Below are 246,630 nucleotides of genomic sequence, written 5' to 3'. Positions count from 1 at the left end.
CAACATTTCTAAGACAGGATGACTTCATTTCTGAGCCTGGCCTTTAGACAGACATCTGGACAGAAGATGAAGAGCATCAGAGCCTCTGAAAGTTGTTGACTTCCAATGTCAAGGGTTGGATTCAGTTACTCCAGGGACAATGGCCCAGGTTTCTGCTTTTCTAGGAACAAATGGGTCTGGAGTTTAGGACTCATAATCTTTCACCACAGTTCCAGGAAGGGCTGATGGTGCTGGATTTGGTCCTAGTGTTGAATAATGAGTCAGGACATAAAGACAAGGAATGCAGTGTGTTCTTAAAAGAAACTCTAGCCAGATATGGTGGTGGATGCCTGTAATCTCAGCACTCAGAGAGGCAGAGGCAGGAAGAGCTCTGTGAGTTCAAGGCCAGCCTGGTCAACAAAGTGAGTCCAGGACAGACAAGGCTACACAGAAAAACCCTGTCTCAAAAAATCAAAGGGAGAGAGAGAGAGAGTCTAATAATTAATTGCTTCTGACAAATGGTAGTCACCAAACCCTTTGACTTGGGTCTAAAACATGATACTCTGAATCTGTTCGCCTGTGAAGAGCTGCTTGTGTGTCAGGGCTACTTTGTTATTGAGTTTTCATTGAAAAACATGTTTTTACCCAGGACTTCACCTTAAGATAGAGATAAGCAGGATGTTTTGTCAAGCTCCTTCCTTTTGTTTGTGTGAGGATCACACAGAGGGGTGATCAAGGTAAACTAGTTTGACTTCTTGATGAACCCTTTCATTGTACTGAACTGTTTCGCTCTGACTGAAGAAAGGAATTGTGGAATAAACCAAGCAGCAGCAGGTTTTTCTGACAGCACTCTGGAACTGATCCTGTGTGTGTAGTATGTTATTTGTTTTTTTTAAATCCTCACTCCCCTCTCAGGAACTGTTCAGCTCTGCTGGCGGGCTCTGGCACACACCACCAATAGTGTAGGCACAGTGCTTCCTCCTACCACACAGGCACGAGGGCAGTGTGACCTCTCTGGAGAGACTCTCAGAGCATATGAAGATTTCACCAGGTAGTGTAAGATTTTCATGCATAATTCTGTCATGCATAATCTTTAAGCTAATTTTCTGTGTGTGGTATTGTAAGGGTCAGAGAATCACCGCAGAAAGACTCAAGTGGTATGCAAAAGCAGAGCACTTACATTCTGCAGAAAATTCCAGCATGTAGGGATCACCACCTTTTTCAAAATGGCACACAGGCTCAATTTAAAGGCAGTTAGGGGATTTTCCAGAAGTGGGTGAGGTAACCTTTAATTTGATTGGTCAGTAGTGACTCAGTTGGTATGGTGGGATTTAGGATTGGCCAAACACTTAGGGACTTTACAGGGTTGCTAAGGTCTTTCCCTCAAAGCTGCTGAGTCATTGTGTTTGGCTCAAGCTCATGTGATAAACTTTAAGCTGATTGTCTGCTCAAGAACTGTGGTTTTCTGAATTCTGAGAAACAGAAACTCAGGCCTAGTCAGGCCAAGTTGAAAATGAAGTGTGATAGAGTCAGGTTACTCAAAGAGATTGGGGCCTTCTGGGGCTGCCTCACGGGCTTTGGAAAATTAGACCTCTCAGTGTAAAGGTATAACTTCATGTCTTCTTATGCATACATTCCTGGGTGACCATAACATTTGTTTAAGAATCCATGATTTCCAAGTTGAGGGGCTTGACACTGGCAGAAGAAAGAAAATTAAAAAAAAAAAAAAAAACAATTATGGAACTATGAGAAGATTTATCTTAAAATCTGTGGTACTGTTTCACTGACTTCTTAGAGATGATTTTGAGATGTTTGGGGAAGTGTAGTTACACGTTCAGTCCTAGTTCCTGGTTACTATGGTAACATACCCTGACAAAATCCACTTGATAGAGAAAAGGTTTATTTTAGTTCACAATTCTAGGTCACAGTCAAACATTCCAGAGAGTTAGAGATAACAGAAACTTAAGATGGTTGGCGCACAACATTCACAGTCAACAGCCGCAGATGACTGTATCTGCACCAACGCTCAGCTAATAAATTCTCCATTCTTATACACCCAGGAGCGAAACACAGAGAATGGTGGCACCAGGAGGGGACTGGATCTTCCCACATCAATGGAATCAAGACAACCTCCCCCTGGACCCAGACATGCCTACACACCAAAATGACCTATACAAGTCCTTACTGAGGCTCTCTTTCCAGGGGATTCTCGACTGCGCCAGGCTGGTAACTGAAAGTCACCGTCACAACTCCATCCTTTTCACCCAGCAGCACAGATATCGCATTAAGGTATACCGTTGCATTCTTGGTCCCCTAAGTCCCATGCCTAGCTCATATTGTAAAATACAGTCCATTGTCAAAGTCTTTAAATTTCCCAGCATTTAAAAGTCCTAAGACTCTTAACTGTGAGGTAGAAAAAGAAGTGCCTCCTAACCCTCATACTAAGAGACTGCCACTTCTGGGGATCCTGTAGGAGAAACCAAGCAACAACTATAAGACTCTGGAACAGAGCGGACCAATACCTCAAGCCATATACAGGACCTCGCTATTTCCCAGGTTTCAGAAGTTAAGAGCTAACTCTGCTTGGCCGGAAGAGCGAAAGAGTGGGTTCCCTCAGCTTAAAGGTTCTGCAACAGCTCCACTCTTGTTGGGGGTCGGTCTGGTGATAGATATTCTAATGATAATAACTGGCCCTTAAGATCTGGTTGCTGCCCAGATGAACACATTCTCATACCTGTCCTTGTATAAACCTTGGTCTACCTAATTTAAAGTTGACTGGCTAATAAAAACTGCCGAAGCTTGGGATTTGACAGAAGAGAGGAATATGGAGTTTGAGGTTCCCAGGCCTGGAGCTGGGAGGAGGAGAGGGTGTCCCAAAGGACAGAAGATGGACTAAGAGGATGTGGCCTGATGGAGCAGATCAAGCCCAGAAAGGATGACTTATTGGCAAGTAACTTGGCTTGTATAGCTGAGAGATTGCTAAATAGCGTAGAGAGTTGAAATCTGCCCAACTCCAATGCTTTAAGCTTATAAAATAAATCACAGCCTCTCTGTGTCGATTATTTTGGAAGTTGTTGAGGTTAAAGGAAGCTGTTGCTTTTTTAATTAACCTCTAACTCACCCTGATAGGAAAAGTCTCCCATCTGCATATGTCAGAGAAGGAGCCAGGATTGAGTTATTTGGGAAATCAGATAACAACTCATTTTAGGCAGAAACCTACCACACAGCTCTGTCCCAGAACAGAGGTGATAAAGCATGCATAGCTTCTGGTCCTGAGCAGGACAGCAACCTCAGAGACTAATCTGCAGCTTTGCTTAGTGTCAGAGACTTGTAGGGGTTGTGTTATAAGACCATCATCAAACCCCCTAGGTAGGACCTAGCACACTGCACACAAATACATGCAGACACATGCAATCATACACAGTTTCCTTCTCAACACACAGGTATACCTCCACCCATAACTTCTGTTCCCCAGCAGCACATACATACATACGTACATACATACATACATACATGCATAGTGTTTGAGTTTTCCATTGAATGACAGAAAAAAACCTGAACTCATGGTCCAGATCCACCAGGGTGTGAGAATTTGAGTATGTCTTCACTGTAAAGCTTAGGGGTCGGCCCAGTTGCCAACTCACCTCTGGCATCACTGCCCTTACCTCTTGCTCTCTGTTGATGGGTTTCCCTACAACCATCTGCATGATGGGCATGACCAAGAGCCTGCCTGCCTGGGCAAAGCCAGAGGCCAACAGCAGACACACACACAGAGGAAGAGAGGCTAGAAAATCTCCATGAGACATTAGAGAAGGGCAGCCCAGGGCAACCCAGGGACTGCCATTCTGTGTTCTTATAACACAGTAGGGGAAAAACAGACAACAAAGCCCACCCATCAAAGACTGTTGTTTGTATATGCATAAAGGAAGTTAAATTCAATGGTAATGATTCACTCACAAGAATAATAATTAATGAATTTCCCTAGCTGAAATATCTACTTGTGTGTTTTCCAAACAAATAAAAAAACAAAAAAGTTATCTTTTCCTTGGCAATATTATGTCCTTATGCATATGGTATTATGCAATACCAGTTTTGAAAGAGTAATGAAACAATGTGTTTTAATTTTCAGAATTTAAAGATCACTGCTCATAAGGACTTTCTGTATTCCTCATGTGTTGTTTGTATATCATAAGAAGGAAAGTCAGTGAGAGATGTGTTAGTCAAGAGCAAGAGGTACCGAATGTTAGAGAAAGTCACAGAAACACCAGTCCCTCAATAAAGGACACATTGTATTAGGAAGGGCTGGGACAGGGCCAAAATAACTCTGCATTGCTCTTGTAGATGCCGCAGTTTCACAGACCTAAGAATGCAAGAGACTTGGCTGACAAGCACTGAGCCTGGGATTCTGTCCTGCTTCAGGACCCTCAAAAACTAATTAGCACCCTCCATGGTAAAAGCAATACTGGCTTTTTCTGAAATGCTGGGTGTTTGGTAGTCAGCAGAAAGGTTCCTTTCTTTCTTTCAAGGAAAGGGTGACTATTTCTGAGCCTGGCTTCTCAATGGACATCTAGACAGAAGATAGAAGAGTATTGAGCTTCTGATGTCTGAAAATCTCTGAACCCTTCAAAGGTTTATTTGGTACAGATAAAATGGCTAAGAGCTCTTCTTTGCTGAAGACTTTGAGGTCTCGTCTGACTTAGGACTTCTAGATTTCATCACAGATTAAACAGAAATGTTGCGGAGTTCCCAAACAGGTAACAGAAACAATACAGGATGACATTAGATTTAGTACTGGAGTTGAGTCATTAGTCGGGACATTTGGCAATGTACTAGCATGTTTGACTAAGAATTCTAATCCCTTTTATGTCTGACCGAACAGCAGTCATGCAAAAGCTTTTGCTTGAGTTCAGAACAGTGCTGTTCTGGGTCTGCTTCCAGTGCAGGGTTGGTGCTGACGCTCCCCTGGTGAGACTCTCAGAACAACAGCTGTTGCCTGGTCAAGAAAGTCCGTCACCAGCAGCCTTTGTTGTTTTCTATTTTATAGGATCTCTGGTGTCTGTGATGAAATAATAAATTTGAGTTGTTCTTGTTCTTCCCTAATCAGACAGCTTGTGAAGTGTTGGCGTAAAGCGTTGGGTATCGTGATCCCCTTCCTGAATTTGAGATATGCTAACAGATGAGATGCTGTGCCTGGCTGGAGTCCTTTTAAGGATCATTGATCCTGAATCCTCTTCTAAGTTTCCTGGTAGTAACATCCTCCTCTTCTCTGGCCACGGCATTACCAACTGATACCTCCAATGTGAAGCCAACTGACATCACAGGAGCTGGTGTTTGCACACAGCCCGTCACAGGCAGGGTCTAGTCTGTCATTTTACAACTGGGTCTCAGCACATTTCAAGTGGGACTCTGGCCCTCTCATTCCAAATAAAGGCGAAAATGGGATGAGGCAGGAACTCCTTCCTGGTGATCTCTACTGTGTGATCATCCAGGTGACCAAAATAGCTTTAGAAAAAAAGTTCCTCACCCATCCCCTCTTTTGATAAATATACTTCAACTCACTTATCTGTCATCCCTTCTTCTTCCCTCTTCAAACATTAATGAACCACCTGTCTCTACCAGCTTTGGTTTTTAAATCCTCTTACCAACAGGATTATGATTACATTTAAAATTTTTCCCACCTCATTTCTTCAACTGACTGGAAGAGGTGAACATAGGATTCTCCCTGCAGGCATCTCTCTGCTTCAGACATCACTGATTCTGCCTACCCCTAACCAGGACATAAGAATCAAAATGGAACTGTTACCTTTATGGGCTGGGAGGAAACGACACCTCTCGCCTTGACAAGCCTACTAACTGTGGAGACACCAATGTTCCTAGGCCTCACACTAGGATCTTTGGAGTACAGATATGAGGATGTAAAAGAGAGAATGGGGGCACTGAATACCGTCATCAATACAGTGGCAAAATGTTAAAGTAACTTTTATTCACTTGATGTAATTGTCATCTGGTTACTTACTGCCTCTGTATGCTAACCTAGGCCCAGTCCTGGAAGCTTCTAGCCTCCATGCAATTTAGTCAAGGTTTAAAATGTTTTTACCCTCTGAAACTTATTGCTAACTGAGCTCAACCTTTCTAGTTCTTTCTGAAATCTTGCTGGCTGGTTCAACTCAGCTATTCCGGCTCAAACTCCTCTCCTAGCTGACTGATTCAATCTGGCTTCTCTTAGCCTCTGACTGAGTTGCTCTGCTTGGGCCAGATGTTCTGCTCCTTCTCATCCTCTGGCTTATTCTGTCTTCACCTGGCTGACACACACAGAGGAAGAGAGGCTGGATACTCTGCAGGAGCCATGGGAGAAGCACAGCCCAGTGCAATCCAGCTGCTGAGGAGTACAAGCACAAATGTCCCACAGGTGTGGGCCATTAATAATTATATTAATAAAAATGTAATACCCGTTGCCAATGATTCAATTCAGAACATTAATGATTAATGAACAGCAATATGCTGAGATACTTATGCTTTCCCGATAAGAATAGCATATGCTCTTAGCTGTAGAGAATTGTGTTCTTCGATATAAGTATTGAAACAGAATTTTAATCAACGATCTTGAACTTTGATAACTCAGAAAGATTAAAGTGAGAGAAAATTTGAAGAGACATTGCCTTTTTGGAGTTTTTCCAAAAGCAATTACTGGGCTGTGTGCTTAGAGTAATGAAAACTCTCTGCTCAGAGACGAGACGGCAACCAGCTTCCAAGGAAGCGCAGTGAGAATTGTTCTTCCTGACCTTCTGGCTGGCAGGAGAACTGTTTAACATTAGCAACTCTGTCATGGATAGATACTGCTGCTTGTCCTGGTCTGTTTGCAGCAGGAGTCTTCTTCCCTTTCCCGACACAATCCTCACTGTGTGGCTAAGTTAAAATTGAAAACTCGCCTATGTGGAGTAACAGGGATTTGATGGAATATGACTATTATCTATTTTAAATGACTTTCTGTGGATGTGTCTAGCACTGGGCTTGAAAGCTTATTGCTACTGACTAACACAACTGGTCAGTCATTCCAGCTCTTTTTAAATATTTAATTAGCCACAGAAGAGATTAGCAGTAGAGAAGGCTACTTGGGAATCACGGGATTCTTGCCTCCATCAAGAATAATCCACTCAGAACTCCTGCCAAGAGAAGCTGTTCCAGCAACTAAACCCAACCAGAATATAAACAGTATGGGAATGGGTAAATTGGATCAGTATAAATAGTGCACGTGAAAGAAATAGGTAAAGGGTTTCCTAAGCAGATGAGTTTAAATAAAATATAAAAAGTCCACCAAAATAAAAAAAAGGATCCCCAAAATTTTTTAAAAGAATTTTTTTAGAATATAAAAAAACACATGGATATTGATCCAAAAACCCCAGTAAGTATGAGAACGATTATCATGACTTTTGTAGGACAATGTGTCTCTATTATTCGCACGAAAATCTAAAATTTGAAAGGGCCCATAGGAATGAATGTATCTCAAAATTGGTAGATATTGCCTTTAAAGTTCATCATATAAGAGAAATCAAAAGGATGGGACAAGCTTCAGATCTTTTAGCCACAGAAGGACTGAAAATAAAGTGGGTCAGACAAATGTAGATGAAGGGACTCTCTGGGAAAGGGACCTAGTGTGTGAGGAAAGGGAGTAGTGGAAAGTTGGGTGCCCAGAACTGGACAAAGAGCACAGAAAGTGAGCCAATCCAAGAGGAAAGATGCCTTTTGGGTACAGCCACCTGCAGTAAGTTGACCCCAGAGAGAGAGAGAGAGAGAAAGAGAGAGAAGAAAGCCAGACAGGTGGTGGGATGGGACACTGATTCAGAAGATAATGAAGGGTTTATGGGCCTCTCTTTGTTTTTCAAAGCCAACTGCTTGCCTGGAGAGGTGGCTCAGTGTGTAAAATGGTTGCAGCTTTGAGGACCAGTGTTAGGCTTTCCAGACTCCACTGAGTGAGGTAAGATAGTGTACATCTGTCATTCCAATATGTCTATAACAACATGGGAGGCAGACACAGAAAAATCTCTGGAAGCTCACAGAGCAGCTAGCCTGGCAGCTAATGACCCCTGTAGCCTCATATATCTTCATGTTTGGCTTCTAGTTGGTGGACTATTTACAAGGATTGGTAGCGTGACCGTGTCAGAGGAGGTGCGTCACTGGAGGTAGACTTTGAGCTTTCAAAAGCCCGTGCCAGGTCCCACCGCTCTCTCTTTTAGCTGAGTGTTTGTGGATAAGATGTAAGTGCTCAGGTACTACTGCAGCACTGTCCTGCCTGCATGCCTGCATTCCTGCCTGCCTGCATGCCTGCATTCCTGCCTGCCTGCATGCCTGCATTCCTGCCTGCCTGCCTGCCTGCCTGCATGCCTGCCTGCCTGCACGCCTGCCACTGTGCTCCCCACCTTGTTGGTTATGGACTAACCTCTAAAACAGTAAACAAGTTCACAATTAAACGGTTTCTTTTATAAGTTGCCTTGGTCTTGGTTGTCACTTCACAGCAATAGAACAGTAACTAGGGCACCTGGCAAATGATGCAGGGAATAATGAAAGACGCTGACTCAAACAAGATGGAAGATAAAGATGGACCTTCAAGCTGCCAGGGAGAAAGTAATTTCTGGGGTTTCAATAGCTGACTTAAATTTGTCCTGTCATCACCAGCATCTTGTGGTCTCCATTTCAACTCAGGCTTTATTGCCCCAACTTCATGCAATAGACTCTCAGAGCCTCCAAATAGGAAGTCTAACCCTGCTGTAGTTTGCCTGGCTTGAGCCTTGGTGCAAACCATTCACTCTTGCACCCTTCATTCCAAAACAAACAAACAAACAAACAAACAAAAATACAGTACCATGTGGACAATGCTGTCAAGTTGTGCTCTCAGCTCAAGATGTGGCCAGACACCATGTTGCATCAGTCCCTGTGTGCTGACCCACAAAGAAGAAACTGCAACTCCTTTTCAAGCTCCTTCAAAAAAAAAAAAAAAAACAACTTTCAAACACCTTTCATCACACTAATACAAACTCAGAAAGAGCAGAAAATAAAAACTCATATTATTTCTTTTTTTTTCTTTCCTTCTTTCTTGTTTTGAAAAAGGTTTTTTGTCGACTGCCTACAGATTGGGAAAGAATCTTTACTAACCCTTTATCTGACAGAGGACTAATATCCAGTATATACAAAGAACTAAAGAAGCTGAAAAGCAGCAAACCAAGTAATCCAATTAAAAAATGGGGAACAGAGCTAAACAGAGAATTCTCGACAGAGGAATATCGAATGGCAGAAAAACACTTAAAGAAATGCTCATCCTCATTAGCCATCAGGGAAATGCAAATCAAAACGACCCTGAGATCACCTTACACCCATCAGAATGACCAAGATGAAAAACTCAAGCAACAACACATGCTGGAGAGGTTGTGGAGAAAGGGGAACCCTCCTCCACTGCTGGTGGGAATGTAAACTGGTACAACCACTCTGGAAAGCTATCTGGCGCTTTCTAAGACAATTAGGAATACTGCTTCCTCAAGACCCAGCTATACCACTGCTAGGTATATACCCAAAGTTCGTTCAAGTACACAAAAGGGATACTTGCTCAACCATGTTTATAGTAGCTTTATTTGTAATAGCCAGAACCTTGAAACAACCCAGATGTCTATCAACGGAGGAATGGGTACAGAAATTGTGATATTTTTACACAATGGAATACTACTCAGCAATCAAAAAGGAAGAAATCATGAAATTTGCAGACAAATGGTGGGATCTAGAAAAGATCATTCTGAGTGAAATATCCCAGAAGGAGAAAGACAAACATGGGATATACTCACTTATATAGACCTATAAGATATGATAAACATAATGAAATCTATACACCTAAAAAAAGATAATCAATTGAGCGGACATGGGGTAAGATGATCAATCCTCATTTAGAAAGACAGATGGAATGTTCATTGAACGTATGACAGGAGTCTACTGAGCGCATCTGAAAGACTCTAACTAGCAGTGTTTTCAAAGCAAAGACTCATGACCAAATCTTTGGCAGAGTACAGGGAATCATAAGAAAGAAGGGGAGTTAGTCTGATGGGGAAAGGATAGGAGCTCCACAAGGACCAAATATATCTGGGCACAGGGTCTTTTCTGAGACTGACATTCAACCAAGGACCATGTATGGATATAACCTAGAACCTCCACTCAGATGTAGCCTGTGGTAGCTCAATAACCAATTGGTTTCCCAAAGTGAGGGGAACAAGGACTATTTCTAACAGGAACTCAATGACCTCTTTGGCCTCCCCACCCCCGAAGGGAGGAGCAGTCCTGTTAGGCCACAGAGGAGGGCTTTGCAGCCAGTCCTGAAGATACCTGATAAAACAGGATCAGATGAATGGGGAGGAGGTTCCCCCCCATCAGTGGACTTGGAAAGGGGCACGGTGGAGATGAGGGAGGGAGGGAGGGAGGGACTGGGAGGGAATGAGGGATCGGGACACGGCTGGGATACAGAGTTAATAAAATGTAACTGATAAAAAAAATAATAATAAAATAAAAAAAAAGAAAAAGGTTTTTTGTTTTGTTTTCTTTTTTTTTTTTTTTTTTTTTTTTTGTGTGTGTGTGTGTGTGTAGCCTTGACTGTCCTGGACTCCATTGAACTCACCTTGTGCAATGTTCAGGCTGACCTTGAACTCACAATGATCACCTGCCTCTGCCTCCCTGAGTGTTGGGATTAAAGGTGTACATTACCATGCCCCGATAAGGCTCATCTTCTTGATGAACATAAATGCCATCCATCCCCAGTGAAATAAAAATTCAGTGATATATCAAAAGAACCATCCACTGTAATGGTTAATTTTGATTGTCCACTGGATTTTAAGTCACACAGATATGTGCCTTTGAATGTGTCTTCAAGGGTATTCCCAGAAAGGCTTAACTAGGAAGGAGGCCCCACTCTGAATTCATGTGGCGCCTTTAAGTGGGCTGGGTCTCGGCATGAATGAGAAGGAGAAAATGAGCTAAGTGCTAACATTCTGTGGGAGCTAGCTGTCTCACACTCCTGCCACCACAACTAGAGATGTAGTTACCACTAAGTCTTTTCCACCGTGATGAACTATTCTTCCAAATATGAGCAAAAAAGAAACTCCACACTTTCCTTAAATAACTCTGGTTAAGTATTTAATACAACAATGAGAAAAATGGCTAATCCAAAAATTGGTATCAAGAATGGGGCCATTGCTGTGACTAACTGACCATATAGTTAGAAAGCCTTTGGAAGCGGTTTGAGACAAGAATTTGGAAGTGGGGGTATTGGAGTGATGTTTTTGTGCACTGTGTAAAGATTATCCTTGTGTTAGTCAAATGCTGATTTCTGTGCCTTACAGATCTGATTACAGGCCAGACTTTGGCATTGTCATTTTTTTTTTTTTATGAAGCATCTCCTATCTCAGTGTTTTGTAAACATTGATCTCTATCACCTTCTTATTGGTTTTAAAAAACATCTGGTGGCCAATAAGCTGAGGCAGGATTAGGAGGCAGGACTTCTGAGTCCAGAGAGGGGGTCTCAAGTTGGGGACCAGAGAGAAGACTTGCTGTCAGGACATGGACAAAGAAGCAGGTGCCAGAACAAGACCAAAATGGAAGATAACAAACCATGTGGCAGAACATAGATTAAACATAGGTTACAAGAACTAGCTGGGAACAACAGTAAACTAAGGCCTAAAGTTTTTAATAAACAGAGAGTAGGCAAAGAAAACAGCCATACATTTACACAGGGCCCATCTTGATCTACATTGCTCTCGATGCCACTGTCTTCCACCCTCCTGCTAATATGGCCTGTTCTTTCATTCGATTAATATTAAAATCTTATAATAAGCCAGGTTCTGGGAAGCTGGCTGGCGGGGGGAGGCCTAGTTTGCTTTCCATTGCTCTGATAAACATCACAACTAAAAGCAACTCGGGAAGACAAGTGTAATGGAAGTTTTGGTTTCTTTGTACACTCAGTTATGTTATGTAAATATGTTTTTGTTTTAATCCCAAGTGTGGGATTTTAGTTGGGCTATAGTTTGTCCACACCTGTTAATTGTCTCCTGCGGAACATGGCTTTTGCCAGCTGGTAACAGTGTGGCATGGAGAGGAGCGTGGTCTAGGGCTTGGAGGGTATACACATGAGAGCCCAAAAAGAGAACAGTGGTGTTCAGTGGTGGTAGCAGTTTGGAATGACCAGACACCAGAGACAATAGAGCAGACGAATGGAGAGAAACGCATTGGGGTGCAGCAGTGTGGAGGAGTGTCAGCTGTGTCTGCAGTTGATGGAGATTGGTATAGAGCCTTAAAAGAACCCCTTGACCCTAAACAGCTGGAAGAAGTAAAGGGGTCTGGACCCTCTCTTCCCACTAACATTTTTTCTCCCATGTAAGGGTTGTGAGGTTGGAAGGAAGGTTGAAGCCTAAACATCCCAAATAAAGTAGAGTGTTAAAAACGAGCTCTACAGGTAAGGGTTTATTTCATTCCGTTTACAGCTCATCATGAAGGGGAATCAAGGCAGGAGATCAAGCAGGGACCTGGAGGCAGGTCCTAAAATGGAGGCCATGGAGTGTTGTTAGCGATTTGAGAGACCCCAAAAGACCACCAGAAGTCGAGTCCGTTGCGAAACACATGAGGCTATTTTTATTACAAGCTAGCTTGGGCTCACACCCCCGCCACCAGAGCAGTTGAGAGCAAAGAGCCTTGTGCTCGGGTTAGGTGGCTGATTTAAAGAGTGCAGTCCCTCTCAGCACACCCATAGCAGGGGGATTCCTGCCTGGCAAGAGTCTATTGGTCAAAACACAAAAGGGGATGCTTCATTTTGAATTGATTGGCTATAGGAGGACATGGACCATTAATGGTCAGGCTTCCCTAGTTTGGCTGTCCTAGGGGAAAGAGTGGATCTGGGCCAGTTTCCTAGCAACTGTATCTCTAATGGGCAGGAAAGAATGTAGTAAGGGTGGTTCCTCCCTCCAGGTGGTTGGACATGTCTCCACCTGTTTGGCCTTTGTTCAGGCTTGTGCTTTAAATTTTGAACCAATAGTCAAAAACTAATTTTTTAATTCTTTGGTCTCTCAGGAGAAACCCTGCTCACTGCCTTGCTCCCTCTAGCTCACTCTATTTGCTTGGTTGGTTGGTTGGTTAACTTTTGGGTTTTCCAGACAGGGTTTCTCTGTGTAGCCTTGGCTGTCCAGGCTGTCCTCAAACTCATAGAGATCTACCTGCCTCTGCTTCCCTGAGTGCTGGGATCACAACTGTTCAGATTGTTTTTTACAACCCAGGACCTCCTTCCCAAGGGTGGCACAGCCCACAGTGGCTGAGTCTTCCCCATTAATCCAGAAAATGCCCCCTCACTTGCCTCCAGGCCAATCTTACAGAGGCATTTTTCTCGGTATTGGTTCCCTCTTTCCACATGACCCTAGCTTGTGTCAAGTTTACAAACAAAACAAAATGAGACACAAAAATCACCAACAACAATAAAACTAAAACCTAACTAAGAAGTACATGGACACATGGGGGTACAGTTGCCTAGAAGGTAAGGCCTCCCCATGTCTGTGGGTCTCACCTTGTAATGGTGTTATGCCCGAATTGCCATACCCCAAAAGACCACCACCAGGAGTCAAGTCCTTTGCAAAACACATGAGGGTCTTTTTATTGCAAATTATTATAAGCTGCAGCTTGGGCTCACACCCCCATCACCGAAGCAGTGAGAGCTGAGAGCCTCATGCTCAGGTTAGTTGGGTAATTTAATTTAATTTCCCCCCAGCACGTCCAAAGCTGGGGGGATTCCTGCCTGACAAGCATCTACTGGTCAAACCGCAAAAGGGATGTTACACTTTGAATTGATTGGCTATAGGAAGGTCCCCAAACCATTAGTGGTCTGGTGTCCCTCCCTAGGGGGATGGGCCAGTTTCCTAGCAACTTTATCTCTAATGGGCAGAAAAAGAATGCAGTAAGACCAGTTCTTCCCCTCAGGGCATTATGGCTGGACATATCTTCACCCAGCTAACCTTCCTTTGGGCTTTAAACTTAAAACAACACCCACTGATTTTTAATCTTTTGGTCTCTCAATGGTCGGGTTTTGGTCAGGGAATAAAAGTTTGAGGTATATCTGCAATTCTAAATAGGGCTATTAAGTACCCTAAGGAGAGACAGAGCAGTCAACAGACATGAGAACCGAAAGTCATGTGGCCAGGAAAGCAAAGTAAAGAGGAGGCTGCTAAAAGCAAAGTGGCCCTTAGACTGGAGTGCTGAGAGCTGTGGATTCTCCCTGTCCGTTTACTGGCCCAGACCTCTTGTTCCTAGCCCATCTTTATCTCCAGTCCTTTCTCTCCCACACTGTGGGAGCCTTCTAGCCACACCAGTCTCCCTCAAATGTTCCAAATACAAATTCCTTCACTTTGACTCTCCCATACCCATCCCACAGCTCCCTCCATTCTTATTCTGGTTTCTTTCAGACTCTCAGCTGAAATAAAAATTTTTTTGCCTGTGTCCTTCATTCAGGTCCTGACAGAGGTTGGGTGAGACAAGGCAGATACAAGTGGGGCCTAACAGAGGGTGGAAAGTAACCAGCCCATCCAAAGCGCCCCAGAAGGATAGGTCGTTTGAAAGAAATATAAAAACATGCACGTGTGTGTGTGTGTGTGTGTGTGTGTGTGTGTGTGTATTACTTAAGGTTGATAGAGATTAAATATTGAGGACGAAGTAAGAGTCACAGAACATAAAACATTTTCACAAGTTTTGTATTGGAGATATACTTGAGGGAAAACCATTTTAAGGTTCCTTCGCATATTCTAGAGCAGAAAATATATAAATACATATTCCATTATATTGATGAAAGCTCTAGGAGCATGTGGCTCCAACGTTTTAGTCTTTAATTTTTTTCAGGCAGCAATAAATACAAACTTTAACATGAAAGCTGACCAGAAAATGAGCAGAGCCTCTCCGCCCCATTCACAAGGTCTTCAGCAATGGAACTACGTTGCCCATAAATCCCCGCGTGGCGCCACGCATCCTGGGAAGTGTAGTCCACATGTGGGGGTGGGAAATCACTTTCCAGAGACCCGCCCTCGCCGGCATGGCGGTGCGCGTTCGGAGCGAGTTCGTTTGCTCTGTGCTGTGGCCGGGGCGGGGGTCTGGGCTGTAGGCAGTAAGTGGGGCCTGGGAACGGGGTCGCAGGGAGGGACAGGGGCAGTGTAGGGACGTCACCGGCGGCCTGAGGAGACGCGGGCTCCGCTGGCGGCGCGTCAGGGGTCGGGCCGCGGGGACGCGCGCCTGGTCGCGCTCCTGGGCCCTGGGCGGCTTGGTGGGTGGGAAGGCCTCTGAGGAATGGCGTGACCGGAATCCAGCCAGCGAGCGCGAGGCCTGACTCGCAAGTTCTATTTCTTGAGTTTCTCTTAGAAGGACTGTTTTGAAAAGGAAAAGAACTGCGTTTTGGCCGTCCCTGTCACTTAGAAAGTGTTCTCAGCATTTTAACCTCAGATTCCCTTCTACCACAGGAGAAACAGCAGATTCCCGCAGGTCCCCAATGCTAGGGGTTGGATTTCTGGATGTGTTGGATTCCATAGCTCTAATGACCAGAGTTTTTCTTCCTCAAGGTACTTACTCCAGGCTCTCTAGTTTGGGGACAAGTGCTGAAACTACTATCAAAAAGATTAATATGATAGATTTAATTCACTGAAACGCTGTGATCTGGTACAGTGTATGAAGGGATGGGAGAAGCTGAGATTTCTCTCTTTTTCTCGTTTAGAGATGTGGAATCCAAGAACAGTTATTGGTTCTTGTACTCAGTATCTTTCTTTTGTCATGTGATTTGTTAAATTACCCTATAAAAACATAGGCAGCCACATTTTACATAGAAGTTAATGCTAGCTAAATAACTTGTAACAGGTTAATTAGGACCCCTGTGGGTATGAAGGAGAAGTCAGATCTTGCTTTCTTCAAAACACAAACGACTGTATTTTCTGAAGAACAATTTAACAGAACTACTACCTTCAAATATAAGGAAGATTTGGGGGTGGAGGTTCGTTTCAAGAATAAAAGCATGTATATAACATGTTATTTTCTTCAAAGGATAGTGTTTAGTTCCACAATGTTTGGGAACCTATTTGAAGAGGATTATTCCAGTGTGTCAAATAGTCAGTATGGAAAAGGGAAGAAATTAAAGACTAAAGGTTTGGAGCCACCTGCCCCTAGAGAACTCACCAATTTAAGTGGAATCAGAAATCAGGGCGGAACCTGTTACCTCAATTCCCTTCTTCAGACTCTTCATTTCACACCTGAATTCAGAGGTATGGTATGTGACATGCAGTTGAATAATAACATGTACCTTGGATTTTATATGTAATAAGCTTAGTTATGCAGAAATCATAAAAAGAACAAATTTAAAGGTAGATTCAACAATATGTGTTCATTGTCGCAAAGTAGGACAAGTATTGGCAGTTCTCTAAAGAAAATTGTGAAGGTTAAGTTTTAAAAAATCTGTGTCATGATAGAGTGTTTCATAACAATGGGGGAAAAAAGAGGCAAAGTCGGGTGCTGTGGTACACGCCTGTAATCCCAGCTTGAGAGACAGGCAGGCAGATTGCTGTGAGTTTGAGGCCAGCCTGGTCTAGAATAGCCAAGGCTACACAGAGAAACCCTGTCTAGAAAACAAACAAATGAAAGAAGAGACAAGATATTTCTAATTCCCATAATTTGTAATACAATATAAACACAATTCTCTCATCTTTCTCCCAAGTAACAAACACTTAAATCAGAATCACACAGGAATCCTTGACTTCTGCAGTAGGAAAAATTATCACATTATTTATTCACATCTATAGTTAGTTAACTGCATTTCTAAAATTCAGAGAACTGTGATTCTGAGCTGATGTGCCCTGAATTTGTTTGGCCTCAGAACCTGACCTGGATGAAGTTTCTTGGGAGTCTTAGTTCTCTCAGAAAGGTTAATATCCATATATTCACAACAGGAATGTTAATCTAACTAACTAGCATTGTCTGCCCCAGACCTGTGTAGGAATGAAAAATATCATATAGATATCTCCATCATCATTCTAAAGTCTAAAAATTATGAATTTCAAAGATCCAGAGGAGTTGAAGTAAGGAACTTTGTAAAGGAAACAAACCCGCTCCGATTACCTATATAAGATGTCTGTGAGGAGTTATTTGGGTGATAGACTATTTCTCCAGAAACGAAATGCTGGAAGCTAGCCAGTTTTCAGTACAGCCTTTATTTCTGGCCCCTGTTTCTCAACATATATGTCCCATTCCAGTGTCCTTCATTGGGGTCTCAGTGTCTGTTCTTTGATCCAGCATGAGCCTTGTTTGACCTGTACATGATCCTGATTGGGAGCCCAGTGTACATGAATATGTAGCTCATGTCTCCACAGGTTCTCTCCATTCTGAGGAAAATCTGGTTTGTCTTGTCCTTGAATGCCAAGTTCTCACTACCTCCCAGTTTATCAGATCTCTGGAATGTTCTTCTGTTGCTCTATGTTTAGAAAGACTTTCTCCAGAGATTTAGGAAATGTTTACTGTTCTCCACTTTTAGTGTGCTGTTCTAATGGAATGAACTGATAGATTTCAGAGTGATATCTTGTGTCCTTGACTTCAGCCTTTACATAAAGTTGCCTCCCAGTAGTCAGGATTTCTGTTCTTAGAAATTTTCAAACTAAGAGTGATAGCTCACACCTGTAGTCCCAGCACTCAGAGAGGCAGAGGCAGGCTGGAAGAGGCCAACCTGCTCTACAGATCAAGTCTAGAACAGCCAAGGCTACACAGAGAAACCCTGTCTCGGAAAAAAAGAAAAGAAAAAAAGAAAGAAAATTTCAGCATTGCTAAGCAGATAACTAAGAGGGATAAAGATCTTTCAGGTTTTAATATGGTTGAAGTTAAAAGGCAACTTGAAGTAGAAAATAACCTTAAGAACAGACTTGAGAACACTTGGGAGATGGAGACAAGAAGAGGATCAGAAGTCCAAGGCCACATGAGACCCTCTCTCAAAACAAAATGATGAAAAAGAAACTGAATACAAGGTATATGGCACACACCTGTAGTCCCATAACAGCAGGTTAAGGCTGGAAGATTAAAAGTTTAAGGCTGGCCTGGACTATACAGTGAGACCTTTTTCAAAAGCCCAAGAAAGAAAGAAAGAAGGTAAGGGACAAGGCAGTGTGTGGAGAATACCAGGAGCTTGAGAGCTGTAGGCCAGTTTCCTCTTGTCTGTTCGAGCATATAGTTTGACATTGTAGTGTGCTCTATGTATTCTGCATGGTTTAGCACAATCGTGTTGAGGTAAGATTTGCCAAGGGTAAGGACCAACAGATTTCTGATGTAGGAAAAGGGACTTTTTTCTATATGTCTTTTGGGGGAGTAGTATTTTAAAGTTAGGCTAAATTGAATTCCATTATATTGTCAGTACATTGCAGTGAAGGATAATGGGAGATTATTCTAAAAAGCCCTTTAGTGGTTTTGTCCTTTAACCTGTAGTTTTTAGTTTATTTTTGCCCAGCCCCAGCACTTAGTGAGAGAGAACATTCTTAAGAGTAATCACTCAGGCATCAGGGCTTTTCATTGAAGAGGTATATTACTCTATTTCTCACTTTACCTCAGTGGAATGTTTTTTATTAAAAAAGAAAAATCTGAAAGCTAGTGCAGGATCATTGCCATGTCTTACTGCTTGCATTGTAGAAAAGGCATTTACACACCAAAAAACAAGGGACAGGATCTCAAGGTAAAAGTCATCCTGTCTGGTTCTTGGCTTGAAAGGTTGGTTAGCAGCCTCATACATGAAAACACAGACCTGTGACATTTTCTATTTTCTGAGACTCCTTAAACTTTTGAGTCTGTTTGCCAAATGTAGTGAAAACCAATACTTTTTGTTTATAGCAGTTTTGTTTGGGGGGAGGAGGTGACAGTGCCAAGTCTTAGCACATGTTAGATAGGTACTCTACCGTTGAGCTATATCCTTAGTCTTTAGATTTTTGAGACAACGTCTTATTATATAGACCAAATTGTCCTTGAACTCGAGATTCTCCTGCCTCTGCTTCAGGAATGCAGGGGTTAAAGGATGTCCCATAATGCTCTGCCTGTTTATATTTTTATATTCCAGTGATCTGTCATACTGACGTGCCACTTGATGGTCACATACTGGTACATCACTTGATGTTAGTTCTTAGATCAAGTAGACAGAAATGTTAAAAGAATGCAAAATGTGTAAATGTAGGGGATAAATAGTGCCTTACTCATTTCTAAATCGTTTGCTGATACTGCTTAATGGGAGTCTTGGCTTCCTAATTTTCTAAGATGAAGTCATTGTTTACATTATCTGACTCTTCTTTTTTGTTTAGAAGCTTTATTTTCTCTTGGTCCGGAAGAGCTTGGTTCTTTAGAGGATAAGGATAAACCTGATGCAAAGGTACTAAATTTATAATTTGTTGGATCTTTTAGAGTATTCAGGAATTGTTTGGAGTTTTTTTGCATGTGTATGTGTGTTGGGTACATGCCTGTGCATATGCATGTTTGCCTCTGGGGGAGTGTACATATGTTGCATGTGAACATACGTGTGTGTACATATGTGGAGGCCAGAGGTTGATGTCCTCCATCACTCTTATTCATTGAGGCAGGGTGTCTTGTACTGTTTTAGCTAATTTACCTAACCTGATTGATTGTCCTGGTGACCCTGAGAGCTGAGATTAAGGCAGGCCATCACCCCTACCCCACATTTCACTGGGTACTGGGCACTTAGACTCCAATGCTCATTCCTGTGTGGCAAGCACATTACCCACTACAGTATCTCCCTAGCCCAGGAAATGTTGTGTAAGGAAAGAATTAAGTGCCTTGTTCATAGAAAGCACATTTATTTATTACAAGGTATCATCTTTATTGACAGTGATTTGCCTCATACTTAATTAGCAAAGACATTTTCCTCCAAAAAAGTATGGCTTTTCCAGAGGCTGCTGTTGCTGTTACAAATATGCCTCACTTTGCTGTGCTTATTCTAAAGGCAGAGGAGAGGCTTAGAAACTATCCATGCTGGCCAACTAGAACATCTATTTAGTGCGTTTATTTGCTAGGCCCTGAATACATGGTGGAACCCTGGAAACTACTATCTTCTCAATTTAGTCTTCTGGAAATACATTGAGGAGAAATTAATACCTTGTTTGTATATTGCTGAGGTGGAATTGTCTAAAGCACAGCTGTGATCACGCTCTTCCTGCTGGAATCTCACGCAGAAGCCTTTTTAACACACTTAGGCTCGGGTCTGTGGAACAGTGGTAGATCTATGATGCAGACCTGTGCTTCAAAAACAGCTTTGTGGCAAGAAATATTGTTAGTGATGTCAGTTTCTTTCCAGTCTGTTGCAGAGCAATGCTTTTGTAGTATGTATTTTTAATGTAGTAGTATATCTTTTCAATATAGAATTGTCATAGGTGTTGCTGACTGCTTGTTCTCCCTTTCAATCTTTAAAGTTGGCCCGCACACTGGACTCAGAGGCCCTGCTCTCTGGCCTGGTGCTAGCAGAAAGGGAGGCAGGATGTAGGCTAGCTTTGAAGTTTCAGAGCTCCAGGCTAAGATATGTGTGCCTGAAACATGGATACATTCACCTGCAATGTGTGTGTATGGAGATATTTTAGAGGAAAGAAAGGAACTATGGGAATTTTATGTCTGTGATAATTTTTGTGGTTTGTTGGGACCCATTTGAATTGATTTGTTGTTGTTGTTGTTGTTGTTTGTTTTGGTTTGGTTTTTCAAGACAGAGCTTCTGTGTGTAGCCTTGGCTGTCCTGGACTCGATTTACGAACTCACAGAGATCCACCTGCCTCTGCCTCCCTGAGTGCTGGGATTACAGGCATGTACCACCATGCCCACCTCATTTGAATTTTTAATATTGATCTGATCTATGTCAAGGGAGAAAATTCCAGACCACTAAAACCTTTTGGACTGAATTAGAATTTTAAAATAAGTAAATTTTTATTAGTTAGCCTCTATAATGAGGGATTTGTGCCCTTTCTACTGAGTGAACCCGAAGACAGAAGAAAACCAGTCTAGAGCTTTTGAAATCATCACTGGCGGGGTTGGGGATTTAGTTCAGTGGTAGAGCCCTTGCCTAGCAAGTGCAAAGCCCTGGGTTTGGTCCTCAGCTCTGGAAAAAAAAATCCTCACTGGCCTGGTCAGCATTCATCTGGAAATGCTCCTTTCTCTCCAGGTTCGGGTCATACCTTTGCAGTTGCAGCGCTTGTTTGCTCAGCTTCTGCTCCTGGACCAGGAGGCCGCATCCACCACAGACCTCACTGACAGCTTTGGGTGGACCAGCGATGAGGTAGGAAGTTGCCAGCAGGGAGCAAGGGGTTAACTGGCTTTACATTTTGTCTGATATCCCTTAATTTTGTCTTGGGGCACATGTGTATATTTAGATGCTTACTGAATATAGGCTGTTACCACTAGCTATGACTTGGAATTGGGAAGAATGTTGTTAACAGGGAGAAATATAGGAGCTGATTTTTTAAATTAGTGCTCAGTGTAGTTTAGCTGAGCTTTATCACATGTTACACTGTTGTGATTTACTGTTTAGGTTTCAAACTGTTTATCAACTCATCAGTTTTCAGCAATAATGGATAAACCAGTGGATTTTTAGAATGCTGCCACCTTTGTGATGTGCTTCTTGCTTGACTCTGGGTACTCTGATGAGAATATGCTGCAGTCAGATCAGTGCCTTGTCAGATCTCCTCATATCCCTATGCTGACCCCTAGCTTTTCATTTTCCCTTTCTGACTCCTGACTTTTCATTTTCTCCACCCTGACCCCTAACTTTTCCTTTCTTCCTGTATCTGCTGTAGGACCTGACTCACTTTTCCGTTTGTATGCCTAAAAGGCATTCCATCACATAGAAACAGACATCTGTGGCAACAACTAAGGGTCTTTTTGGTACTGATGAGTTGTCAGCATATCAGTTCAGACAACTCAAGGTCTTATTTGTAGTAATTCCTACAAAACCTCTCCTCTGAAGCCTTCTAACCAGGAGCACTTCTTAATCCAGTGATACTGCCCTGGGGCAATCAAGAGGTAGGGCTTGGGCTTTGAAGCAGGTGATAGCATGTTCCCTAAACAGGCATGTTACATTCCAGATATAGACTGGTTTTCTTCTGTCTTCTGATTGACTGAATTGAAAGGGCACTGATTTTTCCCTTTAAAACAACAACCACTTCTTTGAGGTTTGCATGCCATAACATCCACTCTTTCAGAAGGTACAGCTCAGTGGCTTTTAGTATTTTCATAGACTTAGACGTCCATCATCATAGTCAGTTTTAGGTTGTTTTTTTTTTTTTACTACTCTAAAAAGAACTTCCATGCATTTTCAGTCCCTTCCATCCACCTCTTCCTCTAGCTCTTGGTTAGTCCTTAACCTACTTCCCATTTGTAAATGTGCCTGTTCCTGCACATTTCATAGGAATAGAGTTATATTCTATGTGATATTTTCTAACTGGTATGTTTCACTTAAGATAATGTCAGAGTTCATTCCTTCTTACTGCCCAGTGAGCCTCTGCTGTGTGGATATGCCACATCTTAGTAAATTCTTTTTGAATTTAAGCTTCCAATAGTTGCTGGTTTCATAATTCTTAAAGGCCTGAAACACTTTTCTTAATTCTTTTATTTTTTGTAAGTAAAGGACCTGAGTGGTAGAAGGTCTTTGAGGTACCGTTGCTAGACCTTGAAGTTTTCCTTCCCTCTCAAACCAGTGCTATAGGACAGATTTACATCCCTTGGTATCTTATATTCTAAAAGGCAAGAAAAAGATCATCTGTCTCATACATTACTTCAGCTTTCATCTTATTTACCTGCCACATGTCACATAAACTTACTTTTATATTGTTCCCCCTGTATGCCTCTCTACACCCTGAATTGTTGTTCTGCCTCCTTTTGGTTTTCCTTGGTGAAGGCAACAGTGGCATCAATGTGCCAAGGCTGGAAGATACTTTACTGTGTCTGCTGTGTCTGTTATGTCAGTGGGGTGGGCTCAAGGCCCTAGTTCCTCCTGGTGCCCTGGACTTGGCCCCTGGTTCTCCCTTTCACTGTCCTTTTCTGCCTCCTAGTGATGGAGCACACTTGTAGGTACAGATTGTTCTGAAAGACTAGTTTATACACAGCCACACAGAATAGATTAAAGCAATAACCAGTTTGAATTTTTCTCAGCAACACTACATTATTCTTATTTTTGTTGGTTTATATTTCGCAGTAGTCCTGGTTTCTGTTGTCCCCCAGCTGTTGTGATCTAAGTGAGGTTTACACTGCGCACACACTGCTGGTGTATACGCTGGTCTGAACCTGTCCTGTCCTTTTCTTCTCTCCTTCTTATGACATGGCAACTTCACAGTCACTGAGTGAGTTGAATTGTGTGTACACACTAAACACTCCCTAGTTGTATTTTTATTTTATAGTATAAATAAAAAGAGGTGGTGATGTTTTAACCTGTTTAGTCATCCATACATCTAGTCAAAGATTTTCTTATGTTTCTATTACTTGATAGTATTCTTTAAAATCTATTCTTAAAATTTTTGAAACAAAAGTTATATTTAAAGTCAACTGTTTTCGCTGAGTATTGTGCCTGTAGTGCCAGCACTCAAGCATGAAGATCGTAAGTTCATGGCCAGCTTTGGCTACCCAAAGACTTTGTCCCCAAACAGAAACTATTATCTGTTTTACAGGAAATGAGACAACATGATGTGCAGGAACTGAACCGAATTCTCTTCAGTGCTTTGGAAACTTCTTTAGTTGGGACCTCTGGTCATGATCTCATTAATCGTCTATACCATGGCACCATTGTGAACCAGATTGTTTGCAAAGAGTGTAAGAATATCAGTGAGAGGCAGGTGAGCATATAGGATTTCCTCTTGTAACAAATCATTGTAAATTATAATTCAGACATTGACATCTATTGTGCTCTTCTTCCACCATATGGGTCCCGGGGATTGAACTCAGATTGTCAGGCTTGGCAGTAGAGCCTTTACATACTGAGTGAGTCCTTTCACCAGCCTGCAAGTTCTTGAAATAGCCTTTATTCAGTGCTCTGATATTTCTTTTTAAAAATGTTTGGGAAGATGTTTACACATGGACATTTCACGAAAGAAGCCAGTGTAAAAAAAGTTCCCTAAGCACTTGAGAGATGGCTTGCTGCTGCTCTTCCAAAGGACTGGTGTTCCATTCCCAGCACCCACGTAAGGCTGCTCACAGCTGCCTGCAGCTCCAGCTCTCAAGGATCTTTTGGCCTCTGCAGACACCAGCATACACATGACCTAAACACACGTCTCCAATTAAATATTATGTAGTTTGTTAATATCCTTCAGGAAGTATGTTTGTACTGTGTGCTTACATTTATATGGTATATAAACTATCATGTAAAGCTGGTATATTCCTGTTTGAAAAAGTGAAAATCATAATTTCTTTGTGATGATACAAATTGCCTATTTAGTTTGGTTGGGAATTTGACTGTGTCAGTGTCATCTCTGTTGCTTTTCAAGTTCTGTTTAGCAAGTGGTTTCATTACTGAACATTTAATGAAAGTCTTTTTTAAGGCAAGAGTTGTAGGGAGTTTCTGTAGCTGACTCTTTGAGTGGAAAATTTAATATCGTCTTCCACATGTATTTGCTGCTATTTCAGAAGTAGATGCAAACATATAATATTAATAAATATATGTGTTAAGTATATATGTGTCCTTTTTTAACTTGTTTATTTATTTATTTGGGTCCTTGAGTTTGAGCCTGGGGTCTTACATATTTACAGATGCTGGACAAAGATACTACTTGGAGCTACAACTTTTTTATTTCTTAAGGAAGAGTTGATAAAAAATGGTATATCTAGCTCTTCTTACCTGTGCTAATAGAAGCTGTCTTGGTCAGCCTAGTTTGAAAATAACTGAGATGTCCTGTGTGTTTTTGATTGACTGAACTCTAATGCAGTGATTAACAAAGCAGTGGTAAAACATGACATACAAAAACCACATAGAAATTATAAACAGTAACTTTCCATGTACATATTGTTAACATAAAGTATTAGTTCTGTTACTTAAGAATTTTGCCATGAATTAAACTAGTGCTCTGCTATTTTTCAGTCTCCATAACCCCGTGTATTAACAGAAGTATAAATATTTAAACTTGCCAAATTATAATAGCATTTATTGCTAGAAGAAATACAATTCAAATGTTGTTTCAGTAGATTTAAGAGATTTCCTCTTTACAAAATGCCAACTTTTTAATTTTCATAGAAATACCTGTTTAATCTGGATCAAATATTTTTTCTTGTCATTTTCTCAGCATATCTTCAACCAACTTTATCAAGAGAAAATGAGGAAGTTTATATTAGAAAATTTAACTATGTTGAGGGGTGGCTATTACCATTTTAAATAAGTGTTAATAAATTGTGTGCATGTGTGTTTGTGTGTGTGTGGTGTATGTGATACTCAAACTCAGGTATATCTCTTTTTGCAGTTTATTTCATGCCAAAACATGAGGTTTTATTGCATCGACATTTAAACTCATAAACTCTTCTCCTTTAAACTATTTATCTAATGAACTTTAAATTAAATTATAGTTTGACTTAGAAAGAAGAATAATTTAATGATAAGAATTTATAATATGTAATCATGGCATGTATATCTTCTTGTGTGCAATGTTTTAGAAAAATATATATATGATCATTTCCAGTATTTATTTCAGTTGTAAACCTCTTGAAATCATTTGTTCTTTCAGTATAATATTCTTTCATATTTCAGGAAGACTTCTTGGATCTGACAGTAGCAGTCAAAAACGTGTCTGGTTTAGAAGATGCACTTTGGAACATGTATGTAGAAGAGGAAGTTTTTGACTATGAAAACTTGTACCACTGTGGAACCTGTGACCGGCTGGTTAAAGCAGCAAAGGTAACTATGCCTTCTGTCTTAGGGTTTCTATTGCTGTGATGAAACACCATAACCAAAAAGCACATTGGGGAGGAAAAGTTTATTTGGCTTACACTTCCACAGTGCTGTTCATCACCGAAGGAAATCAGGACAGGAACTCAAGCAGAGCTGGAACCTGGAAGCAGGAGCTGATACAGATGGTGCAGGATTGCTCTGCCTGCCTTCTCACAGAACCCAAGATTGCCATCCCAGGGATGGCACTACGTACAATGGGCTAGGCCCCACTGATGACTAATAAGAAAATGCTGTAGAGCTAAATCTCATGGAGGAATTTTCTCAACTGCGGCTCCTATCTCTGTGAAGACTCCAGCTTACGTCAAGTTGACACACAAAGCCAACCAGTATACTTCCTTCCCTTAGTGTTCGGAGGCAGGAAGCTATTCTCACTGAACTCACCTGTATGAGGTCAGGAAGACACACTTTACTGCTTTGAACACTACAGGTTGAGAAGATGTGTGTCTTATTACTTGTCTTTTAATTTTTACAACAGAAAAAAAAAGTTAAGCTTCATTAACCTAACAACTGCTTCTGTGGAAAATGTGTTTGAGCCTCAGTGTTTCTTCAGTATGCCTGTTAGTAAGCATCAGGAATGCTTACCTTTCTAAATGTGGCCTCAGCAGTTCTCCCTCTCCTTGTCAACAGCAAAGCAAGAGAGACAGGGCTAGAGTGGCTAAATTTCTTCTCAGTTTTAGCTGAGGCACTCTTGTGGCCCTGTGTACAGTTATTCCTGTGGGCTTAATCACTTTATATTCTAGGGAGGCAGAAAAACTCCAATAAGAAAACAGAGAGAGGGTTACCACTTAAATGAGGGCACTGCTCTGTAATTTCCATACATTATGTATTTTGCTCATTGCTCCTTTATGATGCTACTCTGCTTTGAGACGGCAACCACTCCGCACTGCTGAAAATGGCATGCTCCTGCTTTTCCAGCTGGGGTAGTGTGCTCTTCCAGCTGGAGGAACAGTTCTGTGCTTTCCTACCTGAGTTTACCTACGCATTCTCCAGGAGTCTGACCTGTGGGTGGCTATCTTTGAAAAACAGATTTTGGAAAAACTTTTGAATTATTTTTTTTCTCCTGTAGTAACCAGCTATATTTCCTTTTCAACATCCTTTCACAGCTGTATGTGATTTCTGTGTAAAATTGGCTTTTAATATATTTTATATGGTTAATTGCCCAAAAAAGTCATGTTAGCAGAGTTCTTAAGTATTAGTAATTCTTTAATATTAATATAACATTATGATTAGAGATGGTGTATGTATGTGTGTATACTGTTAATACGTTTCCCATTCCTCTGGTTTGGATATGCTGTAAGACCTGGGGTCTCACAGCTCAGGAGTTCAATCGCGCCCTTCCCAGAAACTCCCCCAGACCAAGCAAGAGGTTTATTTACCATTGTACAATGGGGTCACCCCCGCTGGTCAGCAAAGAGTGGCACCGGGAGACAAAGGCCTTTAGGTTTTTAAAAGAAAAATTGCGGGAGATTTGAAGTTCTAGTTTTGGCAATTTAGGATTGGATGAGGAAGCTATAAAGTAAGATAATTGGTTAGTCTTAGGTGTTCAAGCTTGGCCAGTCCTGCCAAGTGTGGATGCAGCTGCAATTGAAGGTGGGGGTGGTTAGCTCATCCTTGAAAATTAGGGCTGCGGGCTCTTGGCTGGAGGTCAAAAGCTAATCAGAAGAAGTCTAGGTTCGTTGCTAAGAAACGCTATCTCAAGGACAAGGGTCTGGTCCTTTTTTTGCTGAGTGAAGGTCATTGCTTGCTTGCCCTTTTTTTATATCTGTCCTCACGGATAGGGTCACATTTCTTCACTCTCTGGAAAGGTACTAAGAGGCTTTAGCTTAACCTGGACCTAAAACTCAAAACTATAGGCTTTAGAAGACATATAGGTTACAAAGTTATCCTAACCCTTTCAATGCCATTTGCCATACCTCCCTGGCCATCCTCTCAGCTCCTTCTCTACCTCTGACCATTGTGCCACTTTTTTCTTAGCCTCCTTAGAATTGAGTTCCTCTGATTATTTTAGGAATCTTTGGAATGAGTTTGGAAATCTTCAATATTATAATGCATACTTTTTTCTTCTTCTGTTTTGAGACAGTCTTTCTATGTAGCCCAGGCTGACTATGAACTTGCTATATAGCCCAGGTTATCTTCAAACACTTATTCCTTCTCCTTATAAATCCTGGTATTATAAGTGTACATCATCATTCCTAGCCTTTTTTAAACTTTTTTTTATAGAATATATGAAACTTCAGTTGTTAAACATATATAATTATTGTCTTCTACAGAGGTGCATTTTTCTTCCTTAAGGCCACTAGTGCAAGAGCACTGGGGACAGCTGACAACTCTTAAAAAGCAACTTGATTAGTGTTTTGTTTTGAGTGGGGAATTAAAACAGCAGCAAGATATGTGCTTTTGAATTTAAACAACAAATAGGGGCTGAGAGGTGGCTTGGTGGTAAAGAGCACTGGCTGCTCTTCCAACAACTGGAATAAATTCCTAGCAACCACCTGGTGCCTCATCACTGTATGTAACTCTAGTCCCAGGGGATCTAACTATGTCTTCTGACTCGCTGTGTACTATGCATCTGTGTAGTACGCAGACACTTTATGTATATAAAACACCTATATACAAAATAAAAGTAAATATTAAACAAAGAAACAGATAAACAACAAATAAAACCCCATCAGTAGATCTTGAACTCTAGGGAGTCAAGAGTCCTTTTTCACAGTCTAATGACAACTATGAATCTTTTCTTCAGAAAAAAAATGCATATACACATACAATTTTGAATCATTCAGAGTTCTACTTCTTCACTGAATAATCTATGTGTGTGGTAAGTGAAACGGAGATCCAAGGAGCAAGGTGAAAGGCCAAGGGCTAAGCAGGAAATGAACATTGATAGAAAGAGTGCACCCAGTTAGGTCACACCCATCAAATGTTAATTTTGGATAACAACCCTGAAAACATAAAACTGGCTTATAAATGTGTTGTATGTGGTTATTAATTTTTACTATTGGTTTATCTTCTAGTAATGGCTTGCTGTTAATCTTAAACAGCTGTATAACCAAATCCACACAGAGACTAGGTTTTTAGTTAACCTAGAACACAATGCTGGGCAATATTTACTCCCTCCTAAACCTCCAAGCCCTCAGTTTCCTAATATTTAGATTTCCCACATTACACTGGCTTTTTGTGAAATCTTAGGTCTGGTTCATGTTCCACCCTTCCAAGATCTCTCCTCCAGCTCTGCTCTCCTAGCTGTCCTGTCGCCCCTTCTCCCACTCATCCCTGCCTCTGGCTCCTCCCTGCTCAACATTGTGTCTAGTTGCTTTATATTGTCCTGTTTACACAAGAGTTGAGACAGGATGCTTAGAATGAGTATCACAATGCAATATCTGGATTGAAACCAGAGAGTTGGGGGTGGGGTGGGGGAGAAATCAGTATTTGAATGAACAAGGGTAAGGTGCATACATTAAAAAAAAAAATTATACCAACAAATGTTTTGTTATAAGCATAACCACACCATACCATTCTTAGTTCCATAAAGTAAATGAGTTTATATAGAATTCAGAATGTGTGTGTGTGATTTAAGAATGTATTTATAACTGTGTCATATGTCATTTTTTACTACCTTGTGTAGCATTATGTATCCTTGTGTAACTTTGTCAATTTTTCTTTTTACAGTCTGCCAAATTGCGTAAGCTGCCTCCTTTTCTTACTGTTTCATTACTAAGATTTAATTTCGATTTTGTTAAATGTGAACGCTACAAGGAAACTAGCTGTTATACATTTCCCCTTCGGATCAATCTCAAGCCTTTTTGTGAACAGGTTTGAACCTTTTATTTTTAGATTCTTTCTCTTTCCCTTCAAAGATTAAAATACTCAGTTTATTGTATGATTTCTCAACCTTGGCCCTATTAATATTTTGAGTTAAAATTTTTTTATAGTATGTGTGCATCCCTATTGAACTGACAGGCCAGAACATCTTCAGACATGGCCAAAAGTCCCTGTCTCCTAAGAGGAGGGAATGGTCCAAATTGGTTTTTTATACTCCTTTTGAATTTCTTCTTTTGTTGTTTCTTTGAACAGCATCTCCTTCAGCCCAGGTTGGCCTTAAACTCAAGTTCTATCTCTATGTCATGGGTACTAAGATTACAAGCCTGTGGTACCATGTGTGACAGTCCTTTTGGTGGTGGATAGGTTCATAAAAGTATATTTCATAGTGAAAGTGTAAAATCCAGTATGAAGTTCTTCCTCACCCTCAAACTTATCATTTTTTTTTTTCATTTCCATATGTTATACTGTTTCCACATGTGCATATTATTGACCAGGCACATATCCACATATGAAGGGTATCATGTGCTTTTTCTTGCTAAGATTATATGATCTTGCTTAATATTATAATTTTAAGTCTATCCATTTTTTTTCTGCAAATTTTGTGATTACATTCTCTTTAGAGCTGGTGAATAATATGCCAGGTTTCCACATTATCTACTTATCCAGTTCTTTGTTGTAATGAGTAAAGCAGTGATAAACATGGGGATGAAAATATCTTCATAGTAAGTGTCCTGGCTAGTTTTTATGCCACCTTGACACCACTAATATCTCCATAAGATTTGATTACAGGCAAGCCTGTAGAGTATTTTCCTAATTTGTGATTGATGAGGGAGGGCCCACCCATTATGGGTGGTGCTTCTCAAAGGCTTATTGTCCTGGGTTCTGTAAGAAAGCAGGCTGAGCAAGCCATGAGGAACAAACCGGTAAGTAGCACTCCTCTGCCTCAGCCTCTCCCTCCAGGTTCCCACGAGGTTCACGTTCCTGTCTTCGCTTTCCTCAAGTGAACCATGACTCTGGATTTGTAAGCCAAAGAAGCCCTTTCTTCCTCAAGTTGCTTTTGGTTATGGTGTTTCATCACAGTAATAGTAAAACTAAGATAGGTGGAAATTGGAGCCAAGATTGTAGGGTATTGCTGAGACAGACCTGACCAAGTTGTTTTGAGGATTGTGTAAGGGGTTTGGAACTTTGGGCAGGAAAAGCTGTTGAGTGTCGAGATCTTTGTTGGAGCTTGGAAAGTAGATTGAGAACAGCGCAGATGGAGGCCTGGCCTGTGAAATTCAGAGGGAAGTTTAAAGACTTTCATGGCTGTTTGCTATTTTGAATTAAGATTCTGTGGTTCTGGTCAGCTGGAGCTGAAGAGTCAGCTTGAATAACCAGCACCACTAAAGTGAAACCTTTGTTTTACTGGGAGAATTGATGCTGGTCAGCTGGAGCTGAGTAATTAGCAGTGATTAAGAAGAAACCAGCATCACTGAGGTGAAATCTTTGGGAAAGTGTTTCCATAGTGTCAAAATACAGATGTGTTCCAGAGGCAGCCAAGGTTGTACCTTGAGCTGGCACTGAACTTAGCAATATGTAAAACTCTCATAGATGATACTTGTTTTGGAAGCATGAAGGTCTTGTGGAGAGCAGCTGAGGCTTGGTACTTTGAGAGGTCAAGAAAAGTCATTGGTGAGAATGCAGCCTCTGGAACTGCAGTAGCAGTTGAAGCCCCAGGATTGAAAGGGTCATGGAGGGAAGATGAGGCGTGGTACCCATGTGGAAAGCCCAGGAGAAGCTATTGGAGAAAGTACAGCTCTGTTGCAGCAGGAGATCCCAGCATTGTGGAGATGCCAGAACCATGGGAATATCATCAAGGACAGGAGCAGCCATGAAGTGGGGCTGGCCTTATCCTAGAATACAGTCTGTGTGGGCCAAAGAGGGTAGAGCTGGAGAAATGACCCCGGCCCTTTGGGGAACCCAGATCATGAGTGAATCCCAAACATTGGGCACTGAGTTATTTATACTGTTTGAGTTGGTTTTGCTTGGTTCAGACTGTGCCCTGGTTCTTCTCTCTTGAAGTACGAAAATATTTAACTTTTTTTTTTTTTTTTTTTTTTTTTTTTTTTACTGGAGCCTAGAGTTGAGAGACTTTGAACTTTTAAAGCTACCTTGGGTTTTTAGAGTTTGAATATTTTAAAGAGACTTTGGACTGTAAAGTGGTTTTTTTTGTTTTTTGTTTTTTTTTTTAAAGACAGTAGGACTTTTAAAAGTTGGAATGTTTTCTAGTGTGAAGTTTATTAATGTGTGACTTGGGGGATGAACAAGTAAGGAAAGATTATGGCTAAATAGTGTTGTACTAGTATATCAAGTTGGCAAGGGGTCAACTGTCCTGGCTAGTTTTTAAGTCATCTTGACAGACCTAATGTCATTGGAGAGGAAACAACCTCAATTGAGAAAATGCCTCCATAAGATTTGACTATAGGCAAGCCTGTAGGGCATTTTCCTAATTAGTGATTGACTTGGAAGGACCACATCAGTTGTGGGTGGTGCCACCCGTGGGCTGATGGTCCTGGGTTCTATAAAAAAGCAGTCTGAGCAAGCCATGAGGAGCAAACCAGTAAGCAGTATTCCTCCACGGCCTCTGCACCAGCCCCTGCCTTGGAGTCCTTCCCTGTTTGAGTTCCCTTAACGGATTGTGACTCAAGAGATGGAGGCCAAATAAACCCTTTCCTCCCCGAGTTGTTTTTTGTTAATGGTGTTTTACCACAGCAGGAGGAACCCTAACTAAGACAATAAGATTTAGAGTTTTCTGAGTATGTTATATACCCAGGAGTGAAATACTAGGTTGGATGTAGTTACATTTTCAATTTTTTTTTTTTTTGCTAAATCTCCAAACTTACTTCCATAAAGACTATATTAATTTATACCTCCAGCAATAGTGAATAATGTTACATTTTGCTTCACATCCTTTCCAACATTTATTTTTACATTTGTTTATGATAGCCATTCTGATTGTGGTCAAGTGGTACCTCAAAGTAGTTTTAATTTGCATTTTCTTGATGCTAGGGATAGTGAGAATTTTTTAAAAATGATATTGGTCATTTGTGTGTGTCTGTTTTAACTGACTATTAAGTTTGTTTGCCTTTGTGTTGACTGGCAGTTTTATTTTCTTGACATTTAATTTCTGCATTTCTATGTAAATTCTGGATATTAGTCCCCTGTCTGAAGTATAGCTATGAAAAGTTTTCTCCCATCCTGTGGGCTGTGTTTGCCAACAGTTCTGCTGATTGTTCCTTTGTTATACAGAAACTTTTTATTTTCATTTAGCTCTGTCTTTTGACATTGGGGTTAGTTTCTGTGTATTAGTGTTCTAGTCAAAAAGTTCTTGTCTTCCCTGGTATCTTGAAGGGTGTTTCATATGTTTTCCTCTAGAAAGTTCAGTGTTGCAGGTTTTAAATTAAGGTTTATGATCCATTTTGAATTAATTTTTGTACAAGGTGAAAGATAAAAATCTAACTTTATCTTCTCCAAGTAGAAACCCAGTTCTGCCAGCACCATTGCTGAATAAGCCACCTTTTATCCAATGTGTGTTTGTCAAAAATTAGGTGGTCATAACTTTGTCTCTATTTCCAGGTTCTCTATTCTGTTCTGTTATTCTACCTATTTCTTATTACATGTCATTGTTTTGTTTAAGAACAGTCAGCTACTGAATTCCTGTGTTTAATATGTATGTGTGTATGTGTATATATGTATGTGTGTGTGTGTATAAATTTTTTAAACTTCATGACTGAGCCTCCCTCTAATTTAGGCCCCACTGCTGAGTTCTGTACAATTTGTTTTGTTAGTGAATTTCTATCCTTAGGGTTTAGTAGTAACTATTGGCTCTGGCCCCTTGCTAACACACTCAGGAAAAAAAAAATTATTTTTCAAGAGTCACTAATATACTTGCTTCTCATTTTATAAAAGATAGTTTGTCACATGATTCTAACATACTTTGATATATCAAAAAACTGGGCACTTATCTAGGAAATCCACATTAATTTTACTTTTGAATTTCTGTATTGAGAAAAAGGTCATCTTTTATCTTTGTGTGTCTTGTCTTTAGACTGAATAAGACATCTTTAAATGCCACCCACTTAAAAACTATAGTTCAGGAAATAAATTCTTGAAGTATCTTGTATCTCCCAGGTATCACCCATGTGTTTATTTTACGTTGCAGATGACACTGAGTTCAAAGCCAGAAGAGACCTTATGTCTTATGTCATGTGGTTCATATTCCTAGAATGTAAAGACTAAGCCTTCTCTGCCTGCCTGTCTATCTTTATTCCTTCTTTCCTTCCTCTCTCCTTCCTCCCTCTCTTTTCTCTCCCTTTCCTTCTTTTTTATTGTTGTTTTAGACAGGGTCTTGTGTAGCCCAGGTTCACATCAAACCTGCTGTGTAGCTAGGGCTTTCCTCCTAAGTCCTGTAATTACAGAGGTGTGCCACCACAACTGGCTTTTCCTTTTTTTTTTTTTTCCCTCATCTAGAATTTAAAGCATCTCTTAAATCTAATGTAATTTTTTTCCATTGTTATCATAGGAATTTACCTGTTGGGTCACTTGTTATTAATTGCACAGAATATTAATTATAGAAGAAGTTGATTATAGAATTAGTAAAGCAAGAAAGAACTTGTTCATTTGTCTAACCTAACTACCTCTGAATAAGACCAGGTGATATTCACAATTGCTGAGTTCATATTCTGTGAAGACAACTAAAATGCCAGGAGGACCTTGACCTTGAGGCAATAAAGCAACCTTCTTGGGATATTAGACAGTTTTGATAGGAAAAGAGCATATGTCCCAAACAGCATAATGGGCATAATGCAAATATGGCTTTCTCTACTAACAGTCTAGCACAGACTCATTCTCTTAGTTGAAGCTGGTAAAAATAACATCTTCAGATACATGTGCTCAGTGTGGTTTGATTACCAAAAAAAAATCAATAAATTAAGACTTAAAATTCAGCTGTGCATAGTGGCTCATGCCTATAATCTTAACTCAAGAAGCTGAGACAGGAGGACCTCCAGGAATTGGAGGCCAGCCTCAAAGAAATGAAAAAAATGTTTTTAACTTAAGCCCAATTATTTACATTTATCTTTATTCTTAAATACAGTAATAAGCATTTTGAGTATCAAGAGACTAAGCAGCAAAGGGGCCTAACTGAAGTGTGAATATTACAGGGAAGTATCTTACTAGTTTCAGGGGTTGAGTTGTTCTTGGGTTATGTATAAACTGTATCAATGTTTATTTTTCTTTTAGAGTGAACTGGATGACATGGAATATATGTATGACCTCTTCTCTGTCATTATCCACAAAGGTGGCTGCTATGGAGGTCACTACCATGTGTACATTAAAGATGTTGATCATCTAGGAAACTGGCAATGTCAGGTAAGCTTGCAAATTTGTTTTAAAATAACTTTGTAATTTCTTTGCATTTATATTCCTGTTACAGTATCTTCTGTTGATCATTCTGCCATTAGTGTATACTGCCCCCCTTTGGAAAGATAGTCCTGAAGGTTCATTTTACATGTACTCTTAGGTGCCCTCTATCAAGAATCTCCAGTTGCTAACCTAGTGACATCACTGTAGTGAAAAATTTGAAATAAAGTTGAGAGCATCTAGCCCCTATGCTCATAAAATGCTTTGTGTTTGCCTACTAAGCACAAGGATATTCTTTTCCTGGCTATCCATCAAAATCACAGACCTTTAAAATTGTCTTCTACAGTCTTTTTCAGTAGCACGAGGCTTCGCTTAGATCATGAAAGATATACCTACAGCCAGGCGCAGTGGTGCATGCCTTTAATCCCAGCACTCGGAAAGACAGGGGCAGGTGGATTACTGTGAGTTTGAGGCCAGCTTGGTTTACAGATTGAGGACAGCCAAGGCTACACAGAGAACGCTTGTCTCGAAAAACAAAACAAAACAAAAAAAGGTACACCTGCCTCTGAGCTGGTCCAGCTTCAACCTGAGGGAGCCTGTTTCAGCTTTCCTTGCCACCTCCTGTAGTTTTGCTCAGTTGCTTTCAGAGTTGCAGCATTTCCCAGCCGGAAGCCTGTTAACTCATAAAATATTAATGTGAGATTTCATTTTCAGGTTTTAATGATTCTTCTGTCTTCCTCTCGGGCTGTGAGTTCTAGAACATCCCTGAAATTTTGTATTCATCTCTTGAGCAGTGACTTGCTCTTCTGTAAGACTGTTAGAATCCTCTGTTAATGTAACTTCAAGGAAAAGGCTTTGTGTTCTCTTCTTGCTTATCTAGTGGTTTTATTTTGTATTTTCTTTTTGTCTGCTTTCCTATCTGGTCTATCTGTTTGACACTGTCTTACTTTGAAGTCCATGATGGCTTGTAGCTGACACTCATCCTGCCTGTCTCTCAAATGCTGGGTCTCTAGGCATAGGTGTGGGCTGTCACAGCCAGTTGCTTATCTATTGAAGTCCTGTTTCCTCTCAAAAATCAAATAGTTGTCAGAAGAAAGTAGGCATGGTGGCATACACCTATAAGTCTAGCACTTAAAAAGCTGAGGCAGGAGAATCATGAGTTTGAGACCTGCCTGCTACAGACTAAGACCTTGTCTCAATACAAACAAAAGAGAATAGCAGAATAAGGATTTTTGTGTGTACTTGGTATATTTTCTGTGGATTTTTAAGTGAGCTTTGTATATTTTCTATGGATTTGCATGTGCTTGCATATTTTCTTGCCCATGGGGTATTCTTTGGGGTTTATTATGGAAGTGTGTTTTGCTATTTATAGTGAGCCCCTTTACCCCTTACATAGGTGATGCTAATGAGGTCATTCTTAGCTACTTCAACATGGGACATTGTTGCCAGAGAAAACAACTATGTACTTAGAGAGTTAAAACTGGCAACCCCACCTTCTGACCATGGGGAAGGAAAAAGGACAGGAGATTGAGTTCACTCACTTCTACCAGTGATTTCATTAATCATGCTTATATTAGTCAGAGACTAATTTGGGGGGCAGGTGGATCTCTGAACTTGAGGCCAGCCTGGTCTATACAGGGAGTTCCAGGACAGCCAGGACTACATAAAGAAATCCTGTCTCAAAAAACCAAATAAATAAATAGGTATCTATAGATAGATAGGTAGGCAGGTAGGCAGACAGATGGATGGATGGATGTTGTTCTTTATAAGAGTTGCTGTGGTCATGGTGTCTCTTCACAGCAATAAAACCCTGACTAAGAAATTGAGTGGTTTTTGCTGGTTTGTACCAGGGACTGGGGTATTGCTGTGATAGGCCTGACCATGCTTTTGTTTGAAGGAATGTGGATTTGGACACTTTGGATTAGGAAAGCAATAGAATGCTTTAGGCAGAGCTTAGTGGGCCATCTTAGTAGGAACATGGAAGATGGTGGTCCTTAAGGTGATTTGGACTGTGGGAGTCTGGCTCGAGAGGTTTCAGAGAAGAAGAATTTTAGTATGTTGTCTAGAGATTGCTCTTGTGATATTTTGCTGAAAAATGTGGCTCCCTTTTGCCCTTGTCTGAAGAGTCTACTTGAGGCTAAAGTGAAGAGATTTAGATTAATTGCATTGACCCCCCCGAAAAAAAAATCTCAAAACAGCCGAGCATAGACTGTCCTGTGGTTCACTCTTATGAATTGTGTTTTGATCAAACATAGCTGAGGAAGGAAAAATAAAAACTGTATGGTCCAAGGGTTAAAGGGGCACCAGGAAGTGGAATGGAACTAAGTCCTGTGTTCAAGGAAATAAACAGATTCAAGTTGTTAAATGGAATTAAGGGATGTTTCCCTAGGGATATTGTCACCTATTTTAAATTTACAATTTAATGTGTTAGCAGTTGTACAAGGGATAGTTATATCATGTTAGGCATTATTATGACCTGGTTATTGTTTATTCATTTATGGTTTTATGAGGGATAGTTATATCATGACTTGGTTATTGTTTTCATTTGGACATAAGGAGATGTATCATGTGTCAAGTTGACAAGGAGTAAATTGTTGCCCCCCTGGGACTGCTTTTTCCCTGTGGTATTGAGGCATGTTGCAAACCAAGCTTGACAGTTTTCAGTGAATCAGCTCTCCTTATTGGGTGGGGAACAAGAGCTATATAAACCTTGAGGAGTGAGTAGGGGCTTTGGGGTGATCATCCATCATTGGCTGGGGCCAAGGTGCTGGGAGTGCTTCATTTGCATGAAGAGGAATTCCAGATGCTTGCTGGACATGTCTCTATAAGGACAGAAGAAGTTTAATCTGAAACCTGGCCACCAAGCTAAGTAACCACCTCAGAGACAGCAGAGGTGGGGGTCGTAAGGCTACACAGGATACGCAGGGAGGAAACAGTCCTACCTCACTCTTGCTCCAGGCAGGCTCCCAGTAGGGGAGGAGGGCCACATGACTCACTGGTTTCACAGATCTTGAGGCAGGAAGACAACATGCCTTTGATCCAGATCTTGAGGCTGGAAAACACAGACTTTTGATCTGGGTCTTGAGGTGGGATGACACATGCCTTTAAATCAGATCTTGAGGCATAGTGGCCATGCTTATGGATATTCTCTCTGCGACTAAGGAAAGCTGCTGAGGCCAGAAATGTGTCGTGGATGTCCCTGCACAGAGGCCCAAAGAGACCATTAATTAAAAAAAAAAAGCTTAGGTCCCAGGTGTGATGGTACCTTTAATCCCAGCACTCAGGAGACAGTGGCTTGCAGATCTGAGTTGAAGGCCAGCCTGTCTACAGACCAAGTTCCAGAACAGCCAGACTTAGGCACTAAAGGAAACCATTGAAAACAGAAAATTGGCAAAGATATAATTGAACAAGGGGACCATGTTCCAGCCCCAGCAAGCAACAGAACTTGGCAGCTTCAGCCACATAGTTCTAGCTTCAGAAACTGTAAGTTGAAGCCTAGATTGCCTTGGAGACCCCAAGAGGTTAGAAATGCCAGAATTGTGGGATACCTGGAAAGGAAAGCTGCTTACAGGGAGTAGAAACAGCCCGTGAAAAAGAAATGTGTTGTAGTCAACAAAGGTGAATGGAGTTGGAGATCTGAGGTGATGCAGAATTTGGAGTTTGCCAGCTGGTTTTTGGTCTTGCTTTGGTCCAGTATTTCCTCACTGTGCTCCCTTTCCTACATGTTGGAATGGTAATGCATATCCTGTGCCATTACATGTTGGAAGTATATGATCTGCCTTTTGATTTTGATATTATAGGGGATTACAGTTGAGAAATTGTATGAATTTCAGAAGAAACTTTGAACTTGGCAACTTTTAAACATTGTTGAGACTATGATAAACTATGAGGACTTTTGAAGTTGCATTATGTTATGGCTACAAGCTTGTGGGGTGGAATGTGGTTTGAATAGGTATGGCCCCATAGACTCATGTGTTTGAATCCTTCTCCATAGGGAGAAGCACTGTTAGCAGTTGTGGCCTTGTTGGAGTAGGTCTGGCCTTGTTGGAGGAAGTGTGTCACTGTAAAGGTGGGCCTTGAAGTCACCTATGCTTAAGTTACACCCAGTGTGGCCTACAGTTAATGGTAGATGTTGGTCATAGATGCCTCAGTAGAGAGAGATGCTAAGCCTTCATTTTCCAAAGGAGCAGAGGTGGTCAGCCTTTTTGAAAAAAAAAAAAAAAAAAAAAGACTGACCCCAGTTAGGTCACTGGGGGTCACACAAAATTAATTGGGGCTGGGAAAGGTTCCAACTACCAAAGTTATCTTGCCTTTGCTGCCCATGAGAGCAGACAACCCACACAAATCTCAGTCCCTTTGACCATGGCTAGGCATAATCAAAAGTAAGAATTCCAAGTTTTCCAGGAGTATCTTAGGACCAAGGTTTGTGCAGCTGCAAGCTCTCATGTGATATACAAAGTGCAGACTTTCCAGGGAGACAACATTTCTTCAAGATTCAAACAGTCTCAGAACAATTTCTCAGCCTCTAATACAAACGTAACCAAAGACTGTTAAAACATTTCACTCAAAGCCAGACACAAAGGCTCCACTTTACCTATCACTACACATAGTCCCCTTCTGCTGCCTGCTGATCAAGATGTAGAACTCTCAGCTCATTCTCCAGCACCATGTCTGTCTGCATACTGCCATGCCTACTAGCATAATGATAATGGACCACACCTCTGAAACCGTTAGCCAACCTCAATTAAATGTTGTTAAAGAGTTGCAGTGGTTATGATGTCTCTTCACAGCAATTAAACCCTAACTAAGACAATAACCCACAGACATGCCCAGTGCCTATCTCCCAGGTAATCTTAGATTTTTTTCAAGTTGACAGTTAAATTTATTTTGTATACTAACTAAAAAATCAATTTAAAAGAAAAAGATTATTTTTTTGGTCTCCTATCATTTTTAATAATTTATAAAAAGATGATAGATCTGGTCTGCCATAATCTGTTATTTCTTAACAATTTTTTTTGTCTTAATATTATCAATTAGCAGTTATGGTTTTAGCCAGCTTAATTACTTTTTTGATGGACTAGAGAAACAGCTCAGCTTGCTTCTTTTCTTTTTTTTTTTTTTTTTTTTTTTTTTTTGCTGCTTTTCAAAAGGACCTAGTTTTAGTTCCCAGTACCTACCTGGCAGCACACAACCATCTGTGACTTCAGGTCCAAGGAATCTAATGCCTTCCTTAGGTCTCTAAAGGCACCATGCACACATGAAGTACACAGATAAGCACTCATACATAAGATAAAATAATTCTTTTTTAAATTAGAAAGCTAAGAAAGTTATAATTTACAAACACACACAAACTTGCAGAGCTGGTGGCTTTAATCCCAGTACTCTGAAGGCAGAGGCAGGCAGATCTTGGTGAGTTTGAGGCCCACTAAGGCTACATGGTAAGACTGTCTCAAAAGTAGTTATGTATGGTAACTACACACATACGCAAGGTAGCATATGTATGTTCTTTAAAGTCAACAAAAATTGCTTACCAAGGAGCATGTGCCACAGTGTCTAACCCAGGCTGTTAACTTTTTGAATGATAAGGAAGTAGAAATCAATGTTTAAACTGAGCTTACAAAAATGGGTAGGATTTCCTTAAGCCAAATCAAAGAGTATAAACATAACAGTAAAGACCAAAAAATATTTTGAATGAATGATAATGAATACAAATTATCACATTTCTTAGCTGAAAAATGTTGGAACCCTCTGTGTGTTATGCTATGTCTTAATTATTGTTCTGTTGCTATGAAGAGATGACATAACCAAGGCAACTCTCAAAGGAAAACATTTAATTGGGGGCTTGCTTACGGTAGCGAGGTTTAGTCCATTATGGCAGAGTTCATGGAGGCATGCAGGCAGGCATAGTGCTGGAGAAATAGTTGAGAGCTTTGTCCTGCTCCGCAAGCAGAGAGGGAAAGCCGTGCTGGGCCTGGTATGAGTTTTTTGAAACCCTCAACATCCACTCTAGTGATACACTTCCTCCAACAAGGCCATACCTACTCCAACAAAGCCACACCATCTTTAACAAGACCATACCACTAGTCCTTCCCTTAACCACTCCCTGGTGACTAAACATTTAAATTTATGAGCTTATGGGGGCCATTTATTCACACAGCTCCAGGCTAGACTCATTCTTTGTCTCAATCCTAATTTGCATATAAAGCCAGAGTGATAAAGTAAATTGTGTAGATTTACTTGATTAAACCTGACACTCAAAACTAGGTCTGCCTGATTCTCCAACTTGTATAGATTATAATGATATTTTTACCTTTCATCCTCCAGTGGCTTAAACATTCTTACTTGGTTAATTCCTTTAAATTGGCATCTGTGAAAGAAACACTGTTTTTCTTCTTAGGAGGAGATAAGTGATAAGGATATGAATTTGAAAGCTCTTCAGAATGAAGAAGAGGCTGATGATCCAGTGGTGATTCTAAAGACAATCTTATTGCAGGTAGAGTGTGTCTTTGTACATACTTGTGTGCATGTAACTTACAGAGACATGTGTATGATGTATGTGTATGTGTGTTTGTGTATGTGGTAGATTTATATGAGAATGCCAGATGAGATTACTTTAGCACTACCTCTAAAATGGAAAATGGTTTCAGTTTAATTTTTTTTGTTGTTGTTGTTGTTTTTTCTTTTTTTAGACATGGTCTCACTGTGTAGACCTGGCTAGCCTGGAACTTGCTTTGTAGACTAGACTGGCCTTAAACTCAAGAGATCTGCCTGCCCTTGCTTCCCCAGTGCTGGGATTAAAGGTGCGTGCCACCACACACTGACTCATTTTAACTTAATCACTAATGTTGGCTCTTTCCTGTAATCTCTCATCTTGAAAGGCTGAAACAGGAGAAACACCTTGAGTTTGGAGCCAGCCTGGGCTACGGGCTTGTTTCAAAGAAAACTCCATTTGTTCTGATGTTAGAACCACTTGTCAAAAAAAAAAAAAAAAAAAAAAAAGGATAAGAATAAGGAATGTGGCGCAGTTGGTAAAGTGCTTGTCTAGCATATACAATACCTTGGGTTCAATCCTCAGTACCACATACTGTGGTATATGAAAGGCCATATAATCCCAGCACTTGGGAGATGGAGGCAAGATGATAGGAAGTTCAAAGTCATTCTCAGCTAGCCTGAGCAACATGAGAACCTACTCAAAACCAGCAAAAGAGCATTTTAACGTGTGGTCTTTGAAGTCCTTATCTCTAAGCTCAGCCCTATTCTGAAGTACTGGGGGCTAAAGGTTCAACATATTAATTTTAAGAAAACATAAAGCCTGTGTTGGCCACATTTTCCTTCTATTTTGTTTATTTTTCAAAAATCAAAAATAATATCAGGAATGTGGTAAACTTCAATACTCCCTTTGGATGGTGCATTTTGAATTTCTGTCTGTGGCCCTTGGCAAATGTGTTTTCAAATCCAAGGTCTTCTGAACTGGCTCTTAAGGTTACTTTAAATAATCCCATTATAAGTGTACTCAGGGTAGGATGAGCGGGTGTACTCCTGTTGATCCCTCTGAATTTGTGGTATAATGATTTTGCATCAGATATTAACTGACTTACTTCTTTCATAAGGAGGAAGCCAATCAAATTCCTGTTGATCAGCTGGGCCAAAAACTCTTGAAAAAGACAGGAATTTCTTGGAACAAGAAGTACAGGAAACAGCATGGACCACTGCGAAAGGTAGTGCTGGCACTAACATGGCAGTCCTTATCCCAAGGAAACCGTATCATGATCCCAGCAACACAGGTTCCTATGTAAAAGGAGCTTTAAAACAGATGAAAATAATCAGTGTGTTTGTTTAGCGCTTAGAATTCTGCTGGTATGTTACAGATTGTAATATATTTACATTATTTATGAAGAAATAAGGAAGAAAAGATGCTGTTAATTACATCAGAAGTCACTGTAAAGCTCAAGGAATAGTCAAGCCAGTTACCAGCTCACTAGTTTTAAATGAAATTCAAAAACTGCTGTTACCAGAAATGAAGCAACTTCTTGGAGAACAAAGCATTTGCCTACTCTACTGAGTGTTGAATGAGTAACTAGACCACCAGAAAAGCTCACTCTTCTACTGCTTGCATTTGTTTGGTAATGATGTTTTTGGGAATTTTTCTATGGCCTCTAACTTCCTGGCATAAACATGTTCAAAATGCCCCCATTTTATCCTCTTAGTGTCTTTAGAACTTGAAGTTTTGGCTTCATTTCTCTTTAGTAAGATCCTTGCTTCTTTCTTCTCATCAGTATTCCTAGGACTTTGTTAAGGTTATTGTCAAAAGGCTTTTTTAAAAAACCAGCCTTTGCTTTTGATGCTATTGGTATTTACTACTGCTTATCTGTTTTCTGTTTTATTCCTGTTCTTATTTTTAATTGTTTCTTCTTCAAAATATTTAATTCAGCATCTTTTTTGTAGTTCTGAAATGTAATACATGCTTTTAAAGTTACTGATTTAGCTGTACTGTCTCATCACGGTTTAAAATTTTGTAATTTGCCACTTGTGAATTGTTTAATTTCCAAATATTGAGGATTTCTAATAACTTTTAATTTTACCTAAAAACTTATTTTTTTATTAATAACCATCTAGGTATAACTTCAGGTCTTCTGAACTTAGTAAGACTTGTTTCATGACTCAGAGTGTGGTCTGTTTTCACAGGAGACATTGTTTTCTGCGGTTGGTAGTATTGTGTTTTATAAATATCAATGAGGTCATTTGCTTAAGAGTGGTCTTTATTCTCTGCCCTTACTAATTTTTTTCCTTTTGTCCTGTGAATTACTAAAAGAAGGTTGTTTTTGTTTTTCCCATAACTCTTCCAGTTATAATTAGGGGCTTATCCTTCCTTAGTTGTGGCTATTTTCATTTTGTACATCTTGAAGCTGTGTTTTTAAGAATGTGTGCATTTAATACTATTGCAGCCTCCCGGCATCAAATGTCCTTAATCTCTGCTGACACCTTTCCTGTGAAGTAGACTTGGTGTGGTATCAATTCCTGAATCTCAGGATTCTTATGCATGTCTTGGTTTCTTTTTGTGGGGTGCAATAAGGTTTTTAATTAACTTGTCTTTAACTTTATATGGCTGTTATATTTGGTGTCATAATGCTATTTGAAAAATTAGCATGTTATTCTTTTAAGTTTTGAAGGCCTGAACTTACACGCTCCTTTCCATTTATGTTACTGATAATGCATACTGTTCAGCTTTTTGGTCTTGCTGGAAGTTTACCACGCTTTTAAACTTTTCAAGAAAACAAAGTTTTCTTGATTCTCACCACTTCTATTTTCTGTCAGATGTATTTGTCAATGTCTTCCTTTTTATTTGTTTTTATTCATTTACATTTAATGTAATGATTGATAGGATTGTCCTTAAATCTTTTTTTAAAGATTTTATTCATTTATTTATTTTATGCATATTAGTGCCCTAAGAGGGCAGTAGAGGGTGTAGATGGTTGTGAGCCACCATGTGGTTGCTGGGAATTGAACTCAGGACCTCTGGAAGAGCAGGCAGTGCCCTTAACCACTGAGCCATCTCTCCAGCCCCCATCCTTAAATCTTATAGACCGCTATTTTTCTATTTTGCTTCTATTTTGTTTTCCATTCAAACTTTATTTTCTAGTAAGCAAGTAATTTTAATGACTGACATGAATTTTATTACTAATTATAGATGAACTAGCTATATCTGTCCAGCATAAGATAATAATACAGTCCCATCCTTTTCTCTTGCTACCATCTATGTCTCAGTACTGCGTGTGATGTCCATCCTGCCGCTCAAATTAATTTTACTTTTAACATTTAGGAGACTTTTAAGGAAATTAGGGAAAGTGTTTTATATATTCATCTTCTGGTTCACTGCTTTTTTTCTATCTGTCTTTGTTTATTTTTAGTATCCTTCCATGCAACCATTCTTAGGGTCCAGACTGTAGTGGAAAACATACTCAGATTTTATCAGAAAAATCTCTATTCTGCCTTCAGTTTTTAGTGAAAACAGAAGTGAGAGAGAAAGGAACAGGAGTGAGTAGACAGTAGGGTTCCAGATTTTCATTTTTCTCTTATCCCTTTGCAAGAACTTCAGTAGTCTTTGAGGCTGAGATTAAACTTTTACATGCTCATAGACTGCCTGAGCTTCCAGATTATCTTCCACAGTGTAGAAGATTGGTATAAAATAGAATGAGATTTGGTCATGTGATTACTCCTTTTCCTAACACTCTGGGTCTATAGTAAACCACTATCAAAAATATTAAACTTTGTTACTGCCTTTGTTATTTTAAAAATTTTAGCGTACTAAGTAATAGGTTTTGTCTTGAATTTTAATGACCTGTTTGTTCTTACACTTTGTTCTCATTAATTTTCCTCCTACATTACCTTCCCCATTGTTCCCTTCCCTTCCAGTAAGGTTTCCTTTCTTTCTCTAGTTAATCCCAACTTCCATCTCTGTTTCTCACTGTCTTTAAGATCTCTTGCTCCTTGCTCACAATCATGTATAAGTATATATATAAATACATGCCTATATTAATACATCAGTATCTATAAATATATATGTTTAAATCTAGATCCCACATATGATAGGAAGCATATGTTAACTGTCTTCTAAGACCAGCTTATTTTGCTTCACGTAATGATTTCCAGTTATATTCATTTTCTTACAGATGTCATGATTTCCTTTTTTCTTATGACTAAATAAAATGTTACTGTATTCATGTGCCATGTCTTCTCTTCCTCTGTTGACAAATTAGCTCTCCTGGTTCCCCCTGGTTACTGTGGTGCAACAATAAACACGGATGTACAGGTCACTATAGTATGTTAGTTACCCCAGTATACACTCAAAGTTGGTACAGCTGAGTCATACAATAATTCTGTTTTTAGTTTTTGGGGGAAAATCAACACTGATTTTCTTAGTGGCAGCACATAGTTAGACCTCTTCCCCAGGATCCTCTCCAGCATTTGTCTTCATTTGTTTTCTTAATGACAGCCATTCTAACTGGGGTAAGATGGAATTGAAGTGGTTTCTATTTGCATGTTCCTGATGACTAAGGATGTTAATTATTTTTTAAAGCTTTTATTTGTCATTCGTGTTTTTTTAATAGATCTCTCTATTCATTTCATTAGATCCTTTATTGACTAAGTGATGTTGGTGTTTTGGTATTTAATTTTTGCTGTGCTTTCTACATGCTTAATATTAATCCCCTGACTCATGAGTAGTTGGCAAAGATTTTTTTTTTTTAAGGTGGTTGTTCCTTTGTTTTGTGGAAGCTTTTTAATTGAAAATACTTCAAGATACAGGTGTAGGCAAGAGTTTTCCAAGAACTCCAAGAATTGGCAAATGTGAATCAGTACAATAGACGGCTTTTAAACAGTCCGGAAATGTTTGTTCTTTCCAGTCTTCTTTATTTAAGCACTTCTTCAAACAGCAGTAGTGGGGTATTATTTAAATCTTTTCCACATTGTAGTTTGTCACCTTTCTCTCTTGATAGAACTGTTTGCATATTTAACAGAGTGCTCCAATTTTGTTATAACCAGATGAGTTTTTCACCCCCCTCAGAAGATTAGAAAAAAAAATGGTGAAGTTAAAACATCAAATCTCACACACACACACACAATTTTTATTACAAAATTTTGGACACAGATGTAGCCCATGACAGCTCGGTCTCCAAGTGGATACCCTAGTAAGAGGAACAGGGACTGTCCCTCAGTGGCTGGCTCTTTGATCACCTCCCCTGATTGGGGAGCAGCCTTACCAGGCCACAGAGGAAGACAATGCAGCCAGTCCTGATAGGCTAGGGTCAGAGTGAAGGGGAGGAGGACTTCCCCTATAAGTGGACTGGGGGATGGGGTATAAGAGGAAAAGAGGGAGGGTGGCTGGGATTGGGAGGGAATGAGGGAGGGGTTATAGCTGGAATACAAAGTGAATAAACTGTAATTAATAAAAGAATTAAAAATTAAAAAAATTTTTTGAGAAACCTAATCTTTGTTTTTGTTTGTTTTTAATAGTTCTTACAGCTCCATCCTCATGTGTTTCTGCTCAGCATAGATGAAAGTACAGTCAGTCTCCTGAGGAACCATTTAACCCAGGCCCCATCTGATCTCCTAAGGAACCCTGAACAGATTCTACATATACCTACTTCAGAGACCCCGGGCTTAAATGACAACACCAGTTGCCCCCACTGGTTTGATATCAATGATTCCAAAGTCCAGCCAATTAAAGAGAAAGATATCACACAGCAGTTCCAGGGTAAAGAAAGTGCCTACATGCTGTTTTATCGGAAAGCCAAGTTGCTGCGACCCCCTGAAGGTATGGAAAGAGAAATGTTCAGATCTGTGTTGTTAATAACCTCAGCAGATAAGCATCACATGCTGCCTGAAGTCCTGTGTTTTGAAGAGGTTTTTTTTTTTTTTGCCTGGGTGATAACTAATGGAAGTATACCGTGCCAAATAAAATGTATCAGCTTGTCATTTAAGTTTTTCTTACTTATATATTTCTTTATTTCATCAGAAGCTCATACTTTATTTTTCAGTTTGTCATTTTGTGAGAAAACGTCTGACATTTTTTCTTCCCTTGCTCGTATTTACATTTTCCAAAATTGAACTATCTTGGGTGATGTATGTTGTTACTGTGGTGCCAAACTTGATTAGGCTTGGCTCTGTCATTCAGCCATGTGTTGCCTTTGAGCTGTAAGTGGTCTTGGTCTTGTTTTCTTACCTTTGTTTTTATATTCCCATCTTTCCTTTTTCCTCAAAGTATTATGTTCTTGAGCAATTGAAATACATTTGAAGCACGCTGTTAAACCTTCTGAGAGAGCTCCTATCTTATAAGTTAACAGTCTCAACCTTATCATAATAAAGAATATTTATAGTGGAAATATGATGAATAAGTCAGTAGGTTTATTTGATCCCTTGCCAAATTTCTCTCAAAAATAAAAAGCTGCTAAGTGTGTTGGTTTATACCTTTAATCCCAAGACTTGAGAGGCAGAGGCAGGCAGATCTCTCTGTAAATTCAAGGCCAGCCTGATTTCTTAGCAAATTTCAGGCTAACCAGGGTTATTTAGTGAGACCCTGTTTCAAAAAAAAGGAAAAACCTTCTTAGATTAGTACAGCAGTAAGACAAAAATGTTCTGAGAAAATGGAACTAGTTTTTATAAAGAATATAACAGTACCAGGCACGGTGGTACACACCTGTAATCCCAGCACTCAGGAGGCAGAAGTGGACAGATCTCTGTGAGTTTGAGGTTATCCTAGGCTACAAAGCGAGTCCAGGACAGCCAAAGCTACAAAGAAAAACCCTGTTTCAACTCCCCCCTCCCCCGGCAAAAATAAAAGTTATTAATTTTCATGAGAATTAAAGAAAAAATAACTTTCTAGATCTTGAATACACTTAACAACTGTTAACCAGAAACAGTTTGTCTTTAGAAGGAGGAAAAGAGATCCCAGCCTAGTGGCATAGACCTACAATCCTAGCTACTCAGGAAGTAAGGCAGGAGGATTACAGTTCACAGTCTAACTGGGCAATAGAATGATTTCAAAGCCAGCCTGGGCAACCCTGCAGCCTAACAGGCTGTAAATCAAAGTGAGGCAAGAGGAAAGGAGGTCAGAGAAGTGGATGAATACTTAATTCTTAAAGGTTATTTGTTGCCAACATGATTTTTATAATCATGAGTAGTTAGAAATCACCTTCATATCTGTCTAAGTTAAGGTGTTATTGCTGTGCAGAGACACCACAACCACAGTAACTTTCATAAAGGAAAATATTTAATTGGGACCGGCTTACAGTTCAGAGGTTTAGTCCATTATTGTCATAGTGGGAATGGGAATGAGTCATGGTGGATGCAAGCAAACATGGTGCTGGAAAGTAGCTGAGAGTGCTACATCTAGATCACAGGCAACAGGAAGAGAGAGTGACACTGGGTCTGGCTTGAGCAATTGAAACCTCAAAGCCCACCCCCAGCGACATATTTACTCCAAGAAAGCCACACCTATGCCAACAAGGCAACACCTTCTAATATTGCCATTCCCTGTGACCAAGCCTTCAAATCCATGAGTCTTTTGCAGCCATTCTTATTCAAACCACCAAAATATATAACAGAAAAAAGTTAGTTAGGATCTGGAGAGATGGCAGAGTGGTTAAGAAAACTGGCTGCTCTTCAGAGGATCTGAAGAGGTTCCCAGCACCCACATAATGGCTTTCAAGTATCTGCAACTCTAGTTCCAGGGAGTCTAATACCCTCTTCTGGTCCGCAAGGGCACAAGAAACATCAGTTCTACAGAGACATCCATGCAGGCAGGCAAAAAGCTCATACACATTAAGTAATAATTTTTTCAAAGGAAAGAAAACATTAGACTTAATACTTTAATTACAGTACCGTGCAATCACATATTTAAGCCTGTGGGAATATGAAGTGAACAGTCAAGCTACCAGTTTGCTGACTGCATTTCAATTGTTTTTACTAAAAAAAAAAAAAAAAAGGTGGGAGGCTGGAGAGATGGCTCAGAGGTTAAGAGCACTGGCTGCTCTTCCAAAGGTCATGAGTTCAATTCCCAGCAACCACATGGTGGCTCAGAACCATCTAAAATGAAATCTGGTGCCTTCTTCTGGCGTGCATGTGTACATGCAAACACACATTGTATACATAGTAAATAAATAAATCATTTAAAAAAAAGAATGTTTAGCAAAACTGTACATTAAAAAAAAATTGTGTGGGTGATGTCTTGGGAGTGAGGTAAGTACCCTAATGTACTTTGAAAATAATTTTCAAATTAGTCATGATGACTCATACATATAACCCCAGTACTTGGGAGGCCGAGGCAAGAAGATTGTGAGTTCAAGACCAACCCAACTTACATAGTCAATTTTAGTCCAGGTTATAGTGAGACCCTGTCTCACAACATCTAAATGAGGTAGTATGGTTTCTGGAATTTAAAAGGATGTATGTATTTTAACTGTATGAGAGTTTTGTCTTGTATGTGTGATATGGTGATATGTCCCTAGTGCCCTGAGAGGTCAGAAAAGGGCATTGGATTCCCTAGAACTTGACTTACAGGGCGTTGTTGCCTACCATGTGGGTGTTAGGAACCAAACCTGTGTCATCTGGAAGAGCAGCCAGTTAAGAGTGGGTCCTAACTGTGGAGCCACCGTCAGCCCTGATTTCTGAATTTTTACAGTAAAATTTAAATTTACTGTTAAAGTTAAATTTATAATTGGGACAAAAATAGTGGGTGTTCTTAAAAAATGCTTAAGGAGAGTTGAAACAGTCATGTTCTTCTAGATCAGTTTTTTAAAAAACTTTCTCATCTTTTTGGTTTGTTGTTTTTTTTTTTTAATTGCTCATCTGGCAAAACTAAGATCAAGAGAAAAATCTGTTTTCACTTAGATAGTCAGTGATAGTGCTCCTGGCTTCCAGCATAGGGCTGTATGTTTGTGCATGTGCACGCCCTCTTACTTACATGTGCACAAACTGCATGCATTTATGTACACCAGGTGCATGCAGGTGTCTAAGGGCATCAGATACCCTAGAACTGGAATTACAGGCAGTTGTAAGCTGCCTGGTGTAATAACAACCAAACTCCAGTCCTATGGAAAAGCATCAAGCACACCTATCTTCTGAGCAGTCTCTTCAGCCCCTCATATTTGTCTGAGAGAATGGCTTCCAGTATGGCCCAGGCTGGCCTCCAGCTAAAGGTCCTTGTACCTTGGCCTTCCCAGTGCTGGGATTTCAGGTATGTATTACCACACCTGAGTTCAGGTTTTCATCCTGCCTCTTTAGCAGCACAATTTTGTTTAGTCAAAACAAATTAATGGACATTTTGTTCACAGCTCGAGCCAACCCAAGATACAGGGTTCCATATCATTTGCTGAAGGAAATGGATGCAGCCAACATTCAACTGCAAATGCAAAGGTATTTTGATTTACATTTGGTGTTTGGATAATGTTTCTGGAAAATACTGATCGGTTTGGGACTTAAGCATTCAATATGAAAGTTTACCAAAATATGTATACTTACCAGCTAGTTATAGTTAAATATATTATTTATCCATGCATAAGAGTGAGTAGTAACATACAGTAACCATTGCTAAGTATGGATCAGAGCCAGGAAATCTAGAAAAATTGACAATCATGCAGTTGTACTACAAGAATTGTACTCTAGCCTGGCCAAATTATGTCCTTGAGTTTACTGGGAACTTGTTGATAAAACTGCCCCTCAGTTTTAAGTAGTTGTAAGAACTGACATACAGTGACAGAAGACTAGAGATAGGTTGACTCCAAAAGTGCCTTGTGACAGTTGTGGGGGAGGGGTAGCAATGTCTGGGATGGAGAGGTGGCTCAGTGGTTAAGAGTACTAGCTGCTATTCCAGAGGACCCAAGTTTACTTCCCAGTACCCACATCACAGTTCACAACTATCTGTAACTCCAGTTCTGGGGAAATCCTGTGTCGTCTTCTGGCCTCCACAGGTACTGCATACACATGGTCATATAGATAGATAGATATGTGTGTATGTATGTATGTATGCGTATGCGCGTAGATATAGGTATATATGCATAGATATGTACTTGTGTACATCTAGGCAAAATACCTAAAATAAAAATAAAGGTTTACAATAACTGAAGGCATGACTTAAGAACATGGCTAACCTTGGGCTCTAGAGCTGCTGTATTTGCTCTCCAGTGGTGTCAGCAGAGTGTTGGGGGAAGGAACAGGGGCAGATAATGTAGCAGGCTGAGTTTAGAAATTATAACATGGACTTGAAACTGGGCATGGAAATAGCAGGTCCAGTGAATGACACACCAAAATCAATGGAACTCTCAATAAAAATTAAAATATTAAAACATGTTAAATACACAAAACAGCCTGCATCAGTGATCTGGGTTGGCAGTTGCAACTTAAAAATTTAAAACAAAACGGCAAAAGCTAAAACTAAAGTCCTTAGTGTGGCCATTGAAAAGCCTAGTGTTCCTGTTGACCAGCTTAGAATGCATCTGAAGTTCTGAGTCACAGTGACAGCCTCATTCTAGCCCAGCACTGGTCATCCTGCCTAGGGAAACCAGTTTGTAATCAGGCTTTAAGCTTTAAAACAATGAAGTGCACCAGAGAGGAGCAGGGACCAGCCTGTCACTTAAGGAAACACTGGGGAGGATCTCTTTAACAGCTGTCAGTATCTTCTGGGAAAGTAAGTCTTAGGAGCCTGGTGGATGTCAGGATGATGTAGAAATTGGGAATCCACCTCTGAATACATGAGCAGGTGTCCAGAATTTTTTCCATAGCTGTGACAGGATTGGAGATGATTAACGTATAATCTCCATGGAAACAATTTTCTCTTAGAATTCATGGTGCAGTTCCATTTGAATGTGCTGAAAGCAGAAGAAAAAGGTGTTGACAATGTAGAATGAAGACCTTCTGTGTATGGTAAGGCAGGTATTTCTGGTTGGAGATAAAGAGTGTTACTAAAACTGTGTGTGTTTGTTTGTTTTTATGTCTCTAAAGGGCAGAATGTGACTCTGCAAACAATAATTTTGAATTGCATCTCCACCTGGGTCCTCATTACCATTTCTTCAATGGGGCTCTTCACCCTACAGTCTCTCAAACAGATAGTGTATGGGATTTGACTTTTGACAAAAGAAAAACTTTAGGAGATCTCCGTCAGGCAATATTTCAGGTAATACTTATTTTTCTCATAGCAAAAACATTAAGGTCCATTTCAGGCTGATTTTTTTTTTTCCATTTCATCTTATTCAAGTTTTAATTTTTCCAACGCTTCATAGGGAAATCCTACATCTGCCAGTGCATGAGCCAAACTTTCTCTTACTTGGAAACCAGGTTGTTGTTGTGTTTTCTGTTTGATTGGTTGGATGGTTGATTTAATTTTGTTAGTATCTTACTGTATTGCCCAAGCTAGACTTGAAACCACAGTCCTCCCACATCAGCTCTGTACATGCAGGGATCACCAGTTTGTGCCACCATTGCTGATATTTGTAAGTCTTCAGAAATGCTTGTCTGTGTATTTTTTCCAGCAGCTTTTGAAGTGACTAATTGAGCCTGGTATATTTTAATTGGAAACAGGGGATGACAGAGTAAAGTTGTCTCTATTTTTGGAAAACAAATGAAAGAGAATTTCTTCTCAAAAGAAATAAGAGGAAATGTTGAACTATTACTTAAAACAAGAATCATTGAAGAAATTAACTAGTTTTATATTCTGGTGTAAGATCGCTTGACTACTTGTATTCATATTTGTTGTTCTGGTGTGACCATGCTAAGTAAGCTCTAAACAGATAATTTTGTTTAACATTTAGTTCTTGTTTCTAATGTTTTTGAGATGGTATCACTCTATAGCTCATGCTGGTCTCAGATTCATAGTACTCCTCCTGCCTCAGCCTCTTGAGTGTTGGATTTACAGATGTGATTTACCAGACAAGGATTTTCATCTAGTATTCATGTCCAGACCATTTTTCTGCCTGTGTCAATCACAGGACAGTGGAGATGCTCCTTATTTTTACTTACAGTGCTTTCATAAACATCATTTCATTTGGTCCTTCAGCCTCATCAGGCTGAGCCATCTTCATTCTGAAGACTAAATTATATCTTAAAACATCCAATGTTGCCAATGCACAGGCATCTAGTTGCTATGGTAGCACAGTTCTGATCTCCCTCTCTTCTACCTGGTGTTCTGTCCCTTGCTTCACTTCCTCACCCCATACTACTTCCTGATGAAAAGTTTAGCAATGTAAACTCTTGCCAAGGTTGGTGGCACAGTCTATAATCTCTGCATTCTGAAGATGCAGGCAGGAAGATCAGGCGTTCAAGGTCAGTCTCCACTATGCAGTAAGTTTGCTCAAAAAAAAAAAAGGAAGAAGAAAATGTAAAGTTGGGGTTAAGGCTGCCTCAGAAATAATTTAAGTGAATTCTCTAAAAATTTGTATCTGTCACCAAAAGTATCAGCTTTTTCTTTTATTTTCTAAATAAAAACAAACCACTATCATTTTGCTTTAGTTGGTTTACATGTAGTATGTGCAGCTGTAGTAGCAGGCTCTCTAGAAGCCTGTATATGTTCATTTCTGAGTCTGTTCTGGCAGAGTTAAGCTCAGCAACTCGGTGCTCTGAGCCTGTGGAGGGTGTTTCAAGTGGAAAAGGCCCAATATGTCTCTTAAGCCCAATAAGTCTCGATGCTGTCTATGCTATCTAGTATGTCAAGCAAACGTCTCTACCAACAGTTAACTTAGGCATAAGCCACTGTTGGGGAACCGGAAAATTGACTCAGTGAATGACTTACAAATATCTCATAAAGACAAATATCTTGTATTTTAAAGCAAAATATCTTAGAATGTTATAAGGAAAGACTAGAGGAGAAACATCACTCTGATATTATTTCTGTGAGGTTCCTGCAGACCTCAGGTTCAGATTTACAAACTTAGCAAACAGCTGTCCACCTAGTATATAGCAAATGCTATGCTTGTGTGTGTGTGTGGTGCTGGGATAAAACTGAGCCTCATGCAAACTAGGCAAATATGCTGTACCACAGAACTATGCCTCAGCCCAAAATGCTACTTTTTAAATTAGAGTGTGGGGCTTTCCTTTCTTGCATCCCTGGAACATTCATGTGGGCCAGAGCCAGTGTCATTTTTCTAAGCAACGCCATAGCTATTCAGGGCAGAAATTCCTAGGCCAGCTTGCTGAGCAGTCAACTTTCCAAGAAAAGCAGTCCTTACATAAGATTGTTTAGATGGCTTTTGGGGTCTTTCCTTACATATCCAAAGTCTTCAGTCAGTGATGGATGCAGTCAACATCTTTGGGTTTGGGTAATTCATCAAATGATGTTTATTTCTAAAATGTTGGTGTTGGTTAGGGATGGGAGTATTCATCTGCTATTTTTACTGAGTCGAGTGCTATTCATATGTCACAGCTAATTGTTTTCTCACTCTTAATGTTCTTTAGCTGTTGGAACTTTGGGAAGGAGATATGGTTCTCAGCGTTGCAAAGCGTGTGCCAGCAGGACTTCATGTGTACCATACTCTCGATGGTAAGATCAGTAAGGAACAAAACAACTCATTCTATGTGTATATCTTTGGGAATTTGTCCTGTCAGTCCTTCTCTGCCTTCTGCCTTCATCTTTTTAATATTACATTTATCTGTGTGGGAGGGTGTGGGATGGGAGGGAGAGGGTGTATATACATGAATGCATGTATGTGCTCATGGAAGCACAGGAGCCTTTAGAAATCAGAACACAACTTGCAGGAATAGATTCTTGGCTTGCACAGTATTGGTCCCAGAATGGAACTTAGATCATCAGACTGCAGCAAGTGTCTTCCCACTGAGCCATCTCACCAGCCCTTCTGTCTTTTGACCGCATAGATTAGGGTTACATTGTCAGGTGTTCTGTTTAGTTTTATTGTGTTTGTTTTTGGTTTTTGGTTTTCCCAGACAGGGTTTCTCTGTGTTGCCTTGGCTGTCCTGGAATTCCCTCTGTAGACCAGGCTGGCCTTGAACTTGTAGAGATCCACCAGCCTTGGCTTCCCAAGTGATGGAATTGAAGGTGTGTACCACCACCATCTGGCTTACATTGTCAGTTTTAAAGAAGCAATCTATCCAATAGATATGTAAAATCTACTCAATATGGAATGTTTTATATATATTTTTTAAACTAGGGCCACCTTCCTAGCGAAACTAAATTTAAAGTGCTTTAGGTTTAAAACATACATGTGTGTGTACATACAGTATATGTGTATGTGTGTGTGTGTGTGTGTGTGTGTGTGTGTGTGTGTGCGTGTGTACATTACCACAAATGATTGTGCAAAATGGTTTAAAACCATTAGAATCTTATTTACATGGCTTTACCCTCTCAGCTTCAGATTTTCTAGCAGATAAAGACAAGTTGAGTTTCAAGGCACTTATTTTTCTAAAATAACAAACCAATGTTAAGAATAGTAGTACAGTAACATACGTCTGGGACTCCACCCTGCTGTGACAGTTGACACCTACAGCAGTTCAGTGGTGATCTGGGTCGTTTGGAGTCTACGCCTAATCTCAGGTGACATGGACCTGACTGTTGACCTCTGTGTGCCTCCATGTCTCGCTGCTGTGCTCACAAAGCTGTATAATGGTTCATATTTTTTACAAAATATATAAAATAGTTACTGCTTTTATGATTTTCTTTAGTAAGTGCCTTTTCAAATATACATTGGGGAGTTGTGGCTCTCTTAGCTGCATTTGGTGGTCATGGGGAGTGAATGAATATCTTATGTTTCTAGGAGATGAACTGACACTGTGTGAAGCTGAAATTGCTGATGGGGAAGACATCTTTGTATGGAACGGGGTAGAGGTAAGAAATATGGCTGAAGAAATATTCATAATTGAAAGTGTTCTACAATTCTACTGCAAGGCTGGGAATGAGCCCAGTTGGTAGAGTGTTTGCCTAAAATACACAAAGCCCTGGGCCCAGACCAGTTACTAGTACTACATAAAACTAAGTATAATGGTGGCACACACTTGTAACTTCAGCACTCAGAAAGTAGAGGCAAGATCAAAGTTCACGGTCATCCTCAGCAACCTAGCAAGTTCAAGGACAACTGTTGTGGGTTATTAATATTTAATATTGATTTATCTTTTAGTTAAACCAGTGGTTATTCCTAAACCAGCTGTACACCCAAATCACCACATAAGATACTAGGATTTATTTAATTAACCTAGAGCATAATGCTGAGCAATAATTACTCCATCCTAAACCTCCAAGCCTGCATAGTTTCCTCCCATTCAGATTTCCCACATTAGACTTGCTTTTAGTTGTATCTCAGGTCTGGTTCATCTCCCTCGTGGTTCCAAGTCCTCTCCTGCTGGTCTTTCTTGCGGCTCTTCCCACTCACTTCTTTCTCCTCCCCTCTGGACCAGGATGTCCCACCCTATTCTCTCCATTGCTCAGCATTGGCTGATTGTTTTATTGACAATACAGACAACAAGTGGTAGCATGCAAATTTGAGACCGGTGATGCTTAGAATAAACATAACAATGCAATGTCCAGATTGAAACCAGATAGTAGGGTATCTGGCAGTGAACAAGGGTAAGTTGTATACATTCCACAAGAACATTATACCGACAGACAACCGAGGCAACATGAGACTATGTCTCAGTTTAAAAAATAACAAACATCACCACCACCAACAACAAAAAGTCATTGTAATGAAATTTTATTCAGCATGTAGTTAGACATTAAGAAAATACTAGAATGAACTGGATATAGTGATGCACATGTGATTCAGGGAGCCTGAGGTAGAAGAACCACTGAAGTTGGGCAACCTGGACTGCATAGTAAGTTCTAGACTAGTCTAAGATATGCAGTGAAGAAGAAACTGTCTCAGAAACTCAAAGGAGGTGCAAGCAGAGAAGGGGAAGGAAAAGAAAAGGGGGAGGAAAGAAGGGAAGATATGAAATCGCTGGAATGTTCAGTACTTTGAGGTCCAGTCAATGGTAGTTGTTAGATAGATTAAAGAAATATTTTGATGGCAGGGGAGTTTTACTTCATAGGTAAAGTGCTTGAGGACCTGAGTTAGATTCCTGAACCCATGTTTAAAAAAAAAAAAAAAAGTCAGGTATGGTGACATGCTTTTGTAATCTATTACTGGGGCTTCTGGCCAGCCAGATTATTTTAGCCTGTTTGGTGGGTTCTGCTTGAGGGTTCTGCCTCAAAAAAAAAAGAAAAGAAAAGAAAAAGAAAAAAAATGAAGTACACCCACGATCTTGGGTGCCATCTTAGCTGTACACACATACGCATGCGTGTGTGTGTTGATGCACACCTGTATGCACAAATGCACATGGTCAAAATTAACGTAATAAGCACCTCCATTTACCAGACTGTACGTCCCATGCTGGATGCAGAGGTAAGTTAGTCGTCAGTAGCTTCTTGTGTGCATAACTGCACCATGGGCTATAGGGGGTGTGACATCTGCTGGAATGGGGAGGACTGGTGAGGTGGGGTAACAGGAGTGAAGGCTGTCCCAGAAAGGAGGGATGAGCATCCAGCTGCCCTGTGGCCGGTCTTTGCTCCTTTGGGTTTCCAGAGGCTCATTGCCACCATTTAACACTCCCTGAATATCTATATTAAAGTCAGAAAAGGTGGATAAGAGACATTTTTCAACATAAAATCTAAAGTTGTTCTTTCACTGCTTAAAGGGCAATGTGAAGAACTTGGGGAAAATGTGGGTTGTACTACAAGAATAGGCTTTTGCTGTGGGTTGGTTTTTTTTTTTTATTTTGGTTTTTTTTTTGGTTGCTGCTGTTGTTGTTTTCAACTTGGCAAATATAAACTTCACTAGTGGTTATGTGGATGTTGTTATAGGTTGGTGGAGTCCAGATCCAGACTGGTTCTGATTGTGAGCCTGTGCTTTTACACATTCTTCATCTGGAAATGAGTGGTGACAGCTCAAAATGTGAGCAGTTGGTGGAGTCCGCACATGTCTTTCCAGCTAATGCGGAAGTGGGCAGTGTGCTCACAGCCTTGGCCATCCCAGTAGGCGTCATCCTCAGGAACAGGGAGGAGTCGGCAGATGAAGAGTGCTGGACTGCTATTCCCAAGGAAGACATGAAGACAACATTCAGAGAACAAGGTCTCAGAAATGGAAGCTTAATTTTGGTTCAGGATTCAGAAAGTGATAACAGGTAACTCATTAAAGAGAGAAACAAGGAGAGCTTTCAAAGTAATTTAATTACAGCACTCACTACCCATTAGAACTCAAGAGCTTTATTTTAATTAATTAATTAATTAAACATTCCTTTATTCTGGCCATTGAGTTTTAAAGACTGTATTTTATTGATGTTTATACTTTAAGAATTAATTTGTGGGAGTTGGAGAGATGGCTCTGAGGTTAAGAGCACTGGCTGCTCTTCCAGAGGTCCTGAGTTCAATTCCCAGCAATCACATGGTGGCTCACAACCATCTATAGTGAGATCTGGTGCCCTCTTCTGGCGTGCAGGCACACACGCAGGCAGAACACTTTATACATAATAAATAAATCTTTTAAAAAAATAATAAAACATGCAACATTTTAAAAAATTAATGTTTGTGTGTGTGTGTGCGTGTGTGTGTGCGCGCACTCCTGCTCATGTACGCGCACATGCATATGCTTGCACGCACATTTAAAAGTCAAAGGACAATGCTGTGGAGATGGTATCTCCTTCCACCTGGTTCCAGGGATCAAACTCAGGTTGTCAGGCTTGTGTCATAAATACCTTTACCCATACCTGCTGTACCATCTCCTGCTGTTTACTTTTGAGATAAAATCTTGTGTAATCCAGACTGAAGCTGACCTTGAACTCCTGATCCACCTGCCTCCACATCAAAAGTGCTATTGCATCAGGCCTAACTCCTAAATACTGTACAAAGGATTGCATAACTTAAAAAAAAAACTGTTATAAATATGTCTTTGACTAGTAGATATAAGACAAAGTCCTATCGGGTGAATTCTGATTGAGTGATAAAACTAAAAGCCCTTTTTCATAAGGAAAAACTGAGAGGACAATTCAGACTTTTCTTGTGGTCTTCACTATGACTTTGGGAGGCACCCAGCCTTCCCAAAGGGACAGTTGCCCCAAAAAAAATGCTCCTGAATCCTGTAGCCATATTTGAAATGCTAAACTCTGAAGCACTGTACCTTCTTGCTCCTCTGTCTGTGTCAGTGCATTTTTGTAGCCTGTGTGAGGTGCTGAGAAGCAGATCCCTTTGGGCTTTTGTGGTCCATTTATTTCTGTTACCTCTCAGGAGAGGTATTCTGCAGTGTATAAGAGAGTAAATCATGTGCTCTTGTTTGAACCCCATACCTGCACACGTAAGGTCCGGTGCTTTACCAGCTGAGCCATCTGAGGGTTCTTCATGTGCTCTTTTTTGTAGACAGTCTACATTTAGTAGGACTTGGGAAATGAAGAAAGAACAATGGTGATCTTGGCCCTCTGTTGGGATGCAGTTTTGGTCACTGTTAATGTCTGGTGGTTTTCCTTTTCTTTTAGATTGAAATCATTGTTTAGAAGATTTTTGTCTTTTTAAGCATACTAATGATTATCTTTTTGATAAAGAGGTATGTCTGCTTTTCCCACATATGTTTGTAGACTTCGTGAACCTCCTTTTGAAGATTTCCGTATTTAAAATATAAAATCCCAATTGTTTGATTTTTACCAATGAAGACTCGGGAGCCAGATGCTGGGGTGAAAACATTCTAGCTTAGAGAGGCAGAGAAAGCACCTAGCTGACCTTCCTACTAAGCTGACTTCTCAGAAGGAAATATTCTTTTTTATTCTCCACACTGTCATATATACCCTTCAACTCAATCTTTGTTATACCTTCTGAGGTGGAGTATCAGGATACAATTACTGAAGTAAAGAGTACAATTATGTTTGGGTGATAAGATAGCGTGCCCAAGGCAACTTATAAAAGAGTGTTTAATTTGAGGCTCCTGTTTCCAGAGAGTTAGGGTCCATGACCATCACAGCAGGGAGCATGGCAGCAGCTGAGAGTTTACAACCATAATTATCCATAAGTAGGAGGCAGAGACAGAGAGGGGAGTGGGAGTGTTGAGGGAGAGAGGGAGAAAGACTAGGCATGGTGTGGGCTCTTAGAATCTCAAACCTGTCCTCAGTGACACACCCCTTCTAACAAGAATATACTTCCTAATCCTTCCCAAACATTTCTGCCAGTTGGAGACCAGGTGTCAAATCTCTGCACTCCCTAAAAGGGTTTTGATAGCCCCCCCTTTTTTTTTTTCAGTCCATAGGAAGATTTTGTTAGGATAAGATACTTTATTGCCAGTTGCTGACAGAATAAACAAAACTCTTCAATGAAATACAAATATATGATGTGCATTTGTATAGTACTATTGTGCACTGTCAATCTGCACATGTGTATACAGCTGCCCTTCTGTTAACTAAAAATTAGATCACAATGGGCAGGCCTTGATAGTCTTCTAAAGCTACCCTAGGGATTCCTGTGCAGGCAGATAAGAGCTGTCCATTCCTTTAGAGAAGTGACCCTTGAATCTGGGTGTAGTGGTACATATCTGTCTTCCCAGCACTTGGAAGTTTAGGACAGCCTTGGCTACATGGTAAATGGTGAGTTGAAGACCAGCCTGGGCTTATATCCTTATCTCAAAATAAATAAATAAATAAATAGAAATAAAAATCCCCTTGAAAACAGGCACAAATCATTTACCTTGGGATCTCAAGCCATGAAAACCAGCTCCATGGACTGCTACCTCATATAACCCTAAAAAGGTAACATGTTGTGGCAGTTTCACGTCCTCTTCCTTAGTTACTTAGAGGAAAGTGATATGCAAGAAAAAGTGTCTTGTGAGGACTCATTCTCTCAATGTCTTTTCTATTTACTTACAGTCTGTTGCCCAAACAAGGGAGATGGACCAACAGTGTGAATGAGCTCAACTGGCTCCAGGTGAAAAATTTCTGCCAGTTGGAATCTGAAGAGAAGCAGGTTCAGATAGCCGTGACTGTGCACACAGTGAGTAGACGGCCGTTAGCCTGGCTGGCAGTGTCTAGTGACAGAATTTTTATTTCAGAACAACGGTGTCAATAGATGTCTAAGGTCTCATTACCGTTATAACTGCTTATTTACTTACGTCAGCCCATGGCCTGTTTGAAAGCAGCATATGCTCTTCTTTTAAGCTTTAAGCCTAGGAGCCTAGAACTAGAATGTGGGACTCACCTGGGTGGCTCTTGGAGTCCTCTGGATTCGATAAGCATGAAGAGCTGTTGCCAAGGATCTTCCCTGCATTTTTTTAAAGCACGTGTGTGTTTTTGTTATTTTGGTTTTTTGTGTTGCCAACTTTTTGGTTTTATCCTAAATCATTCTTTATATACTACACTGTGCCCATGTAAAACCAACTGCCCTTAAAAGGCATTCTTCCAGCTCCTTTTGAAGACTATGGTTCTGATTTTGTTAAAAATAATCTCAGGTAACTTTTTTGCTTGTTTGTTTGTTTGGGGGGGGTGACATTTGAGTCAAGGTCTCTCTATGTAGTCCTAACTGTCTGTAACTCCCTATATAGACCAGGCTGGCCTCAAACTCAGAGATCCCCTGCATCTGTCTCCTGAGTTCTGTGATTAAAGGCATATGCCACCACACCCAGCTAAGAAACATCTAATGTTTACTTGTTATTTATTATTATTATTATTTTGTATAGCAAAGTAAAAGAAGCTAAGATGTTTTCTTTTATATCCTTTCATAATTTCTTTAATTTTTTTCTTTACAGTTTTTATTTGTGGGACAGGCATGCATGTGAAGGTCAGAGAACAACCTGGGAGTTGCTTCTCTTCCTCCACTATGCAGGTTCCAAGGATCAAACTCAGGTCGTTAGGCTTGGCAGCAGACGCTATCCCTCGAGAGCCATCTTACTAATCCTTGGCATTATAATATCTTAAGGAGCATTATGTTCATTGGTATTCTTAGAAGGATAGTCTAAGATCAGTGCACACTAGTACCTGATCATGAGCAGAAAGCGTCCTTTGTCACTTGAGTCTGCTGCTGTTTGGCACCATGTGGTAGGGGATCAAGTACATGATTTCTGAACTCACTTACCTCCGAGTTTTACCAGTATTTAATGCCCTAAAGGATATTGACCTAAAGTAGGCTGAAAAGAGAAAGAATCTAAAAAGTCATTTAAGTGGAAGCCATAGTCATTTTGGATTGCTGTTACGCATTTTTGTACTCTGTTCTGGGCACCCAGATCCATTGTCCCCATTGTAAGGTATGGGCCTCTTCACTGTTTTTCATCCTTGACTCTTACCAGGTGAGTGGTTGTCAGTTTATTGGTTTCCAGCGAGAACTATTTAATCATTTTCTGTGATACCCTTTGTCCCAATTAACATCAGTTTGGTAAAAACTTAACTATTAAAATCTGTTCTGAGCTTTTGCTTTCAATCTTAATTGAATAATGTCAGGGATGTCTAAAGATCTCTGTAGGCAGAACAAATGTCAGGGAATACCTCAAATGAATTCCGTACACACTATAGTCACAATATAGTGACTATCCATTTACACGACAGTCTTCATTTTCATCTTCATCCATTCAACTGATACACAGTCATTAGTTTATTTCTCTATTTTAGGTGGTGTTTGATATTCGAATTAAAGCCATAAAGGAATTAAAATTAATGAAGGAACTAGGTAATCATTTCCATTTGCTTTTTGGTTTTTAGTTTAATTTTTTATTAAAAAATGTGGAAGAGTACAAAAAATAATTTAAGGAAATCTCTCATACCTACCACCCAAAATGGACAAATGTTAATATTTTTCATATGTGTATTTCTATTTGAAACCTATAGAGTTCTCTGTGTTCTCCTCAGACCTTGCCCTCCTTTCTCCCCAAGACAATGAGATATCTGACTCAAGAGTACTCACAATGTCCTATACATTGTGTCCTTAGGTCTATTGATATGTTTGTCATCAAATTCCCTCATCTTGAGTGTGGGATTTAGTGCCAGTTACGAATGCGTGCTGTAGAACATCATAGCCCAGTTTTAGAATACACCTATCGCTCCAGAAACATCCTTGGGCCTCTGTCAGCTCGCTTTCTGGACATTTCATTTAAACGTAGCCACAGTACTTTTTATGTTTTCATGTAGATTTTTATGTCGTCTTCTTGCTTAGCACACTAGTCTTTGAAGTCTCTCCATTATTGAGAACTTTCCAGTCGTTTATTCTCTTTTAGTGCTGACTGCCATTCAGTTGTAAAAATGTTCATATCTCATTAGCTGTTTGGAGTAATGCTGCTGTGCACACTTGGACACGAATCTTCATGTGGGCATATGCATTCAGGGCTTACAACATTATAATCCTGGGTCACCTGGCAAATTTCTCTTTAGTTCATTAAAAACTGCCATATGGTTTCCAAAGTGGCTGAAGCATTTACCATCTCATGAGTAGTGTGTCATGGCTGCATTTTCTCCACGTCCTTGTTAATGTTTGTGATTGTCCCTTTTCATTGTCATTTTAGTGAATATAATGGGTATCTAATTAAATGCAAGAACTCAACATTAATATGCAGGAATTCATTGAACTTGTGTCTGTCAGCAGAAACAAAATGGACATGAAAACTATTTATTTGTGTTTTTGTTGTTGTTGTTGTTGTTTTATTTTGGATGGGTCTCATTATATAGCTCAGGCCAGCCTGGAACTCAGAATCTTCCTGCCTCAGCCTCCTATGTGCTTGCCCTGATATGTTTACCAGATAATAATAATAATTCATTTTCAACGATGTATTTGTAAAAATGTATATGGGGTCTGTACATTGAAAACTAGAAAACATGCAGAAAGAAATTAAAGAACAACAACATATGATTTTTCAAGACAGGGCTTCTCTGTGTAATATCCCTTGCTGTCCTTGACTTACTTTGTAGACCAGGCTGGTCAAACAAAAAATAAATAAATAAATAAAAGAGTAAAGGGAACAGTATGCCATGTTCACAAATCGGAAAACACAGCATTGTTAAGAGCTTATCTCCCTAGATTCAGTGTATGCTCAGTCAAGGTCTTTAGTTTTATTTTTCAGAAGGTGATGCCATTCTAAAATGAGTGTGGAAAAACAAAGAATTCAAAGTAACCAGGTGTGGTTAGTCTCAGTACCCTGGAGGCACAGGCAAGTGGATCTCTCTGAAGTACATGATCAGCCTGGTCTACATAAAGCAAGTTCCAAGCCAGCCAAGGCTACATAGTGCAGCCTTGTCTCAGAAACAACAAAAGCCCTTAAAGTAGCCACAACAGCTTTGCAAGAATGCTCCAGTGTGTGGCTTCAAGACTCACTCTTCAGCAGTCTATTGGCATGTATATGTGTGCAACCCACTTTGTGCCATGTACAGTAGACAAAGAATAGTTTTTGCACCTTTAACCAGTGTTTCAAGAAGAAGAATAAGCGAGTATACTATAGACAGCTCTGAATCATTTGGCTTCCATATGTGCCAAAACTGAACTTCTCCTTTACCCTCCATCTTTTAAAATATTAACATAAAATACAATATAGAACTAAACGCTAAAATTAAAAAGAATAAAATTTCTTGAAGATAACATACAAGAAAATTTCTATGACTTTGCTATATGGGAAAGATTATTTTTGAGCAGGTTGCATTTATGTATTTAGGAATATATGGATGCATATAACAACATTCAATAAAAATAGAGACTGCTTTTGAAAGAGAGCAAGGAGGACTTTTATAAGCACACTCAAACCATAAAAAATATAGCCATGCATGGTGGCACATGCCTGTAATCCCAGCACTCTGGGAGGCAGAGACAGGTGTATCTCTGTGAGTTCAAGGCCAGCCTGTTCTACAAAGTTAGTCCAGGACAGCCAAGGCCACACAGAGAAACCCTCTCGAAAAACCAAAAAAGAAAAAGAGAGAGGAAAAGAAAGGTAGGTAGGTAGAGAGAGAGAGAGATCAGTTATTCAAAGTAGCCATGACAAGGTTTCTTCAAAGGACATTTGAAAAAGCAAGCTATGAACTAGGAGAAAAACTAAGAAAACACACATTTAGATTTGGATATAGAATTCTAGAATTCACAAAAAGTACTTGTAATCCAGTCAAAAGATATCTCGACCCAAATTGGGAAACATGCCTATGAGGGAAGGATAGTGTCAGTAGCCACTAGAGGTAAGTCATGGCACCTCTGTCACATAGGTAACAGCAATCCCAGTAAACCCAAGTGTGGAGCTCCTGTGTGCAGTGAGTGTGGAAAGTGCTGTATTCTCTCTGGAATACTTAGGATTGGTTTTGTTTGCTTGTTTTTAATTGTTTTTCATAAACAAGTTGGTATGGTTTTTTTGTTTTTGTTTTTGTTTTGTTTTTGTCTTGTTTTTTGTAGGTTTTGTTTTATTTTGTTTTTTGAGGCAGGATTTTTCTGTGTAGCTGTTCTGGACTTGCTTTGTAGAACAGGCTGGCCTCGAACTCACGGCAACCCACCTGCCTCTGCCTCCCTGAGTGCTAGGATTAAGTTTTCTTGTTTGTTTGTTTGTTTTGTATGTTTTATAAATTAAAACATTTACTTACCAGTTCTATTTCTAAATATTTACTGGAGAAAAGATAAAACATATACCCTTATAAAAATTAAGTGTTGAGAATTCAGAACTGGGAAAACTCTGCCAACAAGTGAGTGGCTAAGCACACTGCTGCAGCCAGTCCTAGTCTCTGTTGTCTATAGAGCAGCATGCACCACAGCAGGAGTGAGTCTCAGAAGCCATATGCCAAAGGAAAGAAAGTAGACACAAACGGTGTGAACCATACGTTTCTACACAGGAGGTATTTTAGAAAACTAGTTTATGCCACAGAAAGCAGGTGAGGGTCAGGGTGGAGCGGGTTGACTGCAGAGTAGAGTGGGGGAAATTCGAGTTTTAGAAAACTAGTTTATGCCACAGAAAGCAGGTGAAGGTCAGGGTGGAGGGGGTTTACTGCAGAGTAGAGTGGGGGAAATTTGAGGGTGATATAGTTAGTGTGTATGAGTGCTTATCAAGCTCTTCAAGTTGTACTCTTATGACTGGATGATACTGGGTGCCGGAGAGATGTCTCAGTGGTTAAGAGCACGGTCTGCTCTTCCAAAGGATCTGGGTTCAATTCCCAGCACCCACATGGCAGCTCACAACTGTCTGTAACTCCAGTTCTAAGGGATCTGACACCCTCACTCCAATGTACAGAAATAAAATTTAAAAATAACAACTGGATGATATTACTGTAAGTAAAAATACATCAGTACCAGCCAGGCTCGGTGGTGCGCACCTGCAACCCAAGCACCCAGAAGCAGGACGATCTCTGTGAGTTCAAGGCCAGCCTCATCTACAAAGTCAGCCCACGATAACCAAGGCTACACAGAGAAATCCTGACTTGAAAAAAAGAAAATACATCAGTAAAATTTATTGGCTCAATACTGTGCCCAATAACTGATTTCCTCATCCTGATGATTTTTCTTCTCCCCAACCATGTCTCATGCAGCAAGGGATCCTCTCTACTACATGAGCTAGATTCTGCCCTCTATCAAAGCTTTCTGCTTTTTCACTACTCCTACACTAACTCCTAACCCTAGACTGCGGGACCTTTTTCAGGATCTGCCTGTCCATGACTTCATTGCCACCATTCTGCTTACTGTGCAGGCTGCCTTTGGGAGTGCCTAACGCAGCTCTCATCTACCTGGAGACTCACCATACTCTGACCTCTGGACTTCCTTGCCTTTGCATTTCGATGTCCTCACTTGAGCTGTATATTTGTTCTTCAACTAAATATTCTCTTTTATCTCTGACCATGAGGTCTTAGTCTTTCAGCTTTGCTCATAGCACCCTGTATTTTTATTTGTGCCATTACCATTCACTTCTCTTAGTAGATGAGGCTATACGAGGGTGAAGTCCATGGCTGTCACGCATACCTCTGTAACCATAGCTTCTAGGCCAGTGCCTTGGCACAGAATGTGCAGAAAGTGCTGGTTGATTGAAAATGAAAGTTATTTTGCTTGGTTTGCTTGTCTGTGGCTGATGTGAGGGGTTGTCTTGCTATGTTGTATTGCCTCAACTTTGAACTTCTGGGCTTAAACAACCCTCTTGCACTAGGCCAGGTCACTTGGACTACATGCGTGAAGTACCATACCCAGCTGAGAGTGAAAAAAATAATTTTTAAAGCACTGTATGTAAAACCTACCTTTTAAATAGGGAGTACTTCTATCTACTTCTTTAACAAAAACTTTGTATTTAAAATGTATGACAGCTTCCTAACAACATAGTACACAAGACAGAACTCAGGAATCTCGGGAAGAAAGTCTACTCCACTCTAATAAAGTTAGACCATTTTAAGCCTGTGCCATTCTTGCCCATTCAGAAGTCTGGACACGCCTTCCTTCCAAGTTCACGCTTTGCGTTAGAAGACTTCTGTTTGGACTGAAAACTTAGTGAGCTTCTTCCCCAGGATCGAGGTATCCTCACAGGTACATACTGGCCCCACGCATTTGCTCAGTGTGCTTGAGATGCAGGTGGTCTGCTCTACACACTTGCACTTGCTTGAATTTCAGTTAAACAGTTCAGGCTTCAGTGAGGATTCAGCTAAAGCCTATCCATAATCACTAGCTCTGCAGTCACAGACAGACCATTCACTTCCCTTCTTCAAATCCAATAGGAACTGGCTAATACATGTCTCATGCATTTCTGAAAACAGACAGTCAAGTGTCCTTCTGCTACCTCTTCTCCCAGCCATAAGCCTACCTGACATTGTACATGAATGGATCATGAAAGAGAGTAGCCTAAGAAACAAGTCACTGTATAGAAGCAGCCACTGTCTATAGGAATGTTGACATAGCTGTCACTCAAGAGGCTCCAGATATGCAACTGAGGAACTTGCTGAAGGCAAACTTAGTGACCTAAGTGAGGATGGTAGTTGTGACAAAATACAAAATATCCTAGGGGAAATGATGCTAGAGAAAGACTTCATTCACATTGAAGGAGCTCTCAGGGATTTTTCCCAATATTAAATCTCTTAGGAGCTAGCTGAGCTCAACTCAGAAGTAGAGCACTTGCTGAGGGGCAGGAAAGTTCTTCATAGCACACTGCCTGCTGACCCGTGAGGGGAAGACAGCTCTGTCTGCACTCAGCTGTTCTCTGGTTCTTGTTTAGGAGACAAGATCTAGCTGTTTGGCCCTTGCTGGCCTGGAATTCACTATGTAGACTAGGCTGGCTTCAGATTTTCAGCAACCCTCTTGCCTCTTTCTCTTAAATGCTTGTGGTAGGGGTACATACCACCCCGCTTTTGATCAGTGTTTTACAAGACAGAAATGTTCATCGCTGTTTCTAGTGTTTAAATGCATGTGTAAGTATTCATTTCACTTTTCCTGGTGCATGTATAACCTTGAATTTTTTTTAATGTTTTGAGGAAAAACATGCAAAAGTCGTTGGCTAGTTGTAATTTTCCTACTGAACCATTCCAGCTTATTTGTATCTTACATGACTGCAAAGTGAAGGTTATCCACATTTGAGGGTTTGGTTTGGTTTTTGGTTGTTGACGTGTTCTGTTTTGGTTTGGTTTTGAAACAGCAGCTCATTGTGTAACTGAAGCTAGCCTTCAATGCATGACTTTTCTTACTTGGCCTCCAGAGTGAGCACTGAGATTGCAGACACAACACAGAAACACTGTGCTTGTCTGGAGTTTTGCTTTTGGAGGTATGGGAGTTAGACTGTTGTACTTCCTGTAATTGACATAGTAGAACATTGCTTTAGAGTTCTTTGCTTAGTAGTTAATCGCCTTCTTTTCATTCACAGCTGAGAACAGCTGTTTGAGACCCATTGATAGAAACGGGAAACTTCTTTGTCCAGGTAAATCTTGACAGTTTTCAAAGACCAGGAGGTTTTCATTAAGAATGCTTGTACAGTAAATAATGATTTCTATATCTCACATTCCTAAGTTACCTTTGGGAACTGACTTCTGGACCTATTTCCAGGTATCTGATTTATTAGAGAAAGCCTTACACCATTTCTGTTTTCTTAAGTAAAAACTTCCTGATACCCCAGTCCTTGTTTTAGTCATGTGTAGTGTAAGGGTCTTTGTAGCTTGACTTCTAAGTCTCTCTGCTCATTCATTCCATTGTGATACCAGTTATGAGTGGACTCTTTGTTTCTCGCTTTTCTGACCCTTCTTGTCACCAAACCCGATGCAGTCCTAGATGAGTCTACTGACAGAAGTTACTCACTGCCACAATGTTAAGTGTGGATGAAGCAAGGCTATCATGCAGATTTACCAGTGCATAATAACATTTAAGGTTGAACCATGCTTCTCAGCACAAGATAATGAGACAGTGTGCTGTAGTCAGTACAAGATAATGAGAGTGCTGTAGGAATGTGGAAGTTAAACACAACCACGGCACACGTGCCACTTTAACATGAAGCACAACTTAACCTTTTTCTTATAATATTCTTTGGAGTGTGTGTAAAAACTTAGTAATGATATGATGGTACTAGGCGGAACTCAGTCCCTTGCCCAGGAGAAGTACAGACTTTCCTTCTGAGCTACCTTGATCCTATTGGTTTTCAAAGAAAATGTCATTTTGCTAAGAGTAGTAGGAATTCACAATATTCACTTGGTTTTCAATCTCCTCCTAGTACCAGACACTAGCACTTTGGAGGAAGCAGAAGTGAAGATGGGGAGTTCATTGGGACTGTGTCTAGGCAAAGCACCCACTTCTTCTCAGGTACAGTAAGGCCCAGCAGAACAGAGTCGGCCCTTCCTAAAATGTGTATATTTTGTAATTGATAAATTTAATTCTCCAAGAATGCTGTGTTTTTTTTTATTTTTTTCTGTAAAAAGTTTCTTTAAATTTTCTTAAGTTTTGATATTCTTAGACTGTTAATGCATCCCAAAGCATATTTCTGATCTTCCTTTTGTGGTTCAGGAGACTGTAAGGTTGAGTGGCCACCCATTTGAACTAGTACATGTTATAAACTTGAAACATTGACTGGGCTTAAGTGAGTCTTTCAGGGATGTGGTAGCTGTTGCAGGAACCCCGAGATTGTGAACTGTAAAAGGCTCTTTCTAGTTGTTGGCTCAGCCTTAGCACACACTCTTAATCCAAGAGTTTTTCTGTAAACAGGATTAAATAAAGTTAACCCTAAATCAAGAGGCAGAGTAAGAAGCCAGCTGACAGATTAAACAGAAAGGAGGCACATTGAGAGAAGGGTATTTAAGAGAGTGTGGAGAAGAAGAAAGGGCTTTTGGCTTTTTTATTCTGGGATGTGAGCTGAATAGAAAGTTTTTTTGTTTTTTTGTTTTTTTTTCCTTCTGGGATGTTGGCTGAGTAAGATCAGCTGGGTGCTTTCTCTGCCTCTCTGAGTTTTCACCCCAACATCTGCCCCCTGAGTCTTTATTGTTAAAATTGAACGATTGGAATTTTCTACTTTATAACAGAGAGCTGTATGCCAGCTTCCCTCACCTCATTCTTCTCAGGATCCCGTTCTGTATAAAGTACCATGACGTGGACCCTTTGCCAGAATCTGCCTAGATAATGAGCTGTTAATGCCATAGTTCCATTACTACCTGAATCAAGGCACCCTGGACATTGATCCTGTTTCCTGTGGTTCCTGCAAACATCTTATTACTTCCCCAACCACTGTCCTTCAGTCTGCTTTCCTTGGAATCCTAGAAGTAGTAGGCCCGACAAACTATAATAAGAATTAGAAAGGTAGGGAGAGCTGCTCTAAGGAGCTCAACTGATGAGAGGAGATTTCTGTCTTCTTCCTAAGAGGCCTTGGGGATTGCAGTTACAGACTAAAGTGGCACGAGAAGAACTACAGGTAATGCTTATTTTGTATAGTGACTGCAGATTCCTGTAGAGTGACTGAGTCATAGGTGGGAGCACTGTTAAAATGGTGGGGACATTTGTTAGGAGTCCAGTGCTCATGACTAGCTTTCAGGAAAGTAAGATTGATGTTTAAATGGTAATGTGAAAGTAGTCAGTATTGTCTTGTTTTCACAAAAATTTGTTGCTTGTTTTATCTGCTTGACTGCATCTTTTTTCAGTTCTGGGTTAAACCCAGGGCCTTGAGAATGCTGCGCAAGCACTGTGCTCCCAGCCACTGAGCTTTTTATTAATGCTCTATGGACCTTTGATTCTACTTTTTTGGAAATAAATAATAGGCTGTTAGGGTATTTAAGTTCAGGGGAAATTATTTTCATGCTTCTGTCTTGCTCATAGCTGTTCCTGTTTTTTGCTCTGGGGACTGACATTTATCCTGGAGCAGAGATGGAAGTCATAGTAGAAGAAACACTCTCAGTGAGAGATGTAAGTAATTACTTTGGGTTTGGGGGCCATGGTATCCCGAGGGCTTATACAGTATACTTCCAGAAATTGTTTGTACTCATTAGAAGGCAATTCAAAACACTGGTGAGCCAACCAAGACTTTTAACTAAGATTGTTATTGTTACTTTTTACTTTTGTGATTATCACTAATAAGATAGAAATTTGAGCTATGCAGACAGAGGGTACACACTCATAATCTAGCGCTTTTTAGGTTCTCAAGGTCATCCTTATCTTTATCTGACTTCAAGGCCAGCCTGAATGACATAATAAAACCCTGTTTTGAAACAAGAAATGGATTTAAAAGAAAAATATTAAAATCCTTCATTATCTCTTATCCCATTACTATTAACATTTTGATATGTTTTCTGCTTAACACACATATGAAGTCACACAACAGGGTTGGGTGTCTTTGTATGTTTGTGTGTATTGAGAAAACAAATGAATAATTGTGTTGGTGTCAGTAAGAATTGGGGAAGTTAAACAGCAACAAATCATTTAATCCAATTAAAAAATGGGGCATGGGAGCTAAACAGAGAATTCTCAATAGAGGAATAGCGAATGGCAGAGAAGCACTTAAATGTTCAACGTCCTTACTCATCAGGAAAATGCAAATCAAAACAACCCTGAGATTTCACCTTACAGCCATCAGAATGGCTAAGATCAAAACCTCAGGTGATAACACATGCTGGAGAGAATGTGGAGAAAGGGGAACCCTCCTCCATTGCTGGTGGGAATGTAACCTTGTATGACCACTTTGGAAATCAATCTGGTGCTTTCTCAGAAAATTAGGAATAGTGCTACCTCAAGATCCAGCTATACCACTCCTAGGCATATATCCAAAATATGTTCAAGTATACAACAAGGATACTTGCTCAACCATGTTCATAGCAGCTTTATTCATAATAGCCAGAATCTGGAAACAACCCAGATGTTCCTCAACAGAGGAATGGATGCAGAAATTGTGGTACATTTACACAATGGAATACTACTCAGCAATTAAAAACAAGGAAATCATGAAATTTGCAGGCAAATGGTGGGAACTAGAAAAGATCATCCTGAGTGAGTTATCCCAGAAGCAGAAAGACACACATGGTATATACTCACTTATAAGTAGATATTAGAAATATAATGTAGGATAAACATACTAAAATCTGTACACCTAAAGAAACTAATCAAGAAGAAGGACCTTGGGTAAGATGCTCAGTCCTCATTCAGAAAGGCAAATGGGATGGACATCAAAGAGGGAGAAAACAGAGAACAGGATAGGAGCCTACCACAGAGGGCTTCTGAAAGACTCTATCCAGCAGGTTATCAGCAGATGCTGAGACTCATAGCCAAACTTTGGGCAGAGTGCAGGGCACCTTATAAAAGAAGAGGGAGATAGAAAGACCTGGAGGGAACAGGCGCTCCACAAGGAGAGCAACAGAACCAAAAAGTCTGGGCTCAGGGTTTTTTTCTGAGGCTGATACTCCAACCAAGGACCATTCATGGAACTAACCTAGAACCCCTGCACAGATGTAGCCCATGGCAGCTCAGTGTTCAAGTGGTTTCCCTAGTAAGGGGAACAGGAGCTGTCTCTTGACATGAACTCAGTGGCTGGCTCTTTGATCATCTCCCCTTGAGAGGGGAGCAGCCTTACCAGGCCACAGAGGAAGACAATGAAGCCAGTCCTGATGAGACCTGATAGGCTAGGGTCAGAGGGAAGGGGAGGAGGACCTCCCCTACCAGTGGACTGGGGGAGGGGCTTGGGAAGAAAAGAGGGAGGAAAAGTGGGATTGGGAGCGGGTGAGGAATGAGGCTACAGCTGGGATACAAAATGAATAAATTATAATTAATTTAAAAATTAAATAAATAAAATCTTAAAAAGGTAAAAAAGAGAGAAAGAATTGGGATTTTCAGTAAGCCTGCACTCCTGTATATGAATTAGAGGGGTCTCAATGAACTACATCTGTTTTCTCTTAAAACATTTGTTTGTTTGTTTGTTTTCCTTGCTTCTCCCCTGTTGTAGTTTATAATCCCTGAGCAACTTGTTAGCAGCAAGCAGCCCTAGCGCCCAGCGCTGCAGATAAAACCAGAGACATTTAATTCACTGACTTTTTAAAAGGGGATAGCTGCTAGACTTAGCTACTTGGCTCTAGAAGGAGGAGCCAGGGAATCCTGGAGTAAGTGCTGGTTCTCTGTCTAAGTCAGAAAAATGTGTGTAATAAGCTGCAGCATATTGTCACAAAAGACAGTGAAGCTGCCTGTAGAGACTGAGGTCCACTTGTCAACATGGAACCATTGAACTTTAGGGAGAATAACTGAAATCCTGTGTAAGGAAAAAAGTTCAAAAATCAGAAAGGGGTTTGAAGAAAGAAGGCTGACTCAAGAACATTACAAGTTTTAGGCAGCCTGAGCTACATAGTAAGGGCCACATAAATGGAGTCCACATATATTTCGTCATCCACATGCTCACATAATGCAAACCCTACCATAAAATTCTAGTTACCTGGCTTGTAGTAGATGCTGGGGACCAAACAACTCCAACATCTCTTCTGCTTTCCTTCTCAAACTAGCATTGGTAAACAGTGAGACGCTGATGTGCACTTCTCTCTACTTTTAGTTTGTATCCCTCCAACTTTGTTCTTTTGGATGAGTTTGATTTAGGAATATTTTCCCTCAGGAAAGTGGGTATTGTTAATTATGCTTTTGTTTTCTTTAATCTTTGGCAAGTGTTGTCTGATATTTTACATTGTACTGTGAGGTCAGGGTTTCCACAGTCTTTTCCTGTGAGTTTGTTTCCTGGGTGTTAATTCAGGCTGGCTTCTCTTTGTAGGATTCCTAAGTGGGTCATGTATCCAAAACTGGGTCATGTGTCCCCTATTTGTCCATTTAAGAAGTCAGTGAATTAAATGTTTCTGGTTTTATCTACAGTGCTGGGTATTTAACCCTTAAGTGGATGGAATTACAAGCATGTGCCACCCGCCAGGCCTAGTATTGTGAGCAGAACTTTAAATTAAGTCCTGATTGTAAGTGACAGAAACTGTTTTCCCATCTCCCACTTAGCTCTTAGAGGAGAGCTAGTTTGTGAATCATCGAAATTCTGTGTGTTTTTATCTGAGAACAGTAAAATAGAGTCAGACTTAAATTAGTTCTGGGTTCAAGATCCAGGTTTCTCCTCCTACTATATAGATCAGAAGCAGAAAACTAACATTGAGCATAATTTTTTTTTACAGTGTTTAAAGATAATGCTGGAGAAGTCAGGTCAGCAAGGTAAGTCTGTGATAATATAATCTTACATCTTTTAAAACCACTATCTGAAAGATTCATGAAGAATTCTCAAGGTTTATTCTTTCTGTGAGAGTTGTGGAAAAACATTTTGCAGAGTCTGGGGAAAAAAATTTAGCTTAAATTTTGTACGTACAAATTCTTCTGGTCCTTATTTACATACTAAAAGTAGTGGGGGATTAGTGCTAAATAAAGGTAACTAACATTGGGTCAGATCTAGCTAAGTTGTATTAGAAAGAAAGCCAAGGGTTTTAGCACCTGGGACTGTTAGATCTTTTACTGGTTTCCAAAAATCACAGTAATTGAAAATTTAATTATACCTATACATTTCTATATTTTGTAGATTAGAAAATATAATACAAATGAAGAAAATAATAAGTTGAAGGTAATTGAAAGTGCTTCCCACACTGAACTGCATCAGTAAGCTTGGCCAGGTGCCGTAGTGCCCTGCTTGAGTGCTCTGCTGTCAGGGTTTCTTTACAGGCAGAACCCTGGCTCTGTCACAGGAGGGAAGTTGATACACTCTCCATGCTAGCCCTGCAGTATATGTGCAGTGCTTTGTTTACCCTGTAGCAGCCCTGTAGCCCTACAGGCGTCTCCACCTAGTCCCAGTTGGTGATGAAGGACCTTCAGAATTCCAGAAGATATTCCCAGACATCCAGTGCAGAGCGTTTCTCTGCTTTTAGAGTATAGCTTCTTATCATTGTGCAGTGAAGAGACGTGTTAGCTTGCAACTCATTATTTATTAAGGGCACTTAGATTATAGGGCCCAATATGCCGCCCTGTACCTATAGTCCCAGCACTTGGAGGCAGAGACAGGAAAATCAAAAGTTGCAGGTCCCCGGGCCTAAAGACACTCTCCTTTAGCCTCAGCACGCTACCAACTTGTCTTAGAATTTCTGTTGCTGCAAAGAAAAACAATGACCAAAAAGCAGGTTGGTGACAAAATTGTTTATTTGGCTTACGCTTCCATGTAGCCATTTATCACCAAAGGAAGTCGGGACAGGAACCCAAACAGGGCAGGAACCTCGAGGCAGAAAGTGTTGCAGAAACCATTAAGGGATGCTGCTTTCTTTCTGGCTTGTTCAACCTAGTTTCTTACAGAACCTAGGACTTCCAGCCCAGGGATGGCACCATCAAAGCAGAGGCAGACAGATCTCTGTAAGTTCCAAGCCAGCCTGGTCTATATAATGAGTTCCAGGACAGGTAGAGCTGTGTAGAGAGACCGTGTCTCAAAAAACAAACAAAATTTCTAGGCCAGACTGGCAACATAGCAAAGCCCTATCTCAAAACAACAACAAGCTAAACAAGAGCTGAGAGTATATCTCAGTGGTAGAGTGCTTCCCTAGTGTGTGGAAAGCCCTTGATTTGATCTACTTCTTCCTACCCCACCCACCTCTTAAAAAAGGAAAAGAAGAAGAAAGTTAGTTGACAAATCTTAATGTGTTTAAACCAGAACTAACAGCCAACCAGGTTCTTAGAAAGAAGGGTACTGTGGAGAGTCAAAGTTGGGGCTTTCTTTACTTAAAGATAAATATAAGAAATCAGTATTCCTTTGTCTGTTAGGTATATTTATCAACATTGCTATTCTTTTAATAACCAAGTTTTTAAACATGCCCCATTAAACATTTTCCCCACAGGGAAGAAAAACAAAACAAAACATTTTTTTAATAAAAGAGCTTGTAACCAGTCTACTGAAAAACAGAACTCTAGTCAAAATTTATTTAACATTTCATTCACATCCATTTCATTAACTTGTTTTGTTTTGTTTTAGATTAACTGCTAAATAGACAGGGATAGTTTCTTTCTACACCCTAGAAAATTCAGCAAACTCACATTCAACTTCCTAAGGCTTTCAGAAGAAATTCTATACTTAGGAGTGTGTAATTCTATACTTAGGAGTGTGTGTGTGTGTGTGTGTGTGTGTGTGTGTGTGTGTGTGATCTAGTATACATGTTACTAAGGTACAAAGTAAACACTGTAACCCAGCAGCAAGTACATTTGTTCTCAGCTATGCTGTGTGGGTGGACCCAGGAGTCTGTACATAGCAGATAAGTGTTGCTCCTGGGCCACATCCTCAGTAAGTATGTGGTTTTGAGTCACAAGTTCTTGTTGGGAGAAAAGCAAGCTAAACAAGTTGAAGGACCAACTTAATATTTTTCATATTGTGGAAGACATAATTTTCACTCAAAAAAATGATTATCTGCTACTGGATGGAGCCTCATATGATAGTTGTTGTCTATAGAAGGTTGTTCCTGGCAAACTCTTAAAGTGTCTTCTCTAATGTTCTTCATCTTGGTGCTAATTCCCTCCTAGGAGAGATGTGGCATTTACGGAAAATGGATTGGTGCTATGAAGCTGGCGAACCTTTATGTGAAGAAGTAAGATCCTTTCTCTATATTTTTTTTTAATAATTTATTTTATGTGCATCAGTGTGAAGCTGTCAGATCCCTGGGAACTGAAGTTACAGACAGTTGTAAGACACCATATGGGTGCTAGGAATTGAACCCTGGTCCTTTGGAGGAGCAGACAGTGCTCTTAACCACTGAGCCATCTCTCTAGCTCCCTCTACATTTCTTAAATACTTTATAATTATATTGTGTGAGTGATGGGGAGGGGGCAGAGTCCAAAGGACAACTTCATGCAGTCAGTTCTCTCATTCCACCTTTATGTGGGTTCCAAGTTCACCTGGCATGGGTGGCAAGTTCCCTTACCCACTGAGCCATCTTGCTATCCCATATTTTTCTACATTTTGCTTTTAAAAATGGTTTTAAGCTTACTTCATATTTTCATACACACTTAAAAATGGTTAAGCTTATTTCATATTTTCATACACAATTCTGTCTTCCTGTTATAGAAAGCAATTCTGAAGAAAGCTTTTATTCTTTCTTGGAGTGCAAAATAAACTCTGTTAATGTGCCCACTTACATTCACTTTTTCCAGCTGTTTTTGTCCTAAATGGCAAGTGTGGCCTAGGTAGGAGCATTTCTGACATCAGCGGTAAGGCCCTCTGAAAAGCAGGCATGCTTGAGTACCTCATCAGCAAACAGAGAATTTTAGAGAGCAGATGGCATGAGGATGCTGGAATCCCTTGAAAGACACTCAAACTCCAAGCCCCAAATACTTTAATCTCAGAATTTTTCTGTAAGTAAATGTCCCTACCAACCAGTCACAGTAGTCCAGCAGCAGGAAAGGTTTTGTCAACGTAATTGGAATCCAGTAAGTCTGTTAGTTGGTCATAAATTGCATCAGACCTCCTCATCCACACTCATTCTTAGCAGGTGCCCAAATGAAGCTCTGACATCGTAGATAGCTGTGGCCAGAACTCTCCCCCTGCCTGCCTTCCTGTTGTCTTGTGGTCAGCATAGTCCCACTGTGCGCCTTCCTGCTGTCTGTCTAGGAATCAGCAGTGGTGTGTAGTAGAATATTTTTAAACAGCCACAATAGGACTTTCACTTGGATACTCTTTATCAGTCAGTCAAGCCCACTGAACCCCTTCTTGAGTCTTGGTGGAGTTGGACAACAGAGTAGGAAGCAGGCCTCAGAGAACCCTGAGATCTTTAAATTAGGTAGCCTCTTCCTTTCTATTGTTGTTTTTCCAGAGACAGCATATTACTACATGTCCACACTGGCCTCAAACATCCTTCCTCTGTCTCTGCCTCCCAAGTGCTAGTATTACAGGCATCCACCACCATGCCTCTGTATTTTCTTCATTATCAGTCCCCAAATCAGTATCAAACAGTTCATCTCAAAGCAGATTCATTGCCTTCAGAGCTGTAGTCCCTTTCAAGCTTTGCAGTCTCTTTTTCATGCTAGTCTTTTATGTTTTTCTCTCTTTCTAAGATTAGTTCTGGCTTTTCTACTCTCTCCTCGCCCCTTTCCACACTGCCAGACTGCCACTTGAAGCTTTGGTTTCAAAGGAACTTTTATTCACCTGTTTCAGTTGTCTTGGAGGTTTACTGCCTCTGTCTGCTAACCTAGGCCTAGTCCTGGAAGCTTCTAGCCTCTGTACAATCTAACCTAGGCCTAGAATGTTTTCAGCCTCTGAGAATTAATGCTTAATGAGCTTCTTACTTTCTTCTTACTGAGCTCTGGGATGGCTGATTCAAATTAGCTGTTCTGGCTCAGACTCCTCTCCCAGCTAACTTATTCAATCTGGCTTTTCTTTCAGCCTCTGAATTGCTTTGCTTGGCCTCAGACTAACTCTAGAAATCTTTTATAATCTTCTGACTCGTCATTCTCTGGCTCATTCTGTCTTCACCTGTGTCTATCTTGCTTTCTCATTAAACCTCTCTGTAAAATTCTCCTGGAAAAACAGTCTCTCTCTCTCTCTCTCTTTCCCTTATCCCCCTCTCCCCCTCTCTCCATCTCCCCCTGCCTCTGTGCCTCTGCCTCATTACCCCTTAAGTACCTTTCCTTTCCTCTCTCTTCTCCTGAGAGTTGGGAAAATCCTATTCTGTCAAGTCTTTCTCTGATTCCTCACTGTTTCTGCCACTCAATTAGACATCACTTTCAAACATGGGTGCTTCCTTATACAAACTGACTTTACCTACATTGGTTGGGATTAAAGGCTTGTACCACCACACCTAGACCTAAGCTTTTCTTTACCAGAAACTTGCTCTATACCAGGCCGGCCTTGACTCAGATATGCTTGCCTCTGTCTCCTGGATTAAAGTTGTGTTTATATTCCAGCAGGATCACACAGACGTAGTAGGTCTTTGGTGTGATCTCTTGCCAGAGCAGCCATGTTCTGAATCAAAATTCCTCTACAGTTTTTTCTTAACTAAATTATTTCAATAGCTTCCCTGGCCCAGCAGACATTTCCTACCGCAGCATATCATACATAGTAGCCAAACCATCTTCAGTGGCTTTGTTTCTGTCCCACACCTCAAGCTAATATCCGCTCCTCTACTCTACCTCATTTCCAGCTGCTTGCCACCTGCTGCTGTCCACTCTGACCCTTCCTGTCTCTCAGCTCTTAATTCAGACAGTTTTGATTGTCAACCCTGACTTTGCCCTTTGTTCTTTTTTATTTTTTATCAAAAATTCCTTATCGTACTTTCTCTAGTTTTCCAATCCAATCTTTTTTCCCCAGCATCACTTAAATTTCACATTCCACAAATCATTGTCACGCTTTCCTCGTTGTATCTTTGTGGTACTTCTAGTTTGTACTCCCAGCTTGGTACGTGATGCTGTTCTGAGTCATAGTGTTAGTTCTGTCTCCTTTGCCTTCAGCATCTGCTTCATTATTCATCTCTTCAGAAGATAATAAAAGCGTAAGACAGATCCAATGTTCTCTTTGTTCCTTTCAGAAGTCATAAGTGACAAAAAGAATTTCTATGTTCCCAGGATGCAACATTGAAAGAGCTCATGATATGTTCTGGGGATACTTTGCTTTTAACTGAAGGAAGACTTCCTCCTCCGGTAAGATACTGTTTCTAAATGGCCATTCTTTTAAGTAATTTACTGTTTTATGATGACTGTGATAATGGGGAATGAGAAAATGTGGGCAGTCATAAAAAAAAATATTTTTGCCAAAATTTTACCATCCAGGCAGATTTCCTTCCTAACTTCTCAATAAAATTAAAATAGCTATATGTAAAATAAAATTAAAACCATTATATATTAAAATATATTTGGTTAAGTTAAAATTATGTGTAAAATCAATTACATAGAAAATGCTATTTCTTTCATTTCATATTTAACTTTGTTTTGAGATGGTGTCTCACAGTAGACCAGGCAGGCCTTGAACTCAGAGACTCACCAGCTTCTGGCTCCTGAGTACTGGGATTTAAAAGGCATGTCTACCACACCAGGCTTTATATTTAATATTTTATCAAAAATCCATACATTACCATTACATCCAAACTAATGATTTGCTGCTGTTTATTTCCAGTGTAATAAATTTTTATTTTTTTGCCTTTTTGCCTGTCTTTTTTAAATTTTTTATTTTTTTTCTTCACAATTTATTCATTATATATCCCGAATGAGGCCTCCTTCCTCAACTCTCTCAGTCCCTATGTGTATAGGTATTTGCCTATATGTATGTCTGTGTACCATGTGTGTGCCTGGTGCCCGCAGAGGCCAGAAGAGAGTGCCAGATACCCTGAAACTGGAGTTAGAATTGTGAGCTGCTATGTGGGGGCTAGTACTGGTCCCTAAAAGAGCACTGAGCCATACAATTAGTACTTAAATTCTCTAAGATAGGATTATTACATCAAAAGGTATGCATGGTTTTTTAAAAGACTTTTTTTGCTCTGTATTGCCAGTTTGTTTTCTTGACACATTCCTAATGACAGTCCTATTGTATCTGTGTGTGTCTGTGTGATGCACATATGGGGAATGAGGGAATGTTTGTGTGTGTGTGTGTGTGTGTGTGTGCGTGCGTGCGTGCGTGCGTGTGTGTGTGTGTGTGTGTGTGTGCGTGTGCGCGTGCGTACACATATTGAAGCCAGCAATTAACATTAGTTATTATCATTTTCACCTTATATAGTCTCTCACTGAACTTGAAGCTGGCTGATTCAGCTAGTTTAGCCAGGCAACTTGTCAAGAGCAGGTCAACTGCTTGTCTTTTTGCATGGCTGCTGGGATCCAAACTCTAGTCTCACTTGCCTCAAACACTTTAACTGGAGCCTTCTGCTCAGCCTGTTGTGATGTTTGTTTAACACATCACTGCTTTTTTTAAAGTATATATTTCTACAGGGGGATACAAAGTGAATAGAGTGTAATTCATAAAATTTTTTTAAAAGTATATATTATGTATAGTATTCTGCTTGCATGTACACCTGAACATCAGAAGAGGGCACCAGATCTCATTATAAATGGTTGTGAGCCACCATGTGGTTGCTAGGAATTGAACTCAGGACCTCTGGAAGAGCAGCCAGTGCTCTTAACCTCTGAGCCAGCTCTCCAGCCCCACACATCACTGCTTTTAAGGCCAGCATCTTTTTTTTTTTAATGCAAAATGAGAAAAATATAAGACAAAATTTTTTTGAAATCCCAATATTCAGATAAATGACATTCACATATTAGAAAATTAAGACAGCATAGAAAGCTGTTTGTCAAATGATAAAGCTCTAAAATGAAGAGGAGTAATATTCATGTCTTTCCGTTCAGTTTTCTTGTGTATCCTTCTAAGAAAAATGTTCTGTAACTAAGCATAATAGTTCAGTGAGGTTGAGACAGGAGCATAGTGAGACCCTGTCTCAAAAGACAAAGAAAAAGAAAGAAGGGGGATCAAAATGTGCACATTTATAAGCTGCAAGTTAGTGAGGACACGCGTCCTTATGCTCTCCACTGAAGGGTCACAGCTCTTGTTTTAAAGTCATGTTCTGTATTTGGATTCGCTTACCATGTCTTGAGGAACACGTATCAGATCTGCTCTTTTGTTTTTCATAATTTCATAGAGTCCTATTGGACTTTGCACAGTGATCTTTAAAGTTAATGTCCGAATAGGTAATATATATAATATAAAACTTCCAGGAAAAGGAATTCCTCTCCCCAGCCCTCACCACCCCTGTCATTTCTAGGAGGCTTTTTCTGTAGCCTCCTGAGCTTTACATTTTGGTATGCATACACTCAAATATGTCTCATATGTATATAGTATACATGTACATGCAAGTGCATTCTTTTCATTTGCACAAATGACTGTATACTATATACCATATTTTGTGCAGAGCCCAGGCAAACTTTGAGTTCATAGCAGTTCTTCTGCCTCAGCTCTTCCCAAGTGCTGGGACTACAGGCATGAACCACCGTGCCTAACCATTACCTAGTTTTTTATTTATATTTTATGTCTAAGTATGTGTTGTATCAGTCTCTATGAAGGTATCTCATTCTGTTAGTAACTACATAGTAGTCCACTGTGTGGAGGTACTTGTGTTGTGTGCTGGGGATAGAAGTAAGAACCTTGCATGTGGTAGTCTCCCACTCTACCACTGAACTATGTCCCCAAACCTGTAATTTATTTAGCCAGTCTCTTCTCAAAGAATGCTGTAGAAAGTGTACGTATGAGGGCTGAAGCAATGGCATGTACTGCTTTACAAAGGACCCAAGTTTGGTTCCCAGCACCACAGCAGGCAGCTCATAGCTGCCTGTATGTAACTCTAGAAGTGAAAAGTAAAGACTTAATCTTAAAATGCTTAAAATGTTCTTCAGGGTTTCTTGAAGGTGCCCATCTGGTGGTACCAGCCTACAAGGCTGTCAGGACACTGTGAGAGTCGGGACTATTCCAACTGTGCCTCTTCTCAAAGTAGCAGCTGGGGAGCTGCTCCCACACAAGGTAAGGACAGTGCTCTGGGAGTCAGCTGCAATACTCATGCCAAAAATGCCTGATTTGAGGAACTAGAGCAATGCCTGAGCACTTAAGAGAATTTGTTAGTCCTTCAAAGGACCTGAATTCAGTTCCCAGCACACACATGGTAGCTCACAACTACCTGTAACTTCTGTTCCAGAATATCTGACACCCTCTTCTTGCCTTCTTGAGGACTGCATTTATATGGTACACAAACTACTTGCAGGTGTGTGTGTGTGTGTATGTATATATATATATATACACATACACATATATATATTTGTATGTATCTATGTATGTATATGCATATATACATATGCTAAGTTGAAAATCAAAACCTAGTTACTGTTTTAAAGAAAGAAAAATCACGATCTTTTGATTTTACCAATAAAGACTCAGCAGCCAGGTATTGGGGCGAAAACCTAGCAGCTCAGAGAGGCAGATAAAGCACCCATTTTATCTTTCTACTCAGCAGATGTCCCAGAAGGAAAAAGCCTTTTTACTAAGTTCACAGCCTAGAAGGAAAAGCCAAAAGCTCTTTTCTTCCTCTCCATGCTGTCTTAAATGTGCTCAACTCAATGTCCCTCCTTTCTGCTTAATCCATGTCAACTGGTTACTTGCTCTGCCTCTTGACCTAGGGTTAACGTTAACTCTATCAAATCCTGTTTACAGAAAGCATTTGGATTAAAGGTGTGTGCTGGGGCTGAGCCATACCACAGCCACCTGTTAACAATAAACAGAAAGCTCTGGATTAAAGGTGTGCTAGTGCTAACCTGCACCACAACTAGAACCAGGTTTTTACAGTACACAGTGTTGTCTCACAATGGGATCAAGTGTCCTCGAACACCTAGTCATTCCTTTTTAACAGGTCATTCCATACTAATATTCATTATTAAGCAGTGCTTTGTAAGCTCTGTGAAGCGCTGTGATCTTAGCAATTGTACTAGTTTGCTTTCTGTTGTGCCAAAACACCCTGACAAAAGGAATTTAGGGAGGAAGGGCAAATAAGACACATATTTAGATGATTATCCATCATTGAGGAAAGTCAGGATAGGAACTGTAGCAGGAAGTTGGAGATAGAAACTGAAGCAGAGACCATGGAGGAAATCTGCTTACTAGCTTGCTTCTCAGGCTTACATTCAGCTTCTTAGAGAACCATCTGCCTAGGGGTAGCACTGCCCACAGTGGGCTAGGCCATTCCACTTCAATCAAGAAAATGTCCCACCGGCTTACCTACAGGCAGTCTAATGGAGACATTTTTCTCAGGTGAGTTTCCCTCTTCCCAGATGACCCTCGTTTATGTCAGAGTGACCAGAAAATGAACTAGCATGGAGATCTGGAGTATTACTAATACCTAGAACTTTTTCAAAGACCTTTTATGTAGCAGCTCTCAAGGACATCAGGGCAACAGTTACTGTCAGGAGCCCACATAATTGTGACTTCACCATTCCCATGACCACAGGGGAGGAGCCAGAGCTGGAGACTAGACACATACTGCATAGTTCTGGCTTTCTGAGTCTCTCAAGCCCCCAAGAGCTGCTTTCCAGGTGACATCCAGCTGTCTTGTTTGAAATACAGGAGCATAAACTTGCTCTCACATGCAGAATGCAGCTTTTGCAGCACAGTGGGCACAGGGCCCCAGCAGGGAGGGAACTGCTTTTGCAAAGTTCCACTTAACCATAGCAAGCGTGCTTCTTCTCTGGAAATGTGTATAAAGGGGCAGCGTTATGTTCTAGCAGCTCCACCTCATTAGGTGTATATGAGTGCTCTGTTTTCATGCACACGAGAAGAGGTAGTCAGACTCTGTTACAGATGGTTGGGAGCCACCATATGGTTGCTGGGAATTGAACTCAGGACCTCTGGAAGATTAGCCAGTGCTCTTAACCTCTATGGTGTGGTTGCTACATGTTTTACTTAACCTTTAGCTTTTTGGTGCCTTGAAGTATTACATTCTAAGTATCAGCTGCAGCATTTGCAGAGAATCATTCTGATTCAATTTTTATTATTATTAATTCATTGTCAGTAGTTCTAAAGATATCTAGATGATAGAAATCATGATTGTACATAGAGAGGGGACAGATTTAAAATCATGTTTAACCTGTTGAAAGTAAACAGAGGGTTCACCTTGGATAGTGCTCCTGTGTCACAGTGGGAAGATTTTCTGAAAGTGTCTTTTGGGGTCATAAGAGCCACTGGTAAACTGGAAGTGGTGGACTGCATTTGTACTCCCCATTCTCAGGAGACTGAAGCAGGAAGATTAAGCTCCAGGCCAGCCAAGGGCTACATAGTAAGACCCTCTCTCTAAAAGCAACAACAACAAAAAGCCACTCAGGGAAAACCTTCTTCATTTAATTATGTAGAATCAACCTATAATTTCTTACTATACTTTAGCAGGGTATTCCGTAGTAATCAAAGTAATATAATTAAAACAAAATGAGTATGCATTTCCTGAGCTTAAATTCCAGTTAGTAGTGTTTATATTGTTTTCTATGAGAAAGATTTTTGTAAAGATTTGCTTTATTCCATGAATATGTACTGAGTCTTTACCATATAGAATCCACCATAGTAGACACTGGTAGGCAAACACCATGGCCACCTGCCTTCTCTTAAAAAGCTACTCTAAAATAAGCACAAACACAGGAAATACACAGAAAAATTAAACATTCATGTTAAGTGTTCTGAGAGAGAAGAAGAACACAGTACCCTGCCAACAGTCTTCTGTGAGGCAGGAGAAGTGGGGAATGCAGCTGCAGAGGGCTGGCATCAGTGTGAGCCATCACACTCCCTGGCTGCTGAGTGAGCAATGGTGACGTCATGAACAAAATAAAGGACTCAGAGCTTCAGAGAGCAATTTAGTGAGCCTGTTTGCAGTCTGGAAGAGTACTTCAGAAACATAAGAAACGTAAGGTTAGTCTTCCCAAACATGCATCTCTGTCCTTTTGAAGGTGTTCCTGGCCCCGAGCCTACAGAAGTTTCTCTCCTCTACTTGGGAGATGTGGAGATCTCAGAAGAGGCCACATTGGTGGAACTGAAGTCACAGGTCAGGCCCCTTCCTACAGCATAATTTGGTGTTGATATAGCATCTTCCAGGGAGATATTAATTAATATATTCTTCTATTTCCTCTTCCCCCAATTACAGTCTGTCCTGATATGGCATGTGTTATATGCCATGGTCAGGGGTAAGTACCAGCAGGCAGCCCACATTCAACATAGACATTTCTGGTATCTGTTGGTGCTGTTGCCCTGGTGGTTTCCACTCACCCAGTTCCCACAGGCATGCTGTGCTTGTGTTTGGATCTGTCCTCAGAGGCTTGTGGCTTATTTTCATTTTGACTTTTTAGGAAAACATAGCTTCTTGAACCATCTGTAAAGCATTCCCTTTATCGCTTCATTTATATTGTTTGTACATTGTGATCCACTTGTTAAATGTCATTAGTTCCAAGCTGTGTTGTATGGGTTTCCCTTGGTCAGCTGAGAGTTATCTGTATTTGGATGCTAACCTGGACATTCTCTTGTCTTGTATGTCACATTCTCACCATGCAAGTGGGAAGGCTGGATGATATGCAGCACACAGTGATGAAATGGTATCTTCTTGTACCGTTAGACTGTGGTGAACACTGCCCTGCTTCTAAAGGGACAGACACAGCCTAGTACGACCTGTGGTGGCCTCCCTCCCCCCCCACAGTGAATGAAATAACCCTACTTGAGAAAGACACTGGCTCCTTTTCCATGAAAACGGAAACGGAGAAGACCTTTTTATTCCTTATACTCAGTTGAAAGATAAAAGATGACCATTTTTAGGTGAAAAAATGATGCACAGTGGCTGCTTTTCATGCTTCATCCTCAGTATTAAATGTGCTTGAAGTTATCTGCCCCTATAGAATTAGAGCAAGCAGTTTGGGCCTCCTTATTGGTGCCAAAGTCTTTTAAATATGTCAAAACCAAAAGTCCTATCACTGGAGAGCAGATTTGCTTGGAGATGTGTTCATGTAGATGAAAGCTGAAGATGACCCCTTGCTTTAGTCAAGCAGGCTCTGCATGTATGAGTTGTACCAATGTAGAATTCATTCTTAAGTGGCTTTGTAAAAACATGATTAAGAAATTTTTTCAGTTCAAGTGTAGTGGCACATGCCTTTAATCCCAGCATTTGGGAAGCAGAAGCAGGTAGCTCTATGTGAATTCAAGACCAGCCTGGTCTACATAGTAAGTTCCAGGACAGCAGGACTATACAGAGAAACCCTGTCTCAAAACAACAAACAACAAAAAAAATTTTTCAGTCAGGAGTGCTGGTATACACCTATAAATACAGTACCTAAGAGGTTGGGCAGGGGGATTACCCAAACTGGGCTGCAGAGCAGGAACCTCAAATTTTAGAAACAATAAAATAAGGAGGCCTTGTTTTTTTGTTTTTTTAAACTTGTATTTAGAAATATAAGCTTGTTTTTTTTTTTCTTCCTGCTCTTTTTCAGCGGAAAAGAATATGAAAATTACCAGAGCATGCTTTATTTAAGACAGATATTTCTGTAATGTTTTGGCTTTTTGAGAAAGGATCTGATGTATCCCAGGCCAGCCTGGGATACAAACATGTAGCTAATCCTCCTGCCTCCACCTCCCAAGTGTTGTGGTTGTGGGCATGACCTACCACAACCAGCTCTTCTGTGGTTTCTAATAGATTTATTGACACTGAGGTGCTCGTTCCTCAGTCATGTAGTGCTTCATTCAGGTGCTTTTGAGTGCTTTTAAAATCAGTGGCAAAATGTCTGTTTCTTTTTCTAGGCCATGGCTTTGCCTTTTGTTTCAAAGCTCGCTATCCGGTCCACAGCCCTGCTTAGAGTCTGGACAGTGGAGAGCAAGCGCCCCAGCAGGCTCTTGCGCCCCGACTGGCAGCAGCTTAAGTAAGTGTTTCAGTGGATTCCTAGCCTGCTGCCATGGTAGGGGCTAAAGAACAAGAAAGCCCTGTGAGAAGCTATCCCGTGAGTCAGATTACCCCAGAAAACCCAACCCTTGTCAATTGGATAAGCTCCTTGTCCCAAGTTAACTCTGTGACAGTGTCAGCCTCCATACTAAGATCAGACCTAGCATTGTACAGAGACCACGTGATCATAACTTAAAAGACTTCAGAGTGATGTGGGAGTTAGAGGGCTCTCTGATATACAGGACACATGTGTGATCAGCTACTCCACCTCCAAAACTCATGACTTATTTGGGACATTTGATTTACTTTCAATTTCCTGTAGCAAAAACAGTCCTAACATGTTCTTTCGTGTCTGTCTGATTATCAACCAAAAAGCAACCCAACCAACCGTGGCCAGAGAGCTATTTTATTGGCATCTAGCCATCTTCACAGAGCTGGGCCTCCAAGTATAGTGAGGAATGACCCAATATCCATGTATCTGTAGTAACTACAGCAGTGCTATAGATGCTTTCCTATTCTGAAAGCCTGAGTGTTTGACTGTAGCATTCAGAAAACACCCCTTTTCTTAAGGAAAATGATTAGAATTGGGGCTGGGCTTGGAAAAAACCTAGTGACTTATTCAGTCACTCTGCTTCAATTCCCAGGGAGTACAGGCTGGGCCAGAGAGCAGAGCTCTGCCTGGAGCTCCTTCAGAAGGAAGAGGACTTGGGGTAAGGAGTCCTGCTGCACACTTCCCACAGGATGGCAGTTTTCCTGGAAATGTAGGCACTGATCAGTGGTGTTTCCACTGCTTCTGAATAGTCCCTACAACTCTGGGTGTGACTGAAGCAGGAGTTGCACCATCAGTTCACGACCAGACTGGGCTATCTACAAGAACCTGCCTCAAACACTCAGTTCTATTGTAGAGATCTGTGTGGCTTTCCTATAAATCACTCTGGTGCAACGGCAGTGAATGTTAGTTTTTTCATCATACTCAAGTTAACTGAGCCCATGACAATCTGAAAGATTAGTGATCCATACACAATGCCCTCCCCAGGGCACGTGATTTATAGTGGCACCTGTCACTCTGCCCCTCTACTACCTTCTTCCCAATGTCTGCTGATGCACTGTGTGCAGAGTGATGTGTTGCAGGTGTCTGTCACCTCGTCTAGGAGATAAGTGCTCTGAGAGCAAACATGAGTATCAGCAATGCTTGCCTTCCTTCTCCCCACTGCAGTGGGATTGCTCTGTCAGCCTGTTCTGAGAAAGTGTTCTAGCCAGGCCTGACTCTCACTCAACCCCAGTATCTTTCTAAGAGCACATTTGTAGACAGGGGTATCAGGGACCAACTTGTGTGGACACTTTGGAGCTCTAAAATGTTTCTATCTCCTTGAAAGTTAGGTCATCATGGTTTCTGGTCCCATATACAGAGCTCTTGAGTATCGATTTTGCCCTCAAAGCAACGTTAAAAATTTATCATTTCGATGCTTCCTGAATTGGCAAATGAAAATGGGTCATCTTGTTCATGACTTTTCTAGTGCTTTGACTGCTAGTAAGACTGTTCCTTTTTCCAACATATTAATCTGTATTGGTGAGCATTGGTGAGTGTTATGTATATTTTGTATGTTTCTCTAGGAGTTTAACAATCTGATTGGCTTAAACCCCTTTTAGAGTGACTGAACTCTGCATAATATTTGTTGTAAATAGTATCTTTCACAGTAGCAGTAGCCTTGAGCCACACAACTATGTCTTCCATGTGCCCCTTCCACGCTGCTGCAGAACCTGCCGCAGGGTCCCCACCTCCATCTTAGCAGCATTTGGGAACTAGAGAAGGGTCAAGGGAACCTTGCCCATCACACTCTGCAGTGTTCATCTTTTCTGTGCTTTTGCCTGGTGCCCACTTTGCTCTTCTGTAGCCCCCAGGATGTGCTGCTGAGGACACGGCTACGCATCCCTGGCGAGAGGGCCTACACCCTGGCAATGGACCTGGTATGGGACACCACCAGAGGATGGACTGCTAGCTCCTTGAGGCAGAGAGTGGCTGACTTCTATTGTCTTCCTGTGGAGAAAATTGAAATTGCCAAATATTTTCCTGAAAAGTTTGAGTGGCTTCCGATATCTAGCTGGGTGAGTTGGGCTTTTTCAAGAGAAAGCAGAGCTGATTGACTTGACTTTAGAATGACAGTTTTCCACAGTGGCAGAGCGTCCAGTGAAAATTTCAAGTTGAGTTTCATTGATAATTTTCCAATAGAATCAGCAAGTTGCCAAAAGGAAAAAGAAGAAAAATCAAGATACTTTGCAAGGGGGACCATATTACTTGAAAGATGGAGACACTATTGGCATTAAGGTAGGTTAAAAGTGAATTTATCATTTTGAAACACAAGGATCAAATATTTCATAGAGAAGCTTACCAGATAATCTCATTTTACGCAGATTCTTTTAGAGAATGAATGGGAAAGAGGGAAAGACAAATAATTCATTGTGTGAGGACAGTGGATCCTTGAGACCAGCCTTGTCAAGGATGATTTAAAAATGGACTTAGGCCAACTTGCTTATGAACATTGTCCTAATTTCATCTCTCATCACTCTGAGAAAACACGCTGAACAAAGCAGCTTAAGGGAGAAGGGTTTATTGTAGCTCACCATTCTAAGTTACAGCCCATCATAAGTCACAGGGACAGGAGTTGAGAAACCTTGTCACATCACAGCCACAGTCCGAAAGCAGGGATGATTCCTGCTTGTGCAGGATCCCATGTCCAGAGTTAAGTACCACTCAGAGTAAGCAGGTCTTCCACCTCTGTCAAGGCAATCAAGACCATCCCCTACAGGCATTCCTCTCTCCCAAGTGATTCTAGTCTCTGTCAAGTTGACAGGTAATACAAACCATCACACCCAATAAACAAAAATTAACTCTAAATAAAATACTAGCAAACAGTCAGGCATGATGACGTATGTCTGTAATCTCAGCACTTAGGAGCTGGAGGCAGGAACATTGTAAATTTCAGGTCAGCCTAGTGTTTAACAGCAGTATTATTTTTACTCGTGTGTGTGTGTGTGTGTGTGTGTGTGTGTATGAACAACTGCATGCACAGAGGCCAGGGGAGGACGTTGGGTATCCTGCTCTATCATGTTGCACTTCATTCTCTCACTGACCCTGGAACTAGGCTGGTGGTCAGCACACCCTGGTGGTCCTCCTGTCTTCACCCCATAGTACAGAGGTTGCAAGCATGAGCACATGCCTGAATTTGTCCAATTTCTGGAGATTTGAATTGAAATTCTAATACTTGAGCATCAAGTACTCTTACCTGCTGAGTCATCCTCCCAGCCAAAGGATAAAACAGACTGTGCAGAATTGTCTCTCTGATCTATGCATATTATGTATATGCCCTCCTCAAACACACACATATGCATGCAAATAAATAGAAATACTGACTGAAAAACAAATCTAGAATTTTTTCAAGAATCAGTTAAGTCTGAGTATCTTCTTTTTCCAGTTGGGATAGTTTATTCATGCCTGTTCTAAATGTAGGCCAGACTGAAAACCTTGGTCTTTATTGTTTTGAAATGTAGAATCTCCTGTTTGATGATGATGATGATTTCAGCACAATCAGAGATGACATCGGGAAAGAAAACCAGAAGCAGCTCGCTCTGGGAAAAAAGAAAAGGTAAGTCTGAGGCTTGGCCATGTCCCACTCAAGGCCACCAGGGATGAAGACCTGGCACTCTTACTATCCTTTTAGACATCTCAGCTGATCTTCTGCAGAGCCCTAGTTGTCACCCAACATTTCAGGTCAGACTCTGTCATCTTCATCTGCAGGCAGAGCTGGAACATTGTGAAGTGGTATTGCTGCCACCACGTCCTATGTTCTGCCAAGCACCTCACCGTTTGTATGCTATTGGAACGGTTGTGTCCTCACCAGACTACACTGCTTCTCACTTTCTTCCATCTTAGTTGTTGATACTTAAAATGTTATAGGCTTGCAGATCCAAAAGCTACCAAAGGGGCTCACTGTGAACTCACCTTCATAAGGGACCAATATCACTGTCACCTGCACACCATCTCAGAGAGCATGCTTACCCTTCTTCACTGACAGACCATCACTAACGGCAGGAGCATGGCACTCTGCTGCCATATGTGGCTGGTAGCACAGATAGTGGTTTATCTGTATAGCATGTCTCTGAGTACAACAGCCGAGTCAAAAAATACGGCTACTGGTGTACATGTACCTGCCAGTAGAAAAGCCAACAAGCTAATAAAAATACATAGGTAAAAACTGTGAGCACACAGTTCACAGAAAAGAAGCGTGTCAGAATACAGAAAATGCTCAGCTAAATTCATTCATCAACAAAATGTCAGTTCATACTACTACTGAAATGCCACCCTGGTGAGAAGACAGTGCCTGGGTCAGTGGCATACTGGCAAGTATAGAGCTGGAATGCCACTTTGGAGGTGCTTCCCACTACTCTGTCACAGAGTTGCACCCTCAGGAACTCATTTTTAGCAGACTCAGGAAGTGCACAGTGGCCTGAGCTCAGTCTTACGGAAGTCATCTGCAGAGGGCATTGTGTAGTGTAAATGCCAGACCCAGCAGCCACAGTACCGTGATTGTGTTTGGAAGTCACAGTGATCAGACTAGTCTGCTAAGTCATGAGAGTGATGACTGGTTCCCAAGGAACAGGCACTGAGGGAGCAAAAAGGAGCCACCTGAACTGTCATATAGGCGTGTGGGTATGATTTGGGTACATTGTGAATATTAACTTTCAGTTTAAAATGTGGAGAAAACGTTACTCTGCTGTGAAATGATTGTGCACAGCAGTCTGTAACAATATATAGCCAGGATGTGTGGAACCCCTTCTCACAGGGATTGCAGGAGAGTTAACTGGGGCCCTCAGATGGGCACTTTTAAAATACGTGTTCAACTCAAACCCTATTCTACCTTTAGCCCTAGTATCTGGAAATCATCTGGGAGACAGTCTAAGCACAGAGGATGACTCTTGCTGTTTTTGCAGAGGACCTAGCTTCAGTTCCCAGCCAGCACCCACACAGTGGTTCACAACCATTTATACATATATTGTTCCGGGGAATCCATTGCCCTCTTCTGACCTCCACGGGTACCAGGGATGCAGGCAAAGCGCTCACATACATAAAAATAAATCTTAAACCAAAAAACTAAATAAGCCCCTCACCCATGACTGTCAGTGACACCCTCTTGTCTCCCACAGCCGGGAAGCCCTACGTGTACAGAGCAACAGTGATGTGTTCTCCAATGCAGGGATGTCCACTCAGCCCCGGGGACCAGAAGCTTCTCTGTCCATCCGTGTCGCGAGCTTCAGATAGCCCCTGTAGCAGTATGTACTGTGTTCCACAAAGAACTGTTCTGCCAGTTCTGTGACAGCCACCTTGTGGGTTTATGGTGAACAAGCTGGTTGCCTCCCTAGCCAGTGATTTCAAGTCCTCAGCTTTGTGACAAGCAAAGAAATTACACTTCTAAGGCCAACCAAATACACCTGACCACCAGCTCTGTGACATAGCAGTCTCAGAGCAGGCCCATACTGTGCCAAGCAGAATAGATTTTCCATGCCTGGCCCAGTGGCTTCTTTCCAGTATACTCCTGGACAGTGACAAATTGCTCAAAGAGGACAAACCTGACAGGTAAGACACACACTCAGTCATCTAGTTCTGGCACCTCACTGAAGCCTCAAAGAAAGGGTATGTGTGTCCTGACTTCATTCCCAGTCCAGCCCTCACTATTGCATGTGCCTCCTCTTGGGCCAAGTTCAAAGTAGGACTTACGACAGCTATGCAGAAAGGCCCGTTGAATAGCAACCATGGCTCAGGCTCACTTGCCCTTGGTGTGTTGTCTACCTGCAGCCTGGCAAGACGCAGGGCCATCACAGAAGCCTGACACAACTAATCCAGGCTCCCAGTTGTTCTAGACAAACTGGGAACTTTTCCTTCTCAGTCAGCACAGGTAACTAGCTGATTTAAGAGAGTCTGTATTTATGCACTATAACTAATACACTATCAAAACAGCACCCACTACTGAACTGGTAGGTTTGGGACCCTAGGAGTTGTCAGGGCCTCAGTTTCTCATCAGCTCTTACATGTCTTCATGTAACCAAACTAAAGTGACAGGAGACAGGGAAAAAGTAACTCTGGCTTGGGCTTCAGCTGGCCCCTGCAGGCTAAATGGTTTTCATTGTGGCTACACCACAATGGCTCTTCCTTTGTCTTCCCCAAGACCATTTGCCTGTGTCAGTGTCCTGTTAGGTGCCCTCTCTGTTGAAGCACTTGTATGGTAAGATGTTGGACTAGTGACCTTTAGGCCATGTCCTTGTAGCTACAAACCAAGGGGTTCTGGAAGACCCAAACAGTAAACATTACTTGACTACCACTGAGTCCTCTGGGTCCTGGCTACTGTTTCTTGTACTGTCACTGACACAGTTCCTTAGTTTGTCCTTTCACCCCAGCTTCCAGCAGTACAGTACTGAGGTACTAGTTCAGACATTCTTCTTTGAGGAAGCCACTGGCTCCGCCACCCCCTTAAGTACCTGGAGAAGCCAAAAGACATGCCTCAGGTGGTGGCTGCAGCCCAAGCCTGTTGACAGGCCTCTGTATTTGGTTAGCTTTTGTTTTTAATTGGGGGATAAATAGGCTAAATGGGGGAGGAGGGAGCTAAGATTTTATTTAAAAAAATAAACCATTTCTAAAGTTGCAGTTCTACTCAGTTCTGCAACTGGCTGCTTTGTGTTCTGCTTGAAGGGAACTTGTAGACACTCAACAAACATGGCTTGTATTAGAAACAGTGCTCTGGAAATAAGTATATTTTGACTTAAAATAAACAGAGACTCCTGGGAAAGTATATTGGAAGAAAATGGCTGTTGCCTAGCTGTTTACTATTATGGGGAATAAGATCTGGCCAGGGCCAGAGCAGTAGGTACAAAGAATTTCCTGACCATCTAAAACTGGTTTCATAGCTCCCAGCTTCCCTCTACATCAGATTTAACTCGGCAGTGGCAGACTCCTCACACTGCCTACAGGAGCATGAGCTCCCTCTTTAAGTTCAGCAAGCCACACATCAATATGCGAATGTGACTCTCTGCACTTTGTCAACAAGTAGGAATGGCAGCTGCAGTGCACCAGTTGAGACTTGTCCACAGCCTGACCTGTTGTTGCTAAATGACTAACTCAGAGCTATGCTGGCTGAACTGCCCATCCATTGCCCCCCTCCCCCCTAGAATACCATGGCTCTTTTTTGCTTCACAGCCCCCAAAAAAGCCCCCTTTTTTGCTTCACAGTTGTTATCTTCAGAGCAGCTCTCAACTGTCAGCACAGGAATGAGGAACGTTGACTGTGGAAGATCAAAAACCGGCTTGTTTTATTGTACACGAAGAACTTATTTACAACTCTGATGCAGACTATGTACATAACAAGAGGCATCTGCTCCAGGTGGTCACTATAAATTAAAATTATAAATATGAGGGGTTATATTCGCCCCACCTGCAGGCACAAAACCTTAACTCTTGATTCCCCAGGGATCCTTCCTTCTCTCCCTCTCTAGACAGGACTATGGGCTCCAGGACTCTGAAGAATTGCTGTGGGGTTGCAGGTATGGTGCTTGGGACAGGGTGGTGTGATGGGCAGAAGACAGCTGGAATGCAGGCCTATCTATGGCCACCTGGCAGGTCCCTCCAGCACTCAGACCGGACCTCTTTTTGGTTGAGAACACTGATCTTAAACACCTCTCATCCAAATGGAAAGCTTTCTTTTAAGAGGTCACGGAGGACCTGAGTGTCACCTTCAGTTGCTTTTCCTCCTCTAGTACTTACCAAGTTTCAGCTGGGCTGGTGCAGGCTCTGTGACCTGTCTGAGACTAGATGATCCCTGCCTCCACATTCTAGTCTAAATTGACTTCTCAGTGGGAAATAGAACCCCAGATGACGAGTGACAACTGTTTTCATTCAGGGTTGCTTTCATGGAAGCTGCAAGTCCACAGATGGGGCAGATTCTCCCAGCCCACATCTGATATGCAGTGGATGGAACTCTAGGCCTGGGGCACAAAACACAGCAGGACTACAGGGCTGCTCCAGACCCAACCAGAGTCTAAGCTCAGCACTTCCTTCCCATATCAGAAAGGGAGGCATTGGCAGAGTTCAAGCACTGTCCTCTCTGGTAAGGACCACAATCCAGCAGCCGTCCTCCTGCCAGGGCTGAGCTATATCTCTTTCCAGCTATTACACAAGTCCCTGTGGAGGACTGGCATCTCTGAAAGTGGGTGAAAGGGTAAGTCAGTGGCTGTGAATGCCTAGGGCATCCCCCCCACCCCCAGAAAGTGCCCATAGGATGTAGTCTGGGACTTGGTGGCAGATGCTCCAACAGTGCCACTTCCTTCCTCAGAGCCAGTTCTGCTCATGAGATAGTAGCAGGGCAGCAGCAATGTGAATTATTGTCAAGAGTCTCCACAGACATTTCCTAGGACACAGGCCTCACTGCAGATGAGAACTCTGGGCCACCTGAGATGGACCCACGCTGCCCCTGCCAATTATTCATTCTCCCGTACCATATGTTGTTTCCAGCACCCAGGAAGTTTGGTCTCCACAGGAGTGCTGAGCTAGTGTAAACTCACATCTTGTCTGCCCCAGATTGGACTGCAGCATCCTGAGAAGACACATGGGCTGTCCACATGCTCACAGTCCAGAGGACAAGAGAGGGGAGAACCAAGTATCCTGAGACCTGGCCAAACCTTCTTCAAGCCTGGAAACACAGCCATGCCACTTTCAAACCGGGAAAGTGAGCAAGTTGTTTAAAAAAAAAAAAAAAAAACAAACTCATGAACAAAAGGGGAAGTAGCAGTGAGCGGCCTTTGCGGGGCTGCTGTGAAGAACCACAGAGCGGCTATCAGGCACAGAGAACATTCTGGTGAGGACCACTGAGGCTGGATCCAAATCTGCTTCTGAGAGCCCACAGAGGCAGATATGGTACTGCTCAGTGCATCCAATAAAGGACACAGAAAAGGAATACACAGGACAATCTGAGCGTGTGGCCCAGGTAAGAAGGGTCTGCAGGGTGCCAGGTGCTGGGAGGTCAGGCTTCATTTACCACATTCCATGTGGCCCACAGGCAGGTCAGCAAGAGCCACAAGTGGGCCTGACACAGTCTGCTCCACGTGACTGCAACCAGGAAAGGTATTCTCAAAGGTAGCCTTGTTGGTATGTTCAAGACTCCAAAGCATTACCAATGGGCATCAGGCTTCCTGTCACTAACAAAAGGAATAGCACCATGAGAAAGGCCAGGGGCTGAGTGGTAGCAATGTCCTCCCTGGGCCTCAGTCTCTGGAGGAGCGGAGGATGCAGGCTGAGAATGCAGAGGCTAAGCCTCGGCGGCAGGGGAGTTCCTGCTCAGCTCCTTGATCCCACAAAGGATCCTCTTCATATGGCCCACTTTCGTCACGCCAAGGTCCTGCAACAGAGAAAACAGACAACATGGATACCAGGAAAAGAGGGCTCTGGCGAGAGGCTCTACAAATGGCTGCCACCGAGCTTTCTCGATCTCATTTGTGGGGTTTTTTTGAGTTGGTTTTTTTTTTTTTTTTTTTTCCAAATTCAAATGAGGAAGATGACCAACAGATGAAATTAGGAATCAGCACAAATGTCAGTCAATACAGACACCCAACACATGGTTCCTCCATCCTACAAAGACAGTCAGCAGACAAAGAGGAGAGGCCTGACAGCAAGTGGGTGGCCTTGGGAGAGCTACCAGTGGCCCTTTGCCTTCCTGGAACACAAACAGAAACAATGCCCAGAAGACATGGCCAAGCAGACCAGGGCTTGGCTCTGTGAGTCAAGCGCAATGGGTGCAGACCTGACCGCACATGCACAGGGAGGGGAGGATGAGCCACCTGACCCTTTTCCCTGTGAGGTGAAGTGGCAGCAGCTGCCCAGAAGCTGCGTGGTTGCCTGTGAGCGCAGGCCTGAGAAAGCAGACTCTTCCATCTTCACTCACTGTGGAGTAAGTACCGTGGGACCTGCCAGCCACAAAGCTTGTGAGCTGAGCCTGTGACCACAGGGCTGCACCCCCTAGTTTCTAATGTTAGGACAGCCCCTTCTTAAATGTGGCTAAGAAAAGCAACCCTTCCCCAACACGTCCACATCTGGCCTTGCTCTTCTGTGTCGGGGAGTCATCCTTGGTAAAAGCAAGGCCCATAGTCATGCTGAGGTACACAGAAATGTCCAAGAAAAACTGTATGATAACCAGTGATGCTAGCACACAAGTCAGGGAAGAGAACATAGCTGAAAGGAGTGTGTAAAGGCCCAGGTGTGGGTTCTGGGAAGACACCTGTGAAATACCTTGAGGTCCCTCCGCTCCAGGTGCAGGAGCTCAGAGCCCCGGATGTCGTGCCGCGTGAAGATGTCCTTATACTCACAGAGACTGAGGTGCTCCAGCCAGGCAGCAACCTCCTCTGTCCCCCAGAGGTGAACTGTCAGAGATGGAAAAGCACGAGTGCAGTGAATGCCCAGAGCCCAGCACCAGATAGGCTGCAGCCACCACCAAGACACCCAGCAGTGACACCCAAGATGCCTCCAGCAACCAAAACATCCCAGCAGTGGCACCTAAGATGTCCCCAACAGCCAGAAGGCATCACCCAGCCACAGGCACAAGCACTGTGCTCCAGCATGCCAGGCGGTCACCAGCCTTTTGGATACCTCTGTGTCCCAGAGGAATTACACACCACCAAATCCAGAGGGAACACCTTTGTGACTAAAGCCAGCATTTCCTCCAGCTTCAGAGGAGCTCACTGCTGGAGTACTACAAAGAGACATGCAGGGACTCAGGCCATGCAGAGCCAGATCCACCATCATTCACATAAACTCAATTCTAGACAAACATGCAAAGATGAAAAATCAAAAACAGGAGCTGCCCTGTGTATAGCAGATGCCACACCAAATTCAGCCCTGGTCCCCAAAGGTGCCAGACACAGACAGTGCTCAGGGCCAACCACTGAGATACATTTTAAGCCCTGATTTACTGATCCAAAGGAGGAAAAACTTTTAGCACCATTTTCTATTGATTTCTTCACCCACAATCACTGGTGGCCTGAAGTGTCAGGCTTAAGAACCTTGATCAGTGAGTCGAAGCGTAATCAATGGCCTGCCAGAGGAAGCAGGCACAGAGGACCCCAGCACGGTCTTGAATTCAGAGTTTTGTGTCTCCCAAGTTTGTCTCGTCAATCCTATTGTCGTCCTCCCCACCTCAAGCTTCCAAATTTAGGGTAGGCAGGTCAGCTCAGTTGCCCATCACCCCACAGACGGTGCAGAGTATGACATCAGTCAGTACCCAGACAGAGAGGAAGCAAGCAAAGTATGGTCTTTCAACTGTAAGACAGACTAGTACAGCCATAGGAATCCTAGCACAAGGACCAAAAGGAAGAGCCTCAATGCTGAGGGAAAAGCAGAGAACAGGAGAACCAGGCCAGGATAGCTGGCATTGACAGCCAGAGAAAGACAGGAGAGGGTGTGATACCAGGGCCTCCTAGGCTACTGTGAACTTCTTTGTTCTTATTGTTTTTCTCCTTTTTAAACTTGGTCACAAGGCGGAATTTACCACTGCGGCTGCGTTTACTAAGATCCAGCATCACATTCTGTTGGAGAGAATAAGAAACACTGAGAATCAGAAACTCATTTGCCAAGATCTAATCTATACTTGGGGTTGGAGTAGATAGAAAGAGATACTTTGTTCATTAAATGTTTTATTCTCTCATTTGTTCTTTTACATCTGTTTGGGTATCTCTTAAACATGGTTACGTTATTTATATATGTGTGTAGGTCATGTATGTATAGGTGCCCAGGAAGGACAGAAATGGGGGCACTGGATCCCATGGAAGTGGAGTTGTGAACAGCCTGATGTAGGTATTGGGAACCAAACTCAGATCCTCTGGAAAGGCATCTAAGCCATGTCTCCAGCCCCAACATCCCCATTCTTAGTTTGATATACTGCTGGCAACGGTTCCAACAGACTAAGCTAGGCAGGGGTGCTGTATCATTTATCTCCTTAACTATGTTAAAGAGGACATGGTCTCCTGTGTTATAGGAAGCCAAGAAGACCTTTTCTTTTGGCCCCTTCTGTTTCATCTCTAAGACACCAGAAACCATAGACAGCCTAGGGCTTTTCCTTGCCATATGTTTCCCTGTTATGTCTCCTTCAGCTTCCTCTCCTGCTGTAGGTAGATTTTATTCAGGCACAGTATGCCCCAGATCCCTGTCTACCAAACTACTAGATACACACTAAGTAGGAATCTCTTAAGAACCTGTAGATAAAAACTGTGAAAGGGGAATAGAAACACCAGCTCGGTGTCTGTCAATAACCTCCAAGAAGCTGCAATTTATCTAACCACAGCTTCACCTCTTACCAGCTGCTCACCCTGTTCCCTACTCCCACCCCTAGACATGTCTACTTCAGAGGCAGTGAGGACCCATTTTTCAAGGGTCACTTTTCATTCCCAATCCTCAACTCCATCCTCCATGCCTAAATTTCTCCCTGCCTAGAGGACCATTTTAATAGAGAAGTCTCTAGAAGGCACACCAAGGACTCCAGTCCAAAGCTGCCTCAATTCCCAAGCCTCAAGGACTACATTGCACACAGGGACTAATGTCATAACCCACGTACCTCTTCCTCACCAGGCTCCGTGGGCTGGCAAAGCCAGGGAGTGTCTGTCAGCTTCCTAAGCTGCTGGTCCATCTCAACTAGGGCAGCCCCAAGCCGTTCCTTCTGAGGGGGATCCAACTGCTGCTCCAAAGGAAGGAAGAGAGAAATGAAGATATTAACCACAGCAAGCCTGGACCAGCCAAGCCAGGTGGGTAAGGTTTAGATCAAGATCCTTATGAGTCACTGCAAAAACTTAAGCAGAGCTGAAGTTACAGGTAAGGCCTGAGCCCAGAACATCCCTTCCTTAGGGAACAGGTAAAGATGGATGGGCCTCTGCCCTGGCTTAGGGAAGCCACATGCAGCAGCCCTGGCACCTGGCCAGCTGCAGTCCCCTTGGGTTCTGCCACTAGGCAGGCAGGCCATGCTCCTCCTGCACAAGTATGGGTGCCAACTAGCTCAGCAGCTAGAGCATTCAGGACAGCACCGCTTTGGAGTGGTGAGTGGGACACTAGTCTGGGGGTCTCCATGTCATACTCAGGCTAGTAGGCAGCCATCAGAGCAAGCTCCTAGAGCTTGGCAACAGCCCCACCTCCCACCCAGTGGACCCAAGGTTAACTCAGCAGCCAAGTTCACATGCTGAGAGGAGACACACCTCATGGTGTGACTGGCCCCTAGCCACAGGAAGACAACAGAAACATGTTTTGTCCACCACATGGAGAACACACTGGCTGGCTGAGATGCTGCCAAGGAATGTGGCTACAACCCAATGGCCACACAGATGGTTTTTGAGGCCCCTTCTTCAGGCTCAGGATTCTGGACTGAAAACTGCTACCCTACAGTGTCTAGCACCCTGGTGACAAGGATCATGTCACATATAGCCAGCGCCCTCCTGGCACTTATCTGCTCACCAGGGCCATCTTGCCAGCCAGCAACAGCTCTGTCTCACTGCGCAGCACTCTGATGTTATTCACCATCTCCAGAACAAAGCTGTAGTTCAATCCCTGAGAAGAATAGATGCATCCATATGAAAGAACAAGAGCTGCAAAGGAGGGAAGGAGCCAGACCCAAAAAGACCAAATACCTCTGTAGTTCTGGACTTGCCGTATACTCGCTCCATGGCTTTGGAGCTGGCATTGACAGCGTGTGCAAGTTCCTGTTCCATGTCTCTGTGGGACTGCGCTATTTCCCGAATGCTGATGGAAAGAGGTACATGTTAGGCCTTACACCCTGCTTATGAACACACCTAAAGGACACATCCACAGGGGATAGTCTGACACGCCAGGGGAGACATTGGCTTAGCCATGATGACTTCTCAGTCACAGCCTCTGGCATATCACATCCCGACATCAACAAATGGTAGACTTATGTGGAAAATCTGACACCAAATCCTGCTTTTCCAGAGAGGAAAATGTATATAATGAAGCCTCTCATAAAATGAAAAGTAAGCAAGCAGCTTTGCATGCAGGCTGGACATCAAGATGCTGCACCAGTCCACACCATTCTGCAACCTAAAGTTAGACCCACCTCTGACAGGGAAACCTAGTGTGATGGTCAGCTCTGAGCCAGACCAGCCTGGGCAAGACCAAGAGCCAACCAGAGGTTATCTCAGAGAAGCTGGGTGAGGTGATGTGGGATGGCAGGGCATGCCAGGAGAAAAGCTTGGGAGCAACTTGTTAATACTGGGGGATGCAGGGAACTACTGATGGCTCTCAGAAGGAAGATCTAGTAAGCACACCTTCCTGGCAGGCTTCCTTAGGCGGTATACCAGGGACTACAAAGTGATAGGGCCATGTCCTTATAAAGCAAGGAGCTAGATAAACACAACTGACATGGAGCAGTGCAGAATGGGGTTGTACCAGTATCAGCTGCTTGTCAAGGAGAGACAACGGTATGGAGACAGAACTGCCTAGAGTTGTCCTCAAAGACCAAAGAGAAAGTGGCCTGCTAAGCAGCCTGAAACCACAGCAAAGCAAACATGTCCGGAAAGGATACACACAGCATCCGTAGCCAGAGCCAAAGAAAAAGCCCAAGAGAAACAAGAAATGGACAACCAAGGGCACTGACTGCTTTGCAGCTTGACAAGGGAGCTGAGAGAGGCCACGCTGTTGAAAGGACAAAAACTTCTGAAGAGCCCAGGTGAGCAGGGAGAAGCAATGCCAAAACGCAACAGTAGCTCTACAAACCACTTGTAAAGGACAACTAAAACAAGAAAAAGCCTGTTGGGTTTTCCTGTATAAATACCAGAACAGGGTACACACTACTCTCCAGGGAAGCCTGTGGCCTTTCTCAGGCGCCCCACATGGGATTTAAAGCTTTAGTGGCTCAAAAATCCCTATGGATCTTAAGTTTTCACTGTGCATACCTGAATAATAAACTAAGCCAGGGGAAGTCAGACTCAGGCCCCACAGGCCTTCAAGGCCTCAAGAAACACTACAAAGCCTACCTGTGAATGAGGCCACCTGCTGCCTGTCCAAACTGGTCCATCTGGGTAGCTTCCTCCTCAGACAGGATCTCAGGGTGCAGAGAAAAGGATGGTGGGCGGGGCAGCTCACACTTCTGTTTGTCTTCCCAAGACTTCAGTGTGTTCTCAAAGGCCTAAGACATGAGAACCCAGAGTCAGACTTCGTCCTGTGCCCTCCAGAGGGTAGGCAGACATCTGCCCACAACACGCACGCCAGGGGTTCAGCAAGGTAACAGCTATGTATAGGAAGCTTAATCTTTCTGTCTTTTGGAACATGTCTCCCTATATAACCTTAGCTGGCCCCCTGACTCTGGATTACTGACACTATAGGGTAACCACCATGTACTCTAATCTCTATACCATGAAGAAAACTCCAAGAGCAAACCATGAAACACTTTTGCCTCTCTTATGAATGTACAAGTGAGGCCATGAGTAAGCACTGGCATCCCAGACCCCACCAGCCCCATGGGCAATTGCTCTTACCCTGTCTCTGGTCAGCGTCTGTGCCCTGTTCTTATGCACAATCCGAATGTACCCGGGTGGCTGGATCCAGGCTTCTCCATCCACCTGCACAGGCACACCCTCGTCCCCCAGGATGGAGATCTTCACTGTGCGACACTGAGCAGATGTCATACTGTTATTTTGGCGCCAGGGGATTTAAAGCACCTCCAGGCCTTGCTGCTCTGAGTGTCGGCCCTCCCACCCCTGCCCACAACCATTTACTCGGCCCTTTCCTACCCTCTGCACTGTTGTCCCACCTGCCCCACTGTTCCCTCCCCAGACATCTGGCAAAGGGAGACATGTAAGATCTCGGCGTGCAGATAGTCTAAAGGAGTCAAGAGTCATAATCCCTGTCAGATGTAAACATCTCCAGGGCAGAGCAGAGTCCAACAGCAGATGATAAAGCTCTGCAACTCCTTTATATAAAAATGTGCCCAAGAACAAAAAGGTAAGCTTTAAATAGCTGACTGTTGGGTGCCAATAGATTTTATCAGCACTGCACTGTGTGTATAGTCACTCCCTCCCTGACCCCCACCAGGGGGTGGGTGGACCTGTACCAGCTCATCAGTGCTGTCAAAATTAAAACCAGGAGCCCTTCCCTACCTGCCCTCTCTGGCTAGCCTCAGAGTTGTCTGCCAGGCCTTGGTGGTCTCACTCACTGCCACAGACGACTCCATGCCCACAGTGCACTGTTTCCACAGCAGACTAACCTCAGCTGGATCTTTTCTACCTCAACAAAGCTTGGAGCTCTTAGCGGGAGAGGGAGGCAGAATGCGGCTGCCTTGAGGTCTTAGGTAGGCACCTCATTTCCTTGGGTATGTACTGTGAGCAAATCCAGGAGCCCCAGGCCAGTCCCTGCCTCTCCCAACAGGAATGAGCCCTAGAAGGGGGTGGGGTAGACGCCTGGAGCAGCATGGCCAGTACCTGGGCAATCCGATGATGCTGTAGTTTAATTACACGAGACACAGCCATCTGCATGCTGCCGAACACAGCGACCACCTCCAGAATCTTATCATCGAATGATGGAGCTGCAAAAGTCTGAAAGGGCCAGCATGAAAGCTGTCTGCCCTGCTTCCCGAAACATGTCTCCCACTTGCTCTGCTTCCCGCTCTGGAGGTTCTGATGAGGCAGACAGGCCCACACCCACTCATGGTACAATGATAATGGTAAATGTAGTAGGGGGTAGGGTATCTTACCCAGCAGCCCAATGCCTAGGACTAGCTGTCTTGCTACTTATTAGACATGAGACTTCAGACAAATTATTTGTGCCCTTCTTCCTTCAGAGGGAGACAATGCTGCTTGCTCCTTAGGGTGAGGTACTAAAGTGAACGCGCTAACAGATGCCAGGTGCTTACAACAGTGGCCCACGTATAAGTCTGCGGTAAGCACTAGCTGTTATGTTGGTTTTGTTTTTAGTTACATGCAAACCCTGCCTGTCAATATCTTCCTATGTTGTTGGCATGAATTCTAGACTCCTGCCCTTGTCTTCTATAGGCCCATGCAATGCAGGCCCTACAGTCACCTCCCTCCTCCATGCACTATTTCACACTGCAGTTAGGGAACCTTTCTCTGTGCACTCTGCCCTGGCTTGCTTCTGAGCTTCCACATCTTGTTTCTTCTGCCAACAGAGGGTACTCCCCATCTGGTGCCTGCCAACTTGGCCAGCCTCTGTTCTTCAAGTCTCAGTGGCTCCTCATTTGATCATGTGCTAGACTTGACTTCTAGACAGCACGCCAATTGGTGAGGGTGCCTGTCTAGCTGGTCATCCTCCATGCCCACTGCCAGGATCAGGGAGATATTCCATATACACCTTACTGACCTTGCTAAGCCCAGCCCACCCACCACAAACCCCATACGTACATCATCTTCCTTGGTGCCCCCCCAGAAGTTGGTCCCTCCGGCATAGCTGGGAATGTTGAGGACAGCAATTCCCTGAAGACTCGGGAGGGGAATTGGACGCCCATCACACTGAGCCACAAAAAGGAAAATGGAGAGAAAAGAGCAATGCTCAGCATGTACCAGTCCCTCCCAGCACCAACTAGATTTATGCTGGAGGCCTGGGACAAGATGGCCTCCCAGGTTCTCTAGGCAGGAATGATCTATAGCCAAGGATGGGAGATCACCTACCAGACCAGGAGGCTACCACTCACCTCCAGCAGAACCTTTTGCTCCAGGTTCCTGTAGGTTCTGTGCAGCAGCTCTTTGGTGCCAAGGACACCATACCACATCATGTTCTTAGTCCGGCTCCTGGAAAAAAGAAGTGCCATCTTGGGCAGGGCTTCTCTTATAGTAACCAAAGTTGCTGCTATGAAGCTTGAGGACTCAGTAACTGTGTACAACACAACACTGGAACAAGACAGTCTGGGCTTCTCAGACATGCAAGAAGAGTTAATTTACCAATGAGAAAGTATGCTTTAACTGACACTCTGCCAAGAAAGTAATTACACCCTTAGAGGCAAGTAAGTAACTCCCAAAAATATTATATATCGTGACTTGTGGCTATAAAATTATGCTGGGGAGACGGATAAAGGGCTTGCTATGCAAGCATGAGGACTGGGGTTTGAATCACCAGACCCCACATACAACTGGATGGCAATGGGGTGTGTCTGTAATCCCAGGGTACCATGGCTTGATGGGAAGCAGAGCAGGAGAATCCCCAGAACCCCATGGACCAGCCAGCTGGGTACACAGTGGCTCATACAAAAGACTGTTTCAAAACAAGATGGAAAGCAAGGACCACTTGACACCTAAGATGGTCTGCTGACCTCTACATGTGCACTATGGCATGTGCCTCATCTGTACCCACTCAAACAAGTAAATAAATCTGTGCTTCCAGAGAGCATTTGGAAAACACAGAAAAACACAAGAGAAAATAATCCCCAAGCCCCTATATGCTCCATGCCTGGATGACAACTGGGAGGGGGCTAGGCCGTTTGTGGATTAACAGAGTTCTCCCTACAAACAGTGCTGGGATGGTGGCCTTGCAGCACACTCCTATCACCTTCCTTCAACATACTGTAGACTTTGATGCTGGTAAGTGACAGCCCATTCTACTCATTCACATCACTGGCTTCCTTATGTCCAGTCTGCCCAAGCTGGCCAACCCCACGGGTGGAGCCCTTCCCCTTCTGGCTTCTTGGCTGTCTGCTTTCCACACCTCTACTGACAACCTACCTGCATTTCTCTGGGTGTTCATCACGCTTGTTGTTAAAGTCCAGAGATATCTTTGCGTCCAAGCCGATACCAAAATAGTTGTTCATGACACACTTCTCTGTGTAGTATTCTCTGCAAAGGTGAGTTTAAAGTCTCACAACAGTTCTACCTGACAGGTTCCTCCATGATTGACCCCCTACCATTTCTCCCACAGAACAAAAATCATGACTTTTTCCATGTTTTTGTTGTTGTTTTCACGTGGGTTTTTTGTTTTGTTTTATTTTCCTGTGTTTTAGATTTTTAATCCAGGGCACTGATTCGGCATTTGTTTTGGTAAGAACACTACTGAGATGTAATTCACAAACTATTTCACTACCACTTTGAAGTACATGATTCAACAGTTTTTAGTACATTCGGAGTCCTTTCATCTCTACAATCAATTTCATTACTTGCACTGGCTACTACTTCCTCACTGATGGTTCTGGCCCTGAAATCCACTGATCCTCTGGCTGTACCTATCCAGGACCTGTCAAATAAATGGAATGAGACAGTGTGACCTGTGTATCTGGCTCCTTTCCCTTACCCACTGTTTATCTTTGTTGCAAAGCAATCTTCCATTATGTGGCCACATAACATTCTTATCATTAACTGATGAACATTCAGATTGATTTGTGTTTTAGTGATGACTTGCACACACTAGTGCCCGTATTGCTGTAGACATGTGTTTTAAAATCGTTAGTTTATACCATGGGCAGAACCACTGGGACACCAGAGCCTCTGACTTGTCTTTCTGAGGCACCACCAGCCTGTTTCCCAGAGGTCTTTATGGCATACTTCTCTAACATCCCTGTAACATCCAACCAGTCTCTTAAGTAAAAAGGGCAGTAACTGAAAACTCCTATACCAATGCCAAAAGCCTCCTTTCCCCAGAGCACTGCTAGTGACTCGTCTTTGCACTTACCCACTCCTCCAGAGCTATAGCTGTGTCCTACCCCATACCCTCCCCAGTCCCATGGGAGGGAGACACTGTGAGAAGGTGGTCAAAGTGGACAAAGACAGGGACTCCACAAACCTTGCACTAGAATTCTAACACATTTTAGCTTAAGTTTCTTGCAGTGTAGTAAGAACCAAGCTCTAGAGCAAGAGTCCTTTCTGATCATACATCTAATTCAAATGCCTTCCTCAGAAAAGTTCTAGGGCTAAACTATAGCTAAAGAACACGATAAAGAGTATGTATAGGTCCTAGGAAAGAAAAAAAAAATAATAATGCAGAAAAGAGGGTGCAAGGATCCAAGAAGGAAGTAGCTATCCCTGACAGAGGGAAAAAAAAAAAAAACAGGCTTAGCCACAGATGGGGCCTTCCGTGACATCAAAGTAAACAAAGGAAGTTTCCTGATTCAGGGCCCCACAAGTGTTGTTCCCAGAAGGACTATAGCTCTTGCCCTACTGAGAAAAACCATCAGGGTCTGAGCACAAGACCAATCCAGAAGCAGAGACCCATGTACCACCAGGTTGGAGACTGAAGAGCCACCTTCCCAAAACAGGGCCTCTGTAAACCACACAAGTACCTCATTACCACACCAGAGAGTAAGAATAGGCAACTTATAGCAAGCTGCTACCAAACTCTAGCTGCCCACAGGCTACCATCAGCAGCAGAAAAAGAAAATGACTAGAATACTGTCTTCTTTGGTGTAAGAAATACCATCTAAAGTGAGCTCTAATATACACAAAGAATTCATTAAACCACTATGCAGATGTCCTTGAGGCCTTAGATCATAGCACAAGAGGTCACAACCCCACTGGAACACAGCAACAACCAGACTTTCTAAAATCCTCAAAGTAAGACACTGTCTACGGGAACCCTAAGACCCAGGGAACAACCAACTGGAGAATCTTTCAGTCCAGGAATGCTAGAACCTACATCACTGAAGGGATGGCAGACACCATGTGAAAACAAGGAAAAACAATGTAATGAGTAAGAGTCAGCATAGTCAACAATGATCTGGCCTGTCACCGGGACTATGACAGGACAATAACAGGTCTGTCCTCTGCTTTCCTATAGTAGCCTACAGGGAAGGCTCTCAGGCATACTTCCAAGACTCCAAGTTTTCTTCATCCAAGAATAGCTGAAAAAGAGCCTGCCACTCAGCTGTCCACTGATGGCTCTGACTGATTCTGAATCAGACCTCTGCACTCTGCATCCTAACAAAATATCCCATTGGTATTGCCTCATACTCACAGGTTTTCAGGTTCAGCATTAAAGGGATCAGCATTAATTAGCAAGCGACTGATGACTGAGCCCCCTGGCAAGGAGCCAGACATCCCTGCCCGAACACCTGCAAAGGAAGATGAAGAAGGTACTAGCCAGGGACTTTAGACAGAACAAGACAGATCTCTAAGGTTGTTGCCACACATCTTACAGGACAACATTATGAACAAGTGTTCCAATTTGACTAACAATTCAAAATCACCAATACCATCCCATATTTAAGGAACAAAAGTAGGTTATATTGGACAGTAGAATTTAACACCCAGAAGACACCTAAAAACTGTCTTCTTGGGCTACCTGGACATTTGAGCACTAATACCTTTTATTCAAACAAGTACCTCTCCAGGCTTAGGATATTACCATATAAGTTATTGGTCAAGGGAGAGCCTAATAGCTCCCAAACAAACATGGGCTATTGCTCTTGGTTTACCCACCAAAACTACATAATACAACTCTCTTGCAAAAGACATGGCACAACTTAGGTTTCAGGACAGAGAGAAATCAATCTGGAACTAACTAGGAAACTCTCGCCCACCTGGCTAGCTTTCATAGAGCTACAATGTGCTCTGTGGGCTGCTGGGGGAAAAATATCAATGGGCTTACCCAGCAATGGACCTTTCATGCTCTAAGAAGTGGCCACTGGTGTAATACTGACATGACTGTTACGGGGTAACTAACCACTTTCTACCTGGACTTGTGGTCTTTACTATAAGATAGGGGATTCATGCCTAATACTGTAAAACTGTCCAATAGTCCATGACTGGGAAGAACATAGGTCATAAGAGAAAAACTGCTGCTGCTGTTGTTGTTGTTGTGATTATTATTTTGCTAAAAAAAATCATGATATCAAACTGCACTCTAAATATTTGTTTCTACATAAAGACTAGTGCTAAACTCCACATTGGTCACAGAAGCTTATTTCTCCAATGAGCAGTGGTTAATGTATAGATCCTCTCATTGGTCAAAGTGCTGAAAATGAATGAGTATCGAGTGCTCGGCCCTAAGGGGGACAACTGTATCAGTCCCTTCAAAGGCTCCTTAAACATTGAGGAAAACAAGACAGGACCAGAAAAAAAAAAAAAAGAGTGAAACAGCCAGAAAGCTGTGAAATACTATCTCCAACATAACATAGCTACTGCACTCATAAACTCAGAGCAGCACTGATTACTGCACAACATCAAGCCAGTCAAAATTCACGAATAAATAGGGGGAGGGTTCTGAAGCCTTGGGCCTAGCTGATAGCTTTTAGGGAAGAGAAAGTGGCTAGTGATGGGTTGCCCATGTTGCAGTGGGTGGCCATACTTACACACACTAATTAGACTCAGAGGGTTATAACTTTTTTTAAAAAAATTAAGAAAAGGACATAAAGTACAGAGAATACATTAGAATAGAGGCCCATAGCAGTGATCTGGAAGGGAGTGTTGGGGGTAGATATGATCAAAATATATTATAAACATGTATGAAGTTGCTAAAGAATAAAAAAAAAAAAACTAATTAAACAAAAAGGTACTTTTCATACAGTCACATAAATTAAACTACAGAGTTCTGTCCATGTTTCCATGGGCCGACAAGCTTTCCAAGGATGTCAACAGTATTATTCATTCTAAGACCCAGGATGCCACGAGCCTGGTCAGCCAAGGCCAGCAAGCATCTCTAGCCTCATTAGTACCCCATCCCAACCTGAGACCTCCAGGGAGGAGTGGCTTACTCACTTGGATATAGGATCTTCGTGTTCAGAGCAGGCAGACCATCCCGGCTTCCTGTCTGGGGAGGGAGCGAGGCAGAACTACCAAGGGACAGACCTTTGCTCATCAGCTTTTCACAAGGGGCTCTGGATGCTGTAAAACAGGACAATATACTTGACACTGTCCAAAGTAGAACAGAGCTGAAAGGACTCACAACAAAATGGACAGGAGGGCTGTGGGAATGAAGGAGAGTTACACTCATCAGCCAGTAGTAAGTATGTGAAATGAAGAGTCCCTGAGTAGAGGTAAAGGAAGAGATACTCGCACATATACTGTGGGCCTGGATTCATCTTGAAGAGACACAGACCTAGGCAGCAGTGTGAGGACAGAGAGGGCTGATCCCTAATCACAGTTAGGGTACAGAAGGCAAAGAGTTCTGATCTAATTAATACTATGTCTACTCTAGAAGAGCCCCCGTCCCTCTGCTAAGGTGCCAGGACAGGCTGAAGGAAAGAACCCCTTCCTTTTGAAGACCTTTGCTGGGGTCAATTCGGAGAGGAATCAAGGTCTCAGTTTTGCTAGACACTTATGAGCAGTCATAAGGCAGGGAGAACAGGGATGCTCCTCAGCAGGAAAGGCCCTGTTTCCTACAGGTGATACAGTGCACATGCCTCTACTAAACAAATCTCAGTGGCATGAAGGTGATACAGATATAGGAGTTTAATCAAATAGCCAGAGCAAAGAGAAAAAGCACCCTAAGGTGTCCCTGACAAGCTCACTAAGTACCCCCCAATCCAAAGCCTGGCCATACCTTTGCGGGCACTCCTCCCCTTGGCAACCACACAGCTCTCACTATGGGCAGATGTTGGGCACACCCTATTGTCAATTTTCAGGTCCTTCTTCTCTTCGGATTCAGAGAGGCCCAGGACAAAACCCTGCTGGGTCTGGGTCTGGGCATTCTGCTCATCCACCGCTGGTTAAAAAAAAAAAAGAAAGAAAGAAAAAGAACATTCTTGTTAAGACTGCACCAGTAGAGAGCTAAGGAAGCTTTAGACTCTTCTCAGACCCCAAATCCTCACCACACCACACTTTAGTCCAGGGTCCTAGCTCAGTTAGTGTACTAGTACTTGCACACTCCAGCTAACAGGCTAGGGAGAAGGACTCTGAAACAGGAAGACGTAGAGAGGAAGAAAGTAACATGGGGGCCTAGCAGGAGAGTGGGTGGCGTGCCCATGCCAGTGTCCAGGCAGAGTGTGACCGCAGGGTCTGAAGTGAGAAGAGGTAGATCTGCACAGAGTAACAGCAGGAGAGGAGCATGGTGTGAAGTGTTTTCTGAGGGCAGGGAGAGAAGATAGGAGGGTTGGATGTCGGTAGGGTTACATACATCCTATGTAACAATGGAGGTGAGAAAGTCCTTGCTTGAGCCAAGTATGACTTTCACAGTGCTGCTCTTGGTCTATTACTACATCCATGGAACATGGGAATTCTGGTGCCACCTGGTGACCAAGAAACCCCTTACCTTTTTCTGTGTGCTCTATAATCTGACGAATTGCTTTCTTCAGGCTGTTAGCTCTCAGCATTAGCTGCTCCCGAGGCCGGAAGATCTGTGGCCGGGAGGGACATGCTGAGCCCACCAGACGATCCCCAGAAGAGGTACAGATGTTTCCTGATCCGTCTCCATCCTCAGCCTCCTCAGCAATGGTGGGAGGTGGGTTGGACAGAGAGGATGAAGCCTGAGACTCATCATCCAAGGTCTTGAGAAGAGAGTCCAGCTTCTCTTTCAAGACAGAGCACTAGATGAAAGAAAAAGTGGCATGGAGAGCAAGCTCTCTGTACCTGCTGCCCCACCTACCCTGAGCCCAGGAACCCACCTTCTTGGCCATGACCTCCGACTCCTGTGAGCTCTCTGTTGTCTTCTCATAGGCCTTGCCCACCCGAGCCACAAAGTCCTTCACTGTCTCACAGAGCACTCTGTAGGAAACAGAAGGCAGCTGGGCTAGGAACCAGGGTAGCACACTTGCTGCCTCTTAGAAACCCTGAAGTCCTGTCACTCACTTGGCTGATGAGATCACCACTGAATGTTGGTCTGAAGTCAAGATTTTAGAAAGATGAGCCGCAACCGAGTCTTCATAGAAGAGAATTTGCTGCACCTATATCATACCAAAACAGGGGCCATTAGCCTCACAATCAACTATCAGTGCCATTAGTATCCAACTTGGGGGTTTTCTCAGACCCCCAACAGAACATCATTGGTTCATCCTCTAACAGAACAGTCCATCTCCAAACACTATCAGGGCTGTCCACTGCTATGGGAACAAGGTCAAAAGCTTCAACAACCTATGGATAGACTAAAACAATGAGTGAACAAAACAAAACCTGTCAGAGCCAACAGACAGTCCACGCCTCTTCAATCAGGGCTGCAAGACAAGCCTGGAAGTGTGTAACCCATCTTCAGTGATATACTAGTGGTCAGCTAGCTCTCTCATCAGCCAGGCAGAATGAGCTCCCTTCTACCTCACCAGGAACTCTGCCAAGGAGGTGTAAAGGAGCCTCCCTCAGCTCTACCCACCAACAGGACAGCTCCACTGTCTGCCCTCCCCATGGCCAACCCACAGGCCAAAAAGAGACCAACTGTGTCAGAGTCTCAGAGGTTGTCCTAAACACATCTTAGGCTCTGCACAAATATTCTTCTCAAAACAAAAGCACAGACCATTTTCCACCTGTGAAGCCATGCAAAGCAGGACTGGCTTTGCTGATAACTGCTGCTGCCTTTGACCCCTTGCCTGACAGGCAGACCAGTCACCTAGGAGGACCAACATAGCATGTACCCAGCACTGCAGTCAGGGCATAAAGACAAAAGCCCTTCAGAAGCTCAGGGCTGCATCCGTGGAGTGGCCACTGCTCAGCACAAAGAACTGGCACTGAAGCACTGTGTGTGACTTAACTGCAAGAGCAGCAGACAGTTGCTGAGAAGGAGAGGCGGACAAAAGACAAGCATGGGGACTTCTGGGAGCAGACAGGAGGGGGCTGTGCAGGAAGACAGCAGAGTACAACAGGTGTTGAGCTACAGTCAGGAGGATAAGACATGGGATTAGGCATTAGGCAGCCCCTCAAATCCTAGGGACAACTTAAGAAGAAACCCCCAAATGGTCATGAAGCCATAGGCTTGAGCCTGCTTGGCCTAAGCTCAGCCCAAATTTCTTGTTGCACTCCTTCAGGACCACACAAGGGGCAGGGATGTAGTCAGAAGGCTGAGTACATGAAGATCACATGCGGCGCTTAAATAGCAGGTAGTGGGCTGGGGCACAGGTCAGTGTTAAGTGTAAGATCCTAAGTGCCATGCCCAGCACTACGACAGAGAGAGCAAGATGAAGCAGGTGGTAGTACCTCTGAGTCCTCGCTGAAGTCCTCAGTGACCGTGGAGGAGGAGACCTGCCGAGGGAGCTTGGTCTCATACGCCATGACACTCCACCTGCACAGGTCCAAAGTCAGCTCAGCTGCAGGCTATCCACCAGCACTCAGGGATCTGAGGACCCCCGTCTACAGAGCCAACCCCTCATTGCTCCAAAGTTGTGGTCTGTGCCTTGATCTTATTACTACTCTGACTTTTCTGGCCTTTTTTTTTTTTTTTTGAGATCAGGGCTAGTGTGACCCAGATTAACCTTGAACTCAACTGAACTCACTATAGTTGGGACAGAATGACCTGGCCCCCTGCCTCCACCTGCCAAATGCCAGGAGTGCAGGTGGACTATGCCACTTGTAGTCTGGCTTTATTTTTAAGCTCTGTCTTAACTATGGAGCTGTTATTTAGCTCTTCACTTGTCTGAGAGTAATGTCTCATCCTTACAAAGCAGAGGTCACCACAGCTGTGTCGGAAGAGACTGGCAACATTTCCCACTGTGCCATCGGACAGTTTCAAGAGCTTCACACTGCTTGGTGTGCCTAAAGGAGACAAGCATCTCACAACAGCTGACAGACAGATCTCCTCACTAAGAGGGGCCCAAATGGGAGGCATATCAAAGTCATGCTGGCAATCAGCTCCTAAATCCTGAGCACCAAGGAGCACTTTCACCAGGGGGAAAAAAATTGCTCTAAAGGATAACTACCCATATTCATTCTGGGAACAGAAAAATTGGAAAATGGGACTGCTCAAATATGTAATGAAGAACATTTTTCAGATCATTACTAGACCCTGAAACAAATTCAGACTGTAGTCACCTTCTCTGCAAACCTGATGGATGCAGGAGTGACCTCAAGAGACGGCCGAGAAGGTTAAGGCATGTTTTCTGCTTTGTTTGCTTTTGTCCTTTTCAGAATCTATTATTTAAAAAGACCATCAGCAGGCCCAACTTCTATAAGTCATGTGAGAAGGCCATGGTCCTACTCCTCACTGTTCTCAGACTAAGAAACCTGGTCACAGCAACCAGTGTTTCTTGGCCCAGCTGCCATTCCCACATGCTGGATGTCCCACTCACCTGTCCAGCATCTTAGTACTGGCCCTCTCCAGCTTTGCCAGGATCTGAGGGAGCTGGGTATCATCATCACAGGCAGAACCCCAGCCGAGAACACGGGCCAGATCATTCCCTGTTCCGAGGGGCAGCACGCCTAGCTGACACTGGTGGAAACAGGGGGAAGGCATGCCCTTAGACACCATTCCCTTGCAGGCCCCACCCTGCTAAGGCCATTAGTAGCCACAGGAAGTGCAGGAGGTCTGATCTAAATGAAATATACGGCCTGTACATTCTCAGCAGAGCCCACCAGAGGGTACAGATGGGCTTTGGGGTCAACAGCAAATACCAAGATCCCCAGACCTTCCTCACTTCCTATGTCGTAACAATCAACCCTTGAGGACCCCTGGTTTCTACAATGACTCCCTTCCCAAAGACACTGCAGCATTCCTTCACACCTTAAGAGGCAGTCGGAAACTCCCCAAATGTCTCCACCCACTATGCATCTCACTCACTGATGCCAAATTTACTTTCCAAAAGATGGCACTATTATCATTCCACACCACTATAGTCACCCCCACTGACTTCTAGGTCCTATCAAAAGCCATGCTAAGACAGTCTGAACATATAAGACCTCGTCTGCACACAATTACCTAGGAGTTGGTAGCTTCTCCAAACTGACCCAGCCCTGCTGTATCCTTCTAGAATGAGCAGAGGACAGAAATAAAAGGATAAAAATAGAACAGAGAAGGAAAAAGGGGCAAATAAGGACTCTGACGAAGTCTACTGCCAGCAGGGAGGGACCAAGGGCCTCAACTGCCCTAGGAAGAGTCAGTCACTTTCAGCATCCTATGGATGGCCCAGACTAGGGAGGATACGGTAGGGCTGAGGTCAGTTTGGGCAAGCCAGCAACTAGCCTGGAGTGGGAAGAGAGGAAGTCCAGGGAATCAGGAATAGCTGTGGGGCATCTGCTTGGCCCTGGGATGCATGATGACATATGGTCAAGGTAAGAGTTGACTGATAGGCAGCACTGTAATACCCAAAGACCCCATAGTGTCCCCAAAAGAGACATGGCACCAAACTCCAGTGAGTTACAAAGCTTTCCCTTAAAGAAAAAGGGGGGGAAAAAAGGTGTGAAGGATGAGGATGGAACCCATGAGGTCTGACCACACAGCATGTAGTAGAAGCCAGGAGAAAAAAAAAAAAAAAAAAAAAAAAACAGTACCACATACAGAACCAGAAAACCTAGGGGTGCAAGAGAGAGTAGACAGAGCTCTGAGAAGCATAAAGAAGCCATAGGAGACAAGTGTTCACAGAACTTGACTGAGTACAAGAACCATGTTCACACCCTTCCTAGCAAGTCAAGAGTAAGCTCAAAAGCCACAGTCCACAAAACTAACTGTACCCTATAATCCTACCACTGGAGGGTGCTGCTCCTTTTTCCTAGAGTTACGGGTGGCTGTCAGTAAACCCCAGCACCTGTGCTCCAGATAATCCACGGAAAGTACCACTTGCTGAGTGGGACTAGGGAAAGAACACAAAATCACCAAAAACTGAAGAACAACAAAAATTATAAAGAAGAGAAAAATTAAAAGCCAGAAAACCAGGGAATTTTTTGTTTGTTTATTTGGTTGGTTGTTTTTGGTTTTTCAAGACGGGATTCCTCTGTGTAGCCCTGGCTGTCCTGTCACTCTGTAGACCAGGCTAGCCTCAGACTCACAGAGATCCCTCTGCTTCTGTCTTCCAAGTGGTGGGCTTAAAAGGCATGCCCCACCACCGTCTGGCTGGAAAAATGATCTTTAATGACAGGTGAGGTGCTGATATAACAATGATGGTGAGACATCAACTTTTTAATTACCTCAATTAAAAAAAAAAAAAGAAGGCAAAAACCACGAACAGGGGATTCATTTAAAACATCTGTCTAGTAAGGCAGTGTTTGACTTTATCATTATTTAAAAATAAGACTTTCTGTTTACATAGTTGGGCAAAACAAAAAGAATGAGCCGCATAGAGAATGAAGGTTCTGTGTCACCTGAAATGTGACCTGGATCAGCCCTGACAAGTAGAGTTTGGCACTAAAATATTTAAATAAGGGACTCCTCAAAAGAGAAGATTCTGGACCATGAGCAGGATTCCGCCAGGGCTGTCTCAGCCCTCCAGCCCCTGCACTAGGGAAAAAGCACTAGCTTAGGCACCTGCTACAGTGCACGGAGAACTACCACTCTGAGCTGTCCGTGGAGCAGAGTATGGAAATGCACTTTTCAACAGTACAGTAACGGCCTCGCAGGGGATGAATACTGCATGATCTATGCACATTTTGATACAAATAAGCTAAGCGATGCTCCTTGGGATGTAAAGTAAATAAACTATGAATAAAATTTAAAAAATTTTTGAAAACAATCTAGGCAATGGTTATGACAGTGTGCACAATGGCTAATTAACCAGGAAAGGGGAGTGGGAGTGAAAATTCAATGAACACAGTAAGCAATCAGGATAAACCATTTTTACTTTAGTGTAAAAACTAGGCAATTGGGTTCAATGAACCATAACTCTGACTTTAGAGGCTGAAGATTCTTTCCTCCTTTCCTCTCAAGCCAGAGGCACTCAGCAATAAGGTATGCCATCTCCCAGCATAGAGCTGGAGCTGAGGGGACTATCCTCCACACTCATTCCCCACATAAAGACTGATGCCATATTGTTTTCACAGCTGTCCTGACCTAAATGATTTTCCCATTCAACCATCACAGCGGGGTGTCCCTTAACTGAGGTACCTGTTTGTGAAGGTTGAGACTGTCGATTTCAGAGAGGACCCAGCCAACACTGCCATCCCCGCCACAAACCAGAATCCGGAAGGTGTCAAACTTCTGAAATAACCGTAAGCTGTAGAAAATGGGAAGCCAGGGAAATGAGTGTACTCTAAAAGAAACAAACGACAGGTTTATGTGTCCTGAGCTGAGGGAAGCACCCTGGTCCACATGGCTGCAACTATGCCAAAGCCAGGTATACACTGGGTCCACAAGACAACACCCGGTCTGTCTAGCCCTTCTGCTCAGGGCCCATTTGTGTCTGTGGATGATGGTGGTACCAGATCCCAGAAGCTCCTCCAACCGGAACCAGTGAAGCGACACTAACATTTTTCACAAAGTATCAAGATAGTCTCACTCAGTATCAATCCCCAAGGGGACTTATGGACACAGTCTTCCACATCCCAGCCTTGAATCCCCACCCTTGATTTTCCTCATTCACATGCTAACCACCAGCCCACCTGGAGGGTTGGCCCTGAGCCTTGACACCATTCACCCAGGCTACAGATGCCCACACTATGCCTCTCTTCAGCACATAGCCCCACAGCCCTCCAAGCCATGTAATTCGGGTCTTCTCTCCCTTAACTTCACTCTCCCTTTTGGGCTCCTGCTGGTCATATGGCCCCTCCCAGCCATAAGCCAGAACTGCCTCTGTTCATTCCTCACATTCTTCCTGCAAACTTCATCCCTTCACCCATGCATTCAACTTAAGAACTGTACAAGGAACTAATGACTGACTCTATACACCACGCACCCCTGAAGCTCCAAGCTCACACCTCTACCAGGACATACAACCCTGGTGCCCTACAGGGCCTTTAGTAGTACATGTCCCTCCTCGGACACGGTCCCAGCCCAGCCCTCCCCTCCCCTAATAAGCTCAGCTAGACTCGGCCTCTACTGCTGCTCTGAGTCCTTAGAGAACCTCCAAGAGAACCTTTTCAAACAAGAGTTCTGTCATATGCTTTGTTGAAAGGCTTGCTAATTAAGAGGCTGCTGTCTCTCCTTTTCAGCAAATAACTGGTGCCCTCTCTGACAGGTATCTGTTTCCCTCAGCTCCCCCAAGGTCTGACGCAGTCTCCACCATGTGTATAGATGTTGAAGAGTATAGAGTGGGCACACTGGCTTTCGTCAGAGGCTAGCACATTGGAGACACAAAAGCACTGGTTTAACATAGACACCCTTACCACAGATCCCAAAGAAATCAATGCCTCCCTCCATTCAAGTGACAGAGGGCCCTAACCATGTATGTGACCCTAACTATCCAAATAGTCCTCACTAGTTCTGGCCTTCTCACTAGGGGCCTTGCAGACCCTGTCTCTAGTGGAGCTAGCCACAGAGGAAGTACTCAGAACACAAGCTAGGATGGCAATAAGACATTGCCTCAAATCTGAGCCTCAGTTCTAAGCAGCAAGGCTGCATTTGACTTATTTGGTCAGAGAAATATTTATATGTATCCTTTAAATGTTCGCCAGTGAGAACCTTTGCTCTCTGCAGAAGCAGGGGTCGGTCAAAGCCAGAACTCAAATAGGTAATGAACTGTATGTTGTCAGGTGCTTCCCAGAAACAAGAAGTATGTAAACAAACTCCCAATACTAACTCTACTAGGCCTCTTGTGTTACCTCACCCTGTACTCAGCTCCAGCTGTAAATCATGGAGTCCTCGCATACCTGCCACAGTACAGTGGAGTTTTCAAGCACTATCCCTGGCAGCACATGCGCAGGCACCTGAGCCTGTTCAGTAGAGTGCAACCAGAAGATATGATACTTTCAAACTCCCTGCTGCTGAACCGAAACTCCATCCTCACCAACCTCAGAAAGAATAGATCTCCTCGCCATTCAGAAAATAAGTATCTGCAGGATTCCAGAAACGTTGCCTTTGAGCAAATCGTCCGAGCACTTGTGACAGCCCCACGGCATATCAGCTAAGGCACCCCAAGAAGCTCAGGTTCATGCTATAGCGGCATATGGCTCTAAAAAAAAAAAAACTCCTCCTGAGCTCCTCCCAGGACTCACACTGAAGTAAGGGCTATGAGCACCTTACACTTCAATTCTGAGTCCTTCCCTTACAAAAGCAAACATTTCCTACAAACCTGTAGAGTAGAAAAGCAAAAGGAAAAGACATCTGCCTGGCTGGCAGATGAGGAGCTTCAGACCCCAATGTGCCCTTATATCTCCTTGCACCTGCATGGGGACTGTGCGATGCTCTAGCGATGGAAAAGTCCCCTTGGTTTCACTGAAGATTCCTAGGAACTAAGCAGGCAGTACAGAGCGCCAGGCAGGTCTGTAAGCAGCAGCATGGAAATACCAAGCACATGAGCTGATGCATGTGAACATGCTTCACATAGCAGCTAGGGTAGGTGTGCATGTATGTTCACATGCATGTGGTGCTTTTGCAGTGGAAACTAAATGGATGCAAACATCTACCATATTAGGAGCAGGTCCTTTATAAGTGGAATTTTGTGAAGGGCAGTTGAACTTCCTTGCTATTTAAATTTTTCTTTAAAAAATTTTTATTTTATGTATACTGGTGTTTTGCTTGTATGTATGCCCATGTACCACATGTACGCAGTGTCTACAGAGGCAAGAAAAGGGTATCAGCTCCCCTGAAGTTGGAGTTATAAACAGTTGTGAGCTGCCATGTGGGTGCTGGGAATCGAACTTGTGTCCTCTACAATAGCCGGTGCTCAGATGCACCATGCCATCTCTCAAGAGCTAAAAATTTCTGATCTTTGGTCCTTTTAAAACAAGCATGTCTTATCTACAAAACATTGTAAGTTCACACAATCCCTACCCAAGGTGTGGTCCTCCATTCATGAGGTCAAAAACTTGGGCAGGGTTCAGCAGCTGCTTGAATCTTCTGAGAAACTTCACACCTTGGTTGTCTCCGCTTTTAGAATTGACGAAGACCAGCAGAGGGCTTGTGCAAGACGGGGGACAAGTGGCCTTCCAGAACCCTAGAAGTGAGGGTGGAACAGGAAAGAACCCTTACACGCTGTTGAGGTGCTGTGGACTAAGTAAGCAGCAGCAACCAGCACAGAAAGCACAGAATCCACGGAGTGAGCCAGTGAGTCAGTGAAGGACAACCAAGTGTGAGGAGGTGAGTTCACCCCATCTCTCCTCACATCTTTAAGGATTCTAGATTTTACCTCAGTGCACTGTCCCCTCCTCTTGCTGCTAGCCTGGCAGAGCTCTTTCCTCTGAACCATGTACCCCAGAGATCCCCTACACCAATCCTTGCCAGCATGCTGTTCCATTATCCAGATGGACATGGAGAGAGCCTCTGGGCCGGCTGGCATGCTAGGCTCTACCACAGATGGTGACAGGCACAGCCCTCCACTCACGGCAGACCAGAACACCATTCAACAGCCAAGTCCATCTATCAACACTTCCAGAAAAGTGCTGGCTCAAGCTTTAAGTCCCATGGCAATTCCCAAGATGCCAACTATATGACCTCTGTTTAGCTTCTTGTTGACCATGTTTCAGAACTGTCAAGACACCCATCTCCACAGCCAGTAAGAAAGGCAGCATGGAGAAAGGGCATGTGAACACAGCAAGCATGAAGCACCCACCATCGGAGTCAATACTGTTGAGTGCTGTGGGAGGGATGACAGACACCTTGCACAGGCCAAGTGGACACTTCGTCACCAAGGACTCTTTGCATGATGTGTGAACCTGAAATAAAAATCCATATATCACCAGGAGTCACAGTCCCCTCAAACACACCAGAAACTCCCTAGCCCAGCAGCTGGAAAGTCCTCCCAAGAAGAAGCAGACCAACCATCAGAGCAGGGCAGCCTGTGTCCCTAAGCACTGTTTCCTGGCCTTGTACAATAGGAAGTGGGAATCAGACGGGATTCTACCCAGTAGGAGCCAGACATGAAACTGAACTGCAGGCCCCAGCTTCCATCACTGCTACACTTAACTTTCAGAGCTCCTGAACAACCAGTCTTCATGTGACTAGGCTCCTTCCTAGTCACGCACTGAAACCAGGTGCCAGCCACAGGAACCACAGCAGTCTAATCACTGACCCAACATTAAATACCTTGAGATGTGTTCAAGGGGCCATAGCCATATTGTGGCTTCTCCTCTCTGCATGAGCATGTTGATTACTATAACTTCTCTCAGAAGACCCTCAAGAGTGTTCCTATGCTCCCTCACAGAGTGAATGAGATCGCAAAAGATCCTTTCAAACCTACTGCATGCTGCATGGAGAAGATATGATACTTTTCGTGTAAAAGACAGGATCAAAGTCAAAGGAAAGAAATTAACAAAACTGTCAAAGATGAGGATGGCCAGGCACAAGTGGGACAACAGTCAAGGCTCTGAGCTTTTAGAAAGCCTCTGGGATAAGATTACAAGGACTTAGGAGGGAGAGGAACAAAGCCCCGAGTCCTGGCTGTGTATACCCACAGGCAGCACAGACAGTGCCCACTCACCATGGCCTTGCACCAGAGGCAGCGCCAGTCCTGCAGGCGCAACACGCTGCCACAAGTCTTGTCACACACAATGCACTTTGCACTCACAGGCAGGTTTCCTTCTAGCCACTGGTGAGGCATGGCAATCTGTAGACCAAGCAGGGATATGCTACAGACATCCCAGAGTTCCAACCCAGGGTCAGCTTGGGCACCCTGGGGCAGAAGTACTCTTTCGAGACACTCCTCCCCACACCAGCTTTTCCCTGATGGCCAGTGTGAGCAGGGACAAGCAGCGTCTATGAGGTGCTGCCCACACCACAGCCTCTACTGGGAAGGAGACACCCAGGCTTAAAGGGATTAGGGCAGAGTTGGGAATACAATGACCACAAAGGTCCCAGATTCCAGGGTGACATCTCAAACAGGAAGTGTAGGGAGAGGGTAGGAGAGAGGGGGTACTGTGCAGATCACAGGCAGAATACCCCTGGACATACCCCATCCTCATCCTCAATGATATCCTTCCCAATCGAGGCCAGCGTGGTCCATTTGCAGTTACTGGTTGCACGCACAGCACACCGTTTGTGAGCCTTAAATTTACACACTGTAGGAAAAGGAACACACAATCCTACAAGTTTAATCCTCAACAGGTCCTCCCTGTAGGGCAAATGGCTTCATGGTAAAGTTGGGATAGAACGGGGAGCTCTTCAGGGCAGTCACTGGTGCTGTAGCCCGTAACAGCAGGGCGTGGGTAGAGCCAGCAGAGAGTGTGGTGAGCAGCTGATGCTGGGCAGGCCATGCTGGCCACTGTCACAGCACTTCACCTCTATTTCGCAGGCAAGCAGACTCAGAAAATACTATGAGCTGAAATCTGAAGTTCACCTAACTCTGTATTACAAAATACTCTTAAATGGATTGTTTTCATCCACTTAAAATAAATGTAAAGCAAGCTGTACAAAATAAGCAACAGATACCCCTGGCAGTAAGTCAGAGGTTGCAGGCCCTATGTGGCCCGGATCTGCCATCAGAACCCTCACCTGACCCTGAGCACTGTGGGGCATTTTCTCTCCTGCATCCATAACATACAACCTTGAGAGAGAGGGCCCACACCTTCTGTCTCCTCACTTCAACATTCTTTGTGTTCACTCTGCAGAAGCTCTGTAATAGAGAACTCTGAAGGACTGAGTCCTCTGTGGAAAGATCACGAAGAAAGGAGTGGTAGGGACCACTTCCCCCTTGAACACCCTCAGTCTGCTATGCATATTTATTATGACTACATTTGTATTTCAAAGTTTATCAAGTAAAACCTTATATCTCCTTTCACCAGAGTAACAAATGCAGCTTTCTTACCTTCACAGGATAGTCCATGGGATGTGACCCCAGACAAAACTTCACGACACACGTTGCAATAGGTTGGCCGTGCATGGGAACAGGCATACCAGTTGTGCATTCCTGAGAAATGGTCCATGCTGTATTGGGTAGGCTGGAAGAATGATATAAAGAGGGCACAGATAAGAGTTCCCTTTAGAATTCTTTAATGCAGCAACTTAAAGAGAATTACATAACCCAGAGAAAGTCAGGTTCACAAAGGACAGAACCACAGCCTTGACAGGCCCACCAAAAGAGCGAGCCATGTGCCTCAAGTTTACAAGACATATGCTGGGGTCACTTGGAAGATAATCAGGGCGGGTCAGAGGGGGCATTAGAGCAAAGGCAAGAGAGTCAACAGCAGACACCCATAAACAAATGCTTCCATTTTAACCTCAAAATGTTCCTTGTTCTGGACAGTCTTCAGTGCTGCGATCCAGTCTTCCATTTCTTTCCTGTTGTCAGCACACAAGATGAGCTTCCTACAGGGAGTGATAACCTAGAAGAAGAATACTTTCCATGTACCTATAAACAAGGGCAAGGCTGGCAGCTATAACTATGTTTTATATATATATATATATATATATATATATATATATATATATTCACAGGGAAAATATTTCATTCAGGTATTCACACTGAACAGATCATAAAAGTAGTTATCATGTATCACTGTCAAGAAACAATCCCAAGCCAAAAGGTCAGTAGGGTTTCATTAGCTATCCACCATCTACCACTTAGAAGTCACTGCTCAAACATAACAAATAAGCCCTGGAAAACTGAAAATGAGAAGCAAACAGAAATGTAGCGCTGCTGCTCTGAAGAGCCTTCACTTCACGGCCAGCACTTAAAATGACATAGGAGGTCTATCCAGTTACTCTGAACTAACAGAAGCATGTGCTGCACATAAGACAACGGAACAACAACCCGCTTCTACAGTTAGGGACTAAGCACTTTAGCTGGAATGATAGACAACTGGTGCTAGCCAACAAATGGAAACGAATGTAGGGAGAGTTTATAGACTAGTGAGAAGCCTTCTGAGGAGGAAAGACTATGAACTCAGGTTCACATAACAGAAAAGACTAATAAAGGAATGTGGGATGCTGAGTCAGTGGAACCACAGAGGGGAGAAACAGCTCTTTTCTTTATCATATTGGTAAAGTTCTAGAAGATGAGATCTAGGCTTGCTGAAGGTGTGGGAGAAAACAGTTCTGAAGTACTGATGGGACACAAAGAGGTCATTTTAGAAACAAACATTTTAGAAAAAAGTGACAGTTTTTCAAAATTGTCATAACCTCTTAATTTTACAGTAGAAGAAGTACTCCGCAGGGACAGGCTCTTACTACCAAGCCTAACGACCTGAGTTCATTCCCCAGAACCTGCACAGTGGACAAAGAGAACCAATTTGTGCAAGTTGTCCTCCGACCTCCACACATGTACATATGTATTCATGAACATAAACACACAAATAAAAAATCAAACCTACTCAAAAACGAGGTTTGGGTAGAAGTTCCCCCCCATTTTGATTACCTTACATAGAAAGGGGGGGAGGGCTTCCATTTATAAGCTATATGCAAACAAAAAAAAGTATTTATAATCCGTTTACAAGCAGAAGCACACTGCAGGCGTCACTTCCTACCTTTGTTTCCTCTCATAACTGTATACCCTAGCCCCCATGCCTGACAGCACACAGCCCCTGGTTCTTCCTCAGAGGGGCAAAGCAGTCCATGATGCAGACACGGGCTGCTCAGCATTGGAAACTCTGCACTGTTTAAAATCCTCGCTATTTCATGGAGTTCATGTCTTTTTACTATATTTACAGTGTATCTCTGAGCCAAATTCTTAGAGACAGAATTTCCCTGAGAAAGGGTAAATGTGTGTGTAACTTTGCTAAATGTTGCCAAGTCACCCTCTGCAAGTGCTGGACTTTTTTTTTTTTTTTTAATTCCCACCAACAGGTTTAGGAAAACGATACTTTCACTGGGGCTTCACAATCAAACGTTTTCAACTTCTGGATTTGTACCCCCATCTTATCTATTTAAATTTATATTAAGAAGACCTAATTCAAGAACATGACATTCCCGTGCTTGAATATGACATTCAAGGAGGATTCAGAACACACAGAAGCAGTGCTCTTTCCATCAACTAAGGTTCATCCAGAGAGGATGAACAGAACTGGGTCTCCAGGGTTCCTAGAATGAAGGATGGGAAGACACACTGGGCGCAGGCATGGGAAAAAGCCAAGAGCATGCTAAAATGAAGACACAGAAATCAGGTGAGGAGTACTACCTACCTTCCTGAATCTAGGGACCCTACGAGACTTCCTCCCACCACCCAACACCCAGGGGCATCCTCGATGTCTGCTCCAGAGATGAATTTCCAAGAACATGAAAATGAAGCTGCTACCCAGAGAAAACTCACATTGGAGAAAGACAAGCCTACAAACATCTCAGATGCTCACCAGGCCACAAGGACTGCAGTATAAGGCCCCAAAGTGGGGTTAGCCAGTGTTTGAGACGCGGTCAGAGATGGTGGGAGGAACTGAAACCCTGCTCATTATTCTTGGTCTTCGGCAAAGTCTGCAAACTCTCCTTAATGACTCACTCTAGCAGAGCCTCAGCAGATGAACATTTCAACAGTGTAAGAAACACAGTCAAGCTGGCACTGTGGCACATGCCTATAATCTCAGCACTAAGGGAGACAGAGGCAAGCAGATCCATGTGAGACCAGCCTGGTATACAAAGCCAGTCCAGAACAGTCAAGGCTACACAGAGAAACTCTGTGGAAGGGAGGAAGGAAGGAAGGGAAGGAGGGAAAGGAGAAAGGGGAGAAGGAGGGAGGGAGGGAGGAAGAAAGGGAAAGAAGGAGGGGGAGGGAGGAAAGAAGGGAGGAAGGAATAGAGGGAGAGAAGGAAGGGAGAGATGGAGGGAGGGGAGGAAAAGGAGGGAGGGAGGGAGGGAGGGAGGGAGGGAGGGAGGGAGGGAGGGGGAAGGGAAGGAGGGAGGGAGGGAGGGGAGGAAAAGGAGGGAGGGAGGGAGGGGAGGAAAAGGAGGGAGGGAGGGAGGGAGGGAGGGAGGGAGGGAGGGAAGGAGGGAGGGGGAAGGGAAGGAAGGAAGGAAGGAAGGAAGGAAGGAAGGAAGGAAGGAAGGAAGGAAGGAAGTCAAAGAATGAGTATGTACCTGACATTGCACAGCTCATGGACAGCAGGGCACCAGAACACTTTCAGAGTTAAACTATAGGGTGTTTACATCCTCTTCTATGTTGACGTTATGTCTACCACTTTCACAACTATGAGAGGAACTGCTGCATTATTCCAGCATATTCTGGAAGACAGATCTTTGCCCCTTCCCCTAATCTAGCCCTGCACATGCTGAAAGAAAAGCTTTGCAAAACTGTTATGCTTACAGCCAGTGAATTATTGTACCAAATGGTCAATGATGTCATTTCTTTAGCCTGAACAGCAGAGCAAAGGCTAAGCTAGCAGACAGGTGTTGAGGAACCTGAGTTTGAAGTTCTTTCTTTTAAACCTATGCTTGTTATGTAGTGAAGAAGCCCAAAACAGACAGTGACGAGATCCCCACCTAGTCTCACTGGTTGAATGTGGAAGTCCCTTTTTCTCTTCTAGAAAGGGAGTGATCGACCCCTAGGATGTAGTGCAGGGACACATCCTGCCTTGGACCAATACCACATCTTGAGCCCTGGATCTAAAGCTGCATAATTTGCAGCAGGTGCTTTTCTGAACCATGTTTCCACTTCCCCACCTAAAAACATGGCACCACCACATCTTAGCTCTGTCAGGGTGATGAATATCAGCAGCACTTAAAAGCACCTGAACCTTCCTACAGTCACTGTCAGCACAACATAGACCTGAAGTCCTTCACCTTCATATCCCCAAGTGATATGACCAAGAGACAGTCTATGTGGACACTGCATTCTTGAAATGGTTCTAGCATAAACAGCCTAGCCAATAGAATGAGATAATCACAGCAAAGTTCTGCCACATAAAATTGGCCTCATGCTCCTCTCCAATCAAGCCCTACCACCTTCTATATTTCTCAACTGCCCACAGACAACCCTGAGTTTGCCTATCTGCACCTATTTGTACCTATCCTCATGCACTCTCATGACTGTACTTGGCTCGGCCCATGGTCCTCTTCTCCTGCCTCAGGGCAGCCATACCCCCTGCCAACAGGTACCACATAGAAAAGATGTGCCTTTTTTTTTCTGTGTGTGTATACTGAGCTTCAGGAGAAAGTATACAGAGGTTGAAATTCTCAAAAACAAAAAAAAAATAGCCATCTAACCAAGTGTGGATTGACACACCTTTAAGTCCAACACCTTGAGGCAGAGACGGAGGCCAGCCTGGTCTACACATCAAGTTCCAGATCAGCCAGAGCCGCATAGTAAGGACTTGAGGAAAGAAAAGGAAAAGGAAGGGGAAGAAGAGAAAAGGAAGGGGAGGGGAAGGAAAGGGGAGGGAAGGAAAGGGGAGGAAAGGGGAGGAAAGGGGAGAGAAGGAAAGGGAAAGGGGAAAAGAAAAGGGAGGAGAAGAAAAGGGAGGGGAGGGGAAAAGAATGCATGTAAAGGGGGGTGGGGAGGAAAATATACATCTGCCCAGTCTCTCAGAAATCCTGCTCAGAAAACTACACCTTCAAGGACTAGCAAGGCAGTTGTACAGGCAAAGCATGACAACCTGAGTTTGATCCCAGGAACCCACATCCTAAGGGAGAGAACCGACTACCTACAAATTCTCTTCTGACCACCATACATGTGCTATGGCACACACAAGGCAAATACAGAAATGTAAAAAAAAAAAAAAAAATAGTAATAGTAATAATAAAGAAAACCACATGCACAAGATACAGCAGGAGACAGATGCCCAGAAATGATCTTAACTTGACTGGTATTCCTCCCAAGAGAAATGCAAGTTGATGTTATAGACTCAAAAGTTTATTTTACTTGCATTTGTTTACTACATGTGGAGGGGTTTGTGTAACAACATACATGTGGAGGTCAGAGTTCAACCTACACAAGTCAGTTCCTTATCTACTGAGTCATCTCAACTGCCCTCAGATGTTTTTTAACTTACCAGATTCTCAGAGCTCATAGTCGGATAACAGGGTACACTGACACTCAATGGCAGAGTATAAGTTAACACAACGTTTATAGAAAGCACATGATAAAATCTAGTGAGCTTTAAATTGTAAATTTTTATCTCAGCAGAAGCACTTCTATGAATTTACCCTACCCTTCACTGGATACAAAACCACACACTGCATGTAAAGTTATTAGGAGCAGCACTCACAAAGACATAAGACAAGGAATCACTCATGTGCTGACAGATACAAAGATGGTAGGAGACTGGTTACAGTGATTATACTGTGTTCATACGGCAGACACTAAGGCAGCCACTGAAAAGACAGGACCTCTACAGCACAGTTCCAAAGCAAGTACAGCAACTGTGTGGCACAGAGGAAAAGTAGTGTCAGTTAAGGCTTCGAAATGCTTCACATCTGCTTCTGGACCGTTTATTACCAACACCTGTGGCACCCATGGAAGAAACAGCCTTAAGTTTACAATACACACTCTGGCTCCAGGAAAGGAGCTATGGAAGAGAATTCTATTTGGCGCAAGCCTTTAATTCCAGCATTCTTTAATACCTGCAAAGCAAGGAGGTCCAGGCAAGCCTAGTTTGTATAATAAGACCCTGTCTCAAAAAAAAAGTTCTGTTGTTTTTTTTATTGTTTATTATTATTAGTTACATTTTATTAACTCTGTATCCCAGCTGTATCCTACTCCCTTATTCCCTCTCTCAGCTTCCCCCTGCCCCTTTCCAAGTCCACAGATTGGGAAGGACCTCCTCCCCTTTCGTCTGGCCCTGTTTTATCAGGTATCTTCAGGGCTGGCTAAAAAGTTCTGTTTGATTAAATAAGAACTTTTTCTTCTATCTCGTCAGGCAAGTGCATGCTTTCCCATGAGATAAGGAGAAACTTCCAGCGGCAGCAGCCTTGCCAACAGGAACAAAAGCACAATCTTCCTCACCAGGGCACAAAGGGCATTCTGAATATCACTCCTCTCAGCAGGACTGCTCCACATGGCTTCAAGACATTCAAGGTGGTCAGAAGGCCTGCCATGGTGGGAAGAATTAGCTAAGGAGATGACTGAACCACAACTTCTCTGGGAAGTTGTGGTAAAAAGAGCATGAGCTACAAGGGCTGGGGATGTGGCCCAGAAGTGGAATGCTAGTCTAGCAGGCACAAGGCCCTATAAGCAAAACAAAGGAGATACGCTAGAGACACAGATTAAGTTTCTTAAAGACAGAACTAAAAGTAGGCTCTCATTCACACCCTCTGTGGCTGATGGACAGTAGAGGTGTCAGATGATAACACTGACTAACTAAGATGGACACTTGTAATCTCAGGCAAGTCACAGGGTATTTTACTTACAGTATCTGCCCAATGAGCCTTCTTTATGCCCTAAAGAATTCCTTGTTCTCAGAAGAGAAGACTCAGTGTTGCCAGATGGAGCTGTTCCAAGTCCTACAGCAAATGAGGCACCTGGAGGGCAGGCACCAGGCAGGCCAGATCCACGATGGCTCTCCACCCACACCTGCTTCTTGTCTGGCAGAAGGGGAGACTGCAAAGCCCCTAGTTCCACAGCAGCAGGCAATAGGCAAGAAGAGAACAAGAATGCATCTCAAGCTCTTCTGAGTCCAGTCAGAACAGTGAGATAACTCATCTCTTCCCGTGCAGGTGAATGGCCTGAGGATCAATGTGTACCTCATTAAGTCATCAACTGGCTGTCCCTCCCATCCATACCACAGTTTTCAAGAGTTCAAAACAGAACATAGAGAAGTAAGATCTAGAGAGTAATGCACCGTTGGGCTGAGCCACCCACCAAAATCATTTCAGGAAACAGCCCTCCCATCATTAAGGTGAAGCCCTGCACCCAGAATGTCCAAAGGCCAAGACATGTGAAGCAGGGCAAAGCACAGAGTGGGCAGGGCAGATACAGATGCTTGAGCCACCTGCTCTTCAGGGTTCATAAAGGCAAATGCAGCTGACTCTGACAGAGCTCTCCTTACTCCCCTAATGGGGAAAAAAAGTGAAAATCCTGGGCAATAAAAACATGAGCGATAGATGGCAAAGACTGGTGGGCCCTGGGAACATAGGATGACCACAGTGGGCTGTCCTCAGTTTCTGGGTATACTGGAGTGAGAACTAAAGACAGGATTTAACACACGTTGGAGACATAACTGGTGTAGGATAAGGCCTCACCACCTCGAAAGTCCCTCTTCAGCCAAAGCCCAGAGAAGAGCTAGCCTTTGACAGAAAAAAAACGTACCACACTCCCACCATATCCCGGGCACTCCAGCGAAGGCCTGCTGCCAGCTACCAGATGGTATCCAGAGAAGCCAAGGAGGGTGAAAGCTGCCTTCTTTACATCCGGAAATAACAGCAGAGGAAGTGCCAGCAGCAAATTAGTGCACAGACAGCCATTCAATTCATCAGTCAGGGAAGGTGCACATAGATGAGAGAGAGTACCACACACATTAAGGCTAAAATAATAACCAACAAGGGGGTTAGTGTTGGGGCAATCTTCACTGAGTGAAGGTTACCTCTATATTTAATTGTTGATTGATAAACCAAGCAGAGAGCTAAGTACTGTCTGGACTTTGGTATTGTTATTCTTATGGCTCAGCATCTACCCCACATCTTGTAAACACTCTTCCTCCCTCAACTTTTGATTGGCTTAATAAAGAGCTGTCAGCCAAAATCTAGGCAGGGAAGGAAAGGTAGTCCTTCCAGGCTGAGGGGGCTCTGGGAGAGGAATCAGACACAGGAAGATCTGCCAGCATAACAAGGTACGGAACATGCGCTGAGACTGAGCGACCAGCCACACAGCAGGACCTTAAGATGTAGGCCAGGATTTGTTTGGTTAGAATAGCTGGGAACCTGCCCAGCTATAATACCTAAGCTTTTATCAATAGTCTCCATGTCTTTATTCATCTGCTAGCACGTCCAAAAAAGTCCTACTATATTTGGTGTCCAACATGGGGTACATAATCCAAGCTTAGGCACTAAATGCAGGCATTAGGACCAAGGCACAGAAGCGGCAGTTGACTGCATGCTGCTCACCCCCATTAAGGAGGAATTAAGGTCAGAGGCAACAGGAGAGCAGCCAGCTCAGCTTGAGTCTGACAGATGGAGGCAGCCCAAAAAGAGCATGCACTGCAGCCTGCAGAAACACACACAACCACAGAGCCCAGAACCACAGAGCAGCTTAAGTCCAGCTGACCACACCAGCCAATGGTGCATGCCTGCAAACAGTGAGCACCAGTGCAGAGGGCAGGCACTGAGGCAGAGGGTGGGGCTGCAGACACCAGCTGCTGAAGAGCCATGGCAGCAGGAAGCCAAGACCCAGAAGTCCCCAGCACAGACAAGCCTAACAATCCCAAGTTCAATCCAAGGACCCACACAATAGACAACTGAGTCCTCCAAGTTGTCCTCGAACCTCCATACCTAGTGTGGGGCATGTAGGCTGGGTGACTGGGGTGAGGAGTGAGAGGTGGGCATGTAGCTAGAGTGAGGTCAGAGCCATGTCCAAACTCCAAAAATCTCATCCTGAGACTGGTAGGGGAAGGACCACTCCCTCCCTGCTTTTGTGTTTACATGTTCCTAGGAAAATAGCCTGATGAACTCCAACCCCTCAATTCTCAAGGTAGTCATGTAGCCTGGCACCGGGATGCAAACAGAGCATCACCAGCATCTAAGCCCCAACCAATGATATGCAGCCACCCTGGGATCCTTTCCCATTCCCCAAGGTCCTTGTCTACCTCAAACAAGGAGGCATAAGTTGTTTCACTAAATACCATCTAAGAGCTGCTGTTTCATTGGGATAGCTCTGAGCTAAGAGAGCTGTAACACTCGAATCCTCAGAGAAAGCACCCCCTCCCCGGCACTCCCACCTCCACCTGGATCCTGCAGACACCACCCATTCAGGACTCTGCTTCATCCTTTCTGTATTGGTGTCTGGCAGTGTCTGGACACCCTGAGGAACTAAATGAAGTGCAGAATGATACCTACGCCATGGCACATGCCAACCCTCCCCAAATAAATGAATTATATAATACATTTTTTCCAAATGTAACAAAATCATTTTAAAAAACTAAACATACAACCTCCATAAGACCCAGCAATCATTCTTCAGCATTCATTACGGATAAAAACAGACAATGCATTATTACTCTGCAATGAAAAATAAGGAAATCATGAAATTTGCAGGTAAATGGTGGGACCTGGAAAGGATCATTGTGAGTGAGCTGTCCCAGAAGCAGAAAGACACATACGATATATACTCACTCATATAGACATATAACATAGGATAAACCTACTAAAATCTGTACACCTAAAGAAACTAATCCAGAGAGAAGACCCTGATTAAAATCCTCAATCCCCATCCTGACAGGCAAAGAGGATAGACATCAGAAAAAGAAGAAAACAGGAAACAACCTAGGAACCTGCAACAGAGGGCCTCTGAAAGGCTCTGCCCTGCAGACTATCAAAGCAGATGCTGAGACTTATGGCCAACTGTTGGGCAGTGTGTATGGAATCTTATGTAAGAAGTGGGAAATAGTAAGATCTGGAGAGGACAGGAACCCCACAAGGAGAGCAACAGAACCAGAAAATTTGAACACAGGGGTCTTCCCAGAGACTCATACTCCAACCAAGTACCATGCATGGAGATAACCTAGAACCCCTGCACAGATGTAGCCCATGGCAGTTTAGTGTCCAAGTGGGTTCCACAGTAATGGGAAGAGGGACTGCCTCTGACATAATCTGATTGGTCTGCTATTTGATCACCTCCCCTTGAGGGGGGAGCAGCCTTACCAGGCCACAGAAGATGACAATGCAGCCACTCCTGATGTGATCTGATAGACTAAGATCAGAAGGAAGAAGAGGAGGACCTCCCCTATCAGTGGACTTGGGGAAGGGCATCAATTAAGAAAGGAGAGGAAGGGTGGAACCAGGAGGGGAGGAGGGAAGGGCTTATGGGGGAATACAAAGGAATAAAGTATAATTAATATAATTAAATTAAATTAAAAAAAAAGATATCCATGATAGTCACAGTAGCCTTACTCATAATCACTGAGCACAACTCTGAACCTCTCCTTCCATAAACTACAAGCATTGTGGGCACCCATTCCATGGAATATACTCGGCAGTAAAAAGAACAATGACGGATGCATACAACTTGGGTCAGCATCCAGAAAACTATGCTGGGTGGAAAAAGCCAAGCCCAGGGTTATGTGCTATATGATTCTATTTGCACAACGTTCCCCAGATGGTGAGATTATCGGCAGAGCAAACAGACTAGTGGCTACAGGGGTTGCAGAAGTCTTGAGCAGAAACAAAGGGGAAGAGCAAAGAACCCAAGAGAGAATGCAATCCTCTGGGTATAGATGTATTCAATGTTGACATCCCTGAAGGATGCCTTCTACAGCTATACAAGAGCTCTTCACTGAGGCACTGGTAAAGGGTATGAAGGTTCTCAAAATGAGAAGGTTATTTACAAGAAGCCATGACCAATGGAAATTAGGTCTGACATGGCAACACGAAGAAGTGACCTTAAACATTTCTTTTTTTTGATTTTTGTTTTTAGTTTTTTTTCTCTGTGTAATCCTGGCTGTCTTGGAACTAGTTCTGTAGTTCTGTAGATCAGGCTGGCCTTGAACTCACAGAGATCTGCTTTCCTCTGCCTCCGAGTGCTGGGATTAAAGGTGTGCGCCACTATGCCCAGTAGGCCACATTTCTTAAGAAGTCTGTCTCAGCAAAAGTTAAAAGTACTCCCTTATTGTGCTAAGCCTCCCAGGTTGCCAAGGAAACAGTCCAAGACTCACCTTCAGCACATATCCTCAAGGAAAAGTGGCCCCAGTGCTCTCTGTACCAAGGCTGGGCACCTAGGTGTGCACTCATTAAGCCTCTTAGTCAGCACAGCAACACTCTGAACCATGCCCTCTGGCTCGGATGCTCACTCTACTGTTGACTGTAACACACAGCCAGGCACTTGGCCTGTCCCAGCAGAGTGCTCCCAAGAAAGGCCCACGAATAAGTCGGAATTCATGAAGACCGCAGGGGGCAGAGCCCTCCCTGGAGAGTTGTCAGCCCCACACCTACTTTAACGGGAATGCACGGGGAGCAACATGACACAGCAAAGCAATGGCCAGGTGCTAGGAGTTCCATGTATACACCAAAGGAGCTTTGAGGTCTTCTTGCCAACTGCCCTCAGAGGCCAGTGACCACCCCAAACTACCCAGCATCCGAGTCAGAAACCACCTCTAGATTCTACCTCCTCTCTCACATTAATCCCTCATTTGGGGCTTTACATCCTTTTTTCCCCAGAGATAAATCCAGGCAATTTTTATTTGAGCAAACAGGTAAGACCCCTGTAGCAGACAAACGCTAGAATACAAAAACAAGTCTCACAGAACACAATGTAGCAGCCAGTGAAGATGTGATGAGAAAGGAGATGGGGGAAGGGACGACAGGAAGGGTTATTCAGGTGACTCAAGAGCAAAGACAGAGAAGGGGGTGATGAGATCCAACTGGTAAAGTAAACAAGGCAGGACACAGAGGACGACAGGCCACGTGTCTGTCTTCTACTTTAGGTGAAATGGAAAGTTCAACAGCTTTTTCGCAGAGGCTGGCATCTGACTCATTTCTCCAACACTCGTTTCTCTGCTCTGGTTACACCACTGAAAACTGTCAGGGCAGCAGACAAGAAGCCTTTGAGAAGCAGCTCAGCAATCTAGCACCAAATGCAGAGAAAAGAGGGCTGGACCCTAGTGTGCTCTGAAGGCAACAAGGAGCTGCTGCTAAGCCAGATGGTAGAAGGAGTCAGCAGGCTTCCTTGGGCAGTGGGTAAGGCCAGTTACCATGCTGAGATTGGGGTACCATCAGTGAAGGAAGCTTGAAGTTCAGAGGTAGGGACCAGTAGTTCCACTTCAGACATGATGATTCAAAGTGTCTACTAAAGTTGTGACCAATATCTTGTCACATCCATAAAGTCATCATCAGCTACCAGTGTGGCCTACTCATTAGCACCACTGATGGTGCTGAAGTACAGAAAAGTACCACAAGATGCTTCAATCAGCTGCAGAGACCGGGTGCAACTGGAACTGTTAAAGAGCTCCTGATACCTGTTCTTACCGTTCCTTTCCTGGCCAGATAAACAAATATTTACCACCATGTGACAAGGGCCAACAGTATTCATGGTGCAACATGTTCTCCAGGTTGGCAGCCCCCAAACAACAGGCCAGTCATCTACACCTATGTAAGTGCACACCACGGTATTTGTGCACATCTTGGAGCAGATCCTATAGCTAGCGGGGGTAGCAAGTGTATCAGAGTTTTGGGGAGCAATGTGACAGTATCTTGCTGAAGATATGCAGACCTGGTAATTCTATCTCTAGAAACATATGCTAAAGACTTTTGTATGTGTGCCAGGAGCACAGAGAACACACAGGTGTTCTTAGCACCATAGCTCATAGCAATAAAATCTAGGGAAACCTATTCTGTCACTCAGTTGGAGCATTCCATATGTCCTGGAGCATTATGAAAGCTATAAAAACCAGCTTTGTGGTTTTTACCCAAGCTATTTAATGGAAAGCTAATGTATCCACATTAATAAAAATCACGAGCTATACAGGCATATCACTGATTTAATCTTTGAACCAGGTAGGCAGCTCTACCTAATGATCCACCTATATATGCACATAGAGACAGCAGAACAGCAAGCAAAGCATGATAAACACCTAACTCAGACCACCGGCAGAACATAAGTGAGACTGGAATGGGAAAGACTATCCCAAGAGCTTCCTTCAACCACATGTCTTAGGCTGGAAAGCATAGTGACTTTTTCAAGGCCTTAAATGTTTTAGCATTAAAAACAGAGGTGCACAACAGAGATAACAATACAATCATGGTTTATATCCAAAGCTCAGAAATACAAAATATAAGAGGCTAGTCAGTAACCACACCAGTGGACTGCTTTGGCTGATGAAATGGAAAAAGTCTCCTGAGGCCACAGTTGAAAGCCCTTCTTAGGCCACCTTCTTGGGCCAGGAGCTATATCCAGGGGTCTCCTGTGGCCACAGCAGACAACTATTCTTAGAAAGCCTAGCCTCTCAAATGTCATTCTAGCATGTAGCTTCCTGAATCTTCACAGTGGCTGAGGTTTCAAAAGTACAGTTGATGCTTTTTTTTTTTCTTTTAGGGGGCTAGGGGGATGTGGTGGGCACTACCCAAACCTCTCATAAAAAGCTTTCAGAAGAGACCAATAAAACAGCTCTCCCAAAACATGCAGTTAGTGAATTCTAAGGATGGCCACCACCTTAGCCGAGGGTCTGAACAGATGCCTTAGGGTACAAAACCTTGCTCCAAGTAGATGAGAAAAAGACAGGACAGGTGCTGTCCACACTCTGCAAAGTCTTCTCTGGGACCACAGGGAAATCATAGCCTTTACAACAGCTTGGGACATTTGGGATGAACCAGCGAGAAACCTACAGTGTTTCTCCTGGGCAGGTAAGGGCAGAAGGATGTTCCCAGCATGTGGCTCAAGTTAGAAGCTTTAAAGACACAAACCTACTTTTCAGAAGCAGTCCCTCTCAGTACTACATGCGAGCCTTACCTCTTACCCAAGACCCTAATGGTCTCCCGTGAACTCTGTCTCTGACCTGCTGCTCTCCACTTTCCAGTTTCTTCAAGTGTTTCAGCATCCAAGAGAAGCAGCACAAGCGGAAAGAAGTTATACAATGGTGAACAGCTACCTTAGGTCACACAGGTAGACCAGGGACACAGAGTAACACATAAGTACTGTCCCACCCAGCCACTGACTGGGAAGGTGGCAGGCGGTGTCTGCATAGGACAAGATTGGGAAATGCTCTGCTAAATATAGTTCCTGGCTCAGGAAGGTAGCCCAGAGAAGGTCCGGCGCCCTAGGCGATTCCTGTCACTTCCTGTTACTCACATCCTGCTGTTTTGGTGCAGCTCTGGCCCCTGGGTACCCATACACTGTTCCTTAACTGGAAGCACCCCAGGCAGATTATCGCAGCAGCTAGGATGTATACAGACCCTCAAACACAGGAACAGACACCAACACCAACACCACAGCTTTGTAGAAGGAGCTCAAGACAAGTCACAGGGCTCCGCAACCCTATCACTGTCAAGTCTGTGGCCATGATTGGAAACCTTGGCAGGACAGCTGCCACATGCTTATTTCAGTCCCCCAATGAAACTGGGAGCAAGAAGCGCTGAAAGGGGGAAGTGGACACAGGCTCCCACTCCTAATCAAGAAGCTATCTGCAATTGACACCTGATTATAAAAGAAAAGTTTGTTTTCTTCAATGGAATGTCATTGGGTATATTAACCACATATGGGAAGGTCCATGCCCAGAAGTAGTTGGCCAACAAAAATGGATCCATTGGTATTTTGTGGACATTTTGTCTCATATTGCTTTGTTTTGGGTATTTTTTTTCTTGTTGGTCTTTTGCTTGTATATTATGTTTTCTGATTTTTATTTTTATTGGTTGTGAATATTTCTAGTGTTTTTTTCTTTTCTTTTTCTTAATTCTGATTTGTTTGGGTTTTGGTTCTGTTTGCCTGTTTGCTTACTAATAGAGGGGACACAGAGTTGGGTGAGTGGGAAGGTAAGAAGAACCTAGGAAAAGTCAGGGAAGAAACCTCAAAATATATTGTATTAAAAAAATCCAATTTAAAAAAAAATAAAAAAGAGCGGGGCATAGTGGTGCAAGCCTGTAATCCCAGTGCTCAGGGAGGCAGATGCAGGCAGATCTTATGAGTTCAAAGCCAGCCTGGTCTACAGAGCAAGTCCAGGAGAGCCAGGGAAACCCTGCAGGGAGGGGGAAGAACAACAACAGCTGGAAGCAAGCAAGGGCTGCATCACAGCTGACAGGTGCCACCAAAGCAAAGTCATCTGAACAGTCCACCCTTTCAGTCCAGGAAGCAAACCCCAGGCATGGAGCAAACAGCCCAGCATGTAATCTATCACAAAGTCTTTTGTTTAAAAAAAAAAAAAAAGCAAAAGAGAAGGGGAAGGGTGCTGGAGAGATGGATGAGAGGTTAAGAGAGCTTGCTGCTCTTCCAGAGGTCCTGAGTTCAATTCCCAGCAACCACATGGTGGGGTCATAACCATCTATAATGAGATCTGGTGCCCTCTGCTGGTGTGGAGGCAGAGTACTGTACAGAACACTGTATACATAATAAATTAATAAATCTTAAAAAAAATAATAAAGCAGGTGCTGAAGAGATGGCTCAGAGGTTAAGAGCACTGGCCATTCTTCCAAGGGTCCTGAGTTCAATTCCCAGCAACCACATGGTGGGTCATAACCATCTACAATGAGACCTGGTGCCCATCTCTCTAGCCCCTAAAAATAAATCTTTAAAAAGTAAAATAAATCAAAAGGAGAAAGTTCTACTTACTAATGAAAAATGATAAACAGTTTTTCATATCAGTTGCATCATTAGGTTCAATTGTGTTTAGCTGTGGAAAAACTTCAGCAGTGTTAACCTTGGTGAGTGTGTGGGATGTGCCTCAGGGAGGAAGAGAAGCTCCTACAAAAGGTACCTCTGGGAAGCCCAGGGAAACACCTTCAGGGAAACAGCAATCTTGTGACAGTTAACCAGCACGCAGAAGTCAAAACAAACAGGTTCTATCCAAGAGGCACGAGAAATAATCGAGAAATCTAAACCAGAGAGGTTATGACATGTTCCCTGATGGACATTCCTGCTGTCTATCAGAGGTTACAGCATGCACATCCATGATACAGAAAGACACTCTTGGTCCAACAAGCATCAAAAGCAAATCAACAAGTGTATAACTGAGAGGCTTCATAAACCTAAATTCTCATGTATCCTTCCTTACAGGACATGAGCTGAGACTACTGGTTTGTATCAGGACTTTCCAACCCTAGCATTATTATATTTTGAATCAAATAATTCTTTGCTATAGGGCTGTCCATACAAAGCTGTAGTAGCTGGGTGAGGTGACAAATCTCTGTGTAAACCCAGCACTTGAAAGGCAGAAAGCAGATCTCTGTAAGTTCAAGGCCAGCCAAGGCTATAGAGTATTTCCAAAAAGCAAAACAAAACAACAAAAATAAATCTGTAGGAGTTGAGGAGCTATATAACAAGCATCCTGTACTCTACCCTCTAGAGGCCAGCAGCACACAACAGCCAATGTGTCTCCAAATAGGCCTTTCAGGACACTGCACCCCCCAACTCCTTATCCCCCTGACGCTTTAGAATCCATGTTTGAGGTTCACATAATGCTCCTCATTTCTAGACTCTCAACTATAAAACTTATATTTTAAAAAGGATTTTAAAAAAATGAAATAGCACGGTGGAAACACTCCATGTTTTTTTGATAGGATACAATGGGTTCCTAAAATCCCTCTCACTGTTCATAAACATAAATGAAAACCATCAGAACTATGGAGCAGCCACTTAGACCCTACACAATTATAATCAAAGAAATAACTGCAATCCCTATGGTTTTTTAATATATAAATTTTAAGCCTTAAGGACACAGATCTCAGTAAATTTAGATATTTACCTCTTATAAAAGCTTAATAGGTAGAAGTCACTGTGGGCAGTTCCAGAAACAAGAAAAAGGCAAGCTCAGCCTTTTTCAAGCTCAGTTTCAAGCACAGTGTGCTGTGGGGAGGGTGTTGTCAATCCTGAGAGCCTTGCTGGAAAAAGCCCTGCAGCAGAAAGGCAAGTACTCCTGCTGCAGGTTACAAGGGATGGTAAGGGGAATGGGATGGAAAAGCTTTGGCCTTAATTCTGACAGCTACTAAGCCATATTTATCCACTTTTCTCTGCCAGTATTTATTTGATGGAATTCTGTATATGTCCAAGGACACCACCAACATCAGTACAATTAAAGGGGGAACTAACTGGGCAACCACCATAGCCCAAATCCTGTATTCAGTCCTGTGACCACTGGAAGTAGACCTGACTGAGCAGTGATACTCCCAGCGCAGAGAAGTAAGGGCGGTAGCTCACTGGCCATACCTTTACTTATAAATCTGTCTTGAGCTCTTTCTAAGCTCAACACTCAACAGGAGTTAAATAAACTATTCCCATAGCATGAGATGTAAACAGAAAACAAAAAGCTGTACAGGAGCCACAGGAAATTTGTGAAGGGCCATGTTCATACCATACACATCTAAACTAATAATGCCTGAGACAGCAACCTTTATGTTAGGTATACTTTATCACAATAAAAAAGCTTGCAGGAACATAGAGAAGTATATATTTATATTATACAACACACACATCTTAAAAAAAAACAAACAATTAAAAGCAGAGCACACAGAGATGACATGAAAGTTCATATTTCAATGGGACTACCAGATCTTTTTCTCTTCCTTCTGATCTATTTTTTTTTGTTGTTGTTGTTGTTTTGTTTTTTTCAGTCTACAGCAAAGATGTTTGTATTAGCTACTTTTCTACTTATCATGGTGAAGAAGCATGGCAGCAGGTAGTAAGGTAGCAGGAACAGTTGAGAGCTCACATTTTAAATAAGCAGCAAGCAAAAAGGCAAGACTTGAAATGGGCACCACCAGCCTGCCTTTCAGGGGCCTAGCAACCTCTGATGTCATCACTTGCCAAGTACATGCCAGGTGTGTGTGGGATAAAAAGGATAAAAAGGACCCCAACAGTTTCTTATTCTTACTCTTGGTCTCTCTCTGTCTCTTTCTGTCTGATTCTCCTGCTCTGTCTCTTGGTCTCTGTCTCTTTCTCTGCCCTCATAGCTAGCTCACTCAGGTTCTAACTCCTCTCCGCTTCCCTTCCCCCTACATAAGCCTCCTTGTACCAAGCCTGTTGAATGGCATGTATTTCCTCACATATAACACACCTCTCCCAGCAAGGCTGAGAGATCTTCTTAGAAAACGGGGCAAAAAGATTTTAAGAACCAGAGGTGGTAGATGACTACAAGTAAACAGCACTTTTCAAATACAACACGTATGAACTCATAGTGGTTGCAACAGCATGTACAAGGCCAATGCGGCCTCAAACCAGACAAAAGCCCAGCATCGGGGGGTTGGGGGAGTTGTCATGAAGTTCCGTTCTTAGTAGAAGAGCTATTACCATTAAATGGCTGCTAGGAGAGAAAGAATCAGGTTTTCATTTTGTTTTGAGGGTGTGACTCCTGATAGGACAATCACACTCCAAAAGGGAGGACCCACACCCAAGAATACTCAGAACACAAACTGGACTCCACGTGTTTAAAAAAAAGAGAACAGAAAGCTGGGCAGGTTAGGGAGGTAAGGGTGGAACTAGGAGGAACTGAAGGATGGTGAATATGATACAAATATTTTTGTATAAAATTCTCAAAAAATTAATTAAAATTTTTTGTTTTTTTATTTTGTTTTTTGAGATGTGTGTCGCTGTATACCTTGCTCTGTAAAGCAGGCTGGCCTCCAACTCACAGAGATCCCAGCCTGCCTCTGCCTCTCCTAGTGCTAGGATTGCAGGCACATGGCGACAGTGCCTCACATAAAATATTTTTAAAATGGGTTGGAGAGATGGTTCAGCCTTTAAAGGCTAAGGCTCACAACCAATAACAACAACAACACTAAATGCATTCTGAGAGCATCAATCAAGCATGGGCAAACTACAACCTGATAACTGTTCACTTACATACTGTCTACGACCACATACAGCAGAGTTGAAAAGTTCTCACAGAGCTTCCATAGACCACAAGGATGAAACTACTGGCTCTTTCTAGGAAAACCTGGCTGTTGACCCCATATATAATTTGCTGGTAGTAGACAGCTTAGGAGTAAAAAGGTGAATTAGAAATTAGCATTAATTAGAAATTGGCACAACTTAAATAAAGGCATTTGCCCCTTCTCCTGACAAAACCAGGGTTGATACCCCCAAAGGTCACCAGGAACTAGGCCTAAAAAGGTCACCCAAAAGTCACCAGGAACTAGTGATCCCACCCCGAGGTCACCAGAAAGTAGGTCACAGGTCACCAATTCCAAAAACAAGGTCATAAGATTCCATATTCAAGGAACAGCCTGAGGATAACCACAAGAAAGAGAAGGTATCTTATCTCAGGGCAGGCATTTGTGCTGAGCAGCCCACACGGTAGACATCGACACTGTAGACATTTCACTGCAAAGAAAGCACCTAGCATTCCTGAAGTCTATGGATAGCGCACTCGTGTTACATTAGGTAGCCAATCACTCTGTAACAGGCTTGCCCTTAACCAACTGGTCCTTCCTCAAATTCTAATAAAAACCCTAACGTGCAGCTGCTCAGAGCTTTCCTCTCTGATCTACTGTACTCCTGACGATGGAGAGACAGAGGCTTGAGCACAAATAAAGCTCTTTGCTCTTGCGTATGTGGTCTGGCTCCAGATGGTGTTTGGGGACCTTAAGATCTGAGTATAACACTCCCTTCTCTGTCTCTGCCTCTGTCTCCACAAAGGTGGATCCCTGAGTGTTCTTTGTAGAGTACATACAAGGTAAACTCAGATCTAAACCATTCCTGCTACCAGGAAGGTCCTATCTAACTGTGCACTTACTAAGTAATCTGGAATGAAAGCCTTACAGATATTTTAAAATGCCATCTATACTTAAGCATAACTTCCAAACATACCTTAACATTCTTGGAGCTAAGTATACAAATATTTTAATTATACAAATATTAATTTGTATGTTCTCCTTCCTACTTTCCTGTGTTTGTCTGAGAAACTGACGGTGTTCTTCCACTGAGGTCAGTCCATTTGTGTAAGGTACTCTCTGATTCTGCTGCTGGGAAATACCTAGGACAACAGAGGCAGAACTCAGAGGCTGTATCTGGCCTGTTACCTCCCTCAGGTAGCCAGGCCAGAGAGACAATCAGCCCCAGGACAATCTAGAAAATATGGTCGGTCAGTCACTCACTGCACAACAAAACTGCCCCATTCCTTCTGGCCAAGCCATCATGGCCAGATGGAAGAGTGGTCACTGTTTCTCCCCCAAAAATGCTCCTATGGAACGTTATGACTACATTCCTTTGAGCACACATACCACAAAAAGTCTAATTTTGTCACTGTAGAGCCAAGCTATAGGACTAAAGAGACAAGGCAAGGACCTCCACATTGAGACATTCCTCTTCAGTCTCACAGTTGTCACGCTGTCCTCTCACAACCAGTCTGAACTAAGCTCACAGAATCACAGCAAGTGCCCTTGCTGGAAGTCCATCTGTGATTATCTCCTTTCACACAAAGAAAATGGACACTCAAGGCAGAGTGAGAGCAAAAAAACAGTTGGCACTTATCCAGGACATGCTGTGGTTTGTGGGGTTTCTCCTGGAGGGACTGAGTGCCTGCCAATAAACCCTGTCATGGATGCAATTGGCGCATGAACTTGGGACTCTAACACAGCTATCCTTTAAATCCAGATCAGAAAAAGAAGAGACGCTGAGAAGTACAGCTGTTCTTCCATGTTGCCAGCCCTGACCAAGGAAACCTTAATCCTAGGCCCAAGATCTTGGCTGCAAATACATGAATACCTCAGGATCCCTTAAGAGGTACATGAGTAAGCCTCCTACAGAAGCCAAGAAACTGCACGCAAAATGGGGCTGTGCAGCATCCTAATAGGGAAAAAGTCCTATCTTTCAAGCTACCCTGTCCTCTGAAAATCCTTGATTCACATCCTTGGTCCAGGGGCTGTCACTTGTCAAATATACAGAAAAGGCTAGTTTAGACCACATCCCAAGGCAGGAAAGCCACCATATACAAGAACAAGCACCAAGGGAAGATGCTTCCTTTTTTACAGCTATCCCTTCCTCATGTCATTCACAAGCCGGATTGGATTACCTTTCTCTTCTTACCAAACTTAGAATTGCTTCTTTACTCCTCTTGGTGCGTCAAAAAGACTGTTAAAAAAGAGAGAGAGAAAAAGAGAAGAAGAAGAAGGTATTCTAACTACAGGATTTAAGATTTTAAAAGACCTGAAAAGAAACAATTTAAAACTTTCCCCATGGACAAATCCTCACTCAGGGGCCTTGAGTACCAGGTCATGAGCATATCACAGGATATGAGCAACCAAAGTGAGAGAGCCTGACTTGCAGGTGGCTAGGGCAGCCAGAGTGACTGAGGAGCCATCTCCCCTTGTTATACACAGCCAGGACACTGTCCCACATCAATGAAACCACGGCAGCTTCTCAGAAATGCCAAGGGATAGAACTAGAAAAATAATAAACCAGTTAACCCAACTTTGCTCCAGGCATGACCTGGAAGGAGAGAATACATCCAAGAACACCTCCCACAGGTGGAGTGAAGAGGGGGAAGACATAAACAATCCAGTGTAGACAAAACCGAAGTCTCAACAGATGGTGCTCATTTCCAAAACATGAATTCATTATCAGAAACCAAAACGTAAGGTTAAAATCTGAATGGTTGAACACTTACCTAACACAGACAAGACTCTGGGTTCAACCAATATTTAGAAAAAGAAAAAAATATTAAGATGTATTATCAAAAACTTTGCCCACATTTAATGTTTTACTAGTAAATTCTAGTAAACATTAAGAAGATAGTATACATATACACACAGTTTATCAGAAAACAACAGGTATACCCACTGACTCTTCATTTTTAAAGATATTATATAAAGTCAGCTAACCCTAAACACCAAACCTTGACAAAGAAAAAGACAATGACAATGGAAGAAAATAAGTAGGGGAGGATACAACTCAATGTACTTCATGTATATAGATGGAAAATTCTTAACAAAATATAAGTGTCATGTCCAAGGACTGGAGCATTCCATTATAAACATCAAGCTTGCTGAGCATGGTAGCACATGCTCTTAATTCCAGCACTCGGGAGGCAGACCTCTGTGAGTTCCTGGATAGCCTGATCTACACAAGCAGTCCTCAGGCCAGCCAAGGCTACATAATGAGACCTTGTTTCAAAAACGAAGAAAGAAGAAAGAGGGAGGGAGGAGGGAGGGAGGGAGGAGGGAGGGAGGGAGGGAGGGAGGGAGGGAGGGAGGGGGGAGGGAGGGAGGGAGGGAGGAGGGAGGGAGGGAAGGAAGAAGAGAAGGAGGGAGGGAGGGAAGGAGGGAGGGAAGGAGGGAGGGAGGGAGGGAAGGAAGGAAGGAAGGAAGGAAGGAAGGAAGGAAGGAAGGAAGGAAGGAAGGAAGAAGGGAAGGAAGGAGGGAGGGAAGGAGGGAGGGAGGGAAGGAGGGAGGGAAGGAGGGAGGGAGGGAAGGAGGGAAGGAGGGAGGGAGGGAGGCTGGTTTAAGAAAGAAAGAAAAAGAGAGAAAGAGAAAAAAAGGAAAGAAAGAGAAGGAAGGAAAGAGAAAGAAAGAAAAGAAGGAAGAGAGGGAGAGAGGGAGGGAGGGAGGGAGGGAGGGAGGGAGGGAGGGAGGGAGGGAGGGAGGAGAAAAGGGAAAGAAAGATAGATCAATCTTCCAGAGCTGAAGAGATGCTCTTCAGACCATGTGAAGAGAGGACCCAGGTTCGATTCCCAGCACAGACATGGTAGCTTACAACCACCTGTTAACTCCAGCTCCAGAGAACCTGAAGGCCTCTTCTGGCCTCCAAGACAACACGCATGCATGCAGTACCCTGACATATTCACCAACAAAACACTCGCAATACATAAAATAAAAAGTAAATAAATGACAAAGCATGAGATTAGGGTATGGACAGACATGAAGACCAGAAAAGCAGAATAAGAATCTAGAGGGTTGGGTAGGAGCTCATTCCTCTAATCCCAACTTGGAAAGCTAAGCAGAAAGATCACTATGGGTTCAAGGCTAGTCTGAACTCACTGTATACAGTGAGTGTGAGACACGCCTGTGCTACATAGTGAAATCCTATGTCAAAGTGCACACTTGCATGCATGCACTGAAAACACTCATAAATACAAGGTCACTGGACTTCTGACCACGGAAACACTAAATGCAATAAAATGTTTCTCCAATAAATGCTGCAGGAAAAAGCTGACATCCATGTAGAAACATCAACTCTGCACCTTACACCAGACACAAAATCAGTTGGGTACAGATCTAAGTGTATAATATCATGCTACAAAACCGAAGGGAAGGAGGGAGAGATGGAGGGAAGGTGGGAGGGAGGGGGGAGAGAGAGAGAGAGAGAAAGAAAGAAAGAAAGAAAGAAAGAAAGAAAGAAAGAAAGAAAGAGAAAGAAAGAAAAAGACTTCTTAGGTAGAAATTAGGAGGTTGTCAAATCCAATTGCACAAAAGACTTATTCTAAAGATGCCATTAAGAAAAGTTAGCAGACTGTGGAGAATAGCCACAAGACAGCTACCAGACATCTAGAATATATTAATAGTCCCACACAAAAACAAAATAATTCAAGCGTAAACGTCACAAAATAAGATACACAAAAGCACATGAAGAGCTGCACATGCTGCAAGAATATAGCTCCATGTTAGGAAAGGGGCTGCCTCGCACGAGTGAGGTCCTCCTCCCATACCAACTGCTGATGGCACAGGCAACTGAAGGACCTTGGGTCCATTGCTGGAAAGAACGTAAAAAACACAACCTCACTCTGGGCATGGCTGTTTATGCCCTTAATTCCAGCATTCAGAAGGTAGAGGCAGGTGGATCTCTGTGAGTTGGAGGCCAGCCTGGTCTACAAATCAAGTCCAGTATAGCCAAGGCTATACAGAGAAATCCTGTCTCGAAAATCAAAATAAAAACCTCTCCAGAAGACAGCAGAATTATGTTTTAATATTAATTTATATTTCTAGTCATATGTATCTATGTATAAATGTATGTCTGTGTAGGCATTTGTGCAGGTGAGTATAATGCCCTCTGAGTCAGAAGGCATCGGACCCCCTCAAGCGGGACTTGCAGGCAGTTGTTAGCTTTGTTATAGGTAGTTGGACCCAAACTTGAGCCCGCTGTAACAGTAGCCAGTGCTTTTAATGGCTGAGCCAGCTCGCCAGACCCTAAATAAATTATTTTTATTTTACTTATTTATTTATCTGTTAATTACTTTTGGTTTTCTGAGACAGGGTTTCTCTAGATAGCCCTGGCTGTCCTGAAACTCAATTCATATACCAAGCTGGCCTCAAACACAAAAGATTCACCTGTCCCTACCTCCCAAATGCTGGGACTAAAGGCAAGTGCCACCATGCCTGGCTTAATAAAAAAAAAAAAAAACAAAACAAAAAACTTACTTTGGAAGTGATAGAAATATTTATTATAACTTGACTATGACAAGTTTCAGAATGTGTGACTCTGAGCAGGTATACATGAAAATTCATACACCTTAAGTATTACAGTGGATGATGTATTTCTGCATCTATTAAGCTATAAGAACGTTTTGTTCTCAGCTTGTGCTAGCACACTGGAGCACTCATTAAAGATCATTATGAACCTTTCTAATGACTGGTGTGACCATACAGCTGATCATCCAATCCAGGAAGTGTATGCAAATGAAAGTGGAATCTGAAAATAAGTAATAGTGTTAGGCCTCTACATCCACCTGTGTGAACTGGCATGCCCTGGACAAATCAGCATGCAGGCTATAGGAACAACAAACAGCCAATCTAGTCTTGGTGCGATTAGATTTTTCCTGAATAGAGCAGGCCCTGAAGTTCACTCTGAGAAAGATAGTGCAAGGCTGGCAGCAAGCTGTTCCCATGCCCTCACTGAACACCTAAGAAACAGGCCGGTAGGACTGAGCGAACAGGAGAAACAAACGCCCTACCTCCAAGGTCATGTCACTTCAGTTTGTTTGTTTGTTTGTTTAGATGAAAAAGTCAAAGAACCTGCAGAGCAACCCCCACTCCTAATTAATTATCTTCCAAATGTCTGAGTGTCCTGATCCTCCCTTAATAACCTTTGCAGCCTTGAACAATGAGCCCATAGAAAAGGCTGTGCCAACTTCTCTAAAGCAAAGTCCAGCAGGGCGGGGGTGGGCTGGGCCTAGCCCTGGGTGCAGCCCTACACGGGGCACTTTTTACAGCAGGCTGTATGGAGGGCACCCTGATATCTCTCTGAGGTAGCAACCACAGCTCCTGAGTCCTATCTGAACATGGGACTCACACTTTTGAGTTTTCTTCAAATGGGAGGCAAGACACACTGAGTCAGTAAACAGCAAGCACAGAGTATTGTCCTAACTTGGTTTAAGCTGTTTCAAGAAAATAAAGAGCTCACACCACTGTACTCTGAAAAACTAGGCAGACAGTTAGGAATTTTTTCCAAGTGATTTTCTAAAGAATGACACCGTATTTCTAAGGTCAAAAACAAGACAGATAGGACTTGGCTCTGTCACACCACAGGCAATTTATCAAAAAGCACTTGGTCTAACAAGTAGTTATTAATTTCACAGGTACTCTTAAGAAAGATTCAATCAGATCTAAGGCCTTTCCACTTGTCATTTATTGAAGAAAAAAAAACTTCAGAAAACTATTAGTTTTGACTAGAATCAAATGGCACTCATTCAACTGTCTGCTTATGTTTTCTTTGCCATTTGTAAAGAAAGACAAGTGAATATTAACAATAAACACACACATTTTCATATATATATATATATATATATATATATATATATATATACACATACATACTCAACAGTCTGTAAACAGCTTAGATTTTACCCATAGCAACCCTCCTGATATTCAACCACATAGCTTGGGCAAGCAGCAAGACCTCACACCCAGACTCCATTCCAACCCACATCCACAGTGCACTCTCTGCTCACCAGCTGCTGGCTTCCAGGGAGACCAGTGTCTTCTCTCTGCCTAGAGTGACTATGAGAACTGGCCTAAGCCTGGCTTTTGGACCAGTTGTGTCCCAGGCGTGGGCACTGCCTCCAACAAAGCCACACACTTGGTAAACACACATGGCCACCAACCTGGCACAAGGCCTGGCCTTCTTCCTGCTATTGGACTTGGAGAGCACAGAATGGATTCTAAAGCATGGAGTGTTTTCTGGGTAAAAGTCCCTCTGCAAGGTTCCAACAAGCCCCTGCCACTAACCAAGGCAGGCTTTAACCATGCCCCCCCACTGTGCCAGCAGGCTACCTCAGGCTCATCACTGTGCTGGGGAGGAATGTACCAGCGTAAACTGCAGGTACCTGAGAAGGCGGCTGAGAAGTGCCTGACATCTCAGCTGAGATATGGCATGTGGGGGCAAAGTCAGGCTCCCTGGAACCCTAGCAAAACACAAGAAGGGCCCACTCCCAGTGGACAGGAAGGGGCTCCGACTATAGGGCAACAACACTTGGCCTACAAAATGACTCCAAGTACTCTCAAATGCAACTCTGCACACCTTCAGGCCCAGGCCAGCAGTCACAGGAACCAGGGAGTCTTTCCTAAGGGGAAATCTACCAAGTATGGACAGTTTTTTTCTTTCTCCAAGTCAAGGTGATTGGCTAGGGGTTTTGCCCAGGAAATATGAGAGATCTAAGCAAACTGAGAAGGAAAACCTATGTTGAAATCCAGATAAAGGTCACAGTTCCTCACAAAGCAAGCAGCGCTGACCACCAGTAGGCTGACATCTGCTGAGAACAGATGAGACTCTCAGGCCACCAGGAAGCCACCACTCACCCATAACCCTAAATAACAAACACACACCAGAACTACTGAGCAATTCTTCCAATCCATTACAATGCTCCTTTATTACTCAGCTAGCAATTAAACAAAGGCATCTCCTAGGTTATACTCATATAGCTCAGATTGGTCTCAAGTTCATCATTCTGCTTCAGCCTCCAAGTCCTAGCCTGCTCATCTCTAAGTAAGCATAATTTTTGTTCCTGCCATCCCTGTACAGATCAGATGACAGAATCTTTCAGCGTTGAGGTGTTTGCTTGTGAATTATGCACGTGTTTATGAGGTGCATGTGCCATGTGCATGGGTACATACTAGACAAGGGTCTATAGTATACTCTTGACTACCACTCTGTTACTTTTGAAGCCAGTTATCTCTCTAAACCTTTGGCTCATGTTTTCTCAGCAAGCCTCAGCAAGCCTCCTGTCTCCTCCTCCTCTGAGCTGGGGTCACAGGTGTAGATGGAATGTCCAGCCTGTTAAAAGTGTTCCAAGATCCAGACTTCAATCTTCTCATCTATACAGCAGCTAACCGCTGAGCCATCCCATAGCACTTCTTCAACATCTGAACACAAACTTCTACAGTGACTGTCCAGCAGGCTTCTAGCCTTCAGCCTCAGAATGAGGCTGCATCCACCGCTGGTCCCTCTTATTGGGATTTCTAGCTTTATGGACTACACACAGGTACTGGCTTCCCTGGCTCTCCAATCCTCTGATCCCTCTACAGTGGCCCATCATGCTCCATCAGCTGTTCCTTTGGAGAACCCTGACATTCATAAAACTCCTGAGGAAAACTGCTTACCCAACATCTATTCTCTGGCCACAGGCACTATCTATCAGCTCCATCTATAAAATCAGCCTCATCTGAAATCTTTTGGAATTCTAATAAATCAAACTAAGTGCTTACGTGTCAGCACATAAAACTCTTTAACGTTCCTGCTTAGCAGGGGTGAAGTAGAACTGGAAATGAGAGATGGCAAACATGTAGAGAAGGTTTTGTGCCAAGCCAACACCATGAAAAGACCCTAGTATTACTCCCACCTCACAGATGAGAAAACCTAAAAGAAGAAAAGACTCTTGTCACAGAGCTGGGGGAATACCTTAAGTGCAACATTGTGACACACCCCTGTAATGAAGAGGCTGAGGTGGAGAGATCATAAGTTCCAAGCTAGCCTGGGCTGTGTAGTGAGGCCAGGCTTCAAAACTTAGTCAGAAACATTTTATTTTTAATGTTGACAAAAAGCATTTCAAAAGCACTACTTCTGTATGTACGATTTTCAAATCTTATTAAATGGCTGATTTACAGTTATACTAAATTGACTTTTAAAAAAGGAAGATCTTATAAAACTTAGGGATACTGTTCACTTCTTCCATAGTCTTTTCCGGCAAAAAGAAAGTCTTAAGCCAAACTATAAGAACTCACACCTCTGTGTGAACAGCAGGGTTACTCTGATCTGGTTACTTCAGAGAAATCACTACAATAACATTAATACTGTGCCCACCAGGTCTCAACCACAACAGCTGTACAGCGTGGCCTTATGACCAAGTGCTGGCTCATGGTGGAGTGCAGGTAGCAACCAGAAGTACCAAGCCATATTCTGAGGACATCATGAAGAGTTTTACCATAAGGTTCTTTTAGAAGTCTGGAAAAGCCTACAGACCCCTTCTAAGAATGTCTCTAAGATTTGGAAAAAAAAAATTTTTTCTTTAAATCCCAGTACTCTGGAGGCTGAGGCAAGAAGATGGTGATTTTAAGCCTAGCCTGGGCTACAAAGATATTGTCTCAAAAATAATAAATACTGGGTATCATTATATTAAATGAAAAGGCCAGACTCTGAAAAACAAATATTGTGTTTTCTCTTATATACTGAGCCTAGTTTCTATATGCACGCATACACACACACACACACACACACACACACACACACACACACAATATGAAAGCAGGACTATTTGAGGGGAAAAAAAACCTACTGAGGGAGGAGGCAGAAAGAAGTGGGTAGCATATATGGTCAAAGAACAAGATATTTTTTTAACTCAAATGTCACTATGAAACCCATCACCAAAAGAAAAAAAAAGAAAAAAGAAAAAAGAAAGAAACCCATCACCTTGTATAAAGAATATATGCTGATTAAATTTTTAAAGCAAAACTTTTTAAGAAATTAATGTCATTTAATTAAATATTTATGTGGTGGTTTGAATGAAAAATGTTCCCAGTGGCCTCTGGTATTTGAACACCAAATTTGGTGATGCTGTTTAGGGGGGTTCTAGGAGGTACAATCTTGCCACAGAATGCCAGCCTCTCCCTCTCCTTCTTCTTGAATTTGAAGATCTAAGCTCTCAGCTTTCTGCCCCAGCCACCATGCCTGACACACCTCCTTGCCATGATTAATCCTTACCCCTCTGGAAACATCAGCAAAATAAACTGTTCTATCAGCTGCCTTGGTCATGGTATTTTATCAAAGTAAGAAAATGTATGATTATACGATTGTAATGGAAGCTCATTTTAATAAATGTGGTCATATTAACAGAACTCCTTCTAAGAAACATACTTTTTTCGCGCCCCCCTCTGGGTAGCCATTCTGAACCAGGACAATCATGTTCTACAAGGACCTGGAAGTCCCACACAAGCTCCACACCAAAAAAGGCAAGTTTTCACAATCACAGTAGCTGAAGAACATTAAATTGTGCCCTCCAGATGTGTCCACGGTTTGCTCCAACAATCTATAAATAAATCTTACTGGGAAAACAGCATCTGCAGATGCAATTAAGTTGAGGACTACCTGAATGGTCTTAAATCCAGCAGCAAGCATACTTACAACACAAAAACATGGAACAGAAGATCGTGCAAAGGCAGAGGGTGATTCTGAAATGCAACAGCCGCATACTCAAGAGCTGCTGGGAACTCCCTACGGTGGGGAGGGCGGTGGAAATGCCAACTGCCAACTCCAGACTTCTAGCCTTGTCAACACATTTCTGCTGTTTTAAGTTGTGGGAAATTTGTTAAAGAATCTACAGGACAGCAGCTGAACCTACTTCTAATATGTTCTACCCCTATAATTTCCTAACACTACTTCTAAATTAGATTCTCTTTTTTACTGACAGACGGGGAGATGTTAGGACACATCAAAGGTCTAAGCATAATCCATCTACTTGATGTCAAGTAGTTTCTGAGCAGCAGCACTGCAGCAGAAGGAAGCTGTCTTCCTCAGCCTGCAGGAAGGTGGTAGAAAGAGGACCAGGGTCATCACCTCTTGAAAACAAAAAAGGCTGAAAGCAGGAGCCACTCTGCACCACAAGCCACATTAACTGCTGCACATGGCCCTTCCTTGATGTGAGACACTGCTCTAACAATAATTTAACTGACTAGCCAGACACCTTCAGGTCCTAGTACTAGGAGTAGTAACTGGCCAACTGTGACACCTGACATGGTCAAAGACTTGCCACTAGAGATTTCCTCCTCACAGAAGCCCATGACAGGGAGACATTTATCATAAACTGGTAAATAAAGCAGAATATAAAATTATACCTGTTTGATGTAACATCATACAGCAAACATCATAAAGCAAAACAATGGTTTCCTTTGAAACGGTAAGGAAGAAAAGAAAGCTGCTGAGCTACTGCAGTGACCTGTCTCCCTTTATTTTAAATTTGTTTTAAATTCATTACCCTGACCTTAATGCTTTCGGAAAAGTGAATGACCTGCTCAGCCACGGAGAGGCACAGCTGTGGTTCCCGGAATGAACAAACGCTCCAAAGCTCCTTTTCCCTCACTGACTCCTCCCACATCCCCCTTCCTACAGAAGGGACCTACCCCCACATCCGGCGTGCATGTGCATGCACACATGTATCCGCACATACACACATAAACGCATGCGCGCACACACACAGTGCCTGGTTCTGTTTGGGCTTTCTATCCTGCTTACTACTAACGCTACAGGTAGTTCTCTCACACCTCAGAGGTGGTGAGACTTCTCCCAGAACAGAGGAAACATTTATCCACCCTATATTCCCTTCATGTTTCCAACACTGAATACAATATTAAACTGTTGAAAAAGAACAAAGTCAAATTTTTCTAAAATTTATATGGCTTCCAATTTGTTTGTTTCACTTTAGAAATCTGGTAACCACTATGAGCCTTCCTTGCTCTCAAGTGAGTTTCTACATTTTCCACAAACAGACAACCTTTTGAATTTGCTTCTGTGCAGACATTCAGAGAACCACGGCTGGCCTTGACTGCCTCAGAGCTACCTACCCAAACCTAAGGAGCCTAAATCCACAAAAGGATTCAAAAAAGAGGCAGCCCCACATCCCCAAGCACATGCTGGAAGAAGGAACAGCAGGACCTATGTATAGCTGCACTCAGAGGCAGTCAGCCCAGAAGTGAGGTGTTAACGCCCTAAACCTCTACTGGCCTCTAGACAATGTCACCAAAAACACAAATTACTAAGTGATGATTCAACCTCACATGAGTGGAATAAAGTACCCTCAATTGAAGCCCTAAACCTCAATTGACCCCCCAAATCCTAGGCAACCTAGAAATATCATCCCCTAGAGATGGTGTGGGAACTTTTCAAGTTCTAAAGAACACTCCAGCACAACCAGGCTAGGGACTACTACTCTGAAGGAGCAAAGGGCAGCTTCCTAAGCACAGCATGAGCAGAAAGAGTCCACATGGATATCCTCATGTGACCCCCAAGAAAAGGACAGGGTCATACGGCACTTTTTTAAAATAGCTAACTTTATAAGATTTATTTGTTATGTATACAATGTTCTGTCTACATCACCTGCATGCCAGAAGAGGGCACCAGATCTCATTACAGATGGTTGTGAGCTACCATGTGGTTGCTGGGAATTGAAGTGAAAGAGCGGCCAGTGCTCTTAACCGCTGAGCCATCTCTCCAGCCTACATATGGCATGTTCTAAAAGCAGTGGCTGGAGCTAGGCAATGCTAGGGCACATCAGGGCGAGCAAAGATGAGGGACAGGAGGACAGACCCTCCAGCTGCATCAAGGAGGAAGTGAAGAGCCACTCAAAGACTTATTAGCACTTCTTAAAATGGGCAGAGAACAACTCTTTTTAATGATTTTCTATTTCAGGAACATTCCAATAAAACTTGTCTTTTCTCTTTAAGGTTCAACCTAACTGACTCTGATTGCTGCCATGACTTTAAGGGTCAAATGATATGGCTATATGGCCCTGGATCTGATAAAATTGAGAACAATCTACAGCAACTATGTTCAGTTACATGTTACTCAGCAAACATAAAACTATGACATTTCAGAAATGTAATGATACCAAGGTAGATGAAGCTCCAGTTAGGAGCCAAACAGTATAATAAATTAATTTACTGCTCTCACTTCACCGCTGACTATTCAGTGGGTACCTATCATTCTGATATTAACAGCAACCACTTTACCAAGCACCACTGTACTCATTAATTTAGAGCTCCTGGCAACCCAAAAGGGCTCAATTCTTAGATAAAGAACCTGCAGCTCAGAGTCACATGACTCACTCAAGGTCACCAGCTAGTAAGGCTGAAACACGACTCCCTCCAGTTTTCAGACTAAACTTTAAACACTATGTTTTATTGTTTCAAACTGACAAAAATCTGTTATCTTACAAGGAGGCTCTGTATTTTCAGACATTAAGAAAACAGACAAGAAGTGGATGTGGAGGCACAAGCCTGTAATGCCAGCAATTGGAAGGTAGAGGGGCAAGAAGATTAGGACTTCAAGGTCATCCTCACCTATGTAGCAAGTTTGAGGCCAACCTGAGCTACATGAGACTGCCTCAGAAAGGAAAAGAGACTGGAAAGATGGTTCAACAGTTAAGAGCATCTGCTGCTCTTGCAGAGGACCCAAGTTCTGTCCCCAACACCCACAATCATCTATAATTCCAGGTACAGAAGAGGCAAAGCCCTGTCTGGCCACCCTGAGTATCAGGCCCTTGCAGGGCACACATATAAAATTCATATACATAAATAAATGATAAAACTCATATGCATAAATCAATGATAAAACTCATGCATAAATCAATGATCTTTTGTTTAAAAAAAAAGAGGAGGGAGTGTTGAATGGTGGTGACCCACGCCTTTGATCCCAGTAGAGGCAGGTGGATCTCTGTGAGTCCAAGACTAGCCTGGTCTACAGAGTGATTTCCAGGACAGCGAGGGGTACACACAGGGAAACCCTGCCTGACAAAATAAAAATAAAAATTAAAAATAAACAAACAAAAATAAATAAATAAATAAATACATGAATGAATAGATAGATAGATAGATAGATAGATAGGGAGAATGGAGGAGAAGAAGAAAAAGGAGAGAAATGTGGCCTGCTATTCAGGCCCTTTATCTGGTGAAAGAAACTAAAATACTGAACAGGCAAAGGTAGATCTTGGGTTCCTCTGGGGACTTACTCTGGTTTTATTTCCCCAATTCTCCACAAAAACACAAGTTTTTAATAAAAAGAACTCCTCTCCTTGTCTGCTGACTTTGGACCTTAAATATACATTCTAGGAAGCCCTCAAAAATCACCTACTGAATCAATGACCAAGCAAAGTCCCCCCCCAAACAAGACAAAGCCCGAGACAGGGTCAAACAGAAAAAAGTTGCAAGAGGGCTTGAGCTACAATATTCCCACATTAAAAAGTAACAATAATAACAACACTGCCATTCAAATATCTCATGTTTACGATGAGTAATCTTAAATGACATGCTTATAAATAGTATAGAATGACAAGACATGGGAAAAATTAACACAATGACAAACACTGACTCCTAAATAGGAGCCAGAGAGGCCAAAAAGTCAACCAGAGTTGATATAAATTCTCAAGCTGGGTTATACATGGGAACCCATGAAGTGACTCACTCATGAAGACACTACTAAATCAAAAGTGAAAACCAGCAAAAAAAAAAAAAAAAAAAGTAAAGCCATCCTTGTGGGGGTTTGAAGGAGAATGGTCCCCACAGATTCATATATTTGAATGCTTGGTCACCAGGAAACAGAATTGTTTGAAAGGATTACAAGAATTAGGAGACATAGATTGTTGGAGCAGGTAGGTGTGCCTTGGTGGAGGAAGGGTGGCACTGGGGTTGGGCTTTGAGGTTTCAAAAGTACAAATCCAAGAAGAGTTTACCTATATCATCAAATTCTTAAACTGTGGATCATGACCCTTCTGGAGATCATATATCAGGTACCCTGTATATCAAGCATTTATATCACATTTTACAATTCATAACAGTAGCAAACTTACTGTTATGAAGTATTTTTAATGGTTGGGGGTCACCACAACATGAGGAACTATATTAAAGGGTTGCAGCTTTAAGAAAGTTGAGAAATACTAATCTACATGGTTTAAATATCTTTTACCAGTCAGTGAATAAACAACAAAATTACTGGAGAAAACATACAAATACTCTAAGGACAACAGAAATAAAGAGGGGCATCAGGAAAATCCAGCTGGTTATATAACCATAGGTAAAGCCTGCAGTAATTATATCAACACAAAATACAAAAAGTCAAACACCAATACCAACCATTTATCCACGGGCCTAAAATGATTTCTAACCAACACCTACCCAAAGTCTTCACTGCCTTTACATGAAGATGGTACCGCCCTTCACTGGGTTATAAAAGTTATTTGAGAAATTAGAGGGCAAATATTTCCTGTGTATATGAGGTATTTTAAGGTTCCAGTGCCACCACTCAAGCAATTCCTGATACTGCTAAAGTCAGTCTGTGAGGCCAAAGTTAGAAAGTCTTACAAGAAAATGCTATATAAATAATATGCATATTTAGATCAACTGTGAGGAAAGAGTCACCAAAAGTTTTCAAAAGGAAAAAAAATCATCAGTGTGATTTCAAGGACACAGGAAAAGACTGAACAAAGATGACACCAGAGTGAGTGCTTGGCTGCCTCTGAGGTCTTAGAACTTTTGTCAAAAAAGTGTGTGTGTTACAACTTTGGAAAAGGGTTCAAATGAATTTTAAAAATAAGTAAAACAAAGCATACCAAAATACTAATATTCTGTTGTGAGACAGGTGAATTATGGTTGCTTTTCAATTGTCTTAACATAAGTTTTTCTAGCTTTTCCAAATTAGCACAAAAATAAGCTAGGTGTGATGGCATAACCCTTTATATACTTTTAATCAAAAACACTTGGGAAGCAGAGACAGGCAGATCTCTGTGGGTTTGAGGCCAGCCTGGTCTACACAGCTAGTTCCAGAGGAAGCCAGGACTATACAGAGACCCTGCTTCAAAACTGAATGAATGAATGAATGTAGTGAATGAGTGAATGAATAATAGATAGATAGATAGATAGACAGATAGATAGATAGACAATAGATAGGTAAATAAATAAATAAGTGAGCAAGCCAGCCTCTATACAAAAATGTTAATGTATAAATAGCAACACTTTAAAAGCATTTAATTTGGACCTTCTTGCTTTGTGCTTACATTACCAAATTCTGTTTATTTTCCAGCCACAGTACTGCCTTCAGCATGAAATTCAACATTTACCAGGAATCACTCCAATCAGGAAGGGGATGAGACAGTTTGACGTACTTCATGCCATGTTCCAATGAGAAAGAAAAGCAACCTTGGAGGAGAAGGGTGTGGCTTAGAATCTTACCGTGAAACTGTTGTTGACATTTTTGGTGCTGGATTCTGCCACGCTGGCATCAGTCAGGTCTACCTCATCAAATATGATTGACTGGAGAGAGATGTAAACAGAGGGTCTCAGGCAAGCCAGGGCAAGCACATTCCAAGCACTGGTGGTACTACCCACCATTCTCCCTACTCACCCCTCCAAGACCGGGTTCCTTGAAACCTCAACATCTAATCAATACACCATTTGGAATTCAGGCAAGCCCCTGTCTGCCTGCCTCTCCCAAGGAGTATGGCAGTTTGTGGCTTTCAATCCACAGAGTTCATTAGTAGGTACGTTACAACAACAATGACACTTCTTTCTATATGTGTTCTTTGTAGCAAACAAGACCAATAATGCCATAGGGTCCAGAGTTAAAGGATGTGGTTTGGGTTTCTCCAGCAAGCACACTTGGAGAAAAGTTCCAACTGAAACAAATGCTGTAGGGGAAAGAGACAGGCCCTAATGGGATAAACCCAGCCATAAGGAAAGCCAAGGAATAGAACACAGAAATTTAGTCCTGGAGAGTCCCAGCCAGATCTAGGAACGTCTATGTTCCTCTCTTCTCCCCACAGCCCCTGCCTCCTGTTTGCCTTACTGTTGCTTCTGTTCTAAGATGTCTCTATCTAGAACCCCTGGAGGAAAGACTAACAACTAAGAAAACCCTCCCTACCCCCACCAACAGGACTAAAATAACCACAGCTGTGGTCAGGGCCCTTTCTAAACATGTTGCCTTGCTCCAGTTCTAATTTCAGCACACTAACTCTCTAGGGATGCTTATGATCCCAGATTTTTCTTAATGCCCAAGTATCAAACCAACATTGAGACAAAAGCACAGGTTAGAACTGGCAGCCTGCACAATGGGGTTTGCAGTCTGGCGGCATGTTCACTGGACCAGAGCAGCAGCATCCCAGCTTTTCCTGGAACAACCTGCCTGAGGGAGTGCATCTTCAAGTCTTAACACAGCTGGAAACTCACCACTCAGAGCCAGCTGCTGGGAAGCTTAAAGATAAAGACCTGCATATTTCTGTTCATACTCTAAGATGCCCAATGACCAGAGCAGCTCTTAACCCATAATAAAAAGATCCATGAGCCTGTGGTTCCCATCTTTCTGTAAGGAAACTCACTGTAATAATATAGCTAGTTCTGTGGCCATTTTTCCATTTTTAGAGAAGGTGAAAATAAACAAAAAAAAATTTTTACAAGAAATAAAGCATGTGCTGGGAATGGTGGCGCATGCCTGTAAGCCTCAGGGAAGGAGAGGCAGGTGGATCTCCGTGAGTTCAAGGCCAGCCTGGTCTACAAAGCAAGTCTAGGACAGCCAAGGATACACAGAGAAACCCTGTCTTAAAAAAAAAAAAAATCAAACAAAAAATAAAGCACGCTTAGTGAAAAATAAAACCTGACACCTAGTATATTATAAGCTAGACGAGACGGGGCTGGAATTCAGTTGTAGACTAGCACATCCAATGTCCTGGGTTCAATTCTAATATGACCAAAACAAACAAAGATGCTAGCTAGAAATAACTGGTCTACAAATATTCATCCTGTGCATGAGTACTTCCTTCCTAAATGGTGGCTCCTGAGGTAGTCTTCTCACAGCACCTCACCTTTGCAGTTTTAGCATAGTACAGTGTTCGCCCTCGAAGTTTAAAGTACCTCCTCTTGGATCTCTGGAACGAGTTGTTCTGTTTGGTCAGCATGCCCTCTTTGAGGATGGTCTGAAAGCACAGAAGCATACTGTGAGTTTGCATTTCTGAGGTGCTCAATGCCCTGAAACACCCTGTCAAGATTGATGAGCAAAGTGTGCCTCTAAGGGGCCAGGCAGCCTCCCAGAAGAACGGTTCTCACTCTCTCACAGACCTTGACCTCTACACAAGCTAAGCACTGTGTTAGGAGGGGAGGCAAAGAGCATACCACTTCTCTACGGGGCCACATCATACCTGTGTTAGAGACCCAAGGTGTTTCCTAGTGATGCCCAGCAGATTAGCAAAGGGGAAACTGAGGAACTCCAGGAGGCAGCAGCTGGGGACAACTGGGACACAGGACCAGTGCTTTCTGTAGCTTCAGCATTTGGTATTTTTCAGCTATTCTTGGCCCTGCCTTCGTGTTCTCTGGCCTCCTGCCATTTCTCAGGATCCTGTTGCCAAAACTGTCCACATCCATAGCTCTGGGTTCCAGTGTGGCTCCAGGCCTGTGCTCTACTCAGCTCTCTGCATGGTTCTGAGGTCAGTATAGGCATCTGACACGTATCTCCTGACCTGTCATACTGACAAGTCCATTCCCACTACAGGAAATATTCCCTTCTCCCTAGAGAACTTCCTCTGCTCAGTTAACAGCAAGTTAGAGTTGGCCTCCTTCATGTCCCTCATGTACTTGGCTTCTAGGGGACACCGATCCCTATAGACCACTTGGAAGTCAAACACTCAAGGAATGGCCAGATGCCCTGAACCACTCAGAGGCACTAATGCAGTCAACACTAGTAAACAGGTGGGTATCACTTAGTACAGAATGTTTGTCTAGCACACTCAAAGCCCTGGGTTCCATCTCCAGCACTGCAAAGAAAAAAATAATAACAATAAACAATAACAAAAACTCAACTCCACATTCAGCACTTTCCTTACATTATAACCAACAGCTCAGCAACCTCATGCAGCTTTGCCTTTTAAGCAACTTTTAAAATAGTTCATGTATGAAGCACCTGGACATTTGAAAATACTTTTTTGTATTGTTTTGTTTTGTTTTTCGAGACAGGGTTTTTCTGTGTAGCCCTGGCTGTCCTGGAACTTAACTCTGCAGAGCACACAGGCCTTGAAACACAGAGATCCACCTGCCTCTGCCTCCCAGGTGCTAGGATTAAAAGCATATATATACGACCACCACCCGCCATTTTAGGATACTTTTAAAATTCCTAACATAAAACCAGAGTGAACAAAACACAGAAACCTTAGGTCATCCAAATGTGCCAAAATACAAAGATAGCAAACTTGTGTACTAAGTTTCCACCAGCCTAGAATCCACCCCTTTATCACAGGGGAGAGAGGCAAAAGAGAATATTAAACCAAACCCCAGTTTCCTCATCTCCTAAATACACAGGGCTAGGTTCAAGGCCAGCAGCACACAGCCCCACTATATGGTGCCTAAGATTTCCTCTCCTATTCCTGACACAAGTCATCTTCCTGGAGCATCTTCTGGGCTGGGTGGGATGCATGTGCCCAGATTTACCCACAGGCTCACTAGAATTTACTCTGCCCTGGTAACCGCCTGGTACATCAGCGGCCCCCTTGAGCCAAACCAGGGGAAAACTTTTGATGAGCGCAGTTATTCATACTCTACCTTCACTTCCTACTTCTGACAAGATCACTTACTCTATCTTCCAGTCAGTTAAAAAAGTAGCAAAGGGGGCTGGAGAGATGGCTCAGAGGTTAAGAACACTCACTGTTCTTCCAAAGGTCCTGAGTTCAATTCCCAGCAACCACATGGTGGCTCATAACCATCTACAGATCTGGTATGCAGGCAGAATGCTGTATAAATAATAAATAAATCTTTATTAAAAAAAAGTACCAAGGGAAACATCACGCAATGACACAATCCAAGGAGGAAACACATCCAGTTACAGTCACTAGCATGCATGCTCTGTACTACAAGAGAACAAGGACCTAAGACCAGGACACAAGACAATCTCATTATGGAAGAGCTGCCACCAAGTGAGCCCCTTTTCCAGGTCCAAGTTCACATGGATGGCACTCTGTTAGATACATCTGTATATGACATCACCCGTCCATGGACATCTGCAGCACAAAGAGAAACTCCTGTGCATCTTAAAGGGCTCACTTGTAGACATACTCCTCAACCCAGTTCAGTTTCCTTACCTTTGAGGAAGAAATTGCTTCCATTTCTTTCCTAAGTGCAAATTTTAAAATATAAAACAAGGCAGCAAAACCAATAGCCAAGCCCAGAAAAGTTAAAAATTATCTTTAAAGGGGAGATACAAGGGCATTTTTTTTCATCTTCTGCTAGTATCTCATACAAAAAGGAAAACTGAAACACAATCCACACCACCATCCATATACACAGACAGACACACAAATATTGTTCAGAAAGTAGACCAGAGCTTGCAAGCTTGGGCTGCCCAAAGAGACCTGCTGTTCTATTTATAGGACAAGCATGCTCAGAAGGAGACCCTGGCGGGTTACAGCGGAAAAGGAGAGAGAAAGATAAAAACCAGTATTTCTTAGAAGCTTTTCAGAAACTACATTTTGTCTTCTGATTCGTGCTCCTGAGTACTAGAGATAGGCTACAGATATTTTTAAACACTCAGTCCAAAACAGTTAACTTTTAAAAGTGGTCAAGAAAACTGCACTCTGAAACTACATGCTGGGTTTTGCAGTGCCAGCCTACAAGAAGCACCAAAGAAAATGCTGCTGGTCTAGCAGACCGTCCCCACCACAGAGTCAGTACGAGCCGGGGACAGACACAGTGAGGGTCCTGGCACAGAGGAGGATATATTCTCTCTCCCTTCTTCAAACACAGCCACAAAGCAGGCAATAACTCAAACAGCAGCTCAGGCCACTGCAAAAAGGTATAGGTGTGTGAGGGCACAGGGCACAAGAGTATGAGCAATGTTCCTCTGCAGGTAAGAGTACATAGGTCTGAGATATCCATAGTTGTTCCTTAGTGTGCAGAAATGGGAGTGGGAAAATAGACAGATGACTGCTTGACGGTTGCCACGTGGGTTACATCGTTCCACATCAGGGAGTGGAGACTTAGAAGCCCACTTTAAAAATATGAGACAGGGGTCTAGAGAAATGGCTTAGATGGCTGAAGGTACTGTTCTTGCAGAGGACTAGAGTTCAATTCCCAATACCTGTATTAGGCAGCTCACAACTGCCTGGGAGACCTGATGGTCTCTGACCTCCATTGGCAGCTCAGTCACGTGTGTGCGTGTGTGCATGCACACACACAATTAAAATTTTTTAATTAAAAAAAATAAATATGAGTCAGACAGGGAAAGAAAGGAAGAGGGTATCTGGAGAAAATGACCAGTCAGTAAAATGATTGCAGCACAATACAAGGACCCAAGTTCACATCACAGAGCCCATGTGGAGTGGTGGTTCGTATTTACAGTTGAAACACTGTGGGTAGGTAGAGATTGGTGGATTCCCCAGGGCTCACTGGCCAGCCAAATTAGCCTAATCTGTGAACCTCAGGTCCTACTGAGAGACACTCTATCAAAAATAGGTGGGAAGCCTGAGGTACAACATTCAAGGTTGCCCTCTGGCTTTCACATCCACAAACATACACTCATCCCTATACAAACACAGACATCCACAGCATAACAACTCCAACTCAGACCAGGTGGATACAGGTAAACTTCCTCTGCTCCAACACAAGTGCTTATGCTTAAAGCTACGTGCAGCTATCACCATGGTCTATCTGGGACACTAAGGAAATGCTGCAGTAGGGACATATACAGTGTTATACATGAAGTGTCTGATGGCAGGAATGTAGACTGATGCACATCGGGGCAGCCACCACCCTGAAATTCTCAGCTCCACAGAGCCAGGGCCCATACCTGACAAAAGAAACACTACACAGATTTTTTTTTCTAAAGACTTCTAAAATACCAACCTGATAAAGTGTAAACAGTTTTATTTTCTTACCTACGACAACCCAGTTTCATCTTTGCCAATGTCCTGGTTTCTCCTCAACAGCACCAATATTAAAAGTGACCATATTCTCAAACCCCTATTCCATAGAAGTTTGCATTACAAGGAGGGGAGCTCCTAATGTGAGGAAGAACTGAACTAGAAAAGAGCCAAAAGAGGTAATAATACCCTAATCTCCAAGAGCTGCACAGGCTTGTCCTTCACCTGGACTTCAGAGCAAATACCCACCGGCACAGCCAAGCAGATTCGCTAGCAACATCTCAGTAGCACAATGGTGTTGCAAGTGCCTTTACCACAATGTTCAACACCACTTCCTCAGTCCTGGTCAAAGACACAGAGCTGGTGTAGAGAGATGGCTTGACTATCTCTGGCATAAGGGAACACAAGGTAGCTTCAAAACTCCTCTTCCTCCTTGTTTCTGACTTGAATACAGACAAAATACCTAGTACTGTAGCAGCCATGCTGAGGCCCTAACCTAAATGAGCAGCCTGGTACATTTCTGTCTAACAAAGGTTACTGCCCATTGAATGCTGGTGTCAACAGGGTCCACACCACAACACATGAAACATACTTCATCTCAAGCCACTCTTTTCACTGACCTATTTCATAGCACTCTAACCCCTGTGTCTAGACTCAATAGCATCAAAGCTCAAAAAAGTATCAGAGACAGTAAGATAGCTCAGCAGATGAAGGCCCTTGCTCCCAAGCCTGACAACCTCAGTACAATCTCAAGAACTAACATAACAGAAATGACTCCCACAAACCTGTCTTCTGACCACCACATGTGTGCCACTGTGGCATATACCCCACCCTCACCACACATACACATATACAAATAAGCGTAATAACTTTTATTTTGTAAATAAAGGAAGTACCTGCATTACTATGTGGCTACCAAGAACCACTGGTTCTGTCCCTCCTACAGAGTAATACTCACACTTAGGGCTTAAATTCTGATCAATCTCAATCAATCAATCAACCAATCTCCACCCCCCCTTCACTCTCCTGTCTTGTTTTTTTGAGATATCAGTTCATATAACTCAGTCTAGTCTCAAATCACTATGCAACTGAAGCTGTAGCCTTGAACTTCCAATCCTGCTGCCTCTACCTCCCAAATACTAAGATTCCAGGCATACTCAGCTTAAATTATTGTCTCTCAATTTCTCTCAAAGTGTGACCCACGGGCTGGGCACATAGTTCAGTAATACAACAATTGTTTAGCAGAGGAAAGGCCCCAGGGTTCCATCTTCAATACTATGCACAAGAATAACAAGATCAAAGTGTACTCCAGACCACCTGCATTGGCCTCCCAGGTACCAGGTTAGAACGTAGTTCACTGCTTTCTCCCAACCTGCCTGGAACAAGCAGCTCTGATGAGGGCCCACTTACAAGAGTTTAAGAATAAGACTTCTGCTGGGCATGGTGGCTCACGCCTTTGATCCCAGCACTTGGGAGGCAGAAGTAGTCGAATCTCTTTGAGTTCAAGCCAGCCTTGTCTACAGAAAGAGTTCTGAGACAGCCAGGGATACACAGAAAAATCCTGTATTTAAAAAAAAAAAAAAAAATCAGACTTTTTCCTGGCTCTACCCATCTCTCCTGCTACCATATTCTCTCACCCAGGGCCTCTCAACTCCAGACACCAATAGAACTAGCAGGTTATACAACTGCTCCAGAGCAAAGAAGCTCTCTAACAACCTGAATTAAGGTCCTCAGGGCAGTGAGGAGAAAGAAAGGTATGCAGCTCCTTGTGCAACAGGAAGACATAAGGGGCACTGGGAGTGAACAGAAATGTAGTTTTAAATTCTCGAGAAGAAATAAACAGAAATATAAAACAGTAGAGTTGAGAGCTGGGCATGGTGGTGCTCTTCTTTAATCCCAGTTCTCTGGGAGGCAGAAGCAGGCAGATCTCTGTGGGTTTAGGGCTAGCCTGGTCTACGCAGACCAGAGTCCAGGACAGCCAAAGCTACACAGAGAAACCCTGTCTTGAAAAATCAGGGAAAAAATAATAATAATACAGTTAACTGGTAACATGGAGAGAAAAGGAAAGGGTAGAAACTGGAACAAATGCCAGGTTTTTGGGTACAAAGGATCCTTCAGCATCAACACTGGAGGAAACTGGCCTTGATTTTCACTTAACTTGCTAAGCCCACATGTGTTCACAGACAATCTATTTAGTACACACAGAGGCCCTCCCAAGGCAGCCACAGCAAGCATTTCTACTTGGCAGGAGAAAGGGTAAATACCACAGTACCTGTGAAACGCCCACAAGAAGCCAGAGAGGCCTCATGTCAGCACTGCCACCCTGTGAAGCTGCTAAGGAAGAAACTGAGGCCCAAGGGAACACCTGCATCTATAGAGAAGGAACAGCTGTGAGGGTAGGATAGCAGCATGTTTTGGGTAGAGTTGCTTTCATTATTTTGGCCTTCACAGGTTCAGAGAAAAAAAAGCTACCTTCCTACTACTGTTCCTGGAGGAAAATGAATAAACACAGAGACACAGCCCAGCTGTACCATACATCAAGTGACAAACATGGACGACAAGCAGTTGGAGAGACATCCTAAGACACACAGTACTACAGATCAGCCACTGTGAAAGGATTCACTTGGAGTCCACAGAGTATGAAATCTGTCCTCTATGAAGCTGTGGAATGAAGCTGCTGAGTTTGAGCAAATATTTATTGAGCACTCAACATGCCAAATGCTACTGGGTACACCATGATAGAAAAGACGAGTGTTCTGACCTTTAAAAAAGCTACACTGGCTGGGCAGTGGTGGCACATACCTTGGGCTTGGGAGGCGGTGGGAGAGGCAGGCAGATCTCTGTGAGTTTAAGGCTGGCCTGGTCTACATAGCAAGCTCCAGAACAGCCAAGACTACACAGAGAAGCCTTGTCTTAAAAAGCCAAAAAAAGAAAGAAAAAGAGAGAGAGAGAGAGAGAGAGAGAGAGAGAGAGAGAGAGAGAGAAAGGAAAGGAAGGAGGAAGGGAGGGAAGGAGGGAGGGAGGGAGGGAGGGAGGGAGGGAGGGAGGGAGGGAGGGAGGAAGGAAGGAAGGAAGGAAGGAAGGAAGGAAGGAAGGAAGGAAGGATGGATGGAGGCTAGCTACACTGGGGCAAAAGGATATTTCACAAAGCATGAAGTAACACAGAACCAGCTCTGAAACATTCAGAAAAAGTGTAGATTGAAGATAAACCAAAACACTCTGTGGGTGTGGTGAACTCAGCTCTTTCAACTTCTGTATCTGTTTGGAAATTTTCATAAAGTATGTTCAAGACCAGAGAAATAGGGAGCTTTGGAAAGTCAGAGGTTAAGAGGCCTGAAATATGAACACTAAGTTAGTGATCCTCCACCATTCCTCTAAAAGCACAGCACACACCTCTTAAGAAACTGCTTTTCACTGGGCAGTGGTGATGCGTACCTTTGATCCCAGCACTCAGGAGGCAAAGGTAGGTGGATCTCTTGTGAGTCCAGTCTGGTCTACAGAGAAACCTTGTCTCAAACCCAACCCTCCCCCGAAAAAGAAACTGCTTTTCAGGGTCCCATTGAGTGCCACTGTAGTGTTCAAACAGTGAAAACTGGGGACCCTCAGGAAATAAAACACCAAGCAACCTACCTCTCCAACACCTTTCTGCATTGGGAGGTTGCTTCTAATTTAGTTGTCATACCCAGGGTCCAGCTACTGCTCCATAACATCCTTTCAGCCTTCTTTCAAGTGTGTACACAGCATAGGGAAGTTGGATTATGCAATACAACAATTACTTAAGAACCTGTTTCCCAAACAACAATACTTGACTAAGTCCCCTTCCTGTTTTATGTCTCCATACCCTACCTGAGTTCATTCAGATACTGATGGACACTGACATAATTAGGACTGTATCTTGGAGAAACTGACAGTATTCATACTTCAAATGGTTTGACTGTCCAGCTAAAACAGATCCTGTTTATACCAAGATCTTCAACTCTCTGCTTAGATAAGTTGAGATTAATTTCTAACACAAAATTTAAAAATTTAAACAAAGGGCAACACAGCAAAGCTGTTCTATACAGTGTGCACATTATTACAATTCTGGGAATTTAAACCCTATGTTTCTACAAGTCATGCCTTTTTGCAGAATTGGTTCTTTGCACGACAGGGAATGACAGTACAGAGGTTCCTCCATCTTGTATTCTTGCTGAGGTCATTTTAGGTTTAACTAGAATCTGATCTCTTTGATAGACAGCCCCAAGGAAAAGTATCCAATTCTACTCTAGGAACACAAGGTCAAGATTCCCTAGCTAACTTAACTTAGCTTCTGTTAAACTGTTGGTTGTGCAAACCTCCCCTCCTGCTAACCACCTAGCTTAGCTGCCAGTGAACTGCTTGCTTGCACAAAATTTCCCCCTGCAGCTAAGTGAGGTATCAGGGTTTTGCCTTTAAAAACCACTTATTCTAAAAACTGAGCACTTAATCTAAAATCTAGGATCTTGAATACCCAAGTGTAGTCCCAGTCAGCTGGAATAAAGACTTTCAATTGAATAGTCAGCTCTCCTGGGATCCTCTTAATATTTTGGAGGCCCCAGCGAGATCCCCAGTGACTGGACTCCAACACTGGGTAACCTCAGTACCCCCAGGAGCAGGGGAAAGTGCACTGCTATAAAGGGTTCCTAGGAGGCAACCTGAAAAATTCCAGGGCCCCAGAAAAATACTGACTGATCACCACCATGTGATCCACAGGCAACAAGTCACCACCCAAAAAGGGGAGGTAGGGGGACGGTAAGTCAACAGTCATCTGGTCTGAACACCTCCAGAGGTAAATCTGGTTAGGACACAAGAAGGGAAGGTAGAAGTGACCTTAGACCCTATGTCTGGGATCTGTGTGAGACATCACCAGAACCCCCTGAACTGATCAGGTGAGTGAATGTGTGGGGACCACCTCTGGTGGTTTTTTACTATGTATCTCTCTGTATGATTATGTCTCTCTATGTTTCTTTGTCAGTTCTACTGGCTGGAGAAACAGATGTAAATAGAAGGGAGAGTGAGCCTTCCCAAGACTGGCACCTACTGCCCATGCTGCAGCACTCCACCTACCCCCTTCCTGCTTACATCCAGTTGCCACTCTTGCTAAGGATACAGTGGTGGCTTCAGAGCTAGCAGTGACGGTGACAGTCACCAGTTGCCCATAATAACAAATGGCTTTCTCTGGTGTGAGACATACCCCTAACCCCCTACCCACCACTCTACTTAAGACCTTTGGCCTCTTGTTGGGGAACTGAATCCTTTGGGCATGGCCAGATCACCCAGAGAAACTCAAAACCTCCCCCTGACAGAGGAAACTTAATTTCTCCCCTCACCTACTCTGACATGCTAACTTTTGGCCTGTTTTGTCCCTTGATTGCCTCTCAAGGTCCTGGGATCCTGGTCATGTTCCCACCGTGGAGATGGGAAAGGACCCAGCCTCTCATAGGGGTGGGGAGGGCTGTCTTCTAAGCAGAGTACACACGGAAAGGAGGAAATAGCTTACTAAGCTTAGTTCTCTCGGTTGCCCCCACCCTCTGGCCCCCCACCTGCTCGAAGCAACAGGGTGCACCTGGGGAAGGGGGAAGTAGTTCCTCCAGACAAGCAGGGGAGGAGGAGTTCAACTACTTCCCATCATGGTTTATGAGGTCTCCTTCTCTACCAGACCCAAAACCCTCCCTTTCTTCAGAGAAGCCACAAGACCTTTATCAGCCTGTTTTAGGATAAAGGGGCACTGGATATTTTTTGCCGAACATTACTGGGAAGATTAAAAGCAGCAAACAGAAACCTATCCAAGGTAAGTCAGGTTACTCAAGGACCTGATGACTCATCCGTTGGGTTTTCATCTATGAGACTAATCAGGTATTTATTCCCATAGACCCAAATGCCCCTGAAAACCAGCAAGACACTAAAATGGCCTTGTCATGCAGTAGTCCCCAGACATGGGAGAAAAAGCTCCAGAAATTAGAAAGGCTTGAAGGATGAATAGATCTCAATTTTTGAAAACTGCTCAGAAAGCCAAGTTTCAGCTAAAAACAGATGGGAAAAAAACTCTATGTTTCCCCTTAGGGAAAGAGACAAGAGGAAATAAGAGAAACAGACCTGGAGAATGGGTTCAAAAACTTAACAAACACTATTTGATGAAGCACTGAGTGCAGATCTGCTCGGAGTCAGACAAAAATATCTACAAAGCACCCTCCAATATGTAGAAGACCTAAAGCTTCAACCACTGAGGAAGAATGTAGACATATGACAGAAGGCCTTTTAGAAGCCCTTCAAGCCCTGGGGTACAGAGTGTGAGCCAAGAAGGTTCAGCTGTGTGTCCCTAAGATCACATACCTAGCCTACAACCTAGAGGAAGGTTAAGTAGAGATTTCCCAGGACCAGATTTCAGTCATCCTGCAAATCCCTGATTCCACATAATGTGGGGGAGAAAATATGAAACTTTCTGGGACAGTCAGATACTGCCGGCAATGGATAATGGGATTTGCTAAAATAGCCAAGACCCTCTGGCAGCACCAGAGATACACAAGCCTTTGGAATGGACTGACACTAAGCAGAGGGCCTTTGAAGCCTTGAAAATCAGCCTGGTATCTGTCCCAGCCCTGGCCCCCAAACATTACTAAGCCATTTTACTTATACATGGATGAAGCAAGAGGCACTGCGTAGGGGGTCCTCACACAAATCCTGGAACCCAGGAAAAAAAACCATGACATATCTGTCTAAGAGACTGACACAGGCAAAGCTAGATGGCTGAGTATGCTGATAAAAAAGCTAACAAATTAGCTTTAGGTCACTAACTGTTCCTAACAGCCCCACACTCTGTTGAGGTCCTCTTGAGAACCCAAGAGATGGATGTTTAACACCCATGTGACCTAATACCAAGTCCTACTTCTCAATCAACCCCACATTTGGTTCACAAGATATCAGCCCTCAATCCTGCCAGTCTCCTGCTGGATGATGACCCTGCAGACCCCCTAAATGACTATCTTGAAGTGAGTGACCTGATCCAGTCCATCAGGCTTCATCTGACCGATGACCTGTTGGTGACACTAGATGAGGTATTGTTACAGACAGAAGCAGTTTCATCCAAAACAGAATCAAGTATTAAATCTTTAATCAAGGAACCCTCAGCTCAATGAGCTGAGCTTTTCACTTTGACTCAAGTACACCTCTGGAGGAAAGAACAGGCTATTTGTTGGCTATTCCCTGCCAGGCACAGTCTCTATATAAGACCCATGACTGGAGGTCCACCTGGAGACCTCCAGCTGCCAGGCTCCACCCCTAAACTACTCCGACAGTTAGGCCTAAACCCTTGAAGCTCAAAAGTGACCAGCCAGTGTTGACCCCCCCCAAACCCAAGACTTCCATAAATGGCTGTAACAGCCATTCCCAGCCACTCAAGATGAGAGAGTAGCAAGGCCCCACCCTACAGAAAACAAAATCCTACCAATTCCTGAGCTTGCCTCAAGATCAGGCCACATAATCCCTCCAATTCCAACAGCCCGACAAAAAGTATGTACACACACACACACACACACACACACACACACACACCAGAAACCCTATATAAACCCTGTCTTTTGCTCAGTTCTCTGTTGCTTCTTGCCTGAGCAGAGGCAGTGACCCTTCTGAGTTTTTCCCCTCCCAATAAATCTCTTGTGTGAGGTTTGACTCTGTGATATTCTTTGGCTCCTGATTGCCAGGATATCTTTCCCTTCAGAGCTGTAGCACCTGCACCAGGAAAACCTTCTCCTGCATGGGCAGAGCTATAACACTTACATTGGGAAGCCTTTCCTCTCAGAGCTGTAACACTTACACTATCACCATATACAGTGATAGACAATATGTTTTCACCACGGCCTATGTCCAAGAGGCTCTATATAAGGAAAGAGGATTTGTTAACTTCAACAGGAAAAGAAATCAAAAATAGAGAAGAATTCTTAGCCCTATTAGAAGCTATCTACTTAACCAAGAGGGTGGCCGCTGTTCAATGCAGAAGACACTAATAAGGGGATTCCCCCAAGAGGCCAGAGGCAAAAGAATGGTTGACTTGGCCACACAAGAAGTGGCTTCAGAACCAGTGGGGACTCTCCAAGTCTTGGTAACCCTGCCAAAGGCCAGCTTACGGAGCACCTAGACTATACCCAAGGTGAGACTGACTGAGCATGACAAGAACTGATTACACAGGATAAACAAGTATGCTAAATGCTGCCGGACAGCAGACCCATCTTTCTCATGAGTCTGGGAAGGCAACCGGTTATGGATCTCCACCAAGCCACCTACCTGGGTGCCGTGAAAACTGCTGAACTCCTCAGACTCGTATTCTGTTCCAAATTTGGAAAGCCTAATTAAAACACCACTTTAAGATGTGCAGCTTATGACACCTAAATGAACATCAGTACAAAGTCCCAATTTATTTCTAATATCAGAGATCAGACCTCTACTCTTGCCTGATGCGTCTAAAACAAAAAGGGGGAACTGTAGAGAGCTGCGGAATGCTATGCCTTAAAGATGGAGCTGGTTTCCGCCTTCCACCTTCCCGATGGTGAGTGCTCTCTGTCACAAACAATTCCACATTTGGCTAAGGCTGAGGATCTGGCTTGCTTCCATGTATGTGGACCTATCTGCATTGCCCACGGGGCACGCCTGGGTTGGCTACCCAGAGGCTATTTAAGCTGTGGGCTGGCTTTCCCCAGGGTCCGAGGATTGTTCAAGGTTCCTGAATAAACTGCATTGAAAAAAAAAAAAAAAAAAAAAAAAGATGTGCAGCTTAGCTGGGGAGATGGCTCAGAGGTTAAGAGCATTGGCTGTATATCCAAAGGTCGTGAGTTCAACTCCCAGCTACCACCTATAACTGTCTGTAATGATCTGGTGCCCTCTTCTGCCTTGCAGGCATACATGCAGGCAGAATACTGTATAAATAAAAAAATACTTAATTAAAAAAAAAAGGGGGGAGGGCTTGGGAGATGGCTCAGAGGTTAGGAACACTCCCTGTTCTTCCGAAGGTCCTGAGTTCAATTCCCAGTCAACCACATGGTGGCTCAGAACCATCTATAGTAAGATCTGGTGTGCAAGCAGAATGTTGTATAAACAATAAATAAGTCTTTAAAAAAAATAGTTAAAAAAAAAAAAAAAAGATGTGCAGCTTATGCTCAGATAAACCCCAAAATGGAAGATCCCACAAGGGATATGAGCTCAAAGAAAAGGGCCTGGGAAAACTGAGCACTGGACTTTACTAGAATCAGGTCTGGTTTTGGCTATAAATATTTGCTGGTATTTGTAGGCAGCTTCTCAGGATGGGTGAAGGCCTATCCCACCAGAACATCAATAGTTACTAAGAAACTTCTTCAGGAAATTCCAAAGTTTGGACTGCCTCTACATTCCAGGTCCAAAATGGCCAAGCCTTCATGGTCAAAGTGTCTCAAAATCTGAAAAGGGTATTTTAAATATTAATTAGAAATTACGTTGTATGTGAGCTCAGGTCAGATAGAAAGGAGACTCTGACCAAATTGATACTGGAAACTGGTAAAAAAATAATAATAATAATAATAATAATAATAATAATAATAATAACTGGGCCAACCTCCCCCCTTTTGCCCTGCTCAGAGCCTGATGTACTCCTTATAGGGAGTGGCTTATTCCTTCTGAAATTATGTTTGGGCATTATGTTTTCACCTCTCAGAGCTCTCAAATTCCAAGGTATTCCGCAAAGAGAAATGTCTATTCAAGTCCTTGCAGGCTTTACAGAAAGCTCATCAGGCCATCCACTGAACTGTTAAGGGAATCCTGCCATCTCCTACTTCCTATAGCCACCACCAACTCCAGCAAGGAGAGTTGGTTTGGATAAAGAGGATCCGTCCCCACCCCTTAGAACCTGTCTGGAAGGGACTCTATCCAGTTATCCTTACTACTCCAAAGTAGTAGTAGTACTACTGTCGAAGTAGCTGGTGTCATCCCATGAGTAAAACTTGAGAGAGAGAGAGAGAGAGAGAGAGAGAGAGAGAGAGCTACTAAGGACAGATGGGCTGTCACTTGGACCTTGGACCCCTTTAAGATAAAATGGACCAGAGTTTACTAACTCAGGATATATAATCCCCATGAACCCCAAACTTGAACATCAGAACCCAGAAAAACCAGGGATGGAAACCCTGTCTTTCAGGTAGAATTCTACCCTCTAATATCCCTCCCAGGGGTGGAACAATATGGGTCTAGGGAGAAAACAAGGATCAGTAAATCAGTTTGTAGAGAAGACTGTCTAGAAGAAGGCCTTTGGGGACTACAATTTTATGTATGCCATGTCAATGGTGAATCGTGCTGCCAAGAACAAGGTACCTGCATCATGTCTTCAAAGTCTCTCTCTGGCTTGCTTGTACTAACAGTTCAATTAAATGTGCTTCCTCCAAATCATTGGAAAGTCACACATCCACTCTACATATACTGGTCTATTTTATCCCCAGGTGTATGCCTATAATGGAGAAGATGAGAGAGCACATTCTGGCTTTGACTCAATGTTAACAATGGTCAAACATTCCCCAATTCTTATCCTAGCCTAGTAAGGGCAAGAATACTGGTGCAACTGCCATAGGCACCTCAGCCTTGATTGTTGGGAACCAAAACTTTAGGGAACTCACCTCCCAGACAGACTTAAACCTAGGCCATCTGAAGAATTATATTTCCAGGCTGAAGAGCTAAGTTGACTCCCTCACCGAGGTAGTCCTACAGAACTTAAGAAGGCTAAACCTCCTTTTTATGAAACAGGGAGGACTTTGCATGGCCTTAGGAGAAACTTGCTGTTTCTATGCCAACCAATCATGGGTTATCATGGAGAACCTTGCCATGGTCAGAGAAAACCTCAAGAAAAGGAAAAAAGGAGACATACATCAGATAATTGATCTCAGTCTCTTGTTTACCTAGGCCCCATGGCTGACCACCTTACTGTCAGCATTAGCTAGACAACTGATTCTTAGTCTGACCAGGCTCATGACGGGACCCTGCATCCTCAGCTGCATGGCCAACTATGAGAACAAGCTCAGTTAAGCTACTGGTCCTTAGGACCAACTATGACCTCCCCATACACACACAAAAGAACAAGTCAACCATCTGCTTCATGCCTTAGAACTAGTGGGGAATGTGACAGGGCAAAACACTGTAGAGGTTCCTTCATCTTGCATTCTTGCTGAGGCCATTTTAGGTTTAACTAGAATCGAATGTACTTGATGAAGAGCTCTGAGGAAAATTATCCAACTCTATTCTAGGAACATAAGGTCAAGATGCCCCAGCTATCAACTTATTTTAGCTTCTGTTGTCATAGCCTTGACAACCTTGGGTTCTACTTGTCCACTTGAAGCATGAAAGCATCTAGCCATACACAAAAAGGAGACCAGTAGCACTCCTAAATTCCCTTTACTCAAAAGATTTTTATAAAGCCCTCAAACCCATACATGACTAAAAGGGGAAAGAGGGAGGGGCACATCCCTAGGTCTAATGGCATCAATGTTATTTCAAATCTTAGACAGCAGAGAGCTGAGCCAAGCATCTATTCTCAGAGCTCGGAGGGGAAGGGCAGATATTTACCTTTGAATGTTGCACTTGTCAAGCCATTAATCCCAGAACTTGGGGGAACAAAGCAGGAGGATCGCCAATTAGAAGCCAGCCCGAGCTATATAATGAATTCTAGGCCAGCCAGTGCTATAGATCAAGACCCTGTCTCACCCCCCCCCCAAAAAAAAACCTTCTACTGGCAGCCTGATGCATGTCACTCAGGAGGTGGACATGGGGAAATCATCAAGAGCTAAGCCACATAGTGAAACCCTGTACCAAAACAAAACAAGCAAACAAAAACTCCAAAAGTATCAAGACAACAAATTCTTCCTAGAAAGCACTTTCACTGGACACTGTACTTGAGACCGAAGCTAGAGAGCTGTGACAGCTGAATACCTCATGGACTTTACTTCTTCACATCAAATAAGAAAAATAACTCCAAACAGCCAGAGCTACAACAATAAAGCTTCAGAAGTCCAGAGGACTATATTCGTCTTGACCTTGGGTTTAGCAATAGCTTCTTAAAATATAACACCAAAAGAACAAGCCACAAAATTAAAAAAAAAAAAAGACTTCTCTAAAATTAAAAACTTTTGTAGCTGGAAATGATAGTAAAGGCTTAGAACCCTAGCACTTGGGAGGCTGAAGGTGAAAGAGAGAAGCTTGAGACCAGACTGTTAGTATTTAGGCAGCCTGATTCTGGGTTGCCTAGCAACCTATGATGTCATCATGTGTCGCCAGCCAGGTAGTCACACCTGGCAGGCATGGTTCAATTGCTCCATAAAAGGCCCAACCTGCCACTTTGTCTCTCTTTTGCCTTCTTGCTCTTGCACTCTCTTCCTCTCTCCTGCTCTTTCTCTCTTCTCTCTGTCGGGGCACCCCTCCCCTCACCATGTCTGTCTGTCTCTCTCTCTCTCTCTCTCTCTCTCTCTCTCTCTCCCCCCCATCTCCATCCAATAAACCTCACTGGATTTAGGATTGGTTGTGTGCACAGCATTTTTATACAAATACTAACAAAGACTGGTCTTAGTAAGATCTAAAAAGGAGAGAAAGAAGAAGGGAGAGCCAGAGGAACCCTCTTCAATTTTTCCATAACTACAAAGCACCATTCATCAGGCAATCAGAGCAGAGTTCAAACTGGAGGCAGGCGATTCCTCCCAACAATGACCACAGCCCCCTCTTCACCTGAGATGTAATGGGGCCAGCCAGTCAGTGGTAGGTGGCAGGAGATTGCTAAATACCCACAACTCAAGGACACACCTACAATGGACACTGAAAATGGAACTGCACAGGGGAGGCCACATAGCTAAGGCCACTTGGAGGGCATTCAGCATTTCTTCCAGCAGCCACACACATGATGATACCAACCAGTTAGCAGAAACAAAATGGAGAATGTAAGTAAACTAAAAGTATATGCCATAAAGTATGTGCACGACTATGAAATGAATTATTTTAGAAAACAGAAAGCTGTTTTAGAAAATGTGTGCTATTGGATTGGAGGAGTGACTCAAGAATAGACAGCTTGCCAAACATGGGAGAGACCTTTGGACCACTTGAGAATTGACAGAGAAAGAGGGGAGGAGGGGAAAGAGAAAAAGGTAGGGAAGTGGGAAGGAGGGAGAAAGAGAGGGAGGAAAGAAGGAAGAGGTGAGAAAAAGGCAAAGGGAGAGAGGGGGAAACTTGTAATGTGCTTCTCTTCATTAGTAAGATCCAGGAAGACACTGCCTTTATTAGAAAATTTAAATTAATCATTTTTCAAAAGACAGGGAATACCAAAATGAGAACAGGACGAAATTTAAAAGACAACAAGTTAGATAAAGGCCAAGATTAGAAAAAGAAGCAAAATTCATCGCACGACAGCTGAATTAAAATCCAACTTGAAGGGCTAATGGGAAAAATGTACAATACACAAAGGTATCAGCAGAAGTATAAAAGAAAACTGAGGTCCCCTGAACACTACAGGTTAAATCAAGAGAGGAGGCATAACCATGAAAGGTCTATGGACACAATGACAAGAGGTCAGACTATCCATCCAGCCCACAAACAGTAACTGTACAAAATAATACAAAGAGGTACAACAGGAGACCAAAGAGGACTTACATGGGCGAAAGCTGCCAGATTCTTTCAGGAGGCAAACTCAATCCAGTGCATACAGGGTAAGCAAAAGCCCAAAAGCCTGAAGTGCCAAGGCCACTACGGCCTTCCTGTGTTGGGCACGGGAGGGAGATGTCCAGGGTCACACACCCACACTGCCTCCGCTACAGGATGCACCTGTGCCCCATTTATCACAAATGAGAACTGTGAGGCTCTAGCCTCAAGAGGAAGACAGATGGTGATACAGGTGGCAGCCTGTAAAGATCACAGTTGGGATGAAGGGCCTGGCTCAGAAAAAAATAGATAATGAGATAATTAAAATTAACAACTGCCAACCTGGTCTACATAGCAAGTTCCAGAGGTCAGAGCTACATAATAGAGAGAACCTGTGTTTATTAAAAAAAAAAAAAAAAAAAAGAGCTATCAGGTCAGAAACACGGCTCAGTGGGTAAATGTGTTCATCCCTGGAGCTTATGGTAGAAGGGGAGCAGCAGCTACCAAAAGTCATAAAAGTCATCTTCCACACACACAAAAACATATATACACATATGCATAAGATAATAAGTAAATATTTTTAATTAAAAATAGCTAAGTATGAGCCGGGTGTGGTGGTGCACACCTGTAATCCTGGCACTCAGGAAAATAGGCCGGTGGGTCAATGTGAGTTCAGGGCCAGCCTGGTCTTCAAAGCGAATCCAGGACAATGAAGGCTATACAGAGAAATCTTGTCTCGAAAAAGGGGGAAAAATAGCTAGATATGTTGATGTACACCTTGATCTCAGTGCTCACAAGATAGAGGCAGGCAGATCTCTATGAGTTGAAGGTCACCCTAGCTAGAGCGATACAGCAAGACCCTGTGTCAAAATCAAATAATAAAAAATTAAAACAAAAACCATGACTGGCCAAATGTTACCATACTCCTAGCATTTAGGAGGCTAAAGCAGGAGGATATCAAGTGTGAAGCCAGCCTGGACTACATGCATAGTGAAGCTCAGCCAAAAGACAGAGGCTAGGGGAAGGAAACAACAGAACTGGAGTAAGTGACACAACAGAGGACTCTCCACTGTACACACTCAGACTATTATAGGTATTAAAGGCTAAAAACAAGTCTGTAAAGGCTGGAAGAAGACATTTCCACAATGCCCAGGAAGCCCCACTTAGAGAACCTGCCTGTTGCAAAGGACTCCACATCTCCATGAAAACGCCTAGTGATAGATGACATTTCAAAGGGACAAGATGACAGGACACAGCTTCTGACGGGATGCATGACAGAATTCCGAACTTCCCATACTCGAAGCTTCCCTAAACGCTAGCCTGGATCTTAAAGAGTCTCTGAGACCTCTCACTTCCAGGTTACAGGAAACAGAGGATAAAGAACAATGTGAAAAGACCCGTAAGGAAGCAATCAGATCTTGCAACAACTGCTCTTACCTCTTCGGCATCTACTGTCATGGTGGAGAGAAGGTGAGGGAGCTGTTCTCACTTAAGAAGCCAGAGCTAAGATAACCAGGTCAATGCAGGAATTGACTAGTACCTGCCCCAAGAAGGAAGCCATAAAAAACACCTGGGTTCAGTCAGGGAAATGTAAAAATTATCTGGATGTGTGATGTTAGTATGTTACCATTACATTTAGGTGCAAAGACCTGATGTGGTACAGGAAAAGCTATAGTGTTCCGGGGACATCTGCTGAGGTGTTTAGGGCCCGCAGCCAATTCTGTGCTGAAACCAAGTCACTCACCTTCCCTTCACTGCAGCTCCTCTACTTCCTGCCCCACCTTTCTTTTTTGCCCTTCCTCCTATCTCTGAGCAGCATAATCCACTGTCACCCTGACCTGTCTCTAGGCTGGGATAAACTGTCCCCATAGCTGCCATATGGTGATTTGCAGCTGTGTGGAGAGAGGGAAAGGCTTAATCCAGGAGAGCACACAGGGGTGGAGGAGATAAGAGCAAAATGCCCAAACTGGTCCTTAGTCATAGCACTGCCTCAGAAAAGGGCCCCACTGCCTCATGAGTTATCAACCTCCTCTTCCCTGGCACTCATACCAAGCCAGCAGAGTCCTCTCTTAACTCTCTCTCAAACCCAGCTAAGTCCACCCACCCTGGCACAGGCTGCTGTAGGGACTGACAGCATCTTCTCAAGCAACTGTGACACAGCCAGAGCCATCTTTTTCATGTGGATCCTATCACCAGACTTCTTCCCTCTTAACGTGGCTTCCAACACAGCTTGCCAGCCTCTTTACCCCTGCACCTTTAACTATCCTCAGCTCATTTCCTCAGGTCCCTCCTGCCACAGCACTTGTGCATACTCCCCCTTTACACATTTTCTCTGGATTTGGTGTGTTGCTCCTCAAATTTCATGGATTTCTTTTCTAATGCCCATATTGACTGAGAGATTTTCCTCTGCTTATGACTCTAGCTACATCAATGCTGTGCTCACTTGTTTGGCTGGTTGGATGGCAGAGTTGGTTTGGTTTTAGTTTTGGTTTGGTTTTGTGTGGTTGGTTTTTTGTTGTTTTGTTTGTTTTGTTTGTGGTTGGTTGGTTGGTCGGATGATTATTAGTTAGTTGGAGCCCTGTGTTTCAATCTGTAGCCCCACCTGTCCTCACACTCACTCCTGCCTCAGCCCTCTAAGTGTTGGGATTACAGTTACACACATAGTTTTGGAGGGATATTTCGGGGGGGGGTTGTTGTTTGTTTTTGCTATCATTCAACTCAAAAAGTATTTCTAGCTTTCTTTGACCAATAAATTACTTAGAAATTGACACCTAAATCTCCAGATACACCAGACACACTAAACCGCTTAGAAGAAAAAGTGAGGAAGAGCCTTGAACTCATTGGCACAGGAGACAACTTCCTGAACAGAACACCAACAGCACAGACTCTAAGAGCAACAATCAATAAATAGGACCTCATGAAACTGAAAAGCTTCTGTAAAGCAAAGGACACTGTCCTCAGAACAAAACGACAGCCTACAGATTGGGAAAGGATCTTCACAAACCCTATATCTGACAGAGGACTAATATCCAGTATATATAAAGAACTAAAGAAGTTAAACAGCAAAAAATCAAGTAATCCAATTAAAAAATGGAGTACAGAGCTAAACAGAGAATTCTCAATAGAGGAATATCGAATGGCAGAGAAACACTTAAAGAAATGCTCAACCTCATTAGCCATCAAGGAAATGCAAATCAAAACGACCTTAAGATTTCACCTTACACACATCAGAATGGCTAAGATCAAAAACTCAAGAGACAACACATGCTGGAGAGGTTGTGGAGAAAGGGGAACCCTCCTCCACTGCTGGTGGGAATGTAAACTTGTACAACCAATCTGGCAAGCAATCTGGCGCTTCCTCAGACAACTAGGAATAGCGCTAGGAATCCTCAAGATCCAGCTATACCACTCCTAGGCACATATCCAAAAGATGCTCAAGTACACAACAAGGACATTTGCTCAACCATGTTTGTAGCAGCCTTATTTGTAATAAATAGCCAGAAGCTGGAAACAGCCCAGATGCCCCTCAGTGGAGGAATGGATGCACAAATTGTGGTATATCTACACAATGGAATATTACTCAGCAATAAAAAACAAGGAAATCATGAAATTTGCAGGTAAATGGTGGGATCTGGAAAAGATTATCCTGAGTGAGTTATCCCAGAAGCAGAAAGATGCACATGGTATAGACCTATAATATAGGATAAACCTACTAAAATCTGTACACCTAAAGAAACTAATTATGAGGGAGGACTCTTGCTAAAATGCTCAATTCCTATCCAGAAAGGCAAAGAGGATGGACATCAGAAGGAGAAAAGAGAGAACAAGTCAGGAGCCTGACACAGAGGACCTCAGATACCCTCTCAAGATTTCTTTGTATTAATTCTACAGTTATCAGAAAACATACTCTGTATAGTTGCATTCTTGTGAACATTCCTGAAACTTGCCTTGTAGCCGGCACAGGAGGAATTTTGACAAGAGTGTCTATACATTTGAGACCTAAGTTCTGTGACTGTTGGGTTTAGTTGTCTATCCATGTGTCATGTTGTTCAATTCTGCTATATTTATAAGCTCTTTCCCTGATCTGCTTTGTCCTAACACCACCTGCAACATTTACATTAAATTATGAAGCTGTGTTCGGTGATGCATGCCTGAAAACTCAGCACTGGGGAGGCCAACAAGAGTTACCTAACAAGACACTGCCTCAAAAAAGCAAATCCTGCTATGATTTGGGGAAGATGAGAGGGCTGTTGATATTGTTATTGTTTTCAAATAAAGTCTCAAGTATCCCAGGCTAGCCTTAAACTCATCACACAGCTGAGAGTGACCATGAACTTCTAACTCTCCCTCCTCTACCTCTCCTAGGAATGCTATGTGTGATCTGCTGCCAGACTGTGCATATTTGAGCTTCCTGTTATATTTGTGTTAATTTTGCTTTTATATAGCTTGATGTTGTATTATTAGGTACTTAAAAGCTTCTAACAAGTTTTTAATTACTGAATCTGAAATCTTTTATAAACTCAATTTATTTATTTATTTATTTATTTATTTATTTATTTATTTGCCTTTATATATGATGACTTTGACCTTGGCCTATTGCATTGGCTAGTAATACATCAATTTTCTCTTGATTAGTCTTTGTATTACTTTCTCCTCTTCTTTATTTTCTATCACTTTACATCTATGTTTTAAATAGCATATGTTAGTTTACTCTCTCTTAGCTGGAACTTAAATCCACTTGCATCTATGTGCTGCTGGGCTCAGACTGAGGGCTTCACATACACTAGGCAAGTGAGCACTCCTCTGCTTGTGTGCTACACTCCTTACACCAGCAGAAGCTTATGGCTACACTAGAACTCTAGACTCCTGTCTCAGTGTTCTCTTTCTTTTTGCCCACTTATTCAGTAGCCCTTTTTTTCTCTTTTTCTGCCTTCTTTCCTAGAGTTTATTACATCATTTCCCAGTCCTTGACTTACAGCATCACACAGTCCATGGTTATTTTAGAGCTACTATACAGATTAGGACTCATCCTTAACTAGTTTAACATTGAGTGACTTTTCCTTTTAAGAACAGTTTTACAGGTTACCTTTCTGACTTTCATGACATGATTTATTTAATTCTATATATATTTTAAACGGAGCATGGTGGTGGATGCCTGTAATCCCAGCACTCAGGGAGGCAAAAGACAGGCAGATCTCTGTGAGTTCAAGGCCAGCCTGTTCTACAAAGTGAGTTCAGGACAGTTAAGGCTACACAGAGAAACCCTGTCTCAAAAAACAAACAAAGAAACAAACATAAAGACAGAGTTAATATTCACAGCCAATAATCACCTCGTCTTTTCCAGACAAACACCCTGCACATTGCTCTTTTTTTTCTATCATCCTGTTTTCTATTCATTTTATCCTTTACAAATATTACAATAATAAACACATTCATATGTAAGTTTTCAATGGTTTGTAGACAGCATTCCCAGAATAGAATTATGCTCTCTTTTTTTTCTTTTTTTTTTAATTTTATTTAATTTTTTTTTTATTAACTCTGTATCCCAGCTGTATCTGGCTCCTTCATTCCCTCCTAAACCCTCCCTCCCTCCCTCATCTCCTCCCTGCCCCTTTCCAAGTCCACTGATTGGGGAGGATTTCCTCCCCTTTCATCTGACCCTCTTTTGTCAGGTATCTTCAGGACTGGCTGAAAAGTCCTCCTCTGTGGCCTAGCAGGACTGCTCCTCCCTTGGGGGGTGGTGAGGTCGAAGAGCCTGCCATTGAGTTCCTGTCAGAAATAGTCCCTGTTCCCCTTACTATGGGAAACCAATTGGTTACTGAGCTACCTCGGGCTTCATCCGAGCAGAGGGTCTAGGTTATATCCATACATGGTTGCACCTTGCTCTTTATCCCTTCTAACAATTCTAACCTTTCACTTGAGATCATTTTCCTTTCGATAAAACAAACAATCCCTAAATGTTTCCTTTACAAAACCAGTGTTTACTTGGTGCATAGTACTTGAAGTCAGCTCATTGCTTCATAAAGAATCCTTAGGTTCAGCTCCTTCTAGTACTTAGATTCAAATGACTCCTGAGTCCTGTGGTTTCTGTTAAGAACACTGCTATCAACTGACACCCACTCTCTGGAGGGGTTTCTCTCTGACTGCTCTTTCTGAACACTACAGCTTTCACCATTGTATATGAAGGGCCTTGGTACATGTGTGCCTGCAGGATACTTTTAAAAGTTACTGTTTCTGCTCAAGTCTCTGTCTCCTCTCATGACAGTCAAACACAAGTCAGACCTTCCCATCTGCCCTCTTCAGATGTTTCCTTTTAAAAAAAAAAATAATACATTTACATATTTATTTGGAGTGAAGGGAAGCTTGTGCTGTGGTATGCATGTGGAGGTCAGAAGAAAACTGTCTTAAATTGATTCTCTCCTTTCACAATGTGGGTCTTGGGGATTGAACTCATATCCCTGGGATTGGTGAGAAACTGCTTTACCCTCTTAGCCATCTCACCAGCCCCAGATGTTTCCATTCTTCATGTCCTCCTCAGGAGTCCTTGTGGCTATTTCCTTAATAGCTACCTTCTGGGCCACTGCAGTTTCTTAGGTATGCCTGTTCTTCCATTGATTGCTTAGTTTTGTTTATGACAATCTTCAGTCTCAGAATCTTCATTTGATTCTTGTGTATAGTTTCAGGTTGTTTGCCAATATTCTCATGGTCTTTTCTGCTTTAACAAGTATAACTGTTTTTAAAGGCAACGTCTATCTACCTTGATAGTTGGATGTCTGTTGGTTTGGGTTTAAGATTTATTTTTATTATTTTTAAGTGTGTGTGTGCACGTGCACACTTGCACGTGTGTAAGCTTGTGCACATGAGTGTAGGTGTCCACAATCCCTGGAGTTGGACTTACGGACAGCTGGAGCTGCCCAACGTGAGTGCTAGGAACTGAACTGGGTCTTCTCCAAGAACAGAATTTCGTAAGTGCTGAGATGTCTGTCTAGCCCATGCCTGTTGGTTTTATCTCAGAGCCTTGACTCCCTGTGTGTAACCTTTTTATTGTGAGTTTAAAAACTGCATATCCTGGAAGCACTTCTCTGAGGAACCTCAGACCCTGGCACTCTAGCCTGACTTTGACTTCATGGGACTGTGATCATTTCAAACAGTCCTTTCACAGTGTTATTTCTCCTTCACCGCATTCCTTAGAAGTGGCTTTTAAAGGTCCTGACCTAAATGACAGAGTCTAGCCAAGACTCCTGCCTTTTCGTCAAACCTGACCCTTCAGCCCTCCAGAGGCACTCCACCATAGAGCTCATCCTCCCAGCCCTTCAACGTCAGCCCCACGATACCCTGTGCTAGTATCCTGGCCTTCTGGAACCAAGCCCCACAGCCTGAAAGGCTGAAAATAGAGGAAATTTATTGTCACAGTGCAGGAGACCCTGAAATGCGGCTGTCAGCAGACCTACCCTTCCTCTGCTGGTTCCAGGGGAGATCCAAGCATGACTTCTCTAGCTCCCTAAGCACTGTGGAGTTTGTGGCTGTGACAGTATCCAGCTGTTTTGTATTGTTTCTTCCCAATTACTTATTTATGTGTGTAACAGGTTGAAACATATGCCATAGTGCATTGTGGAAGTCAGAGGACAATCCTGTGGAGTTGGTTCTTTGCTTCAACCTTTAGGTTGGTTCGAGGGAATCAAACAGGTTGCGAGGCATACACTGCAAGCAGCATATTTGCTGAGCCATCTTGCTAGCTCCAGTACCCAGCTGTTTATACATGACTTTTTCCTCTGAGACTTTGGGTCCAAAGTTCTTCTTATAAAGACATCAGCGTTTACCCTGAATTCAAGAGATTCTTAGCTAACTGCAAAGACTCATATCTAAGGTTTGAGCTAGATCAGATTTGGAGAAGACACTATGCCCACTACATACTCTAGTCCTAATTTCAAAGGCAAACGCAATTTCAAAGGAATATGCATATTCATCAAGGGCCATGATCCTCCCCAGAGCCTAGCCAGCATCTCATGTCAGACACTGCCACTTAGCCCTGCACTCACCAATGTAGCGCATCAGTCTCTCAGCTCCCCTCTCATCTCTCTTCTCACAGTTCATCAAGGTCACTTCCTCAAGCAGTCCTTGGCAGTTCTCCCTGTGCTCAGGTAAGTCTCACCTTGATGTCTTCTTAGAGCACCCTGGCCTCATTAACATCTTTTGGTTAACCTCATGGTGTCCTACTGGCTTCTGTCTGGACTCCTGCCTTACCTGTCCCAAATTGCTGCTGTTCAAAAGGGACCAAGTGCCTAGCTCAACAGATGACATGTCAGGACCTGGAGTCCTCGCTGAGACCAACCAGAACAGCTTGGGATAACAGCTATTGTTTTCTGGGTTTGAACTGTCATGAGGACTCCACTGATGGGAGGCAGTTTCTCCATGGAGGGGTGGCTGGTCTAGTAAAGAGAGGACCCCTGTACATGCAACATTATAACACAGTAAATGCTGTGGAAGATTTGAACATTTATAGGGGCTGGAAGTGTAGCTCAGTGGTACAGCACTTGCCTAGCCCCATGTGAGGCTCTGGCTTCATCTCTAGTACAGGAAAAAGAAAAGGGGGGGGGATCTTATGCCATTTTATACCGACTAGATCAGACATAATTTTAAAAGACGGTAAGTATGAGAAAGGATGCAGAGACCTGGGGCCTCCTCCTCATACACTGCTAGTGGGAAGGTAAAATGGTGTGACCACTCATGAGACAGCCCAGCAGTTCCTCAAAATGTTAAACAGTGTTTCTATACAGCCCAAAAATTCTACTCCTAGGTATATACCCAAGAGCAATGAAAACATGTCTACACAAACAAGTACACAAATATTCATAGGAGTATTATCAGAAAGGCCAAAAAGCAGAAGTAACCCCAATATCCATTAACTGATAAATATATAAAATGAAGCCTATCTCTACTGTGGAATATTAATAAAAAAGGATATGGCCAGGTGGTAGTAGCGCATGCCTTTAATCCCAGCACTCGGGAGGCAGAGGTAGGTGGATCTCTGAGTTCCAGGCCAGCCTGGTCTACAGAGTGAGTTCAGGACAGCCAAAATTACACACAGAGAAACCCTGGCTCAAAAAACAAAAAAAAAAAAAAGGGATGTGGTATTGACACATGCTAAAACTTGGAGGAATCCTGAAAATATACTAAATGTAAGCACAATGATACAATATATACATATGTGTGAGTACCCTGATGAAACTCATCACTTTACATGCTAATAACTTTTTAAAATATGCTTAAATATTTAAAATTTTTATTAAATATGCTTAATGAAAGAAACAAGACATGAAAGACAGCATACTAAATGACTCCAGTTTTAGAAAATAATCAGCATGGGCAAGCATAGAGACGGAAATTACATGAGTAGTTGCTTCGGGTTGAGGGAGCTGAGAGGAAACTGGTGATGAAAATGTTCTAAAATTGGATGTGGTGACGGTTGCACAACTGTGAATATACTAAAACCACCCAACTGTACAGTCTTTGCTTTGTTTTCTTAAGACCAGATCCTGTTAACACAGCCCAGGATATTCCAGACCCTCCTGCCTCAGCCTCCAGTGCACCTGGAATTACAAATGTGTGGAACTATGCTCAGCTGAACCACACTGCTTACGCGAGTAAACCGAATGACATGTGAGTTACTGTCCCTGTCTTCCTTTTTTATTTTATTTTTTGAGACAGGGCCTTATGCCCTGAGCTAGTTTCCAAGGATAACCCTAAACTCCTGATTCTTCTGCTTCTACCTCCAACAACTGGGATTACAGGCATGGCCATCATACCTGGTTTATGTGGTACAGGGCTTCACGAATTCTAGGCAAGCACTCTGACCGATGAGTGCCAGAGCTATGTTTCAAAACCTCACTTTTTCAAGTCTTTTAAAACTTGAGGGGGGCTGGAGTGATGGCTCAGAGGTTAAGAACACTCGCTGTTCTTCCAAAGGTCCTGAGTTCAATTCCCAGCAACCACATGGTGGCTCACAACCATCTATAGTAAGATCTGGTGTGCAGGCAGAATGTTGTATAAATAATAAAATAAATCTTTAAAAAAAAAAAAAACTTGAGGGCTGGGGATATAGCTCATCTTATAGAAAATTTATCTAGCATTGAGGCCCTAAATTTAATTTCCAGGACTGCAAAAACTAGGAGTGGTAGGGCATGTAGCACATACTCAGTATCAGAAGTTCAAGGTCATCCTCAGCTACATAGCAAGTTCAAGACTAGTTTGGACGACATGAAGCCTTGTCCTTTCAAACAGTGAAATAAAAAAATAAAACTTGAACCCTTTTCTTAATTTCTATTAGTTTTCGCTTCACAAAGGAAAAAAGAGCTTAACATTTGAAATCAGAAATACAAACAGTTCTTCAGGGTGTGGTGGCTCATGACTTTAATCTCTGCACTGGTGGGGAGGAGAAAGGGGTATAAGCAGACAGATCTCTGAGTTTGAGGCAACCTCATCTACAAAGTGAGTTCTGGTACAGTCAGAGCTTCACGGAGAAACTCTGGCTCAAAAAAGAAAACAGAAAAAGAAAAAAGAAATATAAACATTTCTATACCCAAACTAAAAAAAAAAAAAAAAAAAAAAAAGTTAACTTTTTAAAAACACATAACAAAATTCTATCTTAAATAATAGCTTCAAGGAAATTACACTAGCCAGGAGAGGTGGCACACCCAGCACTCAGGGAGGCTGAGATAGGCAGATCTCTGTGAGTCTAGGACAGCCAAGGCTACACAGAGAAACCCTGTCTTAAAAAAAAAAAAAAAAGGACTTACACTGCGCTTTACTCAAATTTCAAACTACACTCCTAAGTGCCGATGGGCTTACTACTCAGTGCTTTAGCTGTTTCCTCTTTCCACCCTAGCTATGTGGTCCTGGAGTCATTTTTGTGTATTGCGGTCAGAAAACACAACCAAAGCCATGTATTTGCTGGGGGGCAGTTTCAACTGCAAAGAATTCAAACAAGGAAGAAAAAAAAAAGAAGACACCAATCAAACATGTCATAAATGGCCATCCCAAATCTACTACATTCATAGAATTTTCAATCAAACGTCATGAATGGCCATCCCAAATCTACTACACACATGGAATTTTCAAGGGAGGCTTAGAAGAAAACTTTCAGAACTCTTTACTAGCAGAAGATGTACATGGACTTAGTAAAGCTTCTTTCCCTAGAGGACTGCCCTAGAGTCTTGCTTCTCAAACCATGCTCCCTGAACAGCAGCATCAACAATTCTGGGAGCCTGTTAAAAATAAACATTCTAAGGCCCCACCCTGTCCTCCCCAACCAGCATCAGAGAGTTAATAGGATCCTGAAGAGATGTGTCTGCACACTAAAATCTGAGGACCACTAACAATTTTCTCCTCCGTTAACATGGCTAAAGTTTGCAGTAGACTAATGTTTTTGAAAACCTGCCATACATACAGCTCTGATCCAGGGCCAGCTGGTCCTCTGATCCATCCCTGTTTCTTCTGCTGTATTTCAAACTGCAGAGGAGGTTGACCCTTAGGGGCAGGATGACCAGGCAGAAAGGGGTTAGTATTATGTGTAGCTCTGCCCTCCAGGGCTCTGCCAGATGGGACTCCAAGGTTCCAGTTTCTGCAGGAGCCCACTGCCCCTGGAGTCTGAAGCAGTCTCCTCCCTTTGACCTTTGTCCCTCCACTCCGTGGTTGCAGTGGCTTCCTGCACATTGCTTCATCTCTGAATTGCCTCACTGCCTGCAGCTTCCTCTCTGTTCTTCAGCACCTGTGCCACAGCTTCCCTACACTAAACGAATCTGATCAAACAGTGAGAGTGGGTTCTGATCATACCATTTGGCAATCTGTATTATGTGCTACACACATATACCAGAAAAATTTTGTGAATGGCTCCTCTGCTACAAATGGGAGCTATTGCACACAGTGATCGTCACAATCCCCACATCCTAACAAGCTCCTAGCATACCCAGAAGAAAAATCAGCCTTGAGCTATCTGTACAGCAGATGTTAATGTATTCCCAACACAAGTCCACAGGGTGTGTTCTTAACACCACAACCATCACTCTCCCACCAGCCAAAACAGCTGGTATAACAGCTTGTCTTTGTCCGGAGGAGAGGCAGACAGAGACCTCCTGACAAATATATCTGGACTCACTGGAATCTCAGAGGAGTCCACCCTCGTCATGAGGATCTTGGCCTTCATTCATCATTCCCTTCAGTCACAGGATCTGATCTGCCTCACAGTACCTGCGCTAAGGACCGGGCACTAGTTATCAGGACTCCCTAAACATGTTCCTGGGGGCACACCTGCTCATCATTTCCATGCTTAGAACGACCTTCAGTAGTGCTCTCTTGCATGTTGGTCCTTCATACCTGGCCCTGACTGGCCTTTCCTGCCTCTTCCACTCAACCTAATCCACTATTTCTAGGTGTGCCTAAGCTTTCAGACACAATGTTCAAATCTTCCACAGCATTTACTATGTCACAGCATTTACTATGTCACAGCATCACATGTACAGAGGTCCTCTCCCTAATTGACTGGTAACCCCCAGTTGGAGAAAATGCCTTCTATCAGTGAGAATCTCACCAAGATTCAAACCCAGACCCACCTTTTACTATTTCTGCCACTGGGCAAGTCTCTTCAACTGCTCCACTTCAGTGTCCAATCCCTAATAGCACAAAAAGGGATTCTGGGGACTCACTGGGTTATCAACAACTCTAAATAAATTAACTCAAGTGACGTGCTCAAAGCTAGCCCAAGAGAAACTGAAGAATCATCGCATACAATTGCTCTATCATCACTGCCACAGCTATAATAGCACAGGTGTTCGATCCCTTATGCTGAATGACTGGGGTACCTCACAACAACGTAACACCTACATGACAGCCATGACAAGTAACAGAGGCTGACAGATAATATAGCAAGAAATGGCTCGTCCAGTAAACGGTCACTAACTGGCCTGGGAGGAAAAGCGCACTGCAGCAGTATGATCAAACCCGTGCCAGCCGGAACTGCCAGGGCTGCCCCACGGTGGCAACCTGCTCCTTGCCACCTGTCCAGCCACCTGCCTGAGGAAGCCTTTCCAACAAGGAGGGCTCACCTCAGCGAGAAACCAGACACAGTTTTCAAGAGGAACCAGAAAGGGAAAGCAAACGGTGCAACTTTATTCTTAGGGAAAGAAAACAAAAAAGGCATGCGTCTCTCCGCACTGCATCCCGGGCGGCTGGAGTTCTCCAGAGAGAGTTCCGTGCCCAGCGGGTGAGGAGTCCCGGCTTTCTCAAGGAGGGAAGGGGGCAGAAGCGGCCACCATAAGGGCATCCCTTCCCTTTCGGGACCTGGGGGTGAGGATCCCGCAGCCGGGTGGGCACTGGAGGGGGAGGCCAACACAGGTGAGTGCACCCGGTGCTCAGACGTGCAGACCCCGGGCCCTCGGGGAGTGCGCGCCCGCGGCCCCCACAGCTCGCCGGGCCTCAGTCTCCTCAGCGGCGGCGCCCACCTGCGCCCAGTCCCCCCGCAGCCCCGTCCCCGCGGCCCGGTCCCCGCGGCCCGTTACGCGGCGGCGCGCCCGGCCCAGATGCGGCGACCGCAGCCCCTCGGGCCGGGTAGGGCCTGGGCGGCCGCTCGCACACGGTCACGGGCCTCGGCAGGGACCGCGGCGTGAGGGGCGCGCGCCCGGCCGACGCCGCGGGCTCACCTTCTGCCGGATCTGGCCCGACGTGGACACCTTACGGATAAGCTTCTGTGGGGAGCCCGGCTCAGCCTCGGGCTCGCTGTCGGACGACTCCTCAGGCGGCGGCGGCGGAGGAGGCTGCGGCGGACCCGGCGGAGGGGCGCCCGCCGCCGCCGCCATGCTGCCCGGCCAGCGCGCGCGCCACGGGGGGGCGGGGCGGGGCGGGGATGGGATGGGCTGAGCGCCTGGGGCGGGGCCTGGAGTGGGCGGGGCCTGGAGTCCGGCCGCCCCACCCTACCGCGCCCCCGTAGGCAGCGGGCGCCGACGCAGGCTTCTCCGGCAGTTGTTGGGCTGTTTCTGCAGCCCCAGCCTCTCTCCTTCTGCTGTCGTCTGTCGTTTTCTTCTTGGGACACAATTTCTGTTTCTTGTTTCTGAATACAGTTTTTGTTTTTACACCCGAGCGTAAGTGACCTCTAGGAGGCCGCTGGACTATGTTGGTGAGACAGTTTGCAGAGTGGACGCGTACATGCATGTCCACCGGGAGGAAGGGAGGAGAAGACAGAACCTCTGCTAAGGCCACTGTTAAAGCCTTAGAGATGGAGAAAGTAAGCCGACTTTCCCAAAGGGGGAAGGAAGGAAGGAACGAAGGAAAGCTGGAGTTTAGAGGGAGGAAAATGGCAATAATACAGGAACGGGAGAGCTGTGGGGTCAAATGAGGCTTTGGGGACCATATTAGGGAGACTGGCCTTTTCGGCTGAGACCTGAGCAGCAAGAAGCTCAGGGTATGCGGAGGGGGGGAGGGGAACGCGATAAGCTGGGCCTGGCTGGGTCACAAAGCTTGGACCTATGATCCAGGTTTTGAAGTATTGAGGCAAGTAGCCACCCAGAAGTACTGGGTGGGGCTGAGAGAGAGGGGAACTGAGATTCAGAAGGAAGTGATGAGATGCTAAAGGGAGACAGAAGTGAGCAGAATGAACTCTACACTGGGGCAAAAGTGGAGGATATGCAGTTGGAGAAGGAGTCACTTGAGTTTGGGGTGGATTTTTTTGGCACACTGAGATGGAAAAGGACTTGGTGCCAACCAGGAGAATGTGCTACCTTCTACTGTGTCCGGCTGTAAGGGGCAGGTCATTCTGCAGAGGACTGCCTAGCTATCCCTCGCCCTTTCAAATGGCTGCTGCTAGAGACCAGGTAGGTGCCTCTACCCTATCCACCCGTCAGCAAGCTCTGCGCCTCAGTGTGCTGGGCAACTCTTTCCAGAGGCAATACACGTCAAACGCCGCCAGGAGCCACAGGATGCCATCTGGCACAAAGCTGAGGCCGGGACACTGCCCTCCCAGCCAGCACTCAGGACTACCAGTCCCAATACAGGAATGTTGTGGAAAAGACCTGAAACCCCTGGGTAAACCAGGACAACCCTGTGCTGTTGCCACTAGCTACTTTCAACTACTTATATTTAAATTCCAATTAACTAGCACTGGAGAACCCAAGGCCAGCCTAAGCTCAAGAAGGACATTGAAAAATAAAACAAACAAAAAACCAACAACAAGCCAAGCGGTGGTGGTGCATGCCTTTAATCCCAGCACTCCAGAGGCAGAGCTAAGTGGATCTCTGAGTTCAAGGCTATCCCTATCTACTGAGGGAGTTCCAGGACAATCAGTGCTACAGGGATACACAGAAGACATCTTGTCTCAAAAAATAAATAAACAAATATACAAAACTCCAATTAACTTTAAAAAATAAAATTTCAGTTTCTCAGTGGCAAGTAGCACTAGTCATATTTGCAGCACCTAGTAGCCACATGTGGCTTGACAGCAACCACACCTGTGCACTTCCACCACAGGAAAACTACCTCACAGAAGTGATGACCTCGAAGATAGAGCACCTGCACATGCTAGATGAGACACTGCCCTCAGCCACACCCTCCCAAACCAGTAGGAAGCCTGGCATGGAAGTCTGAGGTTTCTCGCTCTAAGTATGCCAGGCTGAATGTGAACAAAGGGATTCCTGAGTCTGGGGCCTGTAGGGTTGGTCTCCCTGGAAGTCAAGGCCCAGGGGAAGTTCATAGGTAGCATGTGGGCCAAAAGGCAGAGTATGGGGCTAAAAGAAGTTCACCATAAAACATTACTGAAGTCTTGACCTCGAGGCCCTCAGAGTGTGACTGTATTTGTAGAGCAGGTCTTTAAAAGGTAATTATGGTGTCAGTAAAATGGCTTAGCAAGGAAAGGTGCTTGTTGTCAATAATGATGACAATCCTTAGAACGCATACAGTGGAAATAAAAAAGCCTACCACAAGTTTTCCTCGGACCTCACGCACCGCACACACACCCATTCACACACACTAAATAAAATTTTTAATATAAAAAGTACTTTTTAAGGAAACTGTATGAAAGGAAAAATAAACAAAGAGAGTGGAGCCAGCCCCAAGGGTGTGAGCACCAGAGAGCTGGCCCAGCCCCTCACAGGCTGCAGCACTTGGGAGAGGGGTCCCCAAACCTTGACTGGGCAGCACAGTGGAGCTGGCTCTGGAGGTGTCCTGTGAGTGAGCCAGCCCCAAGGGCAGGAGAGCAGGAGAGCCGACCCTGCCTTCTGCCCGTATCAAGATTGGGTGATCTAGCCTGAGCAGTGCTGGAGAGCTTACCTGGTGGCGCAGATAATGGAGAGCCTGCAGCTGACAAAGTTAGCCACCACCCAGGCCCAGATCCCACCCCAAAATCTGTATCATCTATGAATGATTGGGATTTGTGTAAAGGCTGCTGTTCCAAAGCGGCTGTATAGCTCTGAGGAGGAGTCCTGATGAGGCTCCAATATTGATGGGAACACAGAAGCCAAAGATCCCAAACTAGACCAATGACTCATTGCAATGAACGTTTGTAAATGAAAATGTGTGGACACAGAGCGATATGCTGTGGGATACACTGTGACACACTACAGCTTCCACCATAAGATGTTTTCTGGGTTTTTTTTTTTTTTTTTTTTTTTTGGTGAGGGGAGGGCGGTAGGAGGCAAGGGTGAAGGTCAGATATGAGAGGACAGGGAAATGAGCAGGAATGGGGTACATGATGTGAAATTCACAAAGAATTGATTAAAAGTTAAATAAAAGGAAACTAAAAGAAAAAAGGAATAAATAAAGGAAGTAAGTAAAGGGAACTATTAAAATGAGGTCATTAATGCCAAGCAGAAGCTGGCTGGGTTAGGCAGATCACAAGTTTGAGGACTATTAGCTAGACCCTATTCCAAATAAAAGGAGGAAGACAAAAAGGAGGAGGAGAAGGAAAACAAAGCACTGCTACACCTGGGCAGGGAATTACATTGTGGACTAGAATGGATTAGAGACAGGAAAGGCATTAGAAAGCGCTCATAGCCACTCTAGGCAGTGCTGACTGGGCCAGCTCTAAGGTGTTAGTCTTAGAGATAATGATGGACTGGAAGCAAAGCAGAAAAGAGAAGATAACCAACTGCTCATAGTGCAAAAGGGGAGCAGGAATTTGGATGTCATTCCATGAGGGCCTTTCTGAGGATGGCAGCATCATCAGCAAGAGCACCAACACATAAGGAAGAAATGGGTTTGGCTTGAGGTGTTGGGTGTGTTCACTGTGCTTTCTAGTAGCTCAGGGTACATCTGGGCTCCAGAATTCATGGTTTTTAGAAACCAAAGCCATGGGTAAGAACATGACAGCAAACATAGCGGGGCACCCCTTTTAATACTAGCGCTCAGGGGGCAGAACCAGGCAGAGCTTATGAGTTGGAGGCCAGCCTGGTCTTCAGAGTAAGTCCAGGACAGCCAAGGGCTCTGTTACACAGAGAAACCCTGTCTGGCGGGGAAAGAGGTCATGACAGCAACGGCAGTTGGCAGGAAGAAATCATGGCTGGATAGGAAGATGGACAGATAGCTGCAATTAGAAAAAAGCCCTGGAGATTGTCACAGCCAAAGAACCTAAGGAGAAAAGATGACTGTGTGTCACATGGATCCCAGACATGCTCTGGGAACAGGAAAGGGGCACTGGGTGAGAAAATCTGAGCAAAGTATGTGTTTAGTTTAATAATAATGTGTCAATGCCAATTCACTTGGTGCAGGCGCTGTATACACTGATGTAAGATATTAATAATAGGGAAACTGTGGGTCCTTCTGTGCTCACTTTTCTGCAAATCTAAAAACTATTTGAAATAAAACGTGCTTAGGAGAAAGGTATTCAGCTTGAAAAGAATTACATTATGCTCTGAAGACAGGAAAACCTAACTTGGACATGAATTTTTTTTTTTTTTTGACATGTGAAGAAGCCCCTTTGTTCCCTGGTAAATGCTCAGTGTGGTTCCCTTGGAGATCTCAGAAGGGCTGAGCCATCAACTCCCCCAAGGCAGCTGGCTAGGAAGAGCACATTCCCTTGGGTGCCTCTTTCCTTGAATGAGTCATACCATGAATCATGTCTAATGATGTGCTGCGCCCTGAGTTTACCCCACCTGGAGGGCACACCAAGGTGGCACTAATAACACACCTCACATCCAACCTCATCCGTCTCAGTGACACGCAAGGAAGAGGACCGATCTTGTCACAAAGAACCAAACGCTGGCTAGAATGACTCCCCCTGACAGCCTGGGATGACCCTCATTCTCCGTGATGCAGGGCAGCATCTGAGTGTGACAGAGAGTTCCCTGGGTGTCAGAACATTTGTGACAACCGCAAGAAGTCCAACACACACACACTTCCAGATGGGTATGACTTCCACCCCTACCTGCCCCACCCTACCCTGGGACCTGTAAACTATCTTGCCTATGAAATGGATAGGGAAGCAGGCAATAAGACATGTCAAAAGAGCAGGAAAACCAACAACCCTGAAAGGAGTTTGCATGTGAAAAAAAAAAAAAAAAAAAGACGGAGACATAGATTCATAGGAAAGAGGGAAGATTGAGGAGCTCCAAGCCAGGTTGGGGACTACACCAAGGTAAGCACTTGCATGCAGCATTGTATGAGTACAGCTTTGCAAAATGAGACGGCTAGGTAAAGCAGCCGTCCCTTGAGGGCTCTGTCATATCTCACAACTACTGTGTCAGTGAAATTTTCAAAGAACTTAAAGGGCAGCCATTGTTTAATCCTTAAGCACTCTGCTATCCTGCCTGACCCTACAAACTCTGCTATCTTATCTCTCGACCTGCAGTTTCTCACCCAAAAAATGGTGGTGATGGTGGTGGTACCAACTGCCAGAGCAACTGGATGTCACGTGTGAAATGCCTGACATTAATGGCAGGAATCCATGCTTCTCCAGGCCCTTTGTCCCAGGTTCACCTAGTGGCTGGTGAGATAGCTCGGTTAGTGCTTGCTGTCAGGCCTGAGAACCTCAGTTTGATCCCCAAGGACCCTTTTGATGGAGACAGAGAAGGGATTCCTGAAAGCTGTCCTGACTTCCACACACATATGACAAGTGTGCGCCCATACACACATACACTTACATAAATATATAAATGTGAGTCTTAAAAAATAAAAGAGTAAGCCAGGCAGTGGTGGACACACTGCAGAAACAGATCTCTGTGAGTTCAAGGCCAGCCTGGTCTACAGAGTGAGTTCCAGAACAGCCAGGGCTACACAGAAAAGCCCTGTATCAAGCAAAACAAACACAAAACAACCCCCCCCCCAAAAAAAAGCCCTCAAAACCACTATATTCTAGGGCTGTTCAGATGATGGAATGAGTAAAGGTTCTTGCTACTAAGTTCTTCCACCAACTTTGTCCCAAAGACTCCTTTGTCTGTGCAACACGCTCAATTCCTTGTACTTTTTTATTTTTATTTTTTGGATTGCATTTCACCTATCCCCCCAAGCTCTGAGTCACATATGCAACCTACCCTCAGCCTTTTTGTCCCTGAGGGTTCTAGGGTTCTGCATGCCAGCAAAGAACACGTATGTGTAGGCTGAGCTAAGCCAGTAACACACACACACACACACACACACACACACACACACAGCACAGGCTTGCTGGGGCAGCTGATTTCCTGTCCCCACTCCTTCCACAGCTGCAGTAAACAAACCAGCACCTGGAGATCTGTTTTGGATGTTTTAGCACAGAAATAACTTGGAGGGCAAGGGCTGTTCTGACCTCTGGTCTCCAGGGCACTGGGTCTGGCCCTCCCCTCCCAGCTATCTCACCCACGCTGCTCCAAAGGTCGGGCCTATTAATGTCTACTGATTTAGGATGTCCTGGGGTCAAGCAATGCAGGAACCAGCAGGATGGTTCTCTCACCAGGAGCTGCTAGGCAGTATCCTAGCCTTCTGGCTGGCAGGGATCTCCACTCACACCACCATAGACTATGCCTGGTCAAAAAGCAGGGGAAGAAATCATGAGGAAGCACAGTGTGGGCTCCCTCGAAAGAATCCATCCCTTTGCCCAGGCACCATGACAGGGGCATGCAATAGTATGTAGCTGTGTCCCCAGCTTGGGAGGAAAAAAAGATAGACTGTGTCTGCCCCTCTAACCCACAGTTTTCCATGTATATTACTGTTTTCATAGCTTCAGAAATGAGTTTTCATCTCTGCCAATACCAGGGAACCCCACAGTCAGCACACAGGTCCAAGCCTTGCTTTGTCTGTCTGGGATGCTGTGCAAGGATCCCAGCTATATGCCTCTGCGTCCAAATCCAAAGCACCATGGCGCACACACCAGCCTGAAAGCCAGAAGTTGGCAGCTTCATTCACACACAACCTCAGCTCTCTACTGCTGCTCTTGGCACCAGAAATCCAGTCCTAGCAATGCACACTGTGGAGGTTATTCTGCCAATTTCAGTGGCTTTTTAGGATCACCTAGGAAACACCTCTAGGTATGTCTCTGAAAGCTTCTCTAAGGAGGCTTAACTAAGGTGAGGGGATTTAGCCTGAAATAAAAAGAGCTCAAGCTGAGCACCAGCATTCCTTCCTCTCTGAAACCACAGATGCAGCTTCCTCATGCTCCCTGAATCAACAATAGACTGTCTCCCCTCAAACCACAAGCCAAAATAAAACCCTCCTCCTTAAGTGACTTTTATCAGGTATTTTGTCACATCAATAAGAATTAATTACATACACATACAGCCTGCCAATACTGAGGTGAAACCGCGCAGAAATCCCAACTCATCTCCCCCACACCTCGGACACACATGGTCCCCTCTGTGGCTGCCAAGAAAACTATTTGGTACAATACAGGTTGCTGAACACTATGGCTGGCAACAGTGATCGAAAGGGCCTGGAAGAGCCCCTATTGTGCCTCCTTCCCCACCTCTGACTGAACACAAGCATTCTCTATGACCCGTCTTCCTAATAACAGCATGATCATGAAGTCCATCTGTCTTGATAAACCTTTCCAGGCCTGGCTCTGCCACTGCCTGCCATGAGATGTTGGCCCACCAAGCCAAGGCTGGGTCAGTCAGATTCTCCTTTCCCAGAAGCGCTATCCAGCAGTGGCTAGGTGTAAAATGGCCCACTGGGTGCCAGTCCCAGTTTCTCAGCTGAGTTCCCAGGACCTTGATAGCTTCTGCCCATACTGGGCGTGACAGCTCAGGTTCCTCCTCAGTTTAGTTAAGTTTTTTGGATACTCCAGGGACCGACTTTCTGTTTGCCCCCTTTCATTCACCAAGTCTGGTTTGGTTGATTGTGTCCAGTAGAAATTTGACTAGCAACTGCAAGTTTGAGAGGTGATTGGACTGCAAAGGGTGTTTTGGCCTACACTTGTTTTCTGCTCTATTACCTCAGGAGCCTCTGAAAGAGCCCTTGAGCTAGGACTTGCCAGGAAACCTTACCGCCCCATGTATGTCTAGAGATGCAGGGCTGAAAAGCCCTGACACCCCCAAACTGGAGAACACAGGAGCACTGAGCCACTCTTTGAAAGACTGCCCTTTCTTCTAGGTGTTGCCCCTCATTCCCAGGCTCCAGAGACCCTAAAGGTGTCAGATTCTATGTCATTGACAACAGCCCAAGGCCCCAATCAAACAGCCCGACATGTGATCTGAGGACTCAGACTTTATTTCTGGGAGGAATACTCACACTTTCATATCTAACATGACTCTGAAAGGTTACCGGGGGCTTTGCTCATGGTACCCGGAACTACAAGTGGTTTCTAGGCATCTAGGCTAACTTTTCATTCATCTTCATCTTTCTTCCCTTCTGTGTTCTCTCCAGTGTCTTTCAGATTTTGACGAGCAAACTCCTCAAAAACCAAATTTTCATCCTGAACACTAGAAGAAAATAGACAGTATATTAGTGAGTGCTTACTCTGAAGCTGAGGATGAAATCCTGAATGAAACAAGACCACTGATCTTTCTGCAGTAAGGTAACCAATCCAAGACGAATGTGCTCCTTCCCCAGGATGGAACAGGGACATGCCATTCCCAGGATGGAACAGGGACCATGCCTTTTTCCTCAGGGCTTTTTATTTGTTTGTTTTATTTCTGTTTTTGTTTTTGTGACATAGTCTCATTCTGTAGCCCAGACTGCCCTTGAACGTGCAGTGATCCTCCTGCCTCAGCCTCCCATGTACCTGGATTGAAGGTAAGCCATCACTCCTAGCTAAGACTGGCTTAAAAGCTCTTTAACACACAAAAATCAAGATGAAAGTTGGAGACCCACAGAACAAAAGACACAGCCAACATAACAATGTGTGCACAAGTTCTGAGGAGCAAAAGGACACCAGAGACTCTGCACAGACATTCGGAGAGGAGTTTGTGTGTGTGAGGAGGGGTCACAAAACACAGGAAAACTCAGAGAAGCAGTCAGATGACTCACCTTTCTTTTCCTGTAAGCCCACAGTAAAGGGGAGAGGGAGGAAAAGTGAGAGAAAAAGGGAAAGAGAGAAAGGGGAAGGAGATAAGAAGGAAGAGAGAGAATAGAGGGAGAGAGAAATCAATTAATTTTTCTTTCTTTTTTTTGGGGGTGCTTTAAGAGAGGGTTTCACTGTGTAGCTCTGGCTGTCCTGGACTTAATTTGTAGACCAGGCTAGACTTGAACTCACAGAGATCTACCTGTCTCTGCCTCCCTGAGGCAGAGATTAAAGGCATATGCCACCACACCTGGCTCAATTAATTATTTTTAATGATGTTTAACCCATTAACCCAGGTTAACCTAAAAATCTTTACATAGCTGCAGAGGACCTTGAACTTCCAGCCTCCCAGTCCTTCTTAAACTTTTTTTTTTTTTAATTTCAAAACAGGTTCTCACTAAGTTGCCTGGGCTAGCTTTGAATTCATAACGCTCTTTCGAAACACCCCTAGAAAGTGAAATGACAAGCCTGTGCCACCATGACTCTCAAAATAACAAAAAGAAGGCTGGGGCTAGAGCTTAGTGGTAGAGCACTCGCCTACCCTTCCAGGCCTTCCATTCAACTGTCAGTACAATAGAATTTTAAGGTAAAGTGAAACTTCTCCTGACAAGAGATATCCCAGAATTTTATTCTGTTAAGTAGAGGAACCTTGTGCCTAAGGAGGTAAACCACAAGAACAGCAACCCACACCTGACCAGGGACAATAAAAGCCGGGCAGCATTTTACAACACATACTGGGAACACATTGCCAGGGTCCTGGTTCAAGGATTTGGGGGGGATGGGGGGCTAAGGAATGGCTGCACTTCCTGCCTGGAAGCTAACCAACCTAGACTCAGCACACAGGAAGCAGGCAGGGAAGATGGACGACAGGAAGCCCAGTCACAAATCTCAAGAAACCAGAGTTCTGCAGCCATGGACGACAGGAAGCCCAGTCACAAATCTCAAGAAACCAGAGTTCTGCAGCCATGGCTGATTTGTACTAACGCTTGATCTCTGAAATTTTTATTATTATTTTATATTTATTTTTGTTTTATATGTATTAATGTTTTGCCTGTATGTCTGTATATGCACCATGTGTGTGAAGTGCCCATAGTGGTCAGAAGAGGGCATTGGATTCCCCTGAAACTGGTGTTACAGATAGTTGTGAGTGCTGGAAATCCAACTTGTCCTCTGCAAGAATGAATGCTCTTAACCACTGAAGCCATCTCTCTAGCCCCGACTCTCTGAAATCTTAAGCACACTTTAAGATTTAAGTTTAAGATTAAAGGTGGTGCATACCTTTAATCCCAGCCCTTGGGAGGCAGAGGGAGTTGGATCTTTGTGAGTTCAAGGCCAGCCTGGTCTACAGCATAAGTTCCAGGACAGTCGGGGCTACATAGAGAGAAACCCTGTGTCAAACAACAACAATAATAATAAAAGAAAGATCACTGTTACATCCAGACACTCTAAGTTATGTGGTATATGAAAATCCCTAACTGAAGAAAGAATAAATTTACTTCTTCCAAAGTAAGTCACCTCTACTGAAAGTTCAGGAAATGACACAACATAAACTGTGGCACCTCAAGGGACTGCATTTTCGCTTTCTTTGAAGGGAACCAGAACATTTGAATCTTACACCTTTTAAAAATTACACATAAATATTGCCGCTGGGAATGAGGCACAGTAGCAGAACACTTGCCTATCATGTGAGATATTGAGTTAATTCCTAGCAAAAAAAAAAAAAAAAAAGAAAGAAAGAAAGAAAAAAAAATAAAAGGAAAAAATAATTGAAGAACATGTTTTCAAGACTGCTTGGCTGGGCAGTTGTGTCCCATGCCATTAATCCCAACACTCAGGAGGCAGAGGCAGGCAGATATCTGAGTTCGAGGCCAGCCTGGTCTACAGAATGAGTTCCAGGACAGCCAGAGCTACACAGAAAAACCCTGTGTTAAAAAACAAACAAACACTTGAATCTGTCTTCTTGGATTGCCATCCCAATTAGTCCCAAATAAATGTTTAAAACACTTTTAATTTAATGAGACAAATGTAAATTAACCAAAATGTCTGACTAGACTGTACTTTCTCCCATAGGGGAGCTTTTGGCAAAGTGCACTGAGGATTTAAATCTAAAATATTTGGTAGAGATACTTTGAGAAATTATTTTTTAATAGTCTTGCTTTTGCAGCCTAAACTGGTCTCAATCTTGCCACCCTCCTGCCTCAGCTCCTGAGTACTGGGATTATAGGCGTATCCCAGCCACACCTTTCATTTAACTTTCTTTCTCAGCACCTCCTTGAGCTCTAGCTCAAACAACATCCCATTCCCCATCTTTGCAGGCAGAGTTTCACAGATGTGCAACTACGGCTTTAACATGCACGCAAGGGTTAGGGTTAGTGGATGGATCATCAAATGAACGGAGATGGTGGGAACCCAGGCTGACCTTTGCTGGTATTTTCTGTAATCTCATCACTATCACTACTTTCAAAAATATGTATCACCTTCTAAATGCCTGTTGACACTTCTGAGAGGACTTTTGTTCCCATACAAAATAAAGCAAAGCCTCTGGTTCTTCAAAAGACTTGTTTCTTACATCATCTAAATCAAAATCAAGGTCTGTGGCCAGAAAGCTTCTGCAGTGACACTGTTGCTGATAAAATCTCATGAGGTCATCTGCGTCCAACAGAGGATAGGAACACTATGCCCTCCACAACAGGCAGGAGGTGTGCAGGCCCAGGACTGAGCAGGTGAGCTGGTTCTCCCTTCTAGGCTGGCCTGGTTGGTCACCTTGTAGATGACACCCAGGTTCCGAAAGTTAGTCAAGGAAGACCAGGGATAAATTAATGCGCAACAAATTGCCAGTGGTGAGTGGGTAAGGGGCATCTTCGACAATGGGAATGACTGACCTGGGTCCTCAGGCTGTGGGTGCATGAGGCGGAATGGCACTTCAGTAGCCACTTCACTAGAAAAAAGGAAGATTACAGGCTGGTGAGTACACACACACACACACACACACACACACACACACACAGTTACAGATCACACAGCACAAACTTGGAGCTGCAGAGATTCTTCAGAAGATTCATTCAGTGAGATTCAAAACAAAACAAAATGAAACAGACTTCAGGAAGTGGTCAGACAGGAATTTGAAAGGTATTCCCTGGAACGTGGTCCAGGAACTTCACTCAGGCACGGCTGAGGCAGCTGGTGTTTTTAGCTCCCTGTATCCTAGCTGCACTGACGTGAAACTGTGGGAACGGAAGAGGTGAAACCCTACAGGAAGACTGGTTATTAAAAACCACTATTCATAAGGCAGAGGCAGGGGCAGAGACAGAGACAGAGGCAGGCAGATCTCTGTGAGTTTGAGGCCAGCCTGGTCTACAAAGCAAGTTCCAAAACAGCCAGGGCTACACAGAGAAACCCTGTCTGAAAAAAACAAACAAAAACTATTCATGGGGTTGGAGAGATGGCTCATTGATAGCCCTTGCTGCTCTTCCAGAGGACCCTGGTTCAGTTCCCAGCACCCACATCAGGCAGCTCACAACTGCTTGCAATTCTGCTCCAGGGGATCCAACACCCATTTCTGGACTTCACAGATAATTGCATTCATGTACACACACCTTAAAATAAAATAAATCTTTAAAAAAAAACTATTTATTGCAGCAAGACACATTTGAATACATTTTAAATTTTATGTGAGGGGCTGGAGAGATGGCTCAGCAGTTAACCGCATTGGCTGTTCTTCTGGAAGACATGGCTTTGATTTCCAACCATCTGTAACTCCCATTTTGTAGGAACTAACACATTCTTCTGGCCTGTGTGAACACTAGGTACACAAGTGGTACACAGACACACTTGCAGGCAAGACATTCACACACATTAAAATAGTAATAATGATGATGATGGTACTGTAGTATATGAAAACCAAACTAGAAGTGCAGTGTCTCAGCCCTCCTTCCCCTTGAACAGCAATCCAGAGGAAGTGGACCCAACAGCCACCTCTGAAAATCACTGTCTGTGACACTGTAGCTGTGGGTATCCCTGGTCACAGTCTTCACTTACAGCTCCAGCCCTTGGGGCACAGGGGCAGAGGCTGCAAGTTGCCCAGGTTCCTAATGCGTCCTCACCACCAGACTCCTTTGCTGATGTCAGCATGCCACCAGACTCAGGTAGCAAAAGCTCCTTCGCCAGCTTCATGAAAGCACATGGCACCTCCTTTTTACGCCTACACAAACTCTCCCGTCTGTTGTCCATCGTGTGCAGTGATACGGAGTGGCCTCTTCACTCACTTAACAGAATCCTGGAACAGTTTTAAGGGTCTAGATCCAAATTATACAATGTGAATGGATGCTATGGAAAAGCATGGCCACCAGACATAAAAGTCTGGAAAGCTAGACTATGCTTCAGGACCTCATTCTGCCAGGGGAAAGTTAAAATCAAACCCGACCTCTGCTGTGGTGCATGCATGACTCTCTCTATACTTACTTCTCCACAGGCTGAAAATAAATCCTTTAATCCCTCAAAATCATAAGAATAGTTTTTTTAAAAAAAATCTCTGTGAGGCTGTTACAAGGGTTGGCATGGCCATTTCTTGCAAAACGTGGAGAGAGACAGAGTCCATCACATCTCTAATACTAAAATGTTTTGGGCTACATTAGAATTTATATGAGAAGAAGGTGTCAGAAATCCAAGCCACAGGGAAATCAAGAGAAATTATGCATGGAAGTGGGAAAGGGGGATGAGAAAACAAAGGCTATGCCCTAACATCCCAGGACCCCTGCTGCCTATCCAGCTCTGACCTGCTTACAGTGATCCAGGTGCAGTCCAGATCTAGATGAAATGTCAGGTGAAACACAGAGACGGGCAGTAAATGGCTTTTAAGGGCAAAGGATGGCCCAGGATGATTCAGCTCTAGATCTGCAACATTCCAACTCCCCACATCACAGAGATTCTAATCAGTTGACCTGCCTAGTAGCCCAGGTGATGGGACAAGATGATAAGAGCTGAGGCCAAGGACTATGTCAGGTGAACAACTGCCTCAAATATTTCCAAACTTGTTGGTTCTTTGTGCATGGTTCAAAAGACACCTGTCACCATTCGCATTTACCAAAAGGTAGAAACAATTCAAGTGTCTGCTGGGAACTAAAGTTTTCAGGAGGAAAAAAAAAGTGACATCTTTGTTAAAAAATTCTATAAGGCTGAATGATTGATTAGAAATCCTGTGACTGTGGCGAGTAGGAATGTTGCAGCTCTGAAGACAAACTTATCTTGGTCTATCTTTATCCCTCAGTAGCCATTTGTTACCTGCCCTTGTACCTGGCATCCTTGTGTAAAATCCTCTGGGGGATGTACAAATAGACTCCTAGCCCCACATCTAAGAATGCCACCAAGACAGTACCTGAGGCCTACAGCAAAGATTTTCCCACCTAGCTATAACCTGCCTACCCGATGTCTTCACCAATGTATTAAAAGAAAAACAAACAACTTTGATCTATGATTTTCTTTGTTCTTTTGCTATTAAAAAAAAACAAAAAACAAAACAAAACAACAACAAAAAAAAAACCAACAACAAAAAAACTTCATAAAACTGTTTCTATGTCAGAACATGGTATTTGGAAACCTGAACCTATGTTCCCAGGTCAGCATTGCTCATTCTGAGATCCAGAGTAAACACTGTTCTCTCTGAGTTGCGAGCTATGTTTTCATGTCAACACCGCAGGTGAACAAACAAAATGTGGTATGTCTACACAATGGACTATTACTCAGTCATGAGGAGGAATGTACTGTAGAAGATGCTACATCATGATTAAGTCTTGAAAACACAGTATGTAAAAGAAGCCAGTCACAAAGGCCACATAGAGATTTGGTTTTGGTGTTTGGTTTTTTTAAGACAAAATCTCTCTATGCAGACAGTCAAAGATAACCAAAGAAACGGGATCCTCCTCCCTCTACTTCTCCAGTGCTGGGATCACAGGTATGTACCACCTTCTCAGTTTCATGCAGTGCTGGGAACTGAACCTGGGGCTTTGTGCATGCTAGGCAATGCTGTACCCACTGAGCCACGTCCCCAGCCCCAGCAGAGGGAGATCTATAGAGACAGAAAGCAACCAGTGCTTTCCAGGGTCTGTGGAGAGGGAAAAGGAGTGCTTAACAAGCCCTGGGTCTCCTTTACAGATGTTTAAAATGCTTTGAAGATTAAACAGACTTAGGTAGCGGTGATTGTTGTATGGCGTTGTAAATGTACTTCATTCGATTGCGTATCTTTAGAAGTGATTAAAATGGTAAAACTTGTCATAAGTGGCTTGTACCCATCCAACACACACAAATGATAGCTGGATAGAGTATACTAGTTTTTAGGGGTGTGCGTTGTGTGTGTGTGTCCTTGCCTGCACACAGGCCTACTAATCGCCACCTGTTGGCTGCTGGTGCTCTCTTAGAACACGTCTGAGTCAGCATGCACCCTTCACAGTGTCTTTGAGCACTGCTGCCCAGAAGCTAGTTTTTACCAGTTTCTGGTCAGTCGCAGGCTCCTTGTCCCAGCTCTCAGGGAGCTGAGTGGAGAAGGGAGGCGAAGAAGGCTTACCTGGATGTGAGCTCTCCTAGAAAGCTGGAAAACACAAAGCAAACAGGCACTTTAAGTCCCCAGAGGCTATACAACTTCAGGTCCTAGTGTTCAAAGGCGAACAGTCCCCCACCCAGCCTGGTAGGCATGGCTCTCACTTCCTAACACAAATTCCAGGACCGCAGGGTCCCTCAAGGCTCAGCCTCACTGCTGCCTGCCGTAGGTTTCCCCTCTTTCTCTGAAGGATTGCTTAAAGAGTGGACTCACTTAGAGTCAGACATAAGCTGCAGAACCAGAAATACCCAACTGCCCTGTGGTGGTGGAGCATACCAGCATCCTCAGTCCTCTCAAGAGGCAGAGGGACGGCAAGAGAGCCTTACTCTAGGTCATACAGTAGGAGCCTCCCTCAAACAAAATTTAAAATTTTGAGAAAGAGAACTCTCAGATCAGGGTTATACAGTGAGACTCTGTCTTCAAAAAGGAAAGAAAAGAAAAGCACAGGAATATAATCGCCAGGTTAAACAAATATCCAAATCAGACCCATGCAAATTGGGGGACTCTCTCTTCTCTACTTAAAAATAGGGACATGCACAGAGACTCACATGGCCAGGCTAACCCAGGCCCATCAAGAGAAAAGGCCAGCAAGCACAGCTGGGAATGGAATCTGAAAGTAGAATGAGAATTCAATTCCTCTCCTTTTAATTAGAGTGAGGCTATTGAGTTCACCACCACCACCATCACCCCCAAAGAAGAGAGAAAATGGGCTCTTGTGGCTGGGAAGATGGTGGAGAGAACTGGCTACTCTTTTGTTGTTGTTTTGATTGTTGAAACAAGGAGGGGCTCTCTCCACACCCTGGATGTGCTGGAACTTGGTAAGACCAGGCTGGCCTTCAGGGAGCTCTGACTGCCTCTGCCTCCCAAGTGCTGGGACTGAAGCTGTGTACTACCGTATGTGCATTTACATGCATGTAGGCATAATACCCATACACATAAAATAAAAATTAAGAAGTCCTTAAAAGGAAATAATTTCTTTAGAACTCTCAATAGCAGTAATTTTGTATGAAAAGGTGACCAGCCCCTAATTATGTAAAGGAAGGAATCCCTTTAAGGACAGAAAAGTCTAAGATATCAATAAACCTCTCCTTCTTCCTCTTCTTTTTAGTAGTCCTTGATGTAACAGAATTTACAGCAATCCTCCTGCCTCTCTTTCCCAAGTGGTGGATCACAGGTGCACACTAACATGGCATACTTGAGTTTTGTTTTGTTTTGTTTTGCTTTGTTTGTTTTTTAAGACAGGGTCTTATGTACCCCAGGCAGGCCTTTAAACTTCTTTGTAGCCAAGGATGACCTTGAGCTTCTGAACTTTCTCTGCTTTGCAATGGTGAATTATAGGCGTGTGATGATGTGTCCCATGTATTTGGTAGTGAGGATCAAAGGCAAGGCTTTGTGCCTGTCAGGCAAGCACTCCACCAACTGAACTGCATCTCCAGCCCCAATTTAAAAACAAAAAAACTAAAACTAAAACAAAACCAGGGTCTCACCATGTTTTATCACAGGCTGACCAGCCCCCCAAGATGGCTCGTGCCACCACACTAAACTCAAATAAAGATTTACAGAGAGTTCATCAGACAGCTGCTAGTCTTTCTGAAATCTGAAAACTTAAACTGATGTCCTTTCTTTCTTTCTTTTAACCTAGCAAAGCAATTTACTTTTGCAAAAAAGTCTGCCTGTCAGCTTCTACTGTTTGTAGATGTTCACCCATTTCTGCTCAGCGGTCCTGATGGTACAGGTATTTCAGCTTGCTTTTCCAGGACACATTGCCTCCAACAAAACTGCAGAAGCTGACAGAGGGAACCATGCCATACTCCTTGTGGGAATTAGCAGGTATCTTGGGCTTCCTTTGCCTTCTACCTGCCAATAATTCAGGGGAGGAACAGGGCACACAGAGATGGAGCACCCAACACTTACCCTGACACTGTGAGCTTCACCTTGATATGGTATGACACCAGGATGCCCATGACAGTCCTGTCAATGCCCTCCTTGATGCTACCCAATCAAAAAGAAGGAGAAGGATTATGAGAGTAGAACCAGCGTGGGAACCACCCTGCCTCTCCTGCCAGGGCCACCATTCTAAAGATGTCTTGAAACTGGAGAATTGTACACATTGGCCTCGAGTCTTAGAACGTTCCCACTCACGAGGCGGGGGCTGGGCTCTGAGTCGCTCCCGATGGCGTTCACCCAGGGCACAGCACCTCCAGGCTCAGCTTCCCGCCTATCTCACACTCCTGCTCCTCCCCCTCCCTGCCTTCCCTGCCCACCATTCTGTAGCTGCTGAGTCCTCCCTGAAGCCCAAGAGAGTGCAGTTCATCCAGGTTCCAGCTTCAGCTAACAATCTGTAGGGGGCCTTTGCCACATCCTACCCAGCTATGCCCCCAAGGCCCCTTAGCACCAACCTTGTCAGCTGTGACCCTACCCAGGTCTTTCTACCAGGTACATCCCAACACCTCCAACCCTAAAGCCTTCCTGGACACAGCCAGGTCGCACTAGGTCTCCCTCTCCTGTGCTCTGCTCATGAGAAAGTCACAGGAACTCTCTCCTAGAACTTGACCTCAGGATCATAATTGTTCTGGGTTGCACCCAAAAGCTCTGTCTGCCCAGCAGCCAGCATGGCACCTGACACGAAAGGAAAGCTCACTTAAGTTGATGAACAAGGGGTGTGACATGCACCCAAAGAGACTGTAGGGTAACTCTAGACTCCACGATCATGTATGTAATTCCTCAATCAAGTCCCCCACTGGGCATTTTGTCACAGATTATTCTCTCCTGTGACCCAAAATGGACAATTTAAGCACTCTGTGCCTCACACCTTTAGAGTTTAGCAGCCTATAGTCTCCCAGCAAATGAGGCCTAGAAGGGCAGCTAGCAGCTAGCTTCACTAGTTCCCCCCCCCCAGATCTTTTGCCTAAATCAAGCTAGCAGTTCTCCAAAACAGAGTTGGCAAGTCAGCTCTTCTTTTCAAGAAATCTGGTGCCTATCAGTAGTCAGTGGGTCGTCCAATCTTTCCAGACGGAAATGAACGGCTAAAAATAGCCAAACGCAGTAACTCCGTTTACGTGTTCAGGGTGCCACACGAGCTAGCAATTCATTTAGATGTAACGGACATTTCCAGAACACTCTCTGAGTGTCAGACAACACACTTTACATAACCGTCCCAGTTAGTCTTCATCACTGGCATGTGCGATCGGAACTGTGATTAAGCCCACTTTCCAAACAGGAAAACTGAGGTTCTCAGAGAGCTCAAGGAATTTGGCCATGGCCACCCGGAGGGCAGGCAGTGACACTGTGCTTGGTGTAAGGCTATGTCCAGAGCCAACCTGGACAACTACAGCATCATGACACAGTTGAAGTAGGAGAATTTCTGATGTGCCCACCTATGAGCCCCTGGGGCAGCCCAGTACCAGCCCCCCTGATGACCGATTCCCACAGCTTCCAGGACTCACATGGTGCTAGAGGCCAGGTTGGTGTCTTCATGCTTGATCTTCCCATCCAGTGCAATACCTCTTCTTTCCCTGTTGTTAGCCAGCAGAGGCACCAGCACCAGGGTCTTGGTCAATGTGCTGTTTGGCTGCACTTTTTCTCTTGAGGAAGAACCATGAAGAGTTTATGGCTATCATAGCCACCATCAACACCATGTCACAGCCATCATCAATAGCTCAAGATCCTATCCACCAGTAGCATTTTCAGAGTCAAAGTTCCCTCACTGGGCAATGGGACATGTTGTTGTGAAAACATGAGAGCCTGGGAGCAGCAAGACTGAGACATTCCAAGGCTGCAGGGATGGCTCGGTTGGTAAAACATATGGCATATATTCTCAAGGGAAGCCCTGTGCTGTCTCCTGCAGAGTTTCTGTAAACTGGAGAGGTAGAAGGCAGATTCCAGGAACTCATTGGCCTGCCAGTGTAGTTGAATCATTGATATGCAAATTCAGTGAGAGACTTGTATCAAAAAATAAAAATAAAAATAAAAATAAGGGGTGGAGATGGTTCAGTGAGTTTGAGGCTAGCCTGGTCTGCTAAGGCTGTTGTTATACAGAGAAACCCTGTCTCAAAAAATAAATAAATAATAAATAAACAAACAAACAAACAAATGAGACCAACTAGCCCAAATATCCAAGACCTCAGCCACTCCAGAGATTTCCTGAACCCCACAGTGGGCAGCAGAACCTCTAGGTTAGTGTCAGCAAAAAGGCTCATTGTGGACCACTCACTGTAGCCAAAACTGTCAGTGCATCACTGATGGAGGGTCCGCAACCACCTGTAACCCAGACAGACCACTCTGCTTTTGGTTCAAAGCATCACAGCTTTCCCGGGGCTTCTGCAGAGGGCTGTGCGTTTCTCTATGTCTGACAGAAGTATAGAAGATAGGCCCCCTGAGGTCCTAAAGTGATATCAAGGCTGGACTAGTCATTCTGCAGCAGCAGGCCTGGGCTGAGGGCCGACGGCAGCGTGTAGACCACTTCCTGAGTGAGTTCCCAGACATCTGGGAATGTGAACCACCTCCCATGGGAAGGACGTCCCTGTTAGCTCCCCCACCCCACCCCAGGAGTTTAAAATGTCTTTGGCCTCTGGTGAGTACAGGAAGAGGCAGCCACACCCTCCCACCTAGGTCAAGGTGCTATCTCTTTCCTCTCTTTCCCTCTCTCTCCAGCTTGACTGTCCTGAAAGGGGGCCCTCAGGCTGGGATGATAGCTGTTCTTGTAGTACAATTTGCTGAAGGACTATGCCAAACCCACAGTCCTCTGAAGAAGGGCTGTTAGGATCTCAGACTGCATGGTCAGCAGCAGCTTAGAAGGGACGGTTGACCTGGTTGAGGAAGCCGGCCCGCCAGAGCCCTGGCAGCACTGGGTGTGTCTGGAAGAGTGGTTTGGGCTCTGCAGCCTTCCCAAGTGGCCTCTACTGTGAGACCAGTGTGAGAGTTAATCTTAACGGGACTGTTGTGAGAAGTGCCTTGGAGATTAGAAAAGCAGGGCTCTGAATGTGTCTGTGAGAACATTTGCAGAGAGGATTAACCCAGAGGGGAAGATTGCCCTGAATACAAGCGCTACCATCTTATAGGCTAGAAGACTGGCTGTAATCAAAGAGGGAAGAGAGAGAGAGATCCTGCTGGTGCTGGCATTCTCTGCCCCCTGCAACCCCAGCTGCTGGGCTCTGCCACGCCCACCTCGCTGTGACAAACACTGTGAATGGGACAGATATTCCCTTGGGCAGTTTGTTCACTCAGGTGTTTGCCCCAACAATGAAAAATCTAACGTGATCTGGCCCCGTTTCTAGATTCCTCCTGCCCTCAGGAAAATCTTAGAATGGTGTCCACTCTTCTGTCAAAAAAGCACACAAAGTTTTGAATGAGAAAGAACTGTAAAGACAACAAGCCCCACAGTTACGGAGCAGCTGCCAAAAGGCCAGTCAAGGCCAAGACTTCCCACTCCTTGAACCTCCCAGACTGTTGGAAGTCAGCTATGAGTTACTCTTCTTGTTCTTTCTTTCTTTCTTTCTTTCTTTCTTTCTTTCTTTCTTTCTTTCTTTCTTTCTTTCTTTTTCTTTTTTTTGTTTTTCAGGACAGGGTTTCTGTGTGTAACCCTGGCTGCCCTAGAACTCGATCTGTAGACCAGGCTGGCCTCCAATTCAGAGATCCTCCTACCTCTGCCTCCCAAATGCTGGATTAAAGGCCTGTGCCACCACCTCCCAGCAGCTGTTCTCTTTCTTAACACTGTATACCTATATTTAAATACAAGGCTGTATTTGTTTCGAATAGTAGCTTACTCTGAATTTGGATTTTAAATATGTGAATAAGGTTTTTTTTCCTCACCACCCACTCCTCCCTTCCTCCCCAACCTTCCTGTCACCCTGGTGAGGTGGCGATGCTTATCCAAGCCCCCACCCAGCCTGCATATTAAATGAACCCCAATTCCTAGCACAATGCATAATCCCTGGCAGGCACAAAGGATCTACGGAGAGATTCTATGTGCATTTGAGTCTCCTGAAGGGAGAAAGTCATTCACAAAGAGCTTAGAACGGATCCGGTTTTCTAGCCAAGTTGTCATTGCTACAAAATTTTCAAGTTGATAAAATGATCGAAAGATACAGTCATCAGTGATTGTGGAAAGCCCCTCCCCATGCTAGAATGGGTCTCTCTCTCTATGATTCTTCTTTGAAAAGCCTAGGCCCATATTCTTGGGAGGTTTTTTTTGTGTGTGTGTTTGTAAGCTAAGCACCTCTCCTTCTGTCAAGTCTTTCTCTGAATCATCATTCTTTCTGCTTCTCAATAAAACATCACTTTTAAACATGAGTGCTTCCTTCTACAAACTAACTTTACCTTAATTGTTTGGGATTAAAGGCATGTACCACCACTCCTGGACCTCAGCTTTCCTTTACCTGATACTTGCTCTATAGCAGGCCAGCCTTGAACTCAGATCTGCTTGCCTTTGTCTCCTAGATTAAAGGTATTTATTTCAGTGGATCACACAGTCCTAGAAGGTCTTTGGATGTGATCTTGTGCCAGAGCAGCCATGTTCTGAATCAAAATTCCTCTACATGGGTTAATAGCTCATTTAGTCATCTTCTGGGAGCAGAAAGAGCACCCCATTCCTGTCAACACATTCCAAGGATACAGAGTCCCTGTTGTTCCCTTTAGTGACATTTCTCCCTGAGTCCTTGTTTTGGAAGATTGATCTCTCAGCCCAGAGGGGAAGTAAACACATGTCTTAGATGCTGGCTTGCTTTTTAGCCCTTGATGTGAGAAAAGGGGAAGAAGCAGAAGCTGGGGGCCTAGCAGGGCATTCTAGTTTCCTGTTCAGAAGAGGAAGTTGACAACGTGGGCTGCCGCCCAGGAAGTGGAAAGACAACACACTTACTGTGTTTCCTCTGTGGCCACAGGCTTGATGTAGGAATCACTTGAGTAGAGAACCACATTGGCTATTTGTTCCACTGCAAAGGGAAGACAGGAGTCGGGTGATCAGTGCAGGCCCCTGGTGCCTTCTAGGAGACAACAGGACCATTTGAATCTAGTTCTAGTTTTCTCAGCCCCCAGCTCAAAGGCTGTAAAAATTCAAGGTCTGGTTTCAGGCCATTTCTATATACCAACGATTTGCTCTGCATTAACTGCCATCAAAACACCAGGCTCTGAGATTCAAATCCCAGGAGCCCCTCCCTCTCCTCCAAGCCCATAATCTCCTAAAATCAACCTTGAGAATTAAAAAAAAAAAAAAAAAAAAGTTAAAGCAGCCATCACAGTGCCCAACTTATAGAAAACTATCAACAATTTGTTTCAGAAAATTCAACAGCTTCTTTCAAGGTCATTAGTTTTGTTATTAGTATTCAACAAACTTTGAAAAATATTTTTATTTGCAACATGTTTTACTGTGTAACCCAGGCTGGCCTATAGAACTCACAGTACTGTCTCAGGCTCCCAAGTGCTAGCATTACAAACACGAACCAATGGACTTTTCTGAGAAATAATTTTAAATACAAGTATTCAATGATACATTACCAGTTTTGCAGCTGTCTCTGAAAGTTTGCTTCTATTCTTTCAAATTTTAAATTATGACCCTTAGGTGACATTATTTTTGAAATTTTTATTATTGGAGGGGTCATGCACATGTCAAGGCACTTATCTGGAGGTCAGAGGACAACTTGTAGGGAGAGTCACTCTTCAGAGATCAAACTCATGTCAGTAGGCTGGGAAACTTTATGCCAGTTCCTCCCACAGCTCAAGGGGGCATTCATTTTGAAAAGGAGGGCTTTTTGTGGAAGTGATGGGGTCACAGGGGTGGCACCCTCATGGATGGATTAACAAGGAGGTACCAGGAGCTTATTGGAGGATGAGGTTCTCAACAGACAAATCTGCCAATACCTTGCACTTGACTTTCCCAGCCTCCTAAACTGCCAGAAATAACTATTCAATGTTAGCAGGATAGAGTGGCACCTACCTGCAAACACCAGGACTGGGGACGCACAGCAGGAAGGTCTGAGGCCCACATCCCAGTGTGCATCAGCTACCTAGTTTATGGTTTTTTGTTTTTTTTTTTTTGCCACAGCAGCGTGAGGGGATAGACAGACCCTACTGCATAGACTAAGAAAGGTATTGGCATTGAACACAACATGCTGGATAACTTAGTCCTACAGAGAACTAAAGCAACATAAAACAAGATTGAATTCAGATTTATATTAGCAAGAAAGAAAAAAAAATAGATCGTCTAATATGCAACTCTATGACCATGCATGGCACATGTGTCTGACACTATCTCAGCCTATTTTCTGTTGCTGTAACTGAAACCACAGATGGACTATTTGTTTTTTTTTTAAATGGAGGTTTAATGAGCCCCTGGCTCTGGAAGCTGGGACTCCCAAGTGGTGCTTGCATCTGACAAGGGCCTTCCTGTTGGATCATAATAGCAGAGGACCTCAAATAGTGGGGGCAGGGCCGGTGTGCTAATTTAAGTCTCTCTACTTCTTACAAAGCCACAGTGTTGCTACCGGCCCTTCCTCATAACCTCAACTGACCCTAGCTACTTCCCAAAGTCTTACCTGCAAATATCATTAATGTATGAATGTGAGGATCAAGTTTTAAACACATGAGGCCTGCATCTCAGTGTATGAGCCCCCTACTTTATGGTGTTTTTGCTACAGCAGCCTGAATGGCCAGATAGCATCTACTACATAGACCAAGGAAGGTCTGTTTGGGTGGGTACATTCAAACCACAGCAGATAACTGGGCTGTACACCTCCTGGTTTGTATGGGACAAACCCTATTTGTGTGTTGTGTGTGTGTATGTGTATGTGTGTGTGTGTGCGCGCGCGCCCATGCACAAGCACCCAAAAGTGTGTATATGGGCATACACTAAAGATCAAACCCAAGACCTTGCCTATGTCCAGCAAGCATGCTAAAAACTGAGTAATAAAAAAAAAAAAAAAGGAGGGGATTTCATATAGTCTAGTTTGGCCTTTGCATGTGGCTGTGGCTGGCCTTGAACTCTCAACCCTCTTGCTAGCTGAGCCCAGCTACATTGCCTAATTTAACACTAAAATTCCCATATCCTCTGTCCTTCTTAACATGGAAAGACTAATTACTCTGATGTTGTTAAATCTACCTTATCTCAACCATAAGTGTTTTAGTTGAAAGCTGAAGTCTAAATTTACACTCCCAGGCCAATCCATTGTGGGTTTTGTTTGCTGTTTGTTTTGCCCACAAAAGACTACACATTTTATTGTTTGTCTATATTTTTAATGTTTTGAGACATAAATCTAGTTATATTGCCCATACTGGCCTCAGATTCACAATCCTCCTGTCTGAATCTCCTTAGTGCTAAGATTATAGATAAATGTCAGGATGCTCTAAGACCTGCCCTTTGATGGCTCTGAGCTGAGGAAGTATAGAGGAACAGCGGGGGCCAGGGGCACTCCATTGCAGCACCTAACAAAGTTGTCCTCGCTAGACACTCATTCAAGGAGAGACAGCACACTTCACTGTTCATGAAACACTTTTCCTTAGTGCCCATGGGCCTGGGAAGGTAGACCAGGAACCCCTACTGCGGGTACCAACTTGGGATTCAAGGGATATCAGGAACCCAGTATTTCAAATCTAGTGCCTTGCTTACTACACTTAAGGTGTTTGTCAACAATAACAACAACAATAAAAAACCTATCTCTTGTCCAAAAATGGAGATGGGGCTAGAGAAATGTTTCAGTGGTTAAGGTTCAGGTCCCAAAACCCACATGGCAGCTAACAAGCACCTGTAGCTCTAGCACCAAGGAATCTGATGCCCTCTTCTGGCATCCCTGGGTACTGCATGCACACGATACACAGACATACACACAGTCAAAACACCCATACACATTAAATAAACAATTAAAGAAAACAAAAACAAAAAGGGAATGATCTCCTTGGACTTCCAAACTGATATCTAGCTCCCAAGGGCATCTCTAGAAAGGCATGGATCATGTCATCCAAAGACAGGAAGGCCCTACTGGATACAAAGTTCCAAGACAAAAGGCAGCCTAAGAGAACATGATAGTGAATGCGATAGCTTGTTTTTGAGGAAGGGTCCTCACGAGGCCCAGGCTGGCCTCAACATACACATACATTCCAGGACAGCCTTGACCTTCTGATCTTCCTGTCTCTACCTCCCAAGTGCTGAAGTTTTAGGCATGCACCATCTGGTTTATGCGGTGCTGGGGACTGAACCCAGGGCCTCCTGCATGCTCTACCAACTGAAATATGTCCACAGCCTGAATGTGGTGACTTCTAATGTCCTTCTTTCTTTAAGTTCCTGCTAGCTGCAAGGCGGTGGTGGTACACACCTTTAATCTCAGTACTTGGGAGGCAGAGACAAGCAGATCTCTGTGAGTTTAGAAGCCAGCCTCATCTACAGGGTTAGTTCTAGGACATTGAAGGCTAGACAGAGAAACCCTGTCTTGAAAGGCCAAAAAAAAAAAAAAAAATCCTGCTTTCAATGGTAACAGTAACAGGTAAATCCAAGGACAGAGGTGGGACTGGGGCTCATCAGGCTAGAGCGATGCTGAGGAGTGCTAGAAGGCCCTGCCTTCCAGTTTTGAGATGAAGGTCCTACCTGACACATTAATCTTCTTCACAACCTTCTCTGTGTTATTGGTCACAGTCACGGTCACAGGGATGGGTTCTCCATGGAAGTATATCTGAAAAGTGAGAGAGAGAGGTCAGAAGAGAAGAACAGAGAGCAGTAGGTGGCATCTTTGAGCTGAGGGCTCTCTAGACCACAATTTTCTTAATCCCTTTCCAGTAAAGTTAGGCTGAATACCCTTCAATGTTAGAGAAGCTGAAATGATAGCAACATTTCCTCTAGAGGAGGGTATGGACATGTCCAGCCCCATCCCCCATCTGCAGAAGACAAGGGGGTCGAGGGATGTGACAGCTCTGGCTTTAATTGTCAACTTGTTTATATCCTAGAATCACCTGGAAACAGTCTTAATGAATTGTCTACCTCGGCTTGTTCTATACGCATGTGTATGGGGAGATATCTTGATTGTTAATTGACGTGGGCAGAGGCAGCCCCACAGTAGGTAGCAGCATTCCCTAGGCAGGGGGCTCTTTGAAGTTCCTGCCTTGATGTCATGGTTTGGGGGTGGGATGTGTGAAATGAAAAGACCCAGCAATGCCCTGTGCCATCCAGCCCAGGGTAGGCATGCTCATACATGTGTGCACTAGTGCACACACGTGCATCATTTACTCTGGACCACGAGAGCCCTGGCCAGCAGCTCTTCACCTTCTACTACCGTGACTCTCCTCACTGGTGACATCACTTGACATGGCTGCCCCACGAGTTTTCAGTGAAATCTGAGGAAGCGAGCAACTGAGAGTAGTACGGTGAGCAATGCTGTCTTAGAGAATTAGGGTCCAGGACTGGCCAGGGTGGCTAGAAGGGATATTTAAACCCACAGCCCCCCGGTCTATTGGGATAGCCAACAAGTGCGATGATAAGGCGTGGTGGCTCCAGGTGACTAGCTCCAAATTAATGGGAATAAGCTGGTAACTTGCAAAGCTTTCACTGTGGCAGAATAAAGTTACTTGTGATACATCTACACAGTGAGGCAGTTATGGTCTGAACCCAGTGGGACGTGGATTACCTCTTTGGTGAGGGAGACTGAGAGGTTCAGGGGCTTGTCAGACATGAAGAACTGCCAGGATGCCTCAGCACAGGGCTGGGGACCCATGTCAGGTGGGGCATGCTGCACTTTCCGGATCAGTAACCTCACAGAGCTCCTGAGGAGAACAGAGCCAGGGTTCATGGTTAGTGCCCTCCCCCGGTCCCTAATGCTTCAAATCGGCCTGCCAGGGGGTGTGGCAAAGGCCTGCCCTGGTCCCTCTTCTATGACCCCAGGGGCTGAGTGCTGAGCCAGCACTGTTCTCGAGGGTCCCCTGCCTCCGGTCAGACTCTGATTGGCCTCTTCTCCGGAGAGCCTGTATCATGGTTTCAGATGCCTTATGCGACCAGTCCAATGTAATACACTCGTGTGATACATTGTCACTGTCATAGCATGGGAGTTCAGTGCTTGCCTAGTACGTACAATGTCATGGGTCAGACCCACAGCAAAACACACAGCACCAGGAGATCTGGGTGCCAAGCATGAGGACAACATGGGATGGGTGGAGACTTAGGAGTGAAAGTGAGTTATCAAATAGAGAGAAGGTATAGGTTGGGAGGGGGAGGTGCTGGGAGTAGAGAGAATTTTTTAAAAAAGAAAACCGAGCACCTGGTGTGTAGGAGCAATGTTTATTGGTGACAGATTCTGTTTGGGATGATACGAATCTGAGTTAGATTCAGATGACGGTGAAACATTGTGAATAGACTGTTAGGAAGTCATACACTTAAAAGTGGTTAGAATTGTAAACGTCCTAGTGTTAAGACATGTTTTAAAAAAGAAAAACTATAGGCATGCTCTCTTATACCTGGCATTCTCATGCTCGGGAAGCTGAGGCAGAAGGAGCACCCATGAGTTCTAGGCCAGTCTTGGCTACAGAGTGAGATCGTTTCACAATAACATAAAAACTAAGAAGAGAAAATAAGTAAATAGAAAGAAAATGAAAGAAAGGACCAAAATTAAAAAAAAAAAATGAAATTTACTAATGTAAAAGAAAAAGAAAGGAAGGTTTTGGGGGCCCATTGGTTCCTAGAGTTTTAAGTCCATTGTCATTCCCTTTTATGTCTCCCCCTCCCCCCATATAAATGGCAGTCCTTATCTGCCCTGATCTGGGAAGGTTCCATGACATCAGCCACAGGGAACCAAGCTGTGGACGGAGTTCTGTCACACCAGGATAAAATGGGGCCGTTTCTTATCCCCATCTCTGTACCATCCGGACCCTCCCCGAGTCCCATAAGAGTCCTCTTACTTCTTGGGGATCTTATCCTCTTCAGCATCTGTGAGGTCTGTGGCAAATGCTTTGACCTCAAAGTCGACCCCACAGCTCTGTTGGACACAAGAGAACAGACAGGACAGTGGTTAGCATCTCCCTTCCTGGGAGTTAAGATAGAGGTCACACTTACAGGTAGATATATGGCCCTAGCTCTTCTCCTAAGCTGTGTCTTTCTTGGGGTTGTCCGGTGAAGACTAGTGGAATCAGCTGGAGAGATGGCTCAGCAGTTAAGAGCACTGGCTGCTCTTCCATAGGTCCTGAGTTCAATTCCCAGCAATCACATGGTGGCTCACAACCATTTATAATGTGATCTGGTGCTCTCTTCTGGAATGGCATGCAAGTGTACATGCAGACACAACATTGTATACATAATAGATAAATAAATAAATCATATATTAAAAAAAAGGAACGGGAGAGATGACTCAGTGGTTATGAGCACTGTCTGCCCTTCCAAAGGACTTGGGTTCAAATCCCATCAGCCACAACTGAACTGTCTGTAATGCCAATTCCAAGGGATCTGACACCTTCACACTAATGCACATAAAATAAAATAAATTAATTATTAAAAAAAAGACTAATGGAGTAGTGTACTGCTAACCTAACATTGACATCAGTGTAAGGAACACCTTAGTTAGGGTTATTATTGCTATGATAAAACACCATGACTGAAAAAGCAAGCTGGGGAGGAAAGGGTTACTTGGCTTATGCTTCCACATCACTGTCCATCACAAAGGAAGTAAGGAACCTGGGCAGCAACCTGGAGGCAGGAGATGCAGGGGCCATGGAGAGGTGCTGCTTACTGACTTGCTCACATGCTTGCTCAGCCTGCTTTCTTCTAGAACCCAGGACCACCAGCCCAGAGATGACACCACCCACAATGGGCTGGGTCCTCCTCCATCTGTCACTAGTTAAGAAAATGTTCTATCTGAGCAGTGGTGGTGCACATCTTTAATCCAAACACTGAAGAGGCAGAGGCAGGAGGATTTCTGAGTTCAAGGCCAGCCTAGTCTACAGAATTCCAGGACAGCCAGGGATCCCAGACAGAAACCCTGCTTCAACCCCACCCCCTGCAGCCTGATCTTTGAAGTCATTTTCTTAATTGAGGCTCCTTCATCTCAAATGATTCTGACCTGTTTCAAATTGACATAAATTAGCCAGCACAAGGAGTAAGCAAAGGGCCAAGAGCCACTGCGGAAGGACATCCTGCCAACATGCCTCCTGAGGTGTGCCTCTGGAGTCCCTGAAGGTCCATGCCTCCCTCTACTTTGTCCACAAATGTGAACCTGACCTTGCGTGAACCCCTGACTTAATGCTGCACACAGAAGTGGAGACCGACACAGGTGTTCATGGCGCTGGGAGGGTTACAAGTCCTGCTGGGCTGCAGACACTCTGACGTCAGTGGCTCCCCCAAAGCCAACCCTGGCCAGACAGCACTGGCTCACAGTGGTTGGATTTTTCCTTCTACATGAAGTGAGATGGCAAGATCACCTCATTCTCAAAACAAAAGAGAACTTCTAACCCTGCACGGATGGAACGAATGCCTCTGCCTGTGATACTGAGCTCTCGGCTCCCTGTGCAGGCCCCGGACACCCTGGTCTCTTCCCAGACAGGAAAGCTGAGACACCCACCCATCCCACCTATCTCTCCGACTCTGCACTGGTCTCTGAACAAGACACGCACTTCCACAGGCCTCACTGGGCTCTGAGGCTCCCCTAGGATGAAGCATTCACTCTCGTCATAGCCGTGTAAAACTGAATAGTAACATAAAAAGATATCATGTACTTTAAAATTTCTGCCTATCTGTTATGTAATGGTAAGGTATTATACTGTATAACCATTATATAGTGGTGAAGTATATTATATATATATATATAATATACTATTTTATTAATATAACATCAAATAAATTACATAATGTTATATAAGATTGTAACATGTAACCTGTGATACATTAAGTGACATGCATTATATTCATATATGTTAAATACATATATTACAATTCTAATAATTGCCTATGTGTCCCTCAAGCCTCCTAGCTGCAACCAAGTCCCCAGCTCCGGGATGTTGGAGGTTCGCAGTCCAGAAGTCCTCCCACCTTCTAAGAATAGAAGGGATGGGAGGGGCTCTGACCTGCACAGTGTTGCAAAACTCCAGAAAAGTCAACTAAGAATCAGGATTTGAGGCCTTCTTGAAAGAGCACTGATGGTCCTTAGTTCCTGGTCCCCTTCTTGAGTGACCACCTTATCCCTGATCTCAGTTGTCCTCAGCTTCCCTGAACCATGGTATGTAAATGTTTTAGAAGTAATATTTCTAGTGAGGCCCAGAAAGCAGACACATTAGTGTAAAGCCACTCTCATGACATGACATTGGCCTTTGCTATGTGTGACCGGTTCTGAGCATGCCCATCCCATCCCATTTAGTTCAATTCTATTCTGTGCTATCTCATCCCAGTTTATTTTTAGTGCCATCTCTGATCTATGAGCCATGAGTAGGTGATGATAGCATGTTGATAAACACCATCTTTATATGTGTCACTGTCTTTACATATATCACTGTCCACTGTCCTCCATACTCAAGTTACAGACCTGTCATCATGGTCAGTCTTGGGGCCCAGGCAAGCCAGCACCTGCCACTTCTCCTCTGGTCTCCATTCTCTTCTTTATGCCTGCAGTCCCTGGTCCATCCTGGTCACACCCTCCTTTCCCTCCGTTCCCCTTCATGGCACATGCTTGACCAACTTCAGATCCATTCTTTCTCCTTTGTAACCCTGAGTCAGAGCCTGCTACTCAGCCCCTCTAGTAATTTCCATGTCACTCAGGCTCAAAACCAAGTCTTCAAGCCCTGTGTGCCCTATGCTTTCCACCCTGACCTCAGCTCCCACCCGTCATCCCTTCTCCCTTCATTTAGCAGAAAACAGTCTGAGCATGTTCTGTCTGCTCCAGGTAGCAGGGCCTCTCTCCCGAGAGTCTGGCTTTACCCTTTTCCTACAATAAAGATTCTGACTTTAAATGCCATCCAGTGTCTCTCCCTCACACAAGCCTGAGGATTTCCATAGTGCCTGTGGCCATCTAATATGAAAGAAAGAGAGAAAGAAAGAAGGAAAGAAAGAAAAGCGTGGTAGCTTGTGACTATCATCCCAACCCTTGGGAGGTAGAAGCAGAAAGATCAGGAGTCCAAGGCCACTCTCAGTCTCAAAAGCCTGTTGACCTGTTCCCTGTTTTCTTCCTCTTCTGGTGTCTATCCCATTTGCCTTTCTGAATGAGGATTGAGCAGGGTCTTCCTTTTTGCTTAGCTTCTTTAGGTGTACAGATTTTAGAAGCCTACCACAGAGGGACTCTGACTCTATCCAGCAGTGTATCAAAGCAGGTGCTGAGACTCAGCCCAACTTTGGACAGAGTGCAGGGAATCTTATGAAAGAAGGGAGAGATAGATAGATTTGGAGAGGACAGGAGCTCCACAAGGAGAGAAAAAAAAATCTGGGCACAGGGGTCCTTTCTGAGACTGATACTCCAAGCAAGGACCATTCATGGAGATAACCTAGAACCCCTGTACAGATGTAGCCCGTGGCAATTTGGTGTTGAAGTGGGTTTCCTAGTAATGGGAACAGGGACTGTCTCTGACATGAACTCAGTGGCCTGCTCTTTGATACCTCCCCCTGAGGGGGGGGGGGTGCAGCCTTACCAGGCCACAGAAGACAATGTAGTCAGTCCTGATGAGACCTGATAGGCTAGGGTCAGTGGGAAGGGGAGGAGGACCTCTCCTATCAGTGGGCTGGGGGAGGGGCATGAGAGGAGATGGGTGGGATTGGGAGGAGACTAGGGAGGGGTCTACAGCTGGGATACAAAGTGAATAAACTGTAATTAATAAAACAATAAATAAAAATTTAAAAAGCCTGCTGAAGGGGGATGAATCTGTGGCATTTCTTTTTTAACTCACCTTCCCAACATCTTGTGGAGCAGGCTGCAACATCACTGAACACGGCAGGTAGTCAGGAAACTGGAACGACACAAGTACACAATCATTTCCTTCTACATGCTGTATAAAACCATCATGTGAGATGACACAAACAGACAGAATTTTGGTGTTTTAACACCCAGCCCAACGCTGATTTATTTCCAAAAACCTCTAACATGCACATAGACACACAAAGGAGGTTGTACCTAGGACATGCGTTCATCACATGGGCCCCAGTGCGGTCACTGGGACCAAATGTGGCTCATTATCTGGTTCATTCACCTCACCGGCCCTTATCCTATTCAAACATCTTTCTAGCCATTTTTACACATCACAATTTCTCTCCACAGCGCTTAGAGCTTCTACAGTGCACACTTCAAGCAGCTGTTCCTCTTTGTTGGACACTTACAAACAATACGCAATAAATATACACCTTCAAAGCCTTTAGTCCAGTTTTAGCCAACTAATGTTATGTGTTATATTGCTAGAAAGTGAACCATCAGGTCAAAATCATACACTTAGTGGCGAGGGGACAGGGTCTTTCTCTAGCTACATTATGCCAGCCTTAAACTTTCAACGTTCCTGCCTCTGCTTATCTATTGCTGAGATCCATGGCTGAGGAAGCATGTTCTTAAAATATTTATTAATTTCTAAATATTATGTGTATGAATGTTTGCCTGCATGTATACGTGTACTGCATGTGTGCCTGGTGCTCACGGAGGCCCGAAGAAGGTGATGGAGCCTCTGAAACTGAAGTTACAGACAGGTGTAAGCCGCCATTCGGATGCTGAAAACCAAACCTTGTCCTCTGCAAGAGCAGCTAACCTCTGGCCATCTCTCTAGCCCTTGGCTGTTGCTTTTTTTTTTTTTGTAATTAATTTTTTTTTTGTCGTTCTGTGCAGGGGACCAAATTTATGCATACCAGACAAATGCTCCAGCACCAAGATATCCCTCCAAAACTTAAAGAACCCATTTCCACTCAGTCATGTTGGCCCATGCCTCTAATCCCAGCACTTGTGAGTCAGAGGCAGGAGGATCTGAGTTCAAGGCCAGCCTGATTCATACAGCAAGCTCCAGGACAGCCAGAAAAAAAAATTCCATTTGCAACAAATTTTCTTTTGTTTTTATTTTTTGTATTTTTCAGGGTGAGGGTTGAGATAAGGTTTATCTGTGTTGTGCTGGCTGCCTGGAACCCATTCTGTAGACCAGGATGGCCTCCAGAAATCCACAGAGATCTTCCTGACTCTGCCTCCCTAGTGCTGGGATTAAAGGCATGTACCGACATACCTGTCCTCTAAAGGTTTTATACACATTTCAAAATACTTATGCCACTTCAGGTTCTTAGCACAGGTGCATAGGGGTACCCAGGGCCATTTATGATATATATAATACATATCACATAGATATACACACATGTACATATTATTTATTTTGAGACAGTGTTTCTCTGTGTGGTACTGGCCTATCCTGGAGCTTGCTCTGTAGAGCCAAGTGGTTTTGAACTCAGAGAGCCACTGTCTAAGGTTAAAGGCATGCACCGCCACACCTGGCTAAATAATCTTTAAAAAGAAACTTGACATTACAGTTGTGGTAAAATAGCATGACATAAAATTTTAGTTGATTTCAATGTGTTTAATGTGATTTTAATGTGTTTCATTGTGGTTTAAACTGTTCATAGTACCCCATAATTGTCACCACCATTTGTCTCTAGAATCTTTCCATCATTCTAAAGAGAAGCTCTATTCATGAAACCTGAAATCCCTGTGCTCCCTGACAGCAGAGCTCATCTCTTACCTTCTATCTAAATTAATGGGGCTACACCCATTGCCTCATGATACTGTTTCTCCTTTTGTGTCTTGTTTCTCTTACATGGTGTCATGTTTTGGGGGGGGGTTCAACCATGTTCTGACTTAGACAATGCTTCTTGACTTTTATTTATTTATTTATTTATTTATTTATTTATTTATTTATTTACTGAGACAGGGCTTCTTTGTGTAGCCCTGGCTGTCCTGGAACTCTGTAGGCCAGGCTAGCCCTGAAGTCACAGAGATCAGCCTGCCTCTGCCTCCTGAGTGCTGGGACTAAAGGTGTGCACCGCCACCTCCTGGCTATTTCTTACTGTTTTAAAGATTTATTTATTTATTATTTATACATTATTCTTCTGCCTGTGTGCCTGCACTCAGAGGGCACAAGGTCTCATTATAGATGGTTGTGAGCCACCACGTAGTTCCTGGGAATTGAACTCAGGACCTTTGAAAGACCTTTGGAACAGCCAGTGCTCTTAACCTCCAAGCCATCTCACCATCCCCTACTTCTTGTTTTTTTTTTTAAGGTTGAGCCACATCACTTTGGAGGAGCTTGTGTCAATAAGATAGTAACTGTGCAAACAGAAAGGGCCGCAGAAACTTCTCATGTCCAGCTCTTGCCCAGGGCTTAGGGTTTCACTAGGTGATACGTGGCCCTCAGGCAAGGTGAGGGGACAGAGTAAGGTCATGATTCAATTCCCAGCACCCTGAAGGGAAGCAGGGCTGGGCTAAGGGGTAAAGGATGGCATTCCCTCTATTAAGATCTCCTGTCCCATTGGTGTTTCTTGCTTGATTGCTTTAGAACTTCCTGGGGCCAACTGAGGGTCATGTCTACCAGTTTCTTTTTATAGCTGAATGAGAGAAGACAGAACACATACTCATCTAATTAGGTGGTCAGATGAAGGAAAATATCCAAAGGGCAGGTTGAAATGGTGCCTTCAGAGGCAGGGATGTTATTTCCAAAGACTTAAAAAACCAGACAATCACAGACCATGCAATCTAGAATTTCTTTCAAGGGTGCAATTTACAGGCCCAAAGATGTGAAATCCTCCCTCTGCCCCCTTCTCTTTGCCCCGTTCCCATCGCAATGTACTGTGGCTGAAGGAGCAGGGGAGCAGGCATGGGAAGGAAGGCTCACCGTGAGCAGAAATGGATACGAGTTGTTTCCCAGTTTCTTGAGCAGGCTCTCCTGCAGTTGGGTGGGGGCGCTCACAGCCCCAACAGGAGGGTATACCTGGACCCGAGAAAAATACAGGTCCCTGCGGAAGGTCAGGCCAATCACATCGATGTCCTCCTGGCCATAGCGGAAGGCACAAGTCAGAGTGACATACACTGGGAAGAAGAGGCATACATTAGATTTGGTCCACTGCACAGGCCCATCTACCTCAGCCACTTCCACCGGCCTGAGCCAGCAACAGAGTGACTGCACCACACCCAGGATGCCCCTCTGCTGCATCCTGGGAGGAACAGGGGCTTGGATAATAATACTATGCAGCTGGTTGACGCATTTGAGAGAATCAGCAGGTTCCTAGGGTTAAAGTTCATTCTCCCAAACGGGACTGTCATGGATTAGGAGGCATCTCCCTGGCAACTGTACTACTTTGCTATGAGGGTAGAAATTTGTGGACAGGGCTGGCAAGATGGCTAATTGAGTAAAGGTGTCTGCTTTTTAATCCTGACAACCAAAATTCAATTTCCAGGACCCACATGATAGCAGGAGGGAACCAACTCTCCACAAGTTGTCCCCTGATCTCCACATGCGCACCTAAGGACTTGTGTACCCACTCCACATATATGTGTGCTTACACACACACACACACACACACACACACACACACACACACAATGCTTCTTGACTTGCATTTATTTATTTATTTATTTATTTATTTATTTATTTATTTACTGAGACAGGGCTTCTTTGTGTAGCCCTGGCTGTCCTGGAACTCACTCTGTAGGCCAGGCTAGCCTACACACACATACACACACACACACACACACACACACGCACACACACACTACATAAGTAAAAATGTAATACATTAAAAAAAATATGTAGGGAGACAACACTTGCAGCCCACCCGGCCTTACTGTTTTCTCTCTCCCACCCTCTCTCCTCCTGGTCTGGCAGCTTGGGGATCTGGAGTTGGATGTCTGAAATGCTGCTAACTTTCTTGCTTGGGCTAGAGAGGGAAGAACGTCTGGAGAGACAGACAAACAGTGCTGGAAGCAAAACAGGCCTATGCCTGAGACATATGTCTGAGGCTGAGGGAGCAGCCAAAGGCCCAGACCAGGCACGGAGACAAAAATCAAAGACTGGAAGTTTCGTTGAGAGTCTTTGTACATTGCTCTAGAGCACATTTAAGCATTCTCTAAATCACCACTTCCCAAAATTTTGTCTGATTAAAGGGAGCCTGTGCCCAGTGTATGAAAGTTCACTTCAAGCGCTTTGAAGGCAGGAAGGACACAGCTCTCCATTGTAAGGTTGGTCGGAAGTGGTACCTCAAGTGCCCTGGCTCCGGCGGAGAATTCTCTCTGGGTCAGTTCTGAGGCCAGCTGCCCCTTAAGTGCTGACTCAGACAAACCACTCACCACTCGTGCAGCCTTCCTTTGAGGTGAGTCCTTGAGAAAGGTGCCCACGGTGGGCCTGGATTTCTGCCCACTAAGCTGTCGTTTTCCCTGATAACTGAATCCCTGTGTGGTAAGGGGCAGGGACTGGTTGGGTTCAAGCCAGAGAGCTGCAGAGCATCCAGGAAGGTGGGGAAAACAGGAGAGCTACGTTCTGCCATTCCTGCTGTGCTCCCCTTTCACCCCTGACACTGTTGCCACCCCCACACCTGACATATTCCAGGGGGTACATCCAAGGATTAGAACAATGCCTTGTGGTCGCCAGTAGCAACCACTCCAAAGGCGTATTTAGACTGGAACTGAGTCAGCGACATTATCATAAACATAGCTTGAATCTGTTCTAATTCAGGTTTTGCAACTGTCATTAGTAACAAATGGCTTGCCACACACAGCACAACTGCCAGAGATCTCAAGGACACTGCAATACCATGGAGCAGAACTTGGAAAGGAAGCACAAGAATAAACTCTGGGTTTATTCTCAGCAGGCATGGTTTCCTCCTACCCGCAGATCACCTTCACTGCCAGGAAGACAGAGCAAGGCGACTAGGCCTTTTCTGCAAGGAGGAGCAGCAAGGGGCTCAGCTCACCTTTCTTCCCTTTCACAAGCTCGGGATCCACTAGGACAACTCCATCTAAACCAAAAGAGAAAATCCAGTGAGATCACACCAGGAGAGTCAGATAGCTGACTTTACAACTCTGGGCAACGTGGTGCCTTCTGTTTTTATTTTGGAGGTGGTATGTTGAGACAGGGTCTCACGTGGCCCAGTCTAGTCTTGGAGATGACCATAAAGCAAGCCTCCTCTTTCTAGGTCTGATTCACCAACTGGCTTGCTTGCTTTTTATTGTTTTGAAGAATAGTATTTGAGCCAGGCACAATGGTGCACACCCGTAGTCCCAGCACTCAGAGTGCAGAAACAGGCAGATCTCTGAGCTCAAGGCCAGCCTGGTCTACAAAGTGAGTCCAGAACAGCTAAGGCTACCCAGAGAAACCCTGTCTCAAAAAACCAAATAAAACAAAAATACTATTTGTTTTAGGGGTTGGAGAGATGGCGCAGCAGTTAAGAGCACTTGCTGTTCTTGCTCAGGACCCAGTTTTGGTTTCCAGCAACCATGTGGCAACATACAACTGTCTGTAGCTCCAGTTTCGGGGGATCTAACACGTCCTTTGTCTTCTGAGAGCTCATGTGCACATTCACGCACATAATTATATGTGTGTATGTGTGCTTTGTCTTCACATACACCAGAAGAAGAAATCAGATCCCATTACAGGCGATTATGTGGTTGCTGGGAATTGAACTCAGGACCTCTGGAAGAGCACCCATTGCTCTTAACCACTAAGCCACCTCTTCAGCGCAAGAATCATATTTTGTTGTTTTTTGAGACAGGGTTTCTCTGTGTAGCCTTGGCTGTCCTGGAATTCACTCGGCAGACCAGGCTGGCCTCACACTCATTGAAATTCACCTGCCTTTGCCCCCCAAATGCTAGAATTAAAGGCATGTGTACCACCACCCGGTAAGAATAGTAATTTTTAAAATGTAGTTCTGGGGATAAAATTCAGGTTGTCAGTCTTAGCAGCAAGCAGCCTACCCACTGAGGACAGTTTTATCCTCAGTGCTTAAAACTGCCAATTTCCCCCATACTTCTTTCGAACATTTGATAGGAAAATGCTTATCAAGCCAGAGGAAGTTACAAAGCTAGTACAGAGGGCTCCTATAGCCTTCATCCCCAGTTGCATCCTGTACTTATAACTTACATACTTACAGAGCTAAATGAGGAGGTGGTCAAGCACACAACGGGTGTGTACTGTATCACAGATGGAGAGCTGTGTGACCACCGCAGTCTAGATTTAGAACTGTCTAGGCATTGGAAGGGCCTCCTTTGGGCTCTATTATACCACCCGTTCCTGCTCCTATCATCCCCAGCTCCTGGAAAGCACTGTTTGTAGGATTTTGTCATCCTGAGAATGTTGTATAAGTGAGTCATGAAGTGTGCACCCGTCTGAGATTGCTCTTTTTACCTAGCATAATACCTTAGAGATCTATAAGCTGTTGCATATAGCAATAGCTCACACTTGATACATTTCTTTGCTTTTCTCTCTTTCTGTTTCTTTCTCTCTCTCTCTCTCTTTCTTTCCTTTCTTTTTTTCTTTCTTTCTTTTTTTCTTTTCTTTTCTTTCTTTCTTTTTTCTTTCTTTCCTTTCTCTTTCTCTCCTTCTCTCTTTTTCTCTTTCTTTCTTTCTTTGAAAGGGTTTTCCTATACAACCCAGGCTAACCTCAGATTCTCATTCCTCCTGCCTCAGCCTCCCAAGCACGGAGATTACAGGTGTGTGCCATAAGAACTGGCTGTTTGTTCTCTTTTATCATTGAATGGTAGTCCATGGCATGGATATACCACAGTTTGTTTAGCATTATTCATATGCTGAAGAGAGATTTTATTTCTTTTTGGTTTCTGGAGCTGCTATGAACAACCACATCCAAGGAAGGTTTTGTATGAATAGGGTTCACTTCTCAGTAAATAATCAGGAGTGCTGTTATTGGGTCATATGGTGAGGATATGTTTAGTTCTTAAAGAAACTGCCAAGCTGCTTTCCCAGTGGCTGCAGCACTGCACACTCCCATCAGCAGCCCACAGCTCCTCAGCATCCCCAGTCATCGCCATAGCCATTGCCATTGCTGTTCTTTTGACCTTCTTTCTTTTTGCATTTGAAAGGTTGAAAAGTATTGATTTTGTGTTAGGAAAAAAATACACAAGGAACAGTTTCTTTTCCTACATATAACTGGATTCCTGGGTGTTTCCTAGAGTCTGGGTGGCTCTGGGGATATAGGAAGTGGCAGCATGTATGAACCTATTGACAGTGGTTTTCTGGTACTGCCTCCCTTAGACCCAAGCATTTAAAGTTTTAAGATTAAGACAGTTCCTGCTGTCTCTGGTTTCTTAAACCCATTTACTTTAGAAATCTTCCCTTGCTCAAAGCCTTATTTGAGAATTTTGGTGCTTTCTTAGCATCAGTTTGAGGGTATGTCTATCATGCTGGGGAAAATGTGGAAACAGGAGTTTGAGGCAGCTGGCCATATTGCATGTACAGTCAGGAAGCAGAGAGATGAATTTGTTTCCTTTAGTACTGAAGACTGAGCCCAGGGCCTTGTACTAGGCAAATGGTTCTGAGCTACAAATCAGTCATTTATTTATTTATATTATTTATTTATATTATTTATATTATTTATTTTGAAGGACCAGCAAGATGGCTTAGTGCATAAAGATGCTTGCTGCACCTGAGTTCAATTCCTGGAACCACACAAAGGTGCAAGAGAACTGACTACATAAAATTGTCCTCTGACCCCCACACATATATCCTCCCCCTGAAAATAAATAAATAAGCAAATGTAAAAATACATTGTTTCTGGCCAACCAGTGGCCACTCACTGACACTTTAATTTGTACTTATTTGATTATATTTTTAGTGAGACTGACTTTTCTATATCTATTTATTTATTGTTTTTTTTTTTTTTCCAAGACAAAGTTTCTCTGTGTAGCCCTGGCTGTCTTGGAACTCCCTGTATAGAGCAAGCTGGTTCTATAGCAGGCTCAAACTCAGAGATCCACTTGCGTCTCTCTCCCAACTGCTGGGATTAAAGGTGTATGTTACCACTACCTGGCTGAGATGGATTTTTTTTAAAGATTTATTTATTTATTATGTATACAATGTTCTGTCTGCATGTACACCTGCATGCCACAGAGGGCACCAGATCTCATAACAGATGGTTGTGAGCCACCACATGGTTGCTGGGAACTAAACTCTGGACCTCTGGAACAGCAGCCAGTGCTCTTAACCTCTGAGCCATCTCTCCAGCCCCTGAGACTGATTTTTTAAAGATTTGTGTTGCAGGATATTTGATCCTATTGTGAACCCTGAGACTGTGAATGATAAAAACCTGTTTCTTGTTTGGTGTGGTTCAGCCCTAACACATACCTTTAACCCAAGAATTTTTTTGTTTATTGTAAACAGGTGATTATGGTGTGGCTCAACCCTAGCACACATCTTTAATCCAGGAGCTTTCTCTACACAGGATTTAATAAAGTTAACCTTAGGTCAAGAGTCAGAGCAAGTAACCAGCTGACAGGGATTAAGTAAAAAGGGGGTGGTGCTTTGAGAGAAGATTACTAAAGACAGCACAGAGAAGAAGAAGCACTTCAGCTACTTGGTTTTCAGCTTTTGGCTCTTTTTTTCTCCTGGATTGCTGGGTGAGCTAACAGGCTTTTGGCCTTGGGCTTCTTCCTCTGAGATGTGAGCTGAGTAGGAAGGTAAGCTGGGTGCTTTCTCTGCCTCTCTGAGTTAGCAGGTTTTCACCCCAGCATCTGGCTCTGGCATCTTCATTGGTAAAATTGAATGGCTGGGGAGGTTGGAGAGATGGCTCAGCAGTTAAGAACACTAGTTACTCTTCCAGTGCTTCTCAGGTTTGGAGTTCAAGTCCCAGCAACCACATGGTGGCTCACAGCCATAATGGTTATGCATGAAAACAGAGCACTCATATACATAAAATAAAGAAATCTTTTTAAAAAATCAAATGGCTGGAACTTTTTTTAACCTATAACAACAGATTTGTTTTATGTATAGAGGTGCTTGCCTGCATGTATGTATGTATGTACACCACCTACATGTACTGTACACAGAGGCCAGAAGGAAATATCATATGCCCCGGAGATTGAGTAACAGATAGTTACTCTATCAGATAGTAACAGAGCTGCCATGGGGGTGCTGGGAACTGAACTTGGGTCCTCTGTAAGAGCAGCTAGTGCTCTTAACCTCTGAGCCATCTCTCTAGCCTGAGATCCATCTTTTTGTTTGCTTTTTTGAGGTAAGTTCTCTCTATGTATTCCTGACTATCCAGAAACTCACTATGTAGACCATGTTGGCTTTGAATCCTCAGAGATCCACCTGATGCCACCTCCTGAGTGATGGGATTAAAGGCCTACACCACTATGCCCTACTGGAGATGATTCTTCTTCTCCTCCTCCTCTTTCTAATTTTTCATGAGAAACTATCGATCTGATGACTTGAAGGAAAGCTAATATTAAATTTGCCTCCAAATTCAACTTACCTACAGGTTCTACTCGGCTGATATGGTCTATATAGTCTCTCTTCCCCAGATAGATGGTCACCTGCAGGAAGAACAAAAGTATTCATTTTGGAAGTCAACAACCCCAAAGTCCTTTTTTTAAAATTTATTTTTATTTTTTATTTTTTTATTATTAGTTACATTTTATTAACTCTGTATCCCAGCTGTATCCTGTTCCCTCATTCCCTCCCAAACTCTCCCTCCCTCCCTTATCTTCTCCCTGCCCCTTTCCAAGTCTGCTGATTGGGGAGGACCTCCTCCCCTTTCATCTGACCCTGTTTTATCAGGTATCTTCAGGACTGGCTGCAAAGTCCTCCTCTGTAGCCTAGCAAGGCTGCCCCAAAGTCTTTCCAGCTGTGTTTTTCTCTTCCTCTTATTCAGTGCTGGGAATAGAACCTGGGGCCACATGCATAGAAGGCCCTTTCTGTTAGTCTCTGAAAGAGGAGTCACTTGGCTCCACAGATGCTCTGTAGCTTCCCTCTCTCCCTGTGGTGACAATGGCTCATTTCAAGTGCAGTATGCTGTCTTCTACCCTTACATGGGCTCCAAGGAATTATTTCCATTCATAAGGATGGTGGGAATTCTTTCCAGTCTGTTCTCTCCTCCTCTTCTCATCAAGCCTAGGTCTTTAAGCAACCAGGTAAATCTGACAGGCCAACCTATACGTTAGTGGAAGGTAGAACATGAATCTTACTCTCCTCAAATACACTTATTTCTGTTCTAACCTGTGTTCCTAATTCATAGATGTGTCTGTTTCCTTCCTCCTGTGGAATAGCATCCAGGTTCTTGAAGGTGGTCAACAGGATTGATCTTTATCTCTGGGCTCCAGGCCCCTCTGCGCTCACCTTGGCCCTGGCCATGGCAACTCTGTCATAGTACCATCATAGCTGAACCTCTCTGGCCCTGCTGTCTGTACAGCGAGGAAGGCTCTTCATCCATGTCTCTAGCCGAGGAAGCCATGCTTCAAGAGCACATTTTGGTACTGCAATTCCTCTGCATCCCAGCATGCTCTGGCTGCTCCTGTGTTATTTCTAGATAGAATGTCTCATTCTGTTAGCCCTGTGTAGCCTGGGCTGATTTCAAACCTCCTGCTTTGGACTCCCACGTGCTGGGATGACAGGCATCAGTCAACATGCCTAACGTTTCAGCCTTTGGTGTCCCAGGAACATTTGAGATCTGCACCCTCATCCCAGCACATAGCCCACTTCCTGGCTTCCAGGGCTCTAGGAGCCTCCCGAGCACTGCAGGTCTGTGGAGACAAAACCTCTCCAGGTTGTTACCTTGGTTTGAGGTAAGTGCTGGGGAAGAGGCAGGCAAAGGGTATGGGAGGGAAGGAGCAAGGGAATCTCTGCCTTTGAAGGAGGCTCTACCTGAGCATTCAGAAACAGCAGCAGAGGCAGGGGCAGGACAATGGGCAGGAGTGGTTCTCTGGGTAAAAGAGATGGAAAGGTGCCTAAGTGAACAGAATGTTTCTGGAGTCAGCAATGGTCTTTGCAGAATGGGGACAAAAGCTGAGTCAGGAAAGGTCTTTAGGACCCAGGTCTGAGGATTCAGGAATATTGCCTGGCACAACCAGGTGCCACTCTAGACACTCTGATCATTTCAAACTCTAAACAACTCTGGTAGATGAGATTAGCACAGTCTTCTGTAGATACTGAGATCTGGGTCCTGCCAGAAGCAATATGGAGGGGCCATTAGCAACCGAAAGCCGGCCAGGCATCCTCTTTATGGTCGGGAAGAGGGAGCACTGAAGGGCCAGGGTGGAGATGGGGAGATGGATGGGGAAGCATTTTCTCCTCCTAAGCTTTGGCTGGGAGGGAGAGAGCGAGGACAAAGGCTAAGGGGAGCTATTGATAGCCATTATTAAGGTACAGGATGTTAAGTCATTTTTCTTTTATTATATGAGACAGGGTCTAAGTATTGTAGTCCTGGTTGTCCTGGAACTTGCCATGTAGACCAGGCTGGCCTCAAACTCAGAGAGATTCACTTCTCTCTGCCTCCTGGCTATAGGGATTGAAGGTGAGTACTATCAAGCCCCTCTAAGACCTGTTCTCACACTCTGGAAAATACCGGCGAAGAGAGACAGAGAGGCTGCAGATCCAGTCCAGACTGGATGGGACTAAGTTCCTCAATGGAGGTACATCATGAATCATACCCAGGGCCAAGTGGTCCTGAGCTCAGCTGGGAGCGAGATCACCCTTCTATTGCCCTGGAAAGGAATGGGAAGGACGAGAAGAGGTGGAGAAGGGTGGCCCTGTGAAACCAAAAGACTTATGGGAACCCACCCACAGCTAAGCACACCTTCTTTCTGGCTAAATAGCCAGTCATACACAAGATCCATCATGAGGTAGAATGCTAAGAGGAGGCTTGTCCTAATGGGTGATTCCTCCCCTCCCCTTCCTTTCTTCCCCCAATCTTGTCTGTCTTTAACTTTTTTTTTAAGGATTCATTCACTTTATTTTGATGTGTATGAATGTTTTACATGAACACATGTATGTATACTACGTGTGTGCTTGGTGCCTGCAGAAGCCTCTGATGCCCTGAAACTGGAGCTATAAACGGTTGTTAGTTATCACGTAGGTGCTGGGAACTGAACCCTGGTCCTCTGCAGAAGCAACAAGTGTTCTGAACTGTTGAGCCATCTCTAAAGCAAACCAGCCACCTAGTCAGCCTGTATGCCTTTCCTTTCTCTCTGACAAATGCTTTCTGTGTAGCTCCGGCTGGCCTCGAACTTGGGATCCTCATGAGTACTGGAATCAGAGGTCTGTGCTGCTGCTTCCAGCTCAGGGAATGTTTCTTGAGTGGTCTGATCCAATTCTGAGCATCTAATTCCCTTGGCTTGTGACTGGGATAGTGTAGGCGGGTAACTCAGACCCAGCCAGTGAAGGTAAGGGGAAAGTCTCCCTGAGAGCTCCTGCGAAAGCTTTCCTGACCCTTAAAAGAGACCCTAAGGGGTCTCATCTGCTTCCTGCCTAAGAATCAATCACCTCATGCCCCTTCTCCCCAGGATGGCCCCATTATGTTGGACTTTATCCTCAAACCATGAACCACAGTGAGCTGGTGGGCTCACCACCAGCCTGAGGATATCACAAAAGAGAGAACAACAGAGAAATGGCTGCAGAGGTCAGGCACCCCGTGATAGGGGCACACAGGGCTTGCCATTGAAAATCTCACTATACAAAGCATGGATTGATGGATTCTCCTCCACTCTGACCCTTGCATTAGCAAAAAACTAAGTAGGGCCTGACAGTGCATGCCTGGGATCCTAGTTTCTCAGGAGACCAAGGCTGAATGAGTCCAAGTTCAAGGCCAGCCTGGAAAACTTCATGAGATTTTGTCTCAAAATAGAAGTAAAATTAGAGCTGGGGAGATCTGTCTCTATCTGCATATTTATATATTTTCCAGTGGTAGGGTGCTAGCCCAGCATATATGAGGCCCTAACCTAAGTTCAATTTCCCAGTACTATAGAAGAAGAAGAAGAAGAAGAAAGGGAAAGAGGGAAGGAGGAAGAGAAGGAGGGAGGGAGGGAAGGAGAAAAGAAGTAAGTAAATTTCTTGTTTCAAACAATGTCTGTTTAGAGACCAGGTGTGTCTCAGGAGGCATGGTCTTAGACAATGGATGTCTGTTAGGTATTAGTGGGGGTGGAGGATTGGGTTGGGGGGAGTGTCTGTTAAGTATTAGCAGTGGTAATGGGGAGAATCATAAGTGATCAGGGAAACCGGCACAAAGTGGTTTCTTTTCGGTAGGAAGCAGGGATGAAAAGGACTGGACAGACACAGTGGGAGTAGGAGTTGGAGAATGAAAAGATGTAGGGCACCAAAGCTATAACCTCAAAAACCCAAGGGCTCCATGGAATTGATGACACAGATGAGCAGGCAGGAAGAGGGTATGTGTGAAAAGCCCGATTCCTTTGTGAGGCACCGTAAAGAGCCCAGCTAGCAGAACAAGGCGTATCTACACTGTCCATGGTGTAATTACTAGGTACACTAGCCTCAGTGTGCTTTCAGATTGGCCTGTGCTGTGACACGTAACACATTCCCACAATCTAGCAAGGAAGAGAAGCAAGGCTGGGGTGGGACAATGGGACTGAGAGATGGTGGGTTGTAGGATCCACCATTGTTCCTCGGTCTTCTCTCACTGATTGTCCATCCCACAGACACATCCCTAGGCTTCATGGTAGCTGGATGTTGATCATGTTTATAAATGACAAAAAAATGTTTGCTTCCTATTATCCTTACAATCATTTATTCTTAAAATCTCTTCTGTACCACTTACCGACTTGTCCCGAGAGACCTTCTTAAAGATGACATGGGATTTATTGGTCTTCACACAGGCTGCCATGTTGTCTGTCCCTTGGGATGTCTGTCAGAGGTTGGAGGGCTGGGAAAGTACAAGGATATCAAACATAAACTTAAGGACATTCTGGACACAGAGCCTACTGCTAAGACTTCCTCCCTCGGATATTTCCTCTCACACGCTCCCGCAGCTATGCTTGATCAAATCAGATCTCTGACGGCTTGAACTTCGCTGTAGTACACACTTCAGAAATACTTAGTTTTTATTAATGAGTATATGTGCCACATGTGTACAGATGCCCGTAGAGGCCAGAAGAGGGTTTTGGGTCTCTTGAAGCTGGAGTTAAAACCTCCTGACCTGGGTGCGTGGAACCAAACTCACGTGTTCTGGAAGCACAGCAAGCATGTATAGCTTCTGAGCCATTTCTCCAGGCCCAGTGCTCCCCACCATTCAAATGGAGTCTTACTTACACAAGCATACTGTGTATCCCTGGCTGAGCTGAAACTCACTGTGCAGACTACACTGAAATCCACCTGCCTCTGCATTCCAGATGCTGGGATCAAAGGTGTGCAGCACCATTTCTGGCCCAGTGTATATTTTGGTGTGTTCTGTTTCTCTTGGTAAGCTTCAAACAGTTCAGTAAACTTCATCAGCTATATTCTAATGAAGTTTTGCCTTTTTCTGATTAAACATTGGTGTCATCACTTGTCAGGTTACCTCTGAAATGCTGTCATGCTGGGTGTGGTGACTCCTACCTACAATCTCAGCACTTAAGAGGCAGAGCTAGGATTGCAGAAAATTTCAGACAGCCTGGTCTACATTGAGTTACAGGGTAGCCACGGTTACATAGTAAGACTCTGTCTCAAACAAAACCAAACAACTCTACCACAATTGGATCCTTTCTTCTTTCCTCCTCTTCTTCCCCCTACTTTTGTTTCATTATGTAGCCCAGGTTGGCCTCAGATTGGCACTCCTCCTGCCTAGTGTACCACCACACCTGGCTTTTCTGTGTGTTATGAGAAACACAGAAAAATGTTCCTGAAACGTCCCATAACATGACTGATCCCCAAATGCAGTTGCCAGGGGTATGTGAGAAACACCCCCCCCCCCCCCAGTGCTACCCAAGCACACCTTTTTTCCATCCAGCGTATCTGTTCCCTCTCCTCAGGCTATTGAATAGTCAAGGCCAGCTCATGATCTGGGATTCAATGCCCTCCAAATTTCCTTTCCAAGCAAAATCCAAAGGTGGCGAACCCCAGCACGCTGCCCCACAGGAGATCACCTGTCCCTGTTGCCCTGTGCCCACCCTGCTTTCTAAGAATGCTTGGGTTTGGCGTTCACTTACCTTGTTGTGATTTGTCACCAACCAGTCGGGATGGCCAGGGAGGTCAGGAGAGGATCTGTGCTTTCAGATGCTGAGCAACCTGATGCTCTGGGGCAACTGGTAAAGTCTCACCAGCTGATCCCACGGGGCAGGGTGAGGCCCTGGCTGCCACGTGGGGGATTTGTAGGATCTGTGGGGATGCTCAGCGCTGAGATCCTGTCTCTAAAAGCCAAACCAGATTTGAGGAGCAGAGAGGAGACGGGATTAGTGAGATGGCAGATTGGCCATTTCAGCAGTTCTAAGCATTAGCTGGAGCCCCAATCTTCTCAGAGGGTCCCAAAGATGCACGAGTCTTCCAGCTGGCCTGAAGAAGGTGCAATGGGAGGACCAGCTAATTGAAAACTTTTTTAATCCTAAACCTCTTTGGGTTCTAGAAATAGATGGCTTATCCCTTCGCTCCTCAGCATCATCAGCAAGGGGGATGTTCAAGTGACAGATCTGATTAAGCTCAGCGGGCATTAAGGTATTATAGAAAGAAAAAGGTCAAGGAGAAATGTCAACCCACAGCACATGGGCTGCACATGGGTATGTATATATATACACATACACACATATATGTGTGTATATGTGTGTATATATGTGTATATATATATACACACACATACATATATGTGGTCTTCACTCTAGAAATAAAACAGTAGCAACAGGAGATACCTGATGGGGGTGGGGAGTGGGTTCAGCATCTGTCCCAAAATCTGGTGGCTTTCCATCCAGTCTGGATAACACCTGCCAAGTCCTAACTTTATTTCTCACCACTCTGCCCACCAATCAACTGTTCGGCCTGCTGCCCTCCTTTGCTTTCTGTAAACCTGCCCTTTTCGTTCCTACTTTTTGCTGCTGCCGCTGCTGGTTCTCCTCCTCAGCCCCCGACAAACAAACCAAGGGTATTTGGGACCCCACACACTGAGCAAGTCGAGTCCCTGAACTGCAGCAGTATCAGCTGATGGTTTAGTGATGTAATTTACCTTGGTGACGGATTTCATGATAGTATTTTCACAATATCTGCCTCTGTGCTTCATTTTTTCATTCCCTGTCCCCCTTAAGTTCTCCCTTGTGCCCCTTTATTTAGTTTTACCTAAACTTGCCAAAGCTTTGAATTTCCAAGGGAAAACTTTACATTTACTTGAAGTACTGACTTGGAAATACTTACATGCCTACATACCTCTGGCTGGCTTACCACCCATCATCCTTCCAACTCAGCCTCTTGAGTCAAAACTTTTTTTTGAGACAGATCTCACTATCTCACTCTGGCTAGTCTGGAACTTCCTATATAGACTAGGCTGGAATCAAACTAACAGAGTCATTTCCCTGTGTCTCCTGGGCGCTAGAATTAAATGTGTGCACCACCACACCTGGCAAACATTTTTAAAAAGATTTTTTATTTTTGTTATGTGTATGAAAGTTCTGTTTGCAGGTATGTTCATCATGTATTTGCCTAGTGCTTGCCTAGGCCTGAAGAGGTGCCCATTTCCCTGGGACTAGAATTACAGATGGTTGTGAGCCTCCATGGGGGTGCCCAGAATTGAACCCAAGTCCTTTCCAAGAGGAGCGAGTGCTCCTGTCACTAAGCCACGTCTCTAGCCACAACACTGTTTTTTGAAAAATATTACTTTTATGTGTGTGTGTGTGCCATAGGGCTTGTCTGTGTACCATATGTATGAAGTACCTACAGAGGCCAGAGAAGGGCAGAGGATCTCTAAGAACGAGGGTTACAGTTGTGAACCTCCATTTGGATGCCGGGAATCAAACCCAGGTCCTCTGCAAGAGCAGCCAGCCTTTCCCATCACTAAGCCATCTCTCCAGCCCCAACTTTTTTTTTTTTTTTTTTTTTTGGAAACAGAGAAATATCAGCCAAATGTAAAAAGAAAAAGAAAACATTATCCAACAAAATGCAATTGTATTAATGTTAGCTTTTTAAGATTGTTTGTTTAGTTCCCCACTTCCACCACCTGGGATTCATGGCAACTCTCCTTCCTCAGCCTCTTGAATGCTAGGATTATAGGTATGTACCATCAAACTTGACTAGTTTCTGCATCTGGGACATTGTGGGGCCTAGAGAGGATTGCTCTTCTAGAGCAATCTGTAAAAATCTGTAAAAATCCTGGCTTCCTAATGCTCCCAACGCAGAGCCCATATTCCCACCCCCATTCCCTTTGTTTTGTTTTTCTGACATAGGGTCTCTCATCTAACTCAGACTAGCCTTGAACTCATGATCCTCTTGCCTCCCCATCTGGAGTGCTAGTAGTAGAGGCCTACACCTTTATGCTTCCCTCAGACTCTAACCCCTTTCATCAAGACTGCTATGCTACAGGCCCTGGTCTGCCATAATCACATCTGGAGACACTCCATGCTCTCCAGATACTACATGGCCTGTCTTTTCCATGGAAACAGCAAAAAGATTATTGTCCTGGTTTCCCCTTACTTCCTGTCAACCGTAGCATTTCCCAGAGTGGTTCTATTTGGCAGGGTACCCCTCACCCGCCACACCACCCTTATAGGGAACTCTTGAGTGACAAATTTCATGATGGTAGTTACCTCCTGATCCTTTAGCTTCACCATATCTGAATGATAGTAAAACTTACATCTTGAAAGTCCAGGACTAGTCATTGATCTTTAAGCCACAAAGCAACAAGATGCCGTGGGCACGAGGTCCCTTTAGTACAAGGTGACATATATGGATCACTGTCCTAACTGCATGTGAAGTACTCCTTTGGATTAGCTTGAATCATTGAAGACTTTAAATCCTCCTACTGGCCCCAAAAGGGGATGTGTTAAATTAAAATGCAGCTAAGGACTCAATATCCACATATAATGTGTGACCCTAGATTAGATACTTAATTGGTTAAGTAGGTATTGGATAAGCACAGACATTTGTGATAAATTGGGGAACCGTGTAAAATGGTTGAGATGAGAATTACCAGAACCTCCGTGGAGAGAAGTGCTTGCTGTGAAAACCTGATGATGACCTGAGTTCAAGCCCTTGTTGGAGGGAGAGAATCTACTCCCAAAAGCTTTGCTCTGAGTTCTACATGAGGCCTTTGGCACATGCAGGAGGACAAGCATGGACTGTATCAAAACCCAAAATAAAGGGGCTGGAGAGATGGCCCAGCAGTCAGAGCACTGGCTGCTCTTGCAGAGGACCTGGGTTCAGTTCCCAGCGCCCACATGGTGGCACCAAAGATGCCTGGAACTCATTTCAAGGGACTTGCTACTTTCTTCTGATCTGGCCCCAGCCTTCTTGTTATTTTGAGATAGAATCATGGTGGCACAGGCTTGTCATTTCAGCTACCAGGGGTTTTTGCAGAAGCATTAGTTCAAAGCTAGCCCAGGCAACTTGGTGAGAACCTGTCTCCCACCTCCCCCCCTCCCCCCAAAAAAAAAGTTTAAAAAAGGCCTGGGAGGCTGGAAGTTCAGGGTCATCTTCAGCTATATAATGAGTTTTAGGTTAACCTGGGATACACAAAATCTCATTAAAAAAATAACTAATCGGGCTGGAGAGATGGCTCAGAGGTTAAGAGCACTGGCTGCTCCTCCAAAGGTCCTGAGTTCAATTCCCAGCATCTACAAGGTGGCTCATAACCATCTAGAATGAGATCTGGTGCTCTCAGAGCCAGCGGGCTCTTCTGGCATGCAGGCACACATGCAGGCAGAATACTGTATAAATAATAAATAAATAAATCTTTAAAAAAATCGAGCTGGGTGTAGTGGCACATGCCTTTAATGCCAGCACTCAGGGAGACAGAGACAGGCAGATCTCTGAGTTTGAGGGTAGCCTTGTCTACAAAGTGAGTCCAGGGCAGCCAAGGCCACACAAAAACATTTGTTGTTTTTTTTTTTTCCTCAAAAAAAAAAAAAAAAAAAAAAAAAAAAAAAACATAGTCACAAAATTCTAATGGCATGAGTTCAATCTCTGGAACCCATATGGGAATGGGAGGAGAAAGCTGATTCCATAAAGCTGTCCTCTGACCTCTAAACAAGCTGTCACGTGTGCATACCTGTACACACACATCGTGTATACACACAATACTAACTAAAAGCTAAAAATATAAAAAGCTTCACAAACTCACAGAGAAGATAGCTGGAGCACTCGAATATTCCTATTGAAACAGCTCCTGTGGAGACAGGCCCTGGCCCGGCCTACAAGGTGTGTGCTCCTGGAATCCTGCATCCTCCCACTGATTCCTGGGTTCCAGGCCACGAGAAGGGTGCAGATGAGCACATCATAGTCACTGAACGGCAATAACTGTGTGCATGCATACAGGTGTGTGCATGCATACAGGAATGTGCATGCACTGAAGATCCAACCAGAAGCCTTGGGTTCATACACTCTAGGGAAACGTCTACTCACGTCTATGTGAAAATTTAATTTTTAACCTCTGGTCTATGATGATTTATTTTTCTATTCTTGATGGGGAAATGAAGGACAAAGGACATTCTTGTTTCTAAAAGCCAAATGTTTTGTAGAAACCAGACTTTATTCTGATGGCGAGGTTCTCAGCATTTTGGCGTGACTCTTCCCATTTTTACAGCACAGGCTTTAGAATCATCATGACTTGCCCATCCCCAGTGTAATATCTATTACTGAGATCTAGTACCCACTCCTGTCAAGCCTTCCACAGACCACCCAGCCCTGGGCAAGGGCAGATGCACCTACCTTTAGCTGTGCATTACAAAGCCACACTGGGACATTGCCAAGTCCAGGGAACAGTCGGCAGAAGCACAATAAACCCTCACCCCACTGGCAAGATCAGCAAAGCTTGCTGTGTGTTCATGACATTCAACCCATAAATGTCTCAGAAGAAGGCTCCTGAGCGTTAGGACAGAAACACCTACTCTATAAAATAAGCAGAGTATGCCAGTGCTCTGGGATAAATCCTTACTCTGAAAAAATAGGTGACTCCAAAATTGGTTATGATACCTTACGTTATTAATTCCAGCATTCTGGATGCTGAAGCAGGAGGACCTTAAGTTCAAGGACAGTCTGGGCTATTTGTGAGAAAAATAAAATAAAATAAAATAAGGGGGCTGGAGAGATGGCTCAAAGTTAAAGTGCTCGTTGCTCTAACACAGGACCTGAATTCAAATTGGGTGGCTCACAACTACCTGTAACTCCAACATCCTACACAGGTACACACACACTTTGCACCTTACCTTTTGAAGTTGACTGGCCAGAATTCCCGGTCCAGAAGTCCTGATCACACAGGACCTTTCTTTGGAGTCACCCACAGGGAGAAGCCCTAAGCCCTTTATTTCAACTCAAAACATTAAGGACAGTCAGGGCTCATGGGAGAAGGGGAATGATATATGGACTGCCAGCCAAGAGGCTTATGGACTTTGGGGTTAGTGTCTCTTTTTTTTTTTTTTTTTTTTTTTTTTTGTTATTTGTTTTTTGAGACAGGGTTTCTTTATAGCCTTGGCTGTCCTGGACTTGCTTTGTAGACCAGGCTGGCCTTGAACTCACAGAGATCTGCCCGCCTCTGCTGGAATTAAAGGCCTGCACCACCATGCCTGGCTTAGCTTCTCATCTTAAGGGCACAAGCTGGAGGAGAGAAAACAGGTGCTGTGCCATATATCAACTGCAAATGAAAATGGCATGTTCTCACTGCCAGAGCTTTACAGGTCAACCACAGGGGAAATCTGAAGTACTTGCCATTTCTGGGGAGTGTTAGGGAACAAGAGCTTTTAAAGGCCATTACCTGGGTTGGAGGGATGACTCAGCAGTTAAAGAGTGCTGGCTGCTCTTCCAGAGGCCAGGTTGGAGCCTCACAGAGGCTCACAGTTCCAGGGGGTGTGACTCCCTTTTCTGCCCTCCAAAGGTACTAGGCATGCAAGTGTTGTACAGATATGCATGCAGGCAAGACACTAAAATACTGAGAAAAACTAAAACCATCACCCCAACTCCTACTTGTACCTTTTAGTTAATCTTCTATAGAATAGAGGGCTGTTTGGTGTGGGGCTGGCTAATAATATGGAAGCATAATCGTAATTCACAAACTCTCTAGGTAATAAGACTTTACAACGCCAAGTCCATGTTCCAGCCTTTTTTTGGATCTCTTGTGTAAGTGATTCAATGCTTCCAAGGTTGGGAAATCACTCATAGTGCACCCATCCTTTGTCTCACCATGCAGCCTAGATTGACTCGAACTGTGGACTCTCCTGCCTCAGCCACCCAAATGCTGGGCTTACAGGCATGTATTACAACAGCTTGGTTGTGGAAGGACTGTTGGTTTAGAATTGGCTTTCCCTCTACTTCTCTCCAATGCTCCAAGTTAATCTTCCACATGCAAATTTCTCTGTGATTGAGCATAATGGTAACTATTCCCCAAGGGGATGGAATCCCTTCATCACCCTGACACCCAATTGATGTCCCAGACATGTGTAATGGGAGCCCGGGCTGAAAAAGCTGCTCAGTCTCCCCTTTTCTCCATTTATAAAAGGCAACATCATGGCCTGACCATTTTGTGGGGGTGAAGAAACCTATGGAAAGAGTAGGCAAGTCTCTTGAGGAAATGCTCAGTATAGGGCTAGAGACAGAAGGACTTCATCAGACTATTCGTTGCCTCCTCCACTTAAGGCTGATATATGCCTGGGTTCTTCTTTAGGCTCTGTTTTGCCAACAGCACCTCAATGCCAACGGGGTCTCCGTAACAATGAATCCACTTCTAAAGAACTCGGTGTCCTTTCCCCACTCATGGATGGATACTAGGATTGTGAACCTGAAATCTGTATAACTTATGTGAATGCGTTTTAAAACAGTTTTAAAATTGTGTGTGCATATATGG

The 246,630-nt window shown here is 43.6% G+C and overlaps 3 protein-coding genes across 16 annotated transcripts; 1 reads left to right on the top strand and 2 right to left on the bottom strand.

Moving 5' to 3' along the window:
• Positions 1–15,033: 15,033 nt before the first annotated feature.
• On the top strand, positions 15,034–98,687 carry Usp40 (ubiquitin specific peptidase 40). 7 transcript variants are annotated; one of them, XM_060368798.1, is made up of 33 exons: positions 15,057–15,142; positions 15,492–15,590; positions 16,066–16,283; positions 19,344–19,411; positions 21,203–21,316; positions 23,700–23,864; positions 25,763–25,909; positions 29,633–29,776; positions 35,066–35,194; positions 41,583–41,678; positions 42,796–42,903; positions 47,198–47,498; positions 51,016–51,097; positions 52,682–52,853; positions 55,127–55,211; positions 56,440–56,510; positions 58,521–58,840; positions 61,559–61,682; positions 63,290–63,347; positions 69,463–69,516; positions 70,300–70,388; positions 71,889–71,975; positions 75,209–75,245; positions 77,577–77,641; positions 80,610–80,684; positions 83,418–83,541; positions 86,499–86,593; positions 88,330–88,448; positions 89,113–89,178; positions 90,364–90,574; positions 90,699–90,794; positions 92,018–92,112; positions 93,671–94,846. In XM_060368798.1, exons 3-33 carry the CDS (start codon positions 16,085–16,087, stop codon positions 93,783–93,785), a joined length of 3,711 nt encoding a protein of 1,236 aa, XP_060224781.1. In that variant the 5' UTR covers positions 15,057–15,142; positions 15,492–15,590; positions 16,066–16,084; the 3' UTR covers positions 93,786–94,846. The 7 variants fall into 7 exon arrangements, 6 of the variants coding, with proteins under 6 accessions (XP_060224782.1, XP_060224781.1, XP_060224783.1 ...); XM_060368799.1 differs by lacking the exon at positions 15,492–15,590 and having other exon boundaries at positions 15,034–15,142; XM_060368800.1 differs by lacking the exon at positions 29,633–29,776.
• Dgkd (diacylglycerol kinase delta) lies at positions 95,801–192,617 on the bottom strand. 8 transcript variants are annotated; one of them, XM_021644602.2, is made up of 30 exons: positions 192,432–192,616; positions 161,056–161,166; positions 159,431–159,511; positions 124,582–124,686; positions 124,170–124,302; positions 123,317–123,423; positions 122,847–122,972; positions 121,980–122,082; positions 121,202–121,364; positions 118,379–118,487; positions 115,635–115,774; positions 114,547–114,631; positions 113,215–113,309; positions 113,031–113,130; positions 112,679–112,952; positions 111,971–112,132; positions 111,187–111,312; positions 109,445–109,541; positions 107,227–107,337; positions 106,203–106,299; positions 105,913–106,020; positions 104,977–105,090; positions 104,035–104,169; positions 103,534–103,685; positions 102,172–102,283; positions 101,999–102,091; positions 101,112–101,231; positions 99,969–100,086; positions 98,795–98,925; positions 95,801–97,907 (listed from the first exon to the last, which is right to left on the bottom strand). In XM_021644602.2, the coding sequence occupies exons 1-30, from the start codon at positions 192,585–192,587 to the stop codon at positions 97,818–97,820; spliced, it is 3,654 nt and encodes a 1,217-aa protein (XP_021500277.1). In that variant the 5' UTR covers positions 192,588–192,616; the 3' UTR covers positions 95,801–97,817. The 8 variants fall into 8 exon arrangements, with proteins under 8 accessions (XP_021500277.1, XP_060224789.1, XP_060224788.1 ...); XM_060368806.1 differs by lacking the exon at positions 192,432–192,616 and adding an exon at positions 178,750–178,768; XM_060368805.1 differs by lacking the exon at positions 192,432–192,616 and adding an exon at positions 162,885–162,904.
• A 7,782-nt stretch (positions 192,618–200,399) lies between these two features.
• Positions 200,400–240,075, bottom strand: Sag (S-antigen visual arrestin). The gene is made up of 15 exons (XM_060368797.1): positions 239,810–240,075; positions 238,444–238,548; positions 234,151–234,211; positions 229,639–229,683; positions 227,565–227,758; positions 224,604–224,663; positions 220,644–220,720; positions 219,380–219,515; positions 218,347–218,431; positions 214,633–214,705; positions 211,223–211,360; positions 209,691–209,768; positions 207,744–207,767; positions 204,067–204,122; positions 200,400–200,603 (listed from the first exon to the last, which is right to left on the bottom strand). Exons 2-15 carry the CDS (start codon positions 238,507–238,509, stop codon positions 200,554–200,556), a joined length of 1,143 nt encoding a protein of 380 aa, XP_060224780.1. The 5' UTR covers positions 238,510–238,548; positions 239,810–240,075; the 3' UTR covers positions 200,400–200,553.
• Positions 240,076–246,630: the final 6,555 nt, after the last annotated feature.

This window comes from Meriones unguiculatus, chromosome 15 (genome assembly GCF_030254825.1).
Source record: "Meriones unguiculatus strain TT.TT164.6M chromosome 15, Bangor_MerUng_6.1, whole genome shotgun sequence".
Lineage (NCBI taxonomy): Eukaryota > Metazoa > Chordata > Mammalia > Rodentia > Muridae > Meriones > Meriones unguiculatus.
Note: the sequence above shows the minus strand (reverse complement) of the source record. Positions and strands in the feature narration are given on the sequence as shown.

What these genes read in the sequence shown, in the direction of transcription:
- Dgkd (XM_021644602.2), bottom strand. Translation starts at nt 192,587, where the DNA reads ATGGCGGCGGCGGCGGGCGCCCCTCCGCCGGGTCCGCCGCAGCCTCCT. An exon ending in GCCTCTGGTGCAAGGCCATG is followed by an intron (nt 122,083 to 122,846) that starts GTGAGTGGGCAC and finishes TTTTTATTTCAG; the next exon opens with GTTCACACATCATGCAAAGA. An exon ending in TATAGAGCACACAGAAAAAG is followed by an intron (nt 112,133 to 112,678) that starts GTAAGGGGTTTC and finishes TTTTTTAACCAG; the next exon opens with CGGTGGATGAGCAGAATGCC.
- Sag (XM_060368797.1), bottom strand. Translation starts at nt 238,509, where the DNA reads ATGGCAGCCTGTGTGAAGACCAATAAATCCCATGTCATCTTTAAGAAG. An exon ending in AGGTCTCTCGGGACAAGTCG is followed by an intron (nt 234,212 to 238,443) that starts GTAAGTGGTACA and finishes TTCTTCCTGCAG; the next exon opens with GTGACCATCTATCTGGGGAA. An exon ending in GTGGCCACAGAGGAAACACA is followed by an intron (nt 211,361 to 214,632) that starts GTAAGTGTGTTG and finishes TTCTTCCTCAAG; the next exon opens with AGAAAAAGTGCAGCCAAACA.
- Usp40 (XM_060368799.1), top strand. Translation starts at nt 16,085, where the DNA reads ATGTTTGGGAACCTATTTGAAGAGGATTATTCCAGTGTGTCAAATAGT. An exon ending in AGGATAAACCTGATGCAAAG is followed by an intron (nt 19,412 to 21,202) that starts GTACTAAATTTA and finishes CTTTCTCTCCAG; the next exon opens with GTTCGGGTCATACCTTTGCA. An exon ending in GATTCAGAAAGTGATAACAG is followed by an intron (nt 58,841 to 61,558) that starts GTAACTCATTAA and finishes ATTTACTTACAG; the next exon opens with TCTGTTGCCCAAACAAGGGA.